The sequence below is a fragment of the Notolabrus celidotus genome, chromosome 18 (genome assembly GCF_009762535.1).
Source record: "Notolabrus celidotus isolate fNotCel1 chromosome 18, fNotCel1.pri, whole genome shotgun sequence".
NCBI lineage: Eukaryota > Metazoa > Chordata > Actinopteri > Labriformes > Labridae > Notolabrus > Notolabrus celidotus.
The window spans coordinates 7,144,492-7,378,320 of NC_048289.1; the positions used below are offsets into that span (position 1 = coordinate 7,144,492).

General features: G+C 40.4%; 4 protein-coding genes across 10 annotated transcripts; 1 reads left to right on the top strand and 3 right to left on the bottom strand.

Moving 5' to 3' along the window:
• The first annotated feature begins 105,240 nt into the window (after positions 1-105,240).
• LOC117830119 (nucleoside diphosphate kinase A2-like) lies at positions 105,241-113,805 on the top strand. The gene is made up of 5 exons (XM_034708077.1): positions 105,241-105,365; positions 107,904-108,036; positions 110,296-110,397; positions 111,511-111,623; positions 113,350-113,805. Exons 2-5 carry the CDS (start codon positions 107,908-107,910, stop codon positions 113,462-113,464), a joined length of 459 nt encoding a protein of 152 aa, XP_034563968.1. The 5' UTR covers positions 105,241-105,365; positions 107,904-107,907; the 3' UTR covers positions 113,465-113,805.
• A 2,924-nt stretch (positions 113,806-116,729) lies between these two features.
• Positions 116,730-144,475, bottom strand: mbtd1 (mbt domain containing 1). Of its 2 annotated transcripts, XM_034707381.1 has the most exons (17): positions 144,291-144,475; positions 137,557-137,761; positions 137,302-137,435; positions 137,096-137,210; positions 136,931-137,013; positions 136,726-136,843; positions 133,772-133,906; positions 133,580-133,668; positions 133,068-133,302; positions 131,753-131,808; positions 131,449-131,553; positions 131,184-131,331; positions 130,901-130,983; positions 130,392-130,626; positions 127,998-128,069; positions 126,847-127,002; positions 116,730-125,469 (listed from the first exon to the last, which is right to left on the bottom strand). In XM_034707381.1, exons 1-17 carry the CDS (start codon positions 144,309-144,311, stop codon positions 125,351-125,353), a joined length of 2,109 nt encoding a protein of 702 aa, XP_034563272.1. In that variant the 5' UTR covers positions 144,312-144,475; the 3' UTR covers positions 116,730-125,350. The 2 variants fall into 2 exon arrangements, with proteins under 2 accessions (XP_034563272.1, XP_034563273.1); XM_034707382.1 differs by lacking the exon at positions 126,847-127,002 and having other exon boundaries at positions 144,291-144,444.
• Positions 144,476-147,248: 2,773 nt separating this feature from the next.
• tdrkh (tudor and KH domain containing) lies at positions 147,249-163,146 on the bottom strand. The gene is made up of 14 exons (XM_034708402.1): positions 163,018-163,146; positions 157,489-157,649; positions 157,284-157,375; positions 156,066-156,258; positions 153,859-153,998; positions 153,449-153,770; positions 153,187-153,353; positions 152,540-152,715; positions 150,851-150,915; positions 150,610-150,761; positions 150,409-150,519; positions 149,099-149,153; positions 147,924-148,005; positions 147,249-147,842 (listed from the first exon to the last, which is right to left on the bottom strand). The coding sequence occupies exons 2-13, from the start codon at positions 157,616-157,618 to the stop codon at positions 147,950-147,952; spliced, it is 1,659 nt and encodes a 552-aa protein (XP_034564293.1). The 5' UTR covers positions 157,619-157,649; positions 163,018-163,146; the 3' UTR covers positions 147,249-147,842; positions 147,924-147,949.
• Positions 163,147-164,633: 1,487 nt separating this feature from the next.
• tmem94 (transmembrane protein 94) lies at positions 164,634-226,228 on the bottom strand. 6 transcript variants are annotated; one of them, XR_004634714.1, is made up of 33 exons: positions 226,103-226,221; positions 216,359-216,779; positions 203,295-203,414; positions 200,276-200,403; positions 197,970-198,106; positions 194,918-195,123; positions 186,947-187,098; positions 186,507-186,609; positions 186,336-186,422; positions 186,049-186,165; positions 184,034-184,090; positions 180,485-180,589; positions 179,811-179,984; positions 179,466-179,687; positions 179,071-179,383; positions 178,730-178,903; positions 178,497-178,599; positions 178,187-178,395; positions 177,473-177,654; positions 176,614-176,746; positions 176,078-176,193; positions 175,851-175,950; positions 175,562-175,670; positions 174,579-174,765; positions 174,420-174,497; positions 174,211-174,296; positions 172,172-172,253; positions 171,905-172,068; positions 171,428-171,522; positions 171,239-171,332; positions 170,928-171,098; positions 166,757-169,736; positions 164,634-164,903 (listed from the first exon to the last, which is right to left on the bottom strand). XR_004634714.1 is itself a non-coding variant. In XM_034707756.1 (32 exons), exons 2-32 carry the CDS (start codon positions 216,380-216,382, stop codon positions 169,664-169,666), a joined length of 4,101 nt encoding a protein of 1,366 aa, XP_034563647.1. In that variant the 5' UTR covers positions 216,383-216,662; positions 226,103-226,219; the 3' UTR covers positions 169,134-169,663. The 6 variants fall into 6 exon arrangements, 3 of the variants coding, with proteins under 3 accessions (XP_034563647.1, XP_034563646.1, XP_034563648.1); XR_004634715.1 differs by having other exon boundaries at positions 164,638-164,903; positions 169,609-169,736; positions 226,103-226,228; XR_004634716.1 differs by lacking the exon at positions 184,034-184,090 and having other exon boundaries at positions 164,638-164,903; positions 169,609-169,736; positions 226,103-226,218.
• Positions 226,229-233,829: the final 7,601 nt, after the last annotated feature.

Sequence of the window (233,829 nt, forward strand, 5' to 3'; positions counted from 1 at the left end):
AAAAGAGAAAGCTGAGATGTTGCCCATCATTGTTACTTGGTTGCACTAATAAAGTGAAGTGCTGTACATCTGTGGTTGCATTATTCTATTATCAATTTGCCATAATTTTTAAGTATGTAAGAGATTATTTCATTGATAGCCATAGACTACATGTCTTTCAATGTAGACTTCCACTGAGAGGAACATATTAGGCTATTTAGGAACTAAATTAGGAACTAAATTTAGACTGTCATACCAGCTTGATCATCAATGAAAATGTCCTGGAAAATGATCTCTGGAAAAGAGTGGAAACCCTGTAATGTCTGCGTTGGGACGAATGAAGAATTAAAAGTGTTTGAGAAAAAAGGTTTTTTTTAGGGGAGTCCACTTAAGGCTGGCTTCTAAAGTGAGTCAATCCCAATACAACCCTGTGGCAAAATCCAACTCTACAGCATAATCTATCATATTTCAAGCCTGGTACATTTTCCCTAACTAGTTTCTATTTATGATTATCATACTTTCTAAATTCTAATAAGGCTTCAAATTTGGTGGAATCAGAGTGACAGGTAAGAGCTGCCAGCTATCTGTTAGTTGTCACCTCAGCTATCCATTCACTGAACAACCTCTTGCCTTTTCTGTGCTGCTGTTCCTTTTGCAGATAACTTCATGTAAATATCAAACATAATCAGCTTGCCTCTTTTTTTACTGCATTAACAGGCCAAGATGTCTGTGTGCAAATGTGTTTTCAGGAATAGTATTATTCCATTTATATGTGACTCTCAGCATGGATCTGTGTCTGTTCTCACTAAATCTGTCATATGAGCTGTAAATTGAATATCGTTTGTGGTGGGCCATCTGTAGGATTAGTCAGGATTGGTATGCTTATTATTCTAGTTTCATCAGTATCCGTGTGTCTGATTACTAGGTGGTGTACTTAATCCGCTAGACCAACGGGGCCCCCTTTTTTTATTTTTTGAAGTTAGACGCCCCTTCAGGGTGAGCATGACCTCTGCTTTGTGTCGGCATCCTGCTCACCCTAAAGGAACTGCTGTCTGTTATAACATCCTGCTATACATTACACTATACATTGTCTATTACCCATTGTATGGGCTAATTCATGCTCCACTGTTTAATTCAAGCCCATTAAAAGAAGCTTGAAAGTCTTAATCAGTCCAGCTGGATTCTCCTCTCTGTTTCAGCCCCACAGCAAATCTATTTTTACATTGAAATTTAGCTTGGTACAACTTTAACTGATCTGAAGATCTCCCAGAGCAAACCATTAAACCTCATCCTCAGCTCATAAATATGATTATAAACTTTAAGTTCACCCTGTTTTGCATTAATAGATTAGCATTTTTAGTGCTTTGCACTACCTGGATTAACCGGAGGTCTCTTAATCTGGGTATTAATCCATCAAATAGCTTCATCCTGCTGTGCTTCTAGTTCATTAAAAAGGAAGACATTTCTCTTCTGTCTGTTCAAGGTAATCAGTCAGCTGAAAATTCTGCCAAATTCATGAGCAAATCATAAACAAATGGAATGAGTTCATCACATTAAATGTGGTATCTGCATGCATCATGTGAAAGACTTTGGATAATCCTCTGAGGGAGAAATCTGTTATTAGATGCAGACTGTCGTCTTGGTGTGTGAGCAGTATTGATTATGATATTCTTAAGAGTACCACTGCAAATCCAGAGATATGAAATATGAAGGTTGTTGTAAACCCTGTCCGCAGAATCTTTGGCTGGCCTACTTTTTATAACACACACATGCACACACTCACTAAACAAACACTGCACTGTCCTTTTTATTCCACCATCTGCTTGAAGATTGAACCAGAAACACAAGAGAAGAGGAAGTGATGATAAATAAGATAGAGGAGCCTGGAGACCAAAGGCAAAACACAAGCAAATAAGTAAAGAAATAAATGAAAAAGGGGGCCGGGGCCTCTCATCAATATTTCATTTGCACTGAAAACGAAAGGGTCGGGGTTGGAGCGAGGGGCTCTTTGGAGACGGTGCTGAATTCAACAGGAGCACTGATCCAAAAGTCAATACGAGTGAGCGGTGGTGAACAGCTCCTCCAAATGACACCCTGTGAGCTGGGGCAGGGTTCAGCGGGTCCTCAGCACCAGTTAATACTAGCTGACTGTGCACGCACGCACGCACACACACACACATACAAACACACTCAGTAGAAACTCAATGAAACAGTGCTCTGCAGGTGAAACACCCCACCACCAACCCCCCCTAATCTCAAATTTATAAAAAAAATCTGTAAACCAGACTCTGTGGATGAGTGCTGCCATGTTTGATCTCTTCGCTGCAGGCAGCACTGTGAACGAAGGATGTGATTCATTCAACTAAATGTGTGTTAAAATCTATTTTAGTCAGCTTTTTAGACACATTATCGATCGCTCTATCAAATCCTGACATCCACAATATTCTTCCTGCCTTTGTATTACATATCTATCTCCTCTGAGGTGAGAGATTATGTTCTTCTGTGCTTCGGCACTAATGCTGAAGTATATTTAACAGATGCACAAGGCTGTTGAAGCTCTATAACCTTCAACCATGATGGGTTTTCAATGTCAGATAAACCATTTTCACAGGCTACATTGTTGATTTGCACTATTTTTACCTCAAAATCAAACTTTTATAACAGAGAAAGAGGAGCAAGAATAAATCTTATTCCTGTGATTACAGTGTGTATCAAACACCACCAAGAGTACTGCTGTACATCTGAAAAACAGCCCAAGGTTTGCACCAGAGTTTAAAAACTATTAAAGACAAATAGTGCTGTGTGATAATTTCCATGAACACACAAGCTTCAGTTTATTCAACTCAAGGCGACTTAAATTTGCTGCAGCCAGGAACACTAGAGCAACAAAATAGAGTACTTTGTCAAACTGAATATTTATAACAATAACATAATGTTTGGTTTAAGCAGCTTTTTAAAACATTCATATATGAAGTTCTATTTTCTTATGTTTTTATTAAAGGGTGTAAATATTTGCAAGTTCTAAAAGTTTGAAAACTTGATACCACATTTCTCTGCAGTTCTTAATAAAAAGTGTGTTCCTAAAACCGTCTTACAAGTAACTTGAACCTGAACCTGATTCTCACAGTCTAAAACCACTCAAAAAACTAAGACCACTCAGCAGCACTCTTAAACAAAGCATGCATGATGTTAAAAGTTGAGAGAAAAAATTTGATCCATATATGAGCCCACAAGATTCACAACAAAGGTGTTGATGATCCATGCACAAAAATTGTACACCTCATGCACACGTTCTAACAAGCACTTACAATAGTGTTCAACATTTCTTTGCTCATGAGTGAAACCTTGCAGCCTGTGAGGAGAAAACTATCATTTTGGATTCATGCAAAAACAGACTGAGCGATCTGGCTAGTTTTTCAGTTTTGTCAGTGGGTGGGTAGGAACCAGTCACTGTGGTATCCCAGAATATGATTGGCTACAGGGATACAGTCTTCCACTAGACTTGATGCACCACAGGAGGCCGTTCTCAAACTGCCCTCGACACTGTGTCCCCACACTCTGTGTTACTCCGTTACCACCCTCATATTGGAGGGTCCCCCTCACTGAGTGCCATCTAAAAGCTCTGAGTGTGGAGTGGGAGTGGGTTTTCAAATCCTCCAGTGAGTCTGTACTGATGCTGGCCAGGTTAAATGCTGTTTATCGTCCATCACTGAAAGAATTTGAGTTGTTGAAATGTGACTTGTTGCACTTTTCATAACAGTTATTGGACATTTGTTTTTTTATTTAACAAGGAAAGAGTCTAAATGAGAAAGGTATTTTCAGCCAAGATGACTAAACATAGAAATGTATTCTTCCTTACTACTGACTTTTAAAGACCAAGACAAAAATATTTCCTTGACAGATTATAATGAACTGTCAAAATCAAAACATCAACTGCAGTAAGACTGAAATGAAACTCAGATCCACTGACCAAATACTGACAAATAACACAAAATTCAAAGAGTTAACTCTATGACAGTGTGAGCAGGACTCTCTGTCTCAATATGAATTGCAGCACCTTGGACATAGTATTGGTCCAACTGTTGTACATTACTTATATAGATTCAGCCCCTTGGTGTCAGAGTCTTGGTCCAGCTCCTGACTCTAAAGAGATTTCAGCACCTTGGACAGAATCTTGGTCCAGCTCCTGACTATAGATATTTCAGCACCTTGGACAGAGTCTTGGTCCAGCTCCTGACTCTATAGAGATTTCAGCACCTTGGACAGAGACTTGATCCAGCTCCTGACTCTATAGAGATTCCAGCACCTTGGTGTCAGAGTCTTGGTCCAGCTCCTAACTCTGTAGAGATGTCAGCACCTTAGACAGAGTCTTAGTTCAACTGCTGTACTTATATAGATTTCAGCACCTTGGACAGAGTCTTAGTCAAACTGCTGACTCCCTCACAACAGTCTGTCTGGGCCTTTCTCAAGCAGTGCACCCCCCTCTTCTTACAAACACCTCATTGTTGTTACTTAGTTTTCTTTGAGCTGCTCTGGTTTTATGAACTATCCCTGTGAATATAAAACACTTCTCTTTAACTAGAACAAGTTGTGTTTGCTGAACCCGAGCTGGAACATGATCCTGAATATAATGCCATCTTCCAGCTGTTAATGTCTATATGATTCTTTTAAATGTTTATCTTTTTTTAAAGCAGTTTATCTTTCTAAGAGCAGTAGCACCGACCTTATATGACTGACACACAGTGTTGTTCATGATCAATGCATCCCCATCTGTGCAGACTCACTGTTTGAGAGTTTAACAAAATCCACTCCCACTCCGCACTCAGAGGTTTTGGACAACACAGTTTAGCAGACCCTCCACGTGAGCACGAGCAATCAGAGTGGAGTATGTGGACATAAGGGGTCTTCTGTTTTAGTGCTGGACCTCAGGATCAAATGGGGACAGACTGTGCCAGCTGGTATGAAACTGTAAACATAAAAATAAACCTCACCTGGACTCAGGGACAGACGACTATAAGAGAACAGCTGAGCAGCATTCAGACGGGAACTGAATGTCAGTTGGATGGCAATGAAGGAGAAGGCGTGAGACTGGTTTGTTCAAGCGACCTCTACTAGATACCCTGTTCAACATCCATCCTAAGAGATGTGAAAAATTGAGCCAATGCAGAAGTGCAAAAAACTGCAGTTTCTCAAGAGTCCACTAGAGGCTGGCTCCAAAAGTTAAGGAATCTCCTTCAACACCCATGTTAAATAAAAATAACTTTACAGCCGGATTAAACATGTTAACAGCTGTTTCAAAACAAGATGCTTATTTTTTTTATTCATACACTAGTTAATACTATATAATGACATAGGGGTTATACATAGATATGCATATGGACATCAGACAGGATGGTTGACCTCAGCTTCATCTCCTGGTCTGTTTCTAAGTCAACCGAAAGTTAGGCTGAGTCAGCATTTCCTACATCCATGTTTTATACAGTCTATATCATTCATCCCAACATTAGGAGCACATGGGAGTATGTGTAGTATTATATCCTTTAGAATGAACACATCTATTTATGTATGAAAAGGAAGCATAAATGAGCCTTTGGGGTGGGCTGTAAACAGGATGTGTTGGCTGAAGATAAACGCATGAACAAGTTTTTCAAGGTTCTGCTGTGACATCGTTGTAGGCCGACTTTGTAACTGTCTTAGAGTGGCTCTTAAAAGACCTTGGTCTGAATCCATGACTGCAGTTAACAGCGTCCAAATACTCAAAGCTAGCTCAGTTATTAGAGAGACTTGATCAAACCTAACAGGGAAAACAAGAATTCAGCAGTATAACGTAATCTACTGAGCAGTTTTTCATTACTCCTACAGTGTTTCCACATAAAACTACTATCAGAGTGTGGTAGTGGAAGTGTGAAAGGCTGTTCAGTGACCTCTGTGGGCTGCAGACAGAGGAATCTCTTTCACAGTAATAATTACCAACAGAAAAACTGCTCTGAATGTCAAGGCTCCGACAAAAATCAAATATTCATTGTGGCAGCTGCTCTTTCATTGCATTATAATTGCATTCCAATAAACTGTTCTGTAGAAACATTGTCATTCCTGCTGTTTTTATATAATCTTTAGACCTGTGAATTGTAATGAATTATTATTATCAGTTCTGACACAGGTTCCTTCCTATCTGCTGCTACTATTCCCTCTCTATGTGCATTGAATAAATAGACTGGGATTATCAGCTCACTTGTAGTCCACCCACACTTTCTGTTTGAAATGAGCCACACTTTGTGTTGGCATTTCTCCTTCATCTAGTTCCAGCTGATAATGCAAAGCCAATTAAATGGCTGCAAATTGTTGCTTTGAGGAAGTCACAAGGATGCACAAGGTGTGCATTTCATTTAAGGTGCAACAGAGTCATGTTTATTAAATGCAGAGAAACACAGGGATGATCTCTTGACGATTTGTTTGAAATCATCAGAGTAGGTGCGTGCCCTGTTTTTGTAAAGCCTCTGAGGAAATATAAGCCAGAAAATCCTTGACAAAATCTGATAACACCTTTCAGGAGATTTGGACAGCATGGTTGGATTCTTTGGAACAATTCCCTCAACACCAACAAGAATCAGGCCTCCCAGCAACCAAAGCAGACCAAGTGTAAAATGTCTTTCATAAAACTTTCAACTCTGCAAAGCAGATGTTTTCAGAATGTTTACCAGACCAAAAGGTGGCAGCTATTTATGTAAAGTTGTTTGCCTGGCAGGTAAGCCAAAAGAGTTTCCTGGCTGCTGGGTTTGCCTCTGCGTTTGGCATCCACGAGAGAACAGCAACAGAGCTGTGAGAGCATCTCTAAGCTGCTGATCTCTACAAAGGGGCTTAAAACATAAGAGGTAGTTATGATAGTGACAATGTTCAAGGTTGAGACATTTACCTCATTGATGTTAAAAGGTGTGTCAACATCAAAGCTCTGAGAAGAGGGAGAGCTGACTAAGGACAATCAATATTCCTGAAAACCTCAAATTCACTTTGTCTAACATTAACTTTGACGGAAATAATCAGTTTAAGGTAAATTATAACAAATAAGCAGGATCAGGTTTGAGCCTTAACACGAGTTTAAATGTTCTATTTAATGTTAGTTCGTCCTGCAAGGAGGCTGATATCATGGCTGTATAAATGAATCATTTTTAAATCAGTGAAATCATCTATAAGTCAATATTTACTGTTGGCTTGTTCATGTCTTGTCATGGCCCAAAGCTGATGGCAAGCAATGGGGGCCACTGAGTTACAGTTAGAATATAATTAATAAACATTATTACAAAAATGACTAAATTAGCACACATCATGAGACGTGAAAGTCAGTAGTGTTGATGTGTTTGCATGAGTGAACGTATGGTGAGTGATGTGTTCAAGGTAAAAACATGGAGTGTGGTGCATGGGGAGCAGCCTGCCCATCTGCCTCGCAGTGTTGAATAAACGAAGCCTGCTCCTGTGGACTGAGAACACCAAGCCAAGGTGTTCTTGATCCATGATGATCCTGCCAGACCTACCAGCACCTGCAAGACAAAGAGCTGCCAGCAAAACACACAACGAACAAGCGGGGTCGTCACAGTCTTTAGATTGTAGTCAGATTATAAATCGGATAATGTATAGTGAATGGGGGGTCAGGCATATTAGAGTTTAAATAACCAACCATACGCTATACATTATCCCTTACTTAAAGATAAAATGATTCACTAAATGTAAATCATGCAGCATTCAAGATGACTTGAAACTAGAGATGTATAAACTCAATAAAATAATGAGATGATAAATAATTTTCAAAGCAGGGTCATTATTTCATACACTTTGTGCAACTGTGGAGTCGCCCCCTGCAGGCCATTAAAAGACAGTAAGTCAGGCACTGTAACATTTGAAAGCACTTCTTTTACTCAGTTTCTGGAGCAAACCTCGGGGTGTTTTTTAAATGTGCAGCAGTACATGAGGTGGTGTTAGGGCACGGACTGACTTCTCTGAAACTAATGTACTATAGTGGCACAGAGTTGCATTAACCTAAAGGTTATGTTAATGCTTGAGGTTAGGTTAATGCAATTTCTTGCTCAGCTAAGGGAATAGTGAGCTGTCACCAGGCACAATGGAGGTTAGAGGGTTAGGAAGAGATTAACACTCCTGTTTATGGCTGGGATCCACATTCAGATTGCTGAAGGCTAGAATGATAGAGCAAAGGGAAATATATTAATGAGTATCACACACACACACACACACACACACACACACACACACACACACACACACACACACACACGAACAAGCTGAACCACATAAAGTCCTGCGAGGCTCCTGGATTGAAATGAGTTTTTTTGAACGTACAACTCAAAGAGCTGACAGAGATGAAAGTGAACTACAGACCAAATAAATCTACAGCACTCCAAGTTCCAGTCTTAATGATTATGTAATCAGTTAATTAATCCCAACATGACTTTAATGATAAAATCTGCAGCCTAAAGGTCAAAGTGAAATAAAAACTTGAGCCTACAGAGGGCGAATCAATCTACAGTATATAGCACAGGGTTTCTTACAGCTCCATGAGAGCCCCTAGAGGAGCTTTGGAGAACTGCAGGCATAAAACAACAAAATCATTCATCCGTGAAAAGTTCTATAAACGGTTTATATTTCAGATAATCAGATACACTGATTTTTACTTTGCATTATACTATTCAGAATTCAGTGGTTTATAATTGTTGGATATCTCCCACCAAACATATTCATGTTTCAAGTTTAAAGACCCAAGCGAATCAAAGTGTAGGAAAGTGATTTTGAAAGTTTTGATTTAATGAAATGTATGACTGAATACACCACAGTAACTTCTGGAGTCATTTTGACAGTTTCATTTTATATCTGCATCAAAAACAGACAACCGGAGTTGATGTAGTTTAAGGGAGGAAACTACTGAGTTTGTTTGCGAATCAAGGTTTCATAATAATAAGGCAGTGAAGACACGGACGATTTATAGAAGATGAACAGATGTACAATGCATAAAAAAACTCCTCACTGGAGCTTTAAGGAAGGGATGATGTATAATAAGGAGGTCTTTTAAGTGGATTTGAACCCTGACAGCCTGAGCAGGACGCAGCTGCAAAGCTGGTCTCGTCTCCCTCTGAAAGGATTCCTTGCATTAACATCTCATTAACTTTACATGTTTTGCTTATCACACACTGCTTACATCAGAAATCAATCATTTACACCAAGGGTTGATTAGTAATGTGTTTATTGGTTCAAACGTTATAATAAATGTAGTCCATTAAACTCACTGTTTGAGCTGCATCCAAAGTGAACTCTGTAGCCCTCTTGTCTCATAATGAGCGAGCTTAGCTGTTATCACTCACATAAAACTGAACATTTCCACTGATGCTGGAGTGAAAAAAGATGAACAGGACGCAGGAATCCCCGCAGCAGCTGACTAAGTCTAATTTCTAAGTCTATTTTCTTTCCCATTTATTAAGTCCCTAACACCCCCCATACCCCATTTCCTGTTCTGTTAGGTGTTTATGTTTTGTGCCATCTTTATTTTTGTGAATTTCTCTGTTTTCTACGATTTTTTGTTTTAACCTTTCCTGACTTTTCTCTTCAGCGTTGTCTTGTACTGTTTCCAAACGTAAACAAACTGACGTCAAATAAACTGAACCTCTGTTGGTGGATTGATCTGATGACAGTTACTTTGTCCACCAGAGTCTAATAAAAGCTTTGACCACAGTTGCGGTGTGCTGTCTTGAAATAACAAACCATTGCTATGAAGCCCTGGCCAATCAGAATCAAGCATTTAACAAAGCTGTGCAAAAAGTCATTACACAGAACTGGTTTGATGCCATATGAATAAAGTTATTATAAAAATTGTTAAATTAAAGGTGTTTCAATATGTTCAGTACTTACAACAAGGTGAGTAAACCTTTTTCTAAACAATACATTGTAAAAACCGGAAAAAGATTGTGCACAACATTATTTTACTCTGCAGAATAATGAGACCGATCCCATTCATATTAATCCATAAAATTAAACTTTAATGTGCTCTAAATCTGTTTCCAGATATTAAATGTCTTTGCTGCTCTTATTTTGATTCTGACTTTGGAGACGTACGGAGCCTGAGGCTAATCCTGTAAGAAACCATCTTTTATTCACTGCCTCACGTTCATGCTTGTTAAGAATTGATGTTTATTACACTCTGTTTTCCATGTAACGGTCAATGTGTTTAATCAAACAACAGCAGTCTGATAACAGGGGGCAGATCTTCATCCTCATAAACTAAAATGACTGCAGTAAACTGCATGTCGAACACTTTATAACTTTTAATAACACACATAACTTCTTAGCACTTTGTCCTTGGCAACTTGAAACTTGTTGGCAGTATTACTTACATATTATTCACTCAAATTAACGGCTCCTGCTCTCATTTTCCTTCAGTAACTTGAGATGATTGACATTCTCCTCTCGCCTCCTACTCCGCTCTGTTTCAGTACATAAAGATATGATTGATGCATGTGGAAGAGCACAGAATGGTAATAGAACACCGATCAGTCAAGCGCTGTCACTCATGCTCGAGGTTGACTAAAATAAGAATGAGTGGGCAGCTGCTGACTCTTTAGTTGCTCTGAAATTCAGTTTAAACAATGGACTTGTAATGTATGGTCAACTGATGACCAACGCATCTGGACACAGAGACTATGGCTATACTTTGCAACCTTTCCTAAACTATAAGATCATTTTCAATGCAGGGTCACGACTACAGACTATACACAGCTGACCTTGTAAGTGCAGGGGTTTGTGTCATCTGCTAAACTGAGTCTGTATAATCAGCAGGGTTAGCTTTACAAGGCTGCTCCGGAGGCCTCTCCATGTTTTCTATATCATGCATCTGTTACACCCTTGAGAAAGTGAAGAAATAATCACGAACGTGATCAGTTAGAATTTCCTCATCAAGACGTTTAACAGAATCAAGAAAAAAAAAGCGATGCATGTGGAGACAGAAGCAATTGATCACAGATAAATATCTGTCTCAGACTAGTAGATCACAGATAAAAATGGATAAATCTTACTTTTAACAACACAGACTCAGAGCATAGTGAAACAGTATATTTTAAACAACCTAAGAGTCTTTACCGTTTGTTTTTAACCATTAACTGATTTAAAGTGTTTTAAATTATTTCAGATGACTTTAATCACTCTATGAAACTTGTGAAATAATTCTGTTTTTATCCCCAATGTAGTTTTTAGCATTTCAATAAACAATGAACTTAGCAAAATGTTTTTAACTAATGTATTACTTTTCAACCTGTCACACATCATATCATAAATACAAAGTACAATCATGTTCCATGTGACAATCACAAAGATTTGAAGGAAAAGTTAAACGACTCAGTGGCATTGCACATGTCCAGTCTAAATCTTTGAATCTTAGTCTTTACTAAGTCTAAAAGTTGGTAGAACGTTGCATGTATGAGTATCTTAATGTATCTTAATCAATACTACAGTAGAGAGGTTCTCGTCATTTAAAATCACATTTAAATTTGGACTAACCGACTGGTCTAAAGCTCTAAATCATAAAACAGTACTCCCTTTATTGTCTTTTTGCCGTGTATGGTGCAGCCAGTACCAGTCAACCATCAGTATTACGTTCTTAAATTTCTATAGTAAATAAAAGATAGCAGGAGGTACTGTTCAGCTGATTTCATTATTTATTGAAAAGAACCACTTCAGCATGTCACACAAAGAACCTCTGCATCTCTGCATCATGCATGCACCATACTCCTATCCTATTTTACAACAGGCTATATATGAACTACATGAAGCAACGTTGATATGTGCTGCAAGGAAGTCATCAGGCCTTAACTGGAGGACTCAACTAATCAAGCCGACTCCACTTCCAGCACTCAACAGGGAGGGGTTGAGGGGATTAATGGTGATAATGTTTAATAGTTTAGTTGAATAAACCTATATTGGGTCTTGTGCTGTATCTTACTTGATACATACATTTTTGACAGGCTTTTACTGTGCAGGTTTAAATGTGTGCCCAATGTTCAGAGTAGTGCTAGTCACAGCAGTCACTGAGTTCACTCCCAGCCTCAACCATTTGCTGCATGCTCTCTACTCCCCTGTCCTATCAATAAACGTGTAAATGCCCAAAAAGATTACTTTGAATATATATTTTTCTCTTGAAGTATCAGTAACAATTTCAATGTTCCATATTCCCAAACTTTTCACAATTTGCAAAAACTTGTGTCATCTATGACATATACACATATGTCCTTTAACTGGTTGATATTGTTTTCCTAAACATACTGTTAAAATAATATTTGAAATAGCAATCAATCAATGAATCTCCATTTGTTTTGTGCCAAATCACAACAAACATTATCTCAAGACGCTTTTACAAGCAGAGCATGTGTAGAACACGCTATGTTAAATTATTAAAAGAGACCCAACACCAAGACAGGATAGGACTCAGTCTTATCTCATCTTAATCCACCATGAGCATTGCACCGTGCAGTACTGAGCTAGTTACAGCGACGAAATATATATATGAAACATATTTTCATCTGACATGTAAGAGACCATGTGACCAAGTAAGTAACAATGTTTTAAATATTCTGTACTCCATAAACACGAAGGGTTTTAAAACCTTGCAAAACATAGACAGTGTCAGTTTAAAGCCACCTGTGATATGTGTTTGTAACCACATGCAGCAACTAACAACATGCACCTGAAACCAAGACCTGTAGAGGTGAGACCTGCTGACTTGTTGTTTTTAGAGTTAAAGGTGTAATGGTTCAGCTTCCAGAGGCTCAGGCTAAGATACTTATCACATCAGTAGTAGGAGGCTAGTAGTTACAGATGCAGTAATACAGGTGCAAAACAACTTATACTTTGCATTATAATAGCGATAGGCTAACTTCACTCACCGTCTCCATTCAGTTCAGCCTCAGCAGAGGACTCAACATCATCTCCTGGTTCATCAACTGGTTTAATTATTTTGCCCAGCTTGTCTAACCAGGATAATCTGTCCTCATCACTGAAACCTGCACTGTACCAAGCTGGCCTCATTCGTTTACGGACTGCTGTTGGTATTTCTTGGCCTTTGCGCAACCCTGCTCAGCAGAGCAATTTTAAGCTCTTCTCATTCATGCACCAACTCACAAGTTTAAAATGTCTCTATTTTTGTTAGCAGCATCCGATGAAGCATTTGACCTCCTCGCTGCTCCAAGTCGACCCACAGGGATTTGTAACTAACATTATTAGCGCCTAGAAGCTGGTGTTTCCTAAATGTCTATATTTTGAAATTATAGTAAAAAAGATCAACCAAAATGCATTTGCGAGGACTCTTTCTGTGTTTCATCAGCTGTTGTAACCACAGCAACTGCTGACACATACGGATGATAGTCACCAGATTACAGGATCACTCTTTAAACCGATGCACCAGCTTCCCACGATGCAAAGTGCGACCAGTATGCATGCCATTTGTTTAACTACGCAGAGAGAGAATGAGGCTGTGATGTATCAGTGTAAGGGCAGCCCGGTGATGGTGGGTGCTTTGGATCGCTTTACAATATTGCAGTGTGAACAAAAAACAAAGAAATAGGGAATTATGGGAATAATAGAAAAACAAAAAACTGAATCAGAACAAAGCAAACAAGCAATAGGTGTGAAAACAGTGTCAGAATATTTGTTGTATTTGCATGTCCATACATTATGAACTTTTGCTGCACCTGTTTAGCCTGACTTCAGATTTTGATTCCAAATGTTTGCTCTTATAGTAAACACGAATGTTGGACAGTTTACAGCCACAACAAAACATATAGTATAATTGATTGAGTTTTACTATAACCACTGTGATTAGGTAAAGCAACATAATGTTAAGGGTGTGTGTTTGTGTAAAACCAAATCTCAATATCAATTTAACATAAAATCCAAACCATTATTCTTTTTAATATAGCCATCTCTGCAGTGAATGCTCGGACGAAACGTTAAGTGAGGTTGGGAAATATCTTACTCTAGGTCTAAACGATAACAGCAAAGTGTACAATTGTTTGTTTTCAGCAGTTTCATCCTCTGCACCTTCAATTGCTGTTCTGGTGAATCCTGATTGAAAATGGACACTTACAGTTTTCAGACCCTCTCAAGATTTCTCCACGGAGCCTTTTAGCACTTCTCTGCTGCTCATTGTTTGGTTTATGGTTCTCAACCCTGGTGTCGCTGCTCTCATCAACCTTGAGTTGGTCAACCTTGAGTTGCTAAGAGCCACAGTAAGCCTTCTGTAAACAACCTGCACAACACCAAACAACAAACACCCACGACTGAACACGAGGCAGAGACAGAGAGATAGATAGTAATAGAATGGAATGTCTTCATCGCCATGATTCATCTCCCTTTCCTCAATCATTTCAGAATATCGGCACTGAATTGTATGACTTATTACTTGTCAAGCCTTAATACTGAAGCCTGGGGCTCAGTGTGTTCGGTTTCATAAATCAGGAAAGATCTCTTCTTCTTCTTCTTCTTATATGGTACATAGATAATAGAGCAGAGCCACAGGGGGCTTATTGATACGTATGGTGTGTTTGCAGAACAGACACAAGAGAAATGAAAGAATGGGATGGAAAAAATCAAGCTGCATATTGTATTTTCCTTCTGCTTCCAGTTCTTTGATATCAGACGGATGCTGCAGTACGAAGCTGCAAAGCCCCCAAACATGAGGGAAACTTGCTAGATGATCCGTCAGCTCTTCACTCCATGTTGAATGTTTTTGTCTCCACATCATTCATAAAACCCTGACAGCAGTTGTTTCCACAGAGTACAATAAGTAAGGGATAATGTATGGTTAGCAGGTGGTTATGGGAAATAGAATCCCGACAGGGTGAGGCAAGACCCCATAGCTAACTTACTTAAAATACAAACATGTTGACAAAAAGCATTGATTAAAGATTATTTTATTGATTTATAATGATTTGAGAGATTTAGATGATTTAGAATGATTTTTTTTAGGAATAGTCCCAGTGATTCAGCATCAGTTAGCATTTCATGATGATGGTTTCTTATCTGCCTGTTGCGGTCGATTCAACATGAAACTGTCCTCATTCAGCTCTCCTTCTCTGAGCTCTGCGGTTCACACACCTTTAAAAATAAACGTGGCAAATGTAAAAACTTTGAACCCTGCTGCTATCATCGCCACCACTCATGGTTGAAGTTTCTTTGTGGCAACCAGTAACTCAAAGTTTCTCTCACCTGGTCCACTCGAAGGATCGCTTAAAGGTGACATATCATGCAAAATTGACTTTTTAATGGTTCTTTACCTGAAATATGTTTCCCTGGCATGTCTACAAACCCCCCGAGAATGAAAAAAATCCATTCTGCCCCTGTTTTGATTTCTACACCTTTCTGTAAATGTGTGTGAAACGAGCCGTTTCAGACTTCCGTGTTTTTGTTACGTCACAACAATATCCGGTCTGTCACGGAGTCAGAGCTCGGAGCTTGTTCAGCCCATAGACTGTATAAAATAATACTGAATCCCTCCCCCGTTTTTCATTACCTGCACAAATGTGTGCTAATAAGGAGCTTAGGAGGGAGGCATGCTAGTTGTAGGCTGTCTTAATAAACACAAAGGTCGGTTTTACTCCCCACGTCTGCAGATTTGAAGATCTAGTGGATGATTTTTATTTATCATGGATAAGTGCTAGCGCTAATTAGCATAGCCACATAGCTATATGCTGTAGCTGTAGCTGTAGCTGTAGCTGTAGCTGTAGCTGTAGCTGTGTACCAAGACACACGTCGACATACTGACAAATAAAACAACAAGAAACACTAAATCTGTGACCAATCCTTCATAAAAGGTCCTGCTGCCTTTCTGGCAGAGGTCGGTTTTACTCCCCACGTCTGCAGATTTGAAGATCTAGTGGATGATGTTTATTTATCATGGATAAGTGCTAGCGCTAGTTAGCATAGCCACATAGCTACATGTTCGTAGCTGTGTACCAAGACACACGTCTACATACTGATAAATAAAACAACAAGAAACACTAAATCTATGACCAATCCTTCAGAAAGGTCCTGCTACAGGCGCCTCTCCGTCAGGATCAGATTCAGAGGGTTGAAGTAACGCGATCTCTGAGCAGCCTTGTATATTCAGCCAACATGTAAACATTAGATCAACGTGCTGGAGAGCCGAGGCACATCCACTTCCGGAGGGGGCGTGGTCAGAGGGAAAACAGAGTGTTCTGATGAGGAATGAAGAAGAGGACTTTTCAGGCATGCCAAAATCTGATTTCAAAGTGTTTTTTTGAGCATAAACTTTAAAGACATGTTTTGGGGACCTCTTAGACCAATATATATTGATGAAAAAAGCGTGATATGTCCCCTTTAACAGGATCCAATAAGTAAATATCCAACACGATGCAAACAGAAACTAACTCACCTTACAGTCAGTGGTGTCAACAAGAAGAAGCAAAATGTGTTGGAACTCTTTTCCGTGGATTGATTTGACATGATGTGTGGTCAGTTTGACTCTGGCGTTGCTCATGTAAGTGAAAGTTATTAACTGTGGTCAAGGGGATTTGACCAATCAGAATCAAGCATCTTACACAACCGGAAGATCAGGAAGAAAGCTGGGTAACAATTTGGCCTCTTCTTGGGAGCTGTCATGTCATTAGGTTAGAGGATCAGTGTATTTCTTGCAGCTTGTGTTTTACAGGCGCCACCCTGTGTTGTTTAGCAGTATTGCAGGACTATACTACAAATTGTAAATTATTTAGGTGTCTCTTTTCTTCGCAGCCTTGTCTTTGGCTGCATCCCAGTCATAATGCTATCATACTCTCTAAACAGCTAAAAAGAATGCTTTAATCCTTCAGTGTTGTAATTATGTTAGCTTGTAAATTCTAAACTGCAGCTTTGACTGCATTGTTGTTGCTATAATTACAGGTAAACACATAGCCAGATAATTAATTTAGAGCTGTGAACACACAGTTTCGTCCACACTCCTTATACGTTTTCTATTTTCAGGAATAAAAGACAGCTTGCAGCCAATCAGAATCAAGTATGCATCCAGACCAAGGCACTAGTAAGGAGGAGGAGGCGACGGCGTGAATGCTTTGGGTTTTATCGTTTTACTGATTGTGCACTTGTTGAGTGTTTGCAGATCTGTGTAAAGCTGCAGGGATATTTACAATCAAAACTGTGTGAGCAGGTAAAAGAGGCATTTAGACTGCTTAGGATGCAGCTCCAGCTCTCTCTGGATGTCTGTGTGCAGCAGCCTTGTTCTCAACAGCGCTGACAGCCCGAGGACACAAAGTAGCTCTGTGGAAAATGAACTCATGCCACTTAGTCACTGTAGAGAAGAAAACACAGGAATACACCTACGAGCAGAGTTCTGAAGTGTACAGGTTTGCTAACGCTGCTCTTCAGCATGCATGAAATGACCCCTGGCTTTAAAACAGAATAACAGATGCAGAAGACTCACAAGAGAGGAGAGGAAGAGGTGTGAGAATAAAAAAGCCGTCCATATATGCTCTCTGACACAGAGAGAATGTACAATGAAAGAACACATGTACGTGCAAACATGAAATATGTAGGAGTAAGCATATATTCTGAGTATGAAACACTGCAGGGTGAGCGAAGAGAGGGAGCAGAGGAGAGGACGTAAATGTTTCTGAGTCCTCACATCTTTAAGCGAGTGAGAGATCGCACCAGAACTTACACTTCAAACATTCCCACCCCTCATCAGTTACTTCTGCTTTTATCATCCCGAGGTGCTTTTTAACTCCCAGCTTGTTTCTCAGTCATTAACCTTTTTATTCCTCCATCTTGTTGTTAGTGGTTAGGAAAGATTAGAAAATGTTACTGAACTCGTGCAGATAATAAAAGGCTTATGCAGAGATCTTTGTAAAATGTTGCTTACAGTTCCCCTGACCATTCATTCCATGGAAGTTGTTTAATGATGAGCAAGAGGAGTGTGAAAGTTTCAATGAATGGGTCAAATTTTAACTGGGCTTTATCCAGGAGATTCAGGATCAGACCTGACTGTTCTCTAGATTTATGAAGCTGACATAAGTTAGGTTAGGTTTTAGGTTGCTAGTTGGCTGGTTGCTCAACTGTGTTAACAAAGGCCTTTAGTCATTTAGGCAAAGAATCCTTTAAACTAGCTTTTTGGCAACTTCTCTGTGTGTCTTCTGAGTGCGACAAGTTCCTTGTCAGCATCAGCCTTTTTATAAAGCCAATACAAACAAATGAGAGTCTCTTTTAAATCAAAAAGTCCATCCTCAATGTCTGCTGAGTCCATCTTTGGTTGTATCATCCTGTCACATGTGTAAAATGAAGGTGTACCCAATTGTAGAAGATTTAAAAACTAAACAACAAAAAGAAACATTCTTAACAGAGGGTTAGGGTTAGGGTTAGAAAATTTCTCAGTATGCAGTGGACCAGTCTCCCCCGCGTACTGGTTCCCACAATGCACAGCACTAACGTTACACTTCTTCAATTATTTCCTGTATATGACGGGGGGGCTTTGTTTTTATGTGCTCTAAAAATGATTAAATTCCTTATAAACCACTTCTTCACCTTTTTAATCATAAGTGATGCTAAAGAAGCAGGTACGCTGTCAGCTTGGCCGTTGTTTACTTCGGATTTCCAAAACCGTAAATCCAACAACGCCTGGTGAAGCATAGTACAGAAAAGATCCAACAGAGCAGTCATAGCAGTCATACCACATACTACTAGTTTGCAGCAGGTGGTTTTGAAAACAGCCAGAGACCAATTACTGTCAGGGCAATCAGATGCGGGTGAGACAACGAGACACAGGTGGAATTTATGAAAGTTCATTCAAACTGGAGGTAAAAACAAGGGCAGGAAGTAAAACTTAAGAAGATACACAGGGGGAAAGAACTACAAAATAAAACAGGAAACACAGGAGACTAAACTAGAAACTAGGTATACAACAAGTCATGGAACACTAATAAACAACAAGGAGGAAACAAGGATGACTCATAATCAATACAGAGGAAAATATCAGAAAAACACTAACTGAACAAAGCAACGCATGACACATGGGTCTGAAATAAAGTTCTAAAAAGACATTGCTAGTTTATCCTTGTTCACTTAGACAGTTTGACAGTTTAACTTGGCTCTCCACACTTATCATCCCTCACAATGCTGCAGATTTGTGCACCTCTGCATGTGTAAAACACACTAAAGGGGTAAATGTGAGTGTGTTGAAAACATCTGTTTATACTCACTCAGTCGTATCTGTGTAGTTTCAGAAGCCGTGCTTTATGTGCATTTAAGTTTGTCTTTGATTTGTGAAAGTGGTAATAATCTAATAGTCTAAATTTCACATCAGCGCTGATGTGTTGATGACTATTGCTCTTAAGATGTCATCTTTAATTTTACACCAAACTTGACAACAGAGACTCTTTTTATCTTTCAATCTTAATTACACAGCATGCTCTGCTTGAAAATTGTCTTTCATAGCTATTAAACAACTATAAAATTACCATATCCTTGCGTTATGCATAAGTTTCCATTTCATGAAGACTGCTGTTATAATATATATATATATATATATATATATATATATATATATATTAAATGTGATGCTTGTGTGGACAGCAGCTGCAGTAAACAGAAGAGTGCTCCTCCTGTTCCAACAGGGGTGTCAGTCTGGGGGAAAGGGTAGTGTGTAAACAGGGCCCTCATCTGAGAGGGGCCCACAAAGATAACATAATGACTGACCATCATGCAGGTAGAATATCTTTGTACAACGAACATATTTTTCAGCAATGCCCCTGCCAACTACAGTATCATAATTCTATCCATCCATTATCTCGTCCCATTCAAGGGTGGTCGTGGGGGGCAGGAGCCTATCCCAGCAGTCTTTTGGCGTGAGGCTATACCCGGTACTGATCGCCTGTCAATCACAGGACTGAGGCACAAACCATGAAACACACGTGCTGATCACAGTTGCATTTTTAATTTTAACCCCCAGCACCCATGTTGTGTAAATAGTGTGTGAAACTGCCCACATTAGCACCCATGACTGTGTTGGTCTTAAAATGTGGTGTGGTCAGGCACAAAGGACGCATTCTCAACTGAAGTGCCACCTTAGACCAAAAACAGCCTGGTCTAGACAGCAAGATGGGCACAAGAGATCACAACTACGATTATTTTGCTTTCCACAAACAAACAGAGACATGTAGCAGACTGCTCAACATGTCAGTGAGTTTGTTTCCTCCTGTCCCCATACATAATGATACAACTTTTGGTATAGAACTGAACTCCAGATACCAGAAGGCAAGGACACCTTCATCGCTTTGTCCTCAGATACCTGCTTTACCTCAGTCCTAAACAGATCAGAAACTAAAACATTCAACGTCACCAAGCTCACTCTCACACACATGCTCACAAACACATAAGGCATATGTTTTTAAAATCCAGTGTCACTGACCATGGTTTCCTACAGACATTAATGAAGACTTAAGCATTAAGAATTAAGCATGTGGTACAAAATACAGTCCTGTGATCCAGCAGCAAATGTAGAAAATTAGTTAAAGTAGAATGGCCCAAAAACCACAGTCCCCAATTTTTACAGCTTCTATGCTCCCCTTGCCTTTATTGAAATAAGAATGTATCTATGTTTTAAAATCTGTAGATCTTCAACCTAATCTTTTATTGGATCAGCCACTACTTGACACCAAAGCTTATTCTGTAGTGAAGGATTCTTGATATAATATGAGCACATCGAATGGTCCACAGCAAAAAAAAAAGGCTCTGTGAGGATGCTAAATGCTAACATCAGGATTCTAATACATTTAAGGACTTTTACATACTGGCCCTGTTAGTTCTGGCTGTGAATAATTAGGATAATTATTAATGGAAAGCAGCCACAATGTTTTAGTATCCTTAATACATCCTGAAAAAGAGGTTGTCTTCCTTTGATGTTTGGCTTTAAATTGTAGCATTCATTGTTTAATTGAGAGCATTTAGCTAAACTACTCTGCACATCCTTCACAGTTTGGCATTACTCTACCACCAAACAAGAAAGGAACGTATTATTGTCAGACTAATACTTTGAAGTGCAGAGAGTTTATACGCGCAGATTTATGCAGCATAATACTGAAATGACACAGCGATAGAGAGTGGTTGTGGGGACGGCAGCAGCACAGCGACTCATGAGATGTCCGGCCAAGCAGAGATGGCTGCAGCCCGACCAGGCTGTGGTGAAGTTGAGGATACAGGAGGGAGAGCGGGGGTGAAGAGGTGCTTGCACCCTGAGGAGAAAGAGCTGCCATGGGAGCCGGCCAGGCAGAACTGACATCTCCTCCTCGTCTCCTCTCTGCTCTGTAACCTCCAACATTCTGCATGTCAACTCTTTTTTTGCAAAGTAACCCAAAGCTGACCTCATCCATCAAGCTACAAATGGTATAAAATAGACACGCATTAACCCAGAGGATCTCCAGGAGGATAAAACTTTATAAAGAAAAGAAGCTTAGTGCACCAGGACTCACTCAGGGAGTTTAAGTTTACTAGAAGAAACTAGTTTTGAGACAACCAGACCCAAATGCAGACAAAGAGTGTAGACTTTTATTTACAATACTGTTTAACATACACATAAAAACGTATAGATATCATTAGTCTTCCTCTAGGCATATCTTTCTGCACATAGTTCAGTGGTTGTATGAGTTACTATAATCAATACTTAGTGTATTACACACAGGGGATCCCGATCATCTCAACCCCTTGGTTCAGAAACCATCCATAACCACCGTGGAAGCTCAGCTATCAGCCGCTGCAGACAGGATCAGCTCTACCTCGGGATTTAGCTCATTTAGTACATGTTCCTCCGCCTGCTGCACTCTAGTAAGACATATACCAAGTAGCTGAGCTGACCGGGGGCCCCTCAACATAATACACTTACTACTTCTATCACAAGTACTTTATTCAACCCCATTGAAAAAAACAAACTACCTCTTTAATACACTGTGAGCCTATGCAAGGGGGAACAGAGAAGCACAATTCTTGTTTCAAAGCTCCTGTGAGGAGTCTTTTGGTGGTTATGAAACAGACTAAAATCATTGTGTGTTGTTTTATATGCTCACTTTGCTTTTAGTTCTTATGCATGTAAGTGGCTGCTTTGCTGTTAGTTTAAAGCTTCTGTGTGGGTGCTTGTCTGTGTCTGCTTTAACTGTTAGTTTTTATGTCTATTTTAGTGTTTAACCATGAGCCTTATTTCCCAAAAGCCTAACGAGGGTCAAGGACTGCAAATGAGCCAGGGCTAGAAGTCCTATATACACTGCAGCGTTTGCACTTTAATTAGATGTTACAATGCCTACATGTGATGTCCCTTCCGAATGAACTGAAAAATAAATAAATAAAAAATAGATAGAATATTATTTCTGTTCCATTATAAGAGCCACAAAAGCAAAAACAGTCACCAGCATGAAACCGGAGATGTTATTAATTATGCTTAATGTGTCAGGTGAAGTGACGACCAGCAGACTGCAGAAAGAGAGATCACGTCTCCTGTCACCTGATGTTACTTGATCATTAAAAGGATGTATTGGATGTAAATTGGGAAAAGGGCTTTTAGGTATTCTGCACCCTCAGCCTGCAGAATGGCATGAAACTCAAGGAGCTGGTGGCACTCAATGTTTTAAAATCTAAATTGAAAGACCTTGAAGTTGAATCTTTCGGATGTTGTTTTTAGTGTACCTTGTTACAACTGCCTCCTAGGTAATTACTCTTTCTGCAACAAACATTGTGCTTGTAACGTGTACTTTGGTTCTCTGTGTGTCTGTAACTTTGTGTTTTTTGCTGCTGACTGTCTTGGCCAGGTCTCCCTTGAAAAAGAGATCTTTGATCTGAATGGGACCATCCTTGTTAAATAAAGGTTAAATAAAAAATAAAAAATAAAATAAAGAATGTACTTAAAGCTTGCATGATTAAATACTACATACTCTATTAGGTTTTTCTTTGCCATATGGACGCTTTCAGATGTTAAACAGGTTTCAGGATCAGGAAGCAATCATTTTTACATTAAACAGGTGTTTAATTTACTCAAAGCACCTAAACAACTGAATACAGAGGAAGGCAGAGAACGAGAGGGAGATCCCACAAGGAGAAAAGTCACCTGTAAACTGATACTGCTCAACAAATAACATATCGCACCTACAGCATGCCTGATTGGACACATTTTTTCACAGGAAGTTTATCAGAGGCTCTCTTAAAGAGCTTCAATGGTGACTTAATTCACCAAATAACTCCCTAAACTCAGAAAACGGGCCTTGAAAAGGGTTTCTTCCCTTTAATTTGAAAAGTGTATCAGGAGTGTTACTATACCTCATAGTATAGGCCTTTCAAGACAGTGCATGTGCATGTTACATTGTCAAAAGCATTGCAACAAGAGTGGGAGGCAGTGTTCTCAGATACTCTCTGCAGGTGAATAGGTTGTCTCTGTGTCTTGAAGAATCCCTCAAGATGTCATCGAAGTGGTCCCCATAGAGGAGCAACAATGAATACTAAATCTACAAGGATGTTTCTCATTAATGGCCTTTGAATGTTTTTCCTGTTGAATAAACCACTAAGTTCGGCCTAAGTTCAACTTCTTGCTTGAGGAAAAACACAGACTGCACAATTTCTTTTTCTCCTGAGCTGAAATACAAACCCAATTCTTAAAGTTTTGACACTATGGGTAAAACGGAATTTGATGGTTTTCAAATCATTTAAAGACAATTGTTCGTTGTAAATGGTGCAAAGACAAAATATCAAATGTTGAAACTGAAAAATCTCATTGTTTTATGAAAAATATATGCTCATCTTAAATTTGATGCCAGCAGCACATTTCAAACAGTTAGGATGGAGACAAGTTTACCACTGTGTTGCATCATCTCTTCTTTAACAACACTCTGTAAATGTTTATGAACCCAGGGGAGCTTCTGGATTTTAAAGTGTAGTGTTGTCTCATTCTTGCCTGACAAAGGATTTCAGCTGCTCAGCAGGTCAGGGTGTCCTTTGTCGTACTTTTGGTTTAATGAAGCTCCAAATATTTTCAATGAGGGACAATTCAGGACTGCAGACAGATCTGTTTAGCCCCTGGACTCTTCTGCTACAGAGCCATGCTGTTGTAAAACGTGCAGAATGTGGTTTGGGCAAACTGTAAGGTATTTCTTGAAGAAGGCATTGTCTGGATGGCAGCATATGTTGCTCTGAAACTTGTAGAGTGGAGCAAAAAAGTATTTAGTCAGCCACTGTTCTCCCACTTAGAAAGATGAGAGAGGTCTGTAATTTTTATCAGAGGTACACTTCAACCATGAGAGACAAAATGAGAAAAAAAAATCCAGGAAATCACATTGTAGGATTTTTAAAGAGTTTATTTGTAAATTATGGTGGAAAATAAGTATTTGGTCAATAACAAACAAGCAAGATTTCTCGCTCTCACAGACCTGTAACTTCTTTTTACCTGTATTAATGGCACCTGTTTGAACTTGTTATCTGTATAAAAGACACCTGTCCACAGCCTCAAACAGTCAGATTCCAAACTCAACCATGGCCAAGACCAAAGAGCTGTTGAAGGACACCAGGAAGAAAATTGTAGACCTGCACCAGGCTGGTAAGAGTGAATCTACAATAGGCAAGCAGGTTGGTGTGAATAAATCAACTGTGGGAGCAATTGTAAGAAAATGGAAGACATACAAGACCATTGATAATCTCCCTCGATCTGGGGCCCCACGCAAGATCTCATCCCGTGAGGTCAAAATGATCATGAGAACGGTGAGCAAAAAGCCCAGAACTACACGGAGGGACCTGATGAATGACCTGCAGAGAGCTGGGTCCAAAGTAACAAAGGCTACCATCAGTAACACACTACGCCGAGAGGGACTCAAATCCTGCAGCGCCAGGCGTGTCCCCCTGCTTAAGCCAGTACATGTCCAGGCCCGTCTGAAGTTTGCCAGAGAGCATATGGATGATCCGGAAGAGGATTGGGAGAATATCATATGGTCAGATGAAACCAAAATAGAACTTTTTGGTAAAAACTCAACTCGTCGTGTTTGGAGGAAGAAGAATGCTGAGTTGCATCCCAAGAACACCATACCTACTGTGAAGCATGGGGGTGGAAACCTCATGCTTTTGGGGCTGTTTTTCAGCAAAGGGGACAGGATGACTGATCCGTGTTAAGGGAAGAATGAACGGGGCCATGTATCATGTGATTTTAAGCCAAAACCTCCTTCCATCAGTGAGAGCATTGAAAATGGAATGTGGCTGGGTCTTCCAGCATGACAATGATCCCAAACACACCGCTCGGGCAACGAAGGAGTGGCTCCGTAAAAAGCATTTCAAGGTCCTGGAGTGGCCTAGCCAGTCTCCAGACCTCAACCCCATAGAAAATTTGTGGAGGGAGTTGAAAGTCCGTGTTGCTCAGCGACAGCCCCAAAATATCACTGCTCTGGAGGAGATCTGCATGGAGGAATGGGCCAAAATACCAGCTACAGTGTGTGCAAACCTGGTGAAGACTAAAGGCTGATTTATACTTCTGCGTTGAATCAACGGCGCACCCTACGCCGGGGGTCCGCGTAGCTCCCATACCTACGCCGAGGCCTACGCACGTAGCTGACGTGCGCCTCCTCCAAAATGTAACTCCCTGTAGAGCCGACGCGGACCGCAAGCTCTGTGATTGGTCCGCTCGGCGGCTTTGTCTTTCCCGCATTTACAACACTTCCGGGATCCCGGACATCGGCCGCACATCGGCCATGTATTTCATCTCCTCCTCTCTATTCTTCATGTAATCGTGTCTGTATGATAAACAGCAACATGTATCAACTGTAGATTAACATAACATGCTCTGAAACTCTGTGGAAAAGTAAACAGAGATCTTAGCAGGACCGGAAGCAGGCGGCCGGCTATCAGAGAGACCACACTGCCCTCAGGCGTTTCGGCGGAGAATTGCTGCGCGACACGGACACACCGACGCACAAGTATGTGGGGCTCATGTCCGCGTCAGCCCCTGCTGCGTAGGGGAGACGCAGAAGTATAAATCAGCCTTTACAGGAAATGTTTGACCTCTGTCATTGCCACCAAAGGTTATGTTACAAAGTATTGAGTTGAACTTTTGTTATTAACCAATTACTTATTTTCCACCATAATTTACAAATAAATTCTTTAAAAATCCTACAATGTGATTTCCTGAATTTTTTTTTTTCTGATTTTGTCTTTCATAGTTGAAGTGTACCTCTGATGAAAATTACAGACCTCTCTAATCTTTCTAAGTGGGAGAACTTGCAAAATCAGTGACTGACTAAATACTTTTTTACCCCACTGTATATATTGTTCAGCATTTATGGAGCACTATAGATCTGCAAGCTACCCATGCCTTTGGCCTTATGCATCCCCGTACCATCAGGGATGCTGGATAACTGATAACAAGCTGGGAAGTCCCTCTCCTCTTTAGAGTAGAGGACACAGCGTCCATGATTTTCAAAAAGAATGTCAAATTTTGATTCATCAGACCACAGGCAGTTTTCCACTTCCCCTCAGTCCATCTTAAATGGGCTCAGGCGAGGTCGGAGAGGTCTCCAGCATTTATGGATCACGTTTATATTTGCTTTACTCTTTGCATGGTACAGTTTTGACCTGCATTTGTGATCGTAGCAACATACTGCTCACAGACAATGGATTTTTGGTAATTTAGAGCCCATGCAGGGATTTCCACTACAGAACCATAGCTGTTTTTCAGTGTTTTGTCATCAGTTTTTTTGTTGTTTTCAACGTATTTTCAATTAAATATGTGCCTTAAATTATTGGCAAATCACCAAAGTCTGTTTTATCAACATCTCACAAAGTATCCTCACTTTTTTTGGAATGGAGTTTGTAGAAATTAGGAGACTTTCTTTCTTCATGTCTGTTGTCCTCCATTATCCAGCAACGGCATCACCAGCCTGATTATCTTTGCAGCCCAGGATTCATAAAGCACCGCCGAGAGAAAGAAAAAGATGACTTTATAATAAAAATTAGCTGCAAGGAGCATTCGAAGAAGAATGGGCGGATATTTAAGTGTATCGCTATAGGCAGAATTTTATTCCTGGTGTCAGGGTCTATAGTACGTAATTAAAGGAACAATATCCTGCTTCCATTCAACATGGTTTCAGGGTCCAAGTAGTTTGCTGTTGCTGAAGGTGCAGAGAAGAATACAATTTGTAGGAGACATGATCGCAGCGGGTCATTGCCTCCAGGGGGCCGTGATTCTAAACCGAATAAATGCACAAACAAGCAATTATTTTAAAATGACTGGCCTCCACAAATGAAATGAAGAAGAAAACAATATCCTTTGCAATTTGTTGCTGGCAATTATTCCTTTGAACGTGGTAAACTTTGTTTTCCTTTGAACAGAAGAAAATTCACCTCCCGCTCTTTGCATTTTCACACTGAAAATGAACACTGAGAAATGGATTCACTGGGTGGTCAGCAGTTAGAAGTCTATGTTAAAGATAATTCAAAGTTCTTTCAAACATCTTAAACTTGTTTGACATGTTACACAGAACATGTTTATCACAAAAGCATTAGCAGATCAATTGTAATCGATTCTTGATATTTCCAAGAGTCCCAACCTTTTGGAGGAGTTTGCATGTCCCTGTGAACATTGAAAGTGTGTTGTTAGGGGCACTTGCCTCTGGAGGGGTACTCCAAAGCAAATAGGTCTCAGAGGAGAGTCAAGATTAAGAGCGATTCAACAAACTCATGATTTGGAACAGAGGGACCTTGCCCAGGAGTGGGAAACTCGGATACCTGGAGCCAGGCCCAGGGAAGATTTTGACTGCTATCATCTGGCTAGAAAAGACATCAACATGGGGGTAACACCATGTGGACCCATTACTTGCAGGAACAGGCATGTTGGTTGGATTCTGAGTAAGCCAGGCAGCAGGAGAAGGTGAAGACATAAGTATGCTGAGTTTATTTGTGAAGGCAGCACAGACTGGTTGTTGGTACAAAGACTTCATCTCCTTGGCAGGGGAGGGACCCAATTTGGTGTGGGAGGTGGAGCGTTACCTGCAAGAGAAACTGAATACTTAAGGCTGATTTATACTTCTGCGTTGAATCAACGGCGTACCCTACGCCGGGGGTCTGCGAAGCTCCCTTACCTACGCTGAGGCCTATGCACGTAGCTGATGTGCACCTCCTCCAAAATGTAACTCCCCGTAGAGCCGACGCGAACCTCAAGCCCTGTGATTGGTCCGCTCAGCGGCATTGTCTTTCCCGCATTTACAACACTTCCGGGATCCCGGACATCGGCCGCACATCGGCTCATCCGCTCATCTCCTCCTCTCTATTCTTCATGTAATCCTGTCTGTATGATAAACAGCAACATCAGCTGTAGATTAACATAACATGCTCTGAATCTCTGTGGAAAAGTAAACAGAGATCGTAGCGGGACCGGAAGCAGGCGAGTATGTGGGGCTCATGTCCGCATCAGCCCCTGCTGCGTAGGGGAGACGCAGAAGTATAAATCAGCCTTTAGGCTCACCTCCATGCACAGCACCAGTTCTGGAACTAAACTCCCTAACAAAGGCTAGGATCCATCTTATTACAGAGTAACCCCGGCCAGGAGGAAGTGGGCAGTTAAAAGGACACTCACAAGAACGCAGCTTAGCCTTGTTGTGTTGGGATGAGAGGGTCACCTCTTTGTGATCTCTAGTCACAGGGAGGAAACATCTGATTGTTGTTTGTGCATTTGTAAAGGGCTGTTTAAAGTATTCCATTTTCTTGGTGTCACTTAGCGGGGAGGGGTTCTGCAAGGGGACTCCATCTTTTTTGGGGCTTCAACGCTCATGTGTGTCGTGATTGAGAGGAATAGATCAAATATGTTGTATCATTGTGCTGCCCCTTTCAAAAATCTTTCCAATGCTTTTGATGTGGTTGATCACCACCTGCTGTTAAAAGCTTGTGTGATGCAGGGTTGAAGAAGGTGCATGTGTACTTGCGTGTGACCTGTGAGTGTGTTAAATCATATCTGAATATTTATTGATCAATAAAGATGTGGTGCAAGGTTCAGTATTGGGCCCAGGGCTTTTCACTATTTACACAAAACACATTGGGCCTGATCTACTAAGATCCCAAATAACGAGCGCTAATTTGCGTGTGCAAATAATAATTGTGTTATTTCTGGGCGTGTTGCGGGTGATCTACTAAGACTGCGTGCGCAAATGATAACAAGTGCAAAAGTGGTGCGGACTGCCCTTTAATGAGCATTTTGCGTGTGCTATCAGCTGTCATGATGGAGAGTTTGAGAGAGCAGAGTGGCCTTAAGTGATAAATTAAATTTGAAGTCATGGAGTTGGAGGTCTTTGTGGAGGAGGGGAATAAACACATCGGTGAACTCCAGCAAAAGTGAATGCTGTGAGAAAAAACAGAAGATCTGCCGATGAAATAAACGCATCTACTCTGCTCCAAAATGCAATCAGCGTTTTGATGGAGTTTAGAGAGCGTTTTGATGAGGCCTGTCCCTGCTTTTATTTTTTACTCTTCCTGTCAACGTTGCACCTTCTGAGCGCTCATTCTCAAAGTTAAAACTAACTAAAAACCCCTCGAGGAGCACGGTGGGACAGAGTAGACTGAGTGGACATGTCATGTTATCTATTGAGAATGACAGAGCAAAGAAAATGGACATACAGTGCATCGTGGACAAGTCTGCGGAGCTTAAGGCTCCTTCAAACAGTGGTGAGTAGGCCGAGTACTTCATGTTGATTTTTTGTTTATATTTGAGCATGTGGGCCGCTGTGCCAATTTTACTAAACTTTATAGCTGTTGATACAGTGACCTACTGTGCTCTCATTAGTTGAAAAAGTTAAAGTGGGTGTCAGAATGATGCGGTCACTATCCGTGGTGCTGAACTGCTTTGAATTTGTATTTGTGTTGTTCTCTTGGTTTGTTAGACTTCATGTCCGTTTGATTGACTTAAAAATGACATTAACTGTGTGTAAAAACTGTAGTAATGCTTGTAAGCCCAGCTGTTGTGGGCATGTTGTAAAGTTATGATGAGCTTTGCAGTGACCAAACTACTTGGACCCTGAAACCATGACCGCAGCCATGTGTGCGTAACGCTGTGCCAGTTTGCACCTGCCTTTCAAACGTGCTAAATATAGACGCAAATACAGCGCGCGCTATCTGTTTCAGGTTTGATAAATCACATTGCGTGTGCTAAATGATTACATTTGCATCTCCTCCTCCCAGTATTTTGGGCGTTCTGATGATCTGCATGTATTCTGCATATTCATGAAGGCAAACACGCTAAATGAATAGCGAGTGCTATTTTGCTCATTTGAAAGACGCAATCCTCGGTGCTCCCGGTTAGTAAATCTGCTTTGCGCACGCTATCAAGTTTGCACGTGTTTTTATACACGTCAACCCTTAGTAGATCAGGCCCATTGTTTCCCCCCACACTCATCTTTACGTAGATGATACTATTTAGTTTATTTCATTGCAGACTCTGTCCAATTAGTCATCCACAACTTGCAGCTTGCTTTTAATGATATCCAAGAATCTCTGGTTAGCCTTAAACTTCTGCTAAATGCTGACAAAACAAAAGTAATGTGGTTCTCCAGAGCTAGGGGTATTGATCATGAAAACATGCACATCACTCCTATAAATGGCTCCAGACTTAAGAAAGTTCAAAAATCTTTGCATTTGGTTAAACTATGAATTTACATTTAAAGTCTCGAGCCTCCGTGTTGAACCATAGATTATGAAGATGAGATAAATTGGCATGCTTCACCTTGACTCTCACGTCCCTGGACTCTGTATACCTCTCTGCTCCCAGATCCATAACTGGTGATAGATTTTGGACACATCGTTGTGTCTTTTACATGGTCGGACATTTACCTTTTTGTCCACCTGCCACTGTGGCATTGTGTTAAGGCATATATTATAGTAAACAGAGCTGTTAGTATTCAAGTAAATGTTGTATTATAAAAATGAATTTTTCATACTGACATGCCTTTTGTTGACGAACAGAAAATAGTTTATTTTAGGTATTGTAGTTTTAGTATGAGGTTGGTTAGTGCCTTCATTGCAGCCATGACTGAGAGGCAAGACAGTCAGTGTACAATTTTAGTGATGTAAGCCTGTATGGGAAGAGTCATCATATAGGCATATAGGTTGCTGAAGGAATCCTATATAATTCTGCGCTTATGAATGCATGGTTACAGGTAGTGCATGAAATACACCCTCCTCTTACAAGCCTGCAATGCAATAATAAGCCCATGTCTGTGTATGAAAGTATAGAGAGATATTGCACTTCCATCACCATGAGCTCAGTTCTCAGTACTCTGTTGCTTCTCCCTGAATCTGTGTGGTTTAAAATTTAGTTTCACAGCTGTGTCGTCTTGGTATTTTTTAGACATCGCCTCTATTTTATATTGTTAAAAAATTATATGGCTAAAATAGCAGCATATTTCCTGTCTCATGATAAAGACAATCCAACTACAAAAATAACAATTACTTTTATTGTGAAGAATTGATCTGAATTAAAATTGAATTAACTGAGTTTAATGGAGCTGCGTTTAGCAGTGTTTTCAAAAACGAATTAAAGTAGCTCCTTTGACCACGAGTCACATACACTGCTCACTTCTTTCAACCATGTTGGGCTGAAGTCTAGTGAGATATTGTTAGAAACACACCTTCACACAGGTAGGAGTTTTTTTTATGGATAAATTCAACCCTGCCGTGCTCAGCTCAAGTAAAAACGAGTCGAGACAACACAACATATAGCGGATGTTAGAGCTTCAGACAGACCCAAAGATATGCACTTCAAGGGAGCACACCCACTTAACATTGCTGTTATTAGCCAACATCAGACTTGGAGAAGAGAGTAACAAGTTCACCAGGTGGCTAAACCATAATTCACTTTCGGTGTAAACATTAACATCCACTTTTAAGCGCGAAGGAGGCTCACAGGTTTACAAGCTTGTAGTGTCCACCACAATGGTTATTGTTGTCTTTCACAAATCACTCTGTTCAGCTATTTTATTTAACGGCCACTGTGGTAGGTTTATCAAATTCACCAGACACCTGACAGAAAACATCTTAATTTCCAACTCTGGTCCTCTATGAGAAGGTTGGTTGATCTACTCTCAGGAAGAGGGAAGAGTTATAGCTTCAGAGTTCATTTGGAAGGTATTCCATGAGTCCATGGCATCAAAGGAAAATCCAAATTGACTGAGTTCAATTTGAGTTTAAAGGAGCATAAAGAACCAGACAACCAGGAGAATTGAGGTCCCATAACTCCACTACAACAAGTTTAAAATATCAGGACGTGGCTCAGCTTTCAAAATGTACCAAAGTTTGTTGCACTTCTCTTCAAGTTAAAGATTTTGATTTCTAGTCTACTGTTTTACTTTCATTGTTGTTTTTTCATGTTTGGTTCTTTACGTTCATTTATTGGTTGATTTAATGTGCCTGTAATCTTGACAACGTCGGAAATAAGGGAAATAATTATTATCAATATTCTTATTTTTGTGAATCATAGATGACACTGATATATGTGAGCATGCAAAAGCTCAGTGCAATTGAGCTGAAGCATTTTATCCTCCAGAAACTTTCGCAGATACCCTTCCTATGTGAAAGCCCCCCCGCTCCATGTTGGTGTAACTCTGGGAGAAGCTGCCTCCCCTTAGCTTCATAAAACACTCGCCTCGGGCCGTTTGTCAAACTTCTCACACTTCAAAGTCTCTCGGCATCCACCAGAGAGACCGCTGGGGATTTGGCATCAATTTTAGATCATAAAGTGGAAGAGAGCGCGAGGAGGAGAGAGGATAAAATCTTAACAAAGAACCACCAAGTGCCGGGCATGTTATTATTGCCGATAAAGCCTGTGGGCTGCCGTTGAACTGGGGTTAAAAGATTGGATTGGATTGGCCCAGGCTGAACACTTCAAGGAGATTCTGATCAACCCAACAGCTCAGAACATCAGTGGAATCAAAAGCAGAACGTTAGTCTCTGTGTTCGAGATGGAGAAAGACAACATCCGTCAGACACTGCTCTGTGGATTAATTTCAACCAGCAGAGGAGACACAACCTCCAAACACCATTCACTCTGTGGATTTACACATCAAGCAGGTGGTGAGATGCAGATCAACAAGGAGGAAACTCAAGATCAACTGCTAATTACTCACTGATGATCTGATCACTTTTATCAGTGGCACTTTGGTTCTTAAGCTGATTAAACACTGAGTCTTAAATTAACATTATTAAACCGCAATCCAGCCACAATGCTGAGAGACGAGCAGATTAGTGGACGAAGCTTTGTAAAGCTTTCGGCCTTTCCTTCTAAAGTTTTATAGCTTCTATCTCGGGTTGAACACAGTGACGCCTGGTGGCTTAATACTTACTGAAGGCTGATACTGAAGTTTATCTCAGTACTTGAGGAATAAAAGTCCAAGAAGCCTTTGAGTTATGAACTGAAACTCTCCGTGTAGCCTTCCTTTGATAAGAAGTACTGCATTATATATTTGAATTACCTGGCTTTCTTGCTAATTAGCCGGTTTTCTTAAATACTTAATTCTGATTGGTCAAACCCCCTTGACAAAGGTGATTAATTCAGCATTACAGGAGTGACGACAGAGACCATCAGCTAATAAGCTAATTAGAACTACTGAGAAGGCTATTGTTTGTTCAGATGTGTACCCTGGGGAGGCTGATGGGAATATGTTGCCATGGAAGTATTGCCAACCATGATGCTGGAGGGGCTATTGTTTTAACTGAACACATAAACCATATTCAAATTAGCAAAGTCGTAATTTAATCAATATTTTGTGTCACCTTGTTTGCGGCTGTAATTGCTAACTGGGTAAAAAGCAGGATAATGTATAGTTGTGGTAATACCTTACATAGTTTATTACACATGTTGCTAATGACTGACCACTATTGTCCCTCGCACTATCCTTGGTACCCTTGGTCTGTCAAATTGCTCTTTATTTGGAATAATTGATCTTATTCTGGGAAGTTTTACAAAGATATAGTACAAATGGTGCAACACAATCATGTCCTGACATAAGCTGGCAAACCTTGAAATTGTACCCTCCAAAAATGAGTCCAGGTGCATGAGATTAACAATGCAAGGACAAGGCTGGGAGGATTTCAGGGTCTGAAGAAAGCCTGGGTGGCAGGTTTAACCCAAACCTCAAGCAACACCAAAAATCTGTAGAAGTTAGCACACATTCCTGCAGCATGTAATGCATAATTGTCAGACGATGATTGCTGATTAGTTCCCAGTTTTGGGCTGAAATAACAGACAAACTGATTATTAAAACATTCTCTGTACGAAGACTTCAAAGTGAACAAAAGAAGTGTTTTTTTTCAATTTATCATCTTAAACGTCTGAGTTTGTTGAAAATTGCTGATTCCGTTCAGCGCTCTGAATGTGACATTAAGAAAATGCCTCAGTGAGAAAATGTGTCGGGAATCAATGCAGCTCGGTTCCTCGGTTGAGCTCCAAAGGTCCACATCAGAGTTGTGTTTTTCTCTGGAGCTTGACCTCTGAACCCCCTCGACTGAATATTGATCACACGTCACACACGGCTGACAATAACTCCTCCACACTTTCACTGTACACACACCCCCATGCACACAAACACACACTCACACACAAAATTGAATTTCCCTCCATCCTTATCAAAATACAAACTTGCTCCGGGCGCTCTGTGGCTGAGCCGGGATGTGATAGAAAGAATGTAATATAGAAAAACATTCATATTTGTAGACTGGATGATTTCAGTGAATGAGTAACGCGCCGGCTGGCCTTCTCATGTTGGTATTGCCATATCAGTCAGAGTCAGGTTTAGTCTATTTTATGGTAATTACCACCATTATTACTCACTTCAGGGAGAGCAAACCCACATACACACACACACACCCTCAGGGGGGAGGGTAGAGGAGTATATATACCTCTCTCTCTCCACCTGTGCATTGACATTTTCTAATATCTCCTCACAATGCAGGCCATATTCAAGTTATTTGTTTTCAGCACTCTAATTTTTTTTATCAGATTTAAAGCTGACGTTATTACCGCTCTCTCTGGTTCTTGTATCACATTTTACCATGATGAGATACTTTCATTTTGGACCAACAGTTTATAGAAAAAGACAGCCAGGAGGAGGTCTGTATGTTGATTTATGTTGATGTTTCGTGTTTCTTGGGGACTGTAGAGAAATATTGAAAGGGAGGGAAGGAAACATGGCCTTAAACTCAAACAAAAAAGGTCACTACCCAGAATTTGACTGTTTTATTTGGACTCTTTGGGTCCCCAAGGGTAAGGTCAATCAGACTGCAAATACTGACTTTTATTGAGAGATGCACGATATATTTGTCAGATTCTCAGCCTGGTGAGGGGAACATTTCATAATAATTTAATTCCAAAATTACAATCTTATCTATTGAAAACAACTAATAAAAAGTAGTTTCATTTGTTATTAACAAGCCTACACATTCAGAAACAGTAGCCACAACAAGCTGACGAGGCAGAAAAAATGGCGTCACCAATGTGATGTTTTTTACTGTTTCTGAGCATTACACGATTGCAATTTACAAAACGTGCTGCAGGTATACAGAGAGGAGGGAAAAGTCCTCTAGTTTTAACATAATAAATCGTTCAAGTCACATAAAAAGTTGTCATCACCACAAAGATTTCTGAAGACATATGAAGCAACAATAGCAGCAGCTAGCGTTGCAGTGCTGATTCAACAGGCATTTGAGAACTGCAGAGAGACAACCCAAGGCCAAAGCAAAACACTTGATGATACACCTTTTTCCAGGCAGCAGACCAAAAACTTTAGCAGCTAATGGTGTATTTGGAACAGTATCCTGGGTCTACTCTGCAGACGTGTCCCTACCTGCCCGGTACGATGTGATCTCTACACACATTTACAGTGTGATCCACAACAACGTCAGGGACAGAAGTTTGACCACGCACGAATGGACTTCAGATGTTAGTCCAGGGAGTATGCTGCGTTTGACGGCCCAGGGGCTGATGAAGACTTTAACATGAAGAAGACATTATTGCAGCACATGAGAGCTCTGGTTCACAGTAACAAAATGACATCAGAAGAGTCAGAGCTGATCTTTGATTTGGTGCATTAGCAGTGACTTTAGTTAGAGCTGGTAAGTATAGAATTCCTTCATTCATAAATATGCATCTCTGCTCACTAAATCACAGCAGCTCACCCACAGGTTTGCAGAAACTACACATTCTTATATTAAAATAAAGAATGTAATCCTCATAAATAAGAGTTACTTACATCATGTATGTAAAAAAAAACAACTTTGTACACAAGTATGAAATACATTTAGCCCTAATATTTATCCAGAAATAGTTATTTTTTACACTTGAATATGTAAAGAAAGTGTTGTGCAAGTATGCTGATTACAAAGTCCAGTGCTTCTGCATGCACATTCAATATGTGTGCAAAGAGTATTTCTCTGTATATAACAGTCATTTCATTGAATAAGGTCCATTGTTGTGTAGCCAATCAGGAGGCAAGCTGGAGTGCTTGGTGTGTTTCTGGTCTCCTTTCATTCTGCTGTTTTCACTCTGCTCACCTGCCCTGGATCTGCAATCAACACACCTGCCTGCCATCAAGCAATCACCTAGACACATAGGCAAACTGTATACAGCACGATAATCCAGCTGAGACTGAGCTAATTAATGGAAGGAGAAGGTGATTGCTTGATAGCAGGCAGGTGTGTTGATTCAGATCGAGGGCAGGTGAGCAGAGACTGGAGAAGGCAGAGGAAAAGAGACCTAAACACGCCCTCTACACTGTCAATGAACAACAACAAACTCTTACAGGCAAACAGATCACACAGAGACACAATTTAACAGTCTGGAGACGTAGCCGGCTTGCTGAAGTACATTTCTTGACTGCCTAACTGAGGACCCATGCACCCTAAACCTGTGCACTCATTGTGGATGAGCAGTCTTCCACAAGCTGAAACCAGCAGGCCAGTCTAGGAAGACCATGAGAGAAAGGTAGTTTAATAGAGTGAGGGATGACAACAATTCACTCCACCCCTCAGCACTCTCTCAGGAGTCGTCCTGCATCAGCCGTGAGTCATGTTCATGTTTTGGGCTGAAATGGCTGTAATGTTTTCTGTTTGCATACTTTCCAATATCAGTTTTCATCTGCTCTTTTTTTAAAAAGTTGTTCACCCCAGCTTTCACACGACCCATGAAATTTCTTTTACTATAAATTGTTCATTTAAGGCATCAGAATGTTCTTGAGTGTGTACAATTCTTCTGAGCAACAAGTGTTTGCTCCTCTGTGAAGCCACAGTCTGGAGTCATTGTTTATTTCTCTCACACACAAAAATACACACACACACACACACACACACACACACACACACACACACACACCTGGGAACCAAAATATGTATTCATACCCCTCTTCTTCCTGTGATCTTTGGTGCTGGCTTATTCATCATACATCACCCCGTAAGCCCTTACTCCTCGGTTTCCCACTCCTCACTCTCCTCGTCCCCGCTCTTCCCAGGCTCTCAGCTGCTGTGTCATCAGCTGTTCATCACAGTGAAAGCCGCCTCGCAGCAACCGCAACAGCAGACTGTGAAGACGCACGACTGCACCAACAGATCCCACTACCTCAGCCGCTTCAAGCAAACACACAGCAGCCGAGATCTTGTGGCATTGGGGCTGAAGCTGCCGGCCATTTAACACTGAGACTGACACTGATCCCTGTACGGACTCAACATGTTGGAATCTCTGGTACTTCTCATGCAACATGTTGGTTCTGGTTAAAAAAAGTGGACATTTTTATGAGTCTAGACAACCACAGGCCCAGAGAGGCTATTCTTTATTTTGAAGACTACAGCAATCAGAGTATCATAAATAGAAGTCCATTACTCTCGCTCTGTTCCTTTAATGGTATGTCATCATATGGCCACAACTTAGAGGCATTTGCAGCACTCTAGACTTGAGAGTTGAATCTGATATTAGCAGCCAGGTATCAAGAAGAAAGTGTACAGGGTAGTGATGTGATAGTGATTTTCAAAGGGGTCCGATGGTACATGTAGAGACAATGAGCAAGGGCAAAAACAGGCACTTTTAGTAGACATACTTTGATCATATGCAGAAGTGCAGAAACCTCAAGTCTCAACTTGAGGCTGGCTTCAAAACCTCATAGATCCTCCATTAGGCTCTATGTTAAAATGCCCTATGTATCAGAATTAAACATCTTTATATAAAATAAATGTATTTGTCAGTGTAGCTCATTGCTTCATTCTTAAACATTGTACAGGCGTGAATTGTTTTTTGAAGCATTTGTTAAGTTAATATCAAGGCTAGGGCTTAAACATAAACTTGCACACCATAAATCTTCAAATAAAGACTGGTGTTCAATTTGCAGCTGGGCTCCTCATCACAACCGTCATCACGTCCTCTACAAGTGAATTGGATGGCCATCTTCCAATCATTGGGCTGTGTGCTCTCTTCCTTGTAAACAAGTTCATTTGCAAAGAAAATGGCATGTTTTGTTCCAAAGGAATGCAAGATGTCTGTGCGCCAGTTTTTTCTGCATACATTTAAATAAGGTGCTATTTGCTCTGCAAGTTGGTTTGTGGACCATTTAAGCTTATGTGCATGCTTAGTGAATGAAACAAGGTGTTTTGTCTCATTTGCCCAGGTTCAATAGGTGCTGTGTGATCATTATGTGAATCAGGCCCTCATTTTACTAAAATATGAACAGTTATATCTTTCAGAAAGAGAGGATTTGATATAAAGGCCTGCCCCAAATACAAGCCTGATTCTTATAAAGACCTGCTACCTTCAGCAGTAAAAGCAAATAACGGCTCAGATTTATATCTGAGGATTTATAGTAATTACAGTTGTAGCCAAATTGGCATGTTGGCACACCATAGTTGTATGGCACAAGGCTTAAAGCCAGCCTTAGCTCCACCTCTTTGTCTGTGTAAAGGTATACCAAAAGTTTGGTTGAATCAGCATTTCCAATATGGCAGCCACAGTCAGCAGACTTCACAGCTCCTCTTCAGAAAACAACGGGTTACATCCAAGTGGCAACCTCCGGCCCCGAGAATTGAAGCCAATACAGAAATGTTAAAAACTGCAGTTTCTCAAGTGTCCGCTTGAGGCTGGCTCTGGAAGTACCGGAATCCACATACACACAAATTCAAAAAAGCCGATCTTAACAGCAGAAATAAACATGTTTACAGCCTGGTACAAAAGACTACGTCTGTAGTCCCCACGTCTGCAGATTTGAAGATCTAGTGGATGATTTTTATTTATCATGGATAAGTGCTAGCGCTAGTTAGCATAGCCACATAGCTACATGTTTGTAGCTGTGTACCAAGACACACGTCTACATACTGACAAATAAAACAACAAGAAACACAAAATCTGTGACCAATCCTTCAGAAAGGTCCTGCTGCAGGCGCCTCTCCATCAGGATCAGATTCTGGATCAGATTCAGAGGGTTGAAGTAACGCGGGTCTGTGAGCAGCCGTGTATATTCAGCCAACATGTAAACATTAGATCAATGTGCTGGAGAGCCGAGGCACATCCACTTCCTGAGGGGGCATGGTCAGAGGGAAAACAGACTGTTCTGAGGAGGGCTGACAAAGAGTGTTTTTCAGGCATGCCAAAATCTGATTTCAAAGTGTTTTTTTGAGCATAAACTTTAAAGACATGTTTTGGGGACCTCTTAGACCAATATATATTGATGAAAAAAGCATGATATGTCACCTTTAAAACCCACAAAAAGCCAGAAGCCAATGGATGATATGACGGCAAAGTCTTCGTCTTCTTCATTGCCTTTAATTTTGTAGAAGAAATGTATTGAAAGACATCATCATATGCAAAAAAGAAACTATGCAATCATAAGAGCACAAATCAAGTTACTCACATAAATTAGCACTAGGCACTAATAGAGTTGTGCTAAGTCCATTTTGATCAGCTGATATGGTTACTCACAAACCGCAGACAGCCGAAAGCTAGGTCATACTCAGTTTGTTAATTTCAGTCTGTCGCCATGCAAGCTTTTTCCATTTCACTGGAAGAAGAAACCTAACACAGATCCTCCTCCACTCTGATCCCCTGTCTAACCCTCTCCATATTTCATGTCATATGTACCCACACGCGCTGAAAAAGGAAAAAATCCCAGACAGTCACATGGGCACTTCAAACCCATTTAATGACTGAGAACATACATTTGCATAAAGCACTTAATTCTTGTGGGATCCTGGATGACTCACTTCCTTCCTGGTTAGCCTAACCTTTCTTGTTCTGGGATAAATGTGGATAAATGGACGAGGTGGTGGAGCTAATCTGCTGCTATCAGCCCTCTCACCGGCTGAGCTTCATGTCAAGGCTGGTAATTGTGCTGTGAAGGTCCCATCTCCTCCACCTCAGAGATCTCTCACTGCAAGAAGCCTTCCAGGTCATGAAAATGAATGTAAAATACAGTCAGATGGATAAACCTGTCATCACATCGACACCTACTTGCTTACTTGATTAACAGCTTTCCTTACATATTTAAGGAATGTTGCAAAGGCTTAGCTGTTCCTGTTATGATACGATTTAGAAGAACTTGTTCATGCATTTATTTTAGGTCCATAAGTGTACTGAAGCACTTCAACTAGCACGTTGACCTGAATATAAGTTGAGTGTTTATGCCCTTGAAATACATCGGAAAACTGGGATCGTCTAATGTTCTCTTCAAAACATTTGAATACCAATATTTATTCACAACAGTGGATGGAGCCCCAAGTGACCAAGGCCAGCTGTCACTCACAACCACAGCACCGGGGGGATGACAGACAGCGATAGTCAACAAAGTGGCTCAAAGGTAGACCGAGTTATCCACCAACCGAGGCAAAGTTAGGATTCTGAATTTAAGATAATGGTTAGCGAGGCAGCGGAGACATTAAACAGCTGTCAAGCTGACAAGTAATATGGTGCTGCAGATAGGGATGTTGGTGTTTCATCTACCAACACGTTAAACACCCTCAAAGGGGGGAAGCCATGGTGGCTGTTTTCAGGCACACTCACTTAGGTCAAGGATAAAGTTAAAAAGTCTTTCTTTATTCGCTCAGGGCATGTCTCATAAAATCTTCGACAATCAGGAAAAACATCGACCATCATAGTGTGGTGACAAAGCAGAAGCAGGTGAGGCTCATTTTTTTAAATCACATGGGGAAGAGACTGAAAATACCCCGGCATATTGAAAAAGTAGGCAGAGAGATATAGACCACATGATACCATAAAAAGTTACTATAAGGAGCTGTAGCTCTGGTCAGTGGTTACCACCATAATGCTATAATGCTCAGCTACCTGGATGTAGGCTGTGTCTGGTTAGACTGACATATAACCACAGGACCAAAGCAATGAGTAACCAGCACAGACATGTGGACATTAACCTGTGAGGAGGACTTAAGGCTGGTGGTGCTAGCTCTGCTAGTGTTAGCCACACTGTAAAAAAGTTTTATACTGTTTACCTGCAGACTCTGTGATCCTGTGTTGAATAAACTGTGCACCTCATGACTGTTTTCTCTGCGTTTCTTGCCTTTTAGACCATTCAACCTGTGTGCATTTTAACATTCTGTTTAAACAATTTGGAAGTTAGTTGTTTCAGAGCATCCCAAGTTACAATATGTAACGTCTAAAGATGGCGTGTCAGAAAAGATCATTATAAAAATACTGACAGAGAAAATTTTACCATGGTCCTCAAGCTACCACTCTCAGAGAGAGAGAGAGAGAGAGAGAGAGAGGGAGATTGAAGTTATGCCTCTTACCAAAACAAAATTATTTCCTGTATAATATCAAGATTTGGTCTTGGATCATCCCATATGTTTAGACCAATACGGTAACTCTGAACTCTGCAGCCAGGCCTCAAATAAAGACCAAGAAAACAGGGGTATATAAGCCTAACTGCAACTGAGTTCTTACTGCTCTTCAAGGCTCATGATAGTTTGGTTCCACCCTACATGACTAATTCTTTATTGTTTTATAACCCTTGTTAAATTCAAGGCTTCTTATAATCCTCCACTGATGGGTTTCTGAACACTAACCGTCACAAATTCAAGACATGGGAAGAGATACGTTTTTTTATTTTTTTATCTCTGTACCAAAACTACTGAACTGCTGTTTGAGAATCATAAACAGACCATTTTAAACTTCAGTTGAGTCTTTCTTTATTCAACATCGTCTTTGACTAACTGCACTTTGTTTTTTTTGTTACCTTTTACCTGTTTTATTGTTCCTATTCATGCCTTCATTCTCACTTCTTTTAAACCTTTTTTTATCTCTCCTTTTGGTGCATGTTTAGTTTGTTTTCCTTCTGATTGCTTGCTTTTATGGCACACTATTTGCACCTGTTTTCTTTTGCTTGCTTTGATTTATACTGATGTTTCATCATTTTACCATGAAGCACTTTGAGCCACTCTGGCTGTATAAAAGGTGCTGTATAAATATGTTTTATGATAATTATTCAGTGATGTTTACTTGTTTAACAGGCTCAGCTTCAGTATATGTGTGTGTGAATGTGTTTGTGGATAAATGTGTAATATTACCTGCTAATGACCAGCACTCTATCTGAGTAAGCAGGCCAATAATGCCACTAACCAGTGACATCCCTCGGTCCTCACTGCACACTCACGCCACATATTACCATCAATAACCATAAGAGGAGACGCAGCATCAAACAGCAGCTGTGGAGGGGAACAAACGGGGCTTTAACTTTTATTTATTCCCTGTGTCTCCCCTGAAGATGGGGGCTTAATGGTATCGTCTGACAGGGTGTGCACTTATCATGCCACACAAAATAGGCACGTATTAAGACAAAGAATAGCCGTCTTCGATCTAATTGACTCAAGCCAATTCATTAGATTAATTCATCTCAGGCAACAAATTGCTTGGAGGGTTGTTTAAACCCCTCAACAATCACCGATGTTGACTCTGGGAGCACTGAGAGTTTGTGAGGTGCATCCTGGTTAAAGTAAAACAAATACACACAGAGAAAATGGGAGAGCAGCTTTGAATAACAAGGGTCAGTGTTACGCACGTAGCCAGACACTTAGCTACACGCTGTAATCTCGGTGAATGGAGACACAGCGGCTGTTAAGACTTAAAGGTTGCAATTTAAAAGTAGAGTAGAGCAAACATTTCCACAACAAAGAGCTGCTCTGGAGGAGGAAATAAGGTACTAAATGGACTTAAGCCCATTAGGTAAGAGCCGATGTTTATCAGTGCAGTAAATGAGTCATAACAATTTCCGATAATCATCATAACACTGGAGTTACTTTATTTATGAAGGCCTCACTGACGAATACAATGATTATAGATTATAGAGAAACTACTAATATGGCAGCTGATTAATGGATTTTTTTCTCCATGTGACATTTATTTTATATTGACTGATGGTCAATTTTATTCTATCCTGTTTTTATTTACCTTGTTTTTATGGATTGCTTGTGTTTTGTTTTTACTGAAGCTTTTTAGTACTGAGCACTCAGTCACTTTGCTTGTCTTGTGCTGTTTGTTAGTTGTCGTTAAAAGGAGGCTGACTCACTGCAAATCAAATCTATCTATAGGTAGAAATCAAGTGAATGTAAAGTGAATCCCTCCTAAGGATCTAGAGAGAGTTGTACATGCCTTTATTACGGCTAGGCTTGATTATTGTAATTCTTTGTATGTCGGCTTAGACATGGCGTCTATTCAGCGCCTGCAGCTTGTACAGAATGCGGCAGCTCGCCTCCTGACTGGCAGGAAAAGAGGGAGCACATCACACCTGTGCTGCGTGCTCTCCACTGGCTCCCAGTCCGTCACAGGATTGATTTTAAAGTTGCACTTTTAACATACAAGGCCCTAAATGGATTGGCACCATCCTACTTGGCTGATCTTCTCCATGCTCACAACCCAACCCGAGCACTGAGGTCAACAAACCAGCTGCTCCTGGATGTGCCTAAAAGTCGCCTTAAAACCCGGGGAGACCGAGCCTTTGCAGCAGCGGCCCCCAAGCTCTGGAATGGCTTGCCACTCCAATTAAGATCGGCCCCAACTGTTGAATGTTTTAAATCTTTGTTGAAGACCCATCTCTTCTCTTTGGCCTTCTACTCGTGAAGAGGACATTAATATCCTGTTATGTTGTTGTTTATTGTTGTCTTCATGTAATTTTTACTTTTTACCTTGTAAAGCACTTTGGCCAACACTGGTTGTTTTTAAATGTGCTATATAAATAAAGTTGACTTGACTTGACTTGAATGGTAAATGGACTTGTACTTACAGTATACAGCCCTTGGACCACTCTATGCGCTTATACACTACTTGTCACATTCACCCATTCACACCCATTCACTCACTGATGGTAGAGGCTGCTATATAGTAGGGACTATCAGTATTAGCTAATCTCATTCATACACATTCACACACTGCTGAACAACAGCAGGAGCAATTTGGGGTTCAGTGTCTTCCCTAAGGACACTTAGGCATGTGAATGCAGGAACTGGGATCGAACTGCCACCCTACTGATTAAAAGACGACCGCCTCTACCCACTGAGCCACAGCCCCTGAAGTAACCATGAACCTTTTTTCTATAATGCGTCCCTGCAAAAGACTATTTGCTCAACACTTCCATGTAAAGTGGTCACTGCAGTGGGCAGCAATTCAAAAGCATTTTCTCAAAAACACATTTTTGGCACTGAGAGTCATGTTTGCAGATTGTACAAACAAAAAGCACTGTGTGTAACAGTGTGTCTGTTTCTCTGTGTGTTTGAGAAGTGTGCATGATGGAGAGCTTGGTGACATCTCAGTCAACAAAAAACAACAAAAAAGAAAAGTCACATTTGATGGCCAGTTTTATATAAAGAGGCTTTAATTGGACCTAAGAGGTGGTTTAGTGATGTAAGGAGTTAACAGCTGGATAGTTGAAGGGAAAATTGTTAATTACATTGATACAATGGCACCTGTCAGTGGGTGTGATATGCAAGGTAGTAGGTGAACATTTAGTCCTGCAGGGGAAATGGGCAAGTGTGAGGATGTGAGCAACTTTGACAAGGACCAAACTGTGATGGTTAGACGACTGGGTCCAACAGCAGCTCCTGTGAGGTGTTCCCGCTCTGCAGGGGTCAGGACCAACCGAAAGTGGTCCAAGGAAGGAAAACCAAATTCCCCAGATATCAGTACAATCCTGCATCTGTGTGATGATGAGCTGGAAATCCATGTCCGATCCATGGAGGCCACTTCACAACTTCGAGAACTTAAAGGATCTGCTGCTAGTGTCTTGGTGTCAGATACCACAGCACACCTACAGAGGTCTAGATTCAGGGCTGTACACAATGGGCCTGATCTACTAAGATCCCAAATAACAAGCGCTAATTTGCATGTGCAAATAATAATTTTGCACGTGCTATTTCTGGGCGTGTTGCGGGTGATCTACTAAGACTGCGTGCGCAAATGATAACGAGTGCAAAAGTGGTGCGGACCGTCCTATTTTAATGAGGATTTTGCGTATGCTATCGGCTGTCACCATGTAGAGTTTGAGAGCAGAGTGGTCTTAAGCAATAAATGAAGTTTGAAGTTATGGAGTTGGAGGTCTTTGTGGAGGAGGGAAATAAACACATCGGTGAACTCCAGCAGAGACATCTCAGCGTTAGAAACGCAATTTGGGAGGCCATCTGTGAAAAGGTGAATGCTGTGAAAAAACAGAAGATCTGCCGATGAAGTAAACGCATCTTGTCTACTCCAAAACGCAGTCAGTGTTTTGATGGAGTTTAGAGAGCGATTTGATGAGACTTAGTCTGCCACTCTTGCTCTGGAAAAGTTAAGCGTCACTCGGATGAAGACCGTCGCCTCACTGTCCCAGGGAGCAACTTTCGGGTGAACGTTTTTAATGCCTGATATCATCATCCAGCAACTGCCTCAAAGATTCACCTGCTTAAATGGAACTGTGAACATGTTTGAGGTAATTCACCCCAACACACTGCTGCAAGCACGAGATGAGGAGTTACGCAGAGCTGCCTGACGCAGCTCAGTGAGCGCTCATTCTCAAAGTTAAAACTAACTAAAAATCCCTTGATGAGCACGATGGGACAGAATAGACTGAGTGGACATGTCATGTTATCTACCGAGAGTGACAGATCAAAGAAAATGGACATACAGTGCATCGTGGACAAGTCCGCGGAGCTTAAGGCTCGTCCAAACACTAGTGAGTAGGCCGAGTACTTCATATAGATTTTTTTTGTTTGTATGTGAACATGTGAGCCGCTGTGCCAATTATACTAAACCTATTGATACAGTGGACTACTGTGCTCTCATTATATGAAAAAGTGAAAGTGGGTGTCAGAGTGATGTGGTCGCTATCCGTGGTGCTGAACTGCTTTGAATTTGTGTTGTTTTATTATTATTATTTTGTTCTCTTGGTTTGATTGACTAAAATATTTAGTAATGCTTGTAAGCCCAGCTTTTGCGGGCATGTTGTAAAGTTATGATGAGCTTTACAATGACCACAGCCATGTGTGCATAACGCTGTGCCAGTTTGCACCTGCCTTTCAAACGTTCTAAATATAGACGCAAATACAGCGCACGCTATCTGCTTCAGGTTTGATAGATCACATTGCGTGTGCTAAATGATCACATTTGCATCTTCTCCTCCCAGTATTTTGCGCGTCCTGATGATCTACATGTGTTCTGCATGTGTTCATGAAGGCAAACACGCTAAATGATTTGCGAGTGCTATTTTGCTCATTTGAAAGACGCAATCCTCGGTGCTCCAGTTAGTACGTCAGCTTTGCGCGCGCTATCAAGTTAGCACTAGTTTTTATACACGCAAACCTTTAGTAGATCGGGCCCAATGTGCATCAGGTGGTTCTAATGTAATGGCTGATCTGTTGCAAAATAATCTGTTATCGTAGGACAGAAGTAAACTATAGTTTGAGTTAAGAGTAAAGAATAATGGCTGCCAACCAAACACCTTCTACCACAATGTTCATGATGACACCATTTGCATCACCCAAACATTGTTTCTGTATTATATGTTCTGTGAAAAAATAGTCCGGACTGGTGCATCTATCTGAACACACAGTACATACATATGCGTAGGGCTGTATCAATCAACTGATACAGCATTAGGTTTTAGTTTGAAGTGTGGTTTATAAGCGGACCATACGGCGTGCTTCACTTTTCTGATGTTGTTCTTTCTGTTTTGTTTCCAATCAGTCAGTTTCCTTGATTATAATGTCTTTCAAATAAACATAAAATCAGCCTTTCATGACTCTTCAGGTAAATAAAAGTTTCACTTAGAGGCTGTTTAGTTTGCCATTATGATATAAGAATGTGTTGAGGTTTTCACTGAATATTCAGCTTTTTTGTCTGTTTTCTGTCCCTGCTTGAAGAGATGGCGTTTGATTGTGACCAATCCACTGTTTAGACTTTGTAATAATGGAGGTCAGCGTGGTGGAGAGCTTTATAAAAAAGACAGCAGCTCTCTCTGTGGCTTTGAATACAAATAAATTCATTGAAGTCAGAGTTAGGTCAGTTAATTTCTATTCTCCGCCTGTCACCACCGTTTCCCCCCTTGAATATCTCAACACTGGTCAATTGAATCCATCACAAAGGTTAAAATTGCCTTTTTCTTGTCATCATGCCCTTTCAGTGTTTTATTTAAACCTCTTAGGTTTAACTCAAAAAGGACTACTGTCAATGAAGGTGAAAAACCATGTGAAATGTGGACTCAACATTGCAGTCACTGGATAAAAGCTTCAGTAAAGAGCATTTTTACTCTGTTTTATCTTTGAGATCCCTCTTCTTATTCATCTACAAACTGTTCAGAAAGACAAATCAAATATACATCTCTGTTCAACAAATGACTTGATAAATCAGTCAGAGTTTGAGTTTGCAATCATTTGGAAAGAGACTCCAAAACAACATAAAGCATTATTAAAGGACTCATATCCATGCAACACCAATTAGGATGGTGTGTCTGATTGTCTGTGTTCTCTGGGTTGCTGCAGCAAAACTTAACTTAATTTCCAGCAATGCTTGGAGTACAGAAAAAAACTTTTTTCAAAGCTGTACCATTTACATCCAGATACATCTCTTTTTACACTGCCATGTAGTACACTGTGTAAATATGTACTACCGGAGACCGTATTTTAACCCAGCTGCTGGGTAAGTATTGGACCAAAACAATGCTTGGTTAATTTAACCCAGCAAAATGGGTTGATTTTTCCACTCAAATGCTGGGTCATATCAGCTACTGAGCTGGGTTAATTCTACCACATAAAGTGATTTATTCCAACTCATCAATAGCTTATTTTGATGCTATAATACACTAACATTTGTTCTTTTAAAAGCCTTTAAACATGTTCACACAAACATTACTATGCTTACATTACACACTCTTTAAAGACAGGTCACTGTGTAATCAATAATTCTTGAGCGAGGTCTGAAGGCCCTTTCTGCATGAGTTAAAACGTTATTATGTAGAACAGAGTAAAACATGTGAAGTCGTAGATATTCTTCATTTTAAACAAAAGTGTGGCTGTGCAGGCTGAAGGTGTTTGTTTCAGTAGAAGTCTCTACTCACAAGCAAGTATCACTGTGTGGAAAAAATGGATGGGTTTGGACACAGTTTCTCCAATTTCATAAATTGCTTTCTGAAGGAAGTCCCAGGTAGGAGCACACTGTTTGGGGTACTTAACATCAAAGGCATAAAATGCCTTGAAGCACACATCAACTGCCCCAAGCAGTGTGCTTTGCTCCAAAGCTTTTCCTTTCAGAATGAAGAACACCTGAGAGGAGTGGTGGGGATCACCTCCAAGGCTCAATAGGCAGGGTTAGGGTACGGCCTGAACACCTTAGCCTGCAGTAAATACTCCAACCACGTTTGTTCCATCCTCATAAAGCAAGACAGAAATGAAAGAAAGAAAATGTGATTTTGAAAAGCAAAGAGTAAGCAGGGTAAATAATACCAAGTTGGGGTGTCAAAATATTGATACTGAATAAAAAAGGTAGCCTATCAAAGTCCTGTTCTTAAGTGTTTCTGCGGAGTGGCACGGACACATCTACGTAGGCTGTGGCGTAGATTCGGCGCAGAGGTATAAACCAGGCTTTAATAACCCAGCACTTGAGTTGATATTTGGATTTTGGGGAGGGGTGGTGTTGTGTGACCCAGCAGCTGAATTGATACATGAGTTTGAAGGTGCGGTGGTCTTCTTTGTGACTGGCCAAACAGCTAACACAGCACCTGGGTTGTCCAAAAGCTACCAAACTGTCTGGAAATAACCCAGAAAAATAGCCAAACTGGCTCAACCCAGCATTTGGGTAGGAAAAATAGCCCAGCATTTTTATAGTACGAACAAAGATTTCTATCAATCTAGAAACAAGCAAAGAGCTGGAGCTGAGGGGAGCTTTCCCCTCCTGGCTAACAGCAAGAAATCTGGCAAGCTCTAGTCTTGAATTATGAAGCCAATTCAGAAATGTTAAAAAATCTGTAATTTCAAGAGTATCCACTTGAAGCTGGCTACAAAAGCACCTTAAACCACATACACATATTCAAAAAATGCTGATCCTTAAAGCAAAAAAAAAAACCAGCAAGATTTTTTTATTATCTACTCAAAGTTTTAAAGAAAATGTTGATGTGTTTTTCTGAAATGTTTTTGTGGCATGCCTGTACTTCACATATCTGTTCTGTTCCCCTTTATTGATCTGTGCAGCAATAATGTATTTGAAGTTGCCTTGGGTTTGGACCTGATCTACTTATAGAAACTAGAAAGAAGAAAATAAGATGTGCAAAAGATAGTAGTCCACATCTGTTATTTCATTGTGTCAGAGGGATGTCTAATAAACATTTAAATGTTCTGCTGCTGCTCAGCTCATTTTCAGGTTGCAGACACAGGTTGTGAACATAAATTAGGTTGCCACTCAAAACTCCAGGCTTTCTCCGCCAAAATAAATGATAAAAGTTAACAGCTCAAAACTAGATTCAACAATCTGACATTTGAAAAGCACATACCAACAGTCCCATCTTCTATGAAATGCATATCCAAATATATACAAATATATAGTCAGGCCAAAATACTGTCGTTCTGATTTGAAGTGTAAGTATCCCCGCAGAGCTTACATTTTTCCCTCATCATCAGAAATATAAAATGTAATCTGTTGTTTCTTCATATGTTCAAGTACGAAGTACTTTGAATTAAACAACATTATGAACATGACAGCTTTTTATCTGCAACAACTTTTGAGTGCAACATCTTATGAGGACCTTTCGTGACAATAAGGGACTTGGGTTTGCCAAATGAATGCTGTCCAAAACCTGTTTGGAGTGGGAGTGGGTTGTTAGATTCTCCAACAGCAAGTCTGTACCGATGCTGGTTGACTGACCAGGTGTAACGCAGTTTATCGTACGTCATGGGAGACACTACGTAAATCAAAGTGTGGTGTTGTAACCTTCAGAGACATAAACTGCTTTGTCAGGTTCAAATAATACATCATGAAGATGTAAAAATCAGAAAGTGTCTGTTCTGTTCTCTCTACGAGTTTTTCTTCATAAGTGTTACCACAGAGCCACGAAGTGAGCAAGCATGCTCCATTAATGACTTTGCTCACAATAGAAAAGTCAAGATGACAATATTCCATTGGAGTAAAACTAGAAATTAAAATAAAAATAGTTCACTTCGTAGACTGCTATGACACGTAAATGAAAACAGTGTTCATTAACATTAAGCATCCAAATGTACAGGTATTAGCTATGAAACAATTCCATATAAGCACCGGCAGTTCAATAGACCCAAATCAGGTTTGTAGCAGATAAATGTGTGACAGTTAAGTAATCTTCTGAGCTCAACACATTAAATAATACAAACTTAGAAATATGTAAATAAAACCTGTAATCAAAATATAACCCTGAAGGTCATCGCTTTCTGAGGGATTCACACACAGGTTTACTTTGGATTTGACAAAAGAAACCACACAGATGAAGCCATGCTATTTTTTCTCTTGACAGTCTCTACTTCCGAGCTCTTACCATTTGTCATTCCAAAGGAAACCAATCCAAGGGGAAAGCTTCAACAATTTGGCAACGTCACTCCAACAAGATCACAACATCACTCCGGAGAGATGATGGAACAACAAAGATATCAAAGAGCAGCCCAGAATGGCTGCCAGCTCAGAGAGGCCCCAGAGGTCAAGACAGCAACACCATTACTACTGCAAATTCACCTTGCCTGTACCTGTTCAAAATCTCCCACCAACACAGGTGCTGTTGAGACAACAGGGTCATGTCCAAAGGGATGACACTTGGATGCAGGCCCACCTGTCAAAACCCAATCAGCCTGGATCAGGATCAAACCTGCCTATCATGATCAGAACCTTCACAATTCCGCAACATATGACCGAACCAGTGGCAAGATTTGATCTAACCCTATTTATCATTGGCAAGGAAACCCTCAAGAAATCCAACCTGCTCCAGCACTGAACCAAGTGGGGGCACCTCACAGAAAGAGAAGAGGAACTGTAAACGAAAATCAGTAGTTTCAGCTTGAATATGGAGGAACGGTTTGAGGAAATAAATCAGGGGATCAGACAGATGTCTCGTCAAAACTATGTAGCAGGGATAAAAAGCATACATGGGCCTTGGAACATAAGAGCAGCCACGTCATCCCTCACTGCTGGGATGAGAGAATTGTCCTGAGTTATTTAGTCTTAACATTACCATTTTAACATGGGGCTCTGTGGGAGTTGACTCACTTTTGGAGCAAGCATCTAATGGCCACTTGAGGAACTGCAGCTTTTGGCATGATTGCATTAACTTTATTTTCAGCCCCAGAAGGTTCCACTGGGCCGGAGTGTATGACCCGATGTTGTGTTTACAGAAGGATGTCTTGGACACAATTGTTGGTTTGAGGCCTAAAATGTAGCAGGTACTTTTATTGACACCAATCATCCTCCACCAATACATCACCCCCCAAAAAATACAACCTTACAGATAAACTTTGATTTAATACTTGATTCCGACATAACGGGGTGCAAAATTATCCTAACTTTGCGTGTGAGAGAGAGAGAGAGAACGAGAGACAGTGAAACTACCTTAAGAGATGAAGCAATCTGCACTGCTGGCCTTATTTCCATGACATGATACAAAGGTTTACAGCTACCAATTCATATGCAAATGATATTTTTCCTGCATGTCCCCCGAGCGCTGAAGCTGCTTTCAAGTAGATTTCTGTGAACCGAACAAGGAAGCAATCGCTCTTGAGAAAAATACCACCCAAGACTGTGCAGTGATGGATTGCGTCTTCAGATTGACAAGAATGTCTGTCAGCGGGGTATTTGATGGAATTTCGATGGAGCTTGTGACTGAATAGTAAAAAGTAAGCTGAATTATATTTCTCACAGCATGCTATATGCTGTAAACAACGGCCTCGGTTAGTCAGATATTGCATAGAAATGATAAAGCTTTCAGTCGTGTCTGGAGTGTACATCAAGTCTGACTGCGTTCTGAAATGTCAAATTATTAAGAGGTACTTTAAGGAGTTGTTTTTGAAGGTTGAGGCTGGGAATGTGGTCTCAGGGTCAACAGTTAAAAATCCTCCGACAGGAAGGAATCGTCTCTGAAAGCTAAGAAAATGTATATCACTCTAAATATGCAGATGTTTCTGCTAAATGAGGCACTCAATGCCTGCATGTAAAAGAGGAGGCAGGAGAGGCCAACAAGCAGAGACTTTCCTGAGAAACACCAAAAATGTAAATGCACAACAAACCACTTCAAGGAGGAGAGATGCTTCAAAAAAGAAATCATTTAAATGAGCTCCATGAAAGCACACGAGATGCTGCTGAAAAAGAAATATTCACACTCAGCTATGCATAGATAGCTGTGAATAATTAATATTCATGGAAAAAAGTGCGTGCTATTAAAGGTTTGGAGCCGATTCCCATGATTTTCTGTTGGCAGTGTAAAAATCTTTTCTATTTTCATTACCGTGACCAATCTAATGAGTGAGAGCGCTGCATTCTGAGGAGGATCTCCTCTAAAAACCTGCGCCTCATTACCATTTCACATCAGAGAGTATGACGTTTGGAGCTGCAGGAGGATCCATCTCATGGAGCAGGGGATTTTACCAGGAACTCCTGCCTTTTCAATAATGCAGCCCAAAAAGACCTCACGGTTTGAACTCCCCCTGAGATATGTTGATTTTCACCTCTCTCATTCTAATTTAGATTTCCAAAAAGGTTTCCATGACCAGAAGACCTCCTTTTTATCTGTTAAAAACTCAGTTAGGATCCAAAGTTTCATAAATGTGTGATCACTTTGAGTGATAAGAAGACAGACTTTGCAAAATGAGATGCTGATGGACTGTCAGTCTGGCAGATTTGATGGTGTATTAGAAGTAGCTGATTAATTTTTGTTATGCACTATACCGTAGGGATGAGACAAAATATCGATACTGCAATTTATCCATCTGCAAAATATCCATATTTTAATTGAATACATTAGACACTCTACATAGATTTTCCTGCCAGTTTGACTCACCACATCACTACTTTATGACTCTTCACTGTGGAGCCAATGACATGGATGAGGAGAACGTGACCAGTCACTTGACAACACATTAATATAAATTACTTTGTCGTGTCCGACTATGGACTGGATGCAGACTGGATTTTTTTGGCTGAGGTGCTGCAGCATTGATGAAATTCTCTTGTGACAGGCTAATTCTGCTTTATAACAGACACACTGCCCTGTGCTTCCACACCTTGCAGTGATCCCACACTTTGGACATTTTCTGTGGTTCCTGTGAGGGTGTCTGTTCTTCTGTCTCTCCCTCCGTGATTTTGTAGTCCGCCACTTATGTCCACGTCACAGGATCAGCACAAGCAAGTGCATTGTTCCACCAAGATTTTCATCCAGGGGGAAACACTGTGCGCTGGATAGATGTCTGGATTTAGGTGATTTATTTGAGAAATCATTTCAGCCCTACTTTGAATCACTACACAGTGGTGCCTTTTTTGTATCATTAGTTTATGGTCTCACCCTGTCAGGACCCTATTCACAAGAACTACCTGCTGCCTATACATTAACCCTTACATAAATCTCCCATGAGCTGCAGACTGAGCCAGGTCTGAGACTGCAACATCACATCTTCACTGATCAACATGTCCACTGTCTCAGTTTTTATTTACCTGTGCTGTAAAAGTATTCCTGTCATTGTGAAACAGTAAGTGAACCTTTACAACACTGTGATTGCTCTATAAGGACATAACCATATATAGTACATCTCTATGCTCTTGAGCAGCCCTCTGTTTCACTACTCTCATGTGTAATGTAGAACAATGGAACAATCTCTCTGCAGTCTACACGATCCATTCATTAACATAGCTGCAAGCAAACTGTGGGCAGTACAACCTTAAATACGGATATCAACTATTTATGCAGTTGCTGCACACACCTTGGTCTATAGTATTCATTATGTATGAAGACAGCAACGTAGCTGCGAGCGCTGCAATGCTTTGGGAGAGAAATAATTACTCATACATTAAAAGACGTGCACAAAATGAAAACTGTTACCTGAGAAAACCCTAAAACCAGCTTCTTACAGCAGAGTCAGAGCACGGCGGGGGGAGGGGCAGGACGTTAATAGACATGAAAGCTTGATGTGTGTGTGTCCATGCTGAGAATTACACCATCACCTCTCCACAGCCAAACGCTGCATTAGCATCCAGCAGGTCGCCTGTCACTCCTCTGGTGACAAGCCCTGCAGGGCGGCTCTATGAAGCTTACAGCAGCCTGCTTCTGTGAGGGTGTGTGTGTCAGCTCTTCCTGTCTGCTTGAGTCACGCCTCTAAGCTAATACACACACGTAACCAGCTTCAGTATGAAGCCTACAAGGACACCGGCGGCCTAATGCTGTTGTCAGTCTAACAAATGCCTCCGTCAGTCTGAGTGTGTGTGTTCAGAAGGAAAAACCGCCTCTCTGCTCAAACACAACCGTCACAGATTAGTGTGAAGGAGGGCTGACAAGACAGTGTTTAAAGAGAGAGAGAGAGAGAGAGAGAGAGAGAGAGAGAGAGAGAGTGTTAGAGAGAGTGTGTGTACTCTTCAATCCATCCCGCAGATAACTCTTGTTCTAAAAATGAGAGCGCTCATATCTGATACGGCTACAGAGAGGTGAGTGACTCACAGTTGTTACAGCAAATTCAAGAGAAGAGCTTCTTTCATGTAGTTTCACTGTGTAACTTTTTAAAATACTACCCACTCACTGACGCGCACTACCTCCTTCTCTAAGGCATCGAAAAACCACACACCCCTCATCAACAGCACCAGATGTTTTCTTTAATACCTCATGAAAACTGACGAGTCAGTGCAAAGTTCAAAAGCCAGCATCCATGTTGGTCTGTGAAGTGTCCATGGCATGGCTTACTCATCACATTAATGCTGAACAATAAATTCAGGTTTTGGAGCAACATATGCTGCCATCCAGACAATGCCTTTATCAGGGAAGACCTTACATATTTCAGCACAACGATGCCAAATTACATTCTGCATGTATTACAACAGTATGGCTCTGTAGAAGGGTCCAGGTGCTAAAAGGGCCTGCCCATTGAAAACATTTGGCATGCCATGACACAAAAGGTACAAAAAAAGAGACCCTGAACTGTGGAAATATCCTGTCCTGGATTACAGGGCGGGATGTTGTTCCTCTTATCCATATCAGAAATGGTTGGGGTCCAGTAGCTCCTTAGGCCGCACTAACACCTGAGCCTGCTAACTGTCATTATTTCCCCACCCCCAAGACCAGTCTTTTAAAATGAGTTTTTCAATTATAACAAATGAACATTACATGTTAATATAACAGTCAGTCTGACAGCAGATATGACCATCAAAATACATTTTATTTTTAACACATTTTATATTTAGAGCAAATCTCAAAGTGCTACAAAACACAGCATTAAAACAAAGGTAAAACAGGGTTAAAAAGAGACAATGAGCACAAATATAAAGATTGAAAATTGCAAACAGCCCACATTCAGATGCAGTGCAGTAAAGAAAATAAATCTGATTCTGAATAAGTCTGTTAGCTCGTGATGTGATTGCAGGATGGGTGTGATGTGTTCATGTTTACGCACTCTCACCAGGATCCTAGCTGCAAGTCTTTGAAGGCTCTTGCTAGGTATCCCGATAAGAAGTTTGTTGCAGTAATCAAGCCTTGAGGAGACAAAGGCATGGACCAGTTCTTCTGCATCAGGGAGAGAAAGTGAGGGGCAGAGTTTAGTGATGTTTCTGAGGTGGTAGAATGAGGTTTTACAGAGGTTTTTAATGTGGGCCTCAAAGGTGAAATGAGGGTCGGTTTTAACACCCAGGTTAGTGCCTATAGAAGAGAGGTGAATGTCTTGGCCTGTGAAGGATATTGTGGTAATTGGAAATGAATGGACCTGGTGGAGGTCTTGCTAAGGAAAAACGTACATTATAACAGGTTAACTGGAAGATACAGACTTTAGTTCTGGAAGCTAAAAGAGCTATTGCTGTAGGATGGAAAAATGTGAACAAACCAATTATGAATCAGTAAGTGCACGCTCACTCTTCTTTTGGTAAACAAGTGATCCTGAGTTTTGTAATTTGGCTAATCAAATAAAGAATCTGCGTCCAGAAACTTCTGACTACTCTACCTCCCCTTAATCAGTGTAAAAGTGTTACTTTAAGGTTGTTGCATTTGAAGCAAGTGTCTGGCGGATTAGGATTACAGTGACATAGTTTTCATGGTGTTATATGTGTTGTTAAAATCCATTTATATGGCAAAAGCTTGAAGAGGGGTGTTAAATGTCTGCTTGAGCTTTCAGGTAGGCGTGAAGCTATGCCTCCTGTTAGATCTGTGCATGGTGTCGGAGCTGATGGTGCTAACCTCTGGATCCTGAAGGAAACTACGAGAAGAGTCTGATACACACGCAAACAGTCATTTCGTATCTGAACAGGTATGTATATAAACATTCCCTCCATTTCAGTAGAGAAAAAGTAACACTCCAAATGTAAACTGACTTCGAATTAACACCTTAAGTCTAACAACTAGGTTTCCAAACAGCCTCTCCTTCAGCTCGTATCACCAGGTGTGTCCCAATCATCACAAAGCAAACATGTATTATAAGAAGATCGTGAACTGTGCAAGAAAATTCAATTTTGTTGTGTTTTTTTAATTAACACCTACGTGCATTTCTAAGGTTGTCTTTGTGTTCCTTTAATGTAGTTGCTTCAGACTTTACTCATGTTGCATGCAAAATGTTTTCATACAATCTGTATTAGTTTAAATCAACATTTTCATGACATCAAGGGTCACTGTTGGTTTGATTTTACCAGACTAAAGCAAATACTTCCATTATGAACTGACCCAGAATACACACATCTCTATCTATGGAGAGGAATTAAGGCGACAGGTGGAAGCTGATCAGTGTGGAAGCAGGGATCTCTTTGGGATAAAGTCAGTTTATACCACCTGAGGATTAGAGTGTGTTTGCCTTATTTCCTTTACAGATATCTAAAGAAATCAACTGTCAGAGCGAGTTTGGGTAAAATGTGACGGGTTTAATGTACAAGGCTCGGAGCCAGATCCATGTCACCAAATCCAATTTCACTTGAATCATCCCCAAAACAAAACTTAAAGAACTGTAACTCAACATGTCAGCCTACAGAGGAATAAAAAATCACAGTATAGAGATTTAAATACACATTAATCCTCTTAATTGGTCAAATTCTTTGCTAATTACCTGACAGGACACGGGGATTAGCTTGAAACCAGGTGTATGACAGCACAAAGAGGAAAGGAAAGCATAAATGAATGAATTAAACACAGAGCGAGAGAGTGACAAAAGGCTCTATGTCTGGTTCCAGATGACAGTCCCTGCTCTGATAGGCTGACATATAACACAGCACTAAGTGGAGACACACTGTGTAGCTATATGAAAATATATTTTTATTCTCTATATGTGCCATTAGCATTCAGAGTCGCTAAGAATACCAACACGTTCTTGCTTTCTTAAACTCTCTCGTTTTTTCCACACCACACCCTGGATCCATGTGATGTTCAGTCAACGTCTTTGTCACTCATCAGTCTGCAAAAATAGCTGACACGTGAGTTAGGAAACTGCTCTTTGATAGAACAATACATTTCTGACCAGCAGATTAATTACACTTTATCACTCAGGAACAAAAAGTACCCGATTGATTCAAAGTTGCCAACATTGAGGTTAAGGTTTCGTACACAGACACTAAAACTTTTCTCATCAGTCAGCAGGGGACCACGTTTTTGTGGCATTAATTACACACCTGTCAGTGTGTTACTCACACATTGCGCTTTATTCACTCCAAAGACTCCCTGACAGCATCCCTCCTCTTTGCACTGGCTGCATGAGCGGAGCGTGACGGCTGTAAGACAGCTTGATTTTCATCCCTGCGTCCATGTAAACAGATTAGAGCTTTCAGACAGCTGGTGTGAGATGTCTCACATACATTCCACGCCGATCTTGTGCCAAATTCTTGAAGAAAGAATGCTTGGCGATTTGTCTTGGCCAATAAATTCAGTTTATTAACCTTGTATAAATCATATGTATATCTACACCCGTACACTACGTCCCAGGTATGAAATGAAAAGGAGTTATCCTGTGATTAAAGCAGAACAGAATCCCATTAGACAAGTATGTGTGGATTACACACAGTCATCTCTATTTAACATTTCCACAATTTATTATTTTAATGAGACGCCATCACTTTTTACAGATAAATTACACTACACAAGGACATACATGAAACAGTGGGGTCAATTCCATCACAGATTATAGTACCAAACTATATTATGCATTTTGTTTTTGTCTACTCTACCGGTGCCACAGGCGCTGGTTAATGTTTGCTGTCATAATCCTGTAATGCTCTATTATCTGTATGTAAATAAGCACAGATGACAGATGTCATCTGGTAGCATGGCTAGGTTTGTCAGTACGTTGATCTAGTAAATGGAGATAAAGTTGAATATAGGCTGTGTCTGGTTAAACTGACATACAACCACTCCACCAGAGCAATGAGTAACCAACACAGACGTGGACATTAACCTACAAGGTAGACCAAATGCTAGTGGTGCCACATTCAGCAAACCAGTTTAACATTGTTTACCCACAAATTCAGTGATTCTGTGCTTAGCTGTTCACCCAAGACTGGCATCTAAAGCATTGTGTCATGCATGGACCTATTCCTGACTAAATACCACAGAGCAAACACAGGATGGGCCAACAGCTATGAATAAGCCATATTACTGGCTTTTGTGTTAATCAACTGAATCAGCTACTAGGTCTCAGGTTAATTACATAAATACACATTCTGTGATCATCATCTGTCAAATTTTGAAGTTTAAAGGTGACTAGACTGAGCATGACTCAGTTACAAAAGAGTCACAGAATATCACAGAGAATCTAAAACATGTCAGTATGAGCCAGCATGCATAAAATATGGGTTTACTACACAGTCGTGATGAACCCAAATGTGTTCTCAGAGAAATTACAAACAAAAGTTTACTAAAAAGATATTGAATGAATTTCAAGATTATGAATCATTGATACAAAATATTGAATTAAATAATTGGTTGTATGTTTGATTTTTGTTATTTACCATTGGGTTTGGCAAGGCAAAGTTTGGGAATCCATCTTGACGTCAAACACAGGTTGACTGAAAAATCTGAGAGCATCTGGAGTCTGGTCTTAACACATCCTTATTCTTACACTGCTCAGCTGTAGTCCCTGTTGTTGATTCAGGTGTGATATTCTTTGCAATATGCCATGTGCAGCTTTGTTGTATTTATCACTGTCAAGTCTGACTCAGTGTGGTTGTCTTCTTTCTTGCTTTGTTTGTTTCATGCTCTGTTGTATTATTTGTTAATGTGGGGTATTCGTGTCTGTTGGTTTTGTGGTAGTTGTGTACTATTTGATGATTACTAAATACAATTTTCAAAAAGTGCAAGTACACACAAACTCGATTACAGTGATGTGATAAATGCACTTTGTTTTCTTCCACCCCTGGAGACAGCCTCAGTTAGTTTTGAGGCGTGCAGGGAAGAATGATCTTGTAACCGTGCCAAATGAGTGTCTTTAACTCAAGTGTCCACTCTCTGTCATATTTTTCAAGAAAGAAGCAGAGACTGAATTTAGTTCTTGGAAAGTTTGTGAATCATATATTTTCTCTTTTCAAAATTTACATCCCATCAGGGTTGGAGAAAATGTTTTTAAGTAGTTTTTAATTCTGACCCCAACACTAATGGCAATGTGGGTGTAAACTCTATTTGGAAAATGTTCAGCACGTTACTTTGCCATCAGAAGGCTTTTCATTTCTGCACTACTCTTGGACATGACACATATTTGTTCTTCCACCTTCAGTTCACTGATCAGCTGTCCGGGTCTATAATGTACAAGTCACTGATATATTCTGAATTGTACCTCATTGTGAAATAATTTTGGCTGAAAATTCTGGTACGGACACAATAATGTCTGTTGAGTTTATTATGTCAGCTCAGTCTTCCCCTTAAGCAGCTAACAGTGTATTTTTATAACATAAACATATGGTGTGGACCATGGGTTGTGTCATTATGCAATAAAAAAAAACAGTAAGAGCTGAAGACTTCCAATTTAACTTCTGAGAACTGAAGAAAGTGGTTAAAAAAAACAGCATTCAGTGAGGCAGGGAACTCTGGATGGTGAGTGATGCAGACTGCAGCCGTATGTGAGCTGCTCGTATCCTCTGATTCAGAAAGGTCCTGAAGAACTGTTGAACTTGAATACCAAGTCCCACTCCTGACAGCAGGAGCTCTCTGGGTTCATGGGCTCACAGTTTACACACCTGCTCCACCAGGTAACTTGGGATTGCTCTGCTCTCCAATCAGCAAATAATTTTCTCCTCTCTCTCCTTTGATCCATTGAGTCTCATTCTGCCTCTGTAAGCTCGAGTTCATTAAGGTGTCCTCTTGAGTCCACAGTAAATAGCAGGTCATCAGAATCACTCATTTTTTAGTTTGGTTGTATTTTTTTCTCTTTTGAGGCATGTAGACCTGAAAAGCTGATCAGTGTGCTGCAGGTGGAGGAACATGTAGGTGTTACATCTGTTTACATTGTGAAAGCCAATAAGCATACCGCTGGCAAAGTGCTGACAAATCTCCAAATTGAGTGTACTTCTTAAAACAGTTGATAGCCTATCTTCGGGATCCCCTGTAGGAAATACATTTACTTCTGACAAGTACTTAAAGAAAAACCTAACTATCCCTGTACAAATGGTGTTTCAGTTTATAGTGGTTAAGCTTTGCGAAAAAACTGGTATTGGTGTGTGTCCCAAACTGTGAGGGGTGATTCCTACGGATCATCTCAAGCCGTTACACTTTGTGCAGTGCTTTGCACACAGGCTGTGAAAAGTAAAGAATCTGGAAAAGGTTGGTTAAACTTTGTGCTGTTTGAATTCTGAACCCGCAGAGACACTGAGCTGCCCTTCATTATTTAGAGCGTGCAGCCTGTGAACACTTAAAAGTATAGCAGCGGCATGAGGTTTGATTCAAGTCCCCTCGCCCTGTCTCCCTTCCACTGAAGTATCATTAATTATCGGTGCAGACGTTTCCTTAGGCATTCCGGGCACAGCATGTGTTGCTTCAAACACAGGCCGCTCACTTCAATTTCACCACTAAGTTGGCTTTCTGAGGAGTTATCAAAGATCTGCGGTTCGCTTTGGGTTATTGTGCCCTCGCAGAGTCTCTTCCTGCTGCATTGGCAGTCGCTGCAGCTCTCCTCCTCCGAACTTCTCCTCTCCTCCCTCTCCCTTTCTTCTCTTCCCCTCTAGTTCTCTTTCAATGCCCACAGAAACTCCCCTCTTCATCTTAGTCTCCCCTCTCTCTTCAGCTTCCCAGGAGCTTTTTATTCTCCCTGAGCACGACTGCTGGTCCTTCTCAAAGCGTACACATTCAGCCTCCTGCCTCCAAACCTTCATGCATGTTCCTCTACATGCGCTTCGATATCTAATAGGGCCTCCAATCTTTTATAACTAATGTTTTCCTTTTCTGCACTTGTCTCTTAGCATTCCTTATGTCTTTTTTTTCTCTTATGCTGCATTTTCTGCATCACGTCTCTTTCCGTTACATTGTTTACACCCTAAAGGATTTAATTTAAGAAGTCTGTGTGGCATGCTTGCATAGACATGGAAAATTAACATTTGTGTAATTAGAATCACAGAAAAGGTGGGGCTGCCTTTGAGAACTCGGTTGAATAAAGTATTCAATTCATCACTTGAGGGTGTATTCCTCTTTTGCCCTCTGGTCTGGACCTGGTATGGGCAGAGTCTTGCTTGCTGGAGGGCAAGAAGGGGTTGATCCTTCCAATGCCAAAGGCCATCCTGCAGCTCAAAAAAGAAGCTAGAGAAGCTTCCAGGCTTGACGTGGAGGACGACTTCAGCATGACTCATATGGACAGCTTGATTTTTGGAGGGTTGTACAACGTTTATTATTTACTGCGGTACTGTAACCACAGTAACACTGCAAGCTTGACTTTGGAGAAGGCTGTCAAACACAGGAAAGATTTAGGTGATAAACGTTTTAATTCTATGCACTTTTTATATTCTACAACTTCATTAAAGCTTCTTCGGAAAGTCCCAGCCAGTCAGTTTGACCTATTTCGCTCCAAATCATGACATGTTATCTTCAAGCACTTCACAGAATAAAGAACTCTATCCTCTCCCCCTAGTGCTTTATGGAGACCAAATACAGGTCCACCATGAGCGGAGCAACAGTGCTGAGAAAAACATCCTTTAACAGGTAAAACCTTGAGCAGAACCAAGCTCGTAGACAACATCTGCGGCACTGGGTTGTAACCTGTCCATCTCTTCAGAATGAGGCACATTTACATCACCTGACAACCACAGAAAAATGGAGACAGGAAAGGAAACTAAGTTTTGGGCATTTGGGACCCTTATACAGCGTCCACGATCAGCTGGAACTTCACTTTGCTGATGTTTATGTACAGTATATCTATGCAAGAATCCTTCCCCTTTCATCGCCGCCAAGATGAAACCTGCAAAAGTGCGGACAGCTTAACTGTATGTATTTTCGTTCCAGTGGGGTCAGCAACACAGCAGTTTGAGCGGTGAAAGGTGAGATAGTCTTCATGATCAAAGTACAGGTGGGTGACATCATTCTCTCCCTTCCAAAAGTTCACTATCAAGCTAAAAATGTATCTTCCCCTCTACTATATAGGGACCTTGTAAAGCTGAGAAGTCTTGTGGTGGATTTCTGTGAATGAAAGACAACATGGATGTCAAAAGAACAATTGTTGTCCCCCTTTCTTTCTATGCAGAACTTCTAAAGTTACAGTTTTTTAATTGTGCTGAAACACCATTCAGATGAAGAGAAGAAAAGACAACAAATTACACGATCTTGATTAACAATTGCCATAACTTTTTTGGTCCTGGACATTAAGGTAACGTTAATCAAACTACGTTATACAAGCTGCGGCCTCGCTAACGTTAGCTAATATAGCTCCTCTAAGTATAGACCCTTTCATGGAAAAAAATAATGTAATGTTTCATGTGAAAGGGGATTCCATGGGCTTCGACATTTTTGAAAACTTCATCTTCACAACTCAAATTCATTTTACGATGTCATGAATACGAAAGGGCCAGTTCATACGGTCTCTTCTCGTAGTAAACCATTAATCTCCACAACACAGTAACATGATTATTTCACTACTGTTAGCTAGTTTTCTTGAGGTATCAACAAATTACAGCCAGACTTTACATTGGTCCAAGAACATCAATTATGTTAGAACAAGTACTATGTAAGGATATGATGACTAAACATACATTAATCAAAACACTCTGTTTTTACAGCTTACTATGAATGAAATGTTCGATCAAAGATGTGTGAACTTTGAGAGTTGTTTTGTTCCCTCAACAGTGACAGCGGAGCATTTTACAAACAGCATTAAACTACAATCTCCTCTCTGGATTTTCTGTCTCAAATTGATTCTTCCGGAGCACAACCCCGGCTTGTTAGTCAGAGCGTCCAATTGAAAAACAACTGTCAGACATTTCTGTAAGTATTTTTAAACATGTAGTAGGCAGCAGAGCTCAGTAACTACCCTGTAGCGTGTTGTCGTAGGAAGCCTTTCTTGCCCGACAAGGGGGCCATTCTATAAGAGTGACATCAGGTGAGATGAATAAACACTTTAATAATGATAACACAAGAAAGACTGACTCTCCTTTAACTTCTAACTGTCTGCTCTGAACTCTTGACTTTTAGCGTCCGGCCACATTGATATAACTTTTGGATTTACATGTAATAGGCCAAACCATTTTTACATGGAGGTAAAGGAAAAAAAAAACCACCCACTATGTCAAGAAGGATTAGGATGACAAAGAAACAAGCTTTATATGTGACTCAAATACAACACATTTCTTATATTTTACCAAAAAAAGGTAGTTTGGACAAATCAGAGGACCCAGTGCTGGGACCCCCTGACCCAAAGCTCAGGACAGCTGACAGTGTAGTGCTCCCCGTGGGCAGTCCTGGTCTGCTTTTCCTTTGTTTCCTTGTGTGTGGCCAGAAGTCCCACATGTCGGTCACTTGTTGGTCACACAGCTCTGGTCTCCCGTTGGGCAATCATGATGCAATCATCAGTAAACAACTTGGTAAAACTTTAAAAAATAAAGTCTGACAATTTCAACCTAAAATCATGCAAAAAATGCTCACACACTGAAAGCGTAAAATGCAATAAATCTACTTAAAGAATAAAAAGACAACCTTTACAGAAACTGCTAACGCTTTTATTTTGTGTCTAAAATGTTTTTTGCTCCAAACCATGTCCACAGCCATACTTGGCGTGTGTGTCAGTACTCCAACCTGCTCCTCCAAAGAGAGGCTGAACTGACAGATTTATATTGCAGGTATTGATAAATATGTCACACAAACCCTCTTCATGAAACCTCTGAACCTCTCCTTTAGGTGAAAAAAGCTATAGTGTACAGTTTAAGCTATGGCTGTAAAGTTGAGCATGAAGTCATCATCACTCACTCTGAAAGTTTTCTCCCAAAAGCAGAGAGAGGTTCGGTGTTCAAACCATCTCTACCTCCCTCCTCTCTCTTCCCTTATCCCTCCTCCTCCTCACCCTCTGCCTTGCTCTGACCCGCAGTCTCAAACACAACACAGGCAAGAGGGGCCTGACCTGATTTTCTTTCATTGCATTGTAATACCGCCAAGTCCCAGCGAGCGCTCTCCTGTGTTACCATGTTATCACTTATTCATGAAAGCCTCCGAAACACAGCGCCTCCATCCAGAGCTGCAGCAACCACGCAACCTGATTCACAGCCCCCAAATCTCCCTCTTTCACATTAACATAAACACACCGGCAGCCTGGGGGCTCGGGTTCATGACACAACAGGTGAGTCATGTATATTATATGGTGAACACACAAACAGATGAAGTGGAGTTTTAGTTCCACAAACAGCATATGGACTCAGAGCCCCTCCAGAGAGAGTGAAATCTTACAAGTTGAGCTAACAGTCAGAGAGCGGAGTTGAAGAAGTTAACAGAAAAGTTGACTGGAAAGACAGAACATCAATGTTTTCTCTGCAGCCACTCTGCTGCAGCTTTTTGTTCTTTGGTAAAAATTTAAAAGCAAATCACAGTCATCTGAGAGAAAACAGGGACGCTGCAGGAACAACAGAAACTTTTTATCAAGGTTAAAAAAAGATGACATCATAATACTGCTGAGGATGATGAGGATGATGCTGCTGATGATGATGAGGATGATAAAATTATTTTTTGATGATTATGATGATGAAGAAAAATATGATTTAAAACAAAACATTAGACGGATGCGGTAACAAAAACAAATTCATGAATAGGTACACCTATAATGATGATGATGATGATGATGAGAATGAGAGTAATGAGGCTGGATTAACAAATGTTGAAAATGAACATTTATGATTAGGAGAATGATGAAGAGATGTTGTTGCTGGTGATGCTGAGTGATGATCATGATGGTAAAGAGGTAATGATGATGTGGATAAATGAAAATCATTGATCATGATAATCCTACTGATGACAAATATTCATAATATTAAAGATGTCAGTGTTGATGATGTTCTGAGACAGTGACAACAAGTCCAAGGTGATGTCAGTCATATTGTTGTATACTGAAACAAATCAAACTGATAGTTGAGTGCAAAAACTGCCGTTCCTCAAGTAGCCACTAGAGGGTGACCACTTGATCCTAAACAGTCAGTCCCAAACTTTACACCAAAATGCGACATGTTTAAAGCATGCTACAAAAACAGAATCACAATAGCTAAATTCATTATGCCGAACAACTGGAGATTGTTTTTTATGAGTCATCCTTTTTTGATTACAACCCCAGTTTCAAAAAAATTAGGATGCTGTGTAAAATGTAAATAAAAACAAATTCTGACTATGTTTTATTGAAGATGTGCAAAAGTCAGGACTGCAGGCAGGCCAGTTTAGCACCTGGACTCTTATGCTACAGAGCCATGCTGTTGTAATATGTGCAGAATGTGGTTTGGCGTTGTCTTGTTGAAATATGTAAGGTCTTCCCTGAAGAAGTCATTGTCTGGATGGCAGCATATGTTGTTCTAAAACCTGTACATATTGTTCAGCATTAATGGAGCCTTCACAGATGTGTAAGCTACCCATACCATGGACGTTTATGATCCCTATACCATCAGAGATGCTGTGGTTTGAACTGTGCACTGATAACAAACCAGGTGGTTCATCTTTGGAGCAGAGGACACAGTGTCAATGGTTTCAAAAATGAATTAAAAAAAAAAAAGGGTTGGCATGTAGATCCAAAGTGGGAACTCAACAGAGACAAAAACTTAAAAAGAGTGGACAAAGTCTGCACACATATTTTGATGAAAAATATCACCGCAAGAAATGTTTCAGGCCATTCTCCTTCATCAGACTTTTCTGATATGCTGAACTCAAGGCCTCAAAACTGAAGTCTAAAATATCAATGGATGACTTTATGTTGGCATTATCTGTTTTATGTATGCAGACTATAGTAAATGCAATGATGGTGAAAGCACAGAAGTTATGAATGTTGACCCCTGCACAGTCTAAGGTCTGCATAAATGATTCAAATGGTTGTAGAGACTCTTTAAATGAACCTAAGATGACTTTAGACTACAATAAGCTGCAGTAAACACAGGCTAATGACTGCAATGTAACCAACAAAACAAGACAAGACTCCCAGCTCCTCAGACAGAACTGCACATGTGCTCCTTGTTTTGCTCTGTTTGTTTTCCAAAGGGAGCTCACTGTAATCCTACATCTTCACCACACTGATAATACTAATAATAGTTTAACTTCTCTTCCCCCCTCTAAACTATTTATGAGCACTGTGATTATTTCACAACAACAGCAGTGCTTGAAAGCCAGTCAACAACCAACAGGGATTGTTGTGAAATCTATTTACACGAGTGTCTGTGTGCATTAGCGTTGTTATGTTGGAGTGGGTACTGGAGCGGGGATCATTTGGCAGCATTATATTCTGCCTCTCACTGTAAATGCAGAGGGTTTGAAGATGAAGATGGATCGAATCATCGGGTTTATCGGGCGCACAGACGGCTGGAGTGTTTTTCATGTTAAATAAGAGGTTGATCTTCCAGTGTAGGTGTCGTAAAATCATAATGCCTGCCATAATTGTAGTGTGACCTTGCTGGAATCAGCACAGGTGGACCCACGGCTGCAACCAGGAGGGTAAGATGGGCTCAGTCTGTGCAGGAACGAGCTGGACTAGAACAAGCTAACCCAGAGAAAAAGAAAGAGCCAGGGTGAGAACGGGCAAAAACAGAAAGAGACAGATGAGAAAAACTACATCCTCTCAGTGTGTACCTTCTTGTTCCAGCTCCTTGTAGATTTCAGATGGGTTTGGTACCATCTTCACAAGCAGTGGAATGGATTTCTGCTTTTGGTTTGAGACGGTGGAAGACAATAATAACAAACAGAAATAAGAAAAGCTGAAAAAGGAGGGCCCAAATCTAAAGAGGTGAACTTTGCAAGAGAACCAAGGCTGCAGTCTGTTGATAACCACACAGAGCTGAGTCCAAATGACACATCAGGGCATGATACACAAAGATCTTGTACAACTCAGACAGACATTAAGTAAGAAAAAAAGAGGAATAAAAGAACAATAGGGCCCACGCTTTAACAAATAAAACTATCTGTTTACTTTTGTTCAGATTTACTGCATTACATATTTATACTTTTGTGAAATATGAAGCAATTAAATAACCTTGCATTGTCACAAAGCTCGAATATTTAATATTTTCTGCAGAGAGCATTAATGAAACCACTGTTTGAATACTTCTTTGGGTTGTGTCCTTGAGTTTCATGATTTGTAAAGTGCCAATCATACAGTTTAGCTTTAAACTTCCTGAGAAGTGCTTCCACTGGTGACGTTTGAAGCTTCAGACATCAGCATTTTAAAAACATTCTGTGGTGCAACTGTTTGGGCTTATTCAGGCAAAACAAGAGTCAGAGCTTGGGTTTCATACTCGCCTCTTTAAATTCAACCATGTGACAGAATGCACACAAATCTGTGAGCACCCAGATTAGAAAACACAGCTGTCATTGATGTAATGATGTGATTTTGTGCAACATAAAGTGTGTGAGTTTCTTAAAGGAAAGCAAAACGGTTTAGTGTTTGAATGTGAACAAAACAAGCAAGACCTGCCCTACCCACCAGTTCACTAAACATTATCATACTTACATTACTCAGCTACAAACTAAGGACTTAAACAAGCTGACATACAATGCAAAATTCAGGTTCTCCCTGACGTCACTTTGCTGTGAATTAATAAGCTTATATATGCAATTTTAACCAATCAGAATGAAGCATTTGACACAGCCCTTTGGATTGGATTTCTGCATATGGTATTGGTGGTTTTAGTTTAAGCAGACTGTGTTTGTCTATTGTTGTGACTTAGATGAAGATCAGAGCACATTTCATGATCAATTAATGCAGAAATCCAGGTAATTCCAAAGGGTTCACATACTTTTTCTTGCAACTGTATTTGTGTTACCTTTCGTGCCGCACTGCAGCAGCCTACAAGCTAATAAGCAATCAGCCGGCTCGCACCATCAGCATCAGAATTAAACTCACTATACTTTTTCCTTGTTTTACTTTTGTGCAAAATGTTAATTATTGCAAAGCATGATGTGAAAGTGAAGCCTCGTGATTTCCTTTCTCTGCTGTCTTGGTGCATGTTCTACCTTCATGTTAGTTGAGGCTGCACAGCGTGAACCAGCACACGCACACCATGATTTATTTTTCACATTAATGTATAAAACTGCGCCCATGTTGTCCTTGAGCTTTCTTGTTGAGAGCAGAAAGCCCATAAAGCCCCATATTCATAATGTGATGTGTGACAAATGTAATGCTTTGAAATCACTTCTTTGTGCACAACACATTTCAGCTACCGCTGCAAAAAAAACAACACGTTCATTAAAATGGGTTTTCTGTTTCCGTGTGCGACTCCAGAATAGGAATGAGAGCACAGCAGAGGTCCGGAGAGGGAAGACGCTACAGTTCCCTGCTGCATTTTTATCTTCTGATGGAAAAGTTTCCAAAAGGCATCAGAAAGAGGACTGTTTTCATCTCAACTTCTCAGTAAAGTACAACTTAAATCTGTTCTAATGAGGGCCTGAAAAATATTTCTAATAACTCCTTTGCTATTGAAAGCTACAACAATTAATATTTAACTAAAATATGAAAGTTTAATGTGGAGGAGGTTGCTCAAAGTGACAAACCCTCAGAGAAATATCACCTCGCTGCAGTTCCCTCCAGCTCTGTGTCGCCCTGAAGGTTTTCTGAGGTCACTGTTTCATTTTTACAGCCTGGAAGCTCCGCTCTGGAATCTCCACTTTCAGAAACAATAAGCAGCAGCGGGCGTGAAAAAAGTCTGAAAACTCAACGTGCACTACCTGCCCAGCACACAACAGCTCGCAGACACAGTTAGAGACTGGCAAGGGAAGAAAGTGAAGTGTCGAGCAGGGAGAGAGAGACAGCATCTTTGTGTGTCGTCAAATTCAATAAGGAAAGATGCCAGCGGACGCTAATGGAAGAAAATGGAAAATGTCATGCCTGCACAGCTCTTTAAACTACTTCAACAAACACACAGAGAGAAAAAGACTGACTGGGAATGACAGGACAAACCCGAGTTAAGAGTCAGAGATTATTAGAGACATTAAGATAACGTCTGTTCCAAAAATCAGACTGTAAAGGTCATTTATGCAACTTATTACAACCTAAACCTTCATTTACAGAGACGTGGTGTGTGATATGTTGAGAGCAGTGTTGGGACCAGGGGCGATTCTAGGATCGGATGTTTAGGGGTGCTGAGCCGTGCAAGAGAAATTTCACTGTTTTGTACATTTTAATGCAATTTCATTCCCACATTTCGGAAAGAAAAGTATAACACTTTTGGGGAAAATCTGTGACTAAACCATCAAATCTGATAAAGGTTATTTAAATGCTGAGTCACAGCAAAAGAGAAATGGATTGGAATCATAAAAGAAACATGTGGTAGCCCTGGAGTTTCTGGAGTAAACCAGCCCCCTATAGTGAGTACCAAAAGTACCAAAAATTGACATTGGAGTTATTTTTTGGACTTTTATTTGAAATGCAGTGCACACCATGTAAAACACAGTGAAGCTGCTGTATTTTTTTTGTTAAAATATTATGTTTCAACCAGGTACTGTATAGTTTTGAAACGTTGTAGCTTGTTAAAAAGGACATAGCAAAAAAAAAAAAAAACTCAAATTTTAAGGGTGCTGGGATTCAATTTAGAGGTGCTTCAGCAACCCCAAAAATGGGCTAGAAACGCTTATTGGTTGGGATTAATGTGTGTGCTCTACTCCACAACTTTTTGCCGTGACTAGTGTGTCTAGTTACTTTTCAGAGGCTAGCTGCACCAGCTGTGTCTGAACAAGGTTGGTCTTTCTCTTACACTTGACTTGCGGCCACCAAGGGCACCAAACCTACCTACCAAAGATACACCTGGCCAAGCTGTGACTCCTTCCCAGCCAGCATTTCTATCCACTCTAACGTCTCCCTGTCTTCCTCTCTTTGATCCTGTGTGATGTTCTCCCATTGGGACTGACTGTTACTTGCAATCACTGATCTGTCTTCAAATAAATAGAAAACTGATTCATACTCATGTTGAGAATATCTTTGAGGAAGAACAAAACATGTCTTCAGTTAGTCATCCCATCTTTAAAGACTAATATGATATAAAAAAATGAAACTTTATAGTAGAACACATCATCTTCTCTTTGAAGCTTCAGAAAACTCAACTTAAGGAATCGTTGGAAAAATATGAATCATATGTCTTCCTTGTCCAGTCCTTTGCGACGCATGTTGTCTAAGAGCTGTAAAAGTGATCATACCTCAAACAGATGTTTTCTTTGTGGCCCTATTCCTCCTCTGGACTCGTTTAACCGAAAACTCACACAGCCAACACGCAACCTCACACAGTTGTCATGCAGCCAACACACTCCCAGTCTGGAGCACACCTCAGCTGTTAAAGCACGCCCCATGCACAGAGGCTTCGGCCTTCGTCACAGCGGTCACCAGTTCAACTCCCAGCCACCTCTCAGGATCTGGCTGATAAAGCAGAGGAAGGGAGTTTGTGGCTTTAGCTCAAGGAGAAGGACAAAGCATAGGAAGATTGTAGGGAGGGTCAGCTGTTAGGAGCAGGACACGCATCTGACCCCAGGAGCAGAAAAATCTGTAGAAAAATGTAAGGAAAGGGGAAATTTCACATGGATAATGTCACAAAACATGAAAACATGTCATGGTTATCAATAGTTTGTGTGTTTGTTTGTTTAAAGACTTTGAGCATGATGCTTTTTTTCTATGGAGCCACATTTGAACTTCAGAAAAGTGAGCTGTTTCAGGGGTATGTGCTGCTTTTACACATCTCTAGTCACAGACACTAAAACCTCCTGCACCATAAATAATGAATAGTCACGTCCCATCATCCTGTGTGTATTCATCACACTGAATAAGAGACTGAAAGTGGAACTCAGAGACAGACTAACATGCAGCGAACAGAAAGCTGTAGGCTCAAAATAAGACAGACTGATTTTAATTTGACACTCTTCTTCTCTACATCTCACTAAGATCTCACACCTGATCTCGTTCAAGGACAGACAAGACTCTGGTGTTAAAAAAAGAGGAAAACACTGAATCTCTGCTCCCCGTGTTTCCTTGAAGTCTGACGCTTTGAAAACAAGATCCTTCACTAACTAGGAGGGGAAAACGGTCAGGCATACATTGTGCTTGGCTCGCACTGCATGTCTCACTGTTGGCTGCCTCACTAATTGTTCCAAGTGTAAAGAGGCTCCAATCAATGAGCCGAACGACGAACAAAAAGAGTGAAAGATGGGAATGTACTGGATCATTTCCTTTTACTGTTCTGTACAAAACTCGCCTTAGAAAGCAGTGGACATTTGGATTGAAAACAGGCATCTGTGATTTCAAAATCCAGAGGCTCAATGATCCTCGTTTAAAGTTTGAGTGACACAACTTTATAAATAAACCTTTGTAACATTGGAAAAACCTGTAGTTTTAAGTATTATCTTGGGACACATTTCAAATAAATATTTCTTAAACAAGTTATCTGTCATTAGAGATATTTCTTACTATGCTGAATTATGTCAAAGTGTGAATTTTTCTGAAAAGTCTAGTTTTAGTTATTTGGTGTTACAAAGGGGGAGTGATGTGATGCCATGATTGACAGCTCTGTTGATCAATGAGGCTCCTACAGCACTGTGTGCACTGGATTATCAGAGTAGAGGAGGAACAGTGAGAGGAAACGTAACAAACACTAACACAAGAGTCATTTCAGTTTCCATAACTTTGAGTGTCTGCTTCAAACCCACACAAGAATCTGTGATGCTGTGGACTGGACCCACCTGAGGGAGCTTTAGTGATATTTGATATATGTCAGCTTTGGTAGTGCAGAAGTAAAATCATTAACCTGTTCAGTCCACTAGGAGGTGACCTTGAGGCTTTTTCTGCTAAAGTCAGCAGAGATGATGGTCAGAAAGAAGCTGAAGTTGATGCATTGAAGGAAGAAATAGGGAAAGCACCGTCTGTGCTTAAATCAAATGTGTTGACTTAGTTTGACATTTTTATCAAGGAGAGTCACATGAAGATGAAATACTCGAATACAATGTACAGTAAGGCTCACCTCCTCGTCCCCAACCAGAGAAAGCAAACAATGAGGGCAAAGTGAATGCCAAATCAGGTCAGCCAAAAAAAAACAGCCAACACTGAGCACATTGAGCTTGTCAGAGCAAGTGAAGAAAATACCACAATATATCACCTGCTGATTGTGCAAAGACTTGAAGCCATTCAACATAATGGAAAAAGAGACCATTTATTACATGCTAAAAACTCTGTAACCCGGGTATGTGACTCGTAACGATGTGTTGCTCTGCAGCTCTACAGAGAAGAGAAGCTTGAAGTTGAGAAAAGTTTGAGTACAGCAGAGAAGGATTGCTTTAACCTTCGACGTGTGGACGTCGTGGGCGGTGGATTCATAAGTGACTGTAATAGCTCATTATGTGACAGACAACTAGCAGCACATGTTTCACACTCTCAAGAATAGAACAGGACACAGAAGTCACACCATGGCTGGTTGTGTCGAGCCTGAGGCCATGGTACAACATGTTGCACAGTTGATAAATTGATACATTTTATCATATTTTTAGATTTATTATCTCAAATGTAATGAATCGTGCAGCGCTACTGTTATACTGTTATTCCAACAGTTCAGTTTTTCGTGTGTGTGCAGCCTTTATTAAAGGTTTCCTCACAGTGTTTGTCAGTCTCTGACTCTTATTGTGTAGAAATAAAATGATTGAAGTGAACACACTGAGACATTTTTGTTATTTTGTGTTTCTCATGTTCTCTTATGTGTTGTTTAATTCAAGGGAATAACTTTGCATATATGGGAGTACCTAAAGACTAAAGGCTGGATATGCCAAGTGGGGCAGTGTTAATTCACTATTGATAGCTGCATCAAGTGACTGACAAAGGTTTTCACAGCTGTAGAGATAATCTGACCTCCTCACTCACTCTTCTACCATGGGATCTCCTTTTAATACCTGCCGTTGGTGTCTTACAGTTCAGTCACACAGACACTATCAATTTTCCTCATTTTTCGTCTGTTTCAAATCATACATCACCAAAAGATCTCCATGCTGATTGGCCATCTGGGCGCAAAGATCTCTTTCAACTCTTCTAAATTATAAGTGGGGTGGCTGTGGCTCAGTGGGTAGAGTCAGTCGTCTATCAATCGGCAGGTTGGCAGTTCGATCCCAGCTCCGGCAGTCACATGCCGAAGTGTCCTTGAGTAAAACGTTGAACCCCCAAGTCTGTGATTGAGATTAGCTACTACTGATGGTCCCTTACTAAATAGCCGCCTCCACCATCAGTCAGTGAATGGGTGTAAATGGGTGAATGTGACAAGCAGTGTTAAAGCGCCTTGAGTGGTCCACAAGTCCATTTACCATAAGAAAATGCATCGCAGATTCACGCCATTCACACATACAACTCGCTCCATTTGCATCATTCAAGTTGCCTGACTAATCTTGACTTTCATGTAGTTTATTCATGAGAATGATTTTATTCGTGTCTGGTCTGAACACATTACTTTTTGATCAAGTTTCCTTTGTGGCTATAATGTGAAATTTAAAAAAATTTCAAATTAAAAATGTTTAAAAAGTCATGATATATGACAAAAATGCAGTACTCTGTATATTGCAAAATATTCAAAATCACAATAACAATTTAGTATTGTGATAATATTGTATCAGAGAACCACAATACGACCCCTCCTGTGATTTAATTATGGAAGCCATCTTTTTTTAATGACCACACCTAATCCAAACCTATCAGTGAATATTGGGAAATGTAATGAATCTGTAATGAACAATATTACAGCACTGATTTTCAGCACTGTTATAAATGTATACCGTTGTGCACATAAGACATTTAATTAGAAAGTTTAAAGGTTATTGTGTATTAAGGTTTCCAGTTTCTTGAACTGAACACCAGCACTGACAAGAACTCCCTCCAAACGAAGTCCTCCTGGACATTCAGACAAGATCTGATCGACTTAATCTAACATCCCGTCAGAGTGAGTCATATTTATTCCTCGGAGTGTCTTTAGCCATCACAGCTACTGTATCTCTATGAGAGAAGGCCTTCAGTGCTCCAGAGATCTCTGTCCAGACCAACACTGCCACCTGTTGTCCACCTCGTGCCTGTGCTCGGACTGCATATAATGTAAATAATACAACGCTGTAATACCTTTAGTCACACAGTGTAAAGGATGGCCGTGTTGCACATTTTATAATGACAATCTTATCCCTCATAAATCCACTCATTAACATTTTGATCAGGGATAATCTTCATCTGGGTGTCAGCATGAAAGGCGAGAGCTTCAGAAGTCGACAGAATCACAATGCACTGCTGCCTCATGGGAGCTCTGAAGGCTGCATGTGTGTAAGTTGGGGGAAGGGGGTGGGGGGTCAGTCAGGGTGCATTGTGGGTCCCTCTGCACACTCTGCAGCTGCATGCAAACATCGCACATTTGAGTATGTACATGAATAATAGAGCAGCCTGACAGGAAATTAACAAACGACGGGGACCCGCTGGAACTCCAGCATTATAAATTAATCTAAAGCAACTTCACACTTCTCTCTGATTCCATCTCTCGCTTTCTTTTAGCACCTCTCTGGCTTTAAGTATATATGTGTGTGCTTTATCCCCACTGTTGAAGCCTGTCCAGGTGGACCAAACACACACTTGTTGCAGAATATTAGAGAGCAGGCGGCCAGGGAATTAGAAAAAAGACATTAGAAAAAGAGAGGAAAGAAGATGAGGAGAGAAAGTGATAGAAAGAAAGAGAGAGCTGCAGAGTAAGTCGTGCTACCCAGGAATTATTGAGAAGCGTCTGTCGGTTCTTGCTTTCTAAATAATGGATGAGATCCTCCAATAAGATAAAACCAAAATTCCACGCCGTTACAAGGACATAGACTGCTGTGAATACTAACTACTACACTGCGCTTTCATTGGGTTTACTGTGTGATCATGCAGGCCCCTCCTCGTCGCGCAAGTGCCAGACGCTCATAGAGCTGTGTGCATCTTCACCTGCCTGGTGTAAGGGATCTCCTGCACCCTAATGAGCCGGCTGCTGCACCCGCTGTCACATAATAACAAGGTGCTTTCATTCTTCAGATTTCTCTATTCTCACATTCTGAACTGATCTCATATTCTCTCCTTGATAACCCACCTCCTGTTTACTTATTTATGCAGACAGTATAAGGAATACGTGGGGATCTGTCAGGCTTATAGATTCTGTCCAGTGTTGTCGTTCCTCCTGTCAGCTAGATACTTGTTACAGCTGCAAATTTTAGTAGTTGTGGGTCTAAACAAGAGGGAGTGCAACCTCAACTCACAGTAATGCATAAAATGACCATGACCTCTTAACAGTGCAGTATGACCATGTAAAGACTGCAGATGCAAAGTGCACATGGAACAAGCACAAAGCTTTTCTTATGCCGTCTTCAGACTAGTTGTGTGTTGGCTGCAGCAGTTGCTGCAATCAGTCTTCTCTTTTCTATGTTAGTAGTATGAAAACTAAGGCTTTAAACTTTACATTATTAACATTTCTTGGCTATACTACTTTCATAAAGATTGATTCTATACAGGACAGGGTAAAGTGGCAAGTGTGTCACCGCTTTACACAGAGCTGATGCATTGGATCGATCAGCGCTGCCTACAGTCGATTAGCTAACCTGAGAAAGAAGAAGGATCCAAACCTTGCTTTTACAAGGTAGGATGGATCACAGACAACTTGAGCACTAAGAGCATGCAGACTTTGTCAAATGATGTAAACCATGGATCTTTATACATTTAATGTGTTTGGATTAAATCTAGCACCCCCTTTTATGCTGTGCTTTGCTGGGGGGGCTGCCTGCCTATGTTTGACTTCATAGGCAGCTGTTCTTTTACCTTGTGATTTACTGTGTACATTAGGGGTGCAAATATAAACATTATTGTTGTCAATTAAGCCATTGGTATTTTGCTCAAATAAATGTTTATACCTGCAGTTCTTTTTATGCATGGTGATTTGTTGACCCAATTTAAGTAAACTGTGGCACAAAGAAGGCATGATATTGTGTGAATTAGACATAGAAAAAGTATGGCAACAAAGTGACATTGATGCAGTGGGTAGCACCCTTTCCTCACAGCTAGAAGGTTCCTGGTTCGAATCCCTGGCGGGGCAGGTGCCTTTCTGTGTGGAGTTTGCATGTTCTCTCCGTGCATGTGTGGGTTCTCTACGGTTACTGTGGCTTCCTCCCACAGTCCAAAAACATGCTCACCAGGTTGATTGATCACTCTAAATTACCCGTAGGTGTGAGTGTGGGTGTGAATGGTTGTCTGTCTCTCTGTGTTAGCCCTGTGATAGGTTGGCGGCCTGTCCAGGGTGTACCCTGCCTTCCGCCCAAAGCCAGCTGCGATAGGTTCCAGCCCCCCGTGACCCCCAACGGGATAAGCGGCCAAGATAATGGATGGATGGATAGATTTAAACAACAATGTGCTTAAATATGAGTTGGTCTAATTTATCTTATTTAATGAATCCAAATCATTTTTATCCAGATAATTAGTAAATCTAACTCATCATTTGGCATGCAATTACTAAATCCAACATATTTAAAGTGTGAAGGTGTATTACCATGTACTTTAAATTTAGTTAATTTCTTTCAAATTTGTAGTAATTAAAATCTACTCAATTATATTACATGTCACTTTGTTGCCATCATTTTTTAAGTAAGCATTGCTCACATTTTTTAGACTGCATGGGATAAAGGAAGTTCTCTAATCTAATCTAATCTAATCTAGATCGAGCAGTTGGTGTCAAAGTAATTACTTAACACAGTTTAATATTTTATAACTTTCATGACTCAAATAATGTGATATTGCAGGCATGATGAGAAAGTATTTCTAGGCTCAAAGTAGAAGTCAGACAAGCTGTGCACCAAACTTAGATTTTATTCAAAGTCACTGTTGACTGTGACAGACGACTTGAGCTCAGGTCTCCTGGATAAAAGTCCTGTGCTTATTGATCCCCTCCCCGGATCATCCTCCATGAGCAACCTTCATCACTCTTTGTGCCGCATCAACAAACCTTCTGAGGAATTCATGTGTCCACATGGATAGATTATCATTGACTTCTATCCACATGTTTTCAGTTTTTACACATTTCTTGCCATTATCAGGTTTTGCTGTGTTTAGAAGAAATGATCATGTCCAGTATTTCTGAAACGTCACACTGTGAATTCCACTTCCTGTAACTTCAGGCCTATAAAATGTTTCCTGTCTAAATCCTCAGTAGCCGACCACTTGTTCATGTGATGGTCAGGAATTCACAAAGTGCTCGACTGCTGTTTGCCTTACAGCTTCAGTCTGAGACTGTAGATCATGTAAAGCTTCACTGTTAAAGATATGAAGATGAGAGCAGAGATGAAGTCTGAGCCTTACAGAGAATCCACATCAAAAGAAAGACGTGAGCAGCATTTAAGTTTTAATAAAACCTCAGTCTTTCAATGCACATCTCAGAGCTCTCTTCTGCAGCCTCAGTCCTCAGAACAGACTGTCTGATTCAACACAAGCGTACTACATACTAACTGAAAAATCACATGCCAGAAAGCATATTTTAAAGATGCACAGTCATTTCATTTCATGGTCAGGTCAGTGTGTTAGATGTGAGCTGTCTGCTTTAAAAGAGGCTTTATTAAGCTGTAGCTGGATCTGATCAAATACTTCAGAGAGAAATTAAAAATTAAAACCAACATGTGAGGAGGCAAGGGGGCAGGATGAGTGTGATTCACAGATGATCTGCATACTGAGATCATTAAGACAATCTTTAGTGGTCATAATGCTCAGATCTTCTTTATCCAACAGAGCCTCTGAAGTCCCATCAGGTGGTCATCTATCATTTGTGCAGACAAGTTATTTTCCTGTGTGAACTGTAGCTCTGTTAATGACCCCACCTTAAGTCAGTTGTCATAATTTGCCTCATTAAATTTCTATCTTAAATGTGTGAATTCTGTTAATAATGTATTTTTACTGGAACTGGTATTTTTTTAGTCATGAACGCCTCTGCTGGGGTCCCTGCAGATATGAGGAATGCGCCCCATGTGTTGATATGTTATGAGGTCTGCTGAAATACCTTAGAATAAATGGGCTTTTCTCTTTGGAAGTGATGTTATAGTAAGTTTGGTTAACCATGCTACCGTCTCTGCTAGCTAAATTGTAGCTTCATCATTCATGTTCCCTGTTACGCTCATTGACCCACAGATGGCTGAATTATGTAATCCTTTGTCAAAGCATTTTTGGAGTTTTTTACTTAGATTGACGTGCCTGATTAATTAATAATAATTATTATGCCTCTAACTTAAAGCTGGGGTTGGTAGTCAGATTTAGATTCAATTTTTGTTATACTGGTTAAAATGATATTTATGTCCCGATGGCAATCAATACATAATGTGTTCTTAAAAAAAGAGTGAAAAAAAGCTGATATCTACAGCCTGAGTAAACCTGGGAAAATGGAGTAGAGGGTAGACCTGGGTAGACGGAGTCCTGGGGAAATGCTACATTCAAATTCATACTAGTTTTCTGTGACTACCAACCCTTAACCAGAATAAACATCATGTTTGTAATCTTCATGGACAAGATCTCCAGGCACATCTGGCTAGTTGGTAGTCAAAGAGCCGGTTTCGAACAGGCCATATTTTGCAATTTGCTGTAAAAACTGGCATGCTGGTTGTTATTTAAAACCTCTGAACTGATTTGAGATTCATTGCCATTTTTCAGATCTTGAATAAGATGAAGAATCTGTCTGCCTGAGAACCCCAGAGACATATACTGGCCCTTATTGCCTATTGAGCTGTGGGGGACATGGGGTGAGTAATGTGATGGGTTTCTTCACTGAGCTCTCTTCCTTTTTATTAAAGCTCAGGTACCTCGGCTTATCTCAAATTGACCAATCAGGTGTCAGCAGGCTTTGTTGTCTGCAGCCTGTATAGAGAGTAAAAGCAGGAGGAACAAAATCCAGCGTCATGACATCCTTGCTCCCATCAGCAGTTATCTGAGGACGATTCATTTCTGTCTATAAACAGATATCTGCATGAAGAGTTGCAAACAATCTGTTCTAGATCAAACATTTACACTGAGACACACTGTTGTAGCTCATTAATACTTATATTTACAACATCCATCATCCCTGAGACATAACACAGAATAATGAAGACTTTCCAAGTGTGATATTTGGAGGTGTTTCAAAAAATAGTGGAAAATTGGTATGCATGTAAATGTATTCACTGACAGCTTCAAAAGTGTTTAAAAGTGAAAATAAATAATGAATCATCTCCATAAAATTATAAATCAAGTTGAACTGTGGTTTTGCATATTTGTGACACCCCTGGTTAGAATGTGAGCAGAGTCTCTTGTATATCCTCCTCTACATCTCTTTTTACAGGACATGAGTTTACAGCACATCAGTCAACCCATCATCCTGTTGTATAGAGGCATCACAGCCAATAATAGCAGTGCCACCGCTAGACACACGCACTAACACACAGCCACAGATATACACAGGCAACGCTCCACAGTGATTCAAGGTCACACCGCTCCCTCTGCACCATGTTTTCAAACCCTGTTTTTCTCTCATTTCTTTCCTGCATCCACAGTGAAAACAGATTCAGCAGGAGGGCATCATGGGAATCAGGTGAGATGGGACCCTATCAGTATTATGTAAACAGACTCTGGGATCAGCAACAAGGCCATGATGGCACAGACTGACGAGTCATTTCATTGTCTGTCTATAAAATCTGCTGTTATCATGGTTTAACAATCTGATCAGATTTGTCTGCAAGTCAATTTCTGGCGATGCTGATTGTCTGAAAACTCCAAGCTAAGACAGAAGAGATTATATTTATAATGTTGAGGTTAAAATGCAACAGAACCAAAGAACTAAATACAGAATATGTATCTGTGCTATGATGTGTTTTGATTGAGTCACGCATTGGGGCTTTGTTTCACCTAAACCTTTCAGAGGCACAGAGCTTTGTCATTGAATACAGAGCTGAGATATAAGTGTAACATTAACTTTAAACATACTTTTAAACACTTTATCCACATTAAACATCCCTGTATCCATGTTAACACCAGGGAGAAGACAGAGGGAACAACACAAGTGGTCCCCAGTACACAGAGCAACTTTATTCAACAGAGAAAAAAGGAAACTGTGTTTTAATTTTATGGAGTTATTTTATGAGCTGTTGGTCCCTGGTTTGTCTTTGATGAAGGATGTGAGGGCCCCTCATTTCCATACAGAGCTCAGGAGTTAAATTATGAAGTAATAACTGTCACCCTGAGTCTACAAGGTACACAGCTGAGGGTGTTACATCTCTACAGCAAATGATCCGTCAATCATTCCTTAGTTATCCGTTACGATCTGTCGGATTGAGGAATGAACCTGTAAAACCTCAAGGCAAAATTGTACCCACAAAGCATCCTGGGAAGCCAAGAATTACCTCACTAACAGGCTGTATAAAAAGATGGATGACAGAACAGCTTTCAAAAAGAGAAGCCAAAACATTTAGAGGTCTCTCTACTGACAGGCTGTAGGAGAGGTCATAAAGCCTCCATGTTAACAGATGGGACATGGGTCAAAAAATGCCAAAGAAAGTTAACTCAAACATTGTTTCTGTATTTGTAGGTAGTTATTATCATTCTGATGTATGTCCAGGTTTTCATTCTTCTGACAAATTAAGTTTAAATGAGTTATCTGATGTTAAAAATTGGGGATGTGACACCATGACTGACAGCTCTGTTGATCAATGAGTCGCTGCCTCTGTGCTCAGGGTTGGAAGCCCACATGCTGTCAAAATGTCACACTGCTTTGCTGCAGGTCATTGTCAGGAATCTGTTCAGCTGTTTTCATTTAATCCATCTCAGCTGATTAAAGGACAATTAAAAATACACACCAACCAGGCACAAGAACTCTGACTGAATGTGCACACATCCCCAAATGTACCCAAACACCTGCAGGTCATACTTCTTCTCATCACTTCTTCTCTTCTCACTCTTCTCTCCCTCTGTGAGTAGTTCTCAACACTAGGTCCTACTAATGCTAAGACACAATCTCTATCCATAGTGTTAACATTTTCTTGTGAAAAAAGTTTTTGAATGAAAGCAAACGTGAAGCATACAGAGCATTTTAAAACAGACCTTACAGTCACTACTAAGAGAAGTGGAAGTGCCGTGGCGCAACTTCTATAACCAACTTTATACGCTGGTGAGAAACGCTCTGAAACTGAGGTTGTGGTCACTGCCAGCATAAACAAATTGCCTTAGTGGACACGTCTTCTTACAGCAGGCAGGCTGCAGGTATCATTGACTGCAAATTTCCATCAGATCCATGTCCGGTCTGTCTCCGATCCATCACAGCAACGGAGTTGATAGGTTTCAATTTTAGTCAATGAGTTAACTTCCACTGGATCAGCTCTGTTGCGTTCCCACTGCATCTCTGCTCCGGCATGCCGGAACGCAATGGATCGGCCGAATGCCGCAGCACCATTCATCAATCAGCACAGAGCACATGGAGCGGTACAGGAAGTCAGGCACCAAAACAAAATTTAAAAATCTGGTTAATTTTCAGAATAAAACATTCTGTGTTATCACCAGATCATATTTCACTTAACTAGAACAACAAACCGTCATGATGAGCGGAGCCAGGCCTGGAGTCAACAGGTCAGAGGTTCTCAGAGGACCAGAAAGACAACACGAATGAGGAGAGGAGGAGGATATTCATTTATGCAGTAATTAACTCGGGAAAACTTTGGTCACATGACTCCTGCTGTCCGGAAGTCCTGCTCCATGCTGCGTTCTGAAAATGCAACCAGTGAGTTTTGACCGATGAGAGAGCATGGAGCCGGACCGCAGCAGATCGGAGACAGACCGGACAAGGATCTGGTGGAAGTCCTGGGTGAGACTATGAGACACCTGCAGTGATCTCACCACAGCAGAATCAATGAGTAAATGTGAGCCTCCCACATTAAGAGAGGTTCACATTTACACACATTATTATATACGTCATTAACAAATTCAATCTCCACTCCTGCTGACAGGATAGGTCAGAAAGTTAATAAACGAAATGTGTTTTCTACACATCCAGAGGTCCTACACAAAACAGGTTCTCACAGTGCTTAGTTTAGAGTAAAAGACCACTCCTACTTAGAAATACTCAGGTAATGAGGAGTCAACTTAAACTAGACTATGGTTTGGTAGCTTGACTACAGCACTGTGGTGTATCCTGAGCGGTTACACCAGGCATTTCAAGTTTATTGCAGGTATTTACTTCTTACAGCAACTCTTTTCTCTAAGGATTGCAGCATCATAAAACAAAAAGGGTTTCGTAGCAGCAACTGATAAGGCTTTCCTAATTGATTCATGGACATTCTATGTTATGATAAATATTATTTGATGATAAAATGTCAAAAAGCCAGTAGTTGTTAAGTCCATGTTAAAAAGCGTCACAAATAAGAAGCTATAAAGAGTGATTGTTGATGTTTTACCATGTTTAAAGCTCTGAAAATGTGTGTTTTCCTAAAGAGTGATTCACCTGGGCGATATTTACCTCCTGCTGCACATCGTCTGTCACAGATTTACCTCCTCGCTGCTTCATAGAGATAAAACCTGACTCCAGCGGTGCAGAGACAATGAGACTATCTGTTCAAGTCTTGATGAAGAAGTTTGTTTGGACAGTCATTACTTAGTCCTCTTTCAGGGACTGCTAAGGACATGACAACTCTACATCTCTACCCATCAGCTGGTGCAGACAGATCTCTATAATAACACACACACACACACACACACACACACACACACACACACACACACACACACACACACACACACCTATCTATGATACACTGATGTTCCTGCACTGTCGGGTTATCTCAGCCAGACGCTCGGCTCCAACAGCACACAGTGAGACGAATCAGAGGTGAGTATCTTTCTCCATCGTTGATCTTTGTCAAAGAAGAAGGCTGGATGTGATGTCACTATCTATCCAGAGTGGAAGTGGAGAGGCTGACAGGTTGAGATGAAGACGTTGAGACAAGAGCGAGCGGAAGGAGTAAGAAGAAGTGTCTGACTCCAGCAGAGATGAAGAAGTTTAAGTTGACAGTGAAGACAGGTTACAATAAGAGACATGTCCCTAAATACCCCAACAGCTGCTCAGCCTCATCGCCCCTTTTATTCATCTTTACACTGTAAGAAAATAAACTACACAAGAAAAGATATCCTTTTCTTTTTTAACTATGTATGAAGAGTCTTAAATGCAAAGTTAGACCACTGATCCACTTTGGTATGTTAATGACTGAATACGATCTGAAAACAAGAGCTCAGCAGCACCAATCCTCCTCACATAAGCCTAAGGATGTAACATTACATTTTGATACAAATTGTTATGTAGTAATCATTTGTGGAAGGATTTGTAACTCATATCTTTCATTTTTAAATTGTACTACTACTACTCTCTGCAGTAATCCACAATTCCACCAGGGGCACTATCACCTCTTTTTGAATAACTGCACATATTTTTCAGATTCATTGAGCTGTTTATCCACAAACCTGATGCTGACATCACTGCCAGGATAAAGAGAGAACAATGGCTGTCTTCAAAACTGCCTCCTACATACTACCCACGAATGTAGTATGCAGTACATTCTGAATACTACATACTGCGTTTGAAGGTAGTCTGTAGTATGACTGTTCTGCAGTATGCTGGGTCAGGAAGCAGAAGTAAACAACGACCAAGTTGATAGAGAAACTGCTTCTTTAGCATCACTTATGATTTATAAAGTTAGGGAGTGGTTTATATGGAATTTAATAATTTTCACAGCAACTACAAACTGAGCGCCCCTGTCATTTACGGAAAAAAGAAGAAGCAGAACGTTAGCGCTGTGCATTGTGGGAAACAGTACATGAGGGAGACTGGTCTGCTGCAGACTGAGACATGTTCCTGAATCATTAGGACATCCAGGTAGTTTTGGCAAACTGCAGATTTGAGCAGGACCCTGACGCCAAGCAAGTTGGGGTCTTCTCTTGTTTATTACCCAGCTCCCACCTGAACCAGTGAACAAGGTGACACAAACTGTGAATTCTAAAGATGATTTTTTATATTTAAAAGGGATTAATTTGGGGCGCTGTTGGCCAAGCAGTTGAAGCGCCCGCCTCATATTCAGAGGCTATATTCCTTGTCGTAGCGGTCGCAGATTCGACTCCTGACCATTTACTGCATGTCTTCCCCCTCTCTTTACTCCCAACATTTCCAGTCTCTCTTCAGCTGTCTTATCAATACAGGTGAAAATGCCCCAAAAAAATCTAACGTGAGGGTGAATTTACATTAAAGTGAACATTTCAATTGACGGCAACATAAGACGAGGTGAACGGGACATCTGCAGGAATAGTCATGTTGACATTTCTGTCCTTATTAAGCTCTCCTTCTTCTCTTTGACGTTGACACACCTTCAAACATAAATGAGGTAAATGTTTCAATTGTGAAAATTGTTGCTGTTATCACTACCTCTTCTGGTTTCAGTGACTTTGTAGAGATCAGCAGCTTAGAGATGCTCTCACCAGCTCTGCTGCCATTGTCTGGATTACAGGACATGATGTTGCTCCACTTTTCCCTCTCAGAGATGGTTGGGGTCCAGTAGCTCATCAGGCTGCTCTCACATCTGTGCCTTCTAACTGTCATTATTTCCCCATTCTCAAGACCAGCCTGAGACCACACTAACGTTTTTACCACAGTGACAACAGGCAGAGAGGGGATGTGTCAGACTCCTTTCTGTGGATTGATTTAAATTACGTGTGTGATCAGGTTGTTCCTGGCTTCGCTTTCGCTCTTGAGAACTAATCACCATTGTTTTGGGGTTTTGACCAATCAGAATCAAGCATCATACACAGCAGGGTCATACTTATCAGTAATGTGTTTTGAGCTTCTGATGTTGTATGTCGAAGTGGTAGTACAGATGTGTCACTGACTTTTATTGCAAACATGAACAACATGACCCTCTTCATACAGAAACTCATTCCCCCTGTGCATCTCCTCCTCTCTCTGCAAACACAGCTCCACATTGTGCAGCCCCTCCACTTCACAGGTGCCAAGTAACATCTTAAGTGGTTACAAGAGGACAGGGAGCAGCTGACGTGTGGATCGGTACATATAAAAGGCATTTATGAGACAACTTAACAACCTCATCCTACTACCTACTGCACTAAACTCTCCATCCACCTCCTGCCCCCCACTCGAGTACCGGAGAGCTACTACACTGCAGATAGCTATTAGTGCCCAGCGAGGAGCCCTGTGGTGTTCTGGGGGCCGGTAATGGCCCACTTTGAGGCATGGTGGGAGCTTGACACAGGGGCCTAATGAAGACAAAAGCAGGGTGTATGGAGTACGGAGGCATGGGTGAGAGAGGGCTAATGCTCCGTTAATGGAAACCTTTGCTGTCCTTGACGAATGGTAGGTTCGACACAGAGGGTGTGCTGGATACATATATGCACAGAGCTGAAGCACAGAACTCTGTACATATGATTTACATAAGGCTTTTAAAGGTTCAGCACACATACCTGCTCAAGCTGTAGAATGTGCAGTATCAACTCATTTCTTGTGCTGTGCAAAAGATGGTATGTTTTCCCCTGAGGTTTTACTATTATAAATGCACAAATCACATTATAACTAGATACAAAGTTAACAAGTAGCGAGAGGACATTAAAAGTTTAAGGCTGTCTGGAAAGGCTCTCCCCATTCTGCTCAATTAAAGGCTGCCGAATGGATTTCTCTGGTTGCTCACCTGCTTTTATGAATAGTGAAGTGAGGGTAGCACCAGGAAAATTGATATCAAGGGAAAGGGAAGATCACTGACTCTCCCTCCTGCTCTACTTACACAGCCCATTGTAATGCAGAAGCAAAGTCGCGGTTACCTTCAAGTCCAGTGAAATGGGTTGTGATCTCCAGCAGCACTAAGTGGTCCTAAAGATCTGAGGGAAGTTGATCAATACTTAAAGCCAGAGAGGTAAAGTAAAGATAGAGGAGTATTCAGCAGCAGCAGTCAGATATTTTTCTAAGGAGATGGTTAAAACAGAAAAAAGGAGCTTCAATAAGATGGTCGAAAAAACTTTGAAATGTCATTTTTGGATATCTACAGGATTTTCTACAAGTCAATAAGGGAGGAAAACATGTCTTCTTGTGAAAAATTTAAATCATATTTGTTGCATATTAACTTGGCTCATGTCAAAACCGGATGGGGTGATGAACATTTTTGTCTGAACTGAATTAATGCTAATTTCTGATATTAACAAAAGATATATGACCATGTATCCGTGATAATACAAGTAAAAAAGCTCATGTTAGATCCAAATCATGGGATAAAAAGTTGAAACATTATAATAAGTCGTAATAATAACAAAAATAATAATAATTAGGAGGTAAAAATGAAGTTGGAGAAGAAAAAGTTTGGATTAGGACAAAAAGTAATTTTAATCAAATAAGTTGTTTTAATGAAATAAACATAATAATGAGATACAAACTCATAATTAGGAGAAAAAAGCATTTTTTTAAACATAGAAATTGCAAGATTAAAAGTCAAAATTGTTAGATTGAAATTCACTTTTTTATTTCAAAAGTCATTGTGAGATACATTCCTCCGAATTGTAGGAATTGTTGAAGTTATAAAATAAAAATTTAAAGTGATCTTTTTAAACATTAAAATAACAAAAAAAAATTAAAATATGAGGTGAAAAGTTCTGACAGAAAGTCATATTAATGAGATAAAAAGTCCTTAATATGAAAAAAATGCACATAAGAAGTAAACAATTAATTTGAAATTAAGAGATCAAACTTCGTAACTGCAAGATAAAATGTCAGAATTAAATCATGGTTGAAAATATCATAATTATAAAAACACAAGTCAGTATTTTCAGAACATTTTAAATAATAAGATTGAAAGTAAATGTATCTGTTTAAAAATTAAAATAACAGGGTGAAAGTCAGTGCGAGAAAAATGTTTAAACCATATGTAAAAAGTTTCAGTTTTACAGAGTCAGAATTATGAGAGTGTGTGTGTGTGTGTGTGTGTGTGTGTGTGTGTGTGTGTGTGTGTGTGTGTGTGTATGTGTGTGTGTGTGTGTGTGTATGTGTGTGTGTGTGTGTGTGTGTGTGTGTGTTTGTTTGGACTGTGTGTGTGTAACAGTGAAGAAATCCAATCATATATCCTTCCTTATCGTCTTCATCAATGTCCAGGAAAGGTGGAGTTGTGACCAATATGGCTGCCCTGTGTTGAAAAAAAGGGGCTTCATCTACCCCTCCATGAAAAATGAATTATCTACTCAACCATCTTTAATTGCATTATCTACATATCAGTTAACTTTAATCCGTCTCTGAGGTTTGTCGTTTGTTCGGCTGACACATTTGCAACCGCTTCAAGCTCGATGTATTCACAATGTTGTTTTATTTTTCAGTTGTTTTTTTTACCTCAGTCTTTATTCAATAAGAAACCTCTCATGGGGACAGCAAAGAATGTAGACAGATAAAATTAGAAGAGATAATGTGGGATAACATGCACTGAAGAGGATGAGGGCTGGAGTCAGACCTCTCTGATGTATCCTCTGTACCTGGGGGGAGTGTTATACAAACAGAGCCAGGCGAACACCAGCTGCATGCAGAGGGAAGCCTGGAGTGAAATGAGAGAGAAAGCTAAAGCCAACGACGATGATTTGGCTGGAGAAAACTACAGAAAAACTATCTGAAATCTAAAAGTCTTTGTCTAAACTCTGCGGGCTGTCTTTAGCTCCTGCACGTGTTACTCACTCCTCAGTCCTCCCTTTTTTCTCAGTAAAGTAAGATCATCATTTTTTTTAGGATCAGTGGTTAAAGTGTATGTAGGCATGCCCGCTAACCATCTTTATTTCCCCTCTCTCAATACCAGCATGAAATGTTTGTACCACAGTGTCAACGGGCGGAGGTGGAATGTGCTGGACTCCTTACTGTGGATCGATTTGATATGATGTGTGTGATGAGATCGCCCCTGGAGTTCGTGCTACCGAGGTCAGAATCAAGTATGTAACCCAGCCAGGTAATAATTAGATATAAGTCAGATTATATTTCTTCCTGACTGTGATGAAGTGACCCTCTAGGAAAGGGAGAGTAAGAAGTGTCTCCTGCCGGTAACAGCACAGTTATTCCCTGCTGTGGAAAACTGGTGATAGACAGTCTGAGATGGGAAGAGGCATCACCGCTAATAGCAGTGCATTGATTTTTGACTGCTGTCCCACACATCATTCAGAGGGGACTCACAGAAAAATAGCTGCTCTCGCCGACTGACACACACACATATACACACACAGACATACACACACAGCAGGATAAACAAACCACTGCTCCACCTTCATTCAATCCCCTCCTGTAGGCTCACAGAGCGGAGGGGTGATGGAGGGCGGCTGTAAAAGACTTCAGACCATTAGCTTCATTGATACCTGCCAAAAGAGGGAGCAAGAAGGTGTGTGTTAGAAGGGAGGCAGCTGTGTGTGTGTGTGTGTGTGTGTGTGTGTGTGTGTGTGTGTGTGTGTGTGTGTGTGTGTGTGTGTGTGTGTGTGTGTGTGTGTGTGTGTGTGTGTGTGTGTGTGTGTGTGTGTGTGTGTGTGTGTGTGCTGACAGTACAAGCCGGGCGCCACAACAACATTATAAAGATGTTCCAGGAAGCATGAGGCGCTGCGAGCTGACAGGCTGGTATCACTCACCCTGTCCTCTCCCCTGCACCGGAACGTCACAGCCAATAACCCCCACCACTCCGTCACTGCAGCAGCAATTCAGCATTAAGCAAAGACCCCGTCTGTAATGCAGGGAGGGAACTACTACCTACACTTTGTTTAACAAGTGTCCATGTACACGTCATGTCCATAAGTCTGTGCACACCACGGACAATAATGAATGAGTCCTCTTGTCTTAGCAGGTGCTGAAAATCCTGCAGCCAGATGAGACATCTAAAACAAATATTTAAAATGTGGAAGAATATCATTTACATGGAGTTAGCATTGTTAGGATTAACCAGTGGTGGATAGTAAGAAAATAAATTGACTTTAGTTCTGTACTTAAGTACATTTTTTGAGTATCTGTACTTTACTTGAGAATAATTTTATGGGAACTTATTACTTTAACTAAAAAGACAAATGTCATACTTCTGACTCCACTACATTTCTATCAGTGCTCTAGTTACTCACTACTTTTGCTTTGAAGTCAGCGGATGAATTTTCTTTTCTGAAATCAGATCCCAAAGACCGTAAACTGTTTAAGTACTTGTGTTTGGTTTGTCTCAGTGGTATAGCCGTACCTAGGTTGAGCATAGAGCAAATGCAGTCTAAATGTTATTCAGATCAGTCCGTTCATTTAGTCGTGGTGATGGTGGCTATGGACGAGAAGGATGATGATTCTCTACCTGAGCACCACGGCTGTGGTGGAATTCAGCAACAAACTGGACACTGGACACAGAAGACTCAGGAGACTCGGATGGCTTACGTTGAAATAGTTTATGTAGAACTTGGCCAAGGAGAACTAACATAAAAGTACACAGGCAGGAGAGTGCAGTGCAATGCCAAGTCAGTTCTGACAGACAAATCCTCAGGCACGGTATTTATTCCCTCCGAAGATGACGCTAAAGTTAGATAACTTCTGGAGACAGTAAGTCGGCCATGAAACATAGATAAAGACGGGAGCAGGGGGAGAGACCTTGACTACTACCCTGACACTATCTCGCCCGTAACAGAGGACATAGGAATCAAGTTATTCTACTTGACATTGAGACTGAAAGAATAGAATAGTTAAACATTCTTACATACGCATATATAAGATTATGAAAATTCCACGACAACGGCCATATTTTAAAACCACGTTTGAAGTTTTGCAATAAAGAACGATTCGTATTGTTGTAAATCTCTGGTCTGTTTACCACACAAACTTCATCACAGCATACAAAACATCAGCATCTAACCTGAGAAAGCATGTGGAGGTCTGTAGCTAACACACGTTTTATTCCAGATGAACATTGTAAACTTGTCTGTGCTTGTAGTAACTTAGTTTATATTTCATGGTAGACTTTTTAGATATGAAATCATGTTTTCTAGCTCAACAGAACGGAGCAGAATGTTCACCCATGTATTCTTGACTGCACTCACGCTTTGTGAAAATACGTTTAGAGATATTTTAAAAAGTACTTTGAATACTTCAGTATTTTTAAAAGCAAGTACTCCAGGACTTAACCTCAAGTCATAATTTGACAGAACAACTTTCACTTGTATTGGAGTAATGTCTGACCAGGAGGATCTATACTCTGACTTAAGTAATGAAGACGTGTACTTTGTCCACCACTGGCTTTAGCTGTACCTCCTTAAATGCATCACCTGTTGAGCATGTCAATTCACCTCCCTTGTATTTTCTCTGATTGCACTTTTTGTGCACAGTTTCAGAACATTTTATATGACTGAGTTGTAGTTTTGTTGAAGTTGATCTTTTTGCAGCCACATTAATTTTTTTTTACCCCCCTTTGATTCTCTATGTGGCTGTTTTGCTCTTCTTTGCTGTCAGCTGCAGCTCCTCAAAGTCATTTTGTGTCTCAGTGTAGTCTCTTTAATATCCTTTTCACATGTTCTGTGGTAATTTGAGTTTTATTGTGCATCCTGTTTGGTTGGTTTGCATCTTTTTTGAGCAATATTGCATTCCCCAAGGACATTCTACTACTTATTGTGTCTATCTACGGCTTTTGGGGATTTCTCTGCAGATGTTTTGTGTCTCATTGTGGTCATGTTCATCTTGTTGTGTGCTTCTAGAATTTTTTATTGTCAATGTTATGATTCATTGTGGTTATTTTGATTTTTGTGTTATTATTTTACAACCTTTTGTGGCCATTGTTTGTCTTTATTTGGGTTTCTATGTGATTGTTTTATGTCTCATTATCATTTAACCATCTTTGTATGTGCCACTAGTTTTTTTTTATTTGATTTAATTGTCATTCAAAACAACTCTTAGTAGGTATTTCCAGTTTTTGTGTTATTTATGCCTTATACCCTTTTGGGGGGATTGTATAATGTTGTTTTGTTTACTAACACACTTGCAACATGGCCTCAAAAACACCAAAACTGTTTTGCTGTAGTTCATTTGAGTATCTCTTTCATCATTTTGCATCGTTTGTGTTTTTTCTGCCTTGTTTCATCTCTCTTTTAAGTGTTTGTCTTTTTGTAATGTGTATATATTTGTGGCTTCATTTGTGTTTGTTTTGCATTCACTTGTTTCTCATTGTGGTCCTTTTAATTGTTGGGATCTCTCTTCTCTCAGTTTGTCTCCGTGTCGTTTCTTCTGGTTTCCTTTCATTTATTTTGAATCTTTTTTTGTTTTGTGTATCCATTTGTTTCCTTATCCGTGGTGTTTTTATGTCTTTTGTTGAGTGTTCATCTCATTTTTTTTTGGTCCAATGATGTTTTTTTCTGCACATTTTCTAATTTGTTTTTTAAAACTCTCTGCAGTAAGATTGTGTCCCTTTGTAGGACTCATTGCATGGCATCTCTTTTTGCATTCTGTGTGCTGATGTTCCCCTTTTGCATCCCTTGTTCTTGTGTTTTTTTGTAGTGTGTGTATATTTGTGGCTGGATTTTTGTTTTCTACATTGTTTGTCTGTAATTTCCAGCCTTTGCTGCTTTTTTGCATGTCTCTGTAGTCAATTTGTTCCTTTCTGTTTGTCTTTTCATTGCAGTCCTTTTGCTTCTCTATCTGGTTTATTTTTACCTTGGCTTTCTTTTTAAATATCTTTTTGGTTTGAATTTTTCTCTTTTTGTCAGTGGCCCATTTTTTGTTACTTTGCGTTGTTTTATGCCTCATTGAGGTCATGTTTTCCATCTTTCTGTTGACATTTTGTGTATTTAGGTTTTCTTTTCAGACATTTTGCATCTCTTTTCGAGTTTGTCTATACTCTTCTGATCTCTTGTTATCCCTCTTTGAATTGTTTCTGTCTTTGGCTGTATTAAGATTTTCTGCATTTATTTTGCTTCTCTGTGGTCCCTTTGGTTTTTTCAACTGTCATGTTGTATCCTTTTTTTTCTTTGTTTATTATCAGCATGTCTCTTTCTCATATTTTGTTCTACTGTATTGAGTCTTAAGTATAAATTTATAGTTTTTTTCAAAGGAGCTTTTCAGCAGATCGTCCATCCTCAAAATTAAAAGTCTTGCAGTTATTTCAACTTTGATGCTGAAGCTTTGAGACTGATCTCATAATAAATCAGAGAGGGACAGAGGTACCTCTGTCTTACTCATGTCTGTCTTCAGCTTATTATTGACAAAGTTCAGAGTCAAACCATGTCAACAAAAGTTTTTAAAAAGAGTTCATTTATTTCATGTTATCAGGACTTGTTTCCAGAAATCCACCAGCAGCAGCTGCTGCATCTCTCTCTCTCTCTCTCTCTCTCTCTCGCTCTCTCTCTCTCTCTCTCTCTCTCTCTCTCTCTCTCTCTCTCTCTCTCACTCTGGATGAGGATTCACTTTCAAAGGACGAGCGACTGAAATTCATTTCAGGGTGGATCTGTCGCCGTAACGATTCGTTAGCACAACACAAGCCAGAGAAAGGTCCTCGAGGTTCGACGTGCTTTCCTCCCTGATAGGAGAGGAGAGGAGGTGGAGGATGAAGAAGGAGCTGTCTGCCATGTCACCACACTGCCCCCTAGTGGAGGAGGATTCAAACTGAAACCATGCTGAAGTTTTTTCCTTTTTGCTCTTTTTTAAAAATCTGGTTTAGGCTGTGGCAGTCATTCATTTAACCCTGATTCAAGAAAGTAGATTTAACCATGAGCCTTAAAGTCATTTCACTAAACACTCATAAAGAATAACAAGAAAGAAATAGCCGTTAAAGAGTGAATGTGTGAACACATTTTATATCCTTCTAGTGTGTAGTGTTTGTCGACTATTCTCCCTTATACAGCCTATTTTTCACTTTAACAGGATCTGATTGGTTGGTGCTGAATTAAAGAAGTTTTAGTGGAGCTTGTATTGAAGATGATTCATAAGTGTTCTCCTCCACTTGTTTCCTCTTTGAGTTCTTCATTCTCAGCCTGCAGTGTCCTAAATTCCTCTTCCACCGAGAATGTTTGTTCTCCAGTGTATCTTTCTAAAGTTTCTTATTAAGAGTTGCATACTCTTACTCATACTCACTCTTAGTGCATCAGCTTTAGCTTGTTACAAAGCAGTCAACCACCAACAGGGGATTCCAGCATTGAGTTGTGGTTTTAGGAAGAAGGAAGTCAGGCCTGAACGCTGATCTGTTTATTCATTTTAGCGCTGAAAGAGTGATGAGGAAGATGACCGTAAAAGTGCAGCATTTCTTCAATCATTCTTCATTCCTTACTTAAAAAAATAACGATGATGCTTTATGATCTGTGTGATGTTCACAAAAAGTTCAGAAACATCATGAGGAGCTGTGTGTGGTGGTCAGAGGTTAGCTGGTGTGGCAGGTTCTCACAGATCATGGTCCTCATTGTGCTGGTTGAAGGGTCGATTTCCAGTCCCCACAGGATCTAATGCACATCTTCCCTCTCTCTTTCCCGGCTCTTCCTGTCTGTCTCAAAGCTCTCCTATCTGGTAAAAGGAGAAAGCCTAGTTTTTAACATCTCAGACAGAATTTCAACCATTTTTTAACCTGTGAAAATGCAGCTATTAAGATCAGTCAAATTATAGTGCGACAGATACTGTGTGTATGACTTCTAGACATTGCTAATTTGCCGTCCTTGTCCCTAGTTAGGCTTCTGAGAAATGAGGCACATGATACAAAACTGTAAAATAGACATACAGAAACAGAAAAGCAGCCACATAGATGCAGAAGAATGAACAGTTTTGATGTTGAAAGGAGACGGTCCAAAGCCATCGTAGAGAGAATAATTTTTTAGACATTCTGCAGTAGATGAGGGAAAAAAAGAGTGCAAACTGCATCAAGCTCCGTGCATGCGCAGATGATAACAGAGTCAGTGGTGATCCTCATTTGTAAGGACTCACAGGTCCTGACAGTGCCGTGGAGATTGGGGGCTTTAGGAAGATCAAACTGGAACCATGTTATGTTATATCAATGTGAAAATACCCGATGGAAGTTGCTGTTTCAAAGCAGCAGAGACAGAATAAAGTATGGCCGAGTCATTAAAGTCAGCAGACAGAGCAGCACTCAGTTCGATGGTTGGACCTCCAGAACAACAGACCTCTATATAACTGTGCACTTAAGAGCTTACTGTACTTTAATGTTTTATTCTCTGTTCATTAAAGAATAATTCAAAGATAATCATTTTGGAGTCTGTCTTTTATAAACCAACACAAATAATGCACTCATCATTTAACAAATACAAGAACGTACGCTAAGGAATGATCTGAGTATTTCTGACATCAATGCATATTATTGAATCACTATTAAAGCATGTTGATCGATATTGATATCAAAACAAATCATGACCCATAGAATAAAGCACACACACACACACACACACACACACACACACACACACACACACACACACACACACACACACATGTAGCCACACATCACACATCCACCAACCCTCCCATAACACGCACTCTTATGCCATTACATTCATCCTCTACATCTCCATCCATCATGAGAGATCATGATGTAAATATATACATCTTTCTTCCCATTGGTTGTTCAGTCCTTAGATAACACACAGTAGATGGACCCATAATCTGAGAGCATCATCATAAACATAATCCAGCTGTCTGTTAGTGCTGTGGTTTCAGAGCAAGTCTTGACACAAGCTGAGTATGGTATTGTATCTAAATGGACCAATAAAGCAGGCCGTGGTTTGTGATTGGCTTCTGTGTGTGCGTGTCAGAGTGGAAGCTTTGGTTGTGATGGATTTAAACTCAATTGCGTTTTTCTGAGAAAACATTGCATTACGTTTTGAAACAGATTATAAAGAAGTTTTTAAAAGTTTGACGTCCCCTTGCTTGATTACTGCTGGATCACATTGACTGTATAAACTGATGGATGGCACGCCTCCTACTCCTCATGGTGTACAAAAGTGAAGCAGAAATCCCAGCTGCCCCACCTCCCCTCTCAGGTGGAAGCAGTTCACGGTAGAACAGATTTGTGTGTTGGTTTGAAGCAGACACTCAGTTATTGAAGTTCAATGACTCTTGTGTTAGTGTTTGTTATGCTTCCTGGCAGCCAATCTGTAGGGGGAGCTCTAAAAATTTTGGGTTCACTTTAAGAGAGCTGTCATGTTGCCCATTTTTTATACAGTCTGTGGTGGATTACTGTGTATTTGTTGTATATAATGAAAAAAAAATAATGTATTGGACCTGTGTTACATAGCATGGGTTCCCACAATTTTCAGGCTGACTCCCAAAATACAGGTATCAAAGACTCACGACCCATACACATGGCTGTTTCCTGTGCCAGTATGAATTAACGGCTGCTACTGATGCTTTTGTTAATTAACTGTGAACTAACCCTAACTCTAACAAAAACAAATTTAAAAAATGTATTTGCCAGGTATTATTTCTAAATGAATGAATTCAAAATATATATATTTACAGTAATGGCAATATACGAAATTTTAGATTACTTAGATTTAAAAAGTCTCTCGACTCCCAATTACTGTTGGCAACCCCCCAGGGAGTCCCGACCCCACTTTGGGAACCCCTGTTATACAGTACCAGTCAAAAACCTTCTCATTCAATGTTTTTTATTTATTTTCATTATTTTCAACATTGTAAATGAATACTGAGGACATCAAAACTATGAAAGAAGGTAGGGTAAATACACAATTCATAGCACTATTTGACTACTATTGTAATCCATATTATGGCAAAACCAGATTATTTCAGAGTTTTGATGTCTTCATTAATCTACAATGTTGAAAGTTGTTAAATAAAAAACATTGAATGAGAAGGTGTGTCCAGACTTTTGACAGGAACTGTATCTTAAATGTCGACTTTTGTAGTGATTTGGACCTACATGAAAAAAAGAATTATTGAGTATGCATTTGTTTGCAGCAGAGCTGTACAATGAATCATCATCATTATCACAGTATCATTTCATCAGGAAGTCTGACTTCATGGTGGGTAATGGAAAGAAAAATATTTGGCTTATAGTGACATTCGTTCTGGTACATTTCACCTGTCAGATGGAGGCCATGGTCTCACGTGCAGACTTTCACGCCATGTGATGAAATCAAATTGAGCTCAAGCTGGCCATCATCCTCCCTCAGATTAATTGGTGTGTAAAAAAAAGGCTTTTAGGATTCAAGAGAGACTCGCTGCAAATGCAATTTGTGTTAAAAATGAAGAACAGCAGATAGGCGGAGAACTTGTGAGTTAAAGCCATTATGCACTATCTGTGTAGTCATTGACTTTCATATCTTTATCATTAAACAATGTAATCACACATGTCTGATCTTGAGAAGATTTGCAGAGCAGCACAAAGCGTTGAGTCTGAGTGCAGAAATGTAAAATGTAACAGAGTTTTTCGTCACTGCAGAGACTTTGTGACTGTACAAGGTTCATATGAGGCAGAGAGAGAGTGAAAAACACAGCCAAACCTCATTTTACCTGACAGGACGAGGCTTATTCAACGTCCTTTTAAATTATGAATTCATAAAAGTCTGTGTCTCATAAAAGAAGGGTTCTTGGCCTTTTGCATCCAGACAGAAACACAGAGAGATTCAATAGGCTGTGGCAGAATATGTGCTGAACTCGATCCCTAAACAATGCATGTTATATTACAGTAATGCTTCTCAGCCGTTTAATAAACCCCTGTGAGCGGATGAAGGCTGCAGAGATCTACCAGCTTCATAAACCTGAATCCAGACATAGATTAGACTTTTCTATCTCTGTGGATGCACTCTGCTGTGACTCTGCACGCTGAGCAGCAGGGTGATAGATAAGGCAGGCAGGTGTGGAGATGTGCGTTTAGGTGCTGGCAGGAGGTGTGTGTTCATGAGTGTGTGCAGCCTCATCCAGACACCCATCTTCGGGGTACAGGGAGGATTTACAGGAACACTGGCTGTCTGCCACTAAAAAGCTCCAGTATGACACCTGAAATATCTCATTTGCCTCTGCACAGGAGCAATTTCATGTAATAAACCCACCTTTTTGCCTGCAAGGATTTTTGTCAACACCATTTTACATCTGAGGCAATTCTGCAGAACAGCCCTCCCAGGCTGAGAGCTGCCTCTAAAAGCAAAATAATGAGTCTGTATTACTTTCCATTACAGCACCAACACATTCCAGCTTCACTGTTTCTGCTTGCGACATGCACGGCCCTCTGTGTGCAGCACGAGAGCAAACGCATCACAAACGTCAAGGTGATGCCAATTAGCCACATCCTCGGCAGGCCCTGTCTGCACGCCCTGCAGGAGGCCTTCATTGTCGGACAACACGACACTCCACAGCAACACACACTTTCACAGACACACACACAGCTTTCAGGAGGAGTGGTGTAAACTGCACTTAACCATCAATAGTTTCATCCTCCAGAATCACACAGTGTGAGAGGGAGAGGGGGGAAAGACGGTTTAATCCTGGCCTTAAGCCCCAGTAAAAATAGGACTGGGAGTAGAACGCAGCAGATTAGGCCAAGGGATTAACTCGCCATTTGTTTTCTAAGAGCATCCGGTGCTGGAGGTGTAAGAGGAGAGGAGAGGAGAGGACACAGCAGAGATGAAGAAGGGAAAGTAAACAACCAATTGAACAAAAGGAGAGGGAAGTAAACAGGATTGGAAACGAGAAGAAAGGATGGCAAGAGAAAGTGAGAGAAGAGGAAATCAAATTAGAATAATCTAATTAATCAATAAAGAGGTTAAACTCCCGCTCCGTGCTATTTACCTGGTGTCACTGTCTACCAAACAACAAGGACAACAAAAGGACCAGGACCTCCTGGAGAGGCACTGTGAGAGCTGAGCCTGCACAGTCAAACCAAATATCACTCCTAAATCAGAAACACCCACATTAAGATTATCTGGAGCTTCAAAACTCTGCCTCAGGCAACTTTGTTCCTAACTGCATGCACATGAAAAAAAAACGCCTTTACATAATTTTAAGTGATCTCAACACAATTTTAGAAAAAGGAAGTATCAGTCAGTATTGGGACCATAATATTTGACACCAATTGCTCTTGATGACAGTGCAGTATGGCGGCCCACAGGGTCATTGTGATTACTTTAAATGGGATCAAAGGTGGCTAAAGTGCACACAACTTTACAAGAAGTACAGAAACGTGTGAGGAAAAAAAAACCTGGTAATAGAGAAAGAAGTGATTCACCAGCAAGGACCACGCCACACAAGGATATAAGTTTGAACATATAATGAATTATTTGTGCGTCGTGTTGCCCAGGAGAAGGAGACTCAGGATGGGGGTTCTGTAGACTCAGGATGGGGGTTCTATCTCAGGGTTATCCTTCCAGAGCTGATCTTTACCCAGGGTGTACCTGGAAGTAGACAAGGGTATAGAAGAAGCAAGCACAATTTGAGTAATAATAATAATGCATTTTATTTATAGGCGCCTTTCTTGACACTCAAGGTCACCTTACATCATTAAAAGCAGAGTAGAAGGGGATAAGGAAAAAGGGGATAATTTAAGCAGAGTAAGGTGAGGGCGGGTGGGTTGAAGAATCACAGACAAACGGTTGGAGTAGGCTGGCTATGTTTAAGTAGGCTTGTCAGGTGATTGAGGGTGTGGTTTAGGCGTGGTCCTGCTCCCGAATTGAAGTTAACACCTTAGCATCATTTCAATTTATTTAATGAAGTAAAAATGTTAAAGTACTGCTCTCACATGAACTGGCAGCATAACAGTAAAAATCAAACTTCTGAGGAGTATTTCTACAGGCTGTTTTCATGTAAAGCTAACAGAACCCCAACTTAAATTTGGAGAATACTGAATTTACAGGGTACTTTATGTAAAGTTTATTTGCTTCATTCACACAGCGCCCATGTTATTTGAACATCAAATTAACTTGCAATCATTTTGCACCCCACCTAAGCAGTTATTGCTAATCTGTGAATATCAGTAGGCCACACACACACACACAAAATTAGTATCCTTTTTATAATCCTCAAATATAACTCGCTGTATCCACTGTCTGCTGCGCATGATATGTTTGGACGGATGCAACAAGAAATCACACTTTTAATGTTTTAAAGTTTCATTTGTTCAGTCCGAAATCAGTCTGGATGTTTGTAAGGTATATAGCAATGTTGCAAAATAAAAATGATCCATATTTCCCCTTCAATACAATAAAGCTCAAGTAAAATGCATGTTTTGTAAAATGGGATTACAAGGAAGTACTTTTATCTGTGTTAAAATCTATGTAAAAATACCTACAAAAGTAAAGTGCCTTTACCTAACACATGGATTTATACTGTTATTCAGGGTTCACCAGCAGCAGAGTCTCAGATACACTCAATGTGGAGGACAAACTGTACCTCTGTATCTGTTTCTGCTGACTCAGCGTTCATTAAAGCCAGCAGCAGACAGTCAATGAAGCAGAGAGTGAAAACTTAATGTTTCAAAGCAGACTCAATTTCCGAGGGAGATTTGGTTCACGGCCAACACACCTCATATTTTCATACTGCTGTACAAAGTCAGAAACAGAAGCGTCCATCTGTCTACATGGAGGGGAGTGAATGAGCTGGAAAGACTAACACTTTAGGTAAGACGTACAGCTCCTGATGGCCTTAATATCACAGCTTCTTTCCATTAATGTTGGGCAATCTCCCGTGACTGTATGAGATATGTATGTAGCTCATACCATGAAAGCCGTAAGCTGCAGATTTTAAACCACAATTCCTCTTAAAAGCTTTTCTTATGGGCAGAATGTGTATATGCATGTATGCACATGTATTTTCCATGTTTGAGTAAGCCAACAGGGCATAACCTTATGCAGTGGTTGATGCGATGTGTTTCAGATTTAACAAAAATAGTCATTTCTGATGATACTTGCCATTGCTTTTAACCCTCATCATTAAGTTGTGGCTTTTAATCAGGGCTTGCAACATCAATGTGTTACTTGCATTGTAATTGATGTCCATAATCATCAGTTATTCTTTTAACCTCTCATTGGAAAGTTTCCAACTACACTCAAAGTTAATAGAGCTATGGAGGAGGGTTTTTTTTGTTATGCATTTAACAGAAGTGTGCTTCATATTTTGTACATGCACTCATGCATATTTCTTTATGTGTAACAGTGTTATCCTTAAAACAATAATTATAAAACCCTGTATTTGACAGAACAAACTCTCTGAGACTGTCTCCTTCCTCTGAGTCATGGTTTCAGACCACAGGAGTGTAGCAGTGCAGCATTTATTTGGATAATAAATCAAAGATACAAGATCATAAAGTAAATTTCATTACATTCATTTGATCCCCAAATCAGGAAGCTGGTAAGAATTTCTTAACATAGTTAATATAAACTGTTTCGATATGCAGAATAATGGAATTTTAAACATACGATTAAAATGAGATTAACTTTTGAAGTCCAGCGACTAATCATAATTTTAAAAGTTGAAATGTTTGACATCCCTGTTTTTCAATGTTATGAATTATTAATGTAGATGATGCCGTTGGCCTGAAGAGTCGCCAATCAAGATTTTGAGAATTCTTTTAAATCTTTAGTCTCAAACATTTGTTGATTACAAAGATAAAAGTTGGTTATAAAACCTTTTTGGTAATTTCAGGGAAATTAGGGCAGGCTGTGACGTGTCTGTTTAAATGAATATCCACTGCTCCAACTGACACCTGAGCCACCATGATCCCAGGCCATTCTCGACTGGTTGTTTTCATGTCCTCTGTACAACCTGCCAGTGGCACAAACAGGCACTTTTAGGTCTGTAAAGTTGCGCTCTTGTGCACCAAGGATTACACTGCAGTCATTACAGCCTATATTACAGCGGCTGAAGAAATCTATGACAATAATACCCAAACTTATAAATTCTAGCATAAGTCCCTATTGTTCACACACAAAAACAAAGAACATCTCTGACTCTTCAGCTGTCATGTATTGTGTTACTGTGAACCGAAGCCCTCCTTTAGTACAATAATGTCTTCTTCGTGTTAAAGTCTTCATCTAGCCACTGGGCCGTCAAACTCACCATACTCACTGGACTAACATCTGAAGTCCCTCTGTCTGTGGTCAAACTTTTGTAACTGACGTTTTTGATAATGTGTGTTGAGATCACATCATACAGGGCAGATAGGGACACGTCTGCAGAGTACACTCAGGATGCTCATTAGCTGCTGGTGGATCATCGAGTGATGTTAATTCACTGGTTTTGTCATTCCTTGCCTTTGCTTTGGGTTGTGTCTGCCGAACTTTCTGCAGTTCTTGAATGCCAGCACTTGGTTGCACCTGCTATGCGTAAATTCAAACGTAGCCTGGTTTGAATGTAATTTCTCATTTAGGATAGAGTTTACACTCTGCTAACGTTTAAGCGGCTTCACCAGCTGAGACAGTTTCATTGTAAGCATAAGTTACAACTGAAATCTTGCACCTCTGAGTAGGTGTTAAGTCCTCTGTAAAATACTGGTTGTCATGGAGCATTGTTTAAGAGGCTTGTTGTGGCTGTGATTGTTCTTCTTTGTACATAATGGCGGATCGCATAACGCCAGCTACTTTGTCAGAATGTGTAGGCTTGTCAATAAATTCATGAAAGCAACTTTGCTTCTATCATATAACATTTTATTACTGGAATAATGCATAACAATATAACATTTCCTTTGTCTGGCTAGAAACTTACCTTAGCTCAATGTATATTATGCATTTCTAACATTTTTTAATCTTGCCCTAAATTTAGTTTAAACTAATTTAGTATAAAAAAAAGTTTTAAGAACTTTTGAATGATCATAAACTGCTCAGGATCCATAGCTGTGCTGTCATATTCCCAATGAAATAGACTACAACCAAATAATAATCACATCAGAAATATTTCTAGGCAATGAACCATAGCCTACTTTTGATTTCAGCTATTAATTCAGGTATATGGTCATTTGAAGTGGGTTTTTTTCAGGGGGAAACAGTTTGTTTCCTATAGTATCTTATGGGAAATATATTTTATATTTCCACTGTCAGTATAATGATAATAATAATAACTTTAATTTGTATAGCACCTTTTAAAAAAAATATTTACAAAGTGCTTTGACAAGCAAAGCATGGCAGGATATGGAAGACGAAATTAACCTTTGAGAGACACTTCAAACACAAAAAATAACTACAATGCAAAAGACTAACAAGAATAAATGCAAATTAAACAAAATAAAGTGGTGGGACAGTAGACCAATAAATCATTGTTGAAAAGGTTTTTTTTAAGTACATAAATGAATAAATAGAAATAGATAAGTAAATAAAAGCATTAAAGGACATACAATAAAAAGGATAAATCAAGAACATTAAAATAATACAGTTAAAATAAATAAAAAAAACAATAAATAATCAAATACAATTTAAACAATTAGTTGGATAAAAACTAAAAATGATAATATATATTTTTTAAAAGAGGTTAAAAGATGAAGTCACATAAAAGCAAGTCTGTAAAATGGGTCCCGAGGTAAGCTATCCAGACTACACTCGTCTTTTGTCCCGGGCTGTAAACATGTTTATTTCTGCTGTAAAGATTGTCTTTTTTAAATTGGTGTGTATTCAGTTTCCAGAACTTCCGGAGCCAGCCTCAAGCGGATCCTCAATGAACTGCAGTTTTTAACACTTCCGCACTGGCCTCATATTTTTAGACCGGAGGTTGCTGCTTGGTTTTAACACACTTTAACAGTAAATTGCTTTTGTTTTTTGAAAAATAAAAGAGTTGGTGATAACATATAGACTATAGTTGTACACAAAAGTAATGATAACGTTTAAATACACTTGTAGGATGGCATTTTACATTTCCCACACCGTATTTCCATAGACTGTATATTTAATGGACGTAGTATCCGTGACGTCACCGATCTGTTCCTGAGCGCTGTTTTGAAGCCAATCGTCAGCGGCAGCCATATTGGTAATGCGGAACTCAACCAAAGTGTGACGTAAAGAGGTGGAGTTTGAGCCTCCTAGCCAACAGCTACGTGTTCCCACCTGAGAGTCATGTCAGTCATGTGCTTATTTGGGCAAAAACTCTTAATATTAATATCTTTTGAACTGTTGTGTTAGAAATAATTCACCCCCTGTACAGTGCCGATAGAGAAATGAGCTATGTAGACCGAAGCCGTTTTTTTTAACCAGGCTGTAATTAATGCTGTAAAGATCGTCTTTTTTGAATGGGTGTGTATGTGGTTTCTGGTGTTTCTGCAGCCAGCCTCCAGCGGATTCTCGATGAATTGCAGTTTATAACACTTCAGCATGGGCTTCATATTTTGAGACCGGAGGTTGCCGCTTGAGTATTTCTCAGTCAGTGAACAGTTAAATCTTCCCTTTAATCACTCTTAGGATCTTAAATCGGTCATTTACTCTGACCACTTGTTTTAAGTTATCTTAGTGAATACTTCCACAGGCCTAACCTTGAAAGATTTCTAACACAATCATCAAAAACGACTAATAGGTGTTATTGCGGGTATTTACACAACATTAGTCTTTTTACTTTCTGGTCTGTTTTGTTAAGTTTTTTTTATAAAAGCCTAAATAACTGTATAACTCGATTTTGAAACAAGCCCATGACGGTTTTTGGTGTTCCCATGTACATGAGCTGATGTGGTATTTCTTCTCAGATTCTTTGAATGTGTTTAATCGGCTGGAAAGAGACGTTGGATTCATACTGGGGGCCCTGGTTGCCAGATCTCGCGAGACGAAAAGACAAACCTGTGGACTGAGATCTCGCGAGTTTATGTCTCTGACAGAGCTGAACTCCGGAATTCCTCTATTAAATCCTAATTTTCCCTCTATAATGTGCAACTTCGACAACAAAATGTTTGAATATATGTGAACATATTTTTCCGTGCTCAAACTCAAGAATCACAAGGGATGATTTCAAACATCAGGATTGAATTTTGTCCCTCGTGTGTTTCCGTCGCCTCAGGCCCCTCCTCCGTGGATAAAAAGTGGCTGCGCGGAGTCAGTCGGTCTTCTCCCACGTCAACCGGAGCAACTACTGTGTGCCACCTTACCGGAGTCTCATTGTAAAGGTAATGTTTCAAATGTGTTCGTCTTTCAGAGTAAATGGGATTGTTATTCCTGTTTTTAGTGGTGTAGTCTATGTGCTCTCCACTCAGAGGAGTTCAAAGCCATGTTTCATCTGTTATTGCTCAGAAGTAGTCTATTTCTTGCCGGTGTAGTGTTCTTCTTTTGTCACACTTCCGGGTTATAAGATAATGTTAAGAAGCTCGTTTAGTGCTTATAAAGTTGTGTGGTGCGGTGTGAGGCTCTCGCGCAGCTTGTGGGGCGTTTTCCTCCTTGCTGCCTCTTTGTATGCTGCACTACAAAGGAGCCCTAGGCCCGCGCTAACAAAGACCATGTGGCGGAGTGTGAAGGCCCGGGCCTGCCCTGACAGCTCCGCAGAGGACCGACTGTCCCCCTGCTGCTGCTCTCAGCGCAAAGTAATGAACCAGTTTTGGCTTGTTGGCAGATTCCAGTAATGAGATGTTGCCTCCAGAGGATGAGACTCCTTTCTTGGATGGAGTTGGCTTTGACTTGGCCTCCTGTCAAATGCAGCCTGCAGACCAGAGCCAATGTGACATCAGAGCAGACAAAGTCCACTTTAGTCCTGCATGTGCACGTGGCGCCCAACGACCTTCCTAAAGCTAATTAAGTCATTTGTTTCAGCAAATATGCACACTTCCCCTCCATGCATATGCGGTAAGATGCTTTGCAAATGCGCATTGATGTGGCCTAGCAGACCCTCCTTTACGCATTTAGACTATAAGGACTTTGGTCTCCTGAACTGGTCTGCAAGTATCATATATACTTCCCTCTTTGAACATAGTCAGAATCTCTTCAGTATTTAACTTTTTCTAAAATCAGCACAAATATATAATTAAATCAATGTGCCAGGATGTGGTTGGTTGCAAGTTAGGGCAGTTCCACTTTAGCAAAATACATATGCAAGCTGTAGATGAGGAAAAAGCAGCAAATCAACCAGGCTGGCAAGTGAGGCAGGGATCCCAAGGTGCCAATCAGGGTGCTGTACTATTGCACCTTGATGATTATGCATATATAATGAAAAAGTTCTATTAAATCAGACTCTGAAAAACATACTGTATTCTGGGAGAAATTCAGCAAAGATGGTGAACAAAATTAGATAAATTTCTGCAATAACTTGTACATAACCACAAGCATCATAATGATGTATACTGAAGAACACTTGAGTATAGGATGTGTGTCATTAGTGCCATGACATGGAATCATGAAGTTGTGATGGGGTGACTCAAACTAGAAAGAAAATCAATATTTGGCCCCAGAAATACTTTGAGTCATCATGTGAATCAGGAGGTTAACACATTGCAGTGTTGGCGTTTGGCCCCACCCTTATTTGACTAGGAGGTGTCAGCAGGAATGAGCATAGTTGTTTTTCATGATGTGGTTCTGGTTGCGTCCCATTTATGAAAGCCATTGCTTCCTATCTGTGCCAAGAAAGTGGCAACATGTAAGCATGAGTCATTTGGTGCAACTCTTAAAAGTGCAACATCACTGAACTTGAAGCAAACACCTTCTCCAGGACTGAGAATGGATCAGTAAATGTGAAGTAACGTGATTGGCTTCAAGCCATTTCTACCGTGCAGCGCACAGCCTTCGGGTTCATATGATGCTGCTCTTCCTGTGGTGTTGTTTGGGAATCACATCAGATGATGGTCCAAGGAGCTGGCAGTGGGAGTCAGAGTCAGGATTATGTGATTGAGATCTAAGCTGCCCTAATGCATCGAAGTCCAGCATTGATGGTGGTTTCTGCACAAAGAGATGCCAGGACTGACTCTGCAGCTGCACGTGACGGTTCTCTCTAGAACTTGATTTAAAAGTGTGACCCTTTATTTAAATGAATTGGCGTCTAAATCATTCTAGGAAAGTAAATGGAAGCATTGTGTATTTAAAGGGATATTTTTCCATAAAATGATTTCCATACATCTCAACATTTTTGCAGTCTTAGCTGAGCTGCTGTTCTGTGAGACTGCTTTAAAAATGTCTGATTCAAAGGAAAGAAAGTAAACTCATAGCTCAAGAGGGCTTCTGGGAAATGTTTTGCTTTCGTGCACTTCACTGTCCAGAGTTTTCTTTAGCAAACCTTCACAAATGAGCTTCTGAAGCTGATGTGCTGTCTGTTTTTTAAGAGGTGGATGGCACTTAAGGTAGTTCTAGTTTCTATTGGCTGACAAAGTGATTAATCTCCTGATTGTTTCAGCTCCTGACCTTGTGCGACACACAAACGGTGAGCAGGAAAAAATAAAGTACAGGTTCACCAGAAATCATGTGACGGTGCAGGTCTTTAGTGCTTGGGCGTGGCTGCATCTCAAAGTCACAGTCGTCCAGTTTGAGCACTCAGATTCACACAAACCTGAGGCGCGTGTCGTCTATGATTATCTGTGTACTATGGGGTCGGTGCCCTCTGCACCCGGCCCCAGACCTGCTGTCAGTGCCAAATGCAAGAAAGAGGAGTGAGTGGAGGAGTTCTCTTTTTTCCAGCTTTCTTTTTCTTGCTGCTGCTGCTTCATTGTGTCTCTTTCATGTTTCAGAATCATGGCAGAGCTGAAGGAGCGCACATTTATCGCCATCAAGCCTGATGGAGTGCAGAGGGGCATCATCGGAGAGGTCATCAAGAGGTTTGAGCAAAAAGGCTTCAAACTCGTTGGGATGAAGATGACCCATGTAAGTACAAAAAATATATATTGTGCATGAATGTAAAGGGTTGAAGATGAACTGCTTCCATAATGTTCCGTGTAAATTATAACCCTGCACAGGTTACAAAAACTATCATGCGAGTGCAGAGTGAGCGTTAAGACCTCTGGTGAGCTGATTAGCCTGCTTGTCTATTCCTGACTGCCGCACAGCAGATTAGAACAGAGTCGAGGTCCCTGATCCTCTAACATCTGATCTGAGACTGAGTGGGATGCTGCTTAACTTTACCATGAAGTCGGAGTCATTTATAAACCTAGACGTAACTTTACCATGAAGTCTCAGTTATAAACGTGCATTATGAAATAAATAATTTAAAGTCCATCCTGTGGTTCTTGGTGCAAAGAAATGCCCAGTTGCTGCTAACTGATGGAAGTAGATCAACCATGGTGCTGCGTTGTTGCAGGAGGATGTAAAGTTAAACTGCAGGTTTTCATATTTTTATTCACTCTTGCTAAAATTTTGAAGCTAAACATCAAAATGATCATTTAAACAGAAGTGTTGCAGGATGTTGGCTTTAATCTGTTTTTGTCCAGCATCACTGAAACATTAAGATGTGGTGGGATTTCAGCTCAGGGGGTGTTTGTGGTTTTCTGCCCTGTGACCCTGGTCTAACATTAGAGTGGGATGTGTTGACCATGTGACCAGGTGTGCTGTAAGGTTTTCATGTCAGCTGGAATGAGTCAGGAAATAGAGGTAGGGTCTCTCAGGGACTTCAGTGTTTAATCCTGGAAGATTATTTACACCTCATGGTGGGAGGGTGGGGGGGCAAAGTAAAGATTATGTGGGTTAGAACTGTACCATGCAAAGAGGAAACCAAATATAAACATGATCCAGAAATACCTGAGACTTTAGATGAGGGACCACTTGGCTTGTTTTCAGCGCACAGTTCAAAGCCAGCATCTCTGATGGTATGAGTATCATAAGTGTCCATGGCATGGGTAGCTTGCACATCTGTGAAGGCTCCATTAATAATGAACAATATATACAGGTAGGAGCAACATATGCTGCCATCCAGATGATGCCTTTTTCAGGGAAGACCTTAAAACCTTTCTGAAATGTGCTGCTGGCATCAAATTTAAACTGAAACTGGAAAAAGTAATTATTATATATGTTGTCTTTGCACTCTTTTCAATTAAATATAGGCTTCAAATGATTTGCATGATATCAAATTCTGTTTTTAATAGACATTTTACTAAGTGACTGAACTCTTATGGAATTGGGGTTATAGACCGAAAAGACCATTATCCTTAAGGACTGACTTCATGAAGTATTTTTGAATAGTTGAAGTTGCATGAACGTATTTAGCCCAAAAGTTAAAGGTTATCCAACTTAAACTGTAAATGACTGACATTGAGTTAAAACATTTAAAGGGTATCTGTATCACTGTTTTGAAAGTGTTCATGCAAATTTGAACTTAAAGTGCTGAGTGCACAGGTGTTAAGGATGGTTGCATTTGCAATTAAAAAAAAATAAATTTGTAGTTAGTTTTTTTTTGCTTTTTTTTTTTAATGCTGCATCTCAAGTAAAACAAAAGTTTTTATCAGAAATATGTGGCAAAAATCTGAAAATGAAACCCTCAAGCAACAACTAATTGTCTGTGAGCTTTATTTAGTCCTTCAGCGAGCTTTGCAAAGTGCTCAGCTGGTGGAGTAATCTGACAAGCAAGACCAGGTCTGCACAACTGACCAAGAGTGAAGGTTCAGCATGGTATTTATCGTCTTCAGAGATTAAGATGATCTCAACGTTAAACAAACCCAAAGACCTGTGCAGGAAACCAGAGAGCTCGTTACGACCTCTCCCTTTGTGGTCATCTTCTTGACCTCTCACTCCCTGGTTTCCCCCTCAGCCAGACATACAGATAACAATATATAAACCACAGAAGGTGTGTATGTAACTAACTCCTGATAAACACAGGAATAACATACTATCAGGCCTGTGTTTTTCCCATCACAAGTATAAGTTCGGCTCAGGCTTTTGTCCTGTAGTTTAACCGTAGATATGTTTAGTGTAATAAACATTGAGTTTTATACAAAGACACTTAATGCAGTAAAAGTGGATTGGCCAATTCAATCAAATCCAAGCTCCAGGACAGACTCTCTCCCCCTCTCCCTCCGCTCCGTGGATCCTTTTGTGTAATGAAATAGAAAGCTTCAAGCAACCTGGTAGCTTTAGCTTTTTGTGAGAAAGTGTCTAAAAAGGCGACGTCTGTCATGTCTCCCTCTCCTGCAGGCGTCTGAGGACCTCCTGATGCAGCACTACATCGACCTGAAGGAAAGACCATTCTTCCCAACTCTCATCAACTACATGAGCTCTGGTCCAGTGGTTGCCATGGTAAGAGACACCAAACAGCAGGTTGTATAAGAGTGTGTGGTGAGCTCAATGAACCTGAAACTCTGATGAGCTCTGATGGAACCTTAAACCTGCTCTGCTGCTGGGCCGGTGTGGAAAAATACACCCTCGGCTTTACTTCTGGTACTTCTGGTTCCTACTTTTAATTACTTTGGTCTTATGGTCTGTTTTCAAATCAAACCCTGGTCTGCTTTTACCACACTGGGTCCAGCTCTGACACTTGACACAAGGAGAAGTAGTGAGACGACTAAGAAACAGCTGTGTTGCTTATGCTGTACTTCATAAAACATTTCAAAAGTGTTCATAGTGGGGCCTAATCTGCTTCAGTAGCCCTGTGACAGAAACCAATGTGTCTAAATCGACCCTGCATGATGAGTTTCTGCCTCCATTTGTTTTGGCTGTTTGTGTGCACTTAACAGGAAGGGGGGCAGACTGCATGCACAGGGGTCTGTTCTGATACATCAAACTCCCTGTTACAAAACCAAGTACAACGTGGCAGCATGAAGTGTTTCAGGTCAAATGATTTGACATTGCACGTCCTGTGATTTAACTATAAACTATTGCACATTTGCTCGATGGTAATATGATGTTTTCTGAGTGTGTGACATCGTTAAAAGGATCCCTATAGAGACCTGCTTTTATTTTATATCGTAAGGCTTTTGTTTCAACCTGAAACAGCGGATAGATCTCTACAAAGCTACTGCTCTCTGCTGTCGAACCAGTACTTTGACCTTGCAGAACACAGAACACTGGTTTGCCTTTGCTTCTGTTACCCACATTTTTTATTGCATTCAAACTAACTGCTTAAAAAAAACAGCTAAATGACTGAATATCATGTCAGTTGTGAGTAAATGTAGTGTTTTTGTTAGTGAGGTCTTGCAGCTTTTAAAGAAGACCATGTAAACGAGCAAATGTCTGTATCCTTCAAGGGTTTATTTCCATCCATCTACAGAAGTTATGCCTATTGATCATTTAGAGCTCATTATGTTTGAATGCTGCTAAGTTTTTAAACTAGCTGTACTCCTCTTTAGTGTAAGATCTATTGGCCTGAAAGCACCACTTGACTCATCTCATCTCTCCTCGTCTTAATTTCAGGTGTGGGAAGGCAAGGGTGCTGTGAAGACCGGCAGAGTGATGCTGGGTGAGACCAACCCCGCCGACTCCAAGCCCGGAACCATCAGAGGAGACTTCTGCATCGATGTCAGCAAGTGAGTGTGCTGCTTTACCTTCAATGCACCTTTTTTTTTTATTTTATATTTTATTTTTAATTTTTTAAACAAGCCAACAAAGTCCTGAGCGCTGAACACACGTGTACTTCGTCAGCATCAGATGTGCAACAATCGGCATGTGAGAGCTTGAGATGGTATACAAGTAAGGAGTAGGATGCAGAAGTGTAAAGGTAATAAGCTGTGCCTTTTTTAAAAGCAGTCCTACATCTCTGCTGCAGTGGTCAGAAACAAACGTACAGAGCAACAAAGGACTTCACATGGATGACAAAAAGCGAACATACAGAGGTTTAGATGAAAAAAGTCCTTTTTTATTGAACAAAGAGAAAAAATGCAAACATTTCAATCCATCCTGGAATAATTTAGTGTGCCTGTTCGCCCTTTGTTCTGTTTTTCAAGAGCAACAAAGGAAGGACTCGTACAAAAGACAGAGTCCCCATTTATGTAGAAACAAAGATGTCCTCTAGTTTGAATTTTGTCATTGAAGTGTTGACCAACTGAAGCAAGAACAAACTGGGAAAAAACATTAATGCCAGTGCTTTGCAAAAACAACCTTCAAATGACCACACGTGTTTATCTGCACTCGTCACAAAGGTTGTCCAAATTTTGGATTCTTACTTCTCAGCGGTATAGATGGTGATGTCACCCTTGACCCTAGCTTACAGCGCTGCACAGTGACTGACACAAAGTAATGACCACATTAGAGATGAAAATATGAGGGCGCACACTCTGCAGATCCACACACCACCTCTGCATTGTGAATGATAATTCACATGTTTTCTTTATACTGTTTGATTGTCAGCTGATGCAGGATGCAAATCTGATTTTTAGATATCTAAACAGAGGGGGATGGGTTCATCAACTTATTGTCACCAATTAATCTTAACAAATGTCACTAACTGATTATTTTCTAAATGGAAGTTGGGTGGTCAACAGGGTGTTTAACTTAACTTCCAATCATTTTTCAGCTAATGTCCACTTTAGGGATGCTGGTTATGACAAGTGGTTAAGTAATATAACCCCCTTGTACAGAGGCTATGGTCTTGAAGCAGGCAACCCAGGTTCAATTCAAACCCTCTGCTCCTTTGTCACGTTACTCCCTGCTCTCTCTCTCTCTCAATTTCATGCTCAAACACTGTCCTATCCTCTGAATAAAGCTATAAAAGCCTCAAAATGTATTAAAAATAAATTAACAGCCACTTTAAAAGTGAATAAAGTAACGCTGGTAAGTACTGATCAATTCATGTGTGCCCAGCGCAGATATCAAAACTCCTCTTAGGGTTACCAGGAGTTAAAGGACTTTTTTTTTCCCTCCCATCATGGTATCAAAACAGACCTCGATCTGGTTACATTTTACTGCTATCGTATCAAAGCTCAAATTCAGGCTTTGTTACAAATCTGTCTGTGAAAAAGAATCACCGTTTATTTCTAGGCATTATCACTTCTTGCTTTGTTTAAGATTAGTTGTTTTTTTTTGTTCAAACTTTATTGAACACTCTCAACACTTGTTTACATTTAGTGAGGGGACAAATTTGCATAAGATTTGCAATGAACTCTGAAGACTCGTGCAAAGTTTACTCGCTCCACTTAAGACTTGCACACTCGGTAAAGGGAGCAAGCACCTGGCTGAGTGGAGATTTGGATTGGTTCCACAGGATGCAAACCCAGCGTCTGTTAACTCTCTCTTCTTCCTCTGCTTTCTTCTCAGGAACATCATCCACGGCAGCGACTCAGTGGATAGTGCCAACAAGGAGATCTCCCTGTGGTTCAAGGATGACGAGCTGGTCAGCTACTCAAGCTGTGCCTTCAGCTGGCTGTACTAAACCTCTCAGCCCTGCGGCGTCCTCACACCGGGCTGGGGACCAGTGACACTCTTGCCTCAGTTTTCCCGTTTTTGGCCCGTAGCCTAGAGGGCAGAAGAGCTGACGTCTGAAGTTCATGTCCCACTGTCATCACATTCCCATCTGATCCTCTACTCATCGTCATACTGTACTCTGATGTGGTCTGCAAGGTCCAGATCTAGTCCGGATTCATTCCTGATCTCATTCCTTTTAGAAACATTCCACTCATCCCATCGATGTACAGTTAATGACTAACCAGCCTTTGACTGTCAGTTTTGTTAAACGGTGAATTTGCTTTCCAATAAAACTGCACACAACACAAACTGTCTCCTGGTTCATTGTAGGATCTCTCTCAGATCTGATGTACGGGGATCCTGTGGCGGCCTGCTCGGCTTTAACGGTAGGATTAGTTAATGATGTGTTGGTTCATATCTGATCCTGCACAGGGTTTAGTTTGAGTGCTTTGGGCTGGATAAAGGTTTCCATCTAGTCCCAAAATAGAGACAATGGAGCTATTGTACCGTGTATTCACGTGCTCCTCACATGGGGACATCTCAAAGGTCAGGTACTCCTCATTTTGGTTTTAGGACAATCTTAAGTGTGAACATCAGACACTTTGGAGAGGATGCATTAATCAGGGTCTCTTAAAATGAACCTTGATGGTAAAACCTGAGTAAAATATAGGTAAATCAGTTATTGCAATGATTGAGACATCAACTGACTCCCATTTCTTTCTACAGATGTGCATTTACATATGAGGGGGTTATAAAATAAAACTTTTGGACTAGTTTTCCCATCTTCAGAGGGTGTTGGTGTGATTGTTGAATGCAGGGTTCTGCATGATTTTTTTTTTTAAATTCAAACTGATACTTTTTAAGATTCTGGACCAGATTTAGTCTCTTCATTGTACAAAACTGGATTATATAGGGTAAAAATGTAATCCTCTAACATCAAGGTGTTTATGAAATATCAAGACTTCTCTTCTGCTGTACAGAGCATAGCCAAAGAACCCAAAAAGGGGTGCTGGCTTTCACACTGCAGAATTTATCTGGATGTTAGACGCAGTGACTTAACCCAAAAGATTTAGAGCTCCCCCTGCTGACTGGCTGGAGTAAAGTTCATAAACCCTGCCATGTAAAGATGATTGACGGTGCTGTCAACCAATGAGGCTCGTGCAGCGCTGTGTGCACCAGATTATTAGGGTAGAGGAGGAACGGTGAGAGGAAACATAAACACTAACACAAGAGACATTGAACTTTCAATAACTGTGAGTGTCTGCATCAAACCCACACAAGAATCTGTTCTGCTGTGGACCAGACCCACCTGAGAGGTGTTTGGACATATTAGTAAGCAAAATGCATGTATGGTGAGCATTGAGTGTGTGATGACAGTACCCCAGCTCTACCAGTCCCTTTCTGGCAGTCTTTTGGCTTCTCACTTCATGATGGACGCAAATAAATGCACGTTGGTGACACTGGCTGTCAATAGTGACAGCATGGTTTTTTCAGCAAATTTTAAAGACATATTAAAACCTTTTTTAGGTTTACTAAATATGGATTTATTGATATTGGAGCAAAGTAACTTGTATAAAGTTCTTGCCAAAACGTTCCAGGTAACAGGATGAAAATATGTCGAAGTTCTCATCTGCCAAAATGTGTCATCCATAACAAGGAATCATTAACCCTTTCACACACAGTGGTCTCTACAGTGAACAGCTATTCAAAGCTGTTGACTGCTACTGGATTGTATCACACCAGCCACGTCAATAGACTTAAGTTAGTCCCTTCACTGCCACCCACTGGCCAGATGATGGTGTGACAAAAATGTATCAAAATCTAGATGGCCGACAGAGGGTCAGAAATGCCATGCAGCAATGTTGCAATATCTTTCAGTTCCTTTTCTTCTAATCTAGAGCGACCTCACAGAGTAACCCTTCGAGTAACCAAGGAGCAGTATAAATATTAAAACTCCAAGAACTGATTCAATGATTGGAGAAAATTATGACACATGCAATAAACTGGACGTCATCCATTACTGGCTTTATTTCAGTTGGGGTTGATACTATTGTGGGGACTGGATGTGGAGCAAATTATTCCAAATATATCAACTGATTTATGATTCTAAACTGCAAGCTTTTTTATTTTATTTTGCAAAAACAGTTTTTGCAACTGATGTTCTCATGTTCTCTGATAAAATGTCTGCTGTTGTGCTGTTCTGAAAGCCTCCAGGCCAGAACTGTAGATGTAGTTTAATCTCCAGTTTTTATTCCTTAACAAAAACCTTCAAAACACAAATTCAAGGACTGAAATCAATTCTCCTCAACCCAGTGGACATGTGACAAACTGAAAATGTGGTGTTTCTAAAGAGTTAATATTGCTTTTCTTTTTATGCATTAAAAACATACGAAAATTGTTTTTTAATGAGATGTGAACTCTGGTGGACACTTCTGTAACTTGCTCAATATAAAAAATATTTACTGTCATTAGAAGTCAAAATGAACATTTACATAATGTTGCTTATCTAGCTATACATGAAAGAGTTGAATACACATCAGCACATATGAGTTTGTCTGGAAAAATCTCACACCAAACACTGAACCACCTTCTCCAACATGCCAGCTGTACAAGACGCACCTTAACATCTGTTGTTGAAAGCTGATTGGCGCATAGTTTGATTCTTAGTTTAATGTGAACATCATTTAACACTCATGTATTGAAAACAAACTTGACCAAGTCTTATTATCAGACAGGATCAGTATAGCTAAATCTTGCTTTTCACCTGACTCAATATACAGAGTTTCTACAGTTTCTACAGTGGTAGAAAAAGTTTTTTGGACACCCTTACAATTTTGCACAATCTCAAATGTTGTCATGAAATATCGTGGAAAAATCTTTTTTGTGTTGCAAGCATTAGACAGACATAAACAAATACAAATTCTATATTTTTTGTTTATTGTTTACAAGAAAAACTAACAAATCAAAATTCTTGACAGTTTCAATATGTCAGTTCTCAACATTGTCGGTATCAAAGTAAACAAATAACAGAGAATGTGTTCAAAACTGAACAAAAAATAAATAATCCTACTAAAAGAAATTGCACTGGAAGACCTAAGAGTGATTCTCAATGCAATATTTGGGGTGTCGGAAAACTTTTTTCCACCACTGTACTGTACCTTTCAGAACCTGGAGGTCTCTGCTCTGCTTGGGACGCTGAACTAGATTTAAACTGACAGAAGATGTCCACAGTGTTTGAAGTCATAAGCCTTTTTATTCAGTGTAAAAGTCAGATCTTACAAAAAATCACCAGATAAACTTTCACAGCCATGCGGAAACAGTTTGCAATGCTTGTAAACAAAGAAGCCGTTCATTACAACCGATAGTATGATCCAAACATTTGGCTTTATTTACAAAGTCTATCAAAGCTTGATCACAGCACAAATTTACCATATGAAAGGAAACTGGTATACACTATCAAAAAGATGTACAAACTTTAAACTGCAATCTAATAATGTACCTCAGGGGGTCAGTGTTAATATCAATAGATTTATAACTATTAACATAGATTTTTTTTTTCATTTGTATCCAAAATAAATTTTTCACAACAACCCTCTCCACTCACAATTATTTTCAGACGATAGCAAACCCGATACATTTAGTCATTTTTATCAAATATATATAGCACCACGATATAATGGTTTAATATAATGGGGGGATATCACATACAAAAGACCCGTGTTAGTATCCAAGAAAATAACAAGTATCCAGCCTGCTCCTCGTCACTGCAAGGGAAACACCCGGTCAGGTGCAACCTCAACCAAGTACCCTCAATGGAAGCCCGTCACTATATTCACACACAGCCACATTTTCCTCTTCACATACGCTCAGGTGGGAAGCTCACACACTGTAGGTAATATCATAGGTTATCTAACAACTGTTTTAACTTTAACACTACCTAATGATCAGAAACTGGGAACACAATAGGTAGTGAAAAAATGAGTGAAAGCACTGAGCACTGTTTGAGGTTAAAACAAAAAATCTGACAAAGGTTAGTTACCATCAGACAGCAGCTAACGTTAGCATTCAACAGCTCACTCGCTGACGTAACTTCTAGCTTGGAATTTAAGTATTTTTTTAAATATAAAATTTTGTATGACACTTTCAAATTCTTGCTCAGCACTCAGCCAAATCCTTGCTAATAGCCGTACTTTCTAGATAGCATTAGCTGTTGTTAGATCTTAGCTAAGATCTGACAACAGCTGATATTAATTATGTTGTAACTTCATATGTGGCCTCATGTCTCTTCAAATGTTCACTATTTGTTTCATATTCAGGCTCTAATCAACAGAGAAAGAGTTTAGTGATGGTTATTTGTCAGGTTTTCTATCTTCATAGCTAATAGAAGTATTAGCTAGGTATTAGTTACGTGTTAGCTATTTTCTAAAGGTAGCAAAGGGGTTATTATGTTGTTTAAACTTTAAATATAACTCCATGTCCTCAAAAATGTTAACTGTTAGCTTTGTTTTCAGCTGCTAACCACCGATTAGACAGCAGCTAACGTTAGCATTAGAACAACTTGATAGCTAACAGTATGGTTAGCTATAATTTTAACCCATTCTTTCTTTTTAGATAACATTTTCATCTCATAATACTAGATTTCAGCCAGGACCTAGCTAATGGTTATATTGGCTGGAATGTTAGCATTAACTAGCATTAGCTGTTGTGGTCCAGTGTCCTTTGAAATGTTTACTTTAATTTGTCTCGTCTGAAAAACTGAAACAACACAGTGTTTAAAATAATGGCGGGAAAAATGAACCATATTAAGTTTTAACAACCTATTTTGTATGCTAGCTACCATCTGTGAGTGTTAGCACTGAAACAACATTACAGCGTACATGACTCTTAACTAGGAATTAAAGCCTTATGTATTAGCTAACATGTCATATATTAGCATTCAGCTTACTCCTAGCTCAGGGCAGTACCACCTAGGAAGTCGCTGGACTCTAGCATAAGCTGTTGTCTCATAACTAATGGACTATTAATGGTTAATTATCAGAAACTACAAAGTAGGAAAAAGATGGAGGAAAATTGAGCCTCATTTAAAGCTTAAACAACTTGTTAGATAAATGTTAGCTATCATGAGGAAGCAGCAGATGTTAGCATTGAACATGTCCCTCCATAATTTGTTCTTAGCGAGGAATTTACCCCCTTATTTTTACTTGTAGGATACTTTCACATGATAATGCTAGAATTGTAAAAACTATGATTAGCCTGAATTGTAAGCCTTCTATGAATCTTCATAAAATATCCTGCCAATTCCTGGCTAATATTAGTATTAGCTAGGAAATAGCTAGATGCTAGCATTGTCTGTTGTTAAAAAGAACGATAACTCAATACATAACGGTATTATAACTTAAAATATTGACCATTGTTCTTCCAAATAGTTCTTGTCTAGTTAGTTACTCATCAATAGGGGGAGGGGTTTCATCACAGCAAAGACTTACTACCGATTACTCCACATTAAACTTATTAGAACAGTATTTGAGCTCCACATCCCGAGTATGAAGTCTGATGGAAAAATGGCTGCTATGTAAATATAATCTATCACCACCTGCATTTCAAAGATATACATGACCAAAACAGAAATACTCAATGTTGATGAGACACGTCAAAATTACGACATATTCCATCAGCATTTTTAAAAAGCAGTACTTTCATATTTTTAATCATGCATATCTTTTAAAATGTTTCTTTTTTTTGATGGACATGGGCTTCCAAACATTTCCTGATCACAGTGGAGGAGGAAAAACACAGACAGACTGAAGAACAACCAATGACGGTTCTAACGAAAAACACAAGCTCAGCACAACATCGGCACAACGCGTTCTGTTCTACATGCATTCTGTTGATCAGTGCACCCAATCCCAAATCAATACATCTGCAGCTACTGATACCCAAACTCTTTAAATACACAGCTACCCGTGGATGGAGGAAAACTTGTTCCATTTTAAAGATTTGGGGATCGAGGTGAAACAAGAAGGGTTAATATCTACAAGGAAAAGAGAGAAACACAAGATCCAAAAGAGTGTTGATTGTGCATTTGATTATTTAGGGTTAATCTAGAAGAGGGTAGCAGCAGTTAGTCCATCAAACAGTCTTTTAATCATTTTTGTACTAAGGTATTTATGCAGTTTGGTCATGAAGTACTTTAATGCTTCTTTCTGTGTATCAGAGACACAAAACTCCCATGACAGATCCTAACCTGAAACTGCTTCAAAGGATTGTGAGACTCGGTCTTTTATTGCTCATTTGGTCTTAGAAACTTTCTGCTGAGCTTTAATCCAATCCCATCAGGAGACAATATAGAAAGAAAACTGGTAGGAAACAAATCTCACATCCCGTCAAGAAAACAAAGGAATACAGAAAGTTACCAAATGCAAAATCCACCACAAAAAATAGGCAACAATCAAACATGTTTTGAATCATCACTCACTATCGACTTTAACATTAAGACGGTGAAAACGCTACAAAATATCGACAAAATGACACCAAACGAAAGTGAGATAAGACCTTTGTCGATTGATATATATGGAAGCAAAAAAGTGCTTTAATTATTTGAATGTGGAGAGCAACCAGATACTTGAAAAATGTAACCATGGCTTCTTACTTAGTTTAGTTTCTTTTTTAAACATAAAAATTGAAGAGTCAAATTTAACTTGAGGTTTCACACTGACGTCCAATTTAAATATGTTTGGTTCCAATCTTGCGTGAACTTTTACCACAACAAAACTTAAAGAGGTCTGAAATCTTTTTAGATAAAGACAAGGAAAAAAATATTCAGGAAATTATTTTATGTTTAGTTTTGAACAAACTTTTAATTAGTTTGAGAAAAATGTGAATTTGGGAAACATTCTGTATTTAACATTGTTCTTGTTTTATTATTATTATTTGCCCAAATGAGTTTTAAACATCCACACATCAGATACCTGAAAAAACATCCAATACCACATTTCTGAAAGAATTTAAATAACTGCAAAACTGTTTGAAACCAACCATCTGAAAAGCAGATACTTTCTGAAGACTTTGTCTTTTCAGAGCATGGTGTGCCTCAGCCTCCTGTGGCCAGAATTAGTACTACAACAGCATAGCTTAAACAAGAGAATCAAATCTGAACTCAAGAATCCCAGGATACAGAAAAAAGGATGATTAGCCTTGTGGTCTAGTTTACCTTTTTGGGCCTTAAAGAGGCACCAGACATTTTTAGTCTGTTTCATAATTATTGAAAAACTTCCCACTGGAGCTTTAATTTGTTTATAAATGCCCCTTAGTTTTGATTTTGCAGCTATTCAAAGTCAGAGTCCTTTGTAGAACTTATATATAGAAATGATGTAAAGTAATTGTTGTACAAATATCTGCAGTAAGAATCCATCACTGGTATAATTTCCCCAAGTTTCCATTCCTCACGTCTCTAAATAAAGCACTTGTTTACTTCCATATAAGATGCACATGATGAAAACACCATTAAGCTTTGTGAACCCAGCTGATTCAGATTTGTAGTCACAACCTTTACAACCCAAAAAAGAAACACAAACTTCCTGAGAGTTGAATCGTGAACCTTACTGGTAGAAAGAGAAATTATGGATCTTTTTTTTTTTTTTACGTCACTGAGAAGTTTTTAATTCGCTCTGCATTTCTTTACAGCTTCTGGCCACATACACTGAGTACTCTGTATATGAACCCTTACTCACAAAAATCACAGTTATACAATACCATAATGTTAAATTATCTCATATGTTAATTATATTAATGTAGTGATCATGACATTTGAGGGTGCTAGAGGATTTTATTTACCATAGCAAAATAATATGGGATCTATATTATTATTGCATCACTCAAATTAGAAGACTACCTCATGTGCTGTGATAAAATTCTCCATGTTTGGTGTCTAGTCTTCAAGTGGATCATTTTAAGTCATCATTTTTCATTTGCATATGCTAACACACTGCCATAGTCTATGTCACACTCGTATTTTAGCTAAACGTGGCTAGCATCAGGAGGTAGTAGATAAACAGCTGCAAAAATCTAGCTCTACGTAGAATGAAAGGAGTTTGTGTTTGCTGACTAATCAGGATTTGTTACTCCATACCATCAGAGTCACGAAGAATATATTTATATATTTGTATATATATAGAATCTATGTATTTACGCCACTTTCTAGATTCTGTCGTCTTAGTTTAAATGCTGCCCTCAGAGACTATTGGAAAAGCAGTGCATTGTTCATGTTTCATTATCTATAACAAACCTGTTATTCTGTGGCTCAGGTGAATTATTAACTAGCTTGCATACATATGGCTCTGACATGAGAACAACCATAGCGATAGAAAAACACTTCACGCTTTGCATATGACCTTAATAAAATATCCAACATATTCTTTTTTTAGACAGCAAAACTGCTTGATAATGAGACTGTTTAACCAAAGCTATTTTAAAGTTTTTCTTTCAATACAACAGGAGTCCAACATCTTACTCTGAATGACACAAACCAAAGCTTGACACTACACTGCTGAATGTATGGAGGCCAAAGAGTGCCACATTTACATGCTGATGTGTGGAGGCTAAAGTGTGCCACGTATTCTTTATTCAATTATAGCCAAGTTTATGTTTATTTTAAGTAAATAGACTCAATTTTCATTTGGGTTATGTATTTATATCATTAATAGTAATTATTTACCTGGACATATATTTGTGTTATATTTTTTAATATTGTATCAAACCTAAATAATGGGCCAACATATGAGACCAGACATTTTTTTAGCCTCAGTTATATGTTTCTTTTCTTGTTATTGAGATTTTTCCAAATTATTTGAAACTTTTGGAAATTTGATTAAAAAATTGTGCAGAAAATAAAAGTGTCAAGAACAAAGTCAAACTTTTAGTGTTACTGCAAGGTCTGAAAAAATATCAGTGGCAAGAATTTACCTTACCATATTTGACATTTTTAACTTGTCAGCATTATTCTTTAAATCCTCTGATGTATTATCTTTTTTTGTATACCTTTATGTAGTTATCTTGTCATTTTTTAGCTGATAACTTTGTAGCAATATTTTAAAAAGTCCAAGTTATTTTCTCAAAGTATTCCTTGATCTTTGTTATTCCCCAGAATTTGGAATAGATTTTATTTAATCTTAATTTCTAAACAATTCTAAAAATGAAAAAAGAGTGTTTTCTGGTACCTAATGCAAAAAGGGGAAAATATTTATTATTTATTTTTGAAATTTTATGATTTACAAAAATAAAAATCCTCTACTTGTTTCCTTCTGTTCCACTAAAGTGAGAAACTAACATTATTATTTGTTTAAGTGTGTGATAACATTTTCAACATTTCAACATTATTTTGAAAACACTAAAAAATATTGCCTATTTGTCAAATAAAAAAGTAAAGTGTTAATTATTTATTTTTGAAATGTAATGACCAAATTTGAACAAAGAGTGGTTCTTATTATTCTGGTGGCATACTCCAGACTCCATGAAACTTCAGAGGAGTGTTTGAACTCCTGTTGGTATATTTCAGCACACATGCTCTGTCAGATTCAGCTGCATGTAGACCAGTGTCTGCTTTTGATTTCTACATCCAAACAGTCAAAGGTTGGACTCCGTGCTGTAGGGTTGGATAGTGGGACTAACTTGTGAGAGTGCACCCCATCATACCAGTAAGGTTTCTCTGTTTTACCCTGCTGCTCATTTACAGTCACATCTTTTAAACGTAGATACTTTTTTTAAAGGAAAAAGCTTGGTCTCCACAGCTACATCATTTCTGTTCAACATTACAGCACAAAGACTCTGATAGAAATCTATTCACAATGACTTCAACCTTTCTGAGGCCTTTTTTCTTTTACACCAAGAACAATATTTGACAATCTTACTAACAGTGAGTGTTTTCGTTGGAGTTCAGATAACTGTGACAGTTCCATTATAAAGCTTCCCATAGAGCTATCAAAGCCAGCAATGATGGTACCTCTTTATATAAGTGCTACCTTGACAACTGCCCTGGGTAACATAGTGTGAAGAAACAGGTTGTTAAAGGAGGTCACAGTTTGGAGGAGTGACGTCATTAACAGGAAAGAAACAATACCCCAAATACAACATAATTACTGCTTACGAAGCAACATGGAATGTTAAAGTGTGTTTTGTTAAATAAATAAAAAAAACAATCAGATGGAGTTTCAGGGAAAAAGTGAAAGAAGGATGTTAAACGTTAGAAGGGCATCGAACCTTTCCATCCAATCACAACACTTAATGTCTCCGTGTTAACAGCCGTGTTAAACAAGAACAAACACTCTGAAGGTTCAGCTGCAAAACTCAAAGCTGCATCTGCTGCATTTCAAAGTGTTCTGAAAACATGATAAAAACAACATATCTATAATCCTCCAAATGGTTGGAAAGCCAGATTCTGTGTCGAGGAGGAAACGGGATTATTGGCCCCGAGTGACAGGTGTGGATTGACATCTGAATTTGCAGCTAAAATTGATAATAATTCAGTCCTGAATTGATGCAGGTGAAAAGAAATTGCAGTGCATGCCTGCACGCCGCAGATGTGTGTAATTCAAGCTGCCTGGAGGTTATCACTGTCTATTTGAATCTTTGCATTTTGTATGTAAACACCTTGAAGGCAACAGAAGCAGCTTCCCAGGTGAAATATATGACAAGGAAAAAAAACAATCGGTTAATTTGTTAAACAATCTTGAAAAAAAGATGCTGGTTTCAGCCTCCTAAATGTAAGTTAAAGGCAGCTTGTCTCTGTGAAACTAAAAGTATATGTCTTAATAATTGTGGACATTTGAGTCCAGAAGTTTCAGTCTTTGGTTCTGTAATGTTTCGTCATAAATAAATGCAGCTGTGGGACTCTTCAGGCCAAAACCAAAATAACAAAACAGGAAAAATGAGTAATGCTGAGCAGCATTTCAGTCATCTGTCTCTTCAAATGTCACTCCTTAATATCTATACTCTGTAGTTCTATCTGAATAAGCCTCCACATACTATATGAATATAATCACTTTATGAAACAACGCACATCAACTTTCCCACACGGCCACCAAAAATGTAAATGCAAAATAAGTACATTAATTAAAAAAAAATAACAACAACTTGAAATTATTACAAAATAAATGAACAAAAAAACTTCAAGTACTATTAACAAAGTAAAAGTCCACCTGGCAATATGTTCAGAAGAAAATAATCAAAATATACAGAGCTGTGTTCCTCTTCCTGCCAGCCTCTACTCTCCTCAGGCCGTTCAGTGGCTGACTCTCTGACCTGAAAACAAACAAACAAACAAAAGAAAACCTAAAGACCTGGCTCAATAAATGGTTCTCACAGTTTCTACAGGTCTCTGTGCACGGCCCAGATTGTGGCAGAGGCAGGATGAGCTGATGTCGACTTGCAGGACCCCATTTTAGTAGAAAAAAGGTTGTTTTTAATCCATCAAATATCGCGTCTGGTTGGATTTCAGACTGGAGAGGAGCAGGATCACGCTGCTTCAGCAGCTGAGGGTGAGAATGCCCAAACATGTGTGACCCAGGCCCGACCCTGGGTGCCTTCAAAACCCTCCATCGTACACATTTTGTGACTGATTATGTGCACACACAGCTACAAGGTTGGAAAACTGTTCAGGGGGAGTATTCCTTGAGGAGAATTCAGAATTGTAAAAACATCCCCCTTTTCCGTGCCGTGGTCATCTATCCCGGTGCCTCCATGGAAGGCCTGAGTTGTTGGTCTGAGTGTGATTCGAGGCTAGTTGGATTCTCTGTGTTCCTGATCCTTGCTGGGATTTTGTCCTGTCCCTGTCATCGTGCTCCGTCCTGACCGTGTGACCTCAGGGCTCCTGTTTGATGTAGTAGCTGCCTGAGCCGTTGCTCTCCTGGTCTGAGGTGCCCTGTGAGAAGGTGAACTCGTCCACCTCGGCCGCTTCCTCTTTCATTCGAAGGAGAGACTCTACAGAGCGGGACAGAGACAAATAAGAGAGAGAACAGCAGCACGGATGAGCCAGTGGTGTTCATGCAGCCGGGAGTCAAAGGTAGGAGGAGCCTGTGTCTTTGTTTCAGGTGATACTGAGTTACTGGCTCTTTTTAAACCTTAGCCCCGAGTTAACATTTGAGAGTCTGAATGACTGATCCTGAGAAACTTTTGTGAAATTTGTGGGAACTTTTGCAAGATCCCAAATACATTTTGCAAGATCCCCATAAACAAGAGCTGAGAAGCTTTTCAAAGATTCCTAATAACTTGTGTGAGATCTTAAGGAACTCTTACAAGAACCTTTGCAAGATCCCAAGTTACTTTTGAAAGTTCAAAGAAATGTTTGTAAGATCCTGAGAAACTTTTGTGAAATTTGGAGGAACTTTTGCAAGATCCCAAATATATTTGGAAGATCCCCCAAATCATATAAAACACTGGAGAAGCTTTTGAAAGATTCCTAATAACTTGTGTGAGATCTTAAGAAACTTTGAGGAGCCCAGATAACTCTTGCAAGATCTTAAATAACTTTTACTAGATCCTGAGAGACTTCTTTAAGATCCTCAGAAAAACTTTTGTATAACCTTGAAAATCTCCTGTGAAATTTGGAGACACCGTTGCAAGATCCCAAGCTACTTTTCAGCTAGTTTCAGGAAATGTTTGTAAGATCCCTTAAAACTTCTGAAAGATTTAGAATAACTTTTGAGAGATCATTGAAAGGAACTTTTGTAAGATCCCAAATATTTTTTGTAATAACATGATGAACTTTAAATGATCCTATGGAACTTTATCAAGTTCCTGAGAAACTTTCTTAAATTTGGACATCCTGAGTTACTTTTGAAAGTTCTTTGAAATGTTTGTAAGATCCTGGGAAATTTGGGCAGATTACTGAGAAACTCTTGCAAGGTCCAAAAAAAGCAACTAGAGCAAATGTACTTTTTAGTCATTCAGACCCCAAAAAGGTAAAAATTAAATAAATGGACCCCTGGTTTAAAAATACTAGAATTGTCCATAAAATTGTGACCTTACATGCATTTGAGCATCAAGATAACTGCTTTAAAGAATATATAACATGAAACAAACATGCTTTATGACTCCTTCAGAGTTAAAACAAGAGACTTGTCATGTCAGAACTGTAATTCCTGCACAACTGAATGAGTAGACATTTGCTGAGGTGAGAAAATATTAATGAGAAAACAAAGACATGAGTATTTAACAGTAACACATGCAGCATCAGCAGCACCCAGGCCCACAGCGAGGCCCTGTGAGGGGGACTCAGGGGTCCTGCTCCTGTTATAAACAGCGTTGAGTCTGAAAAAACTCGGAGCTGTGCTGGTTTTATCGTTAGTGAGATGTTACCTGATTTGTGGGTTTGGTGGAGGTGGGTTCGGGGTCGGGGCCGAGTGGGCCCCGGGGCAGGGTAAGGGGGTGGACTCTGCTCTTCGTCCCCTGAGAAGCTGCTCCTCCTCCTGCCTGCCTGACTGAAGGGCCGTCGACCAACCGGAATCTTCCTCTCTAAACACCAAGCCAGACTCGGGTAAGCTACCAGGGGCTTTTTACACACAGGGTTCAATTCAATGTGTTCAAACTTGGTGTTTACATTTTGTGTCGGGAAGGAAAGTTAAAAAAAGGTTAGAACTTAGGGTGAAGAATTTGAAAACCAATGATGATGCCCCTCCGAATAAGCCCCTGGTAAGCTGTAATCACACCACCAGACCCAAGTGGGCAGCCACAATGTGACTGGAACTACCAAGGACACGCAGGCAGCAGCATGAGCAGATCTATGGAAGTCTGTGACGGCCAAGAGCTAGTAGAGCATGATTCTTACCTCTCAGCACTGTCTGCTGCACACGTAGCAGATTATCACAGCTGAAGAGATGTTGATCTGCTGATTAATATGTCTGACCATTTCTAAAAATATAATTTGTCTATGGAAGCAGCCATTTATATACCACTATACCACTAAATACCACAAAGTGGGTGCACTCTGAGTATGCTCAGTTTCACTGTAGCTCAAAAAAAGTCTCTTTTTTTAACCTTGTGGGTAATATGTGCATTTTGTCCTCTCTTAAACCTGGTATTCCCTGATCCATCAAGCTGTAGTATTTCAATTTCTATTTATCTTTCATTGTAATATCAGCAGCGACAGACTTCCATATGAACAGTTTGATTATGTATATCGATTTAGCCGTTCCGTCTGTATCTGTGGTCCGACTTTTGGACACCAGGCCTTCTGCTCTCTGAACCCTAAGAATCCTAAAAACTAAACCCCTCACATAACTTTGTCTAACTCTTCTGTCCATTTTTGAAAAAGGGAAAAAAGACAATCCCTGAATGTGACACAAGAGGTCAGATGAAAATATTCCACACACATAAAAACAGACGACCATTTAGATTGCGACAGAAGTTCCACAACCAGTGAAGCCGGAGACAGTCGGAGGAACGAGAAAAGAGGACAGTGAAATAGGACAGGAGAAGATAAATGTGTCAAGAGTGGAGGGATTACTCACTTTTCTTTTGGCCTTTGTACTGCTGAGCCTTTTTCTTCTGCTTGGGGACAGATTGAGGCATTTCTCTGTTACCTTAAAGGAGCCGAAAGACAAGAAACTGAGACATTAGCGGAAAGAGACATGTAAACTAGTCAGCAACTGATCACTTCTGAACCTCAGTGACATCAAAGCTGATTAATTACAAAGACACATGGAAACAAAACGCTAATTAAGCCCTGATTGTACTTGTGTTGTTAACCGCACCGTTAGCTGGAAGCTAACGTCGTGCTGTACTTTGAAGTAAATGCACAGGAACACATAAAAACACAAACAGCTTCTTGTGAGTTCATCCCAAACATTAGTATGAATACCTAAAAATGAGTACAGTCCCACATAGTAGCATGTATGTTCTGAGACCTTCCTTTTTTTCATGTCATAGGTTTTATCCCCTTCTTTTAAAATGTCTCACGATTCATGTGCGTCACTTCTTCAGGTCGAAAAATCTGGATTTATCCAAAAGAGTTCAATCCCTGATAAACACAATTGAGATGTTTCTCAGATATAAGTTGGGAGCCAGGATGAGTTTAAATGTTCATATAACATCTACAAGGACTCATGTCTCAGCAAGATGCAGAAAAAACTGGTCCATGCATTTATCTTTAGCAGACTAGACTACTGTAACGAGGTCTTTACAGGACTCCCTAAAAAGTCCATCAGACGGCTGCAGCTCATACAGAATGCTGCTGCTCGAGTCCTCACAAGGACCAAAAGAGTAGACCACATCACTCCAGTTCTTAGATCCCTACACTGGCTTCCTGTCGGTCAGAGAATAGACTTTAAAATCCTGCTGATGGTTTATAAAGCACTGAATGGTTTAGGCCCAAAATACATTGCTGATCTGCTACTACTTTATGAACCACCTCGACCTCTGAGGTCATCAGGTACTGGTCTGCTTTCAGTTCCTAGAGTCAGAACGAAACATGGTGAAGCAGCGTTTAGTCATTATGCACCACATATCTGGAACACACTCCCTGAAAGCTGCAGGTCTGCTCCAACTCTCACCTCTTTTAAATCACAGACTAAGACCTTTTTATTTGCCACTACCTTCCTATCTTAGATTATTTTAACCCACTTTAAATTAAAATTTTAATGTAATTTTTAATATATTAATAATTTTCCTTTTCTTTTCTGTTTTATCATATTTGTCATTTTAATTGTGTTCTTTTATGCTTGTCTGAATGTCTCCAATACTTTTAATGTTTTAATGTAAAGCACATTGAGTTGCCCTCGTGTATGAAATGCGCTATACAAATAAAGCTGCCTTGCCTTGCCTTGCCTACAATATATTTTTAATATTCAACTCAGGAATACATAAATATATATATTTTCACATCTGTTTAAGAAGAGTCTCAGTTTCGCTACACAGAGGCGTCCCTCTGGTTTTTTCAGCTGTATGAAACCGGCTCTCTGCAAGTCAGACGCAAATGATATGCTGTCATTTCTTGGTTCATTACAACCTCCAGCAGAGCGCCCAGTTATCTGTTTGGGGTTGGTCTCAGTTTCACTGTTAACAGTTATTTCCACAGAGGCTTCACTCTGGCTTACATCAGCGGTATGAACCTGATAAAGGAACTGATTTTCGTGTTAGTTACTTGGGAAATTGAAGCTTTGTCTGGTCTGTCCTGGAGAAGAAAGAAAAGAAGGAGAAGAAAACTACTTTTCACACGTTTGTTTGTTGAATGGAGGTGGGATCCATCATTTCTGATGCATTCCAGGAAGTCAGGAAATCTAAATCCTGATTGTCTTTAGTGACACAGCATCAAGCAGATTTGTGTCTCAGTGTAAATGTTTGATCTAGAACAGATTGTTAGCTGCTCTTCATGCAGATATCTGTTTATAGAGAGAAATAAATCATCCTCAGATTACTAACAATGAGAGCCGGGATGTCATGTCAGATGTCATACTTAAAACTTTACTCAAACACAAAGCTGATATGGAAAATATTCAGTAGATTTACAAAATGAAATGTTAATCATGATGAAATGAAAATAGTTTATTCATAAGCTTTTAACTGCCCCTAACCACACTGGCTTAGATACTCACTGGACTGTTTTTATTATTACTGTTAATTTCATTTTTAATTATATTGCTCTCTTACCACTCTTCTCTCCCTCTCTCTTCCTCTGTTTGTGTGTTTTTATCTTAATTTTCTCTTTGTTTTTCCTCATTTTCTGTTGTAAAGCACTTTGGATCAACTGTGTTGCGTGTAAAGTGCTATATAAATAAAGTTGATTTGATTTGATTTAAAATGAACTCGTAGTAAAAAAAACCCTGCTATCTTGACTCACTTCAGTTTCAATCTGCCAATAATGACGTATTTAGTGTTTTGAGTTTCAATGCATCCTCCTCACTTACTCTGTGAGGCGGGCGGTTGGAGCTGGTAGCCGGTCAGCTGACACCAGCCCACAGGGTAGAGGTCAGGTGACTCGCAGTCTACCCACTGGTCATACTCGTCCTCCCAGCCGTCAAAATGGATCCTCAGTAGCCGGTGCACAACCCTCGTCACTGTGGCAACACACACCAGCCGTGGCTCCATCAGATCAACGGCCTCCAGCTTCATACCCTGCCGGAAACCGTGATTGGGAACCTCCTGCAAGATGCATTGGGGAGAGTGAATAAATGAGAATGTGTCATTTACGTGCAGGAACAATTCAAATATGATACTAGTGTATGCATTATCAACACAATGGAGAAGCTACACAGAACAAGGGAGAGAATGTGCAGAGGCTGATCAACACAGAAAAAATGGTACCTAAGAAATATCAAGAAGGAAGGTTAAAGGGATCTAAAACATGCCGCTTCTTTAATAACCAGGAAACATTAATAAGGTAAGACATTCATACACAAAGAAAGATAAATCCCACCTTGTTGAAGAGCTTGACAGGAGCAGCGATTGATCCTGCTTCTCTGAGGTAGTCGAACCATTTAAATGGCAGTTTAGTGTACCCTGAGAGACAGAGAGCAGAACATTAAGACACATAAACAGGTTATGTAAGGTTGTGACTCTAATCTAGCTTTCTTGTTGTAATTAGATTTTAATACTGCATAAAAAAAAGATGGGATTTAGGTATGAAAACATACAAAAAGGGAATATCTGTCCTTTAGATGTGTTGTTACATTTCGTAGCTGGTCATGATGGCACATTACCTCTAGGGGGCGTGAGTTCAATGTTGTTGATTTCACAGAAGCCGACAGGGAAGATGGAGGGGGAGGTGCTATGGTAGCAGAACCAGTCTGATCCGTCCACTGCCTCCGAGCCATCGATCCCGATCATGAGGTACCCGTCTGCCAACACCTGCAGGAGAAAGAAAAACAGCAGACATGAGATTATTTAAAAAAAAAAAAAAAAAAAACAATAAAAAAGATATCCTGGTTCCTATCCGGACCCACTCCAGCTCATCAGGTGTCGTACCTTTCTTACAGTGGCTACACATATAGCTGAGAGGTTGAGGGGGTCGATGGCTTCTAACTTCATCCCGTCTTTGAACCAATCCCCACTCTGGTCCACGTCTTTCACCTGATGTTCACACAGAGGAAATATAAAGATCAATATGGAGGATTTATACCTGAAATGTGACTTAACATCAAAATGCCTCAATAATGACACCAGTTGGAAACATTTCAAAACATTAAATAAGGGACGCAGACAAAATGATTTGAAAGTTTCACTCAAACATTACAGAGAGACAAACATAGAAATGTATATTTGGCATTACCTTCTGGAAGATCTGTGCAGGAGCATCAGCCTGACCCTCGATTTTCTTTGCAACATCTGAAAAATAAATCAAAGAATCACAATGAGTGTTGGCCGCAGAGCAAAAGATACTTGAGCACCATTAACCCCAAATTATTACAGTATTTCTCACATATAGACGATACCTAGGTGGCTGCACAGGTAGATTTTAAGCAGATTTTAAGTAGACCAGGCGACCATTGTTACACTTTTTTTTATTTTTGTCTGTATAAGATCACCATCCGCAATAATAAAGGTGATAATTTTTCTCTCTCAGCCCTTCTTGTCCGACATGCTCTGCAGCTGATCAGAGGTAGGTCCCTCAGTATGTCCCTCCTGTCACTGCAGAGGTTGAGGTACAACGTCTCATGTAAATTATTATCCTTTTCGTATCCCTGCTTTTAAAGTTATGTGCAGCTGGTTACTGACGATGTCTTTCTGTTAGGGATGTTAACAATTAACTGACTATCGATTCATTGATTGTTAAGAACGTACTCGAACACATTTTTGTTTGGATTTTCTATCACGTGGAACAAACATTATGTGGTCTTATATTTGGTTCAGCTATCAGGGAGGTGTTTTAAGTTTAAAGCATGTTTCCATGTGAATCAGCTGACTGAAGGTGTTACACAGCAGAGACGCTCAGCTGGGGGCTGAGGCTGAGTCACAGGTCTCCACGAGCGCTTTTTTTCTCTTTCACCGGTTTGATTATGACCCGGTTGCGCTCCCGGCTGACACCTGACCACGTTCATATGCTTATTTTTCTCAATAAGAACGAGTAGACAGAAAACTGGACTCTGTTAGTCTACAATATGTTTCTGTTCAGTTCCCTTGTTGAAGTCTGAGCGTTCACTTTATACGACCGTATGTGTGCAGAGATTATGAGCCTGATCCACATGTTGATATTCAGCGTGTTTAACATTTTGTACACCTCAATACGATCCGTAACTATTCAATACTGTCAGTTACATACATTGTGTTGTGAATGAAATTTTGATTCAGGGACAAAAACGCATCTGGCATTGTTTTTGACATGGAAAACGTTTGCGTTCTTTTTTTTTTTGATTAATAGATAATTGATCGCTAACATTTCCAAAGATTGACCACGAAGAATACTTGAAATTTACATCCCTACTTTCTGTGCAACCTTAGTTTAGAATCACTGCGAACCACTGCGTCATTACGAAGCCTCATACACACACAGATACCCTGTTATAACAGAACATCCAGTGAAACTAGGCGTCAACCTATATTCTTTTTTCAGGGCTGATACCCATCCTGGATGTTTCCAGACTCACCGGATCGTTTGAAGCGGTGTCCGATGCTTCTTGACCAGCCGATGTTATGGATGAGGGGGCTGAACATGTGGCACCAGAAGTCATCCGCCTGGTCCTGGCTTTCTTCATACACCAGCCTGAGACGACCTCCGGTTACCTGCTCCACCAGCGCCACCCGTGTCCGGCACAGGTAGTTCTTATCTACCACCTCCACCCGCATCAGCTTCTTAAAGGGAAACTGCATGTTTTCGTGCACCTGAGGTGAAAAACGATGCGTGGGTTTAATGGAAATAATGTATTTATAAGATTTTTAAAAATCACTGATTCATGGGACTGATGTTTTTATACTTGGAGAGCTTTAAAGGAAAGTTCCAGAAATATATACAAAAACATGGCCAAGTTTAAAATAAAACAATTAGTCTCTGACACAAAAAGTAGTGTAGTCAAAGCAAGAAATAACAGCTACCAGACAGCTCTGATCAAACATTCTGGCACTGGCGGTATCACAAAGTGTAAAACAGAATCTGTGTCACCTTGGCAGTAAAGTCAGGCGGCAGTGTTTTAGCTCCAGTGAGACGCTTCACAAGAAAGGTTTTCCAGTTAGAGTACTTATGCTGTATGCCTGTCAGAGAAGATGCAGAAATTAATTCAACAGTTCCTACAAACCGTTACTGTACCTATGCACTGAAAGAGAAACATTTAGGTTTGGGCATGATGACGCTCACTTTTTGGAGGTACGAGGGGTTTGCCACTTGACGCGCACCATCCCACCGGGTGCACCTCGGGGACGCAGAGATTACACCAGAAGTCTTTACCGCTATCATGGTCAAAGCCCTCATATCTCAGGAGGGCCTTGAACCCTGCACACAGAAACAGGAAGAAGTTTATTCAGCAGCTTCTTGGCACACAAAAAAAACCCAACACCATCAAGTCATCTGCTTCAATTGAAGTGATGAGGACACCAACTCCGTAGATTTTGGAGGATAACTGTACGCTTGCTTTGCGGGGCAGCCCACTATAAGGAAACCTGATGTTGTCTTGGATAGCTTACACTAAACATCCCTTCCTGAGCTGGAGTAACACAGGGCTCATCATCAGGTGGTTCTTAATAAATGCTGCCATAAACAGTTACACAGAATGAAAGATGCAGGGTTTTTAAATGATACGTAGTCAGTCCAGTGTACAGAGATGAGATCCGCAGAGGACAAAAACACAGGAAAATATACAGAGCTCAGAGGTGGGCACTGAATATTTTAATATTTTAACTACACAGATGTATCAGGATGGGTCATGATTTTATAAATACTCAAATATTCCTCCATTCCTTCAAAAGGCACACGGTGACTCTAAAAGACCTTTTGAAAGCTGTTTGCTGACGGCCGATTTATAACAAAAGAAATAAGAAAATAACTGGTGTGGATCTGTGGTTTGGAAACAGAAAATTACAGATACCTTGTCGGTTGTCAAAAATGTTTGTAAAGAACTTCTTTAAATCACTCAACAAAATTAAGCGAGGCACCCAGCAGAATGGATGTGACTTTATGATTAATCGTCCAATAGTTCACAGTGACTATAAATAGTCATTTTGCCTAAAAAGCCCATCCCTGAATAATAAAAATATATGCATTTTTTATTTTTTTAGGGGTGGGCTTTTTTGCGTTTATTTTGATAGGACAGCTTGGGAGAGGCAGGAAATACGGGGAGACAGAGAGGGGAATGATATGCACCAGATCATGCTGGACTCGATCCTACGACTGATGCCACAAGGACTGTGGCCTCTGTTTATGGAGCACCTTCTCTACTAACTGAGCGAAACTGGCGCCCCTCCAACTCAGGGTACTCCAATCATTATACACAGGAATAAATAATATCACAGTTATCGCCATTTTTAATTAGGGAGTAATATTTGAGTGCAAACCTCAACGAAGTCCTAGCTGTCAACCGTCTTTGAAACTGAAAAATACAAACACAACCACCATCAAAGTGTCCTCATACTTTTTACCTTTGAGTACGTCCCCGGCCAAACCAGCTAACCCCTGTCCGTTTAACTAGGCATGAGCCGGTTACCGGTTTCAAGGTATACAACAGTTAACAACGCTAATTTTTACGGTCCTACTGTACCGGTATGTAGTGTTAGCCCGCTAGCCATGGTTAGCTCGCTCTGTTCATGAATCAGTTTAGCTCAAGCAGCAACCTCCAGCCAAGAGAATTGAAGTCAATGCAGAAGTGTTAAAAACTGCAGTTCATCGAGGATCCGCTTGAGGCTGGCTCCGGAAGTACTGGAAACCACGTAAACACATATTCAGAAAAGCCGATCTTTAGAGCAGAAATAAACATGTAGTCTGGATAGCTCATTTCTCAATCGGCACACACTGTACGGGGGTGAATTTTTTTCTAACGCGGCAATTATGAAGATATTAAGATTACAAGTTTTCCATAATGAGGGGCACAGCTGACTTGATTAACAGGCGGGAACACTGTAGCTGTTGGCTAGGAGGCTCAAAGCCCGCCTCTTTTCATCACACTAACTCCACAGCAGTTAGGTTGAGTTAATTATTTCCAATATGGCTCCCACCGACGATTGGCTTCAAAACAGCGCTTCAGAAACAGATGGGTGACGTTACAGATACTACATCCATTATTTATAAAGTCTATGGTTTATCTTCAGAGAGAGCGTAACAAGCTGTGTGTGAGTACCATAGACTGTATAACGACAAAAAACACTGCACCCATCATCTCCTTCAGACCACTCAGACTGTTATTTATGCCGTTAGCCTGTGTGGTTTGATGAGGCGTTTGTGTTGCAGCTCCAGCCAACCAATCAGAAACTAAAGAGGGTGGGACTGGTCAACAAGGTAACCAGGAATAAAGATGGTTGTCAGATTGTTATTACAGTATTGTAGGCGGTTTAGTATAGTGTTAAAAAAAAAATAAAACCAAAAGAAGAGCAACATCTTTCACCAGTAAGGTCACTTCAATTCCCAATAACAGCTGGGATCGAAGCTGAGGTCCAACTTCCAACTGCGCAAAGTGCGTATGAGCTTTCAGACGTCCGCTGTGTCTGCGGCTCAGGTCTCAGTTTTTGGGATAGCTCTTTGTGCATCAAAATTTAAATAACACAATCAAAAAAATCATTCTTTGAGATTTGTCTCAATAGAAGTAGTAGTAGATGCATTTCTAAATAAAATCTATCAGTCGGTTTATCATTTTATTACTTTATCTTAAAATACATTACATGTTTACTAATGTTCTAAATGTTTCCTTCTTTTTATGTTGTTTAAAGATAAAATGGATTGTTTGAAAAATCTTCTTATATTTAACCCAGTCATTAAAAGAAACCGAACAATACCACAATACAGTGAAGCCATGATTTTTTTAGCTTTAGGTTATCATACCGTCTGCCTCTCATACCAGCCCATGCCTAATACTTACTAACATCCTCACTGGTATTTAAAGTTTTGTGGTTCCACTTGTCAGGTCAGAAAATCCAGAATTCAGATCTAGATTTTCCCTAAAACTCAAACATTCCTGACACAAGATAGCAACCACAAATCCAGGATGTTCTGCAGTGATCCATTCACTTTTCTCACGTCAGTCTCTAAATGAATGGTCCCGACTTCTTGTTGGATGTGCATGTTTACTTAATCACACAAGAGCTCTTTCACATTTTCTTTGTTACCTGCTAGCTTAATGATTTCTGCTATCCAGTACACCTTGGTGGAGAGGTTGGTGTCAGAGTTGTGAACTTCGATCCTCACTCCTTCCACGACGTCTCCCCAGCACATCCCCATGGGGGCCTGAAGCAGAGCAGAGGAAGCTGTGAAGTTATTCAGACTTAACGGCAACGAATCTGTGCTGCATGCTCCTCTCTGGTTTCTACTTACATGTTTGAAGCAGCTGACTGGAGCTCCGGTTGTGTTATTGCTACAGATATACCGCCCCCAGTCAAAGCTCTCTGCAGGAACCACTGACAGAGACAACACGGTGTGAAGCTGGAGTACTGTCACCATATTAACCATCACTCATGCTTCTGTTTTTACATCACTTACCTGCTTTTGATTTGGCCTGGTTCTGCTGACTCGCCTGGTACTGGGCGTAAGCTGCCAACTTTGCCACAAGAGGCTGTTTCTGTAAGACTTTTGCCTTTTTCGTAGGAGGTTTGCCCTTAAAGAGATATCAGCAGACATCAACATTTTAGTAATAACACATATTTAATAACATAATGTGTAATACAGCAGGGTTGTGGGGTACTGACCTGGAGTCTTGCCAAAATGCTAGCTTTTTTGGAATTTGAGGAGTAACTCCTGGAGCACGACACACTGCAGAAGCGCTTTGTTTTTGAGTAGAAAGCATCTCGTACTCCAACCATCCCACACATCTCACAAGTGGCTGTGAAACAGAGATGACAAACAGAATCTGTTAAAATAATCTGGCTGCTACTTGCTGGTGGCTTCTTTGGGGTTTTATCCTTGTAAAGCACAGAAACAATATCATCTCCACATGTACTGACCCATTCCAGCCTTGCCGTCGGGGTAAGTGTACACCTGTCCATTGTTCTTAATGATCGGCAGGCTGGCAGGGATGGAGGGCACCACCTCATCTTCACTGTCCTCTGAGCTGGAGCTGCTGGTGGACTCCTCGCTGCAGCTGTCGTAGCCATCAAACATCCCGAATGAGTCTCTCCGCTTACGCTCTGAACGCGGGGTTCGTTCAGCCTTTACAGACAAGGAAAGGACAAAAAAGACACCAGAGTGTGAATGAATGAAATGCTCTATCTTCCCTTAGTATTCATCAGCTTATGGTTTCTGACAGAATAAAGAGGCACGCTGCAAAATGTCAAAAGCGTGTATCATACACCGGTACCACGAAAAACATGAAGAACAGCATATAGACAAAACTGTGAGTTACATTTAATATACACTCTTTGATTTTTGTGTATTAATTTCACTCCATAATGTCAACACAATCGTGAACAATGTTAATGCACATCTAATATTTTATTGGCCTATTTTAAAATGAACACTTACAATTAAAATCTGCCTGATTTATCAGTTAAATGAAATAAAAAAGACCTTGATAATACCCGTCAAACATTTGGAAACACCCTCTCATTAAAGGGTTTGTATTTATTTTAATGATTGTAAACACTGTAGATTAATACTGAAGACATTTTAACTATGAAAGAACATATATGGAATTATTGAATGAACAAAAAAGTGTTAAACAAAGCAGGTTTTTTTTATATTTTAGATTCTGTAAAGTAGCCCCCTTTTTCCTTCACGACAGCTTTGCACACTCTTGGTATTCTCTCAGTCTGCTTCATGAAGTTGTCTCCTGGAATGGTTTCTAATGAACATGAGCCTTGTCAAGAGTTCATTTGTAGAATGACTTGCCTTCTTAATGTGTTTGAGACCATCAGTTGTGTTGTTAAGAGGTAGGGTTAGTACACAATGGATAGTCCTATTTGACTACTGTTGTAATCCAGATTACGGCAAAACCAGATTATTTCATAGTTTTGATGTCTTCAGTATTAATCTACAGTGTTGAAAATAATTAAAATAAACAAAAAGCATTGAATGAGAAGGTGTGTCCAAACTTTTGATTGGTAGTGGATATTTTGGGGGTCAAGGGCTGAAAAGTTTAGGAACCTCTGATCTATAGCATTAAAAAAATAATTTTGTATTTCACAAATTAATTTAAAATCCATCTGAAGTAAGTTACTGGTTGAGGAGCCTGTACTTGTTGGATTGCAATGTGCATGGAATAATGGATGTTTTAAGTGTTAAATTGTTGTTTTTTATCAGGTGCAAAATAAAAAAAAAACGCAACACAACAAAACCGCGATATCAGCGTTATATCTGGGCATTGAAAGTTCATGAAAAACAGATATTGGTTGATACCATCATGGGCCAATGTATCAGGGATCATAATGTATCAGGAGTTACCCTGCCACTCCCACCCCCTGCTGTCATTCATTCTTGCTCTGAAAAACTCATTCAATAACTTCAATAATTTACACATTTCCAGGTAGTTCAAGTTGTTTTTCACAATACTTAATATAATTCAGGATTTTTTCCCCCCTTCTCTCTTTAAAATGTGATCCTCAGTGCAATCTGACCAGTCAAGCGAACTTCACCACACCCACATACGAGTTACACAGTTGAACAGAGAGTTGATCACTGCTCACAGACGGGTGTTAACTAAACAGTGCAGATAACCAGGAGGAGTGACTCATCACTTTACTAATGTTACTGTAACAGAAAAGCTTTTTGTGTCCTCGTTCTTCTCTGAGTGGTTTTTAAAATCAGTACTTCTACTGAAGTCTTTTCTCTACATAATACATCTGTTACCGAGTAAAACTGCTAAAAATACACAAGCTCTCCATCCACTGCTGACAGCTGATTGGACGATGTCTACATTGCAGAAAACTCAAATCTTACCGAGTGAATTTTTTCATTCCTACTTAAAATGTTCCATCACACTAAATTTAAGCTGCATTGACCTGACACGTCCAAAATATAAATCTGGTTTCAAGATATTTGGAGCAAAAATTTTTCTTGATAATTTTGTTGGCACATTTGCAACCATTTTTCCTCATTACAGTCAATTAAGTCTTTATTTTTGGCTCCTATAACAATCCCCTCTGCATAGCCAGCCAAGTGTGTGGGAGCTACTGAAAAACTAAAATACTATGATGACCTCAGAGAGATATTGTTCCAAGAACTTGTCGGTAAAAAGCCTGAAATACTGTGGTGCAGATGTGCAAAAAGTAGAACGGTTGTTTAATTCTGACGTGTTTAAACTCGCTTGTTTTGTCTCAAAAGCCTGGAAAAGAAGACAAGATCATTTTCCTCCTCAGTTTCTTTAGAATGAATGATCGTGCTGGGCGCTCTGACCCTGGACTGCATGAATCCATGGTGTCTTGTAAACCCATGCAGGCTGGGCATATGATTGTATGCATGACACAATAATGAAATAAAACTTCAAACTGACAAAAGACGCTGCAAAAAACCAATAACATAAAAAAATAAAAAAATTCCTTACTTATTTTTGTGCATTGCCTTTACACTGCTTGGCAGTACCTGCACCCAAATTGACCTGAAGCACTTTGTTACTCTTACTGATCTTGTTTCCTCTTGTCTAGATCTTTGCTTGTGTTGTTCTTGTTCTCGTATGTACTTCGCTTTGGATAAAAGCGTCTGCTAAATGACATTGTAACATTATAACATTGTAAAATTGTAACTTCCCCTCGATCAGGCGAAGAGTCCAAATCAAAAGGGAACCTCTGGTTTCAAAAGATGAAGCCCATGTGGAAGTGTTATAAACTGCAGTTCATCGGGCGTCAGCTTAAAACACAGGAAACCACATACACACCAATAATGGGTGTAACGATTCATCTACTAGATCGACGTATCGATTTATATTCCTATGATCCGACTACATCGATCTGTGCTCGGCTAGTTGGGCTTCCGGACGACATATATCGATCTAACATCGTTTTAAAAGGTAATAAATCAATTGTATCAATACTAGGAAATAACGCATTGGATTAAAGCACGGCACACTTTATATGGATGTGGGTTTTTTTTACACCTTTAATGATAAATACGTTAAACGTTACTCAATTCAGGCTGCCTGTCTGTGACGTCATTGTCACGCGCCAGCAGACAACAAAACATAGCATGGTGGACGGCAGAGGAGAAGCCGGGGAGCCAGAAATGATCAAGCCACCATTGCGGTCCAGTGTGTGGAAACACTTTGGCTTTTGCAAAGACGGAGATGTTCGAAATAAGTCGCTCGCTGTTTGTAGGATATGTAAAGGTCAAGTAAAGTTACCATGGCAGCACCACAAATCTATCCAACCACCTACTAAGGCGGCATGGGATTTCACACAACGCTGGCCGTCAAGGCCAGCATGTTTTGTCAGAGACTAGGCCAAAACTCGGCTCGGGTGAAAAAAACAACATCATGGCAGCAACAGGAGTCTAGGACTATCTAGTATCAAGGTGTTTATTTCACAGTCTCACTGGTTGAATTTTTGGCTAAAAAGTTACTGAATTGATTTCAAGTCACTGAATCGTTTCAGATCGTATCGTTCTAAACGAACCAATATTGTCCTTTAATCTTATCGGTAAACACAAATCTTTATACGAATCGAATTGTTGTTAAAAAGAATCGTTAAACCCTTAACACCAATTCAAAAAGACGATATTTGCAGCATTAATAAACATGTTTACAGCCTGGTTCAAAAAACGGCTTGGCTCTGTGTCGATAATCTCTCTTTCAGCACACACTGTACGGGGGGTGAATTTTTTTCTAACGCAACAGTTCAGAGGATATTAAGATTACGAGTTTTGCCCAAATAAGGACATGACTGATAGGCGGGAATACTGTAGCTATTAGCGATGAAGCTAAAGGCCCGCCTCTTTACCTCACACTAAGTTTGGTTGAGTTCAGCATTACCAATATGTCTCTTCCTGAGGATTGGCTTCAAAACAGCGCTCAGGAACAGATGGGTGACAACACGGAGACTACGTCCATTAATTATACAGTCTACGGTCCAAATCAATTCACAAAATGAAGTATTCAGTACTCTATGTAACGTTAAGTACTTTTTACTTTCCCTTGAGTCCATTTGCAGACCGGTAGTTTAACTTCAACTAACCTACAATGTCATTAAAGTCACTCTGATTGGATTTAATTAAAGTATTGAAGTACTCTTTCCGCCCCTGCACATAGACAATAACATACAAACAAACAAGAGTGCAAAGGTGAGAGTGCTGCATTTACAAACGTGGAGAATACAAGCTTCACATTAACTGCATGACTGCCACCTGATTGATTGACCTCTAACACCTCACAGTCAGGTGAACCATCATGTAGTGGAGGAGGAAGAGACGCATACTTGTGCAACAAGAAATGTTCCCGTAAAGTTGGTAATACATTCACAGGTTCATCCTCCCCAGGTCAATAACTCATCAGGGACACAAAACCAACACCTTTTTACAACCACAGCCAGGTAGGCCGTGAGGTACATCCTGGTTCTCAGCAACATGAGTCAGCGTGTGAGCTGGACGGCATGCCGGGGGACCGTCTACAGATTATTAATATATTGAAAAAGTTGCAATTTAGATTAACAGGCCAATAGTTTTATTTCTACTTGAGTAAAATGCCATTAAATTACCCATACTTTTACTTGAGTAGAATATTTAAGTACTCTTTCTGTCCCTACACATTACAAACAATACTTACAAACAACAAACAGAGCAGCGTCAGTTTGCTCTAATATCACACAGCCCTACTTTGAATGAAATCTAACCAGTCAACTTTATCATCATTCATCAACACACAAGTTATCATCATTTCTGATGGAGCGTGCCAAGAAGATAGTGTGTTTAACAAGAACAACAAACATGAAACTATCAAGAGGGCTGAGGGAGAATTGCTGTTGTACACATAAAAATAAGAGATGTAAACACACAGCAGAACAAAGACAAGAATAAATCAAACAACTGGAAACCAATGGAACTGAATTCAAATATAAGGCTGTAACTCAAATGTATCAACAATTTAGGACCTGGACCTCTTTGCAGATTATGTACAAAGACAGGGCAGTAACAGAGTAACCAGGAGCATGCTGGATGGTAACCGCAACATGAAACATTGTAAATCTAAGTTTGGACAATAAGCTTTCTACATAAAGGAGTATTGACTGAAATAAAATGTGTCTCAGATATGAAACACATCACAACAAAGATAAAGTGCTGCCTTAAAGCAAACCAGAGCTGTACTCAGTTCAGGCAAGCTTAAATTGCTCATATAGACACGTATCAATCAATCAATCTGACTTTATTTATAAAGCGCTTTTCATACAATGACATCGTAACACAAAGTGCTGTTCATAAAAACAAATTAAAATAAAATAAATTAAGAAAAGATCCCAACCCCAGCCCTGACCCCAAACCCACCCCACAATCCTAAGGTTAAGAACACAATATATGCAACAATAGTAATCAAAATAATAAAAATTATAAAAATAAATAAATAAATAGAAAATAAAAAAGAAGTTGCTGAACTAACTGAGGAAACGTTCTCATGATAATTAACGAGGAAACACTGGAGGTAAAATAAGATGTTAAAACTCAACACAGGAAATTAAACTCACCAAAATAAAATAAATGTGTAAGATAATAAAACACTAAAATGTTATAGTATAGTATCTTAATATCTGTAGTTGTGTGTGCTTTTATGGTATGGATGTTGTACATTGGATTTATACTGTGTATGCAAACAGCCCAATCAGGGACAAGAGTTATAAATGAGCAAAGGCTGTAAATACTCAGTGGAACACATCAGCTTCATTTGGCATATGTCAAATTGCATGATCCCCATCAATTCAAAATTAAACTCAAATTAAAGAAAACAAGGCTGTTTTGAACTGCCCTACATTATAACCATGTGTCATGTAAATATGCATGAGTATATGCAGGTGTATTCATTGAAAATGTAAAGTTGAGTGATATCAAATCTGTCACATGTGTAGGTCAGGGCATCCTGTGAGAATAAAGGTAAATAATTCAATGAGGAGAAGGCACCGCGTTGGAAATATCAATCTGGTTATGTAAGCCAGCTACAAATTAATATGAAAAGGTGATAAAAAAATATAAACCCCATTCTGATCTCATTATGAGGTTAGTGTATTTAGTTTTAAACCTCCAGGATGCGGAACACTGCTGAGATATTGTTGTCACAGCCTGTCTACTTCCTCCTCCGAGTACCACGGGGACATGCTAACTGTCTGCGCTAACATGCATTATTCAGTCTGCTGCAGAAACATCACCAGACCTCAGAGACAAACTGAGCTCAATATAAGATGTGCAAATGTTAAATAAGAAGCTTTAATATGCGCTGGAACAAGGGGCGGCCTTATTTGTTATAGCTCCTGATGCTAACCAGCGTTAGCAGCGCTAGCTAGCGGAAACCTGTTTTTCCAGTTTTCACTGAATAAAGCGGAAAAGTTTCCCCAGCTGCTTCCCACATTAACATCTACAAACATGCAGGTAAAATAAGGGGAAGGCTGTTTTAAATATAGTGCTGTTTTTAAAGGAGGAGAGCTTTGCAATATTTGTATCTGGCTGAGCCACTAGCTAGCTATCATAGATAACAACAAAGGAGGAGCGCTAGCCTCAGCAAATCCTCTGTGATCCGGATCTCACGGCCCCAAAACATCTCAGATCCACTCACCAGATCCCGAGTATCTTCCATTAGCCCTTCATATAGAGAACGGTCCGGTAACTGCGCTGCCCAATGTAAATAAAACCCCTGTGCTGAGGGGGAATCTGGCTTTTAAAATAAAGTCTAAATGAATACTACCAAGCAGGATATCAACAAATTACTCTGATGCTTCTGCGCATGCGCTAGCGTAACCTACTTTCGTTTGATTGGTGGTTGAAAAATGGAGGTCATCGACCCGCAGAAACAAAACAGAGGACTGCAGTGAAATGAATGAATAAAATACAGAACATCAGAATACAACTCTACAGAAGCTTGGTTGCTATTTGTAGAATGTTGCGTAATTACTTTAGTGGTAATCAGTAATATTGTTTGTTTGATTGTTCTAAGCGTTTGCTTTGTTTAGATGAGATTTCTAATAACATTTTATTTTGCTGGTGATTTGCTTAGTATGAGAGCCCGAAAGCATCAGTGCTTTTTATTTACTCCTTAATATGTTAACACTTAATTTACTGCTAGGCTCTTAGATTTCAACTTATTGTCTCTGAATCTAAACTTAAAACACTGGTTTCCCTGTGGTAACAAGTTCATCTCAGTTTTTTTCCTCCAGATAGAATAGAATAGAATAGAATAGAATAGAATAGAATAGAATGTACTTTATTCATCTCCGAAGGGGGAAATTCAGGTGTCTGGCAGATAAAATTATAAAAATCACGTAAAACAAGTAGTTCAGGTGTCTGGCAGATAATCTCCCATTGGCTAGAGAGTTATGAAGTCTAATGGTGATGAATGATTTTCTGTATCTCTCAGTCCTGCAGTGCAGAGAGATGAGTCGTCCACTGCTGCTGTTTCTCTGGTCCACAAAGAAGTTGGGAAGTGGATGATCTGTGTAATTTAGAATGGACTCTAGCTTCTTCTGTGTGCATCTCTCCACCACAGCCTCCAGTGAGTCCAACCTGGTTCCAATCACAGTGCCAGCTCTTTTCACTAGTTTGTCCAGTCGCCTCACATCCTTGTGTTTTATACTGCTTCCCCAGCAGACCACAGCATAGACAGACTGATAAAACACTTGCAGCATCTTACTGTAGATGTCCAAGGATCTGAGCCTCCTTGAGAAAAAGAGGCGGCTCTGCCCCTTCCTGCAGAGTGCATCTGTGTTAAGGGACCAGTCCAACTTGTTGTCCAGGTGTACACCTAGATATTTAGGTTGGCAACACCTCGATGTCCACCCCTCCAATTTTTCAACTAGCTGATGGCAGAGCCTGGATCTTCAGAAATCTACTATCATTTCCTTTGTCTTTGAGGAGTTCAGTAGGAGGCCGTTTTTGTGACTCCAGTCATTGAAGGCTTTTGTCTCTTTTTGTCTCATCTTACTTAGAGGAAAACTCAGGGTTGTTTCTGGGTTTTAATCACCATGAAGGTAGTTCATTTCTTATTAGTTCAATAGTTTAGATAACCATGATAAGTTATGCTGCTCCAGAGCACGTTATGTTGATGATCAGAGATCAGTTTGTAGAAAACTTGGTCTACTGACCAATCAGTTTGCTTGATTGTGGAACTCAGTGAGCTGATTGAAAGAGGGGATGAGGTAGAATAACCTGAAGGACATTTGTTAATAAAAATATTAATGAAAATTGTTAATGGTTCAATCAGATAATCATCCTCCAACAGGGATTAAAATAGGCTACACCGGAACCTTGAACTTGCCCTATCTAAAATAACGAGTTCTTATCACTTTAACGGTAATTATCCTTACCATCGGGGCTGCAGCTGAAATCTTGGGCCCCAGGAATAAATCAGAGGAATAAGTTTGTTTTAGGAAATAAACAGGAGTTATTAGAGTCGGATCTATCGTGTACTAGTGATAGGAAAGTGACATAAATCATAATTTGCACATTAACTCTCAGCGTTTTTTTCTGCAGGTTCTTCTCTCATTTTTGCAAACAGCTGTTTTAATTGGAGTCTGGAGTGTGTGTTTAAGGTTTTCATATTTTTCTTATGCCATAGTTTTCTCAGAGATTATTAAGCATGATGATCTGCTGAGGCAGGGTCAGTGAACACAGATAAAGAGAAACCTAAGTTGTTAAGCTCACTTTGAAGTATAGGCCTCTGGCTCTCCTGGTTAATATATCTTATCATCTTGAGATTTAAAAGCTTATGATAACAAGATCCTGTAATCACAAATAAACAGCTTAGTTATCAGAAGATTACAAGAAAGAAGTCTAGATCTCCAGAAAACAACTGAAGTTGCTCTGTTATCACAGGAAAACTGAATAAAATGCCTGGATACATGTCCACTTAAGGCTCCCATAGTTAAGTTTATTACATTTTTACTTAATTTCCTGTTTTGTTTGGTCGTCAGTAACACTGTTGATTTGTGGATATGCAAGTAGGCAGATAGAGGACCGGCATGCACCTTGGTGGGCTCATGTTTTTTTATACAACCACAAGAGAGAAAGCTGGAGCCAGTTTGTTTTCACTTTCGTTGTGACTCATTTCAAAACCACACAGATGTAAACCGGGGAAATGAACTGAAAGCAAGTTCTTGTTTTACATTCAAGTCACTTATTTTAATTTAACACCACCTGTTGCATGCACACTCAGACCTGCAGATCAGATTAATGTCAAAGGTAAAATATACCTTCATTTTAAAGCTGCAGTGCTCCAGCCCTCCCCCTCTCTTAAGCTTACTCGGTCTTGGTTTCTCGGACTGAATCTCTGACCTTCGATTCAAGTGTGGACTCTGTTCTGATCATTTGGGCTGGCATGGACACCTGTTTTCCTCTTCTCTTTTCTTCTATAATTACGTTCGTTTGAGCTTAAAATTTTTTTTAGTGTTGTTAAAATAAAATAAAATAATTTCTACACATTGAACCTCAAAGTTTTCTGATTGAGCCCTCATCATTTATTATCAATCTGAAATAAACATTTAAATAATGAGCACTTTCTCAAATGAAGAGATGCAGACGGTTCTTGTGACATAAAATAAATCCTTTATTATATATAGTGCAGTCTATTACACCTCTGAAGACAAACTAACACTTTCTTCGTCATTAAAGACACAGTATGATGTCACTTTTTTTACTGAACAATCAATAATTGTTTTACGGTTTCACTTTCAAAATATAATAACCTGTGCAGCCTCATACAAAGGCGATTTAATCTCAATGTACATACATCTGGAGAAATAAACTAGACCTTTTAGCGTACCAGCTGCCCTCTGGTCTCTCTGATAGATATCACAGTGCTCTTCAAAAAATAATACTGGCATTCGGTTCTTTTTGTTCCTCTCTTCATTTCTTCAACACAAAATAAGACACAAATCAACAACACGGATAAGCAAAGCAGCATCGGCTACAACAGAACATTATGAAGGCCAAACAGAACATTTCATTGTGACCTGATGTAACAACGATAAAGTGAATATATGGCTGGAAGAACTGCCGCCTGCGCTTCAAGTAGGTAAGGCTTCTTGATGAGGATCTATGTGGTTGAGTTTGGGTCAGACAAGGACACGCCCCCCTTCATCTCATGAACTGATGCTGAGGAGTGGGATGGTCAGTGCTAGTGGAGGAGACAAACATTAGGTTCATATATGTATTCTTTAAAGAAAACGTGGTCCGCCACAAAGACAGAAAACCAAACCTTTAATCGAATGTGTGTCTTTGGTGTCAGAGCAGCTCCTCCTCAGCACCGTCGTCAACACTTCCTGAGATGGAGGCAGCTTCTGAGGCACAAAAAGAAAAGACACTCAGCTTATGCATCAAATAACAATCACTAAACCAACAACTTGAGCGTTTTAATCTCAGTTAAAGTGTCCAGGATCCAGCATTGCAGTGCCTCCCGTGACAAATCAGAGGAAACATGGATTACAATAATCCCAGATCATGTGTGCAAGAGGAACTTGTGCCCACTAATGCTTTCAGTTCTCGCAATAATCACACGAAGCATGCAAGTTAAAGGAGGATTCCGCTCATGTTGAACCTGCCCTGTTTTTGCATTTCTTAAAGGATGCTTCACTAAGCTGCTTGTTCATGCAAACCACAGGCTCAGATTGTGTTCAAATGTCTGACAACATAAAAAGCAGAGTTCCTCCCGTTCTGAGAGGGAGCTGCCTGCAGCTGTTTCATCACGACTGCGCACGATGAGCTCGACAAAAAGGGATTGTAGGAGGGGAGAAAAAGTTGTGGGTTTAGAACAAAAGCATCTGGATGAGTGCGGTTTGTTGTGTGGGTCATTCCGGCTGCTGACTGAACACTGTGAATCATTTTAGCTGGGCCTATGTGGGCAAAGCTGTGACTCAGTGTATATGAAGTACTGACAGAGATCACCACATGTATGGCGAGCTCTTTCAATATGAAATATCAAAACTGGATACAGATTCTGTTCTTCTGAGCTTAAATGCACATTTCAGATATCTACAGTCCAAACGTTAACTCCTCAACATCATCATGTCGTAGTGATAATAGGTTGGGTATTGTGGAGTCTGTGTTTGTCTCATCTGACACACTGATCATTAAAACAGATAAAATGTCTGTGCAGTCAGACCTCCACTTACAGTTTCTGCTTTTAAGAGTGTTACAGTGAATACCTTGAATTATAACTCCAATGAGAATTCAGTTTGGAATGAAAAAATGCTGCTATGGATATTTAGAATATAATTCCTGATAGGTGTGAGTCGTGCGGATGATGATGATGATTCCTGCTCAGAAGACCTCTCTTCACTCTATTACCATGCAGCTTTGATCAACATCACCTGAAACAGATCAGCACAGAGAGAGACCTGCACTGACTGAGTCACGTCTTGTTCCTTTACTCACCTGATAAGCTGATACAGGAGAGACTGAGCTCGGATGAAGCTCCAATGACATCATCCTGCAAAATGACGAGACGTGGAAATAAAAGAGTGTTGAAGAGTTACGATGATTAACCATCCGGCTATAATACACAGAAGGCGACATATTTTTACTCATGATGAAATGAAAAACATTAGAAATATTTTTCCCTGGTTCTAAATTGTTACCATGAAAGATGTGAATTTGTGCAGTTTCCTTTATATTTGAAGTGTGTATGTTTTAATATAGTTTGAATATCTGAGGTGTGATCACACTTTTATGAATGTTTCTGCTCTCTCATATCGATCTGTCTTCTGCATTTATAAAGCTGACTCTTGGGGAAAACACAAAAACACCAAAGCCTTGTACCTGTCAGACGGAGATAAAGATCTGCTCTATTTGAAAAGTGATTTTAAGTATTTTTGACTCCTGAATTTGAACCTTTCTTGCTGTGAGGTTTAAAAAAACTCTTTAATGAAGACATCAACGTCCCTGTATACTCTCTGACTCATTACTGGATATATGTTTCACAGTTTCAGGACTCTACAAATCAAAAGACAAGGGGGGTGTAGACACCTGGGGCCTCATGTACAAAGACTTGCATGGATTTCCTACTGAAACATGGCGTACGCTCAAATCCAGAACAGTCGTACGCACAAAAATATCCAGATGTATGAATCTGTGCAAAAAGATCAACAGCTGTAGAAACGTGCGTACGCCAGCGATGAATTTGGCGTGAGGCACAGCACATTTCCACAGTCATTTCACTCCTGATACATCCAAACTTTTGTGGTGACAAAGAGCATAAGCCCCGTTTTTGTGCGTACGCATCCTTTGTACATGAGGCCCCTGGAAACTCAAATTTGACTTAATGACATGTACTGTATTTATTTGAATCCCCACTGGCCTCTTTCTTCTGCTTTTCTTTTATCCGTATGAGATCACCGTCTGTCATCAATGATTTAGACAATCCTGATAACCTACAGTGCCTGAAAGACATGACACGATGCAGCTTGGACTGAACAAAACGTTCTTCTTAGGATTACCCTTTGGCTTAGTTAACAGCATCTTCAGTGTCGATGTTTGTAGTGACCATAGAGGCATTACTGTATGGTTTGTTAAACCGAGTGATAGTTGCAAAAGTTCTTTGACATGTCAAATAATTTACGATCTTAAGAATATGAATCCCTCTGGCTTTGATGTGGTCTTCAGTGAAACGTCTTAAAGCCTCATGGATTGTCATTAAATGTGGGTCAGATGTTTTAGAATATTAAACCAGTGCGCATAAATCTCACCAGCATCCTCTGCAGACAGCCCAGATTTTCCCCCTCAGTCCTCCCGTTCACCACCTCCTGGAAGCCGACAGCATGACCCCGCCGTACGAGCTCCTCACCGATATCTACGGTCTGCGACAGAAGAGTGTTGTGAGCAAGGGAACAGCATCCAGGAGGAGAAACCAACCATACAGGTGGATAAAAAGTAAAAAGTGAGCGCACCTTGCCCTCACTGCTGTCGTAGAGCCTGACGCTGGGCCAGGAGGAGATGTCTGAGTGTGAGTAGCTGCACAGTTTGGCCTGCAGGGGTCTCCAACAGGCACAGAACGTCAGCTCCTCAAAGTCATCCAGAGCGGCTTCGGTCCAAACATCACCTGATGACCAACAGAGAAACAAATGAATGAAGGTTTCAGGAGGATACATCTCTCTCCATGAGATGAAGCTATGAAGACGACAGCTTTACCTTTTGGTCTCACTCCTGCTAAGCTGCACTCAATAGCTTGGAATGGCAAGCTGAGGAAGTCGCTCCTGAAATGTTAATGCAGCAAAAGCAGAAGCTGTTAATATGTGGATGCTTTTATTAAACAACATCCAATGAATCAAACGTAGAAAGACAAAAATAACTGGAACCTGTGGCTACTGAGGCCCGCTGCAAAGTACAATGAACCCACTGGCTCTTCTGCTAGACTGGCTTTATTTCTATCAGTTTAAATCAAGATTGCTCTGTGTCCCCGTCTTCATGTCCTGTTACTGTTTAACTTCATAATCAAAAGCTCTTCAAACAGGGCTGGGGTTTTCAGAAAACTCTTAGCAACACACAATCTCAGAATCAATCGGTTATCATCCCATTATGTATACCTCTGAGAACGATCACCAACCACTCAGAGATCTAAATGGTTCGCGATAAACGACTTCCAGTCAAGTGACTTTGCAAACATAGAGCAAAATGAACCTCCTTTCACAAATGTCAGCAAAGGAAGATTGTCATTCTTGGTTCATAACATCCCCACAGTAGGACACATCCGTTTGTTTGTGGTGAGTCTCAGTTTCACTGTAAACAGTAAGTTCCACAGAGGCCTCACTCTGGCTTACTTCAGCAGTATGAACCTGAAAGGAAACTGATTCTCTTGTGATTTCCTTGCAGCTAATGGGTCTTAGTATCAGTTCTGTGTTCAAGAACAGAAGATAAACAGGAATGTTCTGAATCAACTCATTTTCTGGTCGTTTCATGGAAATGTATATTCCAACAGACTGTAGTCAAGGTAAGGAAAAACACTCAGTCCAAACTGAGCACAATTTATCTAACACAGCTAAACATGGGATCACAGACTGCTGCCAAAAACTGGTTTGCATAGTGTTGCTACAGCTAGCAGAGCCAGCCCCTCCTTGCAGGTTAACATCCTCATGCCTGTGCTGGTTACTGATTACTCTGGTGGAGTGGATATACTCCAGTTTAATCAGACACCGCCTACATCTCCATTTACTAGATCAACATACTGACAAACCACACTGAGCTAAAATGTGCCATAAGCTTGGTATGGAGCTGCCACGATATCTCCGACCACAACTGTTTCCACCCTCTGCTCCTGGAAACCATGATGTCAAGAGGGTCAAGAGAGACACTTTTCATTCTTTCATTTTACATCACAGAGCTGGATGTTCTACTTTCTACTTTAACCCTACACACTGATAACTCTTACTTTCTCAAACCAGATGAGGTGACATCCCTCATCTGTGCTTGTTTACATCAAGGTAGCAGAGCATTACAACGTTATGACAGCAGATATTAACAGGAGCTACAGCTTTCTCTAGTGGCAGATGGCTGTGCTACAGCTTATCACCTGATGATCTGCATTTCGGACCCATGGTTAAAAAAATAAGAATTTGTTTTGCTGACTAGTGACTCTGGTGCTGACTAGTGAGTGTGACGATGGTAAATAATTTAGTAGACTGAACGCGCTCATCTCTACTACAAACGTAGTACAAACAGAAACCAGGACACGTCTCATACCAAAGTCCAGTCCAACGAAAACAACGTACATATAAAGAGATTAAAGAACACAAACATCTTAACTAAGGCCAAACAAAGCTAATGTCACAAACAGAGGAGCAGCAGGCGTTTCTCTGTTGAACATTAAATCTACTTTCTAACCTCATCCGGCAGAGGCCGTCTCTGGGCAGCTCCCCGTTGTCTCCAAAGTCCACATAGTAGAGGTCCACCAGTCCAGAGCTGAGGACTCCCAGCACCCTCGCCCGGTTCCATGTGCTGTGGTCTCTGTACGGAGCCGCCACGATATCCCCGACCACAACCGTCTCCACCTTCTGTTCCTGGAACCATGATATAAAGAGGGTCAGCGGGTGCAGTTACCAAGAGAAATTTTTCTTCAAGTTTACATCACAGACCATGATGTTCTACTTTAGCCCCACACATTGATGACTCCTACTTTCTCAAACCACCCCCTCACCCTCTTCTTACACACTTACACTTTTCTACTCCCATGGGGGATCTGTAACATTGACTGCCATCACAAACACCGGAGTGTGGAGCTGGGGTGTGTTAATACCTCAAAAGCAGGTCCACAACATTGCTGGCCTACTGAGCATGAGCAGTGTGATGTGTTTGTCTTATTAACCCTCAAGTTACTCCGATATTCAAAAGCCAAGCTTCATAGTACAGACCCTCGGAGTAATGGGAGCTGCTTCTTTCTGGATTTGAAAATACTTTATATTCTATGTTTGAAATCTTGTTGTGATTGGGCTGAATGAGTGATGAAAACCGAGCATCAGATTTGTCCTTACAGTGGGGCTGCCGCTGCTGTAGAAGCGGTTCATCTCCTCCGTCAGTTTGTCCAGCTGCAGGGAGCGAACGCCAAGAATCTGGATCCAGAAGTGGTTCGGGTTCTCGTAAGCAGAAACGTAAACCTCAAGGTGCTCGTCAGGCTGAAAGCTGAGATCCGGGCTGGGAACTAAGAAATGATAATAAAATGTAACATACAGTTTGTCAAGCATGAATAATACGACCATGGATTTCAGTCAGGGAGCTGCAGAGTGTTTTTTTTACTTTCAAACTTAGAAATTTCAGAGATGGAGTCTGTGGACATGCTCTCCTCCTGCTCCGTCGCCTTATTGATGATCTGCAGCTCCTCCATCTTTCCAAAGATATCATCTGCTTCTTCTACAGGGGTCCTGTGCGTATGAATGAGCCCGTTTTTCTCCGTCTGCACGTAGGGGCCGTTGTTGTTCAAGCCTACGGGTACTTCAGTCTCTGTCTCCTCTGGTCTCTGGTTCACAGCCGTGTGACCACGTTTCTTTCGCTGGGCAGAGGACTGTGAGATCTTCATCCTCACCATCGTGTCCTCTCTGACCTTTTCTAGAATCAACTCCTGCAAACACATCCCAAAGAAGAAGTTAGATTTATTCTGCAGAGCGCTGATGTCACATGGTTGATCCAAATAATTTAATTCAACTCACTTTGGCCTGTTTCACCTCATCTCTGGTCCCTGTGATCGTCATGCTGCCGTTTGCCCCGGGAACGTGGGCTTTCTCTTTGGGACAAAACACCTTAACCCCCGTGGTCCTGGTGATCAGTTTCAAACTCTCTCCTCCACGACCTGCAAGACACAAATCCACAAAGGAGGGCTACCTTAGTGAGGTAGAAATACAAGGCAAGAATCTGACCTTTGAAACTTCATGTTCGTGTACACAACCAGCTGCATCATGGGGATAATTGTTCACATATGTGGCTATGCATTGTGGGCAGTATTGACTGTTACCTCCAGTCGTCACACCTGAGAGCTTAAGTTTGTAACTACCAGATGTCAGGGGTGTAAGCAACATGCAAGGAGGTTACTGTTTTGCTTAATCTCAAATTAAAATAGTAACTGACTGACAAAACTCTGTAGCCAGCTCAAGAGACTGACAACCAGTGGATGGAGCACACTTTCAGCACCGTCCCCACTCCATTTCTCCAACAACTTCCTCAGTGCAAGAATGTGTTGATCCTGGAATTGTTTCCATTGTGTTTGACTTCTAAAATGGAGCGAATCTGTGCACTTATTCATGTACAGATGTGCAGAAGGTCAGACTTGGTCAGGCAACTTATCTCCAAAACATCATGCGCACACTGCATCTTGCAACAGTAGAGTTAAGTCTGAAATAGATGTGCAGAGCTCACACTCCTAAAAGACACAGGGCAGCATGCAGGCAGCATTCAGGGGAACGTGTGCCTTTGCTTAAAAGCAAATACATCTCTGAAAAGCTGAAGAAGCTTTTTTGATCCCCAGAGCTTTGCTGCAGCAGCACGAGGACACAATCGTAGAAGAGTGCAGGTGCAAACAAAGAGAAGAATACAGATATGTAGAGGTAAAACTAAGGAAGGGGGAAAGTGAGAATATGCAAGAAGAGTTAAAGGCTGACTGAGGTGGAGGAAGGTGAGCAGTTAGTAACTTATTGTCTAAAGAAGCTACAAATAGAATACAAGCAAAATATGGATGAAAGTAACGACGAACCTAACGGCTAAATTCCATCAGATCTGTGTCCGTTTCGTCTCCAATCCATCACTGCACTGGATCTGATAGGTTTCTATTCTAGTCAATGTGTTAACTTCCACTGGATCCACCCTGTTGTATTCCAGCTGCGTCTATGATCCGGCAGGTCGGAACGCAATGGATCAGATACACAAGACTTCTATTTTTGCCGGATGCCGGAGCATGAGGCATCAATCAGCACAGAGCAGATGGAGCGGGACAGGAAGTCAGGCAACAAAGCAAAATAAAAACATTCGGTTAATTTTCAGAATAAAACACTCTGTGTTATCATTAGATCCTTGATTCAGTAATTTCCGTTGGAAAACCTCAGTCACATGACTCTAGCTGTCCGGCGGTTCTGCTCTGTGCTACGTTGCGAAAACGCAACCGGTGGGTGTTGACAGACGAGAGAGCACGGAGCCGGACTGCAGCGGATCAGAGACGGACCGGACACGTATCTGGTGGAGGTCCCGTGGAAGTCCTCCAACAATGAAACGCATTTTACAAAAATATGCAGTTAAATCTAAATAATGAAACAAAATCTTGAATTGATTGGATATATTTTTTCCTCCCTTGACAGGACTCTGTGTTTTTTAATCACATACGTATGGTGCTTGTTAAGATGGGAAGTGCTCTGGGTTGTTTTTGTGGTGCATTCGTAGTCTGAGAACTATTGACCTATCATGTGTCAGCAGGCTGTGAGGACAGACCCGACTAAGAATTTTTCTAATAAGCATCATGATGTTATTTTAGCACATATAAGACCTGTAAAGCAAAGGCTGGAGTCAGACTTCGTGTTCTAAGCATATTGATTATAGCCTGAATTGGCAGATAAAAGGTGTCAGAACCGGTCAGCCTTGAAAATCAATGGTTTCGACAATCAGGGCCACGTCTGCATCTCCTCATCACAGAAATTCTATCATGTTTGTTTGTTTTTTCTGCCCTGTAAGATGTGTTCTCCCTGTCAGAGCGCTCTGTATGTGAAAGAGTCACGAGTGTAAACAGACAAAATAATGAAGTGAAAGAAGAACGATGACGTTGGTGCAGAGAGATGAAACAGTGAGACAGAGGAGAACTCATCAACAACATCCTGCCTTATTGAGTCAACTCAATAAGCTCCAGGATGAAGCTGGCTTCAGTCATTCCAGTTACCTATTATCCGCCCTAAAGCGGTCTGAGGAACCTCCAAAGCCTCGGTCACAGGCTCACATTCAGTCACCAGGTTCTCCAGCACACAGCGGGCCAGCAGGACCTGCTCTTTGGAGCCCTTCAGCATGAAACACACGGACGTGTGCTCTCCTGAGTCTGACAGAACCTGGACATGAGCTCCAGACTTCTGGGTCACCTGAAAGAGAGAGAGAGAGAGAGAGAGAGAGAGAGAGAGAGAGAGAGAGAGAGAGAGAGAGAGAGAGAGAGAGAGAGAGAGAAGGGGAGCGGAGAGTGAGGCTCTCTGAGAGGATCTGTTTCAAACACTCTGTAAGTAGCTGGATGTACAAAACACACTCTACGAAGACTGCATGCTCCCAGGACACCAATAAATAAAGCCTCACTTAAGGAGGAGTTTCTGGAACTTCATCAAGAATGAAACCACAGAAATGACGGAGCAAAGCTTAACAGAGACACATTTTTAAAGAAAGATAAGCATCGATGTAAATGGCTACTGGGATGGAAATGAAGTATTCACATAGTTGCCTGTGTCTCCACAGACATCTCAGTCTTTGTGTCTGGACTTGTGAGATTAAGCTGAGGCTTGTTGGTCAAGCTTAAGGTCACAGGCCTCTCTGGGAGCAGAGTAACTTTCCTCTGCTCTCTGTAATGCTCTCTGTTTGCTCTGCCAGGCTGAGGAGTGAGACATCTCACGTCATTACTAGCTCTGCTGCGTGTAGCACGTATAAAACAGCTACCAGGACATGACAGGCAAACAAAACAGAGCAACACAGCGGCGAACGATGCACCACAATCAAGTGGTATAAATTTAAAAAATCGAGCTGTGTCCTGAAGCATTACGGATCGATTTTCCAGTAAAATGCCTCGTTATTGAATTATTTATTCAGTTACGGGAAATATAAATGATGCACCTCTTATCAAACCCTGTGCTCATTAATGATCAGCCTTATATGAGACTATGTTAACCTGACAGGAAATATAACAAGTGTTTTCAATGACATACAAACCTTTCTGTCAGACTTTAAGTCTCTTAAAAAAAAAAGAGTGTTTTATCCTCAATGCTACAAAGAAAAGAGCTGCCTGCAAGATCTGTAAACTGGACCTTGCTTTTTATGGGAGAATGTCAGCAAGTGTGTGTTTGAAGAGAAGGCATGTGATATTCAACGTAAAGGTCCAAAGAAATAAGATGACAAGTCTGCTCACCATGTCTAAAAACTTGGCCTGGTATCTGGAAATGTTCCTGTAGACTTCTACAGGAAGGGACATCTTGGATACCTCAGTGTCGGGTCCCTCACCTGGTCATGGAGAAAACAGAGACTCTGTCGTAAACAGCTTTTAAAAATAAATATATGATCATATCATGTAGAAATGTTGACAGAGGCACAGTAACTCCTCCTCAGGTACTCACAGCTGGTGGGACTGCTTATATGGCGGTAGACGATGTAGCCCACTGTGGCGCCGACAGACAGCCCTGCGGCCAGAGCCACCATCTTACCCGAGCTTAGGCTGCTCATCTGGCCTTCCTTCAGTGCGTCCATGACACGCTGTGCACCCAGTGGGAGGCTCCACCTACACACACACGTGACACATGTCTCTTTCCAGCCAAAATATCAAACATGGACTGTTTCCAAACGACCGGAAACTTAAAGGGTTACTTTGGTACTTCACACCTGGGCCTTGTGTCTGTTTCTAAATGAGATGTTTAAAGTTTGAGGATAGCTGCAGTAGACTTCTTCAGCCAGCGGTCAGGACACCAGCTGTAATGGTTCCAGTAAGTGCAATGGATCAAAGAGCACTAAGAGTTCTTGTGTTTGTTTCACTGTCAGGCTCAGGATGGTATTTGAAGTGTCTGACTGCATCACAGACATGATCTTAAAAGACATGCACCTTTTTTAAAAACAGCTCATACATCAGGTTAAGATAGGTTAGTATTTTATGTGTTGGTTTGAACTCATGACTCAGAGCTTAAAGTCCTGATTCTCAAGACTTGTGACTCGACTTTTAACTCAGTTTGGAGCATCATGTGTTTACTTGCATGTCAGCGAGAGCAGAGCAGCATGTTGATGTGTTAAAGATCCTTTGAGGAGAAGACGGAGATGAGCTTGAGTCAAGGATGCACCCAGAAAAGTAAGAAAGCTTCTGAAGTTAACAGGTTACTGTTAGCAAGCTGCCTACAATCCAGGTTCATACAATCTACAGTTTAGATTAGGGGATGAATAATATTAGTGTTTCAGCATCAATACAGAGAATTAATAGTTCACGAGATCGATGACCGATATTTGAAACCGATTTACATTTACAATACGATGAAAAATCTGTCAAACTTTTAATTTTACCGGAGTTAACCAGTTACACTACAATTACATCACAGAGTCCTCATCCATGTTGTCTTTATCGACCTCTGAAAACCTCTGACCTGTTGACTCCAGGCCTGGCTCCGCTCCATCTGCTCTGTGCAGATTAATGTGTCGTGCTCCGGCATCCATCCGGTCTTGCGTTTCTGATCCGGAGGGCTGCGACATGCCAGATCAGAGATGCAGCCGGAAGGCAACGGAGCGGATTCAGTGGAAGTTAACACATTGACTAGAATAGAAACCAGGGATGCACCGATCCAATCCTAGTATCGGATATCGGCTAGATCGGACTCAAAAAGCTAGATTGGATATCGGTGACAAGGGGCCGATATATAGTGCCGCTCCATATGGCAGATCTATTCATCTCAGTTCTATGCGTTTCTGTGTTTACAACAGCCATGTGTGTCTCCTACGTCATCAGCGACGACCGGTCTGTGCATTTTTGCCCGGCGGAGCATGATGGAGGATAACTACAGAGGCTCTGCAGTTTAGCTGCATGTCTCACTTCTTTTGCTAACAACTCCGCCGGAAAGTTGCAACATGTGCAGTGGTAATGTTTCGATGGATCGGCTAGTATCAGTTTCGGCAGATACCAAAGCCCAGGTATCGATATCGGTATCGGGACCTAAAAGTAGGGTCGGTGCATCCCTAATAGAAACCTATCAGATCTAGTGCCGTGACAGATCGGATATGGACCGGACACGGATCTGGTGGAATTTAGCTGTAAGACACACTGGCAGCAGAACCCACATGGAACACTATTTTGGTTCACTGAGGAGATTAAATGCACGGCGATATGCGGGGATCCCAGAAGTGCTGTAAATGCAGGAAATACAATGCAGCCCAGCAGACCAATCACAGGGCTTCGGTGTGCGACAATTGGAGATGCGCGTTGGCTACATGCATGGGTAGGTACGGGAGCTACGCAGACTTACGCGCATAGGCTACTAGAGATCGGCATTTCAAGCCAAAATACTATTTGATAATAAATCACAATTTTTACTTTTAAAATGAGAAAATATTTGCAGTAACTCTTAGATTTGTACTTAGTGAACGAATATTCGAATATCCGAAAATCATTGCCCAGCCCTTTAGGCTATGCCGTCGATTCGACTCAGAAGTATAAACCAGGCTTAACAGGGACTCTACTTGGACTGGACTCAGGTTTATCTCTGCTGACATGGACTCAGACTCAACTAGGATTTGAAGTTTTGTGACTCGACTACGACACTGCCGCGAAGTGGGCCAAATTTAAAACACTGATGAAGCAGCCGCCTCTTAATAACCCTGTTCTGCCCTGGCTCTCATTGATAACCTCTCTGTGTTTACAAGTTGTGGTAGCCCTTTGGGGGTCATGTGGTAGAGAAGGTCATATCGGCATTGTTAAAGCCTGGCAAGCTTGCATGAACAGAGCCTCGGCCTGTTGAAGGTTGCAATGGTGGTGGGGATTTGGAGGCCAGGAGGTGCGGGTTATGTAACGCATCAGCAGGGCATGATCGGGATGAGAGTTTCCACACTGAGAGCTTTCCAAGTATCTTATATTAATTTAGCCATGACAGTCAGCTGAAGCAATCTACTGCAGCGGTTCAAACTCTTCAGCATGTGTTAGTGATTTACACCCTAAAGTTTGTTCAAATGTGTCCCAAGTTCAAAAATACCCAAATCCCCCTTTAATACACATTCTGCAGAGTCCTGTGTTTTAAATCCCCATCACAACAAATCAGCTCTTGTGTCTGTTTGGGATCAAAGTGAAGTTTTTTCCTGGATTCAGAGTGTATTAGCTGTCGTCATGTACTATCCACAGTGTGTTGTTGTTGTTGTTGTTGTTGTTGTTGTTGTTGTTGTTGTTGTTGTTGTTGTTGGGCAGCTGAACCATCATGCAGCACAAAACTCAAAGCAGAAGCCAGCCTGAATTCAAAACAGTAGATCATTCATACGGTCGGCTGTGCGGATACATGAGATCTTCAAAGGAACTTGAAGTGATTCGATCTGTCCCAGGGGCAAAACTAAGAAGATGCTTGTTCTTAATCTCACACTGTTTAGTTGTGTGATAGTCCAGGTTTAAAAATATCTTCTTGTTCTTCTTGATAATAGCACTCAGATGACTCCTGGGATTCTTACAATGTAGCCTTTCACTGTTCAGACCACATCAGTTGCCACAATCATGAGCCTGCAAAGACGTGCACAAGCAACAGCTCCCTAAATGATGAAACATTTAGTGTAGTACGCACATACACAGCACTGCCCTTCTTATGAAAGCACCAAGCCAAACTGCAGCAGCCCGACTTCGACTGCAGCACGGTATGCGCCGAAAGCTGCTATTGCACACACTGAATACCATTTACTGTAGTTGGGCGACCTCCAGACTTCCATTAATCACTGAACACTCGCTTCCAATTCTTTCTGAGGACTTTTAAGGTCACACTGCCAAAACAACAGCTCGCACACCAACAGAATGAGCGCACTGGAGGTAAGCCAACAGTGAAGAGTATTGGGACCAGGCAGGACCCCGAGGAGCACACGGCACCACCATGCAGATGCGTGTCTCACTGGGAGAAGAGGGCTCTGGGGCTGTAGTTGAGAAACACATGGGACTTGGACACTCCCACGTCCATCTCGGAAGAATCGTGACAAAAAGACACAAATCCTCTCCGATCCCGCTCTGCTTTTTTTTTTGTTTACATCCAAGATCAAACTACTGACAGAGAGGTAGAGGGGGAGGAAAGTTCAGCATTTCAAGTCACTACATGGCAGCAACTCAGTCATATTTGGCATTTTGATGTCAATTTGTGGAGAGCAAAGCATTAGAAATCATGACAGACTTACTTGCTTTAACAGTTCTTCACCGTGGTAATAATATGCAAAACAACATTGTGCAAAGCAGACCTACATTAAAACATCATACCGATCACTGTCTTCAATTTAGCTCAATTTGAGTGTCATGTGGTCTGATTTTCATGTGGGAGACCGCTTCTAAATCTGACATGGTGAGTGATGAGCATCATATCCACAGCTTCTGCTTAAGCTGTGATGAAAAGGTTAAGGAAGTACGGTCCTCATATAAAACCACTACAACAAGACTTTTCAGGACTGGACTAGATTATCTAAGAGAGTCTGCAGACCTCTTATAACACAGTTTCAGATTTGTGAACCCTTAGCTCTATGTGTGAAAATCAAAAAGGACGATTTCATTTATTTTTTTCTTTCTTGACCACAGAATAAAGGTTTCACAACTCTGAAACTGTGCCTTAAGAGTCTACAGTCCCTCTAGATTCATTTAAACCAGATTTGAAAAGTCTAGTAATTGTGCTTTTGGGTCAGGACCTGGTCCAATGTGGTGTAGACAGGAAAAAAAAAACAGTAAAATCGCCCTTTCTTACATTTTCACAAATAGAATAAAGGGTTCACAAATCTGACACTGTTTCTTAAGAAGTTTGTAGACTGTCTTAGATAATCTAGACCAGGTCTGACAAGTCTCGGTTTAGAGGTTTGGGATCATGACCTTGTTTCCCAGCCTTAAACAGCTGAATCGGAAGCTGCAAATAACTTCAGCATCCTGATACTGTTCAGATGTTGTAAGTGTGCCTTAAGAGTCTGTAGTCCCTCTAGATTCATTTAAACCAGATTTGAAAAGTCGAGTTATTGTGGTTTTGGTTCAGGACCAGGACCAATGTGGTCTAGACAGGAAAAAAAGCAGTAAAATCGCCCTTTCTTGCATTTTCATGGAACACTGGTACTTAACAATACAGTAAGGACAATAAATATATAAACCTAAACACAAATCCAACAATTCTAAATAAAAATAAAAATACTATCTGTACAAAGAAATGTATAGAAGTACTTTTAAAGACATGGAATAAGTTAAATTAGCCTCAGCCAGAGTGCACATGTAGTAGATGAATATAATAATAAAATATGTTATGGAACAAGTTACAACATTGCACCTGGTTATTAGGTATTGCACCAGAAATCAAAGTATTGCACATGTATGTGATCTGTCACAGGAGTCTTCAGTGGTTTACAGTGTTCAGATGTTTTAAGTGTTTTAGTATCTAAAGAGATAACATATCCGAGCCGAAACAACCCCGAATGAAAGATCTTAAATGTATATATTCAAAGTCTGAACAGTAATGTTAGAGTTTAAAGTTTTCGTGGAGAAAAAGCCAATCACTCTTAAATGTTGATATTTTCAGAAAGGGTTTGGCTTCATGTCGCGTCACGACACCAAATAAACGAAAAACTGCGACTGTCTGGAAATAACAACCTTCGTTTTCTCTTCATTCAATACCGTCAAATTATGGATGAATTATCTTGTGAACTCAGAACAAGTTTAACCGGTTAGATCCTCTTAGTGGTCAGCATTGATTTGACTAAGTCTGACGAGCTGTCAAAACGACCGCAAACACACTTTCTCCTCTAGGCATGCTAACATCAGCTAGCTGCTGGTGGACACATGCAGCCAGTCAGACATTCGGCCATCAAGCCTCGTAAGGACGCGTTTATACACCGAATATACCGAGTATTTATGAAGTATAACATAGTTCAAAATGAACAGAAAAACAAACATGCACTGTGACACTTACAGACCCCTCGCCCTCTCTGAAGTCGACCCTGACTGCAACAACTATCAAGCTCACTGGAGTCACTGCAAACACACCGGAAACTACATTTTCATTCACCGTTAAAACCATACATGTTCCTTAATATTACTTGTTACAACGTGAAACAACCACTTTGCGTTTAATAATGAACTACCCCCTTCACAAAACCTTTATATAGACTTAATTAAATAAGAAAACCGGACCGAATGGTTTATTCCTGCTTTTACTTTGAAAGGTCCACCGGATGTAGTCCGCCTGTGTTCTAACAACTTAACATGTGTGTCAGTAGATGCTCCGTTAGCAGCTGCAGTGAATCACGAAGTGGGACACGAGGGGGCATCTTCCACGACAGATTCACTCACACAAGTGTTTCAAATCAGCAGTTTTACTCGAGTGAAACATGAATTTATGATCACATTTAAATATATCTTTAAAATTTTGACACTCGTCCAGAGAATGGAGTAGTAAAATGTATAAAACCTGATTTAAATGTGTAATTGTTTTATTTAAGCTTAATTCAGGCTGTAAGTAAAAAATGGATGCAGCCACATGGTCTCAAAGTGAATATATAAGCTTATTTTAACTGCATCATTTTTAATGGCCAGCAGGTGGAAAATGAACTTTGATTGTATGGGAGTCTATGACAAATTAACCCTCCTTCTCACTTGTTTAATTTTATAAGTGCTGATTTTTTCACCAAGTTAATGGTCTCAATTGCTTCTTTCAAGTCTTCTTCAAGACAACATGCCGTTATATTAATAAATGATTGACCCTTCCACTTTAAACTAGCTCCAAAAGCCTAGTGAATTACATTAGGTCCTGTGTTAAAATCAATTGCCAAACTTCTTGGCAGAAAGACACATAAACATCCCAGTTCAAAAACACTTTTGGATATGGGCAATATGTAAGAGCTGGGGACAGGGGCATGTTTAGAAGATAGGCATGGACCCCCTTGAAATCTATTTGGCCATTATTGGTGCCATCCCAAAATCCTAACCAGGATTTTGAATGGTGCTGTACGAATTAAGCTTATCATTATTATATCTGCATAACATGATAAATACTAGAGCACAAAGTAGGGGAGATTGTGATGTACTGAGACCTAAAACCAAATTCAGTCAAATGTTAGTGTCTGTTAAGAGACACACATTCCCGGAACAAATTACCAGCTCATATCAGGGAGCTTAAGAACTACTGTACCTTTAGAAACAATTAACCAGCCATGTACTCATGAATAATATCTGTTTCCTCATTTGATGCCCACTCCAAGGGACTTTGGCCTCACCTTCCATCCTGGTTTTATAATGTCACAAAAGTGTCATGTTTACGTCATTTTGTCTAGTGTCTTGTCTTGTGACCTCCTGTAGTTTTAAAACTTGTTTTTGTTTGATGTAAGTACGTGCCTTAGGACTAAGGATTACATTTAGCTATTATTCTAATTCCGGCATATTTACATTGAAATATACTGAAATGTTGATTAATGTGCAGTGTCCTAATCAAATAAACTCAAATTCAATTAAATCTATCACAGTCCACTACACACATTTTCTTCCTATACTGTGTTGTATCACTGTTTGCAAGACATTGACTCAAACACCTTGTGAATAAAAGAACATATTTATTAAGATGACAATCAATACAGAAACAAATCTGTCAAAAGTCCTGAACATAGACACTTTGAAAAATACAAAATATACATTTATGTATCTCGTGAACGACCGTATCATAGTCCATCACCCCCACCGTACAAATCCACTGTTGGAGGTCTCAGTTCCTGCATCAAGTGTCTGCATCAAGTCTGCAGGTTTGACCGCAGGCCTGGTGACATACAGTCCATGCTTTATGAGTCCACTTGTGTTTGAATGGAACTATAGGACGAGACAGAGCATTCACTGGATCATTTTCATGCAGCATTGTCCATGTTTGGCATGACATAAAACCATAAAATTATAGAACAAGGGCAAGCTAAAAAAATAGAAAAAGTTCCTTGCATTTAAAGTTTTGTCTTTGAACCATCTTCAGTAGTTTCATGCCGACTATCTTATCGAACCAGAGAGTGATTAAGAGAACTTTAGTGCCATAATACCAGAGAACCACATTGTGCTTCTTCACATACACCCCAGCTTTAAACAAAGAATTCAAGAGAGCATCTGTAGCTTTGGAAATATTAAAACAGGTGCACAGACAAAAGTGAGCACAGGTTAAACAGGACTGAAGCCAGGATATTAAAGATACTGAGGTCACAATCTTTGTCTTTCACATCCTGTAAAATATAGTTAATTTTTTCCTCATTGATAACAGTCATTTACCTTGGCTGTAAATCTTGTGTTGGAACAAGCATTTAAATGTGGCCCCAAAGCCTTTAAAACCTCCACACTATCAGAAATTAAAACAGGGGTAGGAACAAGTTAGGATCTGTGTCCACTAGCAGCGTCTTTTGTGGAGGCAGCGCCCATTTGCCATACAAACAATTTGAAAATAGTTCAACTTTTGGAACATCACCACGCTCGTCACTGTCACTTTTCCATCACTGACCAATCAAAATCAAGAAGGGGCGGGACTTCTGTTATACACTCTGTCAACAACATTGGCAGAGGTCTGTATTAAAGACAAATTAACCTCATATTACTAATATTTTGAAGGTCTATAGCTGCTGCTAATTCTACGATGTGAATTAAACCATTTTATGTTTTCTTTGTACATTTTCATTAAATAAAAATTATGAAGAAGGCTACTGGTGCTGCTAGGGGAAGCTGGAGTCATGGGTGCTGCCAGTGCAAAGAAAACACTGTTAGTGGACACAGGCCCTAAATCATTTGATCACTTTTTTGGCTGAGAAGCATCTAAATGTTTTAGCTTTAAAAAATAAACAGTCTGTTTTAATTGTAATGTTTTCAAAAAAGTTCAGGATACAATGATCCTTGTATTTCAGTTGTTATTACATTTGTGAAATTTAACCCCTGCCATCTTAAGATTCACTTAAAGAGTGTTTCCTGTATTTCAAACACTTTTGAAACCTTTTTTTTTGTCTTAATTAAGAAATGCTCCAGTTGATTGCTTCAACCAGCAACAAAAAACAGGCTGCTCGGTCTTCTGAGGCAGACTGCTAAGTTAACATCCACTGAAAATATCAAATCATCATGAAATTTCCACCTCCTGAAGACCTCAAAATAATAAATATGTGCATCAAGTCTGTCAATGTTACTTTGATGTAACTATGATGGTCAGAATCAGGATTTATATCAGTCACGGTGCAGCTCTGTGCAGCAGAGAGTGGGGATGCTGACAGCTCAGCTCCACTATCAGATGCAAAACAAGAGCAAACTGCACAGAGCTGCAAACTTACTGGGGGAGTTTGTGCTTAAATATCATATAACAGGAGCAAATGATGCACAAGTCTAAGTTCTTAACAAAACCTGATTTAAATAGGAATCTTTCTAAAATAAATAAGAGGAAACAATAACAATGTGAGCTTCAACATGGTAAAAACAAGAACTGGTACTTTGATCAGATTCATTCAAGGGTTAAGTTGCAGTCGTTATTGCAAGGTTTGCTGCAGCTGGCTAAAGCAATCGACAGGAGCAATTTTAAAACTTTCTTTATCGAGGACTCAAACAATCCCATTCATTAAAAAAGAAGAACGTCAAAAATATATAAAAATAATGTGAATTAAAATATAAAACATACCAGAAACACCCTTAAACAACACGAGTGGACTTACATCAAGGTGAGATTCTTGTAAACTCAGCTGAGGGTTCACCGTGTCAGTCTCTTTGTGGTCGTTTAATTGAATGCAAATTATTGTAAGCAGGGATCACTACGTTGTTTTCACTGGGATTGAAACATGTGGTGTGTAATACATAAACGTGAGTTGATTTCCACTTAAATAAAATCTGAAAACATAAGAAAAATTACAGTTTGTATAATTTACATTACAGTATCAATAAAAATTGGGCTATAATACATTCTTGGCAGTTGGGTCTCCTGGCTGTACTGACGATGATTGTTTTGGATTTGTTGATGTAAGAGCTCAGCAGTAATCAGCTGAAGCTCTCGTCCTCTTCGTACACAGCAGCAAAAACAAAACTCTATCCATGTGAAAGAACGACAACACCACACAGAAGGCTGGTTTGTTAACAATGACAGAGGTGACGATGATCAGCAAAGAAATCTCAATCTCTGGAATATGCTGGTCGGCTGATCAAACATGAAATTTGGGGAGATTTATAAAAACAATCTGCTGAGTTCTTCTAAAATAAACTTGAAATAATAATTAAAAATAAACCAGTATCCTGAGCTCCTGCCTGCTGTGGTGTCAAGAGCTCAACAGGCTGAGGAGGAAGGCAACTGAATGATATGAAGCACCTTTCAGAAGACTCCGGCGTGCAGACACACGCAGAGTTTAACATGATTGTATGTTCAGTACGTCCACCGCTGAACGACGGACCTGATTCAAATGCTCCTGTGTGAGTTCAAAGTAGCATGCTGGCACATTCTTCAGTTAGACAGATGTGTAATATACAGTGTGTGTGTTTTAAAGTAGACGTATAAAACTTAAAGATTTAAATCTATCCGTCTTTACAGCAGGTCTGACCTCGGCTTGGCGCTGGAATTCAACAACAAAACGGACGTTTGTTGCTAAAAACAGTAAAATAATGAAAGTGTGGGTTTCAGGCGACCACGGTGAGGATGAAAATGTGTGTGAACAACAGATAGGTTGAAGAAGGCTCTAGAGAAACTTCATTACGTTACTTTGGAGGTAGTGTCACACTCGCAATCTACAGAATTCAAGTTTGATGTGGAGCCCCCGTGTGTTCAGTATTAAAACAAACTAAATACATGACTTAAAATACATTAAAGTATGAGCAATAATTAAATAAAATGACAATTTTATCGTCTTTTAAACTGCTATAACATAACATTTCAATGCAGATGTCTCCCCTCGTTACAGTTAATACCTGTTTTTATTCCATATTGACATTTCAATCATTTATTGTAGAGTTGTCTCCTGTCCTGCCTCTCTCCTGTCAGGTACCTCTGGCTGCTAAGGCGAGAAAGTGCACGTTAAACTTGAACTTTAGCCTTTTTCTTAAGTATTAAAGCTGCAAATAATAAAAACGAAGGAGGCCGCCGTACTAACTAACTGTTATTCATTAAATTTAAAAGCCAATTTGAACCTTGGGAGCTATTTTTTGTTAACACAGAAACAGACGGCCAGTCCTTTACAGACTCAGGTTTATGATTTTCTCTAAATATCATTTTTTGAACCACCTGAGTTCAGCAGCATCTAATATAACTGCTTTATTTATTTGTATGTATTAAAATATGTGAATAAAGCAGAAGTCTGTTTATGTCTTCTGTTTATATACAACTCCAGCTTCTTATTGGTCGATTTAGAATTACTGAGATGTGTTTGTTGCATTCACTAACGGGACTGAAGTCGCTACAGTTGTTGGGTTTGCTTTTTTAACACTGCGGACCCACTGACAAGCATCCAGTTTGCCTAGAAATGCCTTGCCCACCTCCGCTGCTTCACTTGTGGTCTTAACTTTAGGAGTCTTTTCGATCAAACCGACGCCCCACAATGTTTATTTACTTAAAAACACACCACAGCTTGCTTTAAATGCAGTTTTTAAATAAAGAGGGAAAAGGGTTGTGGTGCCAGAAAAAAAAATTCCACCCTGATAGGTATCTTTGTACACTCTGTGCAGGGAAGCAGATGGTTGAAATTCACAGTAAATGGGAGCAAATTTTCAGATGCACCTCGAGAGAAAGGGAGCATGGGATTGGCTGAGAAGTAACCAATTGATTTCACAGCAAACATGTTCACTGCACGCTCCAGAGCTGGTCTGTGCCCACTCTAGTCAATGCTTGTGTTTCCACAGAGAGAGCTGTGTTGCATCTGAGCTGTCCCAGAAGCATCTCTCTGTAAACAATAAGCAACAAGTTGGAGACAGAGCGCAGCGCACTCGTTTGCAGTGGAATCGTGGAGTGAAATTGGAGACTTAATGACACTATCATGCATCATTATTTCTTAAATTATTCCCCAAATTCTTGTTCTGTGTTTGTATTTTATAAAATGTATTCACAAAGTCGTCTTTGACTTATTCATGTGTTTAATACTGAACACTTTGGAGCTCCACAGTTTTCATTTTCCCCTTTAAACAACGACAGGCTGATCTGATGTAAAAGTAAATGAGTGCTGGATTGATTAAAATCATAAGATGTGTGTTTCAGTGTGTAAAACCAAAAGACAGTTAACAGAAGTATCCTTTAAAAGAGAGGGGCTTTATGTGAGCTGTGTGGGACCCCTCAGACGTGACAGTGAGGAAGCATTAACAGCTTCAGCAAACATTCCTCATGCCTTTAAAACTGAAACCAGACGATTAAAAGTTGCCTTTTTTTGGGCTTTTTTCTGTTCGATGGAGATGAGTGCTTTGGACTTCTCCTTTTCCTGCCCTTCAGTTTGAACATCAGGAGTTCTAGCCCCAACAGTGACATTCAGGCGCTCCACTTGATGGCTGCAGTGCTGTTGGGTTGAAGTGAGAACAGAGGGTTCTGAAGTGTTCGTACCCTGCTAATCCCAGGTTTCCAGAGTGTACAGGGCGACTCCTTGTCGCTGCACACATCAGAACGGCGAGTTCATCCCCAGCTTTGTTTCAAACTGCAGCTTCTGCCTCTTCTGGTAGCGGACTCGCACCCTGAAAGGAACAGAGGAGAAGTAATCAGAGCTCAAGATCCAGACGGGGGTAAAATCCGCTGAATCTGATCTGCACAGTAGAGAGAAAATCTGAGACTGATGTGATCACTAAATAATCTGCATTAATCCACACTGCTGCCAGCTGCTTTGCCCTCAAGATAAATATTAATCTGAATCAGCTTCAGGGCCAAGAACTTGCACACATACAGAGACTTGTCATTGGTCTGAACGTCAGTAGGTGCAGGTGGAGAACTTTTTGGAACAGCCTCTGTGCATCGCTTCAGCTGGATGCAGAATAATGTATGCAAAAGTAATTTCCTGCAAATAAGCCCGATCAAAGCGTGTGGATTAAAAGAGCCTTATTTTTCTCCAAAGGACAGGCTCAGAATTTAAATCAAAGTGTTTGGCAACGTTTTTCTTTTTACGTAATAAAAGTACAGATAGACAAAGTGAAGGAGATCTCAGAGGAAGCAGGTAGAACAAGTCAGTGCGTTTGGATGAGGTGAAATAATCCCAGTTTGGAGACAGCACAAAGAAAACAGTTTATCTCCCTCCTCTCTCTCTGCTCTCCTCTCTTCTTTCATTAAAATGAGGGAGCAAACAAAAAGGACACAGTATGTAATTGTATTTTCATGTTTTTTGTTTTTGTTTTTATTAAATCTATTTGTGTTTTTGCTTATTTTCATTATTATTATTTTGTTGCAATTGTATTTGTTTGTTTATTCATTTTTCTCCTGTGTTTTCTGTTTTGTGCGTTTATGAAATTCTATAAATGTATGAATGTTGCAAAAAGATGAAAAAAGCAATACGATTGGGGCACCATTGGCCTAGCGGCCTAAGCACGCCCCATATACAGAGGCTATAGCCCTCGTCGCAGAGATCGCAGGTTCGATTCCAGCCTCGACCATTTACTGCAAGTACATGGGGGAGGTAGAGCGTACAGTCTAACTCAGTGGGTGTGAACAGGCTTATAATCACCCTTGCTTTGCCTTCCCTGTCTTCTTACCATAATATAGCAATCCTTCAGCTCTACAGACCGACATAAACAACATTAAAATATAAAAAAAAGAGTTCAGCTCAGACTGTCCTCTGACCAGTCTATCTGCAGTGTTCTTCTTTAATCCCCTTTTCCATGGCTCATAAAGAACTGCCCTCACATTTCTTAAATGTCCTCCTGTGCCTGCTTTCATACCGTATTTCGTGCAGCTTTACCACTTCATTGATCACCACCACCAGCAGCGGGGACACAGAGACCAGCAGCCAGGCCAGCAGAGGAATGTCTCCCAGGTTAAAGGTGAGGAGGCTCTCCCTGTCTCGCCATAACTGGAAATCCACCGTAGCCTGAACGACCTGGGTGAGCAGACTGGAGCAGAAACGGGTGTGAGGTTTAAAAAAGGGATCAGGATGTAGTAACAGAAAGGCTTAAAGGGCCGGGTGAGTTGATTTACTTCTCTGTTTAAACCAACAAAGATCGCAGCTATGAAACTGGGTTTAAGGACTTACACCACAGGTACAGTGAGACACCACCAGGTGTTACTGAAGGGACTCTTCCTCCACAGAGGCTGAGAGCGGTGCACGTAGCTGAGAGAGATCACCACTGAGAGGAAAGAGAGAGAAGAAAGATGCTTGGATATTTAAAAATAACGAGTGAGTTTGATCTTCAGTGCTTTGTTTATTAGAGTGATCTCTTACCTGTGTGTAAGGCGAGAAACCCTGCCATCACCTTCTGAGTGAGCAGCAGGCCGTTTGACAGCTCCATGAACCACTGAGGAGCGTTGTCTGAAGAGCTGCAGAGAACAAATTAAAAATCAGACGTATAAAATCAGCGTGCTCTTTGATCTGTGATCTCTGTCTCCACATGATATTTAATAAGCTGTGCTCTTCTTCCATCACTCTCAGAATCCTGTAAACAGAACGACTGTGAAGCTGAGCTGTGTTTAGACCAAAAGCAGACAGATAAAGACATTTCTCTCATCCCTGATTGGCTCTCATGCAAAAGTAGAAAGTAAAAAAAAATATGATTCTAATTTGCAAGATTCAAGTCCCCTCACCTCTACTCTTTAATCTCTCGACTCTGTACATGTGACTTTGTATTTTGTATGTTGTGCAAAAGCGTCCTCAAACTTTAGCCTCTCTTCTGGTCTACAATCAGAGGATGTGCTCTCCTACCTCTCTGTGAGGATGTGAAGGCAGCTGGCAGTGGTGTTGTCAGGTAGGGTTACGTTGCTGCTTCTGAGGCAGACCTCCTGCAGAGTGAACCCAAAGGCCAACAGGTAGGCACACACCGTCAGACCGAACTTCAGCAGGAAACAGCCGAGGAAGTAGTTCTGGGTCTGGTGAGGGAGACAGCATCATGAGACAGACTCCACAGAGGGCTTCACTTCTTATTTCTGAAAATATAACAGGATCTGTCTTTTCATTCCGATATCATCGTACCTTCCTTGGAATTGAATCAAGATTCTTCCCTGTAGCGACAGACATTACTGAACTGTCGGGTGGCTTCCCCAAAAGTGAGACGCTGTCAACAAACACAAACATGACATTAGTCTGACGCTCTGCAAAACACAGCAGAGAAACAAGGTACTGCTTGATTTTACATTAGTGTTGGCACTCGTAACTGAGCTGCTGCGCTGTGGATGCAGTGATACTGCCAAACTGATTGAAGGTTAGAGTGATGGTTCGGGTGCTAAAGTAAAGGGCTGTCATACTGCAGGCTGTGACACTTCTTATTAATTCTCCAAAGAGGGGGCGTGTTGACAGCTGTCTACTACAGAGGGTCTTTCACACATGTCCCACACGGAGGGGGATAGGCTGTGTCGGTCATCTCTCCAAACCTGAGGTACTGCGTTTTTGGGTGAGGAGGGGCGTTTGGATGGAGCGTGCAGAAGGAGGAGTCTTTTGTAACTGTGACAAATTCTGGATTGATATTACAACATTAAAGACGGCTCAATAAAATGAATCTGTATTTACTTATTCTACATGAATGGGTCTGAATGTTCTGCATGTTCTGGTTTATGTTTGTAGCTCAAGTAGTTTTGACCAATCAGATGCCAGTAAGCTTGGTGTCTGCAGGAAAAACAGTCTGTATGGAGAGCAAAAGCAGGAGAAACACAATCCAGCATAATGACATCCCGGCTCCCATCGTTGGTAATCTGAGGAGGGTTTCTTTTTCTCTATGAACAGATATCTGCATGAAGAGCAGCCAACAATCAGTTCTAGATGAAACATTTACACTGAGACACAAATCTGCTTGATGCTATGTCACTAAAGACAATCAGCGTTCAGATTTCCTGACTTCCTGGAATGCATCAGAAATGATGGATCCCACCTCCATTTAACAAACAAACATTTAAAGATTGTTTTCTTCTCCACTTGAGGACAGACCTGACAAAGCTTGAAATGAATGGGCGCTACTCCAAGAATGTAGCAAACCAAGAATTGATTGCATTTATTGTATACTTTCAAGCTGCACAGAAAAGGAAGTCCTGGCAGGAAGTGGTGTATTGCTAACTGCTGGCTACATCAGAAATACCAAAAACTTGGCATCCGTTACCAGAGACCTATCATAAACTGTTATCAGATGATGACAGATGATGATTGCCAACGTCTTCTAAGAATGCAACAATACAAACTTCATAGTACAAAACAGACACTTGAGGCAAGCAAAGAGTCCAACACAGTAAAACTCTACTCTACTTGAATGATGTCATCACTACGCCCACTCACACGTTGGGAACGAGCGAGTGCAGCATTCACACATGGACTCACCCTGACTTAACAAAAACATTGAAGTGGGGGGTTTGGCAGTAAAGACTCAAAGTTGGCTGTTAGCATTCACAACCCAGACAATGTGGGGACATTTTCATGACTGCATTGCATGCATGAAAAACTGACTATTGAATAATAGGGGTGCAATGATAAGTTGACACTTTCAACAAAAATGTCATTGTGAATAAATCATGGGTTACATTATTACATGTTTTTTTGTTTCAAGCTGTGAGTGGACATGACATTGATTTATTCCCAAGCTGAGTTACGGAGGTGCGAACCATCTTGCATCATTACTTTCTCTGCTGAGACTTGAGTGTCCGAAACAGCGACTAGGAACCGACAGGTAAACAGAACACATCAAAATGGTGACGGCTGATGCAACATCTCCCATCCAAACTCTCTGGAGCCTTTCACCCCTCAACGCTGCAAAGAAAGGACCAGCTGCAAAATTTGTAGAGCGGACCTTGTTTTTCACAGGAGCGCGATAGTAATGTGCGAGTGTTTGAAGAGAAGGCATGTTTTGCATAACAAACTTAAACATCAACTGTGACTTTCAGCTCAACAGTCCAAAGTCAGAGCCATGCTGTGAGTTTGTTATTTTAAAATCAGGTTTTGGAAAATGTTTGAATATCAGAAGTTGGTCTCAAGTATCTGAAGCGTGTGTGTATGTTTGTGTGTGTTAGAGTGGGTGTGTGTGTATTTACCTCAGAAGTGGGCAGCAGAAGCAGGAAAGCCACAGGATGTCAGTGGTGTTCAATGGAGGAGGAAGCTGAGCGAGACAGGCTAAAAACTGGAGACAGAAACCACATCCAATCATTTATCTACTCAAGAAACATCTGTGTGTGTATAAAAACAATCAAGCTTAATGCAGAGTAAACTTCCACGTGTTCAGAGGTGTGACGTCTCCGCTCACCTGGATGATGACCAGACTGAGCTGACACTGCAGCAGGAAAAGGAAGCACTTGCGGATGCCGTAGGTCGTGTGTCGAGCCTGAAACAGAGTCGCTCATTAAGAAATGTGAACTCTCTCTTTGCGTGTGTGTGAATGTGTGTGTATGTCAGTGTGTCTGACCTGCTCTATAAGCTTGACCATGCTGACACTCTCTCCTTGGTGGAAGGTGACAGAACAGCCAAGACTGTTGAGCTGACCAGAGAGCCTCAGAGGAGTCAGACCTTCCACCTCCCCGTTGAATCCTCCAGTGGCGTAGCCGAACGTCTCCCACGAACACTGAGACGGGTACAGAGGGTCCAGAGCAATGCTGAGGGGGGAGGGAGGAGATTAAAAAGTCAAAGGAGGGTAAAAACAGGCAGTTTGTTTGATTTTACTAATATTCAGTACTACGCTGGGAGTGAAAGAACACGTATAGCAGGTGTCCTCGGTGGCAGGGTGGTAAACTCCAGGTAGATGCCTGGTTTTTCAACTGGGCCCCACTTTTATATATTCTGGGGTCTCAGTGAAAAAAACAAGCACTCTCAGCATTTTTCTGGAGCAGTTCTAAAACTTCTTTTACCTTTTGTCAATGACATGCTCAGATTTGAACAATCGGATACTCTTCTTTAGTTCCATTTAGAAATAAAACTGCAATCAGTGATCAATGGGCCCTCAAACATTGGTGCAAATCATCATGTTTGTCACAGCTGTGGGGTGTGTCCAAGTTGTGAGGTGTATCCCGGCAGTAGCTGGACTGTGACCTTCCACAGTGACCCAAATGTATATGTAAATCTGTTCAGGCTGAGACTGTTGGCATTCATGTGAGAATTGAAGAACACTGTACAGTAGGTCGTCTCCTACTCCTTGTAGAATACAGGAGTTGCAGGTCTTTCGCTTCCTTAGTGGGTTAGTTTTTTCGTACTTCCAGGAATATAAACATACATTTGTCTACTGGAAGGTTCTGGTTTTGTAAATGTTTCATTTTTAAGAATCAATGTTTGGTAGATCTACCTTCGGGGAATAAAAACTAACTTAAAACAGCAAAGGTCAAACCTTAATCTACAAAAAGTATCGAAAAGAAGAGAAAACATGTTTATGAATGTAGTAATATAATGTGTGTTTACCTGACATCACTCTGTAGAAACAGGCGACTATTGCGGAAATTGGCAGAGCTTCCCAGACAGCACGTGACCTCCCTGTTCTCCTGCATGATCTTCATCATCTCACACATGGCTGAGGAGAATATGTAACATCACTACAGAGCAAACACTGAGGACATCCAGTGGGAGCATCACTGTTTTACAAAGTGGACCTTATTGGTTATTACTGACTTTTACTCATTAGATAGGAGGACTTCATGAAATTAAACTCTGAAGTGTTAACAGGGAGTTGTGATTGATGAGGCAGACTCACTGTCAGGGGTGCAGTCAGTGAAGAGTGGCACCAACAGAGGCACATTATCAATGTTCTTCAAATGAGGACGAACCTGGTGGATACCACGAGGTAGTTTGGCCTGAGGAGGAGAACAAACAGAAACATCATTATAATAAGTATTAAACTAAAAAAAGACTAGACTTTTGTAGACTCTGATGATTCCTGCACTGGAACAGTTCACTAGTTTTGCTGTTTTTATTCGTTACCCTGTTGCAGTCTTCCAGAAAGCTGGGCACGTCGCTGTCTGTGGGCTGGAAACTGGCCAGGTCAGAGTGAGCTTCCTCCTCTGGCAGCAGAGGACCTTCTGCTTCATCTCGAGAATCTGTGTTACAAGTGAAAAGAGCTGTCTTAAGTTAAGATGTGTTCTTGATTGGGCACTTTCAAACTCTTCAGTCTATTCATGTGCAGAGCTTCTCTAAATGCACCTTTCTTTAAGTGTTTCCCATCCTCTACCCTGCACAAGCACACAGTAACCATGTCTTAATGGGAGTTGGATTAGAAAAGACAAGTAGACTTATCACAGTGACATCAACTTAAACATGTTCAGTCTTAACAGAGCTACAAATGTATTAATTCAGCTTGATACAGTCTGATTCATTTGTAAAGACTGGAGGCATAAGATTAGAGAAACTTCAATGAATAGTCAGTAAGTCAGTAGAGGAGTCATGCACGGCATCCGGACTGTGAATGGCACTTCATAAATATTGTTAGAGTTTGTAGAAACACAGTTTCTGTGTGGTACCTTGGTTCAGGTCTTCATGCAGGGAGCCCTGACTGGGGCTGGACGGTGCTCCATCACAGGGACTGTCTCCGTTTGGAGTCAAAGAGATGTGACAGTTCCAGCCTGTCTCTAAACCCATCTTCTCTGCAAAGACCTGCGCACACACACGCACACGCACACGCGCACACACACACACACACACACACACACACACACACACACACACACACACACACACACACACACACACACACACACACACACACACACACACACACACACACACACACACACACACACACAGGAAACTATTGAATGAAGAACATCTATCAAACATAGAGGAGTCCTCCCCATCTCTCCTGTCACTCTTTTTAGTGTACATTTTCCTGACTTCATCCCTTTTGTGTACTGTTTGTGACATTTTATTCACCTTTACTATTTATGTACAACAACATTTTTTCTATTTTTCCCAAACCAGTAATATGTACTGGTTTCAGTTAGCATGTTAGCATTTTTTCAATTAAAAATGTACTTTTAGTGCTAACACTTATTTTGTTCACCTTTTTTGACAACAACAACAATGCGGTGCTGTGCTGCAGGACTTTGTGAAAAAAATGCATGATGGGAACTACCAACAAAAATGTTATGGGGTCTATTTTATGTCCAAAGAAAAGTCTTGATTGATTTGGTCCGGATAACAAACTCTGACTCATTTCTGCAGCCTCAGAAAACCTGGAGGAACCAGGAGGTACTTCTGCAGATATAAGTAATGTACAGAGAGGACGGGCGTCTGTTATATGCTATCAGAGTGAAAAAAGAGTCCTGCTCTGTGTGAAAACAGCATCAGTTCAAATATCAATGTGAGCCTGTATGTGCTCACCTTGCTGCGGAGTTCATCCTCCATGGAAAAGTAAACAAAGCGGATGCACGCGGTGACAAGTGCGTCGATGAGCCGGACTGTGTCCAGCCTTGCCTGGAACTGGGACGATACCATGCCCATGAAGATCTGCCCACTGAGGGCCTGGACGCAGTCTTCACGCTCCACACCCTCACCGATCCCCTCTGGAGATAACAGAGGAAGAGACATACAAGGAAAAGGAGATGAGGGGTATACTACAATGATTATAAAATGAATTCTAGTCATTCTGTTGAACATGTTTTCTTTGATGAGTGTTTATGATAACCATTAACAAGTGTTTGATTGCAACAGTTCAAAAGCCTAACAATAAAACCCCTTCAGTTCAAAAGGAACAGCATCTTCATACCCACCAGACTCCACAGACAAACCTGCAGAACACAAAGGCTGCTGGGAAACCACTGCACTAACTGCTTAGATTGTTTGTGTTGTTGTGCAACTTTGGTGTTTTGAATGGGCAGTTTAGATCTAACAAAAAATACACGTGACATATTATAACACGTAAAAATAACTCATGTAGCAACAGTCAATCAGCTCTCTATTGTTCTGCAAGTTCAAATGACAGTTTTGACTGTTTTTTTTTATGGAGTTTGGAGGTTTGAAAAGAGCAAAAGAAGTAGCCGTAAAAACACCAGAATAAACCTTTAACATATAAACCCCTGTGTCTGTAACTCATACCATCCGAGCTCCAGCTGTTTCTGCAGGAGTTGTGTTTGATGGGTGTGGTGGAGGGCAGCTCCACTCCAGAGAAGAGGCAGGGACCGGGAGCCAGCTCCACACACTTCCCATTCAGCTGGTTGGACAACGACACCTGCATGGGTTTGTAGGCAAAGGCGGAGCAGTAACCCGACAGACAGGCACGCTGGTAGAAATCCAGAACCTTCTTTCTGTAGCAGGAGGAGGAAGATAAGAGTTACAAATGGGGGAAAATGCAAGACGTGAGGATGAAACTGCAAAGTGAGAGTTATCACAGAGATAGTTATCGCACCTGTCTGAGCCTGAGAGGGGGTAGATATCAGTTCCATCCCAGAAATCAGTGCAGGCCTCCAGAATGAGGTCAGCCGAGCCATGAGACAGCATCTGGACGTTATCTGTGAGACAGAGTGACGTCAACGTTACAACACAAAACAAATCTTCTCAACTTTCACATCTATTTGGAAAAGAAGAGTAGTAAACACTCCAACATGTTTCAATAAAGCAGAGATCAAGTGCTTGACTTACTGGAGGAGGAGTCTCGTACGAACAGAGAGATGAGGTGGGAGAGTGGAGGCTGGCGTTTGGTGAAGTAATGAAGGCGGCGTGAAGAGAACTCCTTGGCTTTCTCTCCAGTCGGCAGCTGGTAAAGAGCCAGGTGGTTCTCCTGTTTGAAGAGCTCCCTCGCACCAGGAGTGAACCCTGACACAGACACAGAGAGGAGACAAAGTTTAACTCTCAGAGACATCAATGAGGTACTTCTTCAGAAGTTTAAATGAATGCAAACTTTTGTTCTTCATATAAAAACATCAAGTTCAGTTTTGATCTTCCTTTTAATGATGTCAAAATTGTGCATCCATCTTACTGACCTATGAGCCTGGAGAGCTCACAGAGACCCCAGGGGACGTAGACGGGCAGCACGGTGCCGTGGCTCTCCTGCAGAGCCAGGTTGGACAGGTGGTCAGAGAAGCGGCAGAGCTGCTTGGTGACGCTGGCGTTGCAAAGGTTCAGCATGATGTTGAGGCCCAGAGGCTTCAGAGAGGGCAGGTGACACTGCCAGGTGAGGTCATCAAACTGGATGCTGGCAGGGTTCTGCTGGTCCTGAGACAGACTCAGCATTTCAAGGTGGTAGTCACACACAAAGTCCTCAGCCTCCGCCTCAGGGCAGCCCATGCCACAGTCCTGGAGAGGATGAGGCAGAGATGAAGTCAGTCAAACTTTCAGAATAAATATACACTTGAGAGGTTTGAGGGTTTTTTTTAACCTGTGTCGGGTCGTCCTCGCCGCCCTCTGTGTCCCGGCTGAAGCTCACGTTGGATCCAGAGTGGTGTTTGGTGCGAGTGTGCGCAGGCTGACAGGGGCGCACATGACGGATATTATCAGAGGAGCGAGTGATGTCATGTGATGTCTCACTTGGCTCTGGCCCCTCCCCCAGCTGTGTGGAGGCCTCTGCAGGTAGACAGAGCAGAGCCTCCCCCTCCTGGGCCTACACAGCAGGCACAATAAGTCACAGTTAATCGTAAAAGGTCAGTTTCTTCTGAAGAGCACAGACCAAATATGATACAACCGTCTATCTATCTGCAGTGCAGGAGACAAACGAATCACAGACCTCGTCCCTGTCATCATCCGTCTCCAGTCTGCAGTAGGAGTTGACGGACAGGTCATCTCTGAGGTCGTCCTGGCTGTTGTGAGGCGGCTCCACCCGTCCGCTGAAGAACAGCACGGTCTCTGGACTGGGGTTAGGCCACGACAAGATCCCCTGCTTGTCTACACAACACAGCACCTACACGCACACACAAAAGGTTTACAAGTTACACAGAAACAGGCACAAACAGGACCAAAAATAGCTCCAGAAACATGGATCCTGGGGTTAAATAAACTTGTTTTTTTTTTTTGTTTTTTTTTTATTCTATTTATTTATTTAATGTAGATTGTTTAGTTTATGTAATGGAGCTGGACATTTTTACAGAATCCCTCTGAAATTAATCTGAGTACATATTACAACATATTTTATCTGAAAATCTGCTACTTGTTGATCCTGGTGATTCAGTGCTGCAGTTTTAAAAGTGTGATTTTCTTTCTTTAGACTCTTACTTTAAAAGTACAGATTGTAAGTCCCGAAGCGTAAGGACTGATTCGTATTGATAAGGGAAATAATGTAGGGATGTATGAATACACAGACTTTAATTTGTGAACTGCGTGTATGTGTCAGAAGCGCATCTTATATCATCCAGCAATCAACTTCAGATCATCCATTTTCCCATCACTTCCTGTATTACTCACAGTCACAGATCCCAGAGTGTGTAAAAGGCTGGACGTGTAGCAGAGTGTCTGAGACTCTCCCTTCAGGACGCCCACCAGGTGTCTCCACACACAGCGCAGCATCTCCTGCACACATGAGCACACACACACAAACACACACGCACACAGGTACAGATTAATTTGGAGAACTGATTCTTATTGCAAGACGGTGAAGACTTAAAGTTGGTTAAATTAGCTAGTACTCAGTAAGTTGATTAATTAAACACATTTTAAAAAAAAAACTCACTTATACATTGAAAAACTGAATTTAAAATCTTTGACTCAAAGACCTTAAATCAGACATTAAAACAGAAAAGTCTTTATCATCTCTGATTTGACTACAAAGAAAGAAAAAAGGACAAAGCTTCTATTCTACAAGGCAAGGAAGAGAAGCCAGGAGCAAGCTGCAGCACTGTTTGAGCCATCCTAAAATCAAATCAGCAACCTCCTTCCACTGCCTCTTCTCTCTTCATCAATGAACATCTCTCAGGTAATCTGACGCAGCATGAACATTAAAGTTGTGGGCCACCTGCTTGGACTACAGCCTCTGTTCACAGGGTGCACGACTCAACCACCAGGCCAAACCAGCGACCCTGAATCCTCAATATACAGTGATAAATACTGACGCTTATTACTGAGCTGTCTGACTTTTTCCCCAGTTGTGTTGAATACTTGATTCTGATTGGTCAATACCGTATGAGAATGGTAATTAATTCTCAACAACAAAAGCAAAGCTGGAACAACCTGATCACACGTCGTATCAAATCAATAGAACATGAATATTGTATGCCGGTCATATGTTGTGTCTCTGCTGTAGTGCAGCCACTCTCCACTATCAGGGGATGTAGCTCTGCTTAAAGGCGACTGTCATAATGCTGTAGGTCTCTACTACCTGGATGTAAACAAGCAAAAGTTTGTCAGTATGTTGATCTAGTAAATGGAGATAACGTTGTATGTAGAGTAGACTGTGTTAAACTGACATATATCCACTCGACTAGAGCAATGAGTAACCCGCACAGACATGTGGGCGTTAACCTGCAATGAGGACTGAAGGCAGGTGGTGCTAGCTGTGCTTACTGTACCCACCCTCAGCAACCAGGCATGCGGAATTCTGCTCCTTTAGACTAGTTGAAATCTAAATTTCTGCATAAATGACCGGAGCATAAGTCTCTTGTATGACTGCAAAAATACAAGTGCATCTTTAATATCTATTTAAACATCTGAAGTTCCTCCTGTACAATGTTTCTATTCAGTCAATCTATAATGTCTATTCAAGAGGTGATCAAAAAAATCTGACAAGCTAAATTTGTACATGTACACTACCAGTCCAATGTTTGGACACACCTTCTCATTCAATGGCTTCATTTATTTTAATTAGTTTCAACATTGTAGGTTAATACTGAAGACTTCAAAACTATGAAAGAATCTGGTTTTGCCTGGTTTCATGCCAATCTGGATTACAACAGTAGTCGAATAGGGCTATCCATTGTGTACTAACCCTACCTCTGAACAACAAAACTGATGGTCTCAAACACATTCATATTCCCTCAGACATACGCAGCATCCCTTCTTCATTGTCCCCAGAATCCATTAAGAAATTTGGTCGCAGGTCATTCAAATACAAAGCCCCATCCGATTGGAATAATCTACCCCCTTCTCTTAAATCCATAACCTCCATCCACTGCTTTAAATCAAATTTGTTTTATCATTTAAAAACAAGCTGCTCCTGTTTTTGACATATGTTAATGTGCTTTATTGATGCCTTTTTGTTTTCTTGATGCTGTCTATTTTCAAGGTTTTGTTTAATGATGGGGTGCTAGGTGGGTCCAGGAGTGAGTAAGGGTGAGGGAGAGCTGTCTGTGTTTGTGTAATTGTGTTTGTTGTGATTTATTGTTTTGTGTGTATTCATTTGCTTTGTGTTTTGTTGGGACCCCCTTGAAGACGAGATGCTGCATCTCAAGGGGCGATCCGATTAAATTCCAAATTAAGAAGGCAAGTCATTCTACAAATGAACTCTTGACAAGGCTCATGTTAATTAGAAACCATTTCAGGAGACAACTTTATGAAGCAGACGGAGAGAATACCAAGAGTGTGCAAAGCTGTCATGAAGGAAAAAGGGGGCTACTTTACAGAATCTAAAATATAAAACATATTCTGATTTGTTTATCAACTTTTTGTTCATTAAATAATTCCATATATTTTATTTCATAGTTTTGATGTCTTTGGTATTAATCTACAGTGTTAAAAATAATTAAAATAAATACAAACCCTTGAATGAGAAGGTGTTTCCAAACTTTTGACTGGTAGTGTAACTGTCACAGCAGGACAACACTAACATTAATTTATTGTTCAGTTTAGGATTTACCTGAAGTGTCTGGAACTTCAAATAACAACAATATAAAACCATCAAGATGTCAAAGTAAACTTGCACATTTCTACCATGCACAGAGTTTCAACAGGCAGCAATTAGGAGCATCATTGAAGCACGTGGTGCACACACAAAAATCAATTGAACAAAGATTTTGAAAAGATCAAATTGGTGAAAATCACAAGGGCCTGACAGGTTTGCACCTTCAAACAGCTCATTAATAACTATTCTGCACAATGCAGGTTTGAATCAGGTCAAAGTAGTTCTGTTCAAATCAAAAGAAGATAAGGAAAGAGAACGAGAAGAGAAAGACCTGAAAAATAACAGCTTAGTGCTTATCAGGCTGATTCCAGTCATGCAGAGCAGGCAGACAAGCAGACGTGGGAGGTCAGGCACAGATTCGAGTGAAAGTCCCTCTCAGGATCAAGTGTTCGCTTTTTTAACATTTACTGTGTATCAAAGCCAGAACACGAAACACTGATGGTTTCAGAAAGACAAATGGGAGTACTGTTTTCTTTTTCTTCCTCCGAGTGCTTCAGCCTGACGTCAATGGAGAACAATGATTGGGTTTGGTCAGGAGCTTTGAAAGGTTATGGGAACATAATTTGAATCATGGCTTGAGAACATGATCGCAGAGAGAGACAGGGTTGGCTGTTGAGATGACAAATCAGAGATGACTGGAGGCATTGGAGAGCAAACTTAAATCCAGAGGTGGTCGGTCAAGACATGTGGAGCGAAAATCCACAGATGACAAAAAGCAGAGAGTCAAAGAGAGAATAAACATGTCGTGCAAAATGGAAAAAAAACAGAAAGAAGTGCTGACATGGCGGCAAAAAAAAAAGAGAGAGAGAGAGAGAGAGAGAGAGAGAGAGAGAAAAGAGGTGGTGAAGATACGGAGCATCAGATTTGTTCTGAATCAAAAGATGTCCATAAAGATTTCCATGATGAGGATGAAGTAAACCAAAGATGCGTTGAGATTTGAGGATGGCGGTGGGAGGGTGGCGGTAGCTGTGCACGAGGGAGTCCAGAGAGGGAGTTGCAGAGGAGGGCGAGGACAGCTAGCAAGTGAAGACAGACGGATTCAGGTGGATTTGGGAGCCAAGCGAGTGGAGGAAGGGAGAAGGAGAGGGAAGAGGGGAGAGCGAGACAGCGAGAGGTTATACCTGGGAGGAAACCACTTCGGTGTAGCTGCTTAGAGTGTCCTCAGAGAACTTAGCAAGCTGGGGCAAGAGAAGAGTCTAGTTAAAACACGGAGGGAGGCCCTGGCTGTGTCTCCTCTGCGTGTGTGTGTGTGGGTGTGTGTTCATGACTTTGTCTGTTGGGGTTAGACTGATATGGGTTTCTAGACTCTTATTACTCCTCCTGAATTGTAGGTGTCTCTAGCCAGCCTGAAATAACTGCCTCAAACAGTTTACAATGCAAAATGGGTCAAATATCCCAGATCATCTTATGTGATGCTTTTCCAGAGCTCACTTCTTACAGACGCCCACGGTAGTGTCTTAATATTTTAGTACATTGATACTTTTCAATACCACTTGCTTTAAAACAGAACAATCTGTTATTTTCATGCCCGGCAGTATGAAAAAGTACCAACGTTTATGAAAAAAAAAAGGATCTATAGTCATATTTTTATCCAAAAGCTGCTGCGAGCGAAAGAGAGCGAGCGCAGCCGATAAAAAAGCGGTGGAATATAAATTAGACATTATTTTATGATTTTATGATTGTTTCACAGCAGTTACACTTTGAGGAACTTATAAACGCACTCACACCTTTATAAAAATCTGCAGGAAGGTGGAGGATTTTGTTTATTCACAGTCTGACACAGGACTTCCACCAGATCCATGTCCGGTCCGTCTCCAATCCACTGCGGTCCAGCTCCGTGCTCTCTCGTCCGTCAACACCCACAGGTTTAGTTTTTGTAACGGAGCAGGGCCGCCGGACAGCTGGAGTCATGTGACCGAGGTTTTCCCACGGCAATCACTGAATCAAGGATTCTCCTCCTCCTCTCCTCATCCATGTTGTCTTTATCAGCCTCTGAAAACCTCTGACTGATGACTCCAGGCTTGCCTCCGCTCAAAATCCTATTTTGTTGTTGTAGTTAAGTTAAAAACAATCTGGTGATAACCATAGACTGTAAAAAATATGGACGTAGTATCCGTGACCTCACCCATCTGTTTCTGAACGCTGTTTTGAGACCAATCGGCTACGGCAGCCATATTGCTTCTGTCGAGCCAGTGCGACGTAAAGAGGCGGGCTTTGAGCCTCCTAGCCAACAGCTGCAGTGTTCCTGCAGGCAGCTGTGCCTCTCATTGGAAGACTAGTAATCTCAATATCTTCCAGATTGCCGAATTAGAAAAAAATTCACCCCCCTCACAGTGAGAGGACATCGAGAAATTAGCTATTCAGACTACACTCGTCTTTTGTACCAGGCTGTAAACATGTTTATTAATGCTGCAAAGATCGTCTTTTCCCCATTCATGTGTATGTGACTTCCGGTACTTCCGGAGCCAGCCTCAAGCGGATCCTGGATGAACTGCAGCTTTTAACACTTCCGCATTGACTCATATTTTTAGACCAGAGGTTGCCGCTTGGTGATAACACAGAGTGTTTTATTCTGAAAATTAACCGGATGTTTTCATTTTGTTTTGGTGCCTGACTTCCTGTCCTGCTCCATTTGCTCCGTGCTGAATTGATGCGTCGTGCTCCGGCATCCGGCAAAAATAGAAGTCTCGCGTATCTGATACGTTGCATTCCAACCTGCCGAATCAGAAACGGAGCACAACGGAGCAGGTCCAGTGGAAATTAACAGATTGACTAGAATAGAAACCTATCAGACCCGGTGCTGTGATCGGAGACGGATCTGGTGGAATTTGGCCGTTAGAGGCGGTTGCATGAAGCAGTATCAGGCAGGAGTACTTTTAATGTAGAATCAAACCAGGATATCAGTCAAACGCCAAACTGTGTGTGTGTGTGTGTGTGTGTGTGTGTGTGTGTGTGTGTGTGTGTGTGTGTGTGTGTGTGTGTGTGTGTGTGTGTGTGTGTGTGTGTGTGTGTGTGTGTGGATGTTAGTAAACAAATACAACACAATCCTCCATCACAGTAGTTGAAGCTGTCTTTCAGTGCACATCACAAAGTCAGAACTTATTCCTTTCAGTACGTGTTTAGTTGTTTGTCTCACCAGACCAGCTGGTGACGCTCGGCTGAACTCGGCGAGGACTCTGGCCTCTCCGAAGGCGTTCAGCAGCACCCACATGACGGGGAAGAGCAGGGGCAAGATGGGCAGAACGCCCATCAACTGCAAGTACAGGTTAACAAAGTCTATTAACAGCACACTGTAAGATGGGACAGGCTGACTGTAATGACTGATATACTTTAATGACGGTGATAATGCATGATAAACACAATAATAAATCCAGATACGACCTTTACTCTGGTCTTAGTTACACATTTCTTTAATGATCGTACCTGAAGTTGAAAGAAATTGTAGCAGGCAGGCGTAAGGCTGGGAGCGTCAATAAAAAAGCGGACTGTGTTCACAAGCAGGAACGCCACCTGAAAGAAAGGTCAGAGTTACCGGTGAGGCAAAGAAAGCACACGTCACACGGAGGCTGTTTTTTAGAGGAGTTAACTGCTCACCAGCACGATGGGGCAGACGAGCTTGGTGATGACAGACTGCACTGTGAACCTCTCATTATCAAGAACCGTGATCGGTCGAGACAACGCCGACTCCAAACTGTTTCTGTGGACAAAAATAAGAACAAGTATAACTCTCCTGAGGGCACAGTGTGAATAAAGGCAACAACAGCATCACTTTAAGAAGTAAGAAAGGAGACAGATGATGTTTCATACATTAAAATATGCTTTCCAGTCTCACACATTATTTTTCAACACATAGAAGACTCTTAATTAGGGTTTTAATGATGTCATTATAAACCCTGTGCACAAACAGATGTCTAAATATTGTTAGTCACAGTGTATCCAGGCATTATCAGCATGGAGAGCTCACAGCCAAGGAAAAGTAAAACCTTATTACTTATCCAGTATAAGTTAAATAAACCAGTCAGAAAGTTCCTTACCCAACGATGTCCAGGACCGGGGTCCGGACCACTCTGAAGAGCCGGTGATGCTGGGGGCTCTGGGGTCCTCTCTTGTCGTTGGCACGTGGGGAAGGAGGGGGTGAGAATGGAGGGAATAAATCTCCTGGCTCCAACACGATGTGCTCATCATCCTGAGGAGAGGAAGAGGAAGAGGATGCTTGTCACAAAATGTAGCTTCAGAGGTTCAATCTTTACCAGTTTTTCAAATACACTTATGCGCTTGTCAAAATAAATAAAGTTTGTGCTGAAAGAAAATCATTTACACTGATGTGTGTTAATGTGATTTAACCTGAATGTCAGGCACTTCTGCCTCCTGCTTCTGCAATGTCATCATTTCACACTTAATTCAAGATCTCGTTCATATTCAAAAACGAATTAGAGTAAAAGATGGTTACAAAAATGTTGTTTGTTTTTAGGTTCCCCCCAAGAGCACGGCAAAATGTGAGCAAAGACACAAACACTGAGGATAATAATTTAAGAAAATACACACAAGCAAAGAAACTTGTTCTAAGTGAAAAGAAGTCCCCGTTCCCTCCTTCTTTTCAGAAATGGATCTCTAACATGATGTCAGTCCTACAAATGGAGAGACTCAGGTTCTCTGGACATTTTTAGCTATCTGGAGGTTGTTCTTGCCTTCTTGGATGAAGCTGAGGTGAGATAAAAACAGTATTTCTTTATACTTACTGCAGACCTGATGCACAGCACCCAAAAGTTAACTACATAATTAACAACTTTTTTATGACATTGTTTTGTTTTCTTCTTCACAATTTTGTATTGTTTGTTCTTCATATTTTATCATTTTCAATCATTGTTCAACAAATTAATTTATATTGCGGTTTTTCTTCACATGTTTTAATTCATTTATTTTATATTTTAACATTATTTTTTATTCCATTTCATTACATTTATCTGAGTCCTTGTTTGCTTGTCTTTGTCTTGTTTTGTTAGCATATTTTGAACAGTAACAAATAAAATAAACTAAAAATAATCTAAGAAGAAACATGCAAAAAATAATGCTGCCTAAAGATTCAGGTATTAAACATGAAAAATGCTGAATTTTTTTTTTTTTTGTCACACACATCTAAAATGTTCACACGCTATATGGATGTGAACGGAAAGTAAAATGTGGGTAAAAGTATCAAGGCAGCCAAGCCAGCTACAGCAGAGTGAAGCAGCAGTGCAATAAGAAACAACAGATGATAACTGCACAGCAGCTGATGACCAAGACATAAAACTGTGACTGAACATTTCTAACAGCGTCCACTTTCTGACAGATCCTCCCCTCATTAACGTTAGAGGCCGTCATCTTGTTGTAGGGAGATGTTAACACTAAAGAGACTCTTCATTCACACCACTCAGTGACCTGCAGCGACTCGTCTTATCTGAGCTCCAGAGTGACAACACGGCCAAAGAAGAGGAAATCATGTTTGCAACGCTTGAACTGTGTTTGCTCTGTTTGCATATCTAAAAATAGAAGCACATACAGTAAGTGAACACTTTGAGCAACATTTGGCTCCGATAATCCGTGAACCATGGCCCTTTATTTTCATCCATATCAGAGTAGATTCAGGCTCTGCCCACACAATGAAGCCGCTCTGTTACATAATGAGCAAACGTCAATGCAGCTTCAGAACAAAGACCACCTACTGCTGCAGACTTCATGTTATCACTGCACTCCTCCAAAGACAAAGACAGCAGTCACACACGGGCCTTAGGACAGAAGATTGCACTTTATTCAGATCTGATGGAACAGACCGTCCACTGTGAAATAAATGTCTGCTGAGTCTATTCATTGTATTCTTAAACTTAAGTTACAACCAATATGTCGTGAGTAGCCTGAACTCACCTTTTTGGAAAATCTAAACTTTGTTCAGTTTGCTCCTAAACTATGTAGCTGCCATATTTTACTGAACAGTCCTCTCTACTTTCAAACTACAGCATCTTTACTTCCTGATATCTTGAATATCTAGTGTGTTTAAGAAGAGTCTGAAACATGACTCCCTTTAAAAGAGGAAACTACGAAGAGGGGAGAAAAACAGACAAACGTCGGCTGAATGAAGAACATTTGGACTCAGCAGAGATCTTAACATGCTACCAAAGAGACAAAGATCTGTGGACACGGGGTCAGAACCCAGATTTCTTGATATAAGATAAAACATAATCCAGTGTCCTTAAGGGCTGAGATCTATCTTTCACTGGACAGATGATCTGTTGAGATTTTGAGAATTAATTTAACTTGAAGTAAACAGGTAAAAAAAAAGAGAGGAGAGAAACCAGAGGGAGGTCAGATTATATCCATCACTGACTGAAGGCAGAGTGATGTGATGTATAGATGTTACTGTAACTGCACAGCTTCATTCTATGGATTTATCACACTAACTGTGAAAGGGCACTGTCATCATAATCTGGTCCATCAGGTAGGCTGTGCTAGGTCAGTTAGTATGGTGATTTAATCAGGTTAAAATAGAGCTAGCTTCATGATACTGAAAACTCTGAGTTTCAAATCAACAAATCACTTTAATCTTGTTTTGTAGTTCTCCCCTCTCTGTCCCTTATTTTGAGCTCTTTCTTGTGTCCTCGCTTCATTCAGGCTGAATGCTGACACTGCTGCTCAGTGCTTTCAGTGCTAACAGTTATGTTCAGACCCTCTATTGAAATGAACACACGGGGGTTCCTCTTTCTGTCTTGTTGTTTTTTCTTAAATTGGCCCCGCTGCATGTGTGAAAACTTGCTTTTGCAAACTCCTTCATCCGTGACTGTTTATGGCCTTCACTTCATAGTCCCTTTACAGAGAATACGTACCTTATAAGAGTGCTTTAACTTCTCATATAAAATATTATATTAATGTTATTCAAATAAAATATGAAGCATTTAAACTCTGGAGTTCTTCTTTTCTGTGTTTTGTTTTTCTGAATGTCAGTGTGACTGAAAGCATATTTTCAACCCTGTCAAATTGGTGCCTGTTGGAGTGAAGTGTGTAAGTTCACAAGTGTTAGACCAGTTACAAAATATTGCCTTTCTTTAGCAATACCTCCTCTTTTTTTTGATTTCTTTGTTTACATTTAAGAATAATATCTAGATGAAATAACTGATAACTCTGGATTTTACATTAAAGTGATTGATAAGACAACTTCTTTCACAACACGGTGTTAGAATTATTTTTATTGCCAATCACAGCGCTCTGTTCAGGTGTGTTTATATCTCCAGGGTTAGTATTTCACACACACATTAACCTCAGACTGATGAAGGACTGTCCCAGTATCAGGGTTCAACAATGACCACACAGAGCTCTCTGTAGTCACCTCATGTTACCTGTTATTGACCCCGTCCTGCTTCATCCTCATACTGTGAGCTCTTCTCTAAGCAGGGTGGTTCAACCAGCAACACGCTTACTTCTCTTTTTGTGAGCTCAGATGTCAGCTGATTGATTAAAGCTATCTGATAGGATCAAAACTTTGAGTCAGGTTTTTTTAAAGAAGAAGGGTTCAAATCAGATTAGATCGGGTTACGCAATCCTCCAGTTAGTGTTGTTGGAAATGCTGAGGTGGGACTTTGATAACTTTGATCTAAAAATAATCCCATCAGAGGGCTGGATCCACACTGGGTAACAGGAACTAAATGTTATAACTCTTTTAAGCTCCAACAGAACAACATTTATAAAGTGATGTTAATTATTTAGACTTTTAAAAAAAATCTACATTCAGCATTTTATTTGCTTCCATGCCTTTGGAGATTATTTAGACATTGGAGAGTGAAAAAATAAAGTATTGTTACGATGAAATCAAAAACTAAAGAACATTAAATTAAAAAAAAGTAAAAAAAGAAAGCAATCACTCCAGCTGACACCCAGACGCATTAGACATTAAAACAACAGTACAATAATTATTAATCACACAGATCATAGGATTGTGGCTTATAAAGCAGCGTCAGTATTAATTCCAGTCTTTGTCATGATCAGCTTAAAATCCCGACAGGTGCTTCACAAGCACCTGTCGAGATTTTGGCACCCCCTGTGGCCATGGTGTGCAGTGCATAGTTCTATCTAGAGCACCAGTTATCTGGATTTGGTCATCTTTAAAGAATGTAGCTGCTTTCGAAGCCGCCTACTATACTAGCAGTATGTACTGATTTGGCCAAAATTCAATATGTAGTATGTGAAAAAGAGCAAAATCTGCAGTATGCCAAAACTCCCCGGATGTCTACTGATTCGGGAAAATATCTCATTATGCTTCGGACCAGTCTCCCTCGCATACTGTTTCCCACAATGCACAGCTCTTTTCGATTTCCCTTTTCTCTTCTTTTTTGATCGGGGGAACTCCGTAATAAGGTGCTGTGACAACTATGAAACTCCATATAAACCACTTCATAACTTTTTATATCATTAGTAAATGTTAAAGAAGCAGTTTCGCTATCAGCTTGGTCTTTGTTAACTTCTGCTTTCTGAAACCGGAAATCCAGTGACATCTGGCCCAGCATCGTGCAGACCAGATCCCCCAGAACAGTCATACTACAGACTAAATTCAAATGCAATATGAATGTTTCTGTTGTGTTGTTGTTAATTTAATCTTCAATTCATCTTTGTTATTATCTAACTTTATGTGCTAATAATAATAAATCCCACGGCTAAGTGTTTTAGATCTATCTTGTGTATTAAGTATGAGTCATATTTCTGAATAGTTGTTTGAGGGTAACCAAGCAGCAACTTCCGACCACGAGAATTGAAGCCAATGCGGAAGCCTTAAAAACTGCAGTTTCTGGAGTGTCCGCTTGAGACTGGCACCAGAAGTACCGGAAATCACATACACACCCATTCAAAAAAGACGATCTTTACAGCAGAAATAAACATATTTACAGCCTGGTACAAAAAATGAGTGTAGTCTGGACAGCTCATTTCTCGATCGGCATACTGTAGGGGGGGTGAATTTTTTCATAACGCGACTATTTAAAAGATATTAAGATTACAAGTTTTCCATTATGAGAGGCACACCTGACTTGATTGACAGACGGGAACACTGTAGCTGTTGGCTAGGAGGATCAAAGCCCGCCTCTTTAACTCACACTAGCTCGACAGAAGTTATGCTGAGTTCAGCATTTCCAATATGGCATCTGCTGATGAACAGCTTCAGAACAGCGCTCAGGAACAGATGGGTGACATCACGGATACTACGTCCATTATCAAAACAGTCGATGGGTGTAATACATGTCACGGCTGCAGTTGCACTCCTTTTCCCTGTGTGTGTTTAACCCTTTTGAAGTGCTATGTGTGCGTGTGTAGGTGTGAATGTGTTTGTGGTTGATGCAGCCAATGGAGTAGCCTGAATGTTGTGCAGTGACAAACACATGATCAACGAATCAGAGGAGAAAGCACCCTGTTATTCCTGCAAAGCCAGCTGAGTCAGCTGCCTGTGATAAAGTCCCACTCGCTGTGTGTCTGATTGTGTCGATGTCAAGAAGGGGTCAGGTAAAGTTGGGAAAAGCTGGGTTCAGGTTCAGGGGTGCTGTTTCTTGCATTCTTGGTGAGGAAGTGAATTTGGTTTGTTTTTATTAATTTGCATAATTTGAAAGACAGTTCTCTAAAACTAGTTTGGAGTTGCTTCCCTTTTCCCAACGAGCTGTGCCCTAATGAATCAGGACTAAAATAAACTAGATTACCTGATCCTGGATAGAAATAAAGTGGATTCCCAAATCCGGATCATCCGGATTATCCTCATTAAACCTTGAATAGCATGGCGCTGGCTCTTAAACTATTTGGCAAGAGTTTGATCGTGTGTAGCAGACTGTCTTCCAGCAGCACATCCTGATTCATCCAGATGATGTGTTGCTGCTTTGGCTTTTAAAAGTGAATAAATAGAGTTCTGCAATCTGCTCCTGCTACAGCTGATGCTGGTGGGAGCTACGTCAAGTTGCATTAAATCGCCTTTTCTACTTAATTTTCTACGCTAGTTTACATTTGACCCTAAAAGGTGTAGTTGAATGGATATTACTTTGAGGTGAAATTTAAAATAATGAAAGGATTATATTACTTGAAATACAAAAAGGTAAATTTAAAAAAAAATGACTTATTGATGCATTTGAGCAAATTCCAATATTGTCAGAGTTAAATCTGTTTGTTACGTTGGGCCAGCAGAGGGATCCCACCGACCCATTGTGGTTGAATCAAGTTCATATCGTGAATTTAATTCCCCGTACCACATTTTCCTCTGCATTTCAGAAAAAAGCCCCAGAGCGCTCTCCTGCAGCACCCTGGGGCTTTTTTGTCAAAATTTGGAAATCAGAAGGTTTGCAGTTTGCATAATCTGGTTGAAATTCTTTAAGACTTTTTAGAGCACTTCTTGATCTTAGCACTAAAGTTTATGTCGATAAGAATAAACACAAAGGTCAGTTATCATTTTGACCTTTAAGGTGGCTTGATTGATTCACAACATTAAATTGTGAACTGAGGGGTGCAGATTTAGCTCTAATGGTTAAATTGTGTGCCCATATAGCAAGGTTATTAAAGTTTTGCATTTTTCATTTGTTTTGTTTTTGTTTTGTTTTGACTTTTTGTTTTCAATTTCAGTTCAGTTTAAATTAGTTTTTGAAGTGGGTTTACTAGCTTAGTTTAGTTTTTAGTTTTTGAAAATGCTTAGTTTTACACTAGTTTTTACTAGTTTCAGTATTAGTTTTAGTCTTTTTTGTAATATGGGTTATTTGTCAGGGGCGAGATTCAAAAAGGTCAGAAAAGGCATTGTGTAAGATTCCTCATGTTGTGATGTCCCTGAGAATGTACCGACCAGCAGCTATCGGAAGCAATGCATCAGTGTTTTCTGCCCTACGTTGTCTCAGGCTCCAAAATGCTGCCTGGCCAGGGGTTAGCTTCTGTTTGAGGGGAATGGGGCTGAGCCTTCTCCCTTGCCTTGACAAGGTAAGTTAGGTTAGCCGTCTTGTGTGAGCTTTTCAAATGGACTTTAAGATTAGTGGGATTTTCCCCCCTTGAGAAATGGTCCGCATATTTTATCACCTTCCACTGCAAGGCACTTACACCTTCCATCAGAGACACACGCTCTGTCGCTTTCTCCCGACTTTGGCTGCCATTAACGCTCTGCTAGCAGGTAAAGAGTGGACGCGTGCTTGCTTATGCGACTGCGGAAAAAGAAGTGGAACTGGAAGAAAACAAACAAAAAAAATAATATCCACTCAAAATACTGAGTTTATGTATGAGATAGATTGACAAAGACGAAAACTAAAGACATTTTCTCTATAATTTTAGTTTATTTTAGTTAGTTTTGTAAACTCACAATACAGTTACAGTTAGTTATCGTTTTTTTGTAAAGCCTTGTTTTTATTTCAGCTAAAGGAAATGTTTTTTCACCTCTCGTTTTGGTTATTTCGTTAGTTTTCGTTAACGATAACAACCTTGCTATATGGCGGGCGATCCCGGTTTTGATCCCACCTTGCTTCCCCTTTCCCAATGTCAAAGGCTCCACCTTAAAAGCTTACTGTAGCTGTTGAATAGGGGTCACAGACTGTATGGCAGTAAATTTATTTTAGTCTAACTACTGTAGTAAAATGCAAAGGCAGCAAAGCATCCTCTTTCCGTCGTCCCGTGGGCGCCATGTGTTTAATGTAGTCTGATCTTTCTCCGGTCCATGTGCAGGTGCCCTATCAGTGACCACTACTCTACTACTGTAGAGAGTGTTATGTCATCAATTTTGTTTTTATATTAAAATCTCATCATGCTGAGAGACTCAACATGATTAAACTATTCATGAAGCATTTGATGGTTTGTTATACACACGACTAATACCACATAAACTTGTCACAGTAGGAGCGGCCGTTACACAACCTTCAGATGGAGCTATATGTTAACCTTGAGTGTGCATACATGAGCGTGTGTCAAAGGTGCAACTTAAAATAGCACTATAGCACTACACCACCCCCCCGTACTCAAACGTGTCGCTGCAGACTGACCTTGATGCCTCTGAGGGACGCGAACGCCTCTTGCCCAGGTCTCAAAGCGATGATGTCTCCCTCCACCAGCAGACTGACGGGCAGGTTAATCAGCTGAGAGTCCCGGTAGGTCCAGTGAAGAGACCACGATGGGGACGTGGGTGTGTACAGATCCGGGTAGAGAGACGGGGACCAGCGTGCATCACCCAAACACCCCGTCAGGTAGTCTGGAGCGACACAAGATAAATAATTATGGGAGCAGTTCAGACAGAAGAAGAGGGATGACCACTTCATTTTATCATCTGAGACGTGTTTGACAGAAGGTTCATGTACGGTGGTGTTACTGTGGGTAGACCGCTCAATCTTTTACATGCTAACTAACAGATTTGCTGTCATTTAGGCAGAGGAAAAGAGAGAATAATCCTTGGTGTTCCAATTGGGCCTCTACATAAAGTTCAATCATCACTTTTCTGACGTGTCAACAAAAATTGAAGAATAAAGAAGCTTCTTAAAAGTAGAATTCATGGTAGAGCAGTTTTATTTGTTTGTATCATTGTGATCATAGTGCTGTGGCTCATCAGTGTGTGTTCATGTGTGTTTAAGTTGTCGTGGCTTGTTGCCATGATGCTTTCACAAGCAGTTTAAAAGCAAACTCAAGACCGACCTTTTTATTCTCACTTTTAACTGAGTTTTATTCTTATAACAGTTTTATTCCCCTTACTTTATTTATTTACTTATTATGTAGGACAAATTTTAGTCACTTTTTTGAGTATTTTTTAGTAATCTATTTTATTATGGTGAGCTTAATTTCCTTTGTTGAGTTTTAACATCTTATCTTACCTCCAGTGTTTCCTCATTAATATATCACGACAGCATTTCCTCAGTTCATTGAGCAACCTCTTTTTTTATTATTCAGTTATTTAATTATTTCATTTGTATTATTATCATTATCTTATTTTTTTCTTTGTATTTTCTCCCAGGTCGATATTCTAAAATGAGAATTGGTTCTCAATTGTCTTACCTGGTAAACTAAAGGTAAAATAAATGATTCTATTTTAAAGTTGTTTTTATGTAAAGCACTTTGTGTTCCAATGACATTGCATGAAAAGGGCTTCATAATAAAGTCTGATTGATTTCACAAGCTGTCTGCCGTTTAGTGTGATTGTAAAGAGGAAAAAAGTCCTCCGTGAGGCTATTGGCCAAACATCATTTCTAACATGCCAGAAATTCATCTGTCTGGTCGGGAGCAGCTGGGATTCTCCCTCCTGACCTCTACAGTGCACAACAAACAATGTGCGATGAAGCTGGAGTTCAACTGACTTCAATGTTGGTCTAGCACATTGAAAAATCTGGTGAGAAACTGCCTCAATTCACAAAGTGTATGCTTGATCTTCATCAGCTCTGACGTCACAACACTCAACAAAGCAAGCGAAGTACTAACTAGATGGCATCACTGACGATTGTAATGGTAGTGTTATTCAGAGGTAGAACATACCAGATACTCATGGTCAGATGGCACATAATGTACATGATTATACTAAAAAGTAAAGTTGAAAGTGAAAGATTAAGTAGTATTGATAGCAAATTGGATTGATTATTACATCGCACGTGTCCCTGATATTGAAAAGGAATATTCTACATGATAATGAACAGAATATATCAAAATGCTTGACTCTAATAATGCACAAACAATGAGTGTATTTCTTCATGATATAAAAAGTCCTGCTATCTTTCCTGCTGTACAGCTCAGAGGGGTTGAACAGTTTGATGGTGACAGGTAGAAAAGTACAACAAATCATATCACCGTCTAACTACCTTGACCTCTGGGGCGCCACTGTGGAGAGGATGAAGGGTGGAGCTTCCTGTGATACAACGAATAGAGATAAGGTGCTCACTGTGACTAACCACAGAGGCTGACCTTCAACAGTGGTTCTTAAGAAATGAATTCATCTTTAATATAGTAATCACTGCTTTTTAGGTAAAAGATGCCCGACTATGCAGAGTCTGGTGCCTGTTGCTTTGATCGTGGTTGTACTAATAATCATAAGGAGCGAAATCTGTGGCTTGATCAGCTGTGTTTTGAACATGAAGCCAAGACAAAAAGCATTGTTCCTGTGATAAACGGTAACATTTCCATAACCTACAGACGAGGAATCTAAAAGGACATGGCTATAATCAGGTAACGTTATGATTTCAGGTTAGAGAAGGATGGCGTTGTCTGTTCAGTTAAGAGCGTAATGTCAATGATATTTCTGACACAGAGTGAAAGGCAGCATGAATAAAGTCTGTGTGTTGAAACAAAGACCAGATATCTCACAGATGCTCTCTCAACTATGATGATGTCGTAATCCCTGATAATAATAACACTCAAGTGAGCTCAATGAGTATGAGATGGACCTTGTGACAGTGTAAACACTGACACACCTCAAAGCTTTGCAGCACTAATAAAGCAGCTAAATATGCTAATGTAGATTACCTAAGGCCATTTTCTCACTTGTTAGCAGAAGACTAAAGGGATGATCCCATCATCCTGTTTGAGGTGTTCAGATGATGTTCCCTCATTTTGAATCTCTGTGTTGTTTTTATTATAAAGATAAGATTTCCGCTGCTATGAAAAACCCTGGCTTGTGTTCACACACCCATAACTCACACAAGGAATCATGGGCGGCTGGGTATAAGGAGGATACAGGAAGTGTAGTATGCTTGATAAAAGGTGACCTTGTTGTAATAACGCTAATTTCATGACTCACACAGCGATATCTGCATAAAATGTGTCTCCCTGAGTGATTTGCATCTCTCAGCAGGTCTGCTTTGTTTCGATGAAGTGTGATTTCTCCCGTTATGTAATTTGTTTTTACTGTTTTAATCACTGAAAAATGAGTCCAGTCCTCCTACACTGTTGACACATGGATCTGAGTTTGACTCTACAGAACAGACCAGTGTACTCCTCTGTAGATGCTGTAACAATGATTGTATTGAGGAGGATCTTCCTCAGTAAACAATGAACAGAACAGATGACATCATTCCCATATTTATCTATATATCCACTGATGCGTCAACAGGTCTGACTCACCGCTGAGCTGTGTGATGATTGCCTTAAGGCGGCGGACCATCTCGCTCCTCTTCAGCCTCTCCTGACGTCCGACCAGCAGCAGATTGAGAAGGAAGAGGAGCAGGAGGGCTAACGCGTTCATCAGCTCGATGCCAGAGCTGCGGAGGAGAAGCATACCAGAGGAAACCATGAATCAGGCTGAGCACAGTCAGAGGTGTCTATCTCTCAGTCAGGTCTTGTATAATGTGACAAAAACTTGAAGTTTGAAGTTGCAGTTTAAAAACCATAAATTCTACAATGATATCAAACACAGTGTATCATCAGTCAGTGTTAGGGGGATGATTTTCATGGAGAGAGAAGAGGAAAGTCCAGAGAAGTGCCAAGCAGCAGGAACATGGACAGCTGGTGTTTGTGTAGCTGATGGTTGATTACAATTTCTCACTTCTGCTCAACAAGTGGACGAGCAGCATTGGACAGGCTGAAAGAGACACACAGACACTTCCTGGGCTTCCATCTATTTAACTTGAGAATTTAAAGGGACAGTTCCGTCTTTTGGAGCGGGGTTGTATAAGGTACTTATCATAGAAGAAAAAAAAACAGAACAATGCAGAAAAATAAAGACGCATGAAAAGGACATAGCAGAGAAGCTTCCAGAAGCTTTTGGGAGGGGCCAACAGAAAAAATAATAACAAGTAAAACATTGAAATACAACAAATGAGACAACAAACACCCCTATGGTCCCCAAATTACATCATTTGATGTTATATCAGTAAATAAATGTTCAGATTCTGATACTGCTGATTTTGGAGTCACTGCTTTGAGTGTACAAAGACGTCTTTTAAAGTGAACACAGTGAAGGGGTTTTTAGAGTTGAATTTAAGTTTGACGATTATTAATGTTCTCAATGTCAGTGTGTTGTTTAACTTCAACCCCAATCCCAAACTCATGGATTCAGAGATCTAGAGAGGTGTTTGGTTACAAATTACTGTTATATATGTTTTAATGTGTGTACATATACATATACATGTGCCTATGTCCATATTATGAATTTGTGTATATCAGGTATTTGTATGGTACAGTGTTTCCCCTAGGTTTACAGCCTACAGGGTGTTGGATGACCATGTAGAGACAGATATGACATCCCGTCATGTAAATAAGATAAATAACATAAGGATATTTAGTCTGTTTAATAAAAGAACAAGGTATATACCTGATCTATATGAGAGGTAGCCTTGAATGACTTCTGCTGTTATCTGGCGCTATATAGAAAATAAAATGAACTGAACTTCCAAGGAGGGGCGGGTGTCGCTGTATAATGGTAGGGGAAACACTGATGGTATGATCTGTTCTGAATTTCCTGAGGGAACCTTCCTAAAGGATTAATAAAGTTCCTATCTATTAATCTGTCTGTCTATCTATCTATCTATCTATCTATCTATCTATCTATCTATCTATCTATCTTTATGTATCTCTCATTAGACAAGTTGCTATGTTCACACTGTTTTTTGCTGTAAATAATCCGTCAAAATTAAGTTTTTTGTCTGTTTGTTTTGTTTTTTTGTTGTTTGTTTGTTCTGCTCTGTCTTTTGTTTTGTTTTATTTTTATTTTATTTTTTAAATTGTATTGTCATCATGTGTGTGTCTTTACTTGAATATTTGTAAAAATGAATACATTTCAAATCATAAAATAAAAAATAAAAAAATCTGTTTAGGGCTGACCCTCCTCTAGATTTAGAAGCATCTCAGGGCTCTCATGCAGACTTTTCAATACCCAATAACACACTTCTGATGAGTCCTCATTTTTGCAGTCTCTCCAGGGATTCACTCAGAGTTTGTTTCAAAGTTCATGACTTGCCAGATGCGATTTCTAGTATCTCACAACATGTAAACAAATGTTTGTGTAATCACATAGAATTCAAATAAGTTTAAAAAGGTAAATTAAAGTTTTGGACTGACAGAAATGTCTCCTGATAGTTTGCTTGAATATATAAACACTGGATATTAGACATTAGTGATTGAAGGAGGCATTCTCCTTCTTATTTGCTGGTTGTTTCCAGGCAGTGTGTGATGTCATGAGAGTGTGTCCCATCTCAAGCACTCGCACACTGCACGCCTGACTTCATTTAACTCCATGAGGGTTCAGTGCTTCGGCTTTAGAGTGCTGATTGGAATCAGGCCAATGATGCATAAACATGATAAATCACATCCTGCAGCAGCTCCAAGAAAATAAAACATCCCTCTCGTGTGTAGCATCCCAAACATCTTGTTTTTGAATAAATAAATATTGACAGTGTCATGGATGCTCTGGATCAGGATGCTTCACCTACCTGCCCTTTGGCTGGCTGCCATAGCAACAGAAGAGTCCCAGCACCACCAGCAGAGTGAGGGCAGCTCCCGGCCAATGGAGACAGGAGTGCCGGTTGCCATGGTACAGAAAGCTATTTAGCCACTGTTCCTGTGAAAAGATGAGAAAACACCGAGGCATAATCAGAACAATGTGCAGAGAGTTACGTAAGAGCTGCGACACGTGACGGGTTTATTTAAAGAGCGATCAACGAGCCGCGCCGCTATTAGTGGATGAAGAACATCCAGCTCTCTGTGTGTTTGTGTGTGTGTCGAGTGTTCATGAGTATGACGTCAAAACATCCTCATAAGGACATAATGAAGACCAAACTCTTATTTTGTGCTCCCTTTGCTGCTTCAGGTTGAGGGTTTGGTTTACAGGTTCAGATTAAAATAGGTTGATACATTCAGTTACTGTCTGATCAAATCACATCACCATCACTTTTAAGATCTACATCATTTTTTAAAAAGTTGTGTTTTTGTGCATTTTTGCCTTTTTACTAAACAGGACAGCTGAAGAGAGACAGGAAACATGGGGACCAGAGAATGGGGGAAGATATGCAACAAAAGGGTCGTGGGCAGGACTTAACCAGTGACCACTACTACGAGAACTAACGCCCAAATTCCACCAGATCTGTGTCCGGTCCATCTCCGATCCGTCACGGCACTAGATCTGATAGGTTTCTATTCTAGTCAATGTGTTAACTTCCACTGGATCTGCTCCATTGTGTTCCGGCTGCGTCTCTGATCTGGCAGGTTGGAGCGCAACAGATCAGATACGCAGGACTTCTAGTTTTGCAGGAGGCCGGAGCACGACGCATCAATCAGCACAGAGCAGATGGAGCGGGACAGGAAGTCAGGCGCCAAAACAAAATGTGTTATCGTTAGATTGTTTTTAACTTAACTATGACAATAAAATTTCACTTTGAGCGGGGGCAGGCCTGGAGTCATCAAGTCAGAGGTTTTCAGAGGCTGCAAAAGACAACATGGATGAGGAGAGGAGCCGGATAATCCTTGATTCAGTGATTACCGCGGGAAAACCTTGGTCACATGACTCCAGCTGTCCTGCGGTCCTGCTCTGTGCTGCGTTCTGAAAACGCAACCGGTAGGTATTGACGGACGAGAGAGCACAGAGCCGGACTGCAGCGGATCAGACACAGACCGGACACGGATCTGGTGGAAGTCCTGTGTCAAGCCTCTGTACGTGAGGCGCATACTTAATCTGTTAGGCCAGCTAGCGCCGCTGATCTAGTCGAGTTTTAAATCACTTCCCAGAATGAATCATTGGACGTCTACATGTTATTAACAGAGAAAAGGAGTTCAGCTTCAGTTCACAGCAGCTTGGATTTAAAAATGAGGAATGCAGCTTTAAAAATGTGTGACGCGTGTAGATAATCTATTTTCTAATTTAATACTCTTGTTTCTTCAGGCTTCAGTCTACATCAGGATAATCCACTGTCTAGATGCTATAGACCAGGGGTGTCAAACTCATTTCAGTTAAGGGGCCACACACAGCCCAAGTTGATCTGAAGTGGGCCGGACCAGTAAAAACATAACATAATAACCTATAAATAACGACAACTTTACATTTTTCCCTTTGTTTTAGTGCAAAATAGTACAAGTATGTGCTGAAAATGTAATCAACTATCTTTCTACAAAAACAGTTCTCCATGATGAGTCTCATAGTGGGGCAGAACATTTTACTCTTTAAGCACTGAAACCTGCTGCAAACACACCAAACAAGTTATCAATTCACCTGACACAGAGTGGAATTTTTACTGCAAAAGAACAGAGAGATTATAATAATGAAGAAGGTAAAGTTGGCTATCCTGGACCCCTCAGCTCCGAAAGGAGCTGTTTGCTTGCTGGACAGTGTTGTATGCAGGGGTGTTGTGCTAGTGTTAGTAGTTAGTGGATCATCTTAATAGTGCTCTAAAAAGACTTAATGAATCTCAACCGGATTATGCAAACAGCAAGTAATCTATTTTCTCACTTTGAGAAAAAAGTCCCGGGAAAAAGTGCTGTTCAGGTGCGCTCCATCAGCACTATGATTGTATGCGACCCTCAGAGGACAAATTTAAAATAGTAGTTACTTTCATTGAAAATTAACAGTTAATGTCTAATCTGTAATTTTTTCACTTTGCAAAGTCGTTCCGTGGGCCGCATTGCAACCTCTGGCGGGCCGGTTTTGGCCCGCGGGCCGCATGTTTGACACCCCTGCTATAGACTATATGAAAAGATGCATGTCCTGACAGCTTCCCAAAAGTCAGGGCAAAACAATTAGAGCTCCCCTGACTGACTGTTTGCAGTATAAGTCACAATTTTAGTTAGATCTTATTCTCATTTGTATACAGGTGTTTATTTTTCTGAAAATATTAGTCACAATTACCTTAAAACTTCTATTAGACGCCCAGGCTTTTATTTGGTTCAGTCTGTAAACTAACCCTGCCTTCATCTGGGACAGGCATCAGATAGTTAGATAGGCTTTCATTCAATCATTTCTGGATACAACTTTTATCCTACAAAGATGGGCATTCTGTTTCTATTTCAACCTTTATCTTCATATTTGTCTGTCACTGGTGCATACATTTTTTCAGCCCAACACCAATCTTTGTCATGCCTGCATTCTGTGGATTTACTTGCGCATATGCTCCAGCTGATTGTTAACCAACCTCCTCCTCCTTCTCATCCCGTCACTCTGCACTCAGCTTTTAGTCGTCTTTCTCTGACATAAGTTAAAGTTCAGCTATATTTCCTCACAGTCTAATGCAAAACAGCTAATGGAAACAGACTTCTAATGGAGACAAGCCTTTATTTGTCAGAAAGTGCAGCTACACTCAGCTACTAAAAAGGACCCTGCCTTTAATTGGGACAGGCTTTTATTGGTAGTTATACAGGAGTTATTGATGCTACTCAATGGGGTATAAAGTAAATTGACAGCTCTGTTGAACAATGTGGTCCCTGCGGCGCTGTGTGCACCGGATTAGAGGTATAAATGCGTACCTGTGCAGATACTCGTCTACGTGCAGTCCTCTGGTGCTGCTCCAGCAGGCCATTGAGCTGGTCCCGCAGCTTGGCCAAAGCCTGGCCAGTGGAGAGGCCCAGAGCCACAGCATGCTCCTCCTGAAACAAAATGAAGAGTGATCATGTCATACTCTTGTTACTATATATATTAACTACAGGGGGATAAACACTAGCAGGGTTTCCACTCTTTTCCAGAGATTATATTCCAGGACATTTCCAGGACATTTTCATTGATGATCAAGCTGGTATGACAGTCTAAATTTAGTTCCTTATTTAGTTCCTAAATAGTCTAATATGTTCCTCTCAGTGGAAGTCTACATTGAAAGACATGTAGTCTATGGCTATCAATGAAAAAAACTCTTACATACTTAAAAATTATGGCAAATTGATAATAGAATAATGCAACCACAGATGTACAGCACTTCACTTTATTAGTGCAACCAAGTAACAATGATGGGCAACATCTCAGCTTTCTCTTTTCTCAAAAAATATAAAATGAGCTAAGAAAAAAACAAAAGAGCCAGTGAAGGAATCAGGAAGCTGCCTTACTTAAATAAATAATAATAATGATCAGAGGATCAGTGCATTAATGACCTAAATAGAACTGAATGACAAAAATGGCCACAAATGTTTCTCAACTCAAACTCAAACTCAAAATATACCTGCTTAATCATGATATTCATCCTGCTAAGTGGTCGATATAAAACAAAGCAAATGGCACGTTTTTTTATTTGAGTTACCGTAAACTCTGAAAAAAATCTCACCACTGTAAAGACGCACTCTGTATTTGAAGATCTCTCAGAGGTTTAAAAAATGTAAACTGTCTTCCTGCATGGCGATGTCTATTATGATCAGCGATGTCTACAATGTGGAGTTTCTGTGCAGCTGTGTCGCTCATTTTGTTCTGTTTGTTTTCACTATCGGGATTTGGACTCCTACTAGCTAGAGCAGGGGTTCTCAAACTTTTTGGAGCCAGGGACCCCTTACAGGTGAGAAAAATGTCAAAGGCCCCCTCATAATTGTAACACAGATTAAGCACATTAGTGATGTGTCATGATCAAAAGCTGCGACTCTGAGAGACGATTCTTTATAGCGAATCAGAAGAGCCGGCTCGCATGGAGAGAGAGCCGGCTCCCAGTTTTTTCCTTTTGCTGCTTAGCTCTCACAGTGCTCAGCCCCAGCTCTGCTCAGAGCAGAACTTTGTTTTGATTGTTTGCTTGAGTTTGGTTCTGGTTCTGTTTGCTTGAGTTTGTTTCTAGTGTGGTTCAGTTCTGGTTCGGTTCTGGTATGGTTCTGGTTCTTGTTCGGTTCTGGTTTGGTTCTAGTTCGGTTCTGGTACGGTTCGGTTCTGGTACGGTTCGGTTCTGGTATGGTTCTGGTTTGGTTCTGGTTGGGTTCTGGTTCTGGTTCTGTTTGCTTGAGTTTGGTTCTGGTTCGGCTCGGTTCTGGTTCGGTTCTGGTATGGTTCTGGTTCTGGTTCAGTTCTGGTAAGGTTCGCTTCTGGTATGGTTCTGGTATGGTTCTGGTTCCGGTTCGGTTCTGGTTCGGTTCTGGTTCTAGTTTGGTTCTGGTACGGTTCGGTTCTGGTATGGTTCTGGTTCGGTTCTGGTTGGGTTCTGGTTCTGGTTCTGTTTTCTTGAGTTTGGTTCTGGTTCGGTTCGGTTCTGGTTCGGTTCTGGTATGGTTCTGGTTCTGGTTCAGTTCTGGTAAGGTTCGGTTCTGGTATGGTTCTGGTATGGTTCTGGTTCCGGTTCGGTTCTGGTTCGGTTCTGGTTCTGGTTCTGTTTGCTTGAGTTTGGTTCTGGTTCGGTTCTGGTTCGGTTCTGGTATGGTTCTGGTTCAGTTCTGGTAAGGTTGGGTTCTGGTTGGGTTCTGGTTGAGTTCTGGTTGGGTTCTGGTTGGGTTCTTTTATTGTTCTGGTTCGGTTCTGGTATGGGTCTGGTTCGGGTCTGGTTGGGTCTGCTAGTGTTTGGTTCTGGTTCTGTTTGCTTAAATTTAGTTCTGGTTCTAACCCTAACCCCAACCCTAATCCTAACCCTAACCCTAATCACAACCCTAACCCTAACCCTAACCCTAACCCTAATCCTAACCCGAATCCTAACCCTAATCCTAACCCTAACCCTAATCCCAAACCTAACCCTAATCCTAACCCGAATCCTAACCCTAATCCTAACCCGAATCCTAACCCTAACCCTAATCCCAAACCTAACCCTAACCCTAACCCGAATCCTAACCCTAATCCTAACCCTAACCCTAATCCCAAACCTAACCCTAACCCTAACCCGAATCCTAACCCTAATCCTAACCCTAACCCGAATCCTAACCCTAATCCTAACCCTAACCCTAATCACAACCCTAACCCTAATCCTAACCCTAACCCTAACCCTAATCCTAACCCTAACCCTAACCCTAATCCCAAACCTAACCCTAACCCTAATCCTAACTCTAACCCTAATCCTAACCCTAATCCTAACCCTAACCCTAATCCCAATCCTAACCCTAATCCTAACCCTAACCCTAACCCCAACCCTAATCCTAACCCTAACCCTAATCACAACCCTAACCCTAATCCTAACCCTAACCCTAACCCGAATCCTAACCCTAATCCTAACCCTAACCCGAATCCTAACCCTAATCCTAACCCTAACCCTAATCACAACCCTAACCCTAATCCTAACCCTAACCCTAACCCTAATCCTAACCCTAACCCTAACCCTAATCCCAAACCTAACCCTAACCCTAATCCTAACCCTAACCCTAATCCTAACCCTAATCCTAACCCTAACCCTAATCCCAATCCTAACCCTAATCCTAACCCTAACCCTAACCCCAACCCTAATCCTAACCCTAACCCTAATCACAACCCTAACCCTAATCCTAACCCTAACCCTAACCCGAATCCTAACCCTAATCCTAACCCGAATCCTAACCCTAATCCTAACCCTAACCCTAATCACAACCCTAACCCTAATCCTAACCCTAACCCTAACCCTAATCCTAACCCTAACCCTAACCCTAATCCCAAACCTAACCCTAACCCTAATCCTAACCCTAATCATAACCTTAACCCTAACCCCAGCCCTAACCCTAATCCTAACCTTAACCCTAATCCTAACCTTAATCACAACCCTAACCCTAATCCCAACCTTAACCCTAACCCTAATCATAACCCTAATCATAACTCTAACCCTAATCATAACCTTAACCCTAACCCCAACCCTAACCCTAATCCTAACCTTAACCCTAATCTTAACCCTAATCACAACCCTAACCCAAACCCTAATCCTAACCCTAATCGCAACCCTAATCCTAACCCCAACCCTAATCCTAATCCCAACCCTAACCCTAATCCTAACCCTAACCCTAATCACAACCCTAACCCTATCTTTTATCCCAACCCCAACCCTAATCCTAACCCTAACCCTAACCCTAACCCTAACCCTAATCACAACCCTAACCCTAACCCTAACTCTAATTCCCACCCTAACCCTAACCCTTACCCTAACTCTAATTCTAACCCTAATCATAACCCTAACCCTAGGATCAGGGTGAGAATGGTTTTGTAAAAGAATAAATGCAAAAAAATTGGTCAATTATAAGGCTTCTCATAAAAACACAGTACGTAAAAGGGTTTTCAACACAAACCATTATTTTTTGTAAAGTTATGGTAAAACATACGGCTACAAAAGATCCTAAATTAAGAGCCGTTCGGGAGTCTTCTTTGGGAGCCGAGTTAAAAGAGCCGGCTCTTCTTCGGGAGCCGAGTTAAAAGAGCCGGCTCTTATCTGGGAGCCGAGTTAAAAGAGCCGGCTCTCTGAAAAGAGCCGAACTTCCCATTACTAAAGCACATGCTGTCTACCATTTGCACTCTTAGTTTCCCTTGGAACTATTTGTATTGTAAAACGTATCAATGTAAATACTTCAGACCTGTACCATAGTGATAAACAGATAACACTTCAATTTGAATCAAGTAAATACCACTTGTATACTTTAAAACAGAGGGTCATTTCATTCCTTGTGGACTCAACATGACAGCATTTATACTTTTCAAGTAATTGATCTTAAACGCTTTCAGAAAATTAACAGTAACAAGACTCACATATCCCTTCGAGCCACCAAATGGTATCAGAACAATGGTGTATGCTGTTTTGTAATGACACAGCACAATTTTATAATTTATTAGAAATGTATTCAAATTACTTCACAGACCCCCACGCTATGGTTCGCGGACCCCCAAGAGTCCCAGGACCCCACTTGGAGAACAACTCATCACCAACAATATCCTGTGAGTGTCAGAGAAAAGACATTCATATTCATTGTTGCTTTATTCTCTATAAATCTTAAGAGTCCTCCCCGTCCTTCCTATCACTCAGTCTCTAGACTTCATCCTGGTCAACTTGTGTGAGACTGTAAAGCTGATCAATGCCTAACACATGCATTGCAGATTCACTAACATACATTAACCTCTTGCTGATGGTTAACCCTCCTCCTCTGGCGAGTACACAGTCACCTTTTCACTGTCTGCCGATCAGTAAATGTGACATGTGACGTTTGGGTGAAAGTTAAAAAAAAGGTGCTTCACTGCACCGTCGTTGTGAACCTCTGCTGGCATGTAAAAGTGTTGATCGTGAATATAAGACATCCCACATGTATTTCAAGTGGAAACAAAAATATGATGGGCTTGTTTGGACCATGGTTATTATTTATCCCTTTTTTTTTTTCCATTGCACATTTTGGCCGTTGATATCTTTATCTGCTGGAAAACTAAACTTAATACCGGCATATACTAGTAGATACTGGCTAATGTAAACTTTTTAACACACAAGATGTGTTATAACACGAAAAGGGAGGTGGAACTATGGTATCATGTTCTACAAAGGTAGCTTTATGTAGTTGTAAGTATGATTAAAATGATGGCGTTAATAACAGCCAGTGTAGGTGGGATGAGATAGAGCTAGAGTTAGCAGGTGACAGAAAAGGTTTCTGGCTTGGCTAACATTATAAAGACTACCTGTATGTATTTTAAAGGTGACATATCACGCTTTTTTCATCAATATATATTGGTCTAAGAGGTCCCCAAAACATGTCTTTAAAGTTTATGCTCAAAAAAACACTTTGAAATCAGATTTTGGCATGCCTGAAAAGCCCTCTTCTTCAGTCCTCCTCAGAACACTCTGTTTTCTCTCTGACCACGCCCCCTCAGGAAGTGGATGTGCCCTCGGCTCTCCAGCACGTTGATCTAATGTTTACATGTTGGCTGAATATACACGGCTGCTCAGAGATCACGTTACTTCAACCCTCTGAATCTGATCCAGAATCTGATCCTGACGGAGAGGCGCCTGTAGCAGGACCTTCCTGAAGGATTGGTCACAGATTTAGTGTTTCTTGTTGTTTTATTTATCAGTATTTAGACGTGTGTCTTGGTACACAGCTACGAACATGTAGCTATGTGGCTATGCTAACTAGCGCTACCACTTATCCATGATAAATAAAAATCATCCACTGGATCTTCAAATCTGCAGACGTGGGGAGTAAAACCGACCTCTACCAGAAAGGCAGCAGGACCTTTCTGAAGGATTGGTCACAGATTTAGTGTTACTTGTTGTTTTATTTGTCAGTATGTCGACGTGTGTCTTGGTACACAGCTACAGCTACAGCTATGAACATGTAGCTATGTGGCTATGCTAATTAGCGCTAGCACTTATCTATGACAAATAAAAATCATCCACTGGATCTTCAAATCTGCAGACATGGGGAGTAAAACCGACCTCTGCCAGAAAGGCAGCGGGACCTTTTCTGAAGGATTGGTCACAGATTCTGTGTTTCTTGTTGTTTTATTTGTCAGTATGTTGACGTGTGTCTTGGTACACAGCTACAGCTACGACATGTAGCTATGTAGCTATGCTAACTAGCGCTAGCACTTTTCCATGAAAAAAAAAATCATCCACTAGATCTTCAAATCTGCAGACGTGGGGAGTAAAACTGACCTTTGTGTTTATTAAGACAGCCTACAACTAGCATGCCTCCCTCCTAAGCTCCTTGTTACCACACATTTGTGCAGGTAATGAAAAACGGAGGGGGGATTCAGTATTATTTTATACAGTCCATGGGCTGAACAAGCTCCGAGCTCTGACTCCGTGACAGACCGGATATTGTTGTTACGTAACAAAAACACGGAAGTCTGAAACGGCTCGTTTCACACACATTTACAGAAAGGTGTAGAAATCAAAACAGGGGCAGAATGGATTTTTTTCCATTCTCGGTGGGATTGTAGACATGCCAGGGACACATACTTCAGGTAGAGAACCATTAAAAAGTCAATTTTGCATGATATGTCACCTTTAAGCTAGATGACCTGTCTGAGGGTAAATCAGGGAGATAAACGTCAATGATTGTCACATTTAGTAAAGTTACTGTTTTGTAGCATGTTCACTAAACTCTGACATATTACAAATTAAGAGTTCAAATCTGACCTCTTGTGCCAAAAAGGTTTGAGTTGAGCGATATGTCAAAAAATCTAGTCATCCAGTAAGAAGGAAAGCAGTACCTCCTTACTTCTGTGAAAAAGTTACAGTAGTCTGGAAGCTTTAAAAAGAGACATGTGACAGGCGCTTCTGGTTAAGATAAAGCAGCTTATTCTTTGATAAAACTCCATCCTTTCAGTAACGCTGTCAAAAACTTAGACCATCAATCTGAGCCTGTCAGTGCTGAAAATTTGTAGTGAACATACTTCTATCAGTCACATTAGCGTTAAATGATTACATAACGGGGCAGAAATTACAGCCCATTTGGTGGCTGCCAGCAGGCAATCGACCAAAATTCCAAAACTTTTTGCATGCATGAGTAGAGAAGTCCACGAAATATGTAGAAGTAGAGCCGGGGTTTGAGACACCAAAATGAGCTTTTAAACCAGTTAGCTGCTTTCAATAAAATGAGGGAGAATGGGGTAACAGCCATCTGTAATGTTGATGGGAAAGTAACCTTTCCCATTCTCCATGTCACTGTTCACATGTGTGTCTGCAAAGGGCCCACACATACACAAATATGAAAACTCACACGCACACATACACACACAGGATTCAGCTTTCAAGCTCTACATCCCACACAGCCGATCTATAAATATCTTTCCGCTTTCCCAGAGAAACAAAGTCTCAACAAAAATCCTCCAGAGACTGTGAATGCATGCAGAGATACAAGGAGTCTATACAGCCCGAGGAGAGCAGACCTTAGACCTTAGACCTGCAGGATTAACCTCAGATGAACCACAGGAAATCAAGAGCTGAACGCTGACATGCAAAGACTACTGCAGACTAAAAGAGACCTGCCTTAATGAGAGTCCGTCCGTCAGTCTGTTATATACAATCAGAGAAAGCAAGAGACACTTACATTAATCTTCTTCCTGAAGCAGATGCCTTCTCTCATCTTCAACACCATGATGACCCTGCTCTGCTCCTCTTCTATGAAATCGTTATCACTCACCACTGCTGGTAAGGGCAACCGCACTACGATCACTACATTTTAGAAACGGGCTCCAAGACGTGAATGAATTCCTCCCTGAAGAGAGAGCCTGCTCATGTCTACAGGCAGCAGAGAGAGCTTGAGATGCTGCAAAACCTCACCCAAAAATTTCCATCGTCACTGGGCTGCAGACAACACAGTCCAGCGTCAGCGCACGCTGCCAGCTGGACTTCAATTCAAATACACAAAGTCTGGCTGCCTCTCTGGCACAGTTCGAGCCTCATTCAGCTCAACAAGGCTCAGCAGCTGGCTCGGACACTAAGCAACAAAAACCCAGAGTACAGAGAGACGGGGGGCAGGCATGGTGGAGCAGTGAAAAAAGGCTCTTTTGACGAGGGGGACAATGCAAACCTGGCCTCAATAAACCTGGTGGGACTGTTTTGTACTCCTGCTAGCTTAACATGTTTTGCAGTGATAAAGTGATGCATAGAAGGAGGATGGTAAGAAAGGAATCAGCAGGAACAGACGATCAGGCTGGCATTAGGGTAATAACATCAGTGTATGAAAAGACACCAAGAATGGAATAAACCCAACATGGAAAAGACTGAAGCATTCAGCTGGATGCATATTTAACAGTTACAATTTCATGCAACTCAGTCTATTGCTTAAGACTTGCTTGAATTGAATTTCAGTCTGATGATAATCCTAATGACTGATGTCTCATGGTTCTTGGCAATATTGTCCATCATTTTGACATTTATGTTCAATAAAACAGAAATATCTGACAGTCTTTTGTGTCACTATTAAAGGTTACAAAGAGAGATTTCTCAGAACCCATCAACCATCTGGCATCAGTATAGCTTCTGGGAGTCAAAGAAAACTATTCAGGCATTCGCTGAAATGCAGAGCTAGATTACTGTCCAATCAGCAGCTATAGAGCAGGGGATGTGTGTTCAGATCAAAAGTAGGGATGGGATATCATATTCGTTCACTTATTAAAAATCGAAGAGTTACTGTGAATATTTTCTCATTTTAAAAGTACAATTTTTCATCATTTTCACCGGTGTTTGGTTGTAATACAGTATTCCCTCCAGACGGTGGCTACAGAGCGTCTTAAAACTGTTAAGCAACAGAAGAAGAATAATGCTAACTGCATTAAATAGCAAAAGAAGAAGAAAACATTAGCTGCAGTCGCTGCAGTTAGCTCCGTTTCTGAATCTCACACCACTACACACGTATTTCCAGAGATTGAGCATGGCTGTAAAATGTAAACACACACGCCACATCACAGAAACACCGACATAAAGGTCGAGACAGACGCTGTCGGTGCGGCTACTAGCAAGACCTTGTCCTGCTACTGCTTAACGAGACTGCCACACAAATGGACCGTTAATGGGACAGCGGTGTGTGTGTGCGTGTGCGTGTGTGTGTGCGCGTGCATGCGTGCAGGGGAATTATTCAAATAATAATCCCTGAATAGATGCCAATGATTATCGAATAGTATTTTGGCTTGAAATGCCCATCCCTAATCAAAGCAAAGCGAGATCTGTAATTAAATGCTGTCATTTCTTGGCTTACTGCATCCCACCGGGGAGAGGCTGTTTCTAGTGAGGCTCAGTTTCACTGCAAACAGTAAGTTCCACAGAGGCTTCCCTGTGGCTTATTTCAGATGTATGAAGCTGAAAAAGAAACTTGTTTTTCTTGTATGTTGCTTGTGATTATTACCAGGCTTCCTTACAAAAAAAAAGCTGTGTTAAATACTTGAACAACAGTTATTAACTCTGAATAACATGAGCAACGCCAGAGACAACCAGATCACACACTTCATATCAAATCAATTGACAGAAAAGAGTTCCGGCACATTTCACTTCTGCTTGTTGACGTCAAGCAGAAGTTCATTCTGGTAAACACTGTGGCAAGAAAGTTAGTTCCTGTAAGCATGCTAAAGTTGTGAATTTTGCCTCATTCCTGCAGAAGTCACATTTACCTTGTTTAGAAATGATTTTATTAAATATAACTGTCATATTAGCATGCAAATGTTTAAACTTGACCATTAATTGAAATGTTTTGTTTGATGTTTATTTGTGCTGCAATGACCCAGATTAGAATCTGTGGCCATGATAGTGTAACCAATCGGAATCAGAGGGACTACTTTTTCTTTAAATCTATAAATATATTATTTTTACCTCAGTAAGAAGATCTAGAACAGATTGTTAACCGCTCTTAATGCAGATATCTGTCTATAGAGACAATGAATCGTCTTCAGGTTACAAACGATGGGAGCTGGGATGTCATGATGCTGGATTGGGCTCCTCCTGCTTTTGCTCTCCATACAGACTGTTTTTCCTGCAGACACCAAAGCCTGCTGATATCTGACTGATTTGACACATCTTGGCTTTTATTAATAATCTATAGACCCAGTACATTGTTATCACACAAAGACCTTAGCATATTTTTAGTCCAGATCAATGTCACTAGACTGTGGCTGGTATTGTTTGTAATTATTTCACAGTATAAAATGTATGTTCAGGGAAATCTGCTCACAGCTGCAGCCTTTTCATGAAAGAGCAAAGTCTAATCAACTGCTTAATCACAGCTTTAAAGCTTGCTCAAAAGGAGTGTTTCTCTCAAATACAACAAACAGCGCCATTACAATCGCATTAAAGCCATCGCCATGAATTCAAAGTATTGAAATGTTCACGGTATCATTAGCCATAACATCACGTCATTTAAACGTATAAAAAGAAAATATCTTTTATTTCTTAAATACTTGTGTGACACTCACATCTCTTTAGCAGGAGGTCGGCTACATGAGTCTGACTGTACACAGTTATGAGTTAATGATTACATAACAGGTAACAGCACATAGGTGGGAGCAGTACGATAGGAAAGGAAGAAAGCTTTCCTTTAAACCTCTTGAGCAATAGGTCACTGGCAGCAACGTTTCCACTCCTGCGAGGGCAAGCAGTGCCAGGTTGTGAAATGCTTCTCCAGATCTATCTTTAACCAAAGGGTTTGAACTTTTGACCCTTCAGAGGGACTGAAATGACTCAATATCTGAGGACAATGAGAGTTCATGGGAGAAATGTGGATACGAGAATATGAATGAAATTCAGTTCTGTATTTAACAATGTTGACTTAAGAATAAAAACTGCTTTTGGACTTGAAGATAATAAAACCTTATCACTGGCCATGAAACCAAGCACTATTGCTTTTATTGTACATATTACATAACAACATCTACTTACCTAAATGGGTTGTAGTGCATTTTATTTGGCCAACAACAGCAGCTCAGAAAACTGTCAAAGCAGTCTAGTTTTAACACTTAAGGAAGAAAAATGATCAGAGTAATAAGAAAGGTTGTCTCTTAATCTATCTATGGACTGATTGCACATCTTCTGAATTTAAAGTCTTGCCTGGTTTATACTTCTGTGTTGAATCTATGTCATAGATCCATGTAGTCCAGCTCCTACACATGAGACTACTCATGTAGCCTGATGCAAAGCCTTGTGATTGGTCCACTGATAACATCGTATTTCCTGCATTCACATCACTTCTCCTCTGACGTTGCTTCTCTTTTTGTCTTTAAAATAACTGCAGTATGATCAACTGTTGCTCAACATTTATGATCATGTACTTTATGAATCGTTTATTCACTCTGGTGTTAGATCACGCCACACACTCATATACACACTTGTGCACAAACAGGAGCTTATGCACATGCACTAATGGAGGGATGTCAGAGTGAGGAGGCTGACATCGGGCAAGTGTCAAAAGTGGTTGAGGGTTCAGTCCAATTTCCAAACTTGGTCCAGACCAGGACTTGAGCAACAGGCTTAGACCAGCTCTTAGTTATGCTGCCATAGGCTTAGACTGCCAGGGGAACTGGCACACTGACACACTGGTATCCTGTCTCACCCCCTTCCCCCAAACCCCCTCATCACTTCCTTTAACTCTCCCTGTCCCATTCAAAGGTACTAACCTGAGTCCCTGAGCTCCCTTGTCTCGTAGGTTCCTCTGAGCTGCCGTAGATGGCCTGCTGCTGTGGACATTCAAGACTCCTGGACTCCAGCAGCAACAACTACTACTACTCGTCTCATCACTATCATCGATCACTCTGTCTCCTATTCTCCTCTATTCTCCTCTATCCCTCTTTTCAGCCCCAACTCGGTCTCAGCAGATGGCTGTCTAACATGAGTCTGGTTCTGCCTGAGGTTTCTGCCTGTTAAAAGTAAGTTTTTTCTCGCCGCTGTAACTAGCTAAATACTGCAAGGTGCAATGCTCATGGTGGATTAAGATGGGGTCAGACTGAGTCTCACCCTGTCTTGCTGTTGGGTCTCTGTTCACAATTTCACATAAAGTGGTCTAGACTTGCTCTGTTTGTAAAAGTGTCTTGAGAAAAAGTTTGTTGTGATTTGGCACTATATAAATAAAGATTGATTGATTGATTGATTGAACCGAACCTCCGGTTTCCAAGCTAAGTCCCTATGGACGAGCTCCTGCTGCCCAATAAGGAATTGAGGGGGGACCCAGATTATTTCTCAGCTCCAACCAGGGCGTAAAATTAACTTTTTTCCTCATCTGCCATGAACTCCAAAAGTTTGCCAGCCAAAAATATTTTCACCGGCCAAATAAAAAAGCTGTCTGTTCCTCTTCTTGATCGTGTCCTGCCTCTTTGTTTATCCTTTTTATTTGTGGTGGCTTCACTCCCGAAATGTGTCGCCACATCTTCCTGGAAACACTCTTCCCGTCGTGCTTCTTACAGCAAAGGGAATGAATAGAACTCCTGTAGCTGACGTCACGCCGTTCCCAACGTACCAAATAACAACACAAGTACAGCACAGGGTCACAATAGCTTGAAAGTCGGCAGAAATGGGCGAAAGTATGAAAACAAAACCTCACATGCAATCAAACATTTTCCATCTGCCATTGGCGGGTGCATTTTTTGTCTTACACGCTAAACATTTTTTTTACCAGCCATTGGCGCTTGGCGGGTGTTAATTTTACACACTGGCCCCAACCCCAACGTAATACGCTCGAATACAACCCTATAGTTTCCTATGCACAGACAAGCAGATGCTTATGACTAGCATGTAAATCAGAGTATTACAGAGCGACGTGGGCCCTCCAACACACAAGGATGTTGTTCTGACGAGTTATTGCAGGGAAAAAAAGACCCTTTTCAAAATGTTCAGACCATCTAGGATGCAGTTATATACCAGTGCGACTTATAACCCGGATTTTGCAGCAACTCCGACGTCTCTGCAGAGCAGCTGTTGTTGTTTGACATCTTATGCATCCCTTTCTGAGCGGTGGTGCAATCACACAGCAGATTTAAAAACTCAGATGCAGTAATAATATAGTGAGTTTTCATGGGTTTGAAAGGGTTAATCGTAGCAGTGCAAAGGCCTGAAAGTGACAAATTAATTTTTAGGTTGAAGTCTTCTGGGATGTGTTGCAGCATAACTGCACACTCCCCTCAGGATGGGGTAATCTCAGGGGCCCTATCTGCTCAGTAAACAGCTCTCCACCTCAGGGACATTTAGGTAGTGATAACAAACGCTGCACTGAACAACCAAACTCACCTGCTTCTTATCCTGCTGCTCCATGGCAACCACAGCCTCTCCACATGCTCTGCTCCTTAACCAGCCAACGCCGCCCAGCAGAGCCCGGTCACTGCCGCTCTGCAATGTCCCGACCTGGTCGGCACACACCCGAGGCCCTCTGCTGGATCCCTCTCAGCCCGCTGCCTGAGGAAACTGCAGCTCCAGATGTTCAGACTCGGACGGAGGAAGATGGAGAAGGCAGGCGGGTGCAGCCTTGGTCCCCCGCCTGGCAACACCTCCTGCCCCACCTCCTCTGCCAGTGTGACAGGAGGCACGCCCACACCTGCAGGGAGCAGCACAGAGAAGCAGGAAGCTGGGAGTTTATGGGCTGAAGGCGTGGATGGTTATCGGTGGCTCAGGTGTGGCACAGCGATCCTCTTCACAACACTCATGTAGAGGTCTGTGGAGAGAGGACAGGTTACATAAATCAATCAGACAGGAAGTGGAGCTTCTACGCCGGCCTACATTACATTATTCTAGAACAATCTAGGGCAGGTTCAATTAACATGATGGTGGTTAAATAACACTGCGGGTGACGAGGGCAAACACACTTCAACTTCTTCAATGATAACCAGACAAACAGGCTGCAAATGAAACACAAACATAGTGATGACAAATGTGCTGAGTCTGCTTGATAGGTGGAGATATGTCATGTGTGTAGTGCTGGACGATATTTAAAATTATGTTATCACGAAAGTTTATTTAATGAAGTGTATTTAGTTAATAGTTAATGCAGAGTCAGCACAGTGTCAGACTAGCGACTCTGCTTTGAGCAGGTAGTTTTCTTACGCGTTGCTGTTGCTCGTCTCAGCTGTGCTCCGAACGTCTTTAAGCCCCTCCTACCTCTCACCTTGTGACATGATTGGCTGTTAAATGTTGTCTTCTTCTTCTGTCTAATGCTGGGTGACAACTAGCGTTTAAAGCTCATTAGCACCCCTCCCTTTTTCGTGGCTGGTGGGTTTACAGGTTTATCTATATTTAATTTTTATCAACCATTTGTTATATATTGAGAAAAATCATATTACGATAATTATCGTTATCGAATTATCAAATTATCGCCCAGCCCTATATGTGTGATCACACTGTTCAGTACAGGATGAACAAATACAATGAGCATGTATTAACCAGAGTTTCTGTGTCTATATTAGTGCTGAATGATTGATCTAATTGCAATCGCGATATAAGAATGTGGACTTCTGTAACACTGAAGTCTGACGCTGCAATATGAGATTCAAATAAATGTGCGTGTGTCTGTAAACGTTACAAACCTCTCCTCTGATTGTTTGGAGTCGGTTTGGTTATGTCCATCAGCTGTTCTGACAGCGGGAGTGTGTATTTGCACGCACAGCACGCGACCAACGTGGATGCCGATGAGCAGGAGCAGGACGTGCAAGCCAATGCTGAACTGGCGGCAAAAATAATGCTTGATGGGAATATTTTGGATTCAGGTAAGAGGTTTCAACAGAAGAATGCAGAGTTAAATTTGCTTGACAACACCTGAGAAGTGCCACTGCCGCTGTTTACACTTTGCAAGAATGCATTTGTTTCTTAACAGCTCTGTTCAAACTTGTAGTTTTGACCTTCAGTTCATAGATGTGTCACATTGCTGTTGTCTTTGTACTCGGGAGGAATACTTTTATTTTCAATTTTACTTCACTTTCAAATTGTTAAACTATTCTGAAAACTATACCGTACAAGCTTTATGTTCTTTCTAAATTCATACAACATCAACTTAAAGCTCATGTCAGGAGTTTTTGGTTGGTTATGAAACTGACTCAAATTAATATTTTCGTCACCTGATGACCTAAGAAAGTAAACAAGACCATCAAGTGATTATGTCCATTAATGGCCTCTGAGGGAGTCTTTTGAATTGGCTTACTTTGAGTTTATTCCTCCTGTTAGAAATATTTTAGGTGATGCAGTTTACCATTCTCTGTTGGCCAAAGTCAAATCACATCACAGTAGGCAGTCTGTATTATCAACACATCAGTTCAACCTGCTCTGTCAAAGTTAGCGTCAATGCTCACATTATTTATGGTGTTGGACTTACAGCAAAGCACCCAGATGTTAGCAAAACAGCTCTATTGAAAAGCAGACCATGGCCCTGCCTCCACTGACACCAGGCTCGCCGCTCACTCTGACCACATAAGCAGCTTCCTTTGGCATAGAAAACCACTGAACCCCAGAGTCAGCACTCTCCATTTGCAAAGAGTTGACAGAGCTCAGCCAAACAGAGGAGACAACAGCCAGACAGACTGAAGGGTGAGAGGGTGCACCGGCTGCAGTGTAAGATTAAACCCAGAAACCGCCCCGTGAAGTACTCAGACGGTGTGTGGGGAATTCAAGCAAAGGTGGAGAGATGGAGGAGGTAGAAGAAGAGAAATTTGACTCCCTCTTTTACAACATGCAGTCTTCACAGCAGAAACTGGGTATGAAAGCCAAAATGTACTCAGAGGACAACTCATGCATTTTTAAAACCTGGATCGAATTTTCTAAATATTGTGGGGTCCAAATTTTGAAGAGGATTGAAACCTTTTGGAACTCACCCAATTTATCACTTCAGCTGAAAATGTTGCAGCGTCATCGTGAGGGGCAGAAAGCCCAGAGGAAAGATCGCCCACTACAAATGCTCAGATTGTTCCTGAAAATGTCTAACAACTTTAAAGAAGGGATCCAAATACGATCTTGCAGAACATGGGAGTTGCTCGTCTACTGTTGCCTTGTTCTGTAAGTTTTTTTGTGTTAGAAAATAAGATTTTGGGGCGCCTGTTTGGCCTTGTGGTTGAACTTGCACGCATGTAAAGAGGCCATAGTCCTCGAAGCAGGCGGTTTGGGTTTGATTTCAACCTTTACAGCAAGTCACTCCCCGTTCTCTCTCCCAGTTTCCTGCTCTATCCACTTTCCTATCCTCTCTCAATAAAGGCAGAAAAGCTCCAAAATAAACTTTAAAGTATATTCATGAAAAAGATTGTCATTTGGGCTGAATAATCACAATTTCATAGTTGCGATATGAATATTCACAATAAACACAAAGCAAAGGTCAGAATTTATTGCAACGGAAAAGAAAAGTTATGTAAACTAGGGATGTGTACGTGAGTCGACTAAATGATTAAACATTGTCGTCCTCTCGTCTCGTGAAAGGGTTATCGATATTATTTTGGGTCTAAGCTCTATCTCGGCGTGGTCATAGAGTATATAAATAATGGACGTAGTATCCGTGACGTCATCCATCTGTCTCTGAAGCTCTGTTTTGAAGCCAATCATCGGCAGGAGCCAAAACAAAACAAAACAAAACTGCAGTTTCTCTAGAGTCCACTAGGAGCTGGCTTAGAAAGGCGAATGAATTTCACTTTAAAAGAAAATGTCTACGGCAGAAATAAACATGTTTACAGTCGGTTCAAAATCAGTTTGTCCTAAAGGCACGGAGTTGTACCTACATTTGCATAATTTGCATCCTCTTGATGTGCAGGCCTAGTTGGACCAAACAAATGGTATAAAACACCTACAAACAACTAGGGAGGTCCCAATCCCAATCTCCACTATCAGGTCAAAACCGATCTGGACGTTTTTTTAATTGACCTGAGATCAACATTTGAGCTAAGGCTAACGCCAGGGTGTAATTAGGTGTTCTGAGTTCACTTAACTATGTATACATAATGAGAAAACAATAAAATGGGACATTAATGTAGAACTCAAGCCATGATTTGAATTTCATTGTAGAACTCACACGTGCACCACCAGACACATTACAGAAAAAACATATGCTCTACGCACCCTACCATGACTCTCCAGGGACATATGGTTCAAAAAGGTGAAAACAAAAACACAGGACAGTGTGATACATTAGCATTAGCAACCTCGGGGCGAGTGGCAGACGAAGTTCTCTATACCGGCATGTCGCTCCGTTGCTAGTGTAACTTGGCGTGTTTCGATCTCGCGGTCAATCCCAATATTTATTTGCGTTCTCCGTCTCTCCGGATGCCGGATGCTTCCGTTTTTAATCATGCACTGTCTTGTGAGAGTTGCGTTCAGGGCAGCCTCGGATTTAAGCGTGCTGTAATGCATGCACACCAGTTTGGTGTGTCTCATACAGCAGAGCTTTTAAAAACTGATTATACGTTTTACAACAATTAAGTTGAATGGAATAAACGTAAGACATATTTTAGTTATTTTTTTTAATCACTTATTTCAGTTCAAGGAAAAATAAACAGTGAGCAGCTCATACTTACCTATTGTGCAACTACTATCCAGGCAAACACAAGTATCGGATCGGGACTTGGTATCGGCAAATATTCAACATTAAAAAATCGGATCGGTGTGTTTTTTGTTTTTGTTTGTTTGCTTTTTGTCTGTTTGTTTTTTTGTTGTTTCGTCTTGTTGTTTTGTTTGTAGAATGGGATGGGGGAGGGGGGTATTGTTCTTCTTCTTTGTTAATCTTCTGAATGTTCTCTGTCTTCTGAAAAGCTATAAATAAAGTCTTATTTTTTTTAAATTAGATTGGATTGGTGGCTAAAAAAAGCTGATCTGGACATCCCTACAAACAACAATACAAACCCACCAAGTGATCAGGAAAGCAACAACTTCAGTATACTACAAGATAACCCTTATTTTTAAATCACATAGTCTGGTGGCTTGGAAGAGAGGGATCTAATGGCAGTTTCTTGAAAACAAAATAAAGATAGTGATTCCACAAAAAGGTGGAGGTCTCTGGGGATCCTTTCTGTACTATTGTCAGACACATAGAGTAACCATCCGGGCCTGTCATGGACAAAATAAGAGCTTTAGTGGCAAACAAGTCAACATCCAGGACGGTGAAAGTAAAGCAGACTACAGAACATAGCCGTCAAATGATCGTGACACCACACCTCTGCTTGTTTTCTCCTGCTCTGTCAAAACGCCTCCAGGTAACCGGGCACTTCAAAGTCTTAACAGTCGGCTTTAGTGACACACTGCTCCCTGCCTTACAGAAAATAACCTCTCGCCTTAAGACTTTGTTTGTCACTCAGAGATCTCCTTAAGCTAACCCTGGCAGGAGTCTCTGTTTGGGTTGATTACCATTCTCGGTTTACCTCGCACTCCACCTGAGAGGTGCCAGGACAGACTGTGGTGCCAAACCTTAAAACATGTACTACTATCCCTGTTCAGAACTGGCATCTATCCTGTGAGTGAGACACGTTTGTGAACAGGTTACTCTACTACTAGTACGCTAAGCTCAGCCAGGTAATCCTTGTCAGGCGAGCTGAACGACTTTCCCTGGATTTGTTTTCCTCTTAATGGACGTTAAAATAACACCGGCTCTGCAGGAGTCAACCCGGGTGTTAAAACATGGCCTTACACTTTACTCACATTTTACATAACCATCGTTTTTAGATTCAGGTTATGTAACATGTAGAAACGTTGAACCCAAGTGACATTTAAATTGGTAATGCAGATCCATATCTTAACATGAGGGCCCCTCTGGACTTATTTTAGGCCAGTCCGGTCTAGGCGTGTAAAAATATGAAGGTATAACAGCTGACTGAATCTGCACTTAAGAAACCTCTTCTTCTTCAAAACAACGTAATCATTTATAAACTTAATGGATCCAGTGTTTCAGACTTTAGATTTTATGTTTGAAATGAAGTGGATAACTGTCTTTTTATGATGCAGTAGAAGCCTTCGATTCATTTAGTTTTTTTGAAAATGTTCCCAGAATTTTGAAAAACGTCTTGCTCTACAATTCTCAAACATTAACTTTTGAGCCATGAATTGGAAGTAGGGCTGGGCGATAAAACGATAATTATCATAATATTATTTTTCTCAATATAAAGGTAACAAATGTATGATAAAACGTTGATATATTTTAACCTGTAATTACACCCCCAACCACTAAAAAGGGAGGGGGCGCTAGTGTGTCTTTAACGCTACATAAAGATAAGATAAGGTAAGATATTCGTTTATTCGTCCCACGAGGGAAAACAAAGTGTTACCCCAGCAAAGTAGAAGTGCAAAACAGTATGAAGTAAACAAGAGCCTATAAAATGGTAATTATTAAAAAATGATTAGCAATTAAAAAAGTAAATTAGCATGTTCTAAGAAAAGTATGTGCATAATTAATTTACAATATATTTGCAAAACCAGTGATACAGTAAGAAATGTGCACAGAAGAAATATAGTGCAAAAAATGTAAAAAAACAAACAAACAGAAGAAGTCGGCATTGGAACAGCCAATAATGTCACAGGGTGAGAGGTAGGCGGGGCTTAAAGACGTTTGAAACGGAATGTAAACACAGCTGAAACGAGCGACAGCGACGCGGAAGAAAACGCAAAACCTACCAGCTCCAAGCAGCGTGAGAACATGTTCCACAAGACAGACCACTACACTTCATCAGTTAAGATATTTTACTAGACTACTAAATCCAGATACAAGCTAACAATCCATCTGGTTTCTTCAACTTTCACTCAGGAGAAAAAAATCTGCCTTCAAAATGAAATGAAAGATTGATTTGACATTTATCGGGAAAATGATCGATACCGACTGATGTGAATTTTTTTATCGTGATAACATTTTTTTCAATATCGCCCAGCACTAACTGGAATATAACATAATTTTCCCACAACACCTAAATGTAGAATAACCAAATATAAATCATTATCTTTAGAGAAATTGGTGAATAGTGGCAAACTACTTGCTTGACCATCGTCCAAAGCTCCTGTGAGGAGTTTTTATCTGGTTATGAAAGAAACTGGAATTAATACTTCTGTCTCTACATGATCTACAAAAGCAAACACAACTGATCTTTATTTTGTTATTATAAATGCCTGAAATCACCAACACGGGGAAGGTGTTAGATGAAATTATCAACTACATGCTGCCAAAACTGTCTTTTTTTTACATTTCAAAGGCAGAGATTCTTGATGTGTGATATGTTTCACTGTTTAAGGAAATCAGAATGAGGTTTGTTGTATATAAAAAACACAACAACATATGTAAAGTTCAAAATCTGCAAAGGAAGATGAAAGTACCCCTTTGTCCAAAGTAATCTCTAACGATGCAGGACATTAGATTTTTACCAAAATCCAATGTGCTGATATTTTTAAATCTCATTTGTCCAATACCGATATTGGGGATGGGCATTTCAAGCCGAAAATACTATTCTCTAATCATTGGCATCTATTCAACGATTGATTGTCACACTGTTGGCAGTCGCGTTGACCAGCAGCAGGACGAGGTGCTGCTAGTAGCGGGCCCTGTCTCGATCTTTATGTAGGGGTTCCTGTGATGTGAGATTCAGAAAACAGAGAAAATTGCAGCGACTGTAGCCAATGCTTTCTTCTTCTTTTGCTATTTAATTCGGTTGGCATTCCTCTTCTTCAGTGATGTAACGCAGTTTGCAAACAGCTATAAGACACTCTATAGCTCCCGTCTGGCGGGAATTCTGTATTACAACCTGGCACCGGTCAAACGATAAAAATTTAACTTTTAAAATGAGAAAATATTTGCAGCAACTCTTAGATTTTTACTAAGTGAACAAATATTCAAATATCCAAAAATCATGTCATATTCAACCATAAATAAAAGATGTATTCTTTTAAAAATATTAACATTCAGTCCTGAAAAACACAAACTGTGGATGAAATGTCGTCAGTGCACGGGGAGTAAAGGTCAACATGCTGACAGGACTTACACTTGATGTCCATATGTCCATGGTGAAGCTAATATAAGTAGCATTAGCAGAGGCTTCTCTAAGTGAAGATGAAGCTTCGCTCAGGTAAGGCTACATCTGAGAAGTAACGCCAGCTAGCGTAGTGAGGCTCTGAGTACATCATCAGCATGGTGAAGCCCGTCTCTTCCACCACACTGAGAGGTTATTAAGACAAGTGAACTCAATGATCTCCATGTTAAGCTCCTTCACCTTTGGTGGTCGCTGCTATGTGTCTAAGCTTTGTTGAATGACTGAAGTAGTGAGTGCTGACAGGTTTTCACTGGTGCCCACGCTTTTTCCTTCTTACTTCTCAGAAACTCTTGGTGCTGTGGGACAACGGCTCTTAAGATAATTACCCTGACGGTGCTAAAGTGAATGTTGTTTTGCTCCTCCTGGTGTCACCTGCGCTTCACAAGCGTCACAAATAGCTACTTTATTGTCTGTTCAAAATACGTCCAAACAGAAGATATGTTGAAGCTGCGTGTAAACATAATTGATGCCTCACTGTATCAGCCGTACATGGATAAAAATGTTCAAATCTACAGATACCGATACTTAGCTTTTTCAGATTTTGTCTGCTGATCCTGATATTATCAGAATCAGAAATACTTCATCACAGGGAGGGAAATTCAGTCATTACAGATCTCTTATAGACAGTATGTAAGGAAGTCAAAGTATCAATAGAAGAAGGAATAAAATAAGTTATTCATATAAATAAAATAAAATAAAATAAGGTCAAATAAAATAAAATAAGATCTAATAAAGAATAAAGAAATATAATATGCTGTCATCTGAAGTGAGAAATAAAGTCCATGAAATTAGTTCACATCATTTTTGAGTATCATTGCTTGTGATTGATGTTTAAGAGAATAAACATGATGGAGCACATTTACACATTTCTGTATTTGTAAAGAATAATTTAAATACTTTTATAAACTGAGGGACAGTTTGTTCATCGCACAGAGTATTTTGTGTCAAATAAGTTACATGAAGTGTCCCAGAATTGTTTCCATTTTTCAATGAGTTGTTCAGCTACTTCAATTAGTCTTAAATAGGCTAATATTTGGTCTAATTACTCCCTCTGACACCAAACAGATGAAATATGTGCTCATCTTTTTAGGGGTGGTATTTCTAACCAGACTTCTTTAATCAGAAAACAAGACACTCAACTCAGAGTCTGAATTGAATGATTGGTTGTTTTTCTTTGTTTTTGCACCTTTTAAAAGGTTTGCCATTACACTTAAGTCTTGGTCATTCACATTCAAGAACAAAGCCTTGCAAATTTGCAAAACAAACACACAACCTCAGTGTCTGAGTATCTTTCTTTAAAGCTCACAGACTTCTGCAGAACACTGTGAGCCTATTCTGTTGATCTTTAGCTGGGATTCAATCATTTATTTATTCATTTTTTAAATCTATGGTCTACCTCCTGCTCTAGTACATAGTTGCATGTGTTATAGTAGTAAACATGTAGTTCGTTTATCTGTTTATAAAGTAAAACTAATGTCAATATTGATGTTTCTTTGACTATGGAGGAGTAAAAGGAGAGAGGAGCTAGCTAACGTGTGATCGTACACTGGTTGTGACCATGTGACATCTTTTAGGAGTCATATTTAACTTAAAAGTCACAGGGGACATTATATGAAAGAGTGTCTATCAATAGAAATCTTTAAAATGCTGCCAATAAATCACGATATGATATATTTGATCAAAGCGACTGACTCACACCTGAAGCATAACGCTCTCTCAGCGGTCCACAGTGACAGCTGGTGTAGCCTGTTGTAGTGTTTCCAAATGACAACATACCTTCAACGATGGTTTTTATAAAACATGTGTCATAATGTTAACATATTAAGTATAAAGGAGTGAAATCAGGAGCAGCTTGCATCGCTGCTAACACCAAACGTCCCTTTCCTTCCCTGGATGTCAAAGGCAGATGCTAGCAGAACAAACCCCTCAACCGAACTACACTGAAACGGTGACAATGTTCACCATAACACCACAACACATATTTAACATTAATGTTCTCCCAGCTTACCTTGCGTAATATTCAGCTCACTGTGATTAATATTCCCTTAAAATGATGTTTTTCTCCGGAGTGAAGACGGACTTATGTGCGGACACTGTATCGCAGCAGCCATGTTGTCGGGGAGCGTTCTGCCTGGAAGAAGGGTGGATTGTGATTGGACGGCGCTAGAGTCCTCTGTCCTCTGATTGGCTGAAGTGAGAGCAGGCGGGGCTACATGTTGTAGGCTTGTTTTGGTTTTATTTTGAAATAAGAAACCTGAAATCTTTACTGGTCAATTCATGATGCTCAATGTCGTCTGATTATTGTGTTCCAACAGCTAATACGAGAATAGCTTTTTAACAAGGAAATGTTAAAATGATGTATGATGGCCCTACCAACAACCTGTATTACATGTGTGCTACAGCTCCATATGTTGCTGTTACTCATGGGCTACCATATGTAATTTCACTAAGTTAACATTGTCTTACAAGATCTTACATTTAACATAAAAAATATACAGACATAACATGATGACAGAATTCGCAGGATATGATGAAATGTACCACAACTGATTTCAAGTGAGCTGTTCTTTAATTCTGAGTTCACAGTGGGGATGTATGTGCTTTGTTGACTAAACAATTAGGCCTAAACATTGTCACTCTCGCTAGTAAGCTGTTCAGAATAACTAGTTAGTTGAACTAATTGTTATTTTTATTATTGCATGCCCAAATACCGGTCATTTGTTGTGTCTATGCAGAAATATAAACCAGGCTTTATGCTTTTTTAACGCTGCATTCATGTGCAGGGGTGTCACCAGGAATTCTGGCCCCCCTGAAAAGATATCTCAGTGGGCCCCATCACCACAGCCAGCCCTACAAAATATAACATTGCTGCTATAATACTGGGTTATATGCATTAAACAACAATATATGCTTAAAATTATCCTGGTTAACTGACTCAAGTCTAAGCTACATATCAATATTCACTTTTTTAACAATTTCTCCAAATGTAACTGCCCAATATTGACCTCTGTAAACAAGATTATTTGAAGCCAAGTGACTTGTTGAATAACAACAAGGGGGCATTATTTGGTATAATCTAACCTCATGAAGTAAAATAAAACTCTAGAAACCTATAGTTTACTTTCACTCAGATTCAGCCACACTAGATGCTATGAAAACATGACAATTCCCCACTTTAGGCATGAGACACACATCTCACGAAGCTGTGGAATTCTGAATGTTTGTTTACTTATTCAGAAAATTTTAGTTATCTTATTGCATTTCTAACAAAACAAAACAAAAGCGTAGTAGAAAACACATTTTATTTCAGGCCCATTAAGGGCCCCCTCCCCACATGGGCCCAAGGTAGTCAGTCATTCATGAGGCTTCCAATTTGGACAGTGAGGTTTAGTAGGGTTTATTTGCTTGTTTAATGAAGATGAGATGCTAATAATTACTAAAATAGTGCTAAAGCTTAAGAACTAGATTTTTTATCAATGATTGAGTACCATACTAATATTAATAAATAACATTTGTCACAAGTCTAGTTCACTCTTTGTGGACAGAAACTAATACTGATACCATAATACAAATTATATTTGAGCAAAAAGCTGATGACACCAGGTTGATGACAAATATAACATCAAGTTGGTTAGTGGGGAACCCTGTTGCCATAGTTTCCGAGAAGTTTTGAGCAGGCGTTTATGTGCATTTTCTGACTCAGAAACTAGTTTTTCCAACGGATCTGACAGCACATGAATGCAGCATAAACATAAGTGCACCCACCAGGGTTGCAGCTCTGGTTTTGTGGCTGCTGCCATAATACTGTAAAGCTCTACTACCCGGCTGTAAACAAGCACAGATGACAGATGGCATCTAGTTGCGAGGCATGATTTGGCAGTATATTGATCCAGAAAATTGAGATACAGTTATGTTAGGCTGTGTCTGATTAAACTGGCTTATTACCCGGCTTTCATACTAATACTCACCAGGGCGATGAACTCAAATTTTCTCACAAGGTTTTTAGCTAATTAGTTAGTAGTACCCAATTTTATCAGTGAATTTGCACCACAGTTTATTACACCCTGGCATTGTCTTGGTCAAAATACATGAAACTGTCCCCCTTCTTTCTTTCAGAGATCATAACAGTGGTCATTTTAATGTATTGAGTGCTAGACTGGAAATGTCCCTGGATTTCATTACAGAAATCTGATACATGAGGGACAACCTGCTCTCACACGTCATACATAGGAAATTGATTCCTGGAAAGGAGGAACAGCACATCTCGTGCACTGTTTAGGATTTCACCACTTAGGAGGGATGGTTGAATACTGACCAGTTATGAGCAGAGAGATGACGTCAGTAGCGAGAAGCAGTGAGGGATGTTCAAACACACGAGGAGCTGAGTGAAACAGATCTTAATCGAATGAAATAGAAACCACAACACGGTATGAGCTTTGTCAGATTACAGGACTTGCTGAGTGAGACAGAACAATTACAGGATGATGACCTTATAGGGGTGTTGCTGGTATTTACAGCATGTGTTAAGTGCAATAACAGAAAAAAAACTATTATTTAGACTTTACCCTAAAGGAAAATGTCCAGTTTAATGTTTGAATTGTAAATTGGATGATCAGACAACCAAAGCTCTGAAAACTGAGGGATTGTTGTTTTTAACTGTATAAATAAATCATTTTTAGATCAATGCTTAGTTTCAATGTGTTTGTATCTTTGGTTGGTATTCGGGTAATAAGTGGTCAATTGTATAGTGAGCCAGTGGTTATGCAAAATAAAATCCCTTCAAGGTGAGACAAGACCCATCTGCTTCACATTGGGGTCTTGCCTCACTCTGTCAGGACCCTTATTATTAGACACTTATTAAAAGACCAATATTATTAAGACACTCTTTTCTGCTGAGGGTCAAAATGTGTCCTTGGTTTAGATTTGAACACAGCATGAATCCGCAGGACAGGAAAACAAAGAGGACAAGTTAATGTAAGCTGGACTGGCACTTTCTAACCAGCTCATTCACTGTGACAGCATGAGTTAAAATGTACGAGAGTAAAACCAAAAGAAAACAGACAATACTAAACAATAACTTCAGTGTGTGACTTCGGAGTCGCTGTGTCAGTGTGGGAGAATGAGAGCACTGACAGATGACTGAGTCATTGTCGCTGCAGACTGAGAACCTGTAGAGATAAACAGAAAACCCAACAATGGCACGCTAAAAATAACTCACCACTGCAGCACCCTCAAGACTTTTGATTTCAATCCTTACACACAAAAAAGACTCTTACATAAAATAGTTTGAATTTAACACATCCTGATCCAAAAACGGAACAGTGTGCACCTGAATTTTAATGAGTATGTATCATTTTTATAACAACATATCTATTTGTATGTTCATGCTGTGGTTTTTGGAGTTTTGTTTGCAGAACAATGACATTTTGAGACATTTTCTTCCAACTTTTGGCAATAACATGTCTCTTTTTAAAACATCAGGACATTTTAAAAGCTGTGTTAATAGATGATTGTAAAAATGTAACTATGCTTTTTTATAATATGTGAAAAAATAACATTTAAATCTCTCATTAAAACTCACTTTTATAGATTGGTTTTTATGTGCCGTCATCTCTCTTCTGTTATATCCCCAGCCTCAAGGAAACTGAGACAGCATGATGTTAACGCCACTCTTCCCACTCCCAGGAAAACCAGCAGTACTGGTCACATCAGATTAAAACAGCAGTTTGAATGAACTTTGGAGGTGAGCCAAGATGCCAAAACAATAAACAAAAGTTTCCCGAATGAACCCAAGTCCTCCCTATGAGAAAGCAAAATTTAAACAAACTCAAATACCTCACCTGAACTCCTAACAGAGGAGAAAAAAACAGACAGAACATAAAGGCTACTCACTCCCTCTCTGCTGTGAAATGTGCTTCATTTACAGTGTTTTATTTACAATTTTGACATTTAAACTAACCCTCAATTAAGCAATCAATCCATCAAAATCTTAACAAAGACTGTATACAAACACAGTCACAAAACTTGGCCAACTCAATAGACATAGTGTGGAAGTGAAGAGAGTAGGCCGAGCAGGCTGCTGCAGCTGAGGTTTCAAACCAGCATGTTCAACTTCAGCAAGAAGAAGGTTTGAACAAACCAATCAGAGGTAGCACCTGCATCAACGCCTGAATCACCAGCACACACCCACACACACATACAGTCTTACAAAAACCTTCACTCTCTACAGGGGGAGGAGACAGAACTACAACAGGAACAATTCACAAAATATAGATATGACTCATGATGGGATGGGCTGCATGGTGGTGCAGTGGTTAGCGCTGTTGCCACACAGAAAGAAGGTTTGCATCTTCTCCAGTGAATGTGTAGGTTCTTTCCAGCTACCCGGTCTTCCTCCTACAATCCAAAGACATGTTTATAGGGTTAATGGGTCACTCTAAATCCCTCATAGGTGTGAGTGTGTGCATGGATGACAAAGCCTTGTGACAGGCTGGTTACCTGTCCAGGGTGCACCCCTGTAAACCTCTCGCCCCTCTCACTGTGATCATGAATGGGAAAAGAGGTAGATAGATGAATGGATAGGACCAATCTCTTTACTCTCCAAATTTCTCAATTTATCTTATTACTCTTTTATTAGTTTTATGACTTTTATGTATATTACTTGCTGTCATTTTACAGTTATTTGGCTTTTATCTATCTTATTGCTCAGCTTCTTTAATTGCTTTAGCTCTTTTCATTACTTGTTTTCCTTTCTTTACTGCTTTTACCTCTTTTATTCTATTTCTTTCTTCCTGTTTCACTTGCTTTCTTTAACTGTGTTAATGCCTTTACAGTTTGTCTCTGTTTCCTCTCTGTCGTGATAGAAGTTTTTCATCTCTGGTCCTGGTCTGGTCAATAAAATTGTTAGGCTATTGTGTTATTTTGGCTCTTTTGCTTCTCCCTGTATGTCAAAGCACTTTTTAAACCTTTATTTTAAAGTGCTGAATAAATAAAGTTGTTATTATAATTATTATTTTTTTTAAAAGTGATGGTGCTCATCTGAGGTATAAAAACTGGTGCCTCATTGTTAAAAACTCACTGAAATGTCAGATTGTTTAAACAGCAAACAGAGTTAAAATACAGTATTACAACATGTTTCTTAAGGTATAAAGTATGAGGGATTCGCTGGCTGATGACTAATCTGAATTGTTTTAAATAAAGGCTTTAGTAAGTCCAGTGTTTTTGCACTGGATTTGACTATACTCACACACACACACACACACACAGTCACTGCTCCGCTTCGACCTTCAGCCTGCGTCACTGCAGACAGCTCTGTGTCAGGAGGATCTGAGGTCAGGTTGCCTCTGTGCATTAATCAATACCTGTCATCCCCGGCTGGGCCTGCATTCTCTCAGACTCTGCAAGAGGACTCTTCCTCACAGTGGAGCTTTAATATGAGTACAGATAACGAGAGCCAATGAAACATCAGGCTGAGCCAATTCAGACGGAGCGCAATGCACCAATCTGTGAAACACTACGCCTTGCACAATGTGCAGCCAAGTGCTAAACACGAGCAAAATGCTCACAGCCTGATACAAATATTAGATTTCAGCATTTCAGAGGATTCATCGTGAGCACAATGTGTACCAGAGAGGTACTGGTACATCAAAAAAGTCAATATTATCCATAGACTGTATAAAATATGGACGTAGTATCCGTGATGTTACCCATCTGTTCCTGAGAGCTGTTTTGAAGCCAATTGACGGCAGCAGCCATATTGGCTGAAGACGTAGTGTGAGCCTCTTAGCCAACAGCTATGTGTTCCTGACCAGGAGTCACGTCAGTCATGTTCTTATTTGGGTAAAAACTCAGAATCTTAATATCTTCTGAACCGTCACGTTGGAAAAAATTCACCCCCCGTACAGTGTGTGCCATGAGAGAGATTAGCTTCGTAGGGCCAAGCTGTTTTTTGAACCAGGCTGTAAACATGTTTATGAATGCTGCAAAGATCTTCTTTTTCCCATTCATGTCTATGTGGTTTCCCGTGTTTCTGCAGCCAGCCTCAAGCTTGAGTTTCTGATACTCAAAATTCCTAAATATGGCTAAATTTAGTAATGTTAAAATCATTCTGACCTCCTAAACATGATCCTTCATTCCTGATTTAAGCACAAAAAACAAACCTTGACTCAATCCTTGGACAGACACATGTCTATCTGGCATGCAATGCAGTTATATTAGTGTCTTAGTCCTGCAACATTTTCAGGCTTTCAATGAACAATAACTTAATGTTTGAGGTGGTTTATGTATCGTAACAACTGGAATACAGCACCTACTGAGCCTACTGAGCCAGCAGTGTATCCAAAGCACAGATGATGGACTAAAGTGTGCTGCAATTCCTGTAAAGCCAGATATTCAACAGAACTACGCACCTTACTGTGATTTAATCCTCATGGGGTGGAAAGGAGAGATAGTTGCATATGTTAAAAATTGAAGGTCTGGATGAAGACCGCTGCTTTTTTGCATTGTAGACCCCATTCTTTGAATGAAGCATGTGCAGAAAGCTTGGCCTGGCCTCAGACCTTCACATTCTTCCTGCTGATAAAACTTGCATCCAGATGTGTCATCTTAAAGTCGGTGGTGTCTAAATGTATGCTGATATAACATAGTTTACTTTTGAGGGCTTTAGCTTGTTGATAGGGCAACCCAGCATACAGCAGCTTTAAAGAATCAGTTGTTTGCTTGCTGTGCTGAAAGTGATGAAAAGAGATTCTCACACTTTCAGGGTGATTGGATGGGCTGTTGATGTTCCTCCATCAGCATGTCTCTGTGCAGAATTTGCATTTTAATATGTTTGAAATACAAATTTTATTCCATGCAGTCCACTTGAAGCTATAAAGGCAAACATATACTTAATGTGACCTTTACAATTTTACAGTTTCCTCAGCAGTACCTCATTATGAAGCAACATTATACAATTATCAGCTCTACAGTTTCAGAGTGCAATTAGCTCTCTCACTATGAACTTCAATCCAGTCTGAAATTAGGGGGCTATTCATTGGCCATACTTTGTTTTCTTTAATTAGAATGCCCAAAAGAAAATCAGTATGTTCTTCTACATCTGCTCAAAGTTGCAGTAAGCGAGCTTGCATGCTTCTGTAGCTCAGCTCTAGCTTGAACTTAAACTTTACTGCCCCCAAGGGAAATTTATTTTGCAGCCAGACAAAAAATTATAGACAGAACAGGCCAACAGACTCAGGTTAAAAACCCCCCATTATATTTACCACTATGAATAATACAGGATGCACACAGTATTTAAAATTATCATTAAAACCAAAACTAAAACCATCAATAGTGACCAGTAATAAATCTATGGGGTCATTGTTAAAATTTAGAATTATCATGGCTTGAGTGATTTTTGCAGCAATCTCAAGGGATGTAGGCCTACTTATTAGAGTTATTTAGACATTTTTTTTAAAGGTACAGTGTGTAGAAACGGGAATATTCAGCAATATCAAGTGGTCAGATTCTGAACTGAAACGCTCTGTAAAGTGATGGTGGCCTTCAAGGACAAGAGGCTCCATTTCTAGCAAGTCTCTTCTGCTAAATGCTGCACACTGTACCTTTAAGAAATTACATGTCACGACTGGAAACTGCATGAAAAGTATGCATCTGTAGGGCAGCTGCAATTCTTTTTGAAACACTGCCACTCGCCTGTCACTTCTCCATCACTAACCAATTAAAATGAAGAAGAGGCGG

Bases quoted from the DNA above. Each gene is read 5' to 3' on its own strand.
- tdrkh (XM_034708402.1), bottom strand. From the start codon at position 157,618: ATGGACGCACTGAAGGAAGGCCAGATGAGCAGCCTAAGCTCGGGTAAG. The intron at 156,259-157,283 runs GTGAGCAGACTT...TCTCTCTTTCAG, and splicing joins AGGCCAAGTTTTTAGACATG to GTGACCCAGAAGTCTGGAGC. The intron at 150,762-150,850 runs GTAAAGCTGTCG...GTTGGTCATCAG, and splicing joins AGCAGGAGTGAGACCAAAAG to GTGATGTTTGGACCGAAGCC.
- LOC117830119 (XM_034708077.1), top strand. From the start codon at position 107,908: ATGGCAGAGCTGAAGGAGCGCACATTTATCGCCATCAAGCCTGATGGA. The intron at 108,037-110,295 runs GTAAGTACAAAA...CCTCTCCTGCAG, and splicing joins TTGGGATGAAGATGACCCAT to GCGTCTGAGGACCTCCTGAT. The intron at 110,398-111,510 runs GTAAGAGACACC...TCTTAATTTCAG, and splicing joins CTGGTCCAGTGGTTGCCATG to GTGTGGGAAGGCAAGGGTGC.
- tmem94 (XM_034707756.1), bottom strand. From the start codon at position 216,382: ATGGAGCAGCAGGATAAGAAGCAG. The intron at 179,384-179,465 runs GTTAAAAAAAAC...CATCCTCTCCAG, and splicing joins GCGAGGACGACCCGACACAG to GACTGTGGCATGGGCTGCCC. The intron at 175,951-176,077 runs GTAACGAATAAA...TCTCCTCCTCAG, and splicing joins TTCTGGAAGACTGCAACAGG to GCCAAACTACCTCGTGGTAT.
- mbtd1 (XM_034707381.1), bottom strand. From the start codon at position 144,311: ATGGAAGATACTCGGGATCTG. The intron at 137,211-137,301 runs GTCAGTACCCCA...TATCTCTTTAAG, and splicing joins GCATTTTGGCAAGACTCCAG to GGCAAACCTCCTACGAAAAA. The intron at 127,003-127,997 runs GTGAGTAATCCC...CTTGGTGTTTAG, and splicing joins GTACAAAGGCCAAAAGAAAA to AGAGGAAGATTCCGGTTGGT.